Source organism: Nuphar pumila, chromosome 10 (genome assembly GCF_984573655.1).
Source record: "Nuphar pumila chromosome 10, dmNupPumi1.hap1.1, whole genome shotgun sequence".
NCBI classification, from domain to species: Eukaryota; Viridiplantae; Streptophyta; class Magnoliopsida; order Nymphaeales; family Nymphaeaceae; genus Nuphar; species Nuphar pumila.
In genome coordinates, this window is record NC_143258.1 from 3,583,674 (window position 1) to 3,868,115 (window position 284,442).

Sequence of the window (284,442 nt, forward strand, 5' to 3'; positions counted from 1 at the left end):
AGGTACGGATACATCATGGTGGAACGAGGATGTCAAATTAGCTACTAAGGTTAAAAGATAGTGTTATAGAAATATAAGTAAGGGTCATAATAATGAGAATTTGGAGAAGTATATGATAGCAAAAAAGGAAGCTAAAAAAGTAGTTCGAAACGCGAAGGATAAGGTATATAAGGAGGTTTATGACAAGTTAGATACCAAAGAGGGCGAGAAGGATATTTATAGGCTTACAAAGATGAGAGATAGGAAATCGAGGGATCTGGGTATGGTTACATGTATTCAAATGGTTTTAGTCAAAGATGAGGAGATTAAGGAGAGATGAAAAGATTATTTTGGTAAGCTATTTAATGGAAGTCATGCTCAGGATCTTGGAGACTTCTCTATTCCTTTTCATGAGATGAATCGTGACCACATGCACAAGATTCAAAAAAAAGAAATTGCAGAGGCTTTGAAGAAAATGAAATCAAGAAGGGCAGTTGGCCCAGATGGTAAACCTATCGAGGCTTGGAAATGCTTGGGTGAGAAAGGTTTAGAATGGTTGACAAATCTTTTTAACAAGATTTGGCGGACAAATAAGATGCCTAATGAATGAAGGAAGAGTACTTTGGTGCCTCTATATAAGAATAAGGGTGATATACAAAATTGCACAAACTATCGTGGTATAAAACTCATGAGTCATACTGTGAAACTTTGGGAGAGGGTGATTGAGTATACGTTGATGAAGGTTGTCATGATAGCGGAGAATCAATTTGGTTTTATGCCTGGAAGATCAACTATGAAAGCTATACATCTTCTTAGATAACTTATTGAGAGATATAGAGAGAGAAACAAAGATTTACATATGGTTTTTATTGATTTGGAGAAGGCATACGATAGAGTACCTAGGGATGTTCTCTGGTGGACAATGATGAATATAGGTGTTTCTCTCAAGTACATTAGTATAATTAAAGATATGTACGAAGAAGTAGTAACCAATGTCCACACTTGTGGAGGGGTGACAACCAATTTTCCTATAACGGTTAGGTTACATTAAGGATCTGCATTAAGCCCTTTCCTATTTGCTATAGTGATGGATGAGCATATGAGATCAATTCAAGAAAATGTGTCGTGGTGTATGTTGTTTGCTTATGATATTGTTTTGATTGATGAGTCTAGAGTTGGGGTTAATGCTAAGTTAGAATTATGGAGACAAACATTGGAAGCAAGAGGTTTTAAGTTGAGTAAGAGTAAGACAAAATATATGGAATGTCGGTTTAGTAAGCAACAAAGTAGTGATGGGAGTGTAGTGAAGTTTGGTGAGAAAGAAATACCGGTGGATGACTGTTTCAAATGTTTGGGATTTATCATTCAAAAGTATGGGGAAATTGATGGAGATGTAAATCATAGGATAAAGGTTGGGTGGATGAAATGGAAAAGTGCAACTGGAGTGTTGTGCGATCATAGAATGCCATTGCGATTGAAGGAAAGTTTTATAGGACGACAATTAGGCCCGCTTTACTATATGGTACAGAATGTTGGGCTGCCAAGAGACATTATATTCAAAAAATTTGTGTAGCTAAGATGTGTATGCTTAGATGGATGTGTGAAAATACAATAAAAGATAAGATTCGAAATGAAGAGATACGTAAGAAGGTAGGCATTGCATCCATTGAAAATAAGATGAGAGAGGATCATTTACGGTGGTTTGGACATATTCAGCGAAGGCTTAATTAATGCTCCAGTTAGAAGGATGGAGAAATGGAAAAATATATTAGTTAAAAGAGATCGGGGTAGGCCTAAGAAGACTTGGATGAAGATGATAGGAAAGGATATGAATGTTTTGAACCTCACTGAGGACATGGCATTGAATAGAAATGTTTGGAGGAGAAGGATTCATGTGGAAGACCCAGAATGATTTTCTTTTTTGGTTCATATCGCCGACCGCAATTGTTTTGGGATGAAGGCGTAGTTGTTGTTGTTGTTGTTGTTGTTGTATATTGATAAGAAGAACTTAATGTTTTGGTTATTACACTTAACTACTTACTTTCTTAAGTTATCTTTAAAAGGCATAGATGTTACCCCACCTCCTTCATTGTGAGTCCCATAAGGCATGGAGGTCCGTGGACTACTCGAGGTCTACTCCATAGGGGCAGGCCTTTTAAGTGACTTTTGTCTTTAGAATTTGTTTAAGGGGGTTGAATGTAATATTTGTGGTTTTTTGTGAATATTTTTATAAATAATAAATAAATAATAAAAATTAGATGAATGAAATAAATGGAGTAGATTTTAGAAAAAATTAAAATGATTAAGTGTCTTGCCGACCCTAGTAAAAATCGCTTTCAAAATTAATTTTTTGTAAAAATGATATTTTTGAGAAAGGAATTTAGATAAGTATGATAAAATAGTATTTTAAAAAATTTAATATGAATTTAAAATAATTTGAATTACATGTAGTGTCACTTCATTTAAATTTTGAATCTAGTTTTGAAAATGTTGAAATCCAAAATACCCCTTCCCCACCCCCCCCCCCCACCCCCCCAAAAAAAAAGACTTGATTGGTCTTAAAATCAGCCAGTTAACCTTTCTCTAACCGAAAGTAGTGATGAAAATGCTTACATTCTTGATGTGTTAACAAAAATCTATTAGATTTCATCACTTAGGTAAAAAAGAAAAGCACAGTAAAACAAATGACACAAATGTATGGTGTCTTTTTGTAAATACGTGATATGTTAGGTGGCTTTTGTAAATTTCTCTCTTTTTTTTTGGAAATTCATTGGTGGGTCCTTGGAATTAAAGAAGCAGGTTTGCGTTTGTTAAGTGATGCTTTCCATTGGTCACATCATGGGAGAAGGATGAGGTTGGAAGCTAAAAAAGAATTGGGGAACAAGCAAAAGGCAGGAGTTTGAGTTTTTGTTAGTGTATTTATGGATGATGTGGATGTTCTCTTGACCACAATGCACAAGTGATTTACGAACTCCACTTCATCATTTAACATGGTTAGATGAAAAATGATGTGATATTGATGGCTTCCCTTCATTGAATATCATATAATAGTAATAACAACAATGATAATTTCAGTAATGAGAAAAATGTTTTTTTTTAATGGCAAGTTGGGGTTAGTCAGACCCCCACCAGTTATTATTCAACGTACCATTGGGTTTTGAACCTGCAACGTCCCACCACAAGGAGGCATGCACTGACAGCTCCTACCAACCAAGCCGAGCCCCGTTAACAACAATAATAATTTCAGTAATGGGAAAAAAACTTTTTTTTACAGCGATGCCTTAATTGCCATCCATCTGAGACCGAGGTAACATCGAACGGCTCTCAGTTGTCACTATAGAAAAATGTCACTATATAGAAGAGCACTTATTTAAATTATAACTTTATTGATGCCAACAGTTTCATTTTCAACATTGTTAATTGAACAATGAATTATTAGTTATTCTTGGCTCTTGAGGGAAGTTGATGCATTCTTTTCTACCATTCATTAATTTCCTTATTTCCCTAGCCAGATTTTTTTTAATAATTAATTTTTTGAATGACTAATTTTCCAATGCAGATTAAAATTTCACCTTCTTCGCCTTTTATTCATAATGTAACACCATGGCATAAATCTAGTTCGTGGAAAAATTCTTGGTAAAGAAAGTCTCATGAGATTTCTTTTTAGAGAAAAAGTCTCATGTGATTTTTAAAGAATACGGTTTTTCTGGGGAAAATCATGGGAGGATACTGCCATATATTGATCACATTAGTATCACAAGAAATTGTGATATTTTCAAAATATATGATAACATTACATTTTTTGGTACTATGTTAGCATCTAAAACTAAAAATATTGTGATTTAGTCATAATCACATTACAGTTTTTTTTTTTAAATTTAATCAAAAATATTGTGCTATTCTTTATTCCATTTCCTTTTATTGGAGGAAAAACCTTGTAAATCTGCATAATTGTAATCTTTTTTTTATGAGATAAACGATTACCTAGAGTCTAGACACTTTTATTCAGCAAAATGACATATTAGGAGAATAAAAGTGCTGCTGTCTTCTTCCTTTTTACTTTTGGTTAAACTAAGAGAAGATCTGGTCATATTGTATATAATAGATTTCTCAATTACATTCAATCCCCACCAAACATGATGAAGATGTGCCTTGGCCCCCACGTATAATGTCATTAATCCTCGGTTATATTCAATCTCTACTGCACATCTCACTTTGGAACCATGAGAGTGAGATATGTGCTGGAGATTGAATATAATCGAGGGATCAGTTAATATAATATGACTTGGCCTGTTTTTTTTTTTATTTCTTAAAGAAACTGCATCAAGACCTGGTTGCACTAGCTCAGTCTGCCATACATATTCGTCATCCTAAAAGCGTAAAACTTCGAGGTTAGGACCCTCGCCTTTAGGGCTTAACTGGGTGTCTGGGCTGCTCTTTGCTTGGTAAACTTAAACCATGCCTTTTGCTTGGGGTGGAGTCTTAAACCATGCAGGCCTTTTATTTGTAGTGAAATCTTTTACCTTCATCTATTGATAATTTCTGAGCACCACATCAAAAAAGGAAGTTTTTTTTTTTTTGAAAGGCAAGCTGGGTTAGGCAGACCCTTACCAGTTATACAACCATACCATGGGATTTGAACTTGCAACGTCCCAACACAAGGAGACCTGCACTAGTTTCTCCTACTAAACAAGTGAAGTCGGCATGCTGAAATTTCATAAATTTCTATGCCTTTCTTGTGCACCACTTGCTAGTAGAACATTGCTATCCTTCAAAAGGTTCTATTAGATTAAATTGTTTGCTACCATTCATGGAGCATTAATTTCATCAAGATTATAATATGCGAATGAGGATGTTTCAGACCATCACGTTTTTCACTTTTTGCTTCAAGCCCGTGATGAGGCAATGCCCGCCCCGCCTCAAGATTAGAACCTCCATCCCTGGCGGGGATAGATTTTAACCTCCACCCCCGCCTTCATCCTTGTTTAATGTCCTCCATTCCCGGTTCAAACGGGGATGAGGCGGGCCGGCGGGGCGGGGATATTGCGGGGAAAAGTGATGAAGACGGGTCGAGGCGGGGATGAGGTGGGCAGGGGCGTAGCTAGGATTCATGTGAAGGGGGGCAAACCGGGGTGTAGGAAAAAAAAATTATTTGTGCGATAGTCGGGGGTTAGGGGCAGCGCCCCCCAAAAATTTTTTTTTGAGATAAAATAAAAAATGGCTACAATTATTAATATAAATCTATTTCATATGGACAAATCAAACTATTTGCTGCAGTCAGGGCTGGGCTAGGACTGGACTGGGCTACAAAAATGGATAAAAATCTATTTCATATGGAATCAGGGCTGGGCTAGGACTGGGCTTTTAAAAAAAAAACAAAAAAAATTAACTGTTTCGGGAGGCAGGGCTGGGCTACACCCTTGGAGGTGGGATCGTGGCGGGGAAAAGTGTACGTGTTCGGGGATGGATTTTAACCTTCGTCCCTGCCTCCATCCCCGTTCCATGCCCTTCATCCCCGGTCCAAACGGGGCGGGGCCCGGCTTTCTCCCTGTCCACTGCCATCCCTACTGTGGGGTCGCCTGCAGAGCTAGCAGGGTGTTGAGATGAAATGCACCGGATCAAACTCGGCTGGCGCATGGGTGTGTAGCTTTAAGTGGTGGGCCACGTAAGGCAGGGTGGTCAAAAAAAAAGAAAAAGATAATGCCTATCATCCAAATCGATGATCTACATGATCTTTTCAACTACTATGAAAACCTAAAATACCAGCCATTCTACCCCGATGTGGCCAGCAGGATCCTGTGTCAAGCTAAAGGCTAATGGTTTATCACAGTTGGGGCATGTAAGGCTGGGTAGTTTGTCTCCTCAACCAGGAGTTTTACCTCATGAGGGTTTTCCTTCGTCATAAAAAAAAAAATACCAGCCATTCTTAGTTTTATTTCAAAAAAAACTTTGGAATTTTTCTTGTCATATTTTTCAAGAGAAGATCATCACAATATCCAACAATCCAAGTACTCACCAACAAAATGGGATGCTTTAGTCGGGCCATATGACAATTATCTTCATGGCTGATGTGCACTATTTAGATATTAGTAATTGAAACAACTTAGCCCTGACTTGCCTCAAACTGGGTTTTGGCAACATGAATAAGGTTGTTTGGGTGACCAAAAACCTAGTTTTTAGGTTTTTGGTTAAAAAAAACCAAAAAAAGAAAAAAAAAAGGGCGCACCATTTCTTGGTCAGTGGTTTGTCGGAAAATGGACGGTCATTGCCAAAAATGAAAAAAAAAAAAACTGTGGCCGACCATTTCCTGGCCGGTGGTTGGCTAGAAAATGGTCGACCAACTTAAAGTAAAAAAATGCAAAATCCACAGCCATGTATTTGCAAAAAAAAAAATGCTCATTTTGTAGCCATTTTCGACTGCTACCCAGAGGGAAATGGCTGGACAAGGGTGGATGGAGGTGGGTTGGTGAAAGAAGGGAAGAAGGTGGATCCGGGTGGGGAACAGGGGCCCCTCCCTCCACCTGGAAAAACAGAGGGGGCTTGTTTTGCAAAACTTGGTTAGAAACCCAGTTTTGCCTAGGGGTGAGTTGGGTCTTATCAGACCCGATTTTGAATCGGGTCTAAAAGTAAGACTCAAACCCAACCTATTCTAATTCGGGTTCAGGTTCAGGTTTGGTTACCGCTAAAAATTGTGGATCCATATGGATAAATAGGTTTGGGAATAACTAGGTTGGGTCTTTAGTAGATTTCTTTCTCGGATAATCCTGCAGTGCAGAGACTGGGTATTAAATAATCATCTTCGGGGCACTTAAGTCTTTACAATCACTCCTTTTCTAGAATCGTTATTTTTTTTGGCACCAATGGAGGAGATTTGGGACCCCCCCGAACATGAGATGTGGCTACCGGCCCTGTTCGGGGGGGGGGGGGACATATAACCTGCTCCGATTGACCTAACCATTCGCCCGTTCGAAACCTACTACTAGTTTTTTTAATGTTTTTGGATAATTTGGGTAAACCACCTGGAGTTCATTGGTGGAAACCTTAGGTCCTTGTTGCTCACTAAGGAGTACACCTAGTTTTGCCTTGTGGCAAAGGGTGAGCACCTGTAGACCCAAGGGGTTTGGCATAGTGGGATGGGACCTAGACCGTTTGACGGGCAGTCTAGGTTCTAATCCAATGGGTGTCACCCACTTGGGTAAGCTGAAAATTGGCGACTCCTGAGGGTCAAGGGGTAAGCCCTCGAAGTTTTATGCTAACATGAACAAAGACCGTAAGTACGGCAGGTTGAGCCAGCATGGCTAGGTCTATGCGCCTGGTGAGGTTTCTCCAAGTAAAATTTTAAAAAAAAAAAGGGCACACCTGTGGATTTTGAACCTTTGATATGGCATCAACTTGGTGACATTCACAAGTCATCCTCCCTGCTAGATTGGTGGAGCCCGGTTAACTACTACTTAAACCTAAAATGAAAATTAAACTTATCCAATCTGTAACTGGACTTGAGTCATTAATCGGGATCATAGTGACAAATATCACGAGATTTATGAAAATCTTGCCATAAGCCTGAAAGTTTAAAATGTTGTGATATTTTCAAAATATCGCAAGATTTATGAAAAAACATAAATACCGTGATTTAAACATGATATTTACGTTTTAAATGGTTATTTATAGTGAAAAACCGTGTATTTGTATTTTTAAATATTTTATTATAAAAAATTTATTTTTTATATTTTTATGTTTATTTTTTTATTGCTAAGATTTTGCCAAAAAATGTGAGATTTATGAAAAAATTTCAATTTCTCACGAGTTTTTTAAAAATGAGATTTTGCCGAAAAAAATGTTTGTCACTATGATAGGGATCCTACCAAAATTATGTACGGAATTGAATAGTTAGCTGGATGGTTAGGTCACACTATCATAACCAAGGGGTCTCAGGGTCGAATCTCATTAGGGGTTGGGTTTTCCACCAACTTGCATATAAAAAACTAAGAAATGAAAAGCAGCTTAGTAACTCAGATTCGATTAGTAAAACAATCTTAGTATTTGAGCCCTACACGGTCTGATCTCAATAGAGGCAGACCAGCCACTAAGTTTGATTCATGGTTTTGATGAATGGCCAAAAAAAATTGAACCTATAAAGCCCAATTTTTAGAAACGCCTTATGCATATTAAACATGCCTGAGCTATGCCACAAATATATAGTTATGACCTAACAAGCAGTGTGAGTTTGACAGATAAGTTTGATTTTTGTTTTTGGAAAAATATGGCATAAAGACTAGGTATGTCAACAGGTCGGATTTGGATGAAAAAAGATAAAACTGAATCAGATCTGACCTAATCGGTTTCCCATTTGGATTTGGACTTGGATGGAAAAAAGTTAAAACCAAATCTGGATCCGACTAGCTCAAAACCCAATATTTACACTTTATCGGATTCGGATTTTAATCAGATTTGGGTTGGGTTTCAATGAAAAACTCATTACCGAACCTGAGTCTAATCCGATTCGAATTTGGGTTGCATCCCCCTCATTGACATCAATAATGAAGACACTTTTTTTTTTAAATGTAATTAGTAATTTTTTTGTGATATTTTAATATTTACAAATCCATTATTATTAAAATATTATTAGACAATATTAAAAAAATTAAAAAAATAATTGTATGTGTCAATGTGTTCGATCATGTCTTATTGCGTCACAAGGGGTACACCGCCAAACTAGCATGTCTCTGTCAAATGGTGCCCGATTTTAGTCAGATATTAGGTAAGATCAAGATAAGGGGTAATCCAAATTAACCATCTACTTGATTAATACAATGATACATGGGTTAATAGTTGCTATAATCAATTTAGTAAAACCTTTTTTTTTGTGTTTTAAAAAAAAAAAAAATCTAACCCGGCTTGTATAGTAGTAAACAACTTATCCAACAGAAAATAACCGTATTGTCCATCTAAAATGACGTGCTTCTCGAAATGCTTACAAATTTGCCAAAATCTCTAGCATATCCAAAATCTCTAGAACAAGTTTGCCCTTCACACATGCGAACTTAATGAGGTTTGAGGGATATATAAGTACACAATAGGAAGCCAACCTTTCAATAAAAAGGATATTCACACGATCATTTTACAGACCTCACATGCATCTCCTAAGGTTTGCAACCCTAATGTGAACCTTCTCTAATTGAAAGGTTTTAGCTCTGCAGGTTTGCCACATGCATTTGCAACGGTCTCAAAATTCATGCGTACATCATGCAAACCTCACCTTTGCAAATATAATATGACCTTCCTGAGAATACCCTGTGAATACTTCTCAAGGAGCTATGTAAATGTGTGCTCACATTTATAGTTACCTGCTGCGAATGTCCCAATTGTTTGAACTTTGATTCGAGCTTTGCAAATACAATACGACCTTCACAAATATAGTATGACATTCGCGAAGAAAACTTGTGAACCTAATTTAACTAAATACTCCTTACGTATGTCTGCAAATGTGTGTTGACATTGACAAATACTTGTTGCAAATGTTTATACCTTGGCATGCTTGCTAATTCATGTATAAAGTCATTGCAATCATTTTTTTCATTTTTTATTTATTTCTCGTTAGAAGCCTAACCCTTTTATCTCTAGAACTGTAATGTTTTTCCCTCTCTTTTGCAGCGATTCTTGTGAAATCATCTTCTGACATTTCGGCGAGGTTGCAGCATCCTTTTGGTCAACTTTTTCATCTTTCGATTAGGTCAACAAGTGAGTTATATATATATATATATATATATATATATATATATATATATATATATATATATATATATATATATATATATATATATAAAATATTTGTGTTTGGTTGTTGTCGTGAATGATTTCAATATGTTTACATGTGTTTTATTTAATATTTGAAACCAAATTTTTTGTTTAAGGGTTTTTTAAATATATATATATATATATATATATATATATATATATATATATATATATATATATATTTATTGATATTTTAGATGATTTATGTTTATTTTTTTTCTTTTATTTAATATTTTGAGGCTTTGTCTTGAGGTAATAGTGTTAGGGTTGCATGTGTATAAGCATTCAATTAGTGTGATGAGGTTGGGGTTGACTATGCACAAACATTTTATAGAGGTTAGGTTTTTTTTAAGTAATTGACTTTCAAAATGGTTGTTGTAGGTAGTTTTATTAATTGAATGTACAAAAGATATATAAATGATCTTTTTGTTATATGTTATTTTCATTAGATTAACGATATATTGCATAATTGCTATAGACAGTTAATTATAGTCTCTAAAATGGTTAAAATACACTATTGTAACACTGATTACTTTACATGACTTGCTCCAAATTATGACTCAGATGAGTTGTTGCTCAATTTCAAGCCGGTGTGTGCCTATATTCTTTTAGACATGGTTTTCCCTACCCTAGCTTCCATAGGAAAAACAAAAGTAAATGATAATTGATAACATCCTTCTGTGTGAGTAGACTCATTTTTATAACCATCAATTTCCATGAATCTAATGATCAAGAAGTGGTCAGGCCCATGAAACCAATCAACTAGCACTGCATCTCACTCTTCAACAAGATGACCAGTCAAGAAGATTCTAGCCTGGCTATAATTGGATTTGGTTGCCATTCAGAATCTTATGCGGCATAGACCAATAAAGCTTGGATTATGCATTTCCCATGAACACAATGTTAGCATGAATTATCATACTGAAGGTCCTTGTTCATTTATAATCTTCATGTTGTCACGCATAGATACAGCTTCGGGAATAGGATATGGAAATCCTTGTCGAGTTCTCCATTAAGAAAACTTTATTTGGAGATATGGTGGAGTAACCATGTCATATAGCCTTCAGGCGCGTGGGGGAATGGCACTGTAAATAATACCTTGGTAGGAGGGCTGAAACATAGGTAGGCTCGTTCAGCAAAGGCGTCAAAATCATCGCTGAGGCCTTGCTTACCAGTAGCACAGTTATAACCAATTTTAGGAAAATTTGGCCAAGGGTCACAAGCATACTTTTCATTCATGTGATCCTTTACAATGACCTGTATTTTCATGAAAACAGAATCCAGCCCTCGTGCCCAAATCATGAAAATACTTTGCAGAACTCATTTCTTCAAGTCCACAAACTATTAAGTGTTATCTCTAACATTGTGTTGGCATCTAAGATCACATCTGTACGGTCAGAATTTAAAAATAAAACAAGAAAAACCCATCAAGCACGTATCGCAAGCACCTACTCTCTCTCTCTCTCTCTCTCTCTCTCTCTCTCTCTATATATATATATATATATATATATATATATATATATATATATATATATATATATATATATATATATATATATATATATATATATACAACTTAACACTCTCCCTCAAACTTACGGTATGATATACCAAAAGTTCGAAAATACAAAAAAAAATAATAAGGAAGATCCAAGTCTTCAAGTGTCTTCATTAAAAGTCTTCATCTTTATGACGCATCAGAGAATTTAGCAAATATAAGTATTTGAATGTCTTCATTGGTGATCATCCCCAAACGCCTTCATCGGTTATCTTCATCTTCATAATATGATGTATCAAAGATATTCCTTTCTCAATCCATCGCATCTTTATGTAGAGAGAACAAAACACAGATTCCAACTACACAAAAAGAAGATATCCTAACAAAATAGTTATATAGTTTAAAAAAAAAAACTAGTATGTATATTTTGAACAAGAATAACACTCAAGTAGAACAAAGTAATAATTTTAAATTTTTTAAAAACATTAGTAACAATTCAAGCAAGATAAGAGGAGCATACCTAAAATTTATAAAAACAATTTTAGACAAGCATAAGCTCATAATTAACATATTTTTCAAGAAAACACATGTATTGATCACAAGAGAATTTTATCACTTAAAGAACATTTAAATTATCAAGAAGAGATAAACAATCATGTATTAATAATATCCCAAAATTTTAGAAAAACACCTTATTATAATCTAACGGGATTACAAATTGCGTCCACTAACACAAACGAGCACACACACCACAATCTTGTACCTACAAATTAAGAATGAGAAGAAAGAGAGAAAGAGGAAAGATTGCACACAGAGATTTACGTGGTTCGGAGGGGAACCTCCAAAGTCCACGGGCGGCAGCGATGTCAAAAGATCCACTAAAAAAAAAGAGATACAACCTAGTTCTTGCTCTCACCAAAAAACTCCTAAAAGAACCATCCAAAAAAAAAACTTAATAATACCCATATGAATTAGTAATCGTCACCCAAAATTGAATTAGTAACTGTCAACAAAATAAGAAGACGAGTCATCCAACAAATCCTCCTCTTGGGGAGTCTTCATGAAACTAGCTTCATCACGAACATCGCCATCATCACGCCTCGTTGGGGCCTCTATCAAGTGCTGCGAACTCCAACCAAGTCCCAATAATACTTGAACTTGGCCACTGGAAGAGACTTAGTCAACATATCTGCAGGATTATCAATTGTGCCAATCTTCTTGACTGAAATTTCACCTTGTGCAATCACATCTCTGATGAAATGATATTTCACATCAATGTGCTTTGTTCTCTCATGAAACATTTGATCTTTGGTCAAATGAATTACACTTTGGCTATCACAATTAACAGCAGTCACTCCTTGCTTTAAGCTAAGCTCATTGTACAACCTTTTAAGCTAAATAGCTTCTTTCACTGCCTCAGTAGCGGCTACGCATTCTGCCTTTGTGGTAGACAAGGCAACTGTAGATTGCAAAGAAGCTTTCTAACTAACAGCACAATCACCAACTGTGAACACATAACCTGTGAGTGATCTTCTTTTATCAAGATCTCCTGCAAAATCTGAATCAACAAAACCAGTGAAACTATCACTCCTCCTCTCAAACTCCAAACAGTAATTAGAAGTTCCATGTAGATATCTGAAAATTTATTTCACTGCTTGCCAGTGACCTTTTCCTGGATTTGACATGTATCTGCTCACAACACTAACGGCATGGGCAATATGTAATAACCGTATTTTTTTGTTATTTGTTTGAATTTTTTTTATATAATGCATAAATTATTTGTTTTGGGTCTGGGATCCAAGTTTCGGATCCAAGACCCATAAAGGGGTCTATATATATATATATATATATATATATATATATATATATATATATATATATATATATATATATTATTGTATAAATTTATATGTATATATAAATGCAATAACTTTAACTAATTTAATTATTTAAGTGAGAATTATTTAAAATAATGCGTAGATGGGCCTGGGATCCACCTTTCGAATCCAGGATCCACAAAGGAACCATATATATATATATATATATATATGTGTGTGTGTGTGTATAATAATATGTATATATATATACGTATAATAGTATGTATATATATATACTATACAGAAATATATATATAGCATAAAATAAACCTAGTGTGTGGATCCGCAGTTGGATCCATTTGGATCCGACCTTCGAATCCACTCCGCAAAGTTGTCACGGGTCCACACCGCTGGAGACCTACGGATCCAAATCGCGGACCCTAATAAGCAATGGATCTGTTGATCCAGATCGCGGTAGGTTTGCGGGTCTCGGATCCGAACCCAAGTCGTGCCCCGCGTAACTAACAAGTTATAAAAAAAAATGCACAACACTAAAGTTGTGCTGGCCCGATAAGATGGGCGTTAGGGTTCATTCAGAACCCTAACGCAAGTCGATGGTGAGAGGGGTGCTTGCGTAGCCGCCAGGGTGGGGGTATCGACCCTTCCTTTTCGGGGGGCTCCTACAAATTCCATATCTTTCTCTCGTTCCTCCCACTCTCCTCTCATCCCCGTCTCTGCCTCTCGCCTCCCTCTCGAACTCCTTCACGGCGCCGGAGCAGCCGAAGCCGGTGGAAGCATCCCCCCGCTTGCTGCAACCACCTTCATCTCGCCGGAACAGGTAGGTCCTACTGTCTCTTTTCTTCGGGTATACCGGATTGTCGAGCATGCTATGTGGGTTTTCGATTTCGGCTTGAAGGGTTGTCCGAACCCTCCCCAATAAACCGATTTGGGGGATTTCCCCAAATCAAACTTCCTTGTGGTTTCCGATTTCTGATAAGAAGGGAATCAGTTTTGGGGTTAAGGTGTCGGAAACCCCAAATCGTCGAAGCATGGGAATTTCATATTTCAGTAAGGTTTTGCCATGATTTTGTAGTCTATCTGTCTCAAGCATGTAAGCTACCCATCGGTGTGGGTTCAATGTGGTGCAAACGCAGAACCTCGGCTACACCTTGCACAATGGTGTTTGCATATTCTAGAAAAAAAAAACATATACGATTATCTATTGTCCCCGTTTATCTTTGTACACTCGTACACATTAGTTGCATAAGATCGTGTTTACCTATCACGTAATCTAGATGCATCTTAGATTGTTTGAGTAACTAGTAAAGATTGGGGGTCTTTGGTTTGCTAAATGTTGATTCAGGCCCCATTTCGTTTATTCAACTATATCATCTTTATAAAATGTTGTGTAACCAATAGGTAGTGATTTTCGTATGCTGATTTCAACTCATATTGCGTTTTCTCCAAATTGATGGTAGGTAGCACGGTTATTTTACATTAGTTAAATAGTTAATATGCATGGCTGCAATTCTGTCATACAAAAAAAAAAGGTACGATGTATCTGAATTTAGTGCACAGTAATCCAACACATCGGTTTGTGTCGGGACCATGTACATCCCTGTGGTACACTTAATCACACAGAGCTATGTGTGTGGTTCAACAAATCATACTGTGTGTGCACTCATATATATAGGGGTCAGTTTTGTATTTGGCTTATAAAAAAAATTTGTATTTTTGTACCAGGTCCAGACCCTATGACAGACCAACTTGCGTTTGTTTTTGGGCTTGAAGTCTTGCTGTTAAAATGATCTCTCTAAATCAAACTCAAGATCTACTTGTTACGTTAGCTGTGATTTTCTATCTATGTTCGATAGACACCTCCGACGACCCCTGATTGAGTTGTTCCTCGCAATCGGCATCCTTGAGCTTTTCCCAAGCGTCAATTCTGAGGTACGGGTTCTTTCTTCTGATTCATGCAAGAAATTGAATACCGATTCGATTTCCATGCAATATTTAGTGCAAATTCATGGTTAAAGAGTGATTTTATGTGTTCACTCTAGATTACATAGACGAGGATCCATAGATCCTCCTTTATATGGGTGTTTTTGGTTCTTTACATATAAAAATTCTGTGTATGGGGTTTTTATACAAAAACGGACTCATATTGGGTTATAATCGAGATTTATTTCTGTTTGTTATGATCAAGATTTATGCTTGTATATATATACCTTAATCTGCGTTTTCTGTTCTTGAATTGGATGCATGCTGGATATAGTTTGAATGACTTGATCGATGCTTATAAAACTGATTTTTTTTAGGCACAGTTAAGATCAAGGTTTTGCAAAATTGTTTTCAAGTTCATTGACACAGCAAATTGCATATGGCTATATACAGATTCTCATATGAAAAGTGTTCATGTTATCCCTTGGTTTACATGTGTTAAAGATTTAGTTTTTTTTTCTACGCATGTGAATGTATGGACATGTGCATGTATTGAAAATATGGATCATGAAAGTTTATTGTTATTGCACTCGCATGCTTATATACTTGTATGCATGTTTTGCTAGAGGTAATTAGTGCAAGGTTGCTTGCATATGCATGTGCATACATGGAATTGATGTATTTTGGCACGTACCTCATGACGTGTGTGTTCACATATTTTAATTGGAACTGGTTCATGAATAAAAGTATGCATTTGACTTGAGTATGCATCTGAATTAAACAAAGACATGTTTATTAATATTTTGTGGCGTACACATGATATATGTTTGCATTTCTGAATGTGCATATAAATTTTCAGGTGTGGTGTGCATGTGTTTTTGGTTCTCGAGACATGTCAGGATTTGAAATTATTTATATGCCTTGACTTGATGTGATGTGCTTAAGCATCATACTATATAAAGTTTGTTTCAAATGCATATGCACACATGCATTGATGTGTGTTTCGCATGTACATAAATGCATGAGTTGTTCACGTGTCCCAATTGAGATGATTCATGAATGAATGCATGTATATAGAATGATTTCGTAAAGGCACGTGCACATGAATGGCGAACACATGCATATGAATGTGACATATCATGCACATGGTTAAATTGACATATATAAATATGCATTTGGAAGCATGTTGGCATACATTGCAAGTTGTTATGGTTTTTGCGTATGATGCATCGATGGTGTAAATGAATCATCACAGGCATGGAGAGCCTTGACTTTTGGTTTGCTCTTTCTTTAATTGTTTAAATGGATCACAAAAATCACATTTATTTTTATTACACTATATTGCACTGTTCTATGTGTTTCTACGGGCGGGAGTCCCGTGATAGTTCTCACAGGGGTAGATGCAAGCTTTTGCCTTGTTTCTGCATGCTGAATTACAAAACTCAATAATTGGCTTTTAATAAAAAGATAATGAATAAGAACAGTGTAATATACGTTCTGGGATCTCCCATCTGGAGAATGGGGATCCTAGAGATTCGATCTTGGGGAGACTGTGAGGATACAAAAACTCTGTGTGCTTTATTTTTATCCCCTGAACCCGATATTGAGGTTCCTTCTCCTGGCCATGGTTTTAGAGAGAGTTCGTCACTTTACCTCGAGGTGGTGTGTTTTGACACAGTTGTTGTTTTGGTACCAAGGAAGTAACACTTGTGGGCATGGGGTGTCCTTGGTGTCCCCGACATTAGATATGGAGGTCTAATGTTTCGATGGATGGTGGTGTTTCCTGATATCGGTCGAGGGTTAAGTTTGTAACTTAGTAATAAAATACAAGTTGTGTGTTAAGCTATCCTGTGAACCTAACTTGACATCGAGAATTTTACCCGTTTGGTGTATCCGCGGACAACGAAAATTAAAAAGAGAAACTTAAATTGTATGCATTTAATAGGGCATGCATATGGAAAATAAAAACTTTAAAAAAAGATAATAAAGTGTTCATGCATTACACATAAATCATGCAGATTCCTGCTATGCATTAGAACATGCATATGTTAGCTGTTCCCTTAATTGTTACATGTTGGTGGATGCATGATGTTTAATCTCTAATGTCTTGCTTACTTAAATTGTGATCTCTGCTATTGCTTAAATGATTCTTCATGCTTAGAAATTGTTTTCTGTTGCATGAATGCTTAAAATTGAATTGTGTAATTGTCGTCATTGCATTTCTCTAAATTATTGCATGAAGTCTTATCTGTATTCTTTAGCTCGCTTGTTTCATTAGAAGTATTTGTGATCAGGATTTCGGTTCTGACACCCTACTTCTATGGTTTTTCGCAGCCGCAGAAGATTAGTGAAGTCGACTAATTTTTTAGAGTATACGAGGGTCACACTTGCTTCAGATTGCTTCACTTATGGACAGAGTGACTCTACTTTTTGTTTCTTTTAGTTCTTTTTATTTCTTGCAGTTGTTACTTCACTCTAGACTCTTATTGATTCATTAATAAAGGGTTTGGTTTGTTTGATTATGGATGATAAATGTAAGTTCGTTCGTGGTGTTTGGTTATCCAGCTGAAATTGAAACTATAAGGACCCCAGGTTTCTGGGAAGATTTCCGCAACTCTTTAAAAAAAAATCTGCATTTTCAAGGGGTATGAGTTGGGGTCGTTACACAATATCTGGCCATGTGCAAACCATTGCATACATCATGCTACCAACTGCACTGAAGTAAGGGATATGTGACATATTTTGTTCTTCTTCCTTAGATTGTGGAGACAACTCTACTAAAAGCCTGAAATGAGCAACAAGAGGTGTAGATACAGTCTTAGCATCAAACATACTAAACCGTCAAAGTACCTTCTGAATGTACTTTTCCTGTGTTAAAAGTAGTTTCCCTGTCTTCCTATTTCTTAAGATCTCCATCCCGAGAATCTTCTTAGCTGCTCGTAAATCTTTCATTTCAAACTCTTCACTCAACTGAACTTTTAACATGTTGATCTCAGACACATTCTTCACTGCTATGAGCATGTCATCAACATAAAGTAACAAATAAATGCAAGACTGTATCACACTTGCTTCTCTGATAACCATGCTCAATCATAAAAGTATCAAATCTCATGTACCATTGTCTAAAAGACTATTTCAAACCATATAGTGACTTTTTCAACAAACACACAAGATCCTCCTTGCCTTCAATCATAAAACCTTCAGGTTCCTTCATGCAAATTTGTTCTTCAAGTTCACCATGCAAGAAAGTGGTCTTGACATCCATTTGTTCCAACTCCAAGTCGTAGGCTGCAACCAAAGCTAACAAAACACGAATAGAGCTATGTTTTACAACAGGTGAGAACACTTCATTATAGTCAACACCCTCAACCTGACTATAGCCCTTTGCCACCAACTGTGCTTTATATCTTGCATCTTCTACACCTGGAGTACCTTCTTTCTTCTTGAAGATCCATTTACATCCAACTATCTTTTTACCTTTAGGAGGCTTCACCAATTTCCATGTGTGATTTTTGTGAAGAGACTCAATCTCTTCATGCATAGCCACTAGCCACTTTGCAGAATCATTACAAGAGACTGCTTCTGAATGTTTGGTAGGCTCACCTGCATTCATAGTCTCTTCTGCCACTGACAAAGCATAAGCAACCATATCTTCAAAACCATACCTTTGTGGTGGTCTAATATTTCTCTTTTTGTCTCTAGCAAAAGTGTACTGCTCATGTTGTGAAGTTTCTTCAACCTGTGTAGTCCTTGATGTTGGTACAGGACTAGACTGAGAAGATGACAGACTGTTGAATAGGAGTTGAGTCACCTCTCAAGCTCCACCTACTCGATGGTACCACTGCTAGAACCTGCATCAGTAGGAACAACAAACTCCTTCCTAGGATGTAGCATAGGAGATTCATCAAAAGTAACATTTCTCTCTAACATAAACTTAGGTGATTTTGGAACGGTTCACCAAATAGCAAGTTGTAGAGACTGCTTCTGCCCATAACTCCTTTGACAAACCGACATTTATTAACATACATCGGGCTCTCTCGAAGAGGGTTTTGTTCACACATTATGCCACTCCATTCTGCTGAGGTATTTTTCTGACTGTACGATGTCTGACAATACCTTCATTTTTGCAAAACTCTTCAAATTTTGATGAGCAAAATTCTAAACCATTATTTGTCCTAAGCTTCTTAATCTTCTTCCCAGTTTGTTTTTCAATTAACACCTTCCACTGCTTGAAGTGCTTGAACACTTCACTCTTGTGCTTTAGCATAAACACCCAAACCTTCATGGAGAAATCATCAATGAAGGTAAGCATATATTGAGCACCATCTTTAGATGGAACACGGGAAGGACCCCAAAGGTCTGAATGAATGTAGTCCAATGTACCATTCGTTATGTGAACTGTTGTGCTGAAACTAACTCTTTTCTGCTTTCCAAGAACACAATGCTCACAAAATTCTAATTTTCCTGTATTCTGACTACCAAATAGACCTCTCTTACTCAGAAGTGTTATGCCCTTCTCACTCATGTTCCCCAGCCTCATATGCCATAATCTTGTAACATCTGACTCTGTTAAGGAGGAAGAGGAAACTGCAGCAGCGCCTGGAACTGTACTACCCTCCAGAACATATAAATTTCTAGATCTCTTTTCCTTCATTAAAACAAGAGCACCTCTGCAAATTTTCATAACTCCACTTTCAGTTGTGTACTTAACACCCATTGGAATCAAGAGTGCCCAAAGAGATGAGATTTTTCTTCAAGTCTGGAACATGCCTGACATCTGACAAGGTTCTCGCTATCCCATCATGCATCTTAATTCGGACTGTTCCAATGCCAACAGTTTTGCATGGGGCATTGTTTCCCATCAAAACAACTCCACCATCAATTGATTCATAAGTGGAAAACTAGTGCTTGTGAGGACATATATGATAAGAACAACCAGAGTCTAATATCCATTCACTCTTGGATTTACTAGCACTAGAAGATGAGAACAAAGTCATCTGAATCGCTTTGAACAACACCGGCTTCAGTAGGTTTTTTAATTTTCTCTTTGCTTTCATTTTTCTGCTGTTTGTTTTTTAACTTAAAATACTCAATCTTAATGTGCCCTTTCTTATGACAGTAATTACAAATCCTACTTCTATTCTTGGATTTATATCCGGACTCACTCTTTTTTTCTCCTGAATTTTGTTCCTTTGGCCTTCCTCTAGCAACTAGTCCCTCTCCCTGACCTTCACTAGCACTGCCTGTTAATTCCATGTCCATCAACTCTTTTGAGAACAAGGATGCCTTAACATCCTCCATGGAGATAGAATCTCTCCCATAAATCAGGTGTTAGAAAGTGGCTTTGAATATATTAGGTTCAATAATGAACCCATACACATGCACATAAAGTGCAAATAGACCCATTAAAGGGAACACAAGCACATAATGTGCTAACACATGAACCCACACAAGGGGCAAAAATATGACATAAAGTCATAAGTTGAATATTATTGAAGAAGAGGAAGAAGAGGGTAAAAACCCCTTACAATGGAGCAAGAGCTCCTCCAAATCTTAAAGAATACAAAGGGGCAAGCCCCTATTTATAAGCATAAAAGGGACCACCTTGGGGGCTCCCAAGGGAGACGTTGGAGAGCCCCCAACGGTCACATTTGTGACCGTTGGGGGCTCCCAACGTCTCTATTGGGAGGCCCCCAATGTGGTACAAAAAACGAAATTTAAGAAAATAAAAAACAGAAAATTAAGGGAAAAATTACAATGCATATTCCAATTGAAATATAAGTAAAATGTCAAATTACAAGAATACCCTTGAGGGTATTTTAGGAAGATAAAATATATATATTTATATATATATAAATAGAGATACGTATACATATATATATATATATATATATATATGTATACGTATCTTTATATATATATATATAAATATATATATGTACATTTAAGGATTATAAAAATATATGTGTACGAGTACACATATTTTAACACCCCCCCTCAATCTTTGCGGGGAAACGAAAAGATTGAAAAAAGGGGAAGACTCCAAGAGGCTTCGGCAAGGATGTAATTGAAACTTGAAAATGCCTTCCTCCAATTGTCTTCTAAAGGGAACACATTTCCCGAACCATCCAGGGTACTTCTCTTTGTCCTATCTCCAAGATCCTGTGGAATAACAACAAAGAACAAGTAAAAAATATCTTTGCACTTTACTGAAATGGAACATTCCTAACAAGGTGCAAAATTTATGCATAATAGGATAATTACTCTAGAAAAGAAAATTTAGAAAACCAATGGTTTCAAAATCATATATCATGTTAAATAATGAGCGAAAACGAATTGCAAAAATGCATAATGCATTCATAAGGTCCAATATTTGACAAACACAACCCCATAATGGGGAATAACAAAATGGTCCACTAAGGGACACCACAATAAGCCTACGAAGAGGCATAAGCTACATATGCTTTATTAAATGAGGGCCCAAAAGGCCATAATGAGCATATGCATATACTATCAAAATGAATTAACGCTTAAGAAATCATCAATGAACATGCTCCAAACATACTTTAGTCAAAATGAACACAAGAGTCCAAAAAGTTTTAAATGAACATGGATACTAATGTCCAAAGGCATGTCGAATAATTTCTTCAATAAGAAAGGCTTTATAAAGGTATATTTAACATGCATAGATCAACAATAGAGTTTTTCACATCTTTAGGAAGAAGATCTATGTCAAACAAATGTCATAAATATGAAGCATGATTTGACTAAATATGTTAAAGCATCCACCCAAGATTCAAAAAAGAATATCATTTGAGACAAAAGACTTATTTTGCATATCAAATACAAAAGTCGTCGAAGAACTGTAAGCACTTAATATATAGATTAAATGCTAAAATATCAATTTTAAAAACATATCATAGATATGATTCACTTGTATCAAAAAACACAATAAATTTTGTAATTTTCAAAACTAGTTTATCCACTACAAGCAACTACCTCATTAATCCTCCAAAACCCGTAAATCAAGTCTATAAGCTACTAGATCAAGAATATAAATATAATGACATTAAAGGCCAAATGACACACACTAAGGTGTGTAAAAATACCTCTTGTCTACATATAATAATACTTGAAATGAGTGCATCAACGACAAGAACAAGAGATTACACGCCAACATAGACAAAAAACATCTCTTGTCTACGTAAAAATACACTCAAGATCAAGTATGTTCAGCTACTAGAACAAGAGTATTAAGCCAACCATGGGCTAAAAACACAATACATCTCTTGTCTACATAAAATGGCACTTGAATTGAGTAAAAGAAGCCAACCATGGGCATATAACTCAGCGACTAGAACAAGGACACAAATGCCAACATGGACTAAAGATCACACACCATGGTGTGAATCAACGTGCTTTATCTACATATGATAACATTCAAGACAAGTGTGTTTAGCTACTAGAACAAGAGAATACAAAGCCAACAAAGGGTTATCAACACACAAAGGTGTAATAAAATTCTTGTCTACATATGATGACACTTAGATAAGAGTTATAAAAGGAGAAGACTTTTGAGGTAATGAAACTTTGTAATGACAAACATATATATAAAACCTTGAATCAATAGAACAATATTCTTCAAAAAGAATACCCATAACAACAATAATTTGGAATAAATGTGTGAATATACACACACCAAGAACACTTGTGCACTTATGCACAACAAGCACAACACACGGAATCACAAATGTGCAAATGCACTCATAAGATTCATAAACCACTGAAAGGTTGGGCTATAATCCCAAAACCCTTGATATTAATATACCTTAAAACATTTTAAGGTTTCAAACATCATATATCCATCACATTTATGGATAAGATAAGAACCATAAAAAAAACTTTTTCAAAGAACATAATGACATAAAGAAATTATCTTGGGATAATCAAGAGAAGAAAATCAAGCTTTTAACAAAGAAATCACAAGAACCGTAATGATTCGCAAGGAGAGCTTTAACACAATACCCAAGAAAAGATATTCAAAAATATTTGAAAATTTATAGAATTGGGATTAAATCCCATACAACAAGTTTTAATATTCTTTGATTGAGATATGCGGAAACGTACAAAGTGTTATAAGCACTTACAATGTTTTATAATGATTCAACAAAAGAATCAATATCTAAATTCATTACACTTTCACCAAAAGAAATGTGCACAAAAGCTCCACAATGTAAAAATGTCTACGAAGAGACAATACGTATATGAGTACAAATACTTTTAAAAAAGATGTGCACGAAGGCACTCTCACAACACTTGAACAAAAAATACGCAAAAAGCGTAATAAAATCAAACATGCATGTATTTCATAAAAGATGCAAATGCTTGAGACTCTCAAGCTTCAATCATGGAATTTTATGCTTGATAAATGCAATTTAAAAGAAGACCATATTATGGCCAATTTAGGCATACAATCAAGAGGTTTTGAAATCTTATGTGAAAAATACAAACCAACAAGTTTGTAAAGTTGCATCAATAAATTTAATGCAATCTTTTATACCAAAAGATGTAATAGATACACTATGCATTCTATATAGTGTGAGAAATTCTTTTAAAAGATCTTTTACAACGGTTCGAACAACCTATTTATCACAAACAATTTTTTTCAAAAAACCTTTAAATAAACCAAAATCATTGAAACATCTTTAGGAGTTCTCATAAATAGTTATCATTAACGAGAACTACTTATGATTCATAACAAGGATTTAGATGTGAGAGATTCTTATACAAGAATTATATCAAGATTTTTCCAAAAAATGCACTAAAATCCATAAACAAGAGAGGAACTCAAAACAAATTAGACTTTATATGCGATTAAAGAGTTTTTAAACAAAGATCATTAATCTAGCAAGAAATCGTATTTAAAAAATTAACTTATAGGTTAATCACGAAATTCTTATGAAAAATCATAAATCTCACATAATTGAAAAACAATTTTGCAAAACATAAATTACTATTATATGTGATGAGAAATCGATAACTATATAACCAAGAATTATATATTTGAAAAATTTACCAAATTTAAAAGTAGATATTTTAAAATATACAAGCACGCGAAATGTGAAAGGAAATGATTCAACTATCAAAAGCACTAAATGTGCAAGAAAAATAGTTTCATAATGCATAATATGTTAAGAAAAGAGATACATACCGAAAACTTCTAAAAAAAGAGAGGAACAACGAATTTCCGTTCAATAACCGGGCTCTAATACCATGTTAGAAAGTAGATTCACCATTTCTTGAGCAACACATTTTCCGTTGCGCCAAGAGACAACCCCATCGTAACCGGGCTCTGATACCATGTTAGAAAGTGGCTTTGAATACATTAGGTTCAATAATGAACCCATACACATGCACATAAAGTGCGAATAAACTCATTAAAGGGAACACAAGCACATAATGTGCTAACACATGAACCCACACAAGGGGCAAAAATATGACATAAAGTCATAAGTTGAATATTATTGAAGAAGAGGAAGAAGAGGGTAAAAACCCCTTACAATGGAGCAAGAGGTCCTCCAAATCTTAAAGAATACAAAGGGGCAAGCCCCTATTTATAAGCATAAAAGGGACCACCTTGGGGGCTCCCAACGTCTCTATTGGGAGGCCCCCAATGTGGTACAAAAAACGAAATTTAAGAAAATAAAAAACAGAAAATTAAGGGAAAAATTACAATGCATATTCTAATTGGAATATGCGTAAAATGTCAAATTACAAGAATACCCTTGAGGGTATTTTAGGAAGATAAAATATATATATTTATATATATATATATAAATATAGATACGTATACATATATGTATGTATACGTATCTTTATATATATATATATATATATATATAAATATATATATGTACATTTAAGGATTATAAAAATATATGTGTACGAGTACACATATTTTAACATCAGGATCTCTCTAAAATGCTTGAAAGACGCAGACAAAGAACATAACAATAAAAGTGCTTGATCCTCATCTTCTATCTTCACATCAATATTTTCTAAATCCATAATAATGGAATTGAATTCATCAAGATGAGTCTTAACGGATGTACCTTCAGTCATATGGAGCATGAACAACCGTTGCTTCAGATGCAACTTGCTTGTGAGCGACTTTGTCATGTACAATGACTCCAACTTGAGCCACAAGCCTGCAATTGTCTTCTCATGAATGACCTCCCTGAGCACTTCATTGGATAGACACAACTGAATCACAACCAATGCTTTCTCATCCATCTCCTCCTTGTCTTCTGCAAACATAGATGTCAGCATTTTCTCCTTTCCCAACTGTAGATGGTAGATGAGAGGCGCAGACACCTAGGTAGGTAGAGAGAGAGAGAGAGAGAGAGACGGCTGCAAAAATAAGAGAACTCGTTAAATGTTATTAGGGCTAATCTCTATGTTAAATAGAGAGAGGCCAAAAGGAGAAATTACATATAAGTCCCTTATTAAATTAAAATATCAAATAACCTCTAATCTAAGAAAACTTAAACTTAAAACCTCCTAATCTCAATACTCCCCCTCAAGCTGGAGCATAGATATCAATCATGCTCAGCTTGTCACAACATTTTGAGAAATTTGGTCTAGCAAGAGGCTTTGTAAACATATCTGCAACTTGGTCCTCCGACTTTAGATATTTGGTAGAGATATAACCAGCTTGAACCATATCTCTTACATAGTGGCAATCAACCTCAATATGCTTTGTTCTCTCATGAAAGACATGATTGTTTGCTATATATGTGGCAGCCTTGTTATCATACATCATGGTCATAGGAGAGGAAACCTTCACCTGAAGGTCATGAAGAACAGTACGAACCCACATCAATTCAGCAGTTGTTTGGGCCATAGCCCTATATTCTGATTCTGCACTCGATCTAGAAACCACATTTTGCTTCTTACTTCTCCATGAAATCAGATTGTCTCTTAGAAACACACAGAATCCTGTGGTAGATTTTCTATCCACTATAGATCCTGCATAGTCAGCATCAGAACAAGCCACTATCTCCAGAGTTCCACCTTTTCTGAACAATAACCCTTTTTCAGGAGAAGATTTTAAATATCTGAGAATCATTATAGCTGCATTCAAGTGTACCTCAGTTTTGCTTACTGCTAAAGCAATATTCGGCCTGGTAACAGTTACATACAGTAGCTTCCCTACTAGTGAGCAATAGCTTTTGCTATCAACCGGTTTTGACCCTTCTTCAAACAACTGAACTTTATGGTCCATGGGAATATTTGCTGGTTTAGCTCCCAACATTCTCGTTTCCTTTAATAAGTCAAGAACATACTTCCGCTGAGACAAAATCATCCCTTCACGGTTCCTGACAACTTCTATACCCAGAAAATATCTAAGTGAACCAAGGTCTTTTGTAACAGAGTGTTTTTGAAGATGAGCCTTTGTAGCTTCAATATTTTTCACATCGACTCCTGTAAGAATGATGTCATCCACATATACCACCATAACAACTATGCCTGAGTTAGTTTTCTTGATAAATAGTGTATGATCTGTCGCTGACCTGTTGAAGCCAAAGCGTGACATCACTTCAAACAGCTTTTGAAACCATGCATGAGGACTTTGTTTCAAGCCATAAATCGCCTTTTTCAATCTACACACCTTCTGACACTCCCCCTCAACCTCGAAACCTGGAGGTTGTTGCATGTAAACTGTCTCAGATAGATCCCCATATAGAAACACATTTTTCACATCTAATTGACATAAGCTCCAACCATGATGAACAACTACTGACAGAACAAGACGAATGATGCCCATCCGTGCAACAGGAGAAAAGGTTTCAAAGAAATCAATACCATATGTCAGAGTATATCCTTTTGCTACTAATCTGGCCTTGTACCTTTCAATAGATCCATCTGATTTGTACTTTATTGTATATACCCATTTGCATCCAACAATGTCAGCATCTACTGGGGAATCAACTAAATCCCATGTATGCTGAGACACTAAAGCATCCATTTCTTCTTGCATAGCCAGCTTCCAGCGGTTATCTAGCTCTGCCTGTTGATAGTTCAGAGGAATCGTTTCAGCAGATAAGGCTGAAATAAAAATTTTCATCTGATTTCCAATTCTGACATCGGAGACAAAATGAGATATGGGATATAAGGTACATTGTTGTGTCCCCTTGCGTAGAGCAATAGGCCTGTTATCATCATCATGAAGATCACTATTGTCAGTAGTACTTACCTCAGGAGAAGAAGAGGATGGAGGTGTTAAAATGTATCTCTCTTTATGTAAATATTTACATATATATATAAAGAGAGATACATATACATATATATATCACGTATATATGTATATGTATCTATCTTTATATATATATGTAAATATGTATGTTTCTTTTTGTTTCTTTTCTTTTCTTGTAAAACCCGCAAGGGTATTTTAGTCATTCACCTTTTGCGCATATTCATAATTATGAATATGCTGTAATTCTTTTTGCTTTTTCACTTTTATTCTTTTTCTTTTTTCTTTTTTCTTTTTCTTTTTCATTTTTTGTCTTTTTTTGTGTTGACTCAAAGTCAACTTGGAGGGCTCAACACTAGCTGTTGAGCCTCTCCAACGGTTAGAATTCTAACCGTTGGAGGGGCTCCAACAGCTAGTGGAGCCCCTCCAAGGCTTTCTTTCTCATTATAAATAGGGGAGTTCCCCCTTTGTAATACTTACTTCTTGGAGCTTTTGTTCTCCAAGCTTCTCAATAAAATTCTTTATATTTTGTATGCCTTTGTGCATTTGAGTTTCTTTATTGTACCTTTGTGTACATTTGTTCTAAGTGTTCTTGTTCATTTGTGCACATTGGTGGTGTTGTGCTTATCACACACTTTATCTCTTTTTTGAGATATTTTCACATGGTATCAAAGCTAGGCTTAAAGGAAAAGAAGATCGTGCTCTTTTTTCTCTTCGTTGGAATACCTCGTAAAGCGTGCCATTAACTTGTGGTGGTTGAAGTGAAGACTCGGCTCTTCATTCTATATTTTGGAAGCTTCCTACATCAAGAATGGACTCATTTCGCATTGTGGTACGCATTTATTTCTCTTTGTATCCTCTCTAATGGGCGAAAAAGATTCTCACTTCTCTCTTGGCTTCAAATTGAATGGAACGAATTATCATGTATGGGCCGGGAATATGGAGGCCCATATAAAAGGAAAGGGCCTTTGGGGATATGTTCAAGGAACTATTCCCGAACCCGTACAAAAAATTACTACACTTGACAAAGGGGAGATCAAGGTTCTTGAGGGAGAAGAAAGAGAAAAGGCTTTTGAAGATTATAATAAGAAGCATGAAGAATGGGAAATGAAAAACAATAGGATGTAGATGGGTTTTTAAAGTCAAAACCAAGAGTGATGGCATCCTCGAAAGATATAAAGCCCGTCTTGTCGCAAAAGGATATAGTCAAGAATACGGCATCGATTACGAAGAAACCTTTGCTCCTGTTGCACGAATGGTTAATGTAAGGTGTTTGATCACCATTGCATCTATTAAAAAATGGAATATTTACCAAATGGATGTTAAAAATGCATTTCTAAATGAGGATTTTAATGAAAAAGTCTACATGGATGCTCCTCCTGGTATGAATGTACCAAAGGGGAAAGTCCTTCGTTTGCAAAAAGCGTTTTATGGTTTAAAACAAGCCCCTAAGGCTTGGTATGATCGATTTAATGATGTAATGGTTCAAAATGGTTTTTCATCATGCTACACTGACACTGCTCTGTTTGTCAAAAAGTCTGATGCAGGAATTGTGATTTTACTGTTGTATGTTGATGATATGTTGATAACAGGTAGTGACATAAAGGGCATCAGAAACATTAAAACCACTTTAAAAGAAAGGTTTGAAATGTCAGACCTGGGGTATCTGACTTACTTTCTTGGTATCGAGGTAGCCTACTCTCATAGAGGCTATTTTTTGTCTCAAACTAAACTTGCCTGTGAGATTCTTGACAGATCAGGTATTACTGATGATAAAATCTGTGAGACCCCTGAAGTTGTGGGATCAAAAATGAAGATCGATGATGGGAAACCTTTGGAGGATCCTACCCCCTACCGGTAACTTGTGGGATCTCTAATGTATCTTAGCATCACAAGGCCGGACATCTCTCATGCCGTGCATACTGCAAGCCAATTTCAGCATGCTCCTACATCCGTTCATATGAGTGTCGTTCTCCGAGTTGTCAGATACTTAAAGGGAACTTTAAACAAGGGAGTTTTCCTTTCCTCTTCTTCTGAGTTGAATTTAATTGCATATACTGACTCTGATTGGGGAGGTGACCCAAATAATCGTCACTCCACTACAGGCTTTTGCATTTTCTTAGGTGAATCCCTGATCTCATAAAGATGTAAGAAACAACAGAAGGTGTCTCTATCATCTACAGAAGCAGAATATCGAGCCATGGCGTCTACAACTATGGAGATTGTCTGGATTCATCAGTTGTTGCAAGACATGGGGATTCCAATTCAAGAACCCACAAAGTTGTGTTGTGATAATAAGAGTGCAATCTATATTGCTAAGAATCACACGTTTCATGAGCGGACAAAGCATATTGAGATGGACTGCCATTATGTCCGAGAGGCATATCTACAAAAAGTCATCGACCTTCCTTATGTAACGTCAGAATATCAGTTGGCAGATTTCTTCACCAAGGCGCTTTGCTCTCCGAGATTCAACTTTCTCCTTAGCAAACTTTCGGTCATTGTGCCCTAAGTTTGAGGGAGGGTGTTAAAATGTATCTCTCTTTATGTAAATATTTACATATATATAAAGAGAGATACATATACATATATATCACGTATATATGTATATGTATCTATCTTTATATATATATATGTAAATATGTATGTTTCTTTTCTTTTCTTGTAAAACCTGAAGGGTATTTTAGTCATTCACCTTTTGCGCATATTCATAATTATGAATATGCTGTAATTCTTTTTGCTTTTTCACTTTTATTCTTTTTCTTTTTTCTTTTTCATTTTTTGTCTTTTTTTGTGTTGACTCAAAGTCAACTTGGAGGGCTCAACACTAGTTGTTGAGCCTCTCCAACGGTTAGAATTCTAACCGTTGGAGGGGCTCCAACAGCTAGTGGAGCCCCTCCAAGGCTTCCTTTCTCATTATAAATAGGGGAGTTCCCCCTTTGTAATACTTACTTCTTGGAGCTTTTGTTCTCCAAGCTTCTCAATAAAATTCTTTATATTTTGTATGCCTTTGTGCATTTGAGTTTCTTTATTGCACCTTTGTGTACATTTGTTCTAAGTGTTCTTGTTCATTTGTGCACATTGGTGGTGTTGTGCTTATCGCACACTTTATCTCTTTTTTGAGATATTTTCACAGGAGGCACGAGCAGAGGTGAAGCTCTTGCTTCATCTCGCCTATAGTTCGATAGTATGGAATTCTTTCTTTAGTAACATAACAATATACCAATGGAGGATTATTAAATCGTGAAGATGATGAAGTTTGGTTCGGTACCAAGGGCACAGATTCCAAAGGAAAATGAGGTATAGGTAAGGGAAAAGAGTCAGTTGGACCAACCTGCAGCGGGGAACCAGTACTAGAGAAATATGAAGTGGATTCCAAGAAAGATACATCCGCACTGACATACTCTCGGCGAGAAATAGGATCATAACATCGATATCCCTTTTGATTTTTTGGATAACCTATAAATATGCATTTTGTAGCTTGAGCAGATAATTTATCACGGTCAGGACCAAGTTTGTGTACAAAACAAACACATCCAAATATTTTGGGTGAGAAAGAGAAGAGTGGAGCATTAGGTTTTAGGATATGTAATGGAATTTGATCACCCACAGAAGATGAAGGCATGCGGTTGATCAGATAACAAGCAGTGGTAATCGCATCACCCCAATATAACGCAGGAACATTGGATTGAATCATAATGGTCCTGGCAACATCAAGCAGGTGCCGATGTTTTCGCTCAGCCACCCCATTTTGTTGAGATGAATAGGCACAGGAAGTTTGGGGTTGAATGCCATGATCTTGGTAAAATTGTAACATAACTTTTGATTTAAACTCAAGAGCATTATCAGTGCGAACAATCTTGACAATAGATTCAAACTGAGTTTTTATTTCAAGAATTAAGGATTTGATAATACTTGGAACTTCAGATCGTTCTTTTATTAAAAACACCCATGACAACTTAGAGAAGTCATCAACAATAACAAGATAATATCGACACTGAGTCCTAGTAGGAATCTTACTAGGACCCCATACATCTGCATGAAGAAGTTCAAAGACTTTATGACTAGACTGACTCTGACTTGAAGGGAACGAACTTCGATGATGCTTGCCCAACTGACATGCTTCACACTGAAATAATGTAGTGGAAGGAATTTGAGGAAAGACAGAACGAAGCTTTGACAATGAAGGATGACCAAGACGCCGATGCCACTGAACAGGACTGGATGAGTGTTCCACTGCAGCATGAACAATACTCATTGGATGATGTAGGTAGTAGACTCCATTTTCTTCATAGCCTCCACCAATCTTCTTCCCCGTCAGCAAATCCTGAAAATGACAACCCATCGGATCAAATATCACTCTACAATTTAATTCTTTTTTAAGGCAGCTAACAGAGAGTAAACTTTGAGGAAAGGTGGGAGCATGAAGAACATTTTTCAACTGTAAGGAGGAGGATATAGAAATGTTTCCCTGACCAACAACCGGTGAGGAACTCCCATCGGCTAATGAGACTCCTCTATGAACAGTAATATCCTTTAGATCTGAAAAAACAAACGAATTTCTACACAAGTGTCTGGATGCACCAGAGTCAATAATCCACTTACTGTCATTCAAATGAAGATGATTCTCTGTTGAGTAGGCAACACCAGCTACAGGAGGGGCGGAACTCAAGGGGCGAAGAGCTATCAGCTCATCATATTCAGCTCGACTGAGGGTGATACTGTCACTTGCAGAGATATTATCATGTACATTTGTTGCATCTAGTGTAGTAACATTAGCTTTAGGAGCATGTGACTTTGATGAAGAAGTGGTTGGCCGACCATGCTTATCCCAACAACGATCTTCTAAATGTCCAGATTTTCCACATAATGTACATTGAAGCTTTCCTCTGCCTCCCATACCTCGTCCACAACCTCATCCTCTGATATTCTGAATATTTTCACACCCATAACCAGATGAGACAACTAGAGCAGATGACTGAGTCACAGGCTGAGATTGTGGAAGAGAGATCGCAAGTCTACTCAGACGATTATATGCATCAGCAAGAGTAGGTACATCTGATCCAGTCAACATTTAGACTTTTGCAACAGAGAATTCTGAAGATAGACCTGTAAGAAACCGAGCAACCATAGTCTGTTCTTGATGATCCCTTTGCTTCGAGCAACAAAGAGGCCTGTGAGCATTGAGTCTTTTAAACGCAGCTTTGACGGAGGCATAGTACTGGGCCAAGGTCTGATCTCACTGCTGTAAATTATATATCTCCTATTCGACTTACAGGATACGACTCACATTAGTCTCTTGTGAGTACGTATCTCGAAGATTGTCCCACATCTGTTTGGCTGTATTATAGTAAATTAAACCATCTGCAATATGGGGTTCGACACTATTCATGATCCATGACATAACTATGTCATTATCTTCATCCCAAGTAACATATTTTCCCACTTTTTCAGTGGGTTCGTCTTCCAACAAAATATGTTTTCTACGATGTCCAGATACCGACATCATAAAAGTTCTGGACCACCTGGCATAGTTAGTTTCATTCAACCTTACAGAAGAGCCGTACGAGAAGGGATTGGCAAAAGCCTTATACTCCCCAATATTTTCAATTTTGGAATCACATTTCGAAGTTTCAGCCATAAAAAAAAATCAGATTCACTCACTTGAACAGCAAGTTTTATAATCACGCGTCAGGCAAGTCCACGATTACACAGATTTCCACACCAGAGATAAAATCTGGACAGGCTTCAAGCGACACAGGGAATAGCGTGTGTTATCATCACGCATCAGCCAATACGACAACCAGCAGTTGTACCCAACAGAGAATCCCACGATAGTAATGAACAACAGCCCACAAACAGGGATATTTTCCAACACAACAGGGAATCACGCCTGCTATTTCCACGACAGAAAGACAACTGATACTAACATGCTTCTTTCACAGCATGCATGTTAAAAAAAAACCACGACACGGCAGGGAATCACAACTGGTGAAATCCATATTCTGAAATAAAACAACCAACTGAAATAAAACAACCAACTAAAATCCAGGGAATCACGACCAACGATAATATGCAGACGCAGAGAAAAAAAATCACCACAGTTGCTGCTCCCAGACATATAAGCTCGACAGCCAACAAGAATTTCAGTTCTTCAGGGCACGGTTAAACAAATCAGTCATATCTCGATCACACGCAACAGCACAGGAAATGAGATTGCCGTTGCTCCCAAACAACAGGAAATCACGGCAAAAAAAATCCAAAACTTAGGGCTCAAGGGTTACGGCTACCAGACCAAAGACACGCATCCACCGTGTCCCTTAGATCTGATGACAGATCTGGGTCATGACCTTGGTCAGATCCCAGATCTGTTATCAGATCTTACAAAAAAAAAACTGCACACCTGATTCCAACCTTTTTTTTTCGTTGGTGTAGATCAATTACTATCGATCACGCTCCTGAAATCAATGGCTCTGATACCATGTAGATGGTAGATGAGAGGCACAGACACCTAGGTAGAGAGAGAAAGAAAGAGAGAGAGACGGCTGCAAAAATAAGAGAACTCGTTAAATGTTATTAGGGCTAATCTCTATGTTAAATAGGGAGAGGCCAAAAGGAGAAATTACATATAAGCCCCTTATTAAATTAAAATATCAAATAACCTCTAATCTAAAAAACTTAAACTTAAACTTAAAACCTCTTAATCTCAACACCAACAATGCCTTCTGCAATCCATGTTGCGTCAAGAGTGCCCGCATCTTCACTTGCCACAGACCGAAACCCATGTTCTGATCGAACTTCTCGATCTTAAACTTCGTTGACATGGTTGTGTGTTCGTCTAGGACCGTTACCACTGAACCTGGCTTTGATACCAGTTTGTTATAATCTAACGGGGTTGCAAACTGCGTCCACGAACACAAACGAACACACACACCACAATCTTGTACCTACAAATTAAGAATGAGAAGAAAGAGAGAAAGAGGGAAGAGTGCACATAGAGATTTACGTGGTTCGGAGGGGAACCTCCTACGTCCACGGGTGGCAGCCATGTCAAAAGATCCACTAAAAAAAAGAGATACAACCTAGTTCCTGCTCTCACCAAAAAACTCCTAAAAGAACCGTCCAAAAAAAACTTAATAATACCCAACTGAATTAATAACCGTCACCCAAAACTGAATTAGTAACTGTCAGCAAAATAAGAAGAAGACGAGTCATCCAATACACTTCAAATAGAACAAATCATCAATTTATACTAAAAACAACATGCATATAAAGCATAACACTTTAAAAAGAAAAGTTAATTAAATTTATGCATACAACAATGTGGACAAGATAATCAATTAAAAACATATATATATATATGCAATATATTTAATGCACATAATAATGAATGAGAGCAATCCCATAAATCACAACCCATTAAAATTCACTCACACATCTTAGAATGAGTTTAAGTACAGAGGACCAAATAACAATTTTAAAACACACACACACACACATATATATACATACATACATATATATATATATATATATATATTATTAATGAAATGCATGAAATTTTATCGATAAACAATTTTTCATACAAGAAAAAACTAGTAAAAGTTTAAAAAAAATTATGGAAAGATTTTAACAAATCTCACATAACAAAGGGAGTGATATATGCAAATCAACACCATTTTGCGAAAGATACGAAGAGATTTAAAAATCCCACAATATCAAGAAATAATAATTTGCAAATCTCAACAATAGTTCGACCACCACAAGCAATGACTTTACTAGACCTCCAAACCAAGGTTGTCAAACTAGGAAGCAGAAGCGGAAAACGATACGAGAAGCGGAAGCGAGAAGTGAGGCATTTTAAAATTTATAAGCGGGAAGCGAAGTATCAATTTGAAAACGAAATAGGAATAAAAAATGAAGCAATATGGTAACTAAATAGGAATCGAACAAGAAGCAAATAAAAACTAAAATAAAATTAATTATTCTTATATTTCATGATTTTTCAATAAAAGAATTAATTTTTTGTTAAAATCTAACAATGATGGTTACCAATTTAGAGAATGTACATGGGAAGTGAGTGAAAGCATGAGAGAAAAACATGAAAAAAATATGAGAAAAGCATATAGGAAGCATAGACCATGCATCTGGAAAGCATAGCAGAAGAGTGGGGGAATCGAAATTCCCATGAAGTTTCAGAAGCGAGGGGTATCGCGTTTCCCACCTACCTAAGAAACTTCTAGTAACTCTGCTCCAACCCTAAAAAATCAAGTGTATCAGCAACTATAACAAGAACATAGACATAATGTCACTAAAGGGTCAAAGACACACACGAAGGTGTGTATAAACATTTTTTGTCTACATATAATGATACTCAAACCAGGTATATCAGCGACTAGAACAAGAGCATAATCACAATGCCAACGATGGACTAAAATCACATACGAAGGTGTGAATAAACATCTTTTGTCTATATATAATGACACTAAAAAATCAAGTGTATAAGCAACTAGATCAAGAGTATAATCAAAATGACAACAATGAGCTAAAAACACACACGAAGGTGTGAACAAACATCTCTTGTCTACATATAATGACACTTAGATGAGAAGTACAATAGAAGGAACACACGAGGTAAGAGAGCTTATAATGAAAACAAACTAATGTCATCAAGAAGAATAAGATTATCAATTTTAACAATCTTTTGAAATACCATAGTTTCAAAATATATAGCCATCACAGACAAACATAAGTATAATCATCCATAATAATGATTGTCAAATAAACAAATGAGTGATGCAACACACCCACAAAACCAGAGATCAAACAACCATCAGTTATAGTCAAACCATAAGCTGACAATCTAAACTGACAAAAAATTGAGGTGCACACAACTCACCCCAACAAACAACTCCGGTTCAACAACAATACGGCCAAAAATAAATGAGGCATCATATAAAAATTTGTGATGGACAAAACAAATGTCATAAGAAGGCAATACATACTCATGAAAATTAGTTTCCAAATAAGTGAGTTCACATATAAGAACTAATTTGAAAAAACAAAGTTTCAAATCCAATAAAGATAGATGAAAACTTTAGAATGAGTATAGTACAATCATATGCACAAATGATGCAATCATATGCAATTATATGCATGGTCAATATAAACAAGTTTACTATGAGACAACTATGGCATACAACATTAAAGATGGCCAAAAACATATATAGAGATTTTTAAATAACCATATGGAAAACCAAGAGTATACACAAGTGCAACTAATCATGGATACTCACAAAGAGATCAAAATTCATGTATATGCAATAATCTAATAACTTTAAAGCCACAAAAATTTATGAATGAACACATAAGATATGCATATGAACACCATGATTTCACACGAGATACTAACGTAGCCAAAACATATTTTGAATTATCATGCTTACGCAAGAGCCAATAAAACAATAGTTCACTTAAAAAAGAGATTTTTAAGATAAAACTCAATTTTTAATTTAATTTGAGACCATAAAACAATACCCAAAATGTCTAATTTTTTGGCCCAAAATACCAAAAACAATTTTGAAATAGCACATAATCATTAATGGCACATAAAACATGTATAGACATATGTCCACAATACATAAATACGAAAATGATATGCTGACAGAGCAATCTCATGAGAGCATACAAAACATCCATGGCATGACTAATGAACTTAAAATCCTGATGACTCAAGATATAAAACATACAAGAATTTAAAAATTCTTAATAAGAACATCTCAATGAAAGCACCAAATAGAATTCAAAGAACATGCTTGGACACGTGCATAAAGTCACCAATAATCATAATGGTATCCAAGAAACCCAAAATAAATAAATAAATAAATATATATATATACGTATACGAGATCATAAAATTACATTTTTTGTATTAAAAATAATAATAACATGGAGAACTTACCATAAGGAGCTCAAGAGTAGACTACTTATGGGTTAATCATTAATGTCAAAAGAAACAAACACAAGAGCCATTAAAATAATATTTCATTAAAAGACATTTCACGTAACTCTAATTTTAATTGATTCAAAAACACATTTTACATACCCAAGAAATAACCACACTATTTTAAATAAATTTTGAAAAGAAAGGAAAAGAAATATATATTATAAATATCTTTTTTTTAATTAAACAAGAGATACATACCAAAATACGAGAGTCTCGAGTCCAAGCCATATATCAATCCAAAATTTTCTTTCGAAGCACGAACTCAAAAAGATACCAAGATCAAGAATCCCTCGCTCTGATATCATGTCAAGAAATATGAAGGAAAATAAAAGCAAGAACCATAAAGGGCTTACGATAACACAAACACAACGTGCACAGGCACAAGTCCATCATAAGATAATGCAAGGTGCCAACATAGGTTTATCATGCATTAAAGCACAAAAGCAAGAATAAAAATAAATAATATTTTATTCATAATATACTCACAAAGTGAGTTAGAATGCTTTATAAGAGCATTGGAGAACAAGAGAGGGGTTCACCCTTATTTATACACAAGAGGTAGTCTCAAATAGAACTGTTATTGTTCCCAATATAGTTGTTCGATTGTTCCAACAGCTCTATCGACTGGTCAACTCTATGTTGACTAATCCAAAAACAACCCAAGAGCTCTATTTGGTCAAACCAAATAGTCCCTATAAAAAAAAGAAAAGGACAAAAGAACAAAATAAAGTAAAAAAACTAAAGTACCCATAATGGGCACAACCTATTACAATGTTGTGAAATGATGAAAATACCCTTCGAGGGCATTACCTAATTACATCATTATAAATAAAATATATATACATGTATACGTACAATATGAATGCCATTGTGGTTAGGTGGATGAAATGGAAAAGTGCAACTGGAGTGTTGTGCGATCGTAAAACGCCATTGCAGTTGAAGGAAAAGTTTTATTGGACGACTATTAGGCTCGCTTTACTATATGGTACAGAATGTTGGGCTGCCAATAGACATCATATTCAAAAAATGAGTGTAGCTGAGATGGATGTGTGAAAATACAATAAAAGATAAGATTTGGAACGAGGAGATACGTAAGAAGGTAGGCGTTGCACCCATTGAAAATAAGATGAGAGAGAATCGTTTACGGTGGTTTGAACATATTCAGCGAAGGCCTAATGATGCTCCAGTTAGAAGGATGGAGAAATGAAAAAATATATTAGTTAAAAGAGGTCGGGGTAGGCCTAGGAAGACATGGATGGAGATGATAGGAAAGGATATGAATGCTTTGAACCTCACCGAGGACATGGCATTGGAATATTGGATAGAAATGATTAGAGGAGAAGGATTCATGTGGAAGACCCAGAATGATTTTCTTTTTTGGTTCATATCGCCGACCCCAATTGTTTTGGGATGAAGGCGTAGTTGTTGTTGTGTTGTATATATACCTACAATATGAAACAAATATATATATATATATATATATATATATATATATATATACATGTCCAACTTAACAAGTTTGTGGCATTAGATCATACAACAACAATAAGTTGTTGTTGAGACAAAGTACAAATAATTAGATATGCATTATTACATGTGTTCTAGTGCTTAAAAAATTAGCTTGATGTTTGTTTAGAAGTTAGAACCACAGTGGTTGAACCGTTGAAACATATCTCTTGCTAAATAAATTATAAAGATCAAATATATAAGATCTGATCGATGAGAGAGAGAGAGAGAGAGAGACCTGGGGAGATAGTGAAATGACTTGGTCCCAGGGCAGCTTTGTGACATCGGCAGAAACAGTTTGGACACGGGAGTCGTAATGGATTGAGGGAGCCTTCACCTTCTGCTCTGCAATGCATGTCACTCGGTCAAGCAAAAAACCAGCCATCAAACACAACAAGACCTGAACCTAATTCCATGATTTTCTCCTTTCCCAAATCAAAAAAATATATATCTCCTCACCTTCAAATCAATGCCAACAACTTCCCCACCATTTTTCAGAGGACCCAAGCTCTGGCACGCCACCTTCCTCACAAATTTGTTAAGAAACACAACACCCAATCAACAACAGAATTAAATTAGGAAATGTAAGAACTCTTAGAATGAATGAGCAACAAAAGAGTTCATAATCTATGAAAGATCGCATAGGCAAACCACCATTGAGGAATCAAAAAAACCTCTAGAACCCCTTCAAGAAGCCAAAAACCAATAGCCATCAAAGTAATTTGCTCAAAATGATGACACCCATAACCCAATTTCCTCATAACATTTGCAATATGATAATAGCTAGTTGGGTTTTGCAAAAAATTACAAAAGAATAAAATCCTATGGAGGTATTTATGATGAAATTGAAAGAGGGTATAGAAGAAACATGCAACGAATGAGATGAGAGGTGGGAATAGGATAGAAGAGTACCTGAAGCCAAGCACCGGGGGCGCATCCGAGGTCAAGAACCGAATCACCCGGAGATATCAATCTGTACTGCTTTTGCATTTGTAGCAACTGACCAGAAGGCCCGAAACCAACAATTAGATATACTAGTAGAGAATCAACATTCAAAAAGAAGAGAGAGAGAGAGAGAGAGAGAGAGAGAGAGAGAGAGAGACCTTGAATGCTGAGCGTGCAACATAGCCTAGACGCTGAGCTTCTCTGTAGAAGAAGTCGGGCGTCCCCAGCCCGCTCATGGTGAAACCTCTCTCTCTCTCTCTCTCTCTCTCTCTTCCCAGAGAATAGGTGCAGGGCTTTTGAGCAGGTCAGACCCTGCACTGGTGAGTCCAGATTCAGTTTGACTTTGGACATGGAGGGCATGTTTGATGTTTTGTCCAGGACTAAATGAATAAAATAAACTGAGCAGAACATTGATTCTATCGGTTCTTAGAAACCTGTACCGAGTAAAACATTTGTTTGGACTGTATTCGGATGTACTGTTCCAAATGTCATATGTTTAATGAGTGAACAACTTAGACAAGTAAGAAAATAAAAGAAACCCCGAAATGCAGAAACAGCATACAGATGCCTTCCAAAGGCGAAAAACCATCGCCAAGCACCGAATACAAACCCGAAAATTTTGTACTAACAAAGAAAAAATAAAAAAAAAAACACCAAAAAAAGGATACACAAACGAAAAACTTCCCGCATTGAAACAAATGACAGCTACCGAAAATATAACCATGTTATGGATGCGGTGAATTGTGTTTTGCGCGTCCGCTGCGTTCAATGTTTGTCGCAAACTGTGGTCTTTTGGCCTTTTCGTCTTGCGGGATGCGCCATCAAACAACGCCTGCTGAAAGTGAGTCCGAGACCGGTCTGCCCCAGCTATAGCTGGTAAAAGAGTTTAAAATACCGAGCAGGACATGGTCGGGTTTGGCTTGTTTATTAGTGGAACAAGCTCGTGACTCAGTTCATGCTCGTGTTTAGCTTGTTCCTGGATGGGACGTGGTGACTCATGTAACTCATATATATAGAATATATCTATTTTCTATATATTAGACTTAAAATATATATAACTTAGTGTCACTAGAACATGAGAACTGAAAATATGAATTAATGTGTGAAGCCCAATTTTCATGAATTGTTTGTTCTTTTCTCTTGAATTTAACTTTACGGACGTGATCTACATGCTTGGCTGTTGAATCATCCGGTTTTGATGCATAAAACAGATTTTTTTAAGGCTTTAAAATCAATGGCTCATAATCTTCATAAATATTCAAGCATTCAAAATTAGTATTTTTCATCAAAAATACACTATATCCAATGGTTATTCCTAGCAAATTCATCATGCCAAGCACATCCACATAGTTGGATTTGCAAAAAAAGTGTTGAAAATGCCCATATTTGTAGTTCTCATATTCTAATGACTCATATAATGTATATATTAAATTTAATAGTTCATATTATGCATCTCTCTCTCTCTCTATATATATATATATACATTCTTTGCAAATTTTTTATATTACACATAAAAATATATATCACACATAAAGATATTGTTTTTTTTATCTGTAGAATGAGAAGAGATGTACAGCCACCTGTGTGTGTAGAGAGAGAGAGAGAGAGAGAGGAAGAGAGAAACTGCACAATAGAACACGTTAACCACGATTAGGGCTTCTCTCTATATTAAATAGAGAGAGAGGCAAAAACTGAGAAATTACATCTAAGTCCTTATAAAAAAAGTATTTCAGAAAACCTCTAATAAAGAATAACTTAACCTAAAAAACCACCTATTCTCAACACTCCCCCTCAAGCTTGAGCATAGATATCTATCATGCTCAGCTTGTCACAGCATCTGGAGAAATTAGGCCTAGCAAGAGGCTTTGTAAACATATCTGCAACTTGGTCTTCAGACTTTAGGTATTTTGTAGTGATATGACCAGCTTGAATCATATCTCTTACATAGTGACAATCAACCTCAATGTGCTTTGTTCTCTCATGAAAGACAGGATTGTTTGTTATATATGTTGCCGCTTTGTTATCACACATCATGGTCATTGGAGAGGAAACCTTCACCTGGAGATCATTAAGAACAGTGCGAACCCATATCAATTCAGCAGTTGTTTGGGCCATAGCCCGATATTCTGATTCTGCACTCGACCTGGAAACCACATTTTGTTTCTTACTTCTCCATGAAATCAAGTTGTCTCCCAGAAACACACAGAATCCTGTGGTAGACTTTCTATCTACTACAGATCCAGCATAGTCAGCATCAGAATAAGCTACTATCTCCAGTGTTCCACCTTTCTTGAACAGTAACCCCTTTTCAGGAGAGGACTTTAGATATCTGAGAATCATTATGGCTGCATTCCAGTGTACCTCAGTTGGTTTGTCCATGAACTGGCTAACTTTGCTTACTGCTAAAGCAATATCTGGTCTGGTCACAGTTACATATAGTAACTTCCCTACTAGTGAGCGATAGTGTTTGCTATCAACAGGTTTTGACCCTTCTTCAACCAACTGAACTTTATGGTCCATGGGAATATTTGTTGGTTTAGCTTCCAACATGCATGTTTCCTTTAATAAGTCAAGAACATACTTTCATTGAGACAGAACCATCCCTTCACGGCTTCTAGCAACTTCTATACCCAGAAAATACCTGAGTGAACCAAGGTCTTTTGTAACAAAGTGTTTGTGAAGATGAGCTTTTGTGGCTTCAATAACTTTCACATCATCTCCTGTAAGAATGATGTCATCCACATATACTACCATAACAACTATGCCAGAGCTAGTTTTCTTTATAAAAAGAGTATGATCTGCTGCTGATCTGTTAAAACCAAAGCTTGACATCACTTCAAACAACTTTTGAAACCATGCACGAGGACTTTGTTTCAAGCCATAAATCGCCTTTCTCAATTTGCACACCTTATGACACTCCCCCTCAACCTCAAAACCTAGAGGTTGTTGCATGTAAACAGTCTCAGAGAGATCCCCATAAAGAAATGCATTTTTCACATCTAATTGACACAAGTTCCAACCATGCTGAACAACTACTGAGAGAATAAGACGGATGGTACCCATCCGTGCAACAGGAGAAAACGTTTCAAAGAAGTCAATTCCATATGTCTGGGTATATCCTTTCGCAACTAATCTGGCCTTGTACCTTTCAATAGAACCATCAGATTTGTACTTTATTGTATATACCCATTTACAACCAACAATGTCAGCATCTGTTGGGGAATCAACTAGATCCCAGGTATGCTGAGATACCAAAGCTGTCATTTCTTCTTGCATAGCCATCTTCCAGCGATTATCAAGTGCTGCCTGCTGATAGTTCAGAGGAATGGTTTCAGCAGACAAAGCTGAAATAAAAGACTTCATCTTATGTCCAATTCTGGCATGGGAGACAAAATGAGCTATGGGATATAAGGTGCATTGTCTTGTCCCTTTTCGTAGAGCAATAGGCCTGTTATCATCATCCGGAAGAACACTATTGTCAGTAGAACTTACCTCAGGAGAAGAAGAAGATGAAGGCTCTTGCGGAAGTAGAGCTCTACGCACATATACCAATGGAGGATTATTAAATCTGGAAGAGGATGAAGTTTGGTTCGGTAAGGAGGGCACAGATTCCAAAGAAAAAGGAGGTATAGGTAATGGAAAAGACTCAGCTGGATCAACCTGCAGTGGAGAACCGGAACTAGAGTAATATGGAGAGGATTCCAGGAAAGATACGTCTGCACTGACATACTCTCGGCGAGAAATAGGATCATAACATCGATAGCCCTTCTGATTTTTCGGATAACCAATAAATATGCATTTTGTAGCTTGAGCTGCTAATTTATCACGGTCAGGGCCAAGTTTATGAACAAAACAGACACATCCAAATATTTTTGGTGAGAAAGAAAAAAGTGGGGCATTAGGTTTTAGGATATGTAATGGAATTTGATCACCCACAGAAGACGAAGGCATGCGGTTGATCAGATAGCAAGCAGTGGTAATCGCATCACCCCAGTATGACGCAGGAACATTGGATTGAATCATAATGGTCCTTGCAACGTCAAGGAGGTGTCGATGTTTTCGCTCAACCACCCCATTTTGTTGAGATGAATAGGCACAGGAAGTTTGTGGTTGGATGCCATGATCTTGGTAAAATTGTAACAAATCTTTTGATTTAAACTCAAGAGCATTATCAGTGCGAACAATCTTGACAATAGATTCAAACTGAGTTTTTATTTCAAGAATTAGGGATTTGATAAGACTTGAAACTTCAGATCGTTCTTTTATTAAAAATACCCATGATAACTTAGAGAAATCATCAACAATAACAAGATAATACCGACACTGAGTCCTAGTAGGAATCTTACTAGGACCCCATACATCTGCATGAAGAAGTTCAAAAACTTTATTACTAGACTGACTCTGACTCAAAGGGAACGAACTTCGATGATGCTTGCCCAACTGACATGCTTCACACTGAAATGATGTGGTGGAAGAAATCTGAGGAAAGACTGACCGAAGCTTTGACAATGAAGGATGACCAAGACGACGATGCCACTGAACAGGGCTGAATGAATGGTCCACTGCAGCATGAACAAAACCCATTGGATGATGTAGGTAGTAAATTCCATTTTCTTCATAGCCTCTACCAATCTTCTTCCCCGTCAGCAAATCCTGAAAATGACAACCCATTGGATCAAATATTACTCTACAATTTTGTTCTTTTATAAGGCAACTAACAGAAAGTAAACTTTGAGGAAAGTTTGGAGCATGAAGAGCATTTTTCAACTGTAATGAGGAGGATATAGAAATATTTCCCTGACCAACAACCGGGGAGGAGCTCTCATCGGCTAATGAGACTCCAAGTTGAGCCTTAATGACCTTTAGATCTGAAAAAAACATGAGAGTTTCCACACAAATGTCTGGATGCACCAGAGTCAATAACCCACTTACTATCATTCGGATGGAGATGATTCCAGGTTGAATAGGCAATACCAGCTACAGGAGAACTGGAACTCAAAGGTCGGAGAGCAATCAACTCATCATATTCCGCACGACTAAGGGTGATACTACTTTCATTTGTAGTGAGATTCTCTTGTGCATTAGTTGCCTCAATAGTAGTAACATGAGTTTTAGGATTATATGACTTTGATGCAGAAGAGATTGGCCGACCATGCTTATCCCAACAACGATCTTCTAAATGTCCAGACTTTCCACAGAACGTACATTGAAGCTTTCCTCTGCCTCCCATACCACGTCCACATCCTCGTCCTCTGATATTCTGAATATTTCCACGGCCATAACTAGATGGGGCAACAAGAGCAGATGTCTGAGTCACAGGTTGAGATTGTGGCAGAGATATCGCAAGTCTACTCAGACGATTGTAAGCGTCAACAAGAGTCGGAACATCTGAACCACTCAACATTTGAACTTTTGCAACAGAAAAATCTGAAGAGAGACCTGTAAGAAAACGAGCAACCATGGTTTGTTCTTGATGATCCTTTTGCTTCGAGCAACACAGAGGCCGGTGAGCATTAAGTCTTTCAAACGCAGCTTTGACAGAGGCATAGTATTGTGCCAAGGTCTGATCTCCCTGTTGCAAGTTATATATTTCCTGTTCGACTTGCAAGATACGACTAACATTCGTTTCTCGTGAGTATGTTTCACGGAGATTGTCCCACATCAGTTTGGCTGTATTATAGTAGATCAATCCATCTGCAATATGGGGTTCGACACTATTCATGATCCAAGACATAACTATGTCATTATCTTCATCCCAAGTAGCATATTTTCCCAATTTCTCAGTGGGTTCGACTTCCAACAAAATATGTTTTCGACGATGTCCAGATACTGACATCATAAAAGTTCTGGACCACCTGGCATAGTTGGTTTCATTCAACCTTACGGAAGAGCCATACGAGAAGGGGTTGGCAAAAGCCTTATACTCCCCAATGTGTTCCATTTTGGAATCACATTTCGAAGTTTCAGCCATATTGAATATGTGAACCAAAAAAGAATAATTACCTCACTTGAACAACAAGTGTTCAAGAGGAATTTTCCAACTCAGCAGAAAATCACACCTGCTGTTTCCACAACAACCAACAGCCCACACATAAAACAAAAAATCAACACAGCAGGATATCACACCTGCTATTTTCCATGACAGAAGAGTACCTTAAGCTACCATGCTTCCAAAAAAAAAAAATCAGTTGCTGTTGATACCACAGGAATCACGAACACTGCTGCACCCAACCACATCACGACAAATGATAGAATGCAGTCACAAAAAAACTAATATTCACTACACCTGTTGTTCTCCAACATGTAAGGCACGACATCCAGTAAATCTTCAGGGCACAGTTAGACAGATCAAGTATATTTCGATCACAAGCAATCAGCACAGGATTCTGATTTCCCGCAATCAGCACAGGGAAGAACTCACCAATCACGGCAACACAGAAAATGAAGATTTTTGTTGTTCCCAAATAGCAAGAACACCCTTCGACCAGAAGAGAACTCAGCAATCACGGATCTGTATTCACGGCAACACAGAAAATGAAGATTTTTGCTGTTCCCAAACAGCAGGAACACCCTTCGACCAGGAGAGAACTCAGCAATCACGGCAACACATGGTCGCAGTAGAAGATCCCGACGAGGAGAACATATCTAGATCTTCTCCTTAGATCTGACGACAGATCTGGGTAACATCCCAGATCTGTTATCAGATCTTCCCCCAATCAACCAGATTCAAACCTGATTTTTAAGAAGTCGTAGGAAGATTTTTCTGTTTATCACGCTCCCACGATCTCGATCACGATCCACGCGCCCAATCAACCAGTTTCTGTTGATCACGCTCCCACGATCACAATCACGATCCCACGATCGAATGCTTTGATACCATGTAGAATGAGAAGAGATGTACATCCACCTGTGTGTAGAGAGAGAGAGAGAGAGAGGAAGAGAGAAACTGCACAATAGAACACGTTAACCACGATTAGGGCTTCTCTCTATATTAAATAGAGAGAAAGGCAAAAACTGAGAAATTACATCTAAGTCCTTATGAAAAAAATATTTCAGAAAACCTCTAATAAAGAATAACTTAACCTAAAAAAACACCTATTCTCAACATTATCTATACGAGCTTGCTCAAGCCAAGACAAGCCGGACACCCAGTGTTCGGAGTCGACTCATTTAAGTACTTGCCACTTTCGGTTCAAGTAGATCCAAGTTGCGAGCTCTTCGATTCATTTACCAACCCTACCAGTTTAGCATAACCAGATCCAGTGTTTTTTTAATTAATAGATCATGATCAGCAGTCGGTTTAGAACTTTCCATAAACCAAACCTAGTCCATATATGATTTGGACCTTGGTCTGACTTGAATGGCTAACTACACCTGTTTCATTGTTTAGGAAGTCAGTTCTGCTGACACCTGTTTCATTGTTTAGGAAGCCAGTTCTGCTGAATTCTGATTCAGGTAGAAGCTGGGCCATGCCCGACACATTCACAGGTCTACTTATCGGATAGTATTTGAATCTTGACTCAGATTCATGTGTAAAAAGATTCGGCCCCATGTTTGGACCCTTATGAGCATAGTATGATCTCGTGTCCCTGTGACACAACTTAGCCATGCACTAAAACACCACTGGCAGCACGGCTACATTCAGTAGTGTCAACAGTGACATTTATCATGTTCGGATGTGTACAGATCCAGATCCAGATCCAACTATGAGGTAATGAGGTAATGGTATCAGGTCTGTATCCTGGTCTGACCATAGCCTATAAGGATAACATAAACAAGCCCTGATAATATATATATATATATAGAGAGAGAGCATAGAAGCTTGAGATACATGCTTGATGGGTTTTTATACTCTTCCAGTATTTTTTCTGCAGTTTCGACCCCATAAATGCATTGGGCATAGTCGATTTACAAAGAATTCACACCTGGATCATGTGTTTTCGATGAAAAAAAATGATATTTGGAGCCTCAAAATTTTACAAAGTTTATGAAAATGAATTTCTCCCGATATGCAAACTTTCTCTTAAGTATCCAAATATGTGAATTTTCTCCTACATATGAGAACTTTCTCCTAAGTATGCGAATTTTCTCTCAATTAAACAAATTTTCTCTCAAATATGAGAATATGTGAAATCTTTTATAAAAGCTTTAACGATACTTTTGCAAATACCAAGCCCTTTGCATGACATGTCATGACATTCCCAAATACAATATAACATCCCCAATCATGAGTTGCAAAGGTCTCCAAAATGTGCAAACTTCTTTTACTAAAATCGCATAAGGAACACGGGCCTGTTGACGTTCGCAAATGTATGAGGATATTTACGTGCGAAAGTTAAACCTTCACAAATGTCAAAGTATTTAGTTAAAAAATGTGTGAACATTTTGAGGACTTTCGCAACTCATGGTTGCAAATGTCTTCAAAATCTATTATGAGCTGCTTTATAATAAAATCACATACGGGGCACAAGCAGGAGCACATTTGCAAATGTGAGAGAAAAATCACATATTTAGATATTTGGGAGGAAGTTCACTTGTCCGGAGAAAATTCGCTTGTGCAAAGGGTAAAAAAAATATTTTACAAATGAAAATTATAAAAAAAATAACTATTTTAAAAAATAGAACAATTTATAAAATTATAAAAAAAGTCAATGATGAATGATAGGGTGCAATCAAATTCTAAAATATGCAGAAAATACCTAAACAGTCAAATAACCCATAAATATTATAAATAAACATAAAAAATAAATTGAAAATTTAGTTCTGCCGATTTTCTATAAAATAAATGGAGAATTGATTCGATCCAAATCGGTCCATTCAGGCCAATTTGATTGAATTCTGATAAACTTGGTAAAAATGCTTGACTAATGTGATTGCACTGCTTTTAGTGTGCTGCACCTGATCACCCACCATCTTTGAGATATAGCCCCCCAGACCAACAGCAGATGTTGGGTGATCAGGTTCCCCAGCACACTTAAAGTGTGCAATCACATTGAACCTGATCTACTACCGTGTGTCGCCCACGCGGCCAGCAGGGTGGTTGTGAGGGTGCTGAGATGAATACATTGGATCAAACTCCGCTGGCGCACGGTGTGTCCGTAGCTTTCATAGGTGGGCTAAGTAAGGCAGGGTGGTCGTGAGGCTCACCTGGGGTTTTCCTAGCTAGGGTTCTTAGTCATAAAAACACACATATTACACCTGATCCCAATTCAAACCAAACCTATACTGTTTACATCCAAGCACCTGATCAAAGGGTGGAATTGCCCTTCCAAATTGCTCAATTATTCAAACGTGTCTGTAAGCTTTCTTGTCCATCACGTTTGGAAGACTCTACTTAGGGGTGGCAAAACCTGACACGACCCGCCAACCTGACTCTTAGGCGGGTTCGGGTTTGGAAAAAACAAACCCGTTTAATAAACGGGTCGACCCGCCTAACCCGTTTATTAAACGGGTCGGGTTCGTGTTAGGGGTATGCCAACCCGGCTGACCCGTTTAATAAACGGGTTAGGCGGGTGGGTCAACCCGCCAACCCGTCTGCCAACTCGCCAACCCGCTAACCCGCCAACCCATTTACCTGACCCAACCCATTTATTAAATGGGTTGGCGTGTCGTGTCGGGTTACCCGTTTATTAAACGGGCCGGGTTCGTGTTTGCCACAGCTGACACGTTTAATAAACGGGTCGGGTTCGGGTTGAGGTATGCTGACCCACCAACCCGAACGATTGCCACCCCTAATTCTACTTAGCCCGCCTGATGAATAACTTTATGCCTCATAATTGACTATTATGACTGCATATTTGCATATTTTTCTTAATTTATAACCACACATATTACACCTGGTTCGAGCCAGGACTTCTTATTTTTTTGTAATTTATAACCACACTCGGCACAAAGATCTGGTCGCACTGGCTCAGACTGCCATACCTACGGTCGTCATGCCGGCAACGTAAAACTCCGACACTAGGACCCCTGCCACCAGGGCCTATGCTACACATTGGCTTGCATAAATGGGCGATGCCCATGAGAATCAAACCTTGACTGCCCTTCTAGCAGCCAAGGCCTCAGCCCACTATGTTAACCCCCTTTGAGGTGTTTGAGTCAAGATTTGCACAGGTCACCATTATTTTTTTTAGACAATACAAGGAAAAAACCCTCCAAATCACGGACCACATATTTGCTGACTTTTGGTTGGTAAAACCCTTAAGGTCCCCCTGCTCAACGGAGAGCACGCCCAGCTTCAACCTTACTGCAAACAACGCCATTCGTGGGTTTCAAACTTGTGACATCCCATCAACTTCGTGACATTCTAAGTCACCTGTGCCAAATGAGCGGAGCCCCTGTGAGCATATTGGTCACCATTCATCTCATGTGGTAAGCGGGGTCCTATGTCAAGCTGAAGGCACAGGATCGAATCCCCTTGTCACATGGTGTGGCTGTTGTTCTGGTAGGGTCAGCCTAAACCCAGCTTACCTTACAAAAAAAAAAACAAAGACAGGTCACCGTTCTCTTAAAAGACCGAACACCTCTTAATTCAATTGCTTGCATCTCACTTGATTCAAAATCATATGATTCCAAATGACAGCAAAAACTTGGTGATTTGGAATCACATGATTTTTTTTTTTTTCAAAAAGCAAGCTGGGGATAGGCAGACCCCTACCAGTTATACAGTGATACTATTGGAATTCGAACTTACAACGCGTCCCAACACAAGGTGACGTGCACTAGCTGCTAATACCAAAGGAGCGGAGCCCCGTTGGTATTTGGATTCACATGATAAGTGAACAAAAATGTCCCAAATGGTACTTCATATCTCACCGCCTCATTTTCTCACGTTTGCTTCCACATGAGAAATGAAGTAAATGAGAATCATTCTCTCACCATCATGGGAGACATTTTCTCAGCCAAGCAAATGACTTTGGTAGTTTCGGAGGAGCCTATCAAATCTTCACATTTTCTGCAAGTACTAAGAAAAGCAATTTATAAAAAGCTGCCTAGCATATCAACTATTTATAAAAGGCCACCCAACATTCGATTTAATATTATTAATATTTTAAAATATTATTTCAGTAGAAATGTATTTTTTAACATTGAAATATAATTTTTTTTTTATCGAGTAAAAAATTTAAAAAAATCATGTCCACCAAACGTTTGATTTATTATACCTAACCATTCACTTGGGGTGCATTTCAAATACTGGCTAAATTATAAAATGACATTTTTGTGTTGTTTAATAAATAAAAAAAGGCCTCTCTTTGATTGAAGACCAAGCTGTCTTTCAAACATAACTGGTGAAGTCAGGCAGTTAAATGTAATAATTGAAACACTAAGTCAGCTTTTTGTAAATTATTCTTTAATAAACAAACTCAAAATCTAATCTGGCACTCTATGAAATTCTTAGGAGATCTACACATTTTTCTTTTCACTTTAGTTTTCCAAAAATCTCACAAGAATTAATTAATCAAAATAAAAAATAAATAACAAAAAATAAAATATATGCAAGGAAATCATTTTTGTGCAGATTTGTAGTTCATTTTAAAACAATGTAAAAAATATCGTTCATTGATTTTTCTTTCAAAAAAATAATGTTATATTCATTTTTTTCTGTTGAAAATAACACCATAGAAATATTGAAAATAAAAAATTTAAAGTTCCTCAGAAAATATAAAACCTGTTTTTATTGCATTAATATCGTGATAAACGCGATATTTTTAGAATAAATAATATTTTAAACTAACGTGCGAATTTAAAATTACTCTAACTTAAAGCTCGCGCGATATTTCTCGTTCGGCGACCGCTGAGTTCTAACTCTGCCCGTCTTCTCCGCCTTCATCTATTTGGCTTCCGCCGCCGGGCATCCCAAGGAAAAGAAATCCCCGGAAAACGTAAAAAACCGTAGAAATCGATTTCTCAGAAGAGGCGAGAATCCCGTCGGAAAGGAGAAGGTCGTCGATAATAAAGAAGCAAAAACCCCTAGGAATCAGAGTTCTCGTCTCCTATCGGCTTCCCGATTTCATGTTCGAGAGCGACAGAGGATGATTTTCCTCAGGATCGGTCGCTCGATCGCTAGGTCTGCGCGTTCCAGGATCGAAAAGGTGGGATTTTTTCATCCGTAATTCGTTTTGCAGGTATTCTTTTTTTTTTCCTCCCACTGTATCTGTTGATTTGTTTAGCCTCTGCGTTTCTTTTGCTGCTTCTAGACCAATTCTCTAGCTGGTTATGACGCCCGCTGCGTGCTGCCGAGCGATCCGGTGCCGGAATCGGCACGGCTGGGGGGGCTTCCGGTGTATCTTCACGGAAGGGATGCCGGATTAGGGTTCACAAGGGGTTTTTTGACGTCAATTGGAGGTGCGGAGAAGTTGTCTCAGAACTCGCACCGTCTCACCAGTTTCGTTAATGCGAACTCGATAATTGTGCGAGGATTCTCTAGTGAAGCCCCGAAGAGGAAAAGTAAGTCTAATGTTTGCGGATTTCCCTTTCTTGCTCGTTTCAAAAGTATGGATCTGATCAGACCATTTTCTGTGCAGATTATGAGAATTTTTATCCGAAAGATAAGAAAGAAATTCCGAAAGGAGACGAGAAGAGAAAATCGGAGTCTAAGGGTACTCTTTTAACACAATCAAAGTTTTTCTTTTCTTTCTCGGTATGGAAAAGATCCTTTCTTTTCAATTGACGCTGATTGCTAGGTGTTGAATTAAATATCTGGTGTTTAACTTATACGTTTTATTGTTATATTTTGATTTGTTTTTACATCCATATATTTTCTTTGTTGGGTGCCGTTTCCTTTACGATTTTTTTTATTCAAAGTGGTAAATTGTTGGTACGAAGTGGACGCTCTGACAGTCTGTCTATCATCTAATTGGAATACGATATGACATCCAAACTTTATGTGTTATGCAATTCATACAAATTAAGACAAAATAAGGGTCAGTGTTTGTTTGATTGCTTGCAAATGAAGGCAATGAAGAAATTCCTGGTTTCTTCATTTCTAATATCAAGGGTGCATATCTTCTCGACAACCAATTGCTTTCTCAGGCTTGGAAGCATAGTCATCAATACCGTTCTCGGCAAGGTTTTTCTCGGAAGTTTTTTCTTTTTTCAAAAGTTTTTCTCAGGAAAATATCGAAAGTTTTAAAATTTGAAAAATATAAAGAATAATAAAAAAGATGAGGCATGATAGGTTTTATAATAATTCTCTTGCAAAAATATGAAGAAACAATTAGAAAAGTTTTTAAAATATAAAAGAAACAAAAAAGATACTTAAAATACATAAAACAACAACAACAACAAAGAAAATCATTATGGGTCTTCCACATGAATCCTTCTCCTCCATTCATTTCTATCCAATGCCATGTCCTCGGTGAGGTTCAAAGCATTCATATCCTTTCTTATCACCTCCATCCATGTCTTCCTAGCCCTACCCCGACCTCTTTTAACTAATATATTTTCCTATTTCTCCATCCTTCTAATTGGAGCATCATTAGGCCTTCGTCGAATATGTTCAAACCACCGTAAACGATTCTCTCTCATCTTATTTTCAATGTGTGCAACGCCTACCTTCTTACGTATCTCCTCGTTCCAAATTTTATCTTTTATTGTATTTTCACACATCCATCTCAGCTACACTCATTTTTTTAATATGATGTCTCTTGGCAGCCCAACATTCCTTACTATATAGTAAAGCGGGCCTAATAGTCGTCCTATAAAACTTTCCCTTCAACCGCAATGGCATTCTACGATCGCACAACACTCCAGTTTCACTCTTCCATTTCATCCACCCAACCTTTATCCTATGATTTACATCTCCATCAATTTCTCCATACTTTTGAATGATAGATCCCAAATATTTGAAAGAATCATCCACCGGTATTTCGTGCTCACCAAGCTTCACTACACTCCCATCACTACTTCGGATCGTTGCAAACCCCATATATATAAAATATCTTTGCAAAAAAAATCAGAACTGCATTGTTACTGTAATGGGTAGGGTGTTGGTCTTTATTAAGAATGTGTTGGGTTCGATTCCTGCCTTTTGCACCTTTTTTCGCTGAGAATTTTTAGTATGTATATAATTTTTTCAGTAATAATAATCAAAGACATGTTTTGGCTTAATGATTGGTCCCTTGGTTAACATTAAGGAGGTCGGGGGATCAAATCCCTCCGCAATTTTTTTCTTAATAAGTCTTGTTTTAGCTTGGCTCGGCTCAAGCTCGGAACCTAGCCGAGTTCGGACAATTTCTTACAAGCTCGGCTCCAAGCTCGAGCCGAGCTTGGACAAAGTGATTTTGAACTGATCCGAGTTTGAACAGCCCAGGCTCGGCTCGACTCGAACTCGGCTCGTGTCCATCCCTACTTGTTGCTATTTGTTTTCTTGAATGGTGACATCATTGTCGAAAACTGTGGGTGGCTCCGACGACAGGTTCTTATTTTTAAGGAGACAAAGCGGAACATCTGTGAAAGGACGCACACAGTCACAAAGACTATCCAAGAAAGGAAAAAAGAAAAGGTCAAAAGCCAAAATTATATTGGATTGAGTCTGCTTGCTAGCACCTGGAGTAAAACTGGCTCCTGTCTGCCAGCGCCTGTCTGTGTGGAATATTTCCCGGGCCAACTGATGACTAAACATGAGGAATAGCATATGACACTTTTGAAGAGATCTTTCTGATCAATGTCCTAAGGATGCTCCATTTTTGCTCCATACAGTATCCCCTTAGATACTAGTTATATTGGAAAACTTCATACAAATGAATATATTGCAAGATCCACAGCCATATCCATGTGACATAGTTTCTGGATTCATGATTCTTTTCCTGCCATAAGTGCAACAAAGCGAGTCCTGGTCTCCATTCTTATCTCTGTCTCCCTCTATTAGTTGTCCTTCCTCCATGTAAGGGAATGTCATATCATATTTTTTGTGTCCACCTCTGAGTGAATATGCAAAGAATAAAATAACATCTTGAAATATGGCCCAAGGCCTCATTGCGTGGATTCCAATGTGTTTTTCACGTCCTTATAGTGCAATGGTTGACTAGAGGGCCCTTGATAGTTGTCGGAGAGAGAGAGAGAGATGCATATATATATATATGCTTATTTCATTGTAATAGACAAATACCATTAAGGGTATTTTTGTCCTTTCACAAGTCATGTAATAGGTTGTGCCCGCTAGGGTTTATCTTTTTCTGTACAAACTTGGGATATTGTTTTTCATTAAGGGCATTAATGTAAAGAGTCCATAGAGTCATTGGGACCTCCCCAACGACTCTATTTCTATCCGTTGGGGAGGATCCCAATGGCCCTATGGCCCCTTGTTGTGTATAAATGGGGGTATTCTCCCTCTTGTAAATCTAATGCTTTCTCAAGCATTTTGCAATACAAATTCCTATATTTTTATATGTGCTCTTGGCCCTTGTGTGGCCTATGTGTATGTGATTGAGTGTTGACCCATAAGTGGTCTTGGTGCTATTTGATATAGTGTTCTTGTAAGCCCATAAGAGGGCATTATCTTGCATTCTATTTTTCATTTCATTACATGGTATCAAAGCCATCGGTTGAAGAAGTTATTTGTGTGGACGTAAGAGCGTTGATCATGTGATCGTGAGCTCGTGGTGTCCAAAGAGTATTCTGCTTCCACTCTACCTTCTCTCTTTCTATTTTTCTTTCTTTCTCTGTCTCTATACTCTTTATTTGTAAAAATGGAAGATGAAAGCGAAGTTTTCATCTCCACTCCCATGAGACTCAAAGATACCAAATATGTGATGTGGACATCTATAGGTAAACACAAAATATGGAAAACGGGTCTATGGGGTTTGGTTGATTGCATCAAAAGAGAACCAAAGCTCATGCTTACAAAACTTGAAAATGGCAAGGAAGTAGCACTCCAAGGAGAAGAGATGTTTAAAGTCGTCTTCGAATATGAGAACAAATGAAAAGAGTGGAGGATGGGTCACTCCAAGATCATCGGATGACTCATCAATAACGTTGACACTAAGAAGTGTTCAAGTCTCGCAAAATTTGATTTTTCTAGCGATGCATGAAAGTATCTCAAAGATATGTATTATTTAAAAGACATAACTCATGTATGTAATGTGCAAAATAAAGTTGGAACTATGACCCAAGGAGAAATGAACATTAAGGAATATTATAATATTTTTTCTTTGGAATGAATTGGCTTTATTAGATCCTAAGTGACATTGCCCTTAAGACGTAGAACTCTGTGAAAATCAAATCAAAACAGAGCATTTCTACCAATTTGTTAATGGGCTTATACCCGAATTTGTGTTAAAATGTAAATATATATATATATATATAATATTTATATTATTATATATATATGTAATTTTATTTTTATTTATTTGTATTTTTTTGCTATTTTCTTTTTAGCTTTTTGAGAGTCTAGTTCTAATAGAACTGGACTTACATTATTAGTTAAGTTCCACTTGGAACTTAACCAATAATGTAACCGTTGGACTAGTCCAACGGTTACAAGGAGAGTTCCTTAAGAGCTCTCCTCTCCCACTTGTATATAAAGGGGTGCATCCCCTCTTGTATTTTAATTCCAATGCTTCTTAAGCATTTGGTGTTTCATATCAATAAAGAATATTTTTTATTTCTTCTTTTGTTTTCCATTATACCCTTTTTAAGGGTTATGCTTTAGTGTCTTTTTAGACACCTTCTCGTGCGGATCTAAGTTCATGTTTGGAAGATCCTTATTTCATTTCATGGTATCAAAGCGTGGTTCATCCTACATCGCGAAGATTTCTTGCCTCGTTTTCTGTGCCAAGCTTGCAAAGGTGTTTTATCACCTTGGTTGGGGTTTTTAAAGCCTCTTTTGAAGGAAAGAGAGAAAAGAAAGGCTCGTTGCATCAAAATATCGTGTTTGCTTTCTCTTACCCTCTCTTTCTCTTTCTCTTATTTATTTCTTTTTCTTTTTGTTTTATCACCTTTGTAAAAGATGGATGATCAAGATAAAATTACCATCATACCCATGAAGCTAAACGACACAAGTTATGTAATGTAGGCTTCAATAATGAAGCCCCACATATTGGGAAAAGGGTTGTGGGGCATAGTAGATGGTTTCGATTCAGAACCTAAACTTGTTCTCACCAAAATAGAAGGTGATAAAGAAGTTCCCTTGACCAAAGGGGAAAAAAGCAAAGCCTTAGCCAACTATGAAAAGAGTTGAAAAGAATGGAGAATAGGGCATGCTAAAATTATGTCATGGCTAATCAATAGCGTTGATATAAAGAAATGTTCTAGTCTTGCCAAGTTTGAGCATGCCGATAAGGCATGAGAATATCTCAAAAATATGTATTCCCTAAAAGATATTGCACATGTGTGCAATATTCAAGAAAGAATTAGATCAACGACCCAAGGTGACAAAACTATACGCGAATACTATAATGAATTATCCGAACTTGGGGTGAATTGGCTATTCTAGAGCCAAAATGGCATTGTCCAGAAGATATTGAGCTTCGACAAAAACAACTTGATATGGATCGTTTTTATCAATTTGTAAATGGTCTAAGACCGGAATTTGAGTCAACAAAATCGACTCTTCTTCATCGAGGAAAAGTTCCCTCTATTGTCGACACTATGGAGGAATTAACTATGGAGGAAAACAGAATCAAGAAATATACTCCAAAGGCTGAAGATGATTATGTTATTGCTGTATCCAGACCAGGGAATCATGTACGATCATATAGACCACCCCATTTTAACCGCCAAGGTGGTGATTATGATAAGAAAAAGGTTATCTGTCATCATTGTTGTGAACCGGGACACTAGAGGCCTCAATGTCCTAAGCTTAAGGAGCTCAGAGAAAAGAGAGATGCGATTGCTGGATCGGAGCCCAAAGATCAAGATGCACCAGTCTCTATGGCCCAGCTAATGGAGATTCTCCAACCTCTCATCAAAGGAGCTTCCTCCTCATCAGAAGCTTCGACTGGGGCAGCTGCTTCATCTTCTTTCGATCCAGGTAACTTTCCTTGGCTTCTTGATTCTGGTGCTTCATTTCATATGACCCCAAATGATAAAAGTTTATCTGAATGTGTTAAAAATAAAACAAGTGTGTCAAAAGTTTTTACAGCTGATGGAACTTCTCTTGAAATAGAAGGAATAAGAAATTTTGAAACAATCCATAAAACTGAGAAATTTTTTGTTCTAGAAGTATGATTTATTCTCAAACTAAATTTAAATCTATTATCCGTTTCTCAAATATCTGACCATGGTTGTAATATTTCCTTTTCTTCTTATGGTTGTTGGGTACAGGATCGCCAATCAGGAAAGCTGATTGGGTAAGGCCATAGAGAAGGAAGACTCTATTACATGGATTTTTTGGAAATGTCAAAGAAAGCTTTTTGTTATAACATTCAGAAAAATGAGTTGGAGTTGTGGCACAAAAGACTCAGTCATCCTCATATAGCCAAAATCCAACATTTTTCAAATCTAGGAAAATTTTGTAATTCTGAAACATTTACCTGTAAAGATTGTATTCTTGGCAAAATGAAAAGATTATAGAACTTTTGTCTCTTCAAGACCACTTGAATTAGTTTACTCGGATGTTTGGGGTCCTGCACCAATAATTTCTAAAGGAGGATTTGCTTATTATGTTATCTTTGTCGATGATTATTCTAGACATACATGGATTTACTTTCTAAAACATAAGTCTGAAGTATTTTCATACTTTCAAACATTTCATAATATGGTTAAAAATAAGTTTCAAAATGAAATTTTCATCTTTCGCACAGATTCAGGGGGAGAATTTTTGTCCACAGATTTTAAAAATTACCTTAACTTGCATGGCATCACACATCAAAGGTCTTGTCCATATACACCCCAACAAAATGGGCTGACAGAACGAAAACATCGTCATATTATGGAAACCACTAGGACTCTATTAATAGCAAATCAAGTCCCAAAAGATTTTTGGGCAGAAACTGCCTTGAATGTCACCTATCTGATTAATCGAATGCCTTCTTCTTCTTTGCAAAATATAACACCAATAAAAAAACTTGTGAACCTTTCTCCAGATTACTCTAGACTGAGAGTATTTGGATGCAAATGTTTCATATTTATGGACAAAAATGATAAACTTTCTCCCCGTGCGATTCCTTGTGCCTTTTTAGGATATGCTGAAAATAAAAAAAGGATATAGGTGTTTTGACTTAAAAAATAATAAGTTATATGTATCAAGAAATGTTTCTTTTCTAGAAAAAGAGAGCTTCTTTGATTTTGAAAAATCAAAGGAAGTCACAGACTACTCCTTTTTGTTCGATTTAACATCAAAATCTGATGAATATGATCATGACTATAACTTTGATGATGATCAAGGTATTATTGACCTTGATTACAATGTTGACAATGAAGAAGTTCATAGAGATACTAGTATACAATATTCAAGACGACGAGAGCCTAATCTTCTATGTGCACTTGAAAGATATTCTGAAATTTCAATCAGAAGGTCATCCCGAGTTCTAGGGCCTACAGGAAAATTTGTGTCATATGAATCTTTCTCTCCCACATATAGGGCATTTATTGCATTAATTCACTCATATGAAGAACCATCTTCGTACTATCAAGCAAGGAATGCAGGGATCATTGTGCTTTTTCTATACGTGGAAAATATGATCGTCACTAGAAGCAATAAACAGGGAGTTGAAAACATCAAAAACCTTCTTAAATCTCATTTTGAAATGACTGATTTAGGTTTATTAAGATATTTCTTAGGTATTGAAGTTGCTTACTCTCCTAGGGGTTATCTACTATCTCAAACTAAATTTGCTTCTGATATTGTTTTCAGGTCTGACATTACCGATGATAAGAATGTAGATACTCCAGAAGTTGTCAATATAAAAATGAAGATTGATGATGGAGAACTCCTTAAAGACCCTACTCCTTACAGACAGCTAGTCGGAGCTCTTTCCTATCTATCCATTACCAGACATAACACATGCTGTGCACACAGCAAGCTAGTTTCAGCATGCTCTCACATCTGTTCATATGAGAGCAGTTTTGCGTATCATCAGATACCGCAAGACCTCTCTTTCGAGAGGGCTCTTTTTTTTCTACTTCCTTGATTTAATTGCATACACTGATGCTAATTGGGGAGGTGATCTCAACAACTGACACTCAACCACTGGTTTTTGTGTCTTTTTAGGTGAATCTTTGATATCGTGGAGATGCAAAAAGCAACAGGTCTTTCTTTCGTCCACAAAAGCCGAATATCATGTCATGACAACCACGACCATGAAAGTAGTTTGGCTTAGACACCTGCTTGTTGATATGGGAGCAGAAGCAACACAAGCTTCACGTATGTGCTGCGACAACAAAAGTGCGATCTACATTGCAAGCAACAGAACATTTTATGAATGCACCAAGCACATTGAAATTGATTGTCACTACGTCAGAGAGTTATATCTACATGGGACAGTTGATCTACCATGTGTTACCTCAGAATATTAGTTAGCAGACTTCTTTACAAAGCCTCTCACTGCTCCCAGATTTCACTTCCTCTTAGACAAACTTTCGCTCATTGTACCGTAAGCTTGAGGGGTGAGTGTTAAAATGTAAAATATGTTAAAATGTATCATTCGACAATTGTAATATTATATATATTTTATATATATAAAGGATAATACATATTCATATATGGTATATATGCATATGTATTATCCTAATTATATATATAAAATATATATTTATCTATTTATAGGCATAGGGGTAGTTTAGACATTTCACAGTTTTTACACATATTCCATTTGGAATATGTTTGTAATTTTATTTTTAATTTTCTTTTTATTTTTCCCTTTTTTGTGGTTTGCGCCACCTAGGGAGGCTCCCCAAAGAGTCGTTGGGGAGCCCCCAACGGTCACAAATGTGACCGTTGGGGGCTCCCAATGACTCCTTTGGGAGCCCCCTTGGTGGCCCCTCTCTGGTGTTATAAATAAGGGTCTCCCCCTTTGTATTCTTTACTCCTTGGAGGAGCTTATGCTCCATTGTATGGGGTTTATACCCCCTTCTTCCTTCTTCTTCAATAATATTCAACTTATGACTTTATGTCATATTTTTGCCCCTTGTGTGGGTTTATGTGTTAGCACATTATGTGCTTGTGTTGTTCCCTTTAATGGGTTTATTCGCACTTCATGTGCATGTGTATGAGTTCTTTATTGAACCTAATGTATTCCAACCACTTTCTAACATGGTATCAGAGCAAGGTTGAGATCGAGTTGCTCTTTGGTGCATCGGGAAGCGTGGTATTCAAGAAATTTTTAAAGAAAAATGGTGAAGTATTTATTTCTCTCTCTTTTCTTTCTTAAAGTTATTAGGTATGCATTTTATTTCTTTAAGTATTGTATGAAGAATTTAATATGTTTTTTTATGTGTACTCTTTGTCATTATGTATTTTTATAAAAATTTGAGTTACTTGATACTCTATTGAATCTTTTTCGTATACATACTTTTTCGTATGTTTTTCTTTGAAAAATTTGAAAATGATAACTTGTTTGGCGAAAAATTAGATATATGATTGCTCAAAACTTAATGGGTCGGTAAAGATTTATGACCATTGGAGCCTTGAATTTATATTTTAAATCTAACTTTGTTTATAAGAATATCTTTTATATATGGTAAGTCTTTAAAGAAAGGTATGTTAAGATTAAAATGTTTGTGAGATGTAGTTTTTCGAAAAATGCTAAATTCCTTAATAAGTTTTGATTCACTTACCCAATGTGTCCTTTTTATATGAGCAACATTTAATTAAGAAAGTTTTTTTTTATATAATTCCGGTTGAATTAAGTTTTAAAATAGTCTTATGGAATATGGTGATTTTCTTTGCATCTTTATACTCTTAAAAGATTTTTCAATTTGATTTAAAGAGCTTGTCTCATTATAAAATTTATGGTCTTCACTAATGTTTGTTGCGTACTTATTACATTAGGAGTTCGTAATAATCCATTAAGTCATGTTTTTTGATAAAACTCAAAAGCTTTTGAATTTTTCCTCAATAAATGTTTAATTTTATAGATTTATGCCATAGTACAATCTTACTTTATCATAAGGTTTTTTTTAACAAATCTATTATTCTTCTTTGTTGGAATTTCTCTCACTTTAGTGGAGTTTCCCCCTTCTTTGGGAATTTTGTGTGTTTTGAGCTCTTTTTAAGGAGCCTTTCGGCCCTTATAATCTTCTTGTGAGTATACACTCTTTTATGAAGATTTCATGGTTGTTGTGAGAAGATTGTTTGTGAGTATCTTTTTCCTTGCATAATATCCTTCAACGATTCATTAATACTTGTAACCCTTTGTGGATCTTTTGAGATTGGTTGTGAGCATCATTTTTTAAGTTACAATAGTGGATTTCATAAGTTTTTTTCAAACTTCACCATCTTTATGAATGTCTATATTAGCCTAAGTTTGTTATTTGCTCATTCAAGATTATTGTCATTTAAAAATCTTGCATTGCATAAAAGTGCATCTATTATCATTTGGTGTGCATTTAATTGCACTTTATATCTATCATAGTTGAGGCTTGTTTTTTACTTTTTGATTATTCCAAATCGGTTCTTACGCATGATGTTGCTTAATATTTCATAATTGTGTTAGTTGCATAATAAGTCTTTTTTGTATAAATGACTTCTTTTGAAGATTAAGCATAATTCATGTTTATGCAAAATTGTTGTTATAAAGCATATTATTGTGATTGATTATATTGGACCTTTGATTCAATTTTTTAATCGGTCCTCTTTTCTTTGAAAAATGATTCCTAAAGTGTTTATTGCCTTTTTGTGACATTTATATTTGTCCATCACATGTTTCTTTAATGCATCATTGTTTTGGCCTTATTATTGTTTTATTAGAGATGTTTGTTGAGGTGAGTTATGGGCACCTCGTGTTATATCATTTTAGATTGTCCAAATTGCCATATTATAGATGGTGGTTGAGGTAAGTTATGGGCACCTTGAGACTCTAGAATGATTTGGTATATGATCTTTAATTATGAGTGTGACACTCGTTGTTATGTCTTTTTAGATTGTTCACTTACCATATTATAGATGGGGGTTGAGGTGAGTTATGGGCACCTTGGGACTCTAGAATGATTTGGTATATGAGTGTGTCACTAGTTTGATGTTGGCCATTGATCTTATGGATGCTCTTATTTATATATAAATGTGATGGATATATGATGTTTGAAACCTTAAAATGTTTTAACATATATTGAAATCAAGGTTTTAGGGATTATTGCCCAACCTTCCATTGTTTATGAAAATTATGAGTGCATTTGCACATTTGTGTTTTTGTGCTTTTGTGCACAAGTGTTCCATATGTTTTTGGTGTGCGTATGTTCACACATTTATTTTCAAGAATATTGTTCTATTTGAAGATACTTTTACATAGTTTATTCCAAAATGTTATTTTTTATAGGTATTCTTTTTGAAGAATATTGTTCTATTGATTCAAGGTTTGATTTATATATATGTTTGTCATTACAAGTTTGATTACCTCAAAAGTCTTCTCCTTTTATGCCTTTTATCTAAGTGTTATCATATGTAGACAAGAATTTTATTACACCTTTGTGTGTTGGTAGCCCTTTGTTGGCTTTTGCTCTCTTGGTCTAGTAGCTGAACACACTTGTCTTGAGTGTTATTATATGTAGACAAGGACGTTGATTCACACCATGGTGTATGTTTTTAGTCCATGTTGGCATTTGTGTCCTTGCTCTAGTCGCTGAGATGTATGCCCATGGTTGGCTTATTTCATTCATTTCAAGTGTCATCTTATGTAGACAAGAGATGTATTGTGTTTTAGCCCATGGTTGACTTGTTACTCTTGTTCTAGTAGCTGAACATACTTGGTTTTGAGTGTATTTTTACGTAGACACAAGAGATGCTTTTGGTCCATGTTGGCGTGTATTCTCTTGTTCTTGTCGTTGATGCACTCATTTCAAGTATTATTACATGTAGACAAGAGGTTCTTTTGCACACCTTTGTGTGTGTCTTTGGCCTTTAATGGCATTATATTTATATTCTTGATCTAGTAGCTTATACACTTGATTTATGGGTTTTGGAGGACTAATGAGGTAGTTGTTTGTAATGGATGAACTATTGTTGAAATTTGCAAAATTTCATTCATGACTTGTGTTTTAAGCTATTCAAGTGAATCATATTTTTGATATGCATATTTTAAAATAAAGTTGAATTTTTGGCATTTAATCTATATATTAAGTGCTTATGGTATTTTGGTCACTTTTGTATGCAAAATGTGTCCTTTTTTGTCAATTGAGTGAGATTTTCCTAAATGGGTAAGATTCTCTACTCAAATAACACTATTCGTTTTGCCTCGTAAATGGATTTAAAACCTTGTGAACTCTTGTGTTTATTTTTGTCTAAAGTATGCTTGGAGACTTCGTTTCTCTTGTTTGGCACTTCATTACATGTTTGAAGCATGTTCATTAATGCTTCCTTTACGTATTAATTCATTTCATGATAATATATGCATATGCTCTTTATGGCTTTTTAGGATCTCATTCAATAAAGTATATGTTGCTTATGCCTCTTCGTAGGATTATTGTGGTGTCTCTTGGTGGACTATTTTGTTATTCCCCCATTATGGGGTTGTGTTTGTCCAATATTGGACCTTATGAATGCATTATGCATTCTTGCAATATGTTTCCGCTCACTCTTTAAACATGATATATGATTTTGAAAACTTTGGTTTTCTAATTTTTCTTTTCATGCTAAAGTAATTATCCTATTATGCATAAATTTTGCACCTTGTTAGGAATGTTCCTTTTTTAGTAAAGTGCAAAGATATTTTTTACTTGTTCTTTGTTGTTGTTCCTCAAGATCTTGAAGATAAGAGGAAAAGAAGTACCTTGGATAGATCATAGAAGGTGCTCATCGTTAAAGACATTAGAGGGAGACATTTACAATGGCATTCGTAGTGAAGGCTCTTGAAGCCTTGAGATTCTTCCTCTTGCTTTCTTCAATCTTTTCGTTCCCCCACGCAAAGCTTGAGGGGGGGGTGTTAAAATGTATCATTCGACAATTGTAATATTATATATATTTTATATATATAAAGGATAATACATATTCATATATGGTATATATGCATATGTATTATCCTAATTATATATATAAAATATATATTTATCTATTTATAGGCATAGGGGTAGTTAGACATTTCGCAGTTTTTACACATATTCCATTTGGAATATGTTTGTAATCTTATTTTTAATTTTCTTTTTATTTTTCCCTTTTTTGTGGTTTGCGCCACCTAGGGAGGCTCCCCAAAGAGTCGTTGGGGAGCCCCCAACGACTCCTTTGGGAGCCCCCTTGGTGGCCCCTCTCTGGTGTTATAAATAAGGGTCTCCCCCTTTGTATTCTTTACTCCTTGGAGGAGCTTATGCTCCATTGTATGGGGTTTATACCCCCTTCTTCCTTCTTCTTCAATAATATTCAACTTATGACTTTATGTCATATTTTTGCTTCTTGTGTGGGTTTATGTGTTAGCACATTATGTGCTTGTGTTGTTCCCTTTAATGGGTTTATTCGCACTTCATGTGCATGTGTATGAGTTCTTTATTGAACCTAATGTATTCCAACCACTTTCTAACAAAATATATATATATATAATAATAATATTCATATTATATATATATTTATGTAAATTTATTTTTATTTTTCTGTATTTTTTTGCTATTTTCTTTTTAGCTTTTTGAGAGTCTAGTTCTAATAGAACTAGACTTACATTATTAGTTAAGTTCCACTTGAAACTTAACTAATAATCTAACCGTTGGACTAGTCCAACCGTTACATTTATAACCGTTGGACTAGTCCAACGGTTACAAGGAGAGCTCCTTAAGAGCTCTCCTCTCCCACTTGTATATAAAGGGGTGCATCCCCTCTTGTATTTTAATTCCAATACTTCTTAAGCATTTGGTGTTTCATATCAATAAAGAATATTTTTTATTTCTTCTTTTGTTTTCCATTATACCCTTTTTAAGGGTTATGCTTTAGTGTCTTTTTAGACACCTTCTCATGCGGATCTAAGTTCATGTTTGGAAGTTCCTCATTTCATTTCAATTTGAAGGGACCAAATCGACTCTTCTTCGTAGAGAAGGTGTACCTACCATAGTTGAAACTCTTAAAGAATTAATTATGAAGGAGATTAGGTTGAAAAAACCTTCTTCTACTAAGGGTGAAGAGTCGGTTCTTGCTATGTCATGACCTGAAAATCACATAAGGGCTTACAAGCTCCCTTATTTTAGAAGGAGCTCTAATGATTATGTGAGAAATTCCAATGATCATGAAAAAAATGACTGAATACAAGAAGGGTGGTAAATTGACATGCCACTTTCGCTATGAATTGGGTCACATCAAGCCTTTTTGCCCAAAGAGGAGAAGTGAATATCGAAGAGAGGAGAAGAAAGTGGCTTCCGTGAGACCATCTCTTGAAAATGTTGGCTCAATGTCCTTGCACAACTCATGGAGGCACTACAACCATTGTTAAAAAATTAAGCCTCTTCTTTCTCCAGTGATGTATTGATCCCGATAAGACTTCTTGGATTATTGATTCTGGAGCTTCTTTTCATGACTCCAAATGAGTTTATACTATCCGAATGCCATATAAATCCAAATGATTCTTATGTTTCAACCGACATGAAACTTTTTTAAAAATCAAAAGTTTTAGAACTTTGCAAAATATCAAACTTTTCATGTACCTAATTTCCGAATAGTACCAAAATTAAACCTAAATCTCCTATTTGTTTCCTAAATAGCAGATCATGGGTGCAAAATTTTTTTCTTGTCTAATGATTGTTTGATATAGGATCTCCAGTCTGAGAAGCTGATTGAGTGAGGCCATAGAAGAGGAGATATATATGTTATGGACAATCTTGAATTATCAAAACATATTTTTTGTAATTTTGTAAAAAAGAAAGATATAAAAAATTGACACAAAAGACTAGGACATCCTAGTATGTCAAAATTACATTTGTTTCATTTTCTTTCAAATTATAAAGAAAATGATTTAGTGTAAAGATCGTATTCTTGGTAAATTGAAATCCTTACAATTTGGACAGAGTCATTTCATATCTAAAAAACATTTGAGCTAGTGCATTCAGATCTATGAGGACTAGCTCCGGTTATGTCCAAATGAGGAGTATCATACTATGTTATTTTTGTAGATGATTATAGTAGACACACTTGCATATATTTTCTTAAGCACAAATATGAAGTATTTGGTTGTTTTAAAAAATTTTATCATTATGCAAAACTCAATTTAAAGACAACATTAAAGTTTTTAGATCCAACTCCGGAAGAAAATTTTTATCAAATGATTTAAAAAATTATCTTGATTTACATGAAATTATTCATAAAAAATCTTGTCTTTATACTACTCGACAAAATGGACTAGCTGAAAGGAATCATAGACATATTGTTGAGATTACTAGAACACTTCTTATATAAAAAAATGTTTTTGAAGCCGCCCTTACAACGGTTTATTTGATAAGTAGAATGCCTTCAAATACTATTAAAAAAATTTCTCCTATTGAAAAATTATTTAAGACTCCTCTCGATTATAAAAGGTTAAGAGTTTTTTGTTGTAAATGCTTTGTCCTTACCAACAAAAATGACAAACTTTCTGCTAAAGGTATTCCTTGTGTTTTTTGGGGATATGCTTAAAACCTATGTCACACGGACTCGGCTAAGGAGGTGCCGCACCCGAGTCGGCACGCCCCGACACGGGTGCGGACTCGGGTGCGGCTTCGGACTCGGCCCGGACTCGGTCAACGCCGAGTCGGACTCGGTCAACGAGTCCAGGCCGAGTCCGTCCACATTTTGGACTCGGTCAACTTTGACCGAGTCCAAAAATGTCCCTAAAAACTAATTTTTTATATTTTTTATTTAAAAAAATATATATAAAAAAGGCACTGTGACTGTGCAGTCTTTGCAGTGTGCACAGTCACAGACTGTGCACAGTCTGTCACTGTGCACAGTGCACAGTCTTTGCACTGTGCACAGTCTGTGACTGTGCACAGTGCTGTGCCTGTGCACAGTCTGTGCCTGTGCACAGTGCACAGTGCTGTGCCTGTGCACAGTCACAGTCTGTGACTGTGCACAGACACCTGTGGCATTTTAAAAATAAAATAAAATAAAATTATATATATATATATATATATATATATATATATATATATTTTTTTTTTTTTTTTTTGCCGAGTCCCCGTGTCCAAAAATTTTAAAATTGTGCCGCACCCGTGTCGCACCCGCACCCGCACCCATGTGACATAGCTTAAAACCAAAAAGGATATAGATATGAAATTAGAAAGGACAAACTATATGTTTCAAGAAATGTTACTTTCTTTGAAAATAAAAATGTTTTTGATAAAGATAAAATCAAAGAACATTGTGATTGTTCTTTTCTTTTTGATCTTGCCAATAATCTTGATAAAGTTGTTGATTATAATAATAATGATATTCTTGATGTGCATTAAAGTGACAATGAGGACACTCATGATGCACATGAGAATGAGAATGAAGATCTTGATGACAGACCAATCTCATCATGAAGTTCAAACCTATACTCAACATACCAAAGACCACCCTCTATGTGCTCTAGAAAAATATTCTCAAAACCAAGACATAAATTTCTCTAGTATTAGAAAATCCATGAGGATTTTCAAAGCTCTTAGTAGATTTGTGTCATATTACTTCTTTGAACCCAAGTATAGAGCTTGTCTAATGGTCATCCACTCATATGTAGAACCATCATGTTATAATGATGCTAAAAATCACTAAGAGTGGATTAGAGCCATGAATGATGACTTAGAAGCCTTAGAAAAGGCAAAAACTTGAAAAAATTAAACATTACCCAAAGGAAAGAAAACCATAGGGTGTAGATGGGTTTATAAGATTAAAACCAAAAGTAATAGGACATTAGAGAGATATAAAGGCTGACTTGTAGTCAATGGATATAGTCAAGAGTATAGAGTAAACTATGATGAAACATTTACTTTTGTTGCTCGAATGATCACTGTTAGAACTCTTATCTCTATTGCCTCGATTAAAAAATGGGTCATCTTTCAAATGGATGTTAACAATGCATTTTTAAATAGTAACCTTAATAAGAAAGTTTACATGAAACCCCAAATAGGATTAGGATTAGCACATGAAAAGGTTTTTCGGTTACGCAAGACTTTGTATGGTTTAAAACAAGCTCCAAAGGCTTGGTATAATCGATTCAATAGTATGATGACACAACTTGGCTTTAAATCTTGTTATGTTGGCACTACATTGTTTGTTAAGTCTTCTAATGCAGACATGGTAATACTACTACTCTATGTTGATGACATGATTATCACAGGAGGTGATAAGTAGGGAGTTAGTCATATCAAAGATGTTCTCAAAGCTAACTTTGATATGACAATTTTTGGTTTTTTACGATACTTTCTTGGAATTGAAGTGACTTATTAACCTTGTGGTTATGTCACAGGGATTCGATCAACAGGGTGTCGCACCCGTGTTGACGTGATGGGACTCGGGTGCGGGTGCAGCACCCGGTGTGGTCAAGCTGACCCTGGGTGTAGTCAACACACTTAGGGTCATAAATGTCCAGATCTGGACCCAAAAAAATGATGAAAAGGGCTAGGCAGGGGATTAGGGAAAAAAATTGACCTTGATGCCTCCCCTTCTCCTCTCTGACTCTCCTTTAACCCGAGCTCTCCTCCTTCGATGACTATGGCGACTGCAAGGTATGTCTCTCTCAATCTCTCCTTAAATCTCTCTCTTTTTATGGGTTCTGCACAAGTCGGTAACCCAGCATCTTATCGGGTCGGGCTGGCCTTTAAATAAGGAAATCCAAATCTTTTGTGCTCCCTTGTCGTCCGTGAGGACTCCTCCTCCCCTCTGGGTTTCCTTGGTCTAGAAGGGCAAAGGGTGGTTCTAGAAAGAAGGCAAAGGGTTCTCACTTTCCTTGAGGTCCTAATTGCCCTCTTGATCCCGCTGTTGGGTGTATTCATCAGGCATGGATGCAGGGTAAACACCCCACAATTTTTTCCTTAATTTTTCAGAATTCTTTTTCCCCAATTTTTGAGTGTCTTCTTGGGAATATTTTTGCCATATTTTCTTAAGAATTTGTCCCATTAATTCCTATCTTTTTCTTTGGTGGTGAATATTTGTGAATGCAGGTGGAATTCTGTATATGTTTGTTGTTGACGATATTGGGTTACATTCCTGGGATGGTTTACGCGATCTATGTGATCGTGATCGATTGCGATCGTGGTCATCGATCACGATCGATATCGTTGTGATTATTATCGGCCTATGGTGGCTTAGTCACATTTGCATTTGTATATGTTTTTATTCAATTAATTGTGGAGTTTATGTTTTGAACTTTTGATGGACACATTGATAATGTGTTTAAACTTTTGGTGTTTTTGTTCTTTTGATGGCTTTTATTAGAACCCTCTTCCCCCTCTTCTCTTTGCTTTTGGGGTTTGTTCTGTCATTGTTAGTGAGTGCATAAATTTATCATTATGTATGTGTTAGAGCGTGCATGTATATCTAGTTGTGTGTATTTTTGTGTAAATGTGTTCATTTCCAATTTAATAGGTATGATTATGTAGATGGTCTTTTGTTAACAATAGGAGGGGATAGTGCTGATGTGAAGACAAAAGAATAGGATTGTAGATTGTTAATTGTTTTTATTTCATTAGTGTTACTGTTAATATATATATATATATATATATATATATATATATATATATATATATATATATATATATATATATATATATATATATATATATATATATACCCTTCCGCACCCCCGCACCCAAGTTTTTTTAAAGTGCCGCACACGCACCTATGTGACATAGCCTCGTGGTTACTTTTTTGTCACAGACTAAGTATGCAACAGAGATCATAGAACGACCAGGACTTTCATATAAAATATGAGTTGATACTCTAGAAGTCGTCAACGCCAAGATGAAAAAGGATGATGGAGAACCTCTGAAGGATCCAACTCCTTACAGACAGATGATTGGAGCTTTATCTTATCTTTCTATCATTTGTCCTGATATTGCGCATGCTATCTACTCTGCTAGTCAATTTAAGCATGCTCAGGAGATGTGAATGATCGTTGCTCAACTACAAAATTTTGTGTTTTTGTAGGAAATTCGTTGATCTCATAAAAATGCAAGAAACAACAAAAATTGTCTTTATTCTCTACAGAAGTAGAATACCAAGCTATGACAACCATTACCTCTGAGTTGAAGCAATCACTAGAAGACTTAAGAGTTCACGTAGTAGAACTCTCAAGATTATGTTGTGACAATAAAAGTGTAGTTTACATCACAAGCAATTACACTTTTCATGTGTGGACTCAACACATTGAAATGGATTGCCATTATGTCAAAGAAGAACATTAGATTGCCATATGTACCATATGAGTATCAATTGGCAGACTTCTTTACTAAAACACTTCCGTCACCGAGATTTCAATTTCTCTTTGGCAAACTTTCGGTTGTGGCACCGTGAGTTTGAGGGGGGTGTTAATATATATATATACACACACACACGTGTGTGTGTGTGTGTGCGCGCGCGCTTATTTCATTGTAATAGACAAATACCCATTAAGGGTATTTTCATCATTTCACAAGTCATGTAATAGGTTGTGCCTATTAGGGTCACGACAGTCTTTTTTATCTTTTTTGTACAAACTTAGGATTTTGTTTTTCATTAAGGCATTAATGTAAAGAGTCCATAGAGTCATTGGGACCTCCCCAATGGCTAGATCCGAATGGCCTTATGGCCCCTTGTTGTGTTTAAATGGAGGTATTCCTCTTGTAAATCTAATGCTTTCTCAAGCATTTTGCAATACTGATTCCTATATTTTTATATGTGCTCTTGGCCCTTGTGTGGCCTATGTGTATGTGATTAAGTGTTGACCCATAAGTGGTCTTGGTGCTATTTGATGTAGTCTTCTTGTAAGCCCATAAGAGGCATTATCTTGCATTCTATTTCCCATTTCATTACAATAGGTGCACAAGGTGTTTCAATGAAATCTCAATCAGTGTTTTGTTAATCTTTTTAGGGTAGGATATACTATCCAATGATATTCAAACAAAATGAAATGCTATGCCTGCGGCATGTTTTGATGAATATGGTTGTGTAATTAAGCAGAAACAACATATCAGTTCCTTCCAGATCACCAATTACAGCCTTTGGGATGGATGAAATTAAACAAGAGCCATCCAACTCCGGCCTATAATTTGGATTTCTTATGCCGTTAAAGTCTACAGTTGTTTGCTCAGTGGAATAGGGAAAAAATGTGGGGCACTTGATTCCACCCTACCAGAAACCAACTCTTGTCCATCGACCTCCTTAAAAGGATCTTTTTCTTGTCTCGGTCATTGTCATCCTGTGAACTTCTGTTTATTTGTTTGATGTAGCAAATGTTAGTTATTCTTTAATTTATGTGTAAATATGCTGAATATATTCTTTGTAGAGCTATTAGGAAAATCAGTTTCTTTAGTACATTTTTTTATTCCTTTTCAACAGACGACTCTAATGCAGATGAGCATGGAAATTTTCATGACAGCTATGTGAAGCAATCTCAAAATTACCTTGCACCACTTTTGCTTCTTGGATTGATGCTTTCATCTTTTTCTTTTGGTCCTAATGATCAAAGGCAGGTGAGTGCAATTTTTAGTCTCTTTTGGCATGTTACCTATTTGAACTTTTTGGTGTTGCTCTGCTCCTTTTTTAGGCAGTGTGGATTTGATTAACCTAAGCTATGCTAAATGTTGTTCAGGCTCTATTGGTTCCCACGATCGGTAGGAGTTGAGTTTTTCCAACTCAGTAAATTTTAGTTTCATGTTTAGGAAATATGTTAGATGTGGCCAAAACAGTGGAGAAAGTGTCACCATCAAGCTTCCTTGTAAAAGCCCAAACTGTGGGGTTGCACCACTTAGTGGAACCTTGGCATGCTTAACGTTCTCTTTTTTCCTTTTCTTGTAGAATGTTACTGACTTGTCATTATTTTTTATTTGGTTAAACAGAACTGTTTTGACTTTTGAGCTATGTGAGTACACTATTCTGAAATTTCCCTTGTACATAATACTTTTAAAATATATAATTGATTGTGATACAATACTTTTTTCCTTTTTTTTTTCAATTCTCTGGTCAGGAAATATAAAAGTGTAAAATACATCTTGCTGGTTGCCCACTTCTTAATTTGTGTATACTGGGACATTGAACATTGATAGCTTATTTTGGTATGCTGCTGGTTTGAGTATATCAGATCACCAAAAGCTGAAACTAGACCCCTTGAATCCAGCTCGACACTTTGGGTGATTTGTGAACCATCAAAACCTTTATGCAACATATATTGTTGGTTCTTAACCCTCTTCAGAAAATGAAACTGATAAATTATTGGCCATGATCAAACCTATTGGAATACACATACATACATATGATATATGTGTGAATGTAAATACACACATGTGAATGTATGTATGAATGAACTTAATGAATGTATGCATGTATCATCTATGTATATTAAAGCTGAAGTTGGGGCTGTACAATGCAAATTTAATTTTCTTTGCCATCATTTTGGAAATGACAATAAATGTTTTTCTTAAAATGGCATTTACATTTTCCTCTTGGGTTAAAGGTGTTAAATAAGCTATTTAGGAAGTAATGCACGTGGCATCAAGCAAATGATAGAGAGACCAAACCTACAACATTAATCTTGATTTTACTCACACACTTGCGCGCGTGCACGTGTAAACATAAACCCACACAGATATGCCTGCACTACCCACACTTTTAGAAATCCCCATGGTGTACCCTTCATACCTGTAGTCATGCCTACGTGACATAGATAACCAGTAAAGGGTGAGGGTATAGTTCGGGTTTGTTTGGATAGAGAGTCTGAAATAAGAATCCTCTTGATCTCAAGAATATGTTGAACCCTTTTGACGTGGAAAAAATTATCTTGGGCCAGTCAAAAATGGGAAATATGAAACCACATGGCTAGGTGGTCATGCATTTTTTTGTTGGCTCACCCTTCAATCCTTATTATTCTGTCTTTTTTTTTTTAATTTGATGGAACCTTCAGATTCTGTGGAAGTCCCTGAAATGCAGGAGCTCTAGAAGGGGACCTTGGAGGAGGATTCTCAGGGGAATCCTTTACATTTAAACACACCCTTAATGTCATACATACTTTGAGAATGAACTGGGAATAATGCAAATAGGCATGTGAAACCTTGTAGAAGATGCCAATGGGATGTGGAGAGAAAGAGGTTAAACCAGGGGAATAGATGGTGTGTGTGTGGGGGGAGGTAAGATAATGTAGATTATATTTCACCAAATCAATATGTTGCTTTCCTATCCATTTGCTTGTTCACATGTTTGTTATATGTATTCTGATAAATTTTGTATACATTGGAAACTGAGATCTTTTTATTCTTTTGGGTTTAACTTTAATTCCACATATGCCACTTTCTTTAAATTAGTGGAAATTTTTATTTTGCTAAAATTGATGTTCGATGCCTGATGCTTTTATTTTCACAGATAAGTTTTCAAGAGTTCAAAAACAAGCTTCTAGAACCTGGTTTGGTGGACCATATTGTTGTTTCCAACAAATCAGTTGCAAAAGTGTATGTCAAGGGTTCTCCATCCATTAAAAATCCAACCAAGGATGATGATATACTGGGATACACAACTGACACTCCTGCTAGTAGGGGAAATACTAGCCATTATAAGTATTACATTAATATTGGTAGTGTTGAATCCTTTGAGGAGAAGCTGGAGGAAGCCCAGGAAGTGCTAGGCATAGACTCCCATGACCATATTCCTGTAACTTATATCTCTGAAGTGGTTTGGTATCAAGAGTTGCTAAAATTTGCTCCTACAGCTTTGGTGCTGGGAACCTTATTTTATTTTGGAAGAAGAATGCCTGGTGGATTTGGCGTTGGTGGTACTGGTGGAAAGGGTGGCCGTGGAATATTTAACATTGGAAAAGCTCATGTTACTAAATTGGACAAGAATTCCAAGAACAAGGTATATACAGGACATTACTTTCTGGCTCTTCATTGGTTTTCTTTCACTGCCATGATATGGAGAGGGAGATCCTACCACTTGGAACCCTGTTGTGATTTTGCCTCTTTCTTATTGTTGATTGTGTGATCCTTTGTGCAACATGTTTTTCACTACTAGCAGATTCAATCAGCTTTTCTTTGTGTGGCTTTTTTCTTTCAAATGGCTCTAGTTTTCTGAAGGACTTCTAATACTTTGTGCATCTCTGGTCGGATTAGGTATTTTTCAAAGATGTAGCTGGTTGTGATGAGGCAAAGCAAGAGATCATGGAATTTGTGCATTTCCTGAAAAATCCAAAGAAATACGAGGAATTAGGAGCTAAAATTCCAAAAGGTGCTCTTCTAGTTGGTCCTCCTGGCACAGGAAAAACTTTTCTTGCCAAAGCAACCGCATGGGAATCAGGTGTACCATTTCTATCCATTTCTGGTTCAGATTTTATGGAGATGTTTGTAGGAGTTGGCTCATCCAGGGTCAGGAGCTTGTTTGCAGAAGCTAGACAATGTGCTCCTAGCATAATTTTTATTGATGAAATTGATGCAATTGGCCGAGCAAGGGGACGTGGAGGTTTCACTGGTTCCAACGATGAACGTGAGAGTACTCTCAATCAGCTGCTTGTAGAAATGGATGGATTTGGAACAACTTCTGGTGTTGTCGTTCTTGCTGGAACTAATAGGCCAGATATCTTGGATAAAGCTCTTTTAAGGCCTGGACGATTTGACCGCCAAATAACTCTTGATAAACCTGACATCAAAGGACGCAATCAGATATTTCAGATATATTTGAAGAAAATAAAGCTTGATAACAGCCCACCATATTATTCTCAGAGATTGGCTGCGCTTACACCTGGGTTTTCTGGAGCAGACATAGCTAATGTTTGTAATGAAGGTGCTCTTATCGCTGCAAGGAATGAGGTCTCACAGGTCACCATGGAACATTTTGAGGCTGCTATCGATAGGATAATTGGTGGTCTGGAGAAGAAAAATAAGGTTTGTGGATTTCAGCACTTGTTTGAACAATTGGCTCAACTTTTATATGATATCACTAACTAGTTTCTCTGAATCTAAGTTCTATCTTGGCCTACATTTGGGCTTTCAGTTTTGGGGGCTAGTATCTGCATAGTCCATATAGATGGGATGGTGACTGTTTTCCATGTAGGAAAAAATCCTTTTGGTGCTGCATGATATGAAATGAAAATTTTAAGTTCCATAACTTACCTTTTAGTTAGAGAAGTGTGTTGTTGGCACCTTGTTCACCAGTTTAAGGAATCTCCAAATAGTTAATTTCCTCCTATATGTGCTTAGACCACCATGCTAGATGCAGTTGGAATATGCCATTTTCAACGTTTGGATTATTGTATGCTGGTAGGTAATACCTTCTAAATTCTGTTGGTGTCTAGAAGTTACAACTGCCTGTGTAACCGGTTTCTGCATCTCTCTTTCTTTAAAGCTTCATACTGAGGTGTGTACCCACGTTTATGAATATTGATTTAAGTGTTTTATTTGAAGCTATTGCAACTTGTTAGGTTGGCAGAGTTAAATTCATGCCCTCATGGTTGTATTTTTTTTCTAGAATTGTGTTCAGTGTTCCAATTCCTATTGCTTGATGATTATCTTTGACTGGAGTCGTGCCTTCTTTACTTTTCTGGTGATTTGCTTTAAATAAGTGCATAGTTTACCATTTGAGTTTGTGCGCACATAACAAACACAAAGATATTTATGAAATCCCTGGTGGAAGTTGATGTTGTTGAATTTTCAGGTAATCAGTAAATCAGAACGCCGAACTGTTGCATACCATGAATCAGGCCATGCTGTTGCTGGGTGGTTTTTGGAGCATGCAGAACCTCTGCTTAAAGTCACAATCGTCCCTCGTGGTAGTGCAGCATTGGGATTTGCGCAATATGTACCAAATGAGAACCTCCTGATGACGAAAGAACAACTCTTTGACATGACTTGCATGACTCTTGGTGGTCGTGCATCTGAACAGGTATGCCCTGTTTTATTTTCTTTGATTTATATTTTGACACCAGTATTATGTAAAGTATTTGCCACTAGCCATAAGCTTTTTAATTCTACATAATTTGCATTGAGAATTCGTATTGAACTTTGTAATTTCTCTGCTAATTTTTCTTTTTGTTTTTTGTTTAACATGGAAATATTTTGTCTCCATTTATCTGCTAATCAGATTCTTGTTCCTTAATTAAGATTGTACTCAACATTGATTTTTAGTCTAAAATCATTCACGTATTCATTGTTATCATTTAATCAACAGCTTTACAGAATAGCTAGTTGAATTGAAAAGAAAAAGGACTTTTACACTTTATTGATAGGTTATATTAATAAATAAAAATCATTTTCAGATATTTTAACTGGTTATTTGTGTCTTTTAATGTATTAAATTTAGCTATACTTGTCACAAAGGGAGCGAGTAGTGGCATTTTGAAAGTGTTATTTGGGGGAAAGAGCAATAATTTTGCTGGCTATGTTGAAAATTATACTCTTTCAACTGGAAAACCATTTTAATGGAAATTTTCTCTTAGTGTTTGGATGTCCGTACTTATCCAGATAAACATAAGCTGAGAAATTGCATTATGCTCTATAATAGAACATCCCATCTTATCTCATTTATCTAGATAAATGGGTGCATCCAAACATCGCTCAAGGTGATGGAAAATATCCTGGTAATGAAATTGTTCACATTCTTGTCTCGTATATTTCTAATGTACTCGTGCCATCCTCTATGTGCATCTGCTGAATTTCAAAAACCCTTGCTTTTGGGTTTAGTCTTCTGACCATATATAACCAGAAAAGGAAAAAAAAGTCATTTCAAGTGCTTGCTCAAAGAGAGACAACTTATATAGGTGTTCTTGCTTGTAGGTTCTCATAGGGAAGATTTCAACTGGTGCGCAAAATGACTTGGAGAAGGTGACCAAGATGACATATGCTCAGGTTGCTGTTTATGGTTTCAGTGACAAAGTGGGGCTTCTCTCATTTCCGCAAAGGGAAGATTCAATCGAAATGATGAAGCCTTACAGCAGCAAGACGGAAGCGATGATTGATAACGAGGTACGTGAATGGGCAGACAAAGCTTACAAGCGTACATTGGCGCTGATTGAAGAGCACAAGGAGCAAGTGATGCAGATAGCAGAGCTGCTGCTTGAGAAGGAGGTTCTGCACCAGGATGACTTGGTGAGGGTGCTTGGGGAGCGCCCTTTCAAGTCAAAAGAACCAACAAACTATGACCTGTTTCGGGAGGGTTTCCAGGTAGAGGAGGAGAAGAATCAAGAGAGTCAGGAGAGCACCGTCGGAGAGGATGACACACCCTCTCTGGACGGTGCGGTGGTTCCTGCATAAAATGCGGGTGCGATTGATTGCCTCGGATTTTAGGACTAGAGATAAACGCATCTTCCGGCCTGATGCCACCCTACCCCATCAGGCCAGAGATCCGTGTATCTCTTTTAACATGTGAATCTGAAATCTACATGATGGTGTCTATTTCTACGGGCATGTTTGCTTTGGTCACAGGTAGGTGAACAATCACGGTTGAGAAAGTAGAAGCTGTGATTGTTATAACTTGTGACCAACTTTCACAAGATTCAAGGTAAAAACAATCATAGCAGACCATCACAATCACAACTTGTACTTTTCTCATGTTTCACTAACCTTGAGAAAGTGGTGTGATCTTGAGAAAATCCACTAATGGTATTGCAAACATGCCGTCAGTGTTTATTTTACTCATGATCTCAACGCGGGGCCCCATGAATTAGAGATCTGAGGTATTCAAATGCACCATAAGATGAGCTTATGTATATGATATTTCTCAGTGGTAAAATAATTTGTAAAGGATAGCTACTTTGATTCTCAATCAAATGTTTTTAATGACCTGATGGTTCACTTTTTTTGAGTAAGCTGGTCCTTGATTGTGCCAGGCTCCATAAATTGGATTTATCACAGGTTGAGGGCTTTCGGGTATTGGAGTTCATGCACTGTATGATGTTGATCGATTCAACTAAGGGTGTAGCTGTGTCGGTTGGGATTAGGTTGGGGTTTGGTCTCATTAATTGAAGCAAGTCTATAAATTAGACCAGAACCTGGCACGTATGTCTTAAATTATAACCCCATATGGTTTAATTGGGTTTGTGGTATAAATTGAGACAGGTATAAGTGGATCAAATTTTAGTCTGGCTTGTTTTTTTTATAATGTCTAGAAGTTTTAGTTATACACTGCCCGTCCCAAGCCCGGATAAAGGAGGAGGGTTGCGGTAGGCCAGTGACGACCCACATAAAAACTTAGTCACACCCTATGAATATGAACCAATATGAGTGTTGTGAGATTGTAGAATGCCATTGCGGTTGAAGGGAAAGTTTTTTAAGATGACTATTAGGTCGGTTTTACTATATGGTACGGAATGTTGGGCTGCCAAGAGACATCATATTTAAAAAATGAGTGCAACTGAGATGCGTATGTTTAGATGGATGTGTGGAAATATAATAAAAGATAAGATTCATAACGAGGATATACGTAAGAAGGTAGGTGTTGCACCCATTGAAAATAAGATGAGAGAGAATCGTTTACGGTGGTTTGGACATATTCGGCGAAGGCCTAATGATGCTCCAGTTAGAAGGATGGAGAAATGAAAAAAATATATTAGTTAAAAGAGGTCGGGGTAGGCCGAGGAAGACATGAATGGAGATGATAGGAAAAGATATGAATGCTATGAACCTCACCGAGGACATGGCATTGGATAGAAATGATTGAAGGAGAAGGATTCATGTGGAAGACCCAGTGTGATTTTCTTTTTTGGTTCATATCGCCGACCTCAATTGTTTTGGGATGAAGGCGTAGTTGTTGTTGTTTGTTGTTGTAGAAGTTAGACCCAAGCCCTAACTCGTGTGTTTGGTTTCAGGCATGAAATGAATTTGGTATTTTTTGATCCATAACTATTCATGTATAAATTGGTTTAGTTTATACAAGAATGGTTTCAAACTTGATAGGAAAACTTGATCTTGATGTTTATATATAAAAAGATGAGGCAAATGAAATCTAACTAGGGTCGAGTTGGGTAGGGTAGAATCAGTTGAGGCATGAATTTAGTAAGTTCTCTAATGGGTGGGGCATGGAATGGTTTGTGTATTTAGGTTTTGGGTTGATTCATGTATATAATTTAAATGACTAACTAAGTTGGGTCTAAAACGATTTGGGACTGATATGGGTTCTAGTAAAAGATGAATTCTGGTTTTGGGTTGGTTTGGGTACATATAGCTGGAAACTAATTGGGTTGGGTATGAAAATATATCAGATATAAAGGGGTTCCGGTTTATAATCCATTTTTAAAGCGGGTGTCCGACCAGTTTTGGAAGGAATGAGTGGGTGAGCTAAGTTGCAGGTCTCTCTTCTCGAGCTTCTATTTCTTTGGTTAAAGGAGATTTGGGAAAAGATGATGGGTCTATCATAATTAGGTCGAGGGAGGATCAGGTACAATGTGATTGCACACTTTTAGTGTGTTGCTGCACCTGATCACCGTGATCAGGTTCAGCAGCACACTAGATCACACTTGCACCTGATCCTCCCTCACCCACCAAGGGCCAGCTCACCTGGTTAAGGTGCATATGTGATTGTCCGAGGTTTCTTGGACATCTTGCATTTGTGTTTCTAAGCCAGTGGAAGTGCAGTATCTTGAAGAGTTTTACACCAAGAATTCTGATTCCGAAAAAAGTGGTAAGTGATCGAAAAAATATAAAAGAGATTGCATTTGTGTTTCTCTGAATGTTTCCATTGTTAGGTCGGTGCAAGTTGGTCTGTCATCGGTTGCACTGAACACCTCAGAATTTGAGTTTGGTGCACAAAACATCAGCAGTTCAACTCTAGCTGTTGCATTTAAGTCTCTGTTTAGGAGCTTTGACCGAGTTGCAAGGGAATCCCCAGTGCTCTCATGCTCTCTGCTGTTTGGGAGCAGTGGCGTTGCCAAAACACTGCATTGGTAATTCACACCATTCACAAGATGATGCTTTGGGTAACTTCATCCTCAACACCATATTTTTCTAATGGCAACACATGGAAATGGTGTTTGTGGTGTTTCTATCTCAATGGGAGACTTCCAAACAGAGCCTAAATGACATTTAAACGGCCAATAATTAATTGAGGCAGTTTAGTAACTACTGCATCATTTTTTTTATAGGTAAGCTGGGGTTAGGCAGACCCCCACCAGTTACACAACATACCATTGGGTTTTGAACTTGCAACATCCCAACACATGGTGACATGCACTAACTGCTCCTACCAAACAAGCTGAGCCCCCGTTGTTAAGGATAAAGGACACTGCATCTTACTCTCCGGGTCGTGCTTCCTTTCATACTATTCTTAAAATGAAGTGTCCGGTATCCTTTCCGTGTCCTTGTGACATAGGTAAATGTTAACAGCTGCACTCTCTCATCCTATATCACAAAGATACGTGGACACAGATTCGATTCGATAGTTCAAAAAATAGGATGCAAGGGCCTGTTTTTTTAATTTTTTAATCAATAAAAAACTATTTTTTTGGTATTTTTAACATTAAAAATACATTTTTATTGAAATAAAACAAAATACAAATATTAAAATATTCACTGTACCTGTCAAATCGTGTTGCCAGGGATACTAAAAAATGTCGTGTCCTTGTGACATAGCTCTCATCCATTCAAAAGTGCTATCATATGATCACTATACTCATGCAGCATGGCTAGCTGCTTTTAAAATCTTGAAAGTAAGACAGTGATGCGTTCACAGTTGTTTGTGTAGATGAAACAAATTGTACAAGATTCCATCCACATCAATGAAGGCCATCATTATCATTGCCTGTTTCTTACCTTGCTGAGAGAGAGAGAGAGAGAGAGAGAGAGAGAGAGAGACTGTAAATGGCAGATTCTTTATCATTCTCGAACAATGGGTTACATTGGGTCTTGCATATCTGAAATATTTTATGGGTTTTCACTTCTGGTAATTTTTGTAATTGCCATTTCCTTTCTTTTTGCATTGAAGTCTTTTGAGAGGCCATTCATTCAGATTGAAAGGATCTTACACATAAATTTAAGACTTCACATTATATGCAGAGTCGCTGCATGGTGGGCATGCACCAATCAGCCTAACAGATATACATCTTGGCACTTCTTGAGATGGGTACGGTGCCCATCTCAAGAAATGTTGAGATGGATGATCAGCAGTAAGTCATAAAAAATTACTTCTAAATTTACTACTAAAGCTGAGGTTTACATCCCAACGATCAGTTTTAGTTTCCAACAGAAACCAAAAATTTGTAAAATAGTTCAGGAATTGAAATGGAAAAGTAGTTGTTTTCAAAATTTTATGAACTCAAGATGAGTGAAGCCAATAGGACATGAGATGAAAAAAATCATTTAGGACGAGATATGTGAAACCTTATGAACTTGAAAGTCGAGATTCTCAAGAGAATTGAGATTTATAAGGAATCAAGATTCTCGCACATAAGAATCAGGATTCTCAGTCATGAGATTTTAGATTCTCACATAAGGGCCTGTTTATTTCATTCCCATGAAGGCCAAAGGCCTTTGGTGAGCATTTGGTACAGATTTTTAAAAAAATCCTGCCAGCTCCGTCTTTTCATGAGAATGCTTTTGTAAGAAGGGAGGTATGAAAGGACTTGCACATGAAAAGCTGCAAGGGGTGGAAAAACTGGAGTCCACTTGTGCCAGCATTAGGGATGGCAGTGGACTGGAGCGGGGGAGGTCTTCACTCACGCCCCGTCTCAAAATCATGCCCTCCATCCCCGCATGGGTTTTGATTTTAACCTTCATTCCCGTTTCATGTCTTCCACCCCTGGTCCAAATAAGGCGAGGTGGGGCGGGGCCCCATTTTTCCTTGGTCCATTGCCATCCCTAAAGAAGGATTGGGGACAGGGGCTGGGCGGAAAAAAAATGCGGGGATCGGAATGAGAACAAGGCGGGGTAGGGGAAAACGTAAGTTCATCCCCGCCTCTATCCCTGCACGAGTTTTGATTTTAACCTCCATCCTCGTTTCATGTCCTTCATCCCCGATCCAAATAGGGCGAGGTGGGGCGGGGCCCCATTTTTCCTTGGTCCATTGCCATCCCTAAAGAAGGATTGGGGACGGGGCTGGGTGAAAAAATGTTGGGCTTAGAATGAGAACAAGGCGGGGTGGGGGAAAACGTAAGTTCATCCCCTCCTCTATCCCTGCACGAGTTTTGATTTTAACCTCCATCCTCGTTTCATGTCCTTCATCCCCGGTCCAAATAGGGCGAGGTGGGGGCGGGGGCCCATTTTTCCTTGGTCCATTGCCATCCCTAAAGAAGGATTGGGGACGGGGCTGGGCGAAAAAATGCGGGGATCGGAATGAGAACAAGGCGGGGGGGGGAACGTAAGTTCATACCCGCCTCTATCCCTGCACGAGTTTTGATTTTAACCTCCATCCTCGTTTCATGTCCTTCATCCCCGGTCCAAACGAGGCGGGGCGGGAACATGTTTTCCCCAAGTCCACTGCCATCCCTAGCCAACATAGCACTTTTTTTTATCATGATGATTTGATTTTGTTTCACTCGTAACAATGGAATAGGAAGGGAAAAGAATGTTGGTTCAGCGAATTTCCATGAAAACTGTATGAAACAAACGTGCTGTGAATTGAGATACCCAGTAATGAGAACCTAATTTCTAAGGACTGGAAGCCTAGATTTTCATTTATTATAGAAATTGAGATTCCAAACCGCTTTCACTTCTCACTTCCTTTGAGCATACTCATAACCATCACATAAAAGGATATAATGATTGCTCAATTTTGAAAGAAAAGGAGTCATTTGGGTTGGCCATTAATTCAAAACTTAAGATTCACTTGACTTTGAATTCTTTCTTCTTTTTTTCAAAAAGGCTAGCAAAGTGTACCTAGTGACAAATACTTTCATCCTCACATTACAAAGGAATCAAATCTTCATTGATCATAAAAGCTTTCCAAGTTTGAAGGTCCAAACATTATTAGTAGTCTACCAACTCATCCTAACTATTTAAGTGGGGTCTCTTGATACAAGTCTTATGCACCTCCATGCAATATCAGTAGATGAGTTGAAACTGATAGGTGCCAGTTGTTTGGACTCAATTGACTCAGTAGATGTGCTATACTTGTTTGATTTAGTAAAGATAAGCCATTGGATCATGTTTTTTAGACATAAAAATATATTTTTTTAAGTTGAAAAAATTACAGCAGTTGAATTTATGATTCGCCGAAAAGATGTGCTCATACATTAGAATTCCATGATGCAAAGGCCGATCTTTAACGTTTGGAAGAGAAAAACTCTCATAGGAAAAAAAAGTTTTGTTTATGAGAGTTTTTGATATGAGAAGTTTTCTAAAAGAAAGTTTTTCGCTTGTTTGTATAGCATGAAAAAAACAAAGTGAAAAAATGTGAAAATAATGAGAGGAGGAGGTGGGTGATGATGAGATGGGTGCTATGGAGTGTAAAAACAAATTTTTCTTGGTAAAAAACATTTATTCACCCCTTTATGAAAGAATATTTTCTATAAAAAAATATACTTTTTAGAAAAACTTTCTCAACAAAAACGTGTCTCGTTTGAAAGGGTCAAAAAAATATGTAAGGATTTTTTTTTATTTTGCATCACATTTACCGTGTCGTGTCAGATCGAATAGAGTTTCAACTCATTGATACCGTGTCCATGTGCGTACCAAAGACATCCCTTCCCGCGGCTAGCGAAACAAAGGAACTGTTTGACTCCAGCCGTCCATCGAAGATCCGACGCCTCAGACGAAGCACAGGTGGGGCCCGCCTGCCCACTTCGAGGTGGAAGAGGCACCCCACTCGTTGGCGCTTTCTAAAGCGCTGCGACATGCGTCATCACCAGAGCAAGCGAGGCCTCCTCTCTCCCTCTCTCCGCGTTCTTCCAGTTTGGACAGAGAGAGAGAGAGAGAGGTCCTCAACGGCTTCCCCTATTTAAGGCCGACTCGCTCCTCTCCCTCCTCGTTCCTTCCGTCCCTCCTCCTCCTCGATCAATCCATCCTCTTCCGTTTCTGCGGCTCCCTCGTCGTCTCTCGCTTTCTTACCGATCTCTGCGGATTGAGATTCTCGAGACTCGTTCAGTTTTTCTCGCTCTGAGAATCGCCCTTCTGGTCGAGGTTCTCTGCATCATCACCAGAGTAAGCTTAGTTTGATTCTTCTTCTCGTTTTTCTTGTTTAAATCTTGATTCTTGTATTTTTCAGTTTTTTTTTCGCGTGTTTATGGCTTCGAAATGGACAGAGATTGTGTTTCTTGGGTTTTGACGCGTCCGATCGGAAGATATCCGGTTGATTTGTGTTATCTGATGCGTGATAATGTGATTCTTGGATGAAATGGGATTGATTTTGCGCTAGTAAGATGTAAATCTCTGTGGATCTTGTAAGATTGCGATTCAACTGTATGTTTTGCGCTCGGAACTTGTTTTGCTGATGATTTAGATTTTCTTTTGTTTTTGCGATCTTTTTCTTTTTTCTTTTGTTTGTATATAGAGCTCGTTGTGGCAGAAAGAATTCCAAGGATTTCTTATGCTTGTTTTCTACGGATAAGCAGAATTGTTGTAATCTAGGAATTGTATTCTCATGATTTCTTTTCTTGATGTGAAGAAATTGAACCTAGACTTTCTGTGGTCGCTATACATCTTTTAATGCAGGATATTATCTTATGTCTGTCTCAATGCTAATTTTCTTGATTATTTTTAACGCTCAGAAATGTTGAATGCTTCTGCTTCTAGTCTTGGATGGTTTGGATTTGACTTTCTTTTTTTATCTAAAACTGTTTAATTGATGTGTGAAGCGTGTATGAATAAAAACTCAGAAGAATTAGATTTCTTGTGATAGAGTTTCCCCCTTGGAATGGTGAATTTTTTAAGGATGTATTTCACATATATTTATTGTTCTAATCTTCGAATTTTTACTGGAGTTTTTTTTAATTGAAAATATTTGGTCCTTCGTGATTTTCAGTTTTCTTTGCTATTTGTGAAATTTGAGCTGGTTTTGCGGCGTACTTCATTATTTATTTCATTGCTTAGGGAACTTTTTGGCCTTAGTTTAAGTTATTATTTTCTACGTAACTTTGGTAGTTAAGCTTTCACAATTTATAAGTTAGCTTCATTACTTTTTGTTCTTCCCTGATGCAGATCACCTTCAAGAATGTTTCTACTGTTTGTGAAACTATTCATGTATCCATGTTGTGCTCAGTGTTTTTGTGGCATATGAATTCTATATATACAGAAGGTGCCTAAAAGTGTGTTGCAAGGCGCTAAGGATGTTTCGTTGATTTGCTTGTTCTTTGTGTGTATTGGATATTTCCACCCTCATCCTCATTCTTATATAGAAATTACTTTCATGAAGTTGTCTCTCTAGTATTCAATACAACAACAACAACAACAACTACGCCTTCATCCCAAAATAATTGGGGTCGGCGATATGAACCAAAAAATAAAATCATTATGGGTCTTCCACATGAATCCTTCTCCTCCAATCATTTCTATCCAATGCCATGTCCTTGGTGAGGTTCAAAGCATTCATATCCTTTCCTATCACCTCCATCCATGTCTTCCTAGGCCTACCCCGACCTCTTTTAACTAATATATTTTCCCATTTCTCCATCCTTCTAACTGGAGCATCATTAGGCCTTCGCCGAATATGTCCAAACCACCGTAAACGGTTCTCTCTCATCTTATTTTCAATGGGTGCAACGCCTACCTTCTTACGTATCTCCTCGTTCTGAATCTTATCTTTTATTGTATTTCCACACATCCATCTCAGCATACGCATCTCAGCTACACTCATTTTTTGAATATGATGTCTCTTGGCAGCCCAACATTCCGTACCATATAGTAAAGCAGGCCTAATAGTCGTCCTATAAAACTTTCCCTTCAACCGCAATGACATTCTACGATCGCACAACACTCCAGTTGCACTTTTCCATTTCATCCACCCAACCTTTATCCTATGATTTACATCTCCATCAATTTCTCCATACTTTTGAATGATAGATCCCAAATATTTGAAACACAATAATGGAAAAATAAGATGCTGTCACATGAACTAAGTTCATTAAGAAGCATTATGACTTATTTTGTTATGCGTGCATTTACAGACTGATTTTATCTTTTCTATATTTCAACTGATTTGCTTTTCCTATTTTTTAAGATTTGGCCACTATTTTCTTTATTTTTATCCTATTCTAATCAAAATTTATTCTTTTTTGTTCATTTGTTTTCCTCACTGGTCTCACTTGATGCTGTTTTTTCTTGTTGTTACTTAAATTAGCATAAGTAGAGGAAATCCTCTGATTTTTGTTGAAATGGAAATTACTTTTCCCTTTCTAATTTCCATAACCATTATATTAAATGAAGATTCATTTGATGATCCCCTTTTTTCTCTTGAAATTTAGTACAAGAGGGGAATTCTCTTGAAAACTGTCATTTGTGATGGTCTCTTGAGTGGTTGAATTCTTGTTTGTCCTCTGCTCTAGTTTTGATATGATTAGAAATGTTATGCTCTGAGGGACCACTTTCCCCACTCTTGGGTGAATTGATCACATAGCTTGTGAAGATCAAGAATGGGTGCTAGATAAATATGAGTGATTGTCTCATTGTCGTTTTTCCAATTTCTCCTTTTTAAGGATAATTCTCAAGTTACAATAGTTGTTATTAGTAATTCAGGCATGAGTTGTTGTCTAAACATGAAAAGATATTGTTGTGCCTTGTAGCATTTACCAAGGCATCTTACAGTGAAGTTAAGTTTTCCTGCCTATGCATTCATTTTTGTCTTTGTTATTTTTTACTTGTACAAGTGTTTATCTATTTTATCCAGCTACTCTTACAATTGAGGTTCCAAGCCTTTTCCTCACACTGGTCTCTGCTCCATGGTTGTTTCATCCATTCCGCCTTTTTTTGGTTTCTTTCTTCTTATTTTGTTTGCTACTGTATTTTTGCATTCTCCTGCAGAAATGATTCAAATATTGTCAATCACTTATATAACTCCAAATATAAAGTGCTATTTGCTTTTCCAACCAGGGGTCTTGTCTTCTCCCTGTTTTTCTTAGTCTGTTTGCCTGTGGAGTGCAGACTAAGGCATGTCTTGTCTTGCTAGTTGTGTAATTTCTGGTGTAATTGTGTTGGTCCAGTTATATGTGAGTCATGGTCTTTATAAGATTTGCGTGTAAGTTACTCCAAAAATTGACTGTGTTTTTCCTCAATGCTTAGAAAGTAGATTGAAAAGGAATAACACAGCATGTCTGGCGTGAAGGATCTTGATGCCAATGAACAAGAATATATGGAGGACAACAATGAGTCTGCAAGCGCCAATATCGATGAGGTATATCACTGCAGAATCTCATTTGCTTGGTTTTCATTGTATCATACTTTTTTATTTTGCATTGATGAAAATGTTCTGCGGATACACTGGACTAAGAAACTTTCTTTCATAGGAGGAAATGATCAAGAAGAAGTACGGAGGAATTTTACCCAAGAAACCTCCATTGATTTCCAAGGTATCTTTGTTCAATTAAATTCTCTTACTAGATATTTTCCAGGAGATATTTTTTTCTTAAAGTTTCTTCCACCATCACGCTTTCTTAAAGTTTCTTCCCTCTTTTTAATGTTTTTTTTTTGTTCATGTTGGTTGGTTCCTTTCATTTTGGACCATGGAAACTTTATATTGACTCATTCTCTATGAACCAGGACCATGAACGTGCCTTCTTTGATTCTGCTGATTGGGCATTGGGCAAGGTATTTCCTGTCTCTTATTGAGTATTATCTGCCATAAGCCTCTTTAATGATACATCTTATATGTTTTAAACTTATCATGATGAGCTGTCTAATGTTCAAAACCGACAGCAAGGAGCATCTGGGGATCAAAAGAAGGGACCACCAGAGGCTCTTCGGCCAAAATTGCAGGTATGCATGTAAAACATTTATTCTACAGGTGCTCATTTTAATTTTCAAACAAAACTTGCTAGTCACTCATGTTTTCTGAAGAATTGTCCTGAGTGCAAGCAATTTGGAAAATGAATTTTTGCTAAACTAAAAAATTCTAAGGTAATTTCTCTGTTTCTTTAGAAACAAGAACTAACAAGGGGCACATGATTGAAGCTTTCAATTGAATAGAACCACAGATGGATTACAATACAAGGAATAGGCTGCTCTTATAAATTAGAGTAATTTTACAAAAAACCATCTAACTTATCTGGTATTTGCAAAAAGATGGTCGATGTTTGGATTGTTACATAACTTACATTAAATCTCTTTACATGCATGAAATACCCGCCTGTGGTATAGAATGATATTTTTTCCTTTTTTTAAATAAAACAACTCACCTTATGTCATTTTATGGCCTTTTCTTAAACAAATCAATAATGAGCACGTTTTAGTTATTTGGAACTGAATGATTTTAAGACCAAGTGTCCTTGTAACATAAGTTATAAAAGTGGGCAGTTGGACGTAATTATGGAACTATTAGGCAGCTCTCTATAAGTAGCTTATAAGTTAAGTGACTTTTTGTAAATTATACAAGCTTAACATGCATACATGGACTAGAAGTTAGTTCTTTGGCTGTCTTAGGGAGTTTTTTTTCCTTTTTTTGTGTTTTGTTATTAAAATTGAATAGAACCAAGTTGCAGAGACTGCTTTTTTGGTATGTGTGTGTGTGTGTATGTGTGTGTACTAAAGTTGGAAGTGGGGTTAGATTGGTGCAAAATGCAAAATGTCATTTGACATGTGAGGGGTGTAAGATGTGTGAGCACGGAGTATGTCAGAAGATGAGGGGTATAATGCACATGAGAGGGACGGGTGTGATGCATGATAAGATTAGAGTCCAATTAGGACAACAAAAAAATAGGAATTTTAAAATTTAGACTGATATTTAAAAAGCTATTAGGTAATAAAATAGGAAAGGGAACTGAAAGAGATTCAGATGAATACAATTTTAGGGGATGGTAGTCCTATCAACAGAAACTAGTTCCTGTGTGTATTCATGTCTATTTGCATATTGCTTTTGGGCAGATGGCGACTGTTTTCCATGTTAAGTAGTGAAGCTTGGAATTAGGGGTCCAAATTAACAAATTATTCACACTTGAGTTCTAGATCATGTTCTTTGAACAGCGAACATGCTCCTCATCTACTTGTAAGGGTATATGTTCAGTTGTATCACATATTAGCATCTCAAAAATAGAACACATGGACAAGTTGTAAGCTCACCTTGTTTTGTTTGAACATCTATTCCTATTCAGTGCATCACACGTTCTTTTATGTGTGGTATGTAGCCTACACATCAGGAAGCACGGGCAAGGCGATCTGTGTATGCTCCTGCTGATGGAGAAGGTAATCAGTACTTTGTTTTTTAGCATTGCTTGTGCATTATCGTAGTTTTTAATTTAATGGTTTCTTCAAGCTGAGTTCCATTTACAGATGCAGGTGGCAATTCTCCAGATAATCCAAACAGTAATGGGCAGTAACTGAGGATCATTATTCTATTGTGAGCTTTCTTTCTACTTGCTGAGGCTGATGATTTTTCTTGTACCAAAGCATGCTGAGTTATTTCCTACCCTATGTGCACGAATAAGTGATCCTAGGCCATGTGATAATGATTTCTAAAAGGTACACTTCTATGAGGGTTTTCCGTGTAACGATTTTAGTAGCAGTTTTATCTGGTAGAAGAGTATGGGAGTGAGGCTTCATTTAGGCTTCATTGAGTACTTGATGTAGTATCATTTGTTTTATATAATCTGACGACTTTTTTGCTTTGTTACCTCAAGTGCTTTTCCATATTGTCTGGACTCGACTTGATTTCATTGTGAAGCAACGTGATCAAGTTTCTTGGAACTCGAAAGGGACTCATTCTAGTGTATAGCATTGAACTATTTGCCTTTTGTGTGTTGAGTTTCATGGCATTTTCTTCATGAACTGAAGATTCTTTTCCTGAAGCTATTTTGGATCAATGACCTATTGGAACTAGTAGTCGTATGTGTGAAAATGAACAGTAGAACTAGTAGTCATCTGTGTGAAAATGATCAATAGGAACATCGATGTCAGTTTCATATTTTTTGTGTGCATATCTGTAATCATACCTTTGTTGTGGGCGTTTTTTCATTTTTCAGATTCTACTCATTGTAATGTAGCCTTACTAAAGGGTGTTTCTCCGTAATTTTCTTAAGTGTTGGAAGTAATAATTAGTGCAACCCAATAACGACCTTCTTTCTTCCTCTCCTTCATGACTTCACTTGAGATAGCATCCAGAGAAAATCAGAAAAATAGGATTGGACCTTAGAAGGTGAAAATACACATCTGGAGAACCATAAAGCTGATTGAAGGTTGGAGAGGTGGGATATGAAGATTGGAAGATGAATAATCCACAAGTCTTGGCTACTTAGGTTGGTTGAATAAGTAATAACCGTTAACCTGGCAAAGTTGGAGGATGCCAAAGATGCATGAAATTTTCTTTAAGCAAGTGTTATAACTTATATAAGTGGCTAAGAGTTAAAATCATTGGGGCAAGGGGACATGTTCATCTAAGCATTTCATACAGAGATGCAACACTTGCACAGAATGCGAAGACAACCGAAAAATATGGAAAATGGCACAAAACTTGTTCGACTGAAGAGGATAAAAGCAAGAGCAATCGTGTGTTTGAGTTTCTTATGTATTTACATCTTGAACATGATAATGCAAGAATTGCTATAGTTTATAGTGGCTTTTTTCATCGTTGAGTTAGACCTTAGATTAGATTATGGCTGAAGAGACTAGAATAAAGTAGAGTTGCATATGATGTGGTGTTGGTTGCAGTGAGGCCAATGTTTAGTGAGGTGGCCTATACCATTCTTGCAGCATTTCTGACATTGAGATGAGCACCATAAGGTGCATTCCATCACAAGGAGTTGAAACAAATGATGTATACGTCTCAATTTGAAAAAGAAGAAATTTGGTATTTCTGCACCATCCACAGGTAATACTGTTGGGAATGAGAAAATTTGCTCTACTGGTCCTAGGTCATGTTTTGTTAAGTATTTTTTTTGTCATTTCTTAGGTTGGTTGATAGATGTAGGAGCCCTCATGTATGCTATAAATGGCATGACTACCATGGATTCTATCGATGCTGGAATCCACTGTTTTTTTTTTGAGCCGTTCACGCTCTAGAAAAACAGCATCGAGTGCATGTGTGTGTGCATGCCCCCACGTGCCGCATTAATAATGGAAAAAATGGATGCTTTAAATGGTATCAAATCACTATATGAATGAGTTTTTCAGATCCGAATTGGTAAAAGATGTGAAACATGATTTCTCCTAATAAACCATAGTAAAGGCATCCATACAATCCGATCTGCTTGACAATGCATGGGTAAACAGGGGATTTACATATTAAACTTGTCAACAGATCGGATTTAATATGGATTTGAATGTAGACCCAGTAAAGATGCTAGCCCGAATCTGAATTCAAGAGTCCGTTCACGCAAGGTGGTACCCTTTTCGATTACATCCGGATCTTTGAAAATTCAAATGATAGAATAATGTGTTAGATTTGGATCAAGGATCCCACAAATTTGTTCCATTTGAACATTTACAACCAACTGTTAGCCACCAACTATTCCCTTGGTCTTCAACCCATCTCTATCTTCTCTTTAGGGCCCGTTTGTTTCAAGCGCGGCCATTACTGGTTTTATGAACATATTTTCATATGAAAATGGTATTGTCATGTGAATGTGTGCCCCCATGAGGCCCGCCAAGTAAGAAACCTTTTGCTTCATCTGTTGCAAGAAAATTACTCAATTTTTTGTGGGGGGCTATTTCTCTCTTTCTTTCTTTTTGATAGGCAAGCTGGGGTTAGCACGAAACCGACCCATACCAGTTATACAACTATACCATTGGGTTTTGAGCCTGCAACCTTTCAACACAAGGTGATGTGCACTAGCTGCTCCTACCAGACAAGCGGAGCCCCGTTGGTTATTTGGGATCCGGTGGTGGGACGGGAGATGGGGAGTTAGTGAATAGTACTATATACCCCATTTACCTTCGTTGATGTTTGGAAGCCAGGTTTTGAGAGATGAGAAGGGTGACGGGAGTGGAGATGGGGAGTTAATGAATACTACATACCCAATTTACCTTCATTGATGTTTGGAAGCCAGGTTTTGAGAGATGAGAAGGGTGACAAGGAGTGGAGATGGGCCTTTTTCAACTACATCCTCACAAGGATGTACTTGATAACCCCGCTATCATCACCCATTTTCTTCTCCACTCCCATCACCCCTCTCATCTCCGCCCCATCACCGGCTCCGAAACAGAGCCCATGACTACAAGAGTGATTGCAGACAAGCAAGGGTAGGTGCTACTGCATCTCTCCTCTTGAACGCTTCAAATCCATATCTACTCTCCCTTAGAGGTGCAGACTCAAAACACTTTGGAACTAAAGAAGTGGAATAATTGTTATAGTTTTGGCCAAAATCCAGTCACCTACACCTTTTCCCACACTAAAGTTTTCAATCCCATTTTGTTTAACAGCGTCATAAATACTGGTTTTTATTTTCCAGCAAGAAAAAAATCTCAAATCTTGCCCTATGTGGATCAGTTTCGAGCTTTGATTTTTGCCAGATATCTGACCCAACCCAGACGGCCCGAGAAATTTGTATGCACTTTAAAGCAAATTAAATACTGTAGGTTATACGCATCTGATCTGGGATTCCATTTTCTTGACGCGACCCAAACCCAACTGCAAGTTATTGGGGCTGAGTTCGGATGCACCCCGATGAGTCGTGTTGAATTGAATGGTGTAAAGGTCTTCAAAAGATGATTTTTAACCTTCGCAGACCTGTGGGCTAGAGATCCCCGAATCGAAGTTGGATCAGGTGATATGCCAAAGCACAATTTTCTTATGTTCTGAAATTACCACCGGCCGTGGCCTTCATCACCACCATTCATTGTGCAAACAGTAGGGTGCACCAAAAAGTGCTGATGTCATCATTACACAAAGATAAAGGCTGATTTCGAAACACAAAATGTGTTTTAGGCAGATCACCCGATCCAATGTGGGGGCTTTGAGATTCAGTGTTTGCAAAACAAGGATCTAACATGGCCTCACTCCAGATTAGACCCTTGGGTCAGATCCTAGGCAATGAAACCCCTCCTGAATGTGCTTCACTGTCAAATTTCAGCCCAAGCCCGATTTGACCAGGAATTGGTCCACCCCTACAGAGCAGTCCCATCTTGGAAGTTGGGCCCAGGCTCGATTGGGACAGGCTCAGCCCAAGCATGGTGAGAGTCAGCTAGACCAAGCGTTTCTCCCAGATGACATGTTGACCAAACTGGCTTCAGACCAGCCCAACCTATTGTCATCCCTACCACACATCAGAGAACCAATCCTGATTCTTCCAATCATGGATTTTGAGAGCACACATGTACCTGAAATAGCATCAACACCACAAGCACACACGCATGCGAGAGTCTCACTAATGCTGAAATCCAGTTTTGTTTGCTGATGATTAGCCCACACATATAACTGTAAGGATGAGTTATTATTATTATTATTATTATCATTATAACTGTTAAGGATGAGATTGAATGTTGTAGATTGGTACAAAAGCTTCAATCGTATAATCATAAGAGAAAAGGATAATAGAGATTGCAAAAGATAAACCTTCCCAATATATTGTGAATCATTTACAATAGGGATAACAAAATACATGATGTACAGTGACAAAAAATTTACATACAGAACAGGATAAACAAATTAAGACAGTTAACACGAAAGCATGACAATAATAGGTTAGAATGCCTTGCTTCTACTTGCTTGGTGTGATGGTTGAAGTCCATGAAAGTGAGGCATCTTTGGCATCCATTGACTGATTTCAATGAATGCTTTTAGTGTATAGTCTTCCAACAAATGAATTGTCTGCAAACTCAAGGATGCAACTTTTAGTCCCCACTCAACCACCTGGAGAAAGATGTACGCACTGGTTCTTTGATCAGGGTGGTATACTGGAAGAACACAGAAATTAACATAAAAGATATAAAAGGAAAAAGGAAAAACAGTCGTTGGCACACAGTGACCATTGATATAGGAAAAACATTTCATAGTAAGTAATTGTAGTGACATGGGGGGGACCTTTTCCCCCAACTCTGTTGTGAGAAAAAAAAAAATTGCCGTGACATGATAACAAAGGCAATAACACATCAGGGCTTTACCTGTTGGGTATGGTGGTTAAGTCCACTAAATGACGCATAGTTGGTCTCCCATGAGGACAGTTCCATGGAGACTTTAGTTCGGCCAAATGTTTGATTATCTGTGACAGCAGCAAGAGTGAGTCTTGTCTTCCAATTCATCCTCTCCTAGTTCTTTAGGGGTGAAGTATTTTGCATTATCAATCATTGATATTGCAACATTTATGTGCAAACACATAGTAGAGACCCACCCAAAGACCTTAAGAAGCAATGATCAGAAATCAAATAATGAAAACCACAGCTACATTGAGTAGACTTTTACACAGTAAAAAATGTCGTTAAAATCAACAAGATATCTGAGGCATGTTTGCTTTGGTCAAAGGTGGGGATGAACAATCACGGCTAAGTAGAAGCTGTGATTTTTTGTCACAAGGTTAATCTTGTGACCAACTTTAGCAAGATTCAAGGCAAACACAGTCATATCTGGCAATCACAACTTGTACTTTTCTCATGCTCTACTAACCTTGAGAAAGTAGTGTGATTGTGATTTACAATCACAAGATCTTGAGAAAATCCAAGAATCACAAGACATTGCAAACATACCCCTGGTGTCAACTCCATTTAAAGGAATAGAAAACCCTGCTTGTCATTTACCCTCAAAGCTTCACACCCTTCCAATCAGTACGGCTTGACTGATCTTGTAAACTCAACCTAATATTTCAAGAAAATGCTTTTAAAATGAAGTAAATTAGTACCTTTTGCATCTCATTTTTCCTCAGTGGGTCACCAATCATAATTGATGATTGGCAAGCACGTGATGCAAGCATAGCTCGCACCCTTGAAGGACAAATGGAATCCAAAGTATCCATTTTGTAGCTACTCAAAATGGAGCAGTCCCCATGAGTATCAGCCAGGGCAGAAATAAGCTCTTTAACATCTGTTGAAAAGTAAATGCAATAGCATGTGAAGTGAAAAAGATGGTGTTTCCAATAAACATAAGTTCATGTATGGAGAAGCAAATTCTTAATCTAGATTTGAACAATTACCTCCAGCTCCAAAGGTTATGTTCTTACTAAAAGGGACTGCTGTCAATAAAAAATGGCATCCTGGAGGAGCATCCTCATCCTCCTTCAAGATAAATCCATTTTTCCTGTAAATATGAAATTAAAAAACATACAGGAATTTCACTAAGATAACATAAATGAAGCAAACACAATGGCAATCAAAAGAAAAAATAATCAAGATTGATGATAACGGAAATACCAAAACAGCTCATGCAACGTATTAGTATCAAGAGATACATGTAGTAACTTTAATTCTTGACTTAAAGAACACGATTGAACTAAATACATAAAAACATATTCAAACTAACGGTCTGCCTGTATGTGCAGATGCAGACCAACTTTTCTAGACTTAACGCCCTCTAGATATGTGCATGAGTATCGTTATAGCACATGGGCCACTAAAATGATAAAGGTTTAAAAAAAAAGACTTTTTTTAAACTCCAGTAACAGCAACACTTTAACAAGTATGGGATTTAAACACAAAATCCACCAATAAAAACACTGCAATGGCAGCCTATGCATCAAATTCAACCCCTAACATCATAGAAATTTTAAATTCTTGTTTCAGGCATAGAGAAGCACCATTCTCACTAGAATCTAACCCTATCCAGCTCTTCTAGATTCTACCCGAACAAGACCCATAGACAACTTGGAACCATAGTCACAAAAATACGTCTCAGCAATATCTCAACAGGTCTTTCTTGAGAGAATTTGAAAATAAGTGGCCTTCTCCGAAAATATTTGGTTTTTCATACAAGTAGACAAAATGTATTTTTTTTGGGCATTTTCACAAGAATCAAAAAATTGAATATAAAAAATATCATGATATGATTGTGATTTTTTTATTGAAATGTTTTATATATGATATTTTATTTTTATTTTTAAAATGCAATGTTTTGAAAATATTGTTGACATGGTGACTATGCTTAGGAGTAACACATAGGGTTCAACTTGAACCATCTATGTTCAACTTTGATGCCCACAGTTCATTGGACCGAACCCAGATCCAGTACAAGAATCCAATTTGGATAATATGTTGATCCAACACTACTGCATTGATATCCCATAGGCACTTGAACAGGATGGAACAATGCCCATCAAGGTTCAACTCATCCGCATGATTCAACCTGGAAAGGCACACTGTTGCGTTCCTGGGCCTATGAGGTTGGACTAGGTCAAGTCAAGGGTTAGGTAGGTCAAATTGGGTAGACACAGGTTGACTGGTTTTGTTGGGTTCTGATAGAGCTTGGGAGAAAATTTATTTCTTTCAAACGGCTGCACAGAAATTTTTTAAAATTGGACACTAGGTTTAGGACAGGTAGAAGAAGGTCCTGGCAGGGCTAGACTCAATGGGGGTAGGGAGTTATGAACTCGGAAACAGGGAACCGGGTTAGGGTTTGGACTAGGTCTGGACTGAGAATTGGGTCTGACATGTTACACTAGAAAAATCAGATCTCCCTCCTGGAATTTGAGGTAAATTCTGATTTTCAGAGGTTAGGCTAGGGACACGTTGGGGAAGCTATGGTTCAAATTTCAGACCTAAACTCATAAAGGTTAGGGAGATATGATGTCTGCAAGTTGGACCAGTTTCTACAGTTCACAACAACAAAAACGTGGTCAGGGCTAGGTTCACACGGGTTGGGTGAGTTTAAGAGTAGGTCTGGGCTTAGGGTCAGGGCTGGTTCAACTAACTAGGGTGCAGGTCGGCTTAGTAGGGGCGTCTACTACTAGGCAACAGGCTGGGGGGGCGACTGGAGGTTGGATTCACCGAAGTCGAGTCCGAGCCACCAGGGGTGCACATGAGCTGAGTTTGAGCCGAGCCTAGGTTGTTCAAACTCGACTCACTCAAAAAAAACCTTGTCCAAGTTCGACTCGAGCTCGGAACCAAGCTGGAACAGCCTTGTCCAGACTCGGTTCAGTTCTGAGCTTGAGCCGAGCTTTACCCAAGTTTTTAAAAAAAAAATATCTTTTACTTTTGAAGAGGTGGGATTCAATCCCCAACCTCTCCAAAATGTGTACAAATGCCTCACTGTTAGGCCAGGCTGAACATTTTTTACTATTATGATGAAAATATAATACATATTCTAAAAACACAGGCTAGATTATTATAAAACGTAAAAACTTATACTAGCAGCAGATTCGATACCGTGACCTTTCCAATAAAAGTTGAAAGTCTGACCGTTAGAGAAACATTAATTGTTGTTTATACTTTTGCAAACATATTTTATATATATTGTTTTTAAGAGCTTTTTCGAATTTAGTGGCTTGATCAAGCTCAGCTTGTTTATGTAGATCGAGCCTGGATTTGTGTTCAAAGTCGGCTCGGTTAGGGATTGAGGTTGCATATTTTGCTCGTGGCTATTTTCTAACTCAATCCAAGTTTGCTTCTGACATCATAGATATGTATGGAATAAAAGATAAGAAAATGGTGAACACTCCTGAAGTGATGAATGCAAAAAATGAAGATGATTACACACATCTAGATGATCCTACTCCTTACTGCCAAATGATTGGGGTTCTCACATATTTGACCATCACCAGACCTGATATCTCACATGCAGTTGTACCGCCAATCAATTCCAACATTCTCCTACCACTGTGCACATGAGTGTCGTTATGTGTATCATTAGATATTTTTAAATTTTTGTTTCTGAAGGGATTGTTTTGTCTTCCTCCTCCTCACTCAAATTAATTGTTTATACTGACTCTAACTAGAGATGAGATTCTAATGACAAACGCTCAACTACAGGTTTTTGTGTTTTTTAGGTGACTCGGTGTCCTGAAAATGCAAGAAACAACAGAAGGTGTCATTAACAACAACTAAAGTTGTGTATAAGGCCATAGCCGCCACAACATCTAAAGTTGTGTGGTTTAGAAGATTATTGAAAGACGTGAGGGTGCATATATCCTCAAGGTTATGTTGTGATAATAAAAGCACCATCTATATAGTCGGCAATCATACATTTCATGAACGTACCAATCACGTTGAGATAGATTGCCACCATGTTCGTGAAGAATATCTTAAGAAGACTATTATTCTTCCTTATATAGCATCGGAATTTTAGCTAGTTGACTTTTTCACAAAAGCTCTTTCATCACCTAGATTTCACTTCTTGACAAACTTTCGATTAAGTTGTATATATATATATATATATATATATATATATATATATGTGTGTGTGTGTGAGATCATATATATATATACATACATAGTAAATACATATAAAATTATGTATGATACATATGTTCATATCATTGTAATAGGTAATACCCAATAGGGGTATTTTAGTCTTTTCACTGTATAGGTTGTGCCACCAGGGGCACTAGTGTCTTTGTATATTTTTTGTTTTCTTCATTTTTTATGTTTTGTAAATTTCTGTTTTTTGTTATGGGCAATATTGGCATTGCCCAAATATAGCGGTTGGGATGCTCCCAACAACTATATTGGCTTTCCTTTGTATATATAGGGATGCTTCCCCTTAGATGGATGAGGCTTGTCTCAAGCAATAATCCTAATAAGACGTACTTTTTACCTATGCCACATGGGTGCGGGTGCAATCTTTATGTGTTAATATATATATATATATTAACACATAAAGATTGTAAATTTTAAAGCAAAAATAAAAAAGCAATTCTTAACAACACAAACTTACCAAAATATAACACATAAAGAAGCTTGTGAGTAGCGTTGAGGCGTAGCGAGGCGCTCCACCAAAATCTGAGGCGAGGCGTAAAGCATAAGCCTCAAAGTTTTTTTTTAACTTAAAAAAACTCTAAAAAATATCTAAAATTATAAATAAATAAAAAATCTTTATTGATGAAACAACCAACAAGAAATAAAAAAACTCAAATAAATACTGAAAAAAAATATGAGAAAAAAAATGAATTATTCTGCGCATTCTTCGGATTAAAATCAACGTGCTTTGGCTCACTGCTTCCATCTAATATTTTCTATCATTTGTCGTTCCCCAATATTCTTCACCAATGCTTTCTACCTGACCTTCAGTTCAACGGCATCAACCGCACCACCACCCCTTTCCTCTAAGCTTTGAAGGTCTTTTAGTTGCTCTTTCCACCCAAGCAAATCTTTGAATTTTGCTTCATGCTTAGATTTGTTCCACTCTATAAGGTTCTGCACATATGCTTAGATTTTGCATGGCCCATCTTTCGGAGAATGGCCTCTTCCCACAAATTTTGAGCAAGTTCTACCCATCCTGGAACTCTTAACCACCACAATTTCAAATGGAACCCCTTGCTTCTTACACCACCATGATCAGCCCAGTCCAACCAAATTGGCAGGTGATCCTAAAAGGAAATAGGATCAGCATGAGCATGCATATCATGAACATGTAACATTGAGGAAGACACAAGATAATGGTCCAATTTGGGCAAAAGCCCAGGAGCACGCTTATTAGACCATGTGAATTTGGAGCTTTGCATTGGTAAATCTGATAGACTTTTGAAATCTAAAAAAATTAGCAAACCTCTGCATATTCCTTGTGTATTGCTGCACACCATTGGAATCGTCAACTATCAAGAGTGAGTTGAAGTCACCCTCCACACCAACAGTTCAAAGTTTGTGGGGGTGAATACTCGAGCAACCTCTTCAATCTCCCTCCAAAAAAGTTCTTTACGGGCACTTATGCATTGTTCATAGACTGCCGTTAAGATGAACGATAAGGGATCACCATTCAAGAAAAGAATGAAAATTGAGAAATCTCCCAAATTCACCACAGACCAACCAAATCCTCGTGCCAGGCCATTATAATTCCCTCTGCCCTACCTATTGCTGGACGCACCACTTAATTGCAATTCCTCCATATTTCGCCCATGAGAGCCTTATCCAATGAACCAATTTTGGACTTTTGAATACCCACTTGGCAATGCTGGGCCAAACCCTAGGTCGTGCTCCATATCATTGAGAATCGGCTCCAACGTTCCAGCGTTTAAACCATTACAGAGGTTAACGATCTTGGAAGTATGTTGGCCCGCACCGATTGTGAAATGCAACGTGTTTCGCCCTTATTGCTATGGAGATACATGGAGATATCCCTAATATGGAAGCCTTCCCCTTGAAAACGGTGTGAGATAAGGGATTGGAAGCCAAATAAATCGAGGTGTGTGCGCCTCAATCCAAGGTGCGCCTCGCCTCAAGGCGTGCACCTCAAGGTCTATGAGGCGCATGCCTCAGGGGTATTGCGCTTTATACCTGCGCCTCAAGGCACAAAGGCCCTCGCCTTGAGGCGAGGCGCACTTTTGCGCCTTGAGGCGCGTTTATAATAACACTGATCCCAATTCTTGGATGGTCCACAACTTCATCAAAAAATGACTATATTAGTATCTAACTTAAAACTTTGAATACAAATATTTAAATACAAACTTCGAATACAAAGAAAAAAAAGTACCTATACTCTTTTTTGGTGCGGCGAGAAATTAATCGTAGATTAGAGTGAACATAAATCAAATCCTCTGCTTTTTTACTAGTGAGTTTGTTTCTTTTAATGTTGTGAATTTGAGCATATGTACTCCAATTTATTTTACAACAAGATGATGTAGCAGGTTGAGATAACAACATTGCAATACGTTACAGATTTGGTGTCTCAGATCCATATGTTGCCCACCAATTAAGGGGATCTTCCTCGTCTCTTGCCACGAATGCTACTAAAGAATCAAATCTCCCAGTAGAAAACTTGCCAAACTCACTATTTACAACCTTAAACATGTGAAGATCATTAAAAAGTCTTCCCAGACATATCATTCTATTTCTTGATATCTCAGGATCTTCATTTGGAGAAACACGACCAACACCTGCTGTCAACCATTTTTTTGCATAGTATTTTGAATTGAGAGAGTGTGTCATGCAATGCAAAGGTGTATTGTTTTTATCCCATCTTCTCACTAAAACTGAATGTACATGATTGTAAAATTCTGAATCATCAAGTGCAATATCTTTCTTCTCATGTTTAAAAATGATACTTTGAACTTTTTCAATTATATTATCCCATATTTCATAAATTCTATGAAGCATGGGTACATCTCTATCAACTTCTCTCAACATTTCCCAAATAGGCTCTGTAAATTCAATAAAATATGTAATTTTATCCCACCAAAAATCATCACAGATGCATTTTTTGATAGCTTGAGCCTTGACATCATCTTCAATACGATAAAAATCTCAATCTTGATCAGCCACCATCATCATCAATGCATTCTTGAGTTGCTTAATTCTTTTCATCATAACAATAAGAGAAGCAAATCGAGTTTCAGCAACTTTCAATAACTTGAGCTCAGAATGCCTATTAAATATAAAAAGGGCATGATGATGGTTTACAACAAAATTTCTAATATTTCGAACATCATGCTCTATTTCCTTAATCCATAAGCACATTTCATGTGCATGTGCATCATCTTTTGATGGATTGCATATACTCTTAAGTGCCAAATTTAAACTGTGTTGCACAAGGAGTCCAAAAAATATGTATCTTCACTTGCTAAATTTATTCCTGCACGACTGCAAACTGGAGCATTGTCAGTAATGATTTGCACCACTTTCTTCACCCACTTCTTTTATCACTTCGACAAATAATCTTTTTAAATATTCAGCATCTTTATACTCTCCAGATGCATCAACAGTCTTCAAAAAGATTGGCTCATTAAGTGAGTAAGCAATGAAGTTTATCAGTGGTTGCCTTTATATATCAGTCCACCCATCAGAAACAATCGACACTCCATGTCGTTTCCATGCAAATTTTTGGGTCTCTAACAAGTCTTCAATTCTATTTTTTCCTCTGCAAGAATGACTGTTCTTAGTTTTTCTGAACTAGGAGACACATAACCACTCAAATTACAATTAGCCAAAGATGTAATCATATATTTCCAGTGTGGACTTCTAGCTACATTAAAAGGAATTGAGCTTGAGTAAAAGAATCGACCAATCTTTTTATCATTTTCTGCTCTTGCCATGTTTTTTAATGACGCTTGTATTGTTTTATTGCTTTTCATCTTTCTTTTATTTAAAAGCTCTTCTTGTATATCACTAGCAATAAGAAAAAACAGATTAATCTAATTGTTTCTGATCTCTGCAATTTTCTTCTTTTCAACTTCCTCTTGTTCTTTCTTTAATTGCTTTAACATGTCTTTGTCAACCCAGAACATGCCCTAATTCCTTGACCACGAATATGCAAAAGATGTGCTTCCACACGCGTATAAGAACCTGTGAAAACAGTCTTACATAGATTACAATGAAACTGCACATTCCCACCACCACCACTAGCTTTTATCCCTTTTGTCACAAGCCTCCAAAGTGGTTGAGAATCTTCTAATTCAGGGTTAGAACTTGAACCAAATGTATTGACACTACCGCTAGAACTTGCCATTATATCTGAAAAGTGAAAAGAAAATAAGTAAATAAAATAAAGTTAATAAATACTTTAAAATAATAGTAATAGGAGCTCTAGGTTTGTTCCCCCTGTGCAAATCAGGTTCAAACCAGGCCCTCCTTTGCGAGGAGATTTGTTCCCTCTTTGTAAATCAGGTTCGAGACAGGGAGCCTACCCCCTGTCTGACGCAAAAAGGAGGGGCAGGGCAAGCCCCTGTTGAACCTTGCTGAGCCCCTCTTCTGCGAGCAGAGGGTGCAGGGCGGGGGGTGTAACGCCCCGAAATTTTTAACCCAAAATTTGAAGATTTTTTTTTTTTATAACAGCGGAAACAAGAAATAAAATAGGGCTAAACATTTCGAGACATTACGGCGGAGAGAAAACCCAACACATTTATTTCATTTCAATATCAATGAAAATCATCAGAGTTAAAATCATAAAAGAAAACCCAAGCCATCCCTGGAACAATAAATCCAAAAATCTCGATCTGATACCTCATCCCGCAACCACTCATAAACCCTATTTTTTACCTGAAAAATAGTAAATTAATTGGAATTAGACTACCACGTCTAAGTAGGAAAACAGTAACTCTTAATGCAGGTATATCATGAGTCCAGTATGAGATGTGGGTGTCATAGGTGATTTTCAAAATATACATAAGCAAGTAAGCAACAACAGAAATCAACAGTCATAGACAGGAGCAGGTAAACAATTATGCAATAACAATAACTGAGCAGGTAAGGCATAGTGTGCAACATTAATAAGCAAGTGAGGTAGGCGATGCAACAGCAATAACAATAACATGCATAACTTTCATGTAATAGTTCAATCACCTCGTATTTACCCATTTCAGGATTTCAGATCATTACAATTTCACAATATAAAGCATACTGAAAAATATGCAAATGTCTCTTTAATGACTCCATCACAGTGATACCTAACTGTTCTAATTAATGTTTATCTTTTCTTATCCCACGGGTACACGTGGGCCAAGGCAACCATCTCAGAAGAAAACGTTCGGGGGTATATTATTCAAGGGTATTTTATTAACCCGAACATTTTAACTGAGACTGAAAATCCTAAGGGAGCGGCCAGTGACCGAGAGAATCTCCCAAAGGCCAAAACCAAAACAGGATGCATCCCTAACTTCTGCAGAAGAACATGGAGCTACCACCTAGGACACATTTGGTAGTCCGGGTCCCCCAACTCTGAGGACTGGGACCAACGAGTCGCTTTACGCTCGAAAACAAACACATGTCCCCAGAGTTTTGTACCACCTACCCTCTCCAAGGTAAGCCCGAATCTGAGTGGGTTAAACTTTTCATTTAATTATATTCCCGAAGTATAGGGCATTTCCCTGACTTCCTTCTACTATCATAGCAGTAGAATCCCCAACCTTAGTCATTTTACCAAGGTGTACAAAACAGTCCCAACCCTTTGTCACATTGATTGCATAAACCCACTCAAAGTGCTCTGGTGCCTTTAAACCAGTCAAGCACACAAGCCCCGGTACCTTTAAACCAGTCAGGCCACATAATTTAAATTTAAGTCTTTCATCAGTCTTATGGTTATTACCCAGAGTGCTTCGGTACCTTTAAACCGGTAAGCACCGATGCCCCGGTACCTTTTAAATCAGTCGGGCACACAACACTTAAGATTAAGTTTTTCATTGATTGCATTGCCATAGCACACAAGCTAACAGTCCAAATACCCGTATCGGGTATTCAACCCATATTGCCCATTAGGCAGGAGTTCCCAAACACCCTCCCATAGTGCTCTGGTGTCTTTATTATCATTTGATAATTTCAGAAAGTATGTAGTGTGCTAGGACAGTGATCGTTAGAAAGTTTATACACTTTAACATAAAGTTAAACCTTAGAGGATAAGCAAATCCATAGACATTTTAACGTTAGCAAGGGTGCAGCTTAATCAGAACTTTCAAAAAAGTAGGCACTTCGAATATCATAATTTATGCAGTTTAATATGCACTTGGACCCAAATAACTATGCAGCTCAATATGCATTTATCGTCAAGCAATATGCAGTTTAAGAAATTATGAGGAAGAAGCTTATTAGACTACAGCATATTCAATTTCCCACAATATCATGCATACAACTTGTATAAGATTATACATAATCACATGTACTCAGATCTGATCACAGCCAACATAACTACTTGAAGACAATACCGATTATGGGAAATAAAATAACTTGGAACTCAAGTCTGATAATAGATAATAAAAGAATTCAAAATTTAACATGATAATGGGTAACGAAAACATATGTATTCAGACTTGATATCAGTTATTAAACCAACATTGAAACAGATTTGATATAGTCAGTAAAATGACATATAGTTATCTTGGATATCAATCAATATAATAATATATAAAAAAAAAATCCGATTTGGTGATGGAACCCAACAAGATATCATATAATCAACTCTAATCACCGTCAACAAACTAATAGGAAATCAGTTGTGATACAATCCACCAATTAACATATTACTCAAGTATTTAAACTGTCAACAAAACATCATATAACCCATATGTTTACATTGTTTTTATGTTCGTGGCATTTGCCATATCTGAACCTCCAAGTCAGATATGCATCCTCCTTCAGGATTTTTCTATTATTAACTATTTAGTGTGGTGTATAAATTTCACTGTCATAAAGAGAGCTTAACTATGAAACTGGGGCATTGATAAAGTAGAGATTCAATGTAAAAGCAACATCAGAACCTAAATTAGCAAATATTAGTAATTGGAACGGATAACATGCTCTATTGTAAAGAAAATTAACATGAGGAATGGGTTCATGCACAGGTAAAACAAACAAAGTCCATTCCTATCGTCATGGGTTTTGATGTTAATCATGTATAACTACAACCTAAAAAGAAATTGTTCTGGTAGGAGGGTCAAAGATAAGTCATCAGATCAACCCCTTATCACACCGGATATTTAAACCATAAATTACAACATGCCACCTATAGATACGGTTGTATGCATACAGCCAAAGAGTTGAATGAAAAATATAATGGCTGATGAGGATATGGACTGGGGAGTGACAAGGTGGACGAGGGTCTCCACGAACAAGCATCATTTGTAGGAAATTATGCCTATGTTTTCCTAAAGCAGACAAGATCCAAACGAATTGTGTAATGTGACCATGATTCTACCTTTTTCAATTAGCCACATATGGTATATTTGAAACATCGCTTTCAGGTAGCGTAACAGACATAAAATTTCACAGCCTCAATCAAAGGTTGTACATTTATTGCAGCAAGGCTCCCGAGAATCTTTTTGTTCCAAGATCACTAAACCCCACATCCAGACTATCCAACAAAATTTACGCAAAATACAATACACCCAAATGGAGAGAAAAACTCCAAAAGTGCTGAAATGAAGAAAATCAAGAACGCCAACCAACTCATTTCATAAATACCTTAACTATAACCAACGAAAGAAATCAAAAACACCAAGAGATCCCTTTTTCCTTACCCCCATTCTGCGTTCAAGAAACAATCCTATGAATCTAAAACAAGAAACCCCCAAATCCAAGAAATTGGGTTCTCGGTTTAGGTTAGCAGTAGCCTTCAGCATTCAAGTATTTTTTTTTTTGACCAACACAAGCACACCCAGACCCAATCAATAACCCACAAGAAAAGTTACTAATCCTACCTGTTCCAGCGTTTCTCCTCGAAGATGCCATGGATGGAGGTGTTGCCGACCACCCCTACATGACCGAACACAGTCAATACCCAAAAGAAAAATTTCAGAAATCCTAAAGCAGGAATAGAAAACCCCCTTTTTTTTTTCTTTGACAGACTTACAAAACCCCCAAATCAACGATTTGGGGTTTCGGTTTGGGGTTCACCGTGAAATCCCGAATAGCAACTCGATTTCCCCATATTTAAATCCATGCCAGACACTCTATCTCTTTACTATTGAAACTCCAAAATCCCCAAATCGGAGATTCTGGAATTTCGGTAGCTTAAACCCTAAATCCCCAAAATTTCTTGTCGGATTTGGGATTCACTGCACTCGTAAATCCCTATTCACTGCCCCCGCACCCCATACTCGACCCACATAATACCCAAAAGAAGAAGAAAACAGGAAAACCTACCTGTTCCGACGACGAGGAGGTGGCTGTCGCAGTCAGGGAGATCGCCGGCATCGGTTGCTCCTGCTGGCGAGCTCGGGTCGAGAGGGACAGTGAGACAGTGAGTGCGGGAGTAGAAAGAAGAGGCGAGTGGAAGGAAGAGAGGTGTGGGAGGTAGAGAGGAGTGAGAGAGAGATGGAAGAGGGGTTCGGGATCTCCCCCCTGCCATCGGCGGCTGCACATTTCGTTCCCCAGCCACTCCCCACGATGAGTTAGGGTTCAAAAATGAACCCTAACGACTGATTTATCGGGTAGGGACCCTCTCCCCTTTATTTTTCGTATGCGGGGCAGGGCTTGGGTCCGAGTCCATGACCTGAGATCCAACGGATCTGCGACTCTCCTATGGTGCGGCTCCACAGCTTGCCCGAAATATGGATCCAACTGTGGATCCATTTATTAACTTGGGTATATATATAAGTTATGTTTATTATTATTTTATTTTATTTTTATGATATTATACATAAATATGGACCCTTTATGGATCCTGAATCTAAAACTTTTCTCTCTATTACACTATTGAAACTATGAATCTAAATGATATAATTTGGATCCAAACCTTCAGTAGATGAATATGGCTCCAAAATAAACTATTATGGATCTTGTATAAAGTTTTCTCCTTTAAGATCTGATTATAAATTCGCAGATCCACATAATAAGTGTTGGATCCATTATCAAATCTAACCATGATATCGAGATTCCAATATCAAGGATCTGAACCAAAAATAAAGATCTATTATTAGGTATTTGTCTGGATCCAATTACCGAAGATCCAAATAATATAAAAGGATCCGACATCGAAGCTCCAAGCAGGGCATCCAAGATCCAATTAGATATAAAAATCAAACAATAAAAGTATTCATGTAACAGCTTCTGAATATGAAATTCATGTTTATTTATCTGATAAAATTCACGGTTATTACAGGGGGGCTGTCGAAAAATAAGAATGAGGCAGGGGCAGAGCCTGCGGCCTCGTTATTTTTTCTGGCAGGGGTGTTAGGCAGGTGTAAGAAGGAGGGGGCTCGGCTGACAGGCCGAGCCGAGCCTTGCCCCGCCGGACAGAAGGGAAACGAGGAGGGGCTCGGGCCATCCTCGTTTCCCTTCTGTCCGACGGGAAAGGCTCGGCTCGGCTCGGCCTGTCAGTCGAGCCCCCTCCTTCCCCCACTCCTTCTTACACCTGTCGAACGAAAGGGAAACGAGGAGGGGCTCAAGGGCGAGCCCCCTTCTTCCCCCACTCCTCCTTCTTACCCCTGTCGGACAAATGGGAAACGAGGAGGGGTCGAGCCCCTCCTTTGTGAATCAGAGGCACAGGGACCCCTCTTCTTCGAGTAGAGGGTGCAGGGAGGGGGGGGGGGGCTGTCGAGAAATGAGAACGAGGCAGAGCACCCTGCCTCGTTTTTTTTTTCTAACAGGGGGCAGAGGCAAGGGCCTCCGCCACCTGCCGGAAAATAAGGGGGAGCCCCCTGTCGGACGAAGAGGAGAGAGTGGTAATGGGGGGCATACCTGTTGACGGAGGAAAGGGGGAGACGGTGGCCGGCGTCGCCTGCGGCTACCGTCGTCGGAGTGGATCGTCGGCGTGAGGAAGCTGCAGGGGATGGGGGGGAGGCAAAATCGATAGGGTAAGCCCCTTCCCCTGTCGTAAACCCTTTTTAGGGTTCGAGATGAAGTTTGGATTTGGGTCGAGTGCAGATCCGGACCCGACCCAAATCCAAAACATATTTCGAAAATGGACATTTTGGACTCGGTCAACATTGACCGAGTCCAAAACGAGTACGGACTCAGCCTCGACTCGTTGACAGAGTCCGACTCAGCGTTGACCGAGTCCGGGCCGTGTCCTAAGCCGCATCCGTGTCGGGGCGTGTCGACTCGGGTGCGGCGCCTCCCTAGCCGAGTCCGTGTGACATAGCTTTTTACTCATTGTTTCTTGCCCATTCGTGGGTTGCGATTGTGTGCTTGTATTTGACCCGTAAGTGGTCCTTGCCTATATACACTTTTATGTGTTTGTAAAGCCCATAAGAGGTACTCTATTACTCTTTTTTGTATTTGATTACAGAATCCAGCTGACCTACGATCAGAATGCAAATCATTTTGGATTGTATTAGAAGGAAATTTAAAATATTATTATTGCCTATATGCTTCAAGCCAACTTGCACCTGATTAAGTCCATACCCGTAGATATTCCCAAACAAAGATGTACTTTGATTTTGGAACCAATCTATGCAACAATGATATTTAATATTGAGTTTCTGAATTTCAGATCTAACTCACTTTAGATCTACTCTTTAAATGGCACGTTTTTATATACATGGCTCAGAAGAAGAATAAAGAGCAATATGGGGAATTTAATGTCAATATGAAACAAAACAAGTAGGAAGACCATTCTGAGGATAACCTATGTTGAATAGTGTAATATAGATGTATCATATGTATTACTAGTCATTGGTGCTACCCCACTCAAGTATACATATTAATATATCATTATTTAACAGAGATATCAATGTAATCTGTCAAGAGGTTAGAGGTCAACTAATTGTCTTTTAATGATGTAAAGGGGGTCGACCCCTATATGTTTCATGATTCATCTCTTCTTATTTCTTGCTAATGAAGTTTGATAGTGCCTTCTTCATCTTCTTCTTTGTGGTTTGCTTCTTTGTGAATCCGACATGGTATCAAAGCCACAATCACTCAAGAAGGAGATTGTTGTTCATGAGGAGGTGAGCAGAGCTTCATTTTTTGCTGTTGTTCAAGTCTGACTCGGGCTGCGTGTTAATGATGTCTGCTAATGAAGTTTGACAGAGTGCCTTCATCTTCTTCTTTGTGGTTTGTTTCTTTGTGAATCTGATACTACACAATGACCCACAAATGAATATCACAGAGAAAGTAAAGGAATTGAGATAAGCATGCTTAAATCTTTCATCCACTTTGCCATCTCTCTACATAGTAACATGGAGACACTAAAACTGTGAAAGTATTGAAATTCTTATAGTAGCATGAAGGCCCTAAACTGTGGACATAATGCAATTCTTCAAAAGAAAATAAGCTATATTAGCCTCTTTAACATCAAATTTCATTGGTATTGCCTTTGCAGACACAAGAGAATATTTTCAGTAACCTCCCAGTACATACATCAAGATGAATGACTCACTCCAGTGCATCAATAATCAACATAATACAGTAAAAATGCATCAATCTAATACACTAACTAAAATGAAACGTATTGTAATATGATCAATATATCTTTCTATATAATAACAAAAGAAAAATACTTTGAAAAGTTTCAGGAAAGGTTTAAAAAAAATTCATAGTAAAGACAGAGCTCTAAGATACTGAAGTTCAAGTACCAACCTGAATATCTCCATGTTTAGTGAGACTATAACCTCTTCTTCAGGTGAAAGCTCCAGTCTCACTGGCCTAAAGCAAATTGTTAGGAAACAACAGTCATAAAATGCAACGCATAGACTTCAAAATAAATGTCATATACCAAATTGCTAGCATTATATATAATCAAATAAATACTCATGTAACTCTGTATGCAAGAAGATAAGAAATGCAAAGCATGGGTGAATAATAAAATTAACAAACCAGTTAAAGGGACAGGCACGACGCAGTTGGCTGGCTATACAGTGTCAAACTGAATCAAGGGGTTTAAGCTTCCTCACACAGAATGAGGATATTGGAACAATCCACTATAAGGACTAAGTGATCAATCATTACTGTACAATTGCACTCCAAATAACATATTAAACAATGAATTTAATACCTTAAACATTATAAGAGATCACACCTAACATTGATTCCTTTAGCAAATAAAGGCATGCCCTTGTCATAGCTAATATACTTGCATTTGGAAAAGCAAATAGGTACATGAATGATGATTTATCGAAGGCCTGAAAGTCCTTGTTCTAGTTTGAAATATCAAATCATACACCTACAAATAAAATCAAGTTTCAGCCAGTAAGCTAAAAATGGATGATCCTCTACAATGTATTCCATGACTCTTTTCTGGAAAACCAGACCAAAAAAGATTTTCTGGAGAACTGCATGTCTTCATCACATTGTACCATAAAGTAATGAATGCATAAAACACCACAATCCATTCAATAGCCATTTATACTCACTGAAGTAAAGGTTGTTGATTCAAGATGGTTGATTTTGAGAGCCGTTCAAAATTATATTTCTCATCAGCTGCATGCTGTATATTCAACCAAAAAAAGCTCCATGAGCAAGGTAGACACTATAACAGAAACTAGAAATACTATATAGATTTATCGTCAAAGAATACCTGATCAATGATAAATAGGTCTTTATCCAATTTCCCAATGATAAAACCAAGATTGAACTGTCCAATCACCTATTAGTTCATTTTCAATCATGTCAATCCAAAAGGATGAAGCAAATTTAGGTCACAGACTAAATGAAAAGCAACTTAATTAGCAATTAAAAGCATTATTTTACAGAACATTCTGATATGTAATAATTTAGATCTTGGCATTCTATGCACACACATGATATCAATACTATGACATCCAAGTATCCATATATCATTGTAATAGAATTATTTCTTGTTTTATAATATCACGTTCAGGAAATACCCTACTTCGATGCAAGACTCTGTAAGATATCCTGCAGGCATTCTTAGTGCCTCGGGAATGGCACATAAAATCATTTTCTACAAGGAAATATAACAAACAGATATACAAAAAATGATATAAAACAAGCAGTTACATTTTGTTTTCAAGTGGTACCAATATCCAAGAACTTCTAGAACTCACAAGAAACATAAATTTCTTTGATCTGGACAAATAACTGTCTCATGTGATTAATGGAGCCTAGAATGCTTTTACCATAATCAAGCAATGAATTGCTTATACCCAGTGACTCTATGCTTCCTCCCACCTTTCTTATTGAAGGATATGAATGTATGTATGATAGGCATCGAGCCCTATAATTAAAGAAAGTGAAAAGGATGGCGTATCCTGAAGCCTTCATTTGGTGACCTTTCAAAGATGATATGTCATTTCACATTTACAAGAACTTTTTTCTAATATTATATAGTTTGTGAATACTTATTCTATTTATATTTTCTACCAGGTAAATATACAATTATCATCATGCCAACCAATATCCAATTAGTTAACCTTGGCTTGGCACTGAACATAAACAATAACTATGAGATGTTTCACATGAACCATAGGACCAAAATACTGGATATTGGATTGTGATCTACTGGGACAAGAATAGACCTAGTAAGTCATACACTTATATCATCCCTAGGACCAATGTTTGGCAATGTTGAGTGGAACACAGATTCCCTTTTATGATGATGTTTCTTGGCCACTTTTCTGTTTTTATTTATTTTAGCCCCAATTAGCCACCACCACCAGCCACCTCCACCGTCACCATCACCGCCCACCTCTACCACTGCCACAATGGACTCACCACCACCACCTTTCTATACCATGCTACGATCAACCCAATCTCCACTTTCATAAACACCAGCACCCCACCTCTACCACCACCACTTTTACCTTTATTTTATTATGCTCGTAAATGGTTTACATCCAAACAATATTTTTATCTTTAAGTAAAAAGACAGATATGTTATGAAGTATGAACTTGACTTTTATTTATTATTTATAAATAATAAATCAAGATAAATCTCAACAGGGCCTACATGAAGCATAATTGCATTTACCATTTAGTTACAACATTCTGTTGTTTATGATTTTCTATAGTTTTGTAACATGTAGATCATATGAGTTTTTATTTAGATACTTTCTTACAATATCATTGGATTGACAAAGACCGGATATTTCTTCAATGCCCAAGGGAAAGAGGCTCTTTGAATTCACATGGAAGAGATACTCCCCGAATCCACAAGAAAGGAACAAACAATATTATTCGACAATCTAATTTCACTCTTACAAAATAACCTTGCTGTTTCTTCTATAGCCAAAAGCCGTACCTAAAAATAAGAAACTTAGAGTACTCCTATTCTAGTAACGAAAATCACTTAAAATCTATCCTATAATAAGATACCTATTCAGTTAAGCAACTACTCACATTAAGAAACCATTCAATTAAAAATCTATTGACAACCCTTAATTGACCAAAATAGAAAGCTACCAATTTGACTAAACTTCATATGCAACTTTCTAAACCAGTTATCAGAGTAAGAGTGAACACAAGAAGCAATGTGTGATGGATAAAGTGAGAAGCAATTATTTAGAAATGCCCTAATGCATGAAATTTAAAGCATTTAAAAGCATCAGAGAGAGCGAATAAGAAGCAAGAATGAAACTGAGTAGGAAGAACCATCAAGCCTTTTACCAAATTACCCATCACATATGTAGTTTTTTTATTTTAAAAACATAATTTTAAAAAGAGAGTACAATTCTTCTAGAATGAAAAGAACATTTTCCTATCAAGAAACTTCAAATTCATAATGAGAAAAGGAAGTTTTTCATTCTTTGGAAGCAAAACTTCTCAAAGTTTCAGCAGATTGAAGCATGTGGTTTCAAAGTTCCAAATATAGTTAGCAAAGCGTAGAGCGCCAACAAAACATAATGAAACGAGTACAAGTTCTAAACAATGTAATTTTAAAAATACGAGATAAAAAACAGTATAAAGAATGAGAAATTATAAAGTATGCCAAACAAAAAATATATGTTTAGTTCGGTGTGAGTTTTATAAAAATAGCACCAAAAAACGGGTGTACATATGTGCCAATAAATTCTGTGTGTAGTCACATTAAAATAAAATAACCAACAGTTTCAGCTTATATGTTAAAAATAATATCATTGTCATTGATTCATACAAGAATAAAATATGAAATATGAAAAACAGGAAATTTCATTGGACAAGTGAATATGAAGTTTCTCTCTAATCAACGAAATCTAGCCAATCTTCATTGTCAATATGTTTATCATCGTTGCTTTCTTCATCGAACACCTCATCAATTGCAATAATCAACGAAATCTAGCCAATCTTCATTGTCAACATGTTCATCATCGTTGCTTTCTTCATCGAACACCTCATCAATTGCAAAACTTGCTAAACCAATCGCTTCAAGCTTAATAGGCATACTGTCATGCTTTTCATTTTGAGTTGATTTAGCCATCATAAAAGAATTCATTTGAACATAACCTAGATCATTTAGTTTATTTGGAGACAATCTATTTCTTCGAATGGTGAACTTTTTAAGCTCAGGAACACTTCCTTCATATACTTCCCACCAAACTCCTGCATGAAGTATAATGCAAGAAATTTATTTTTGTGATGGAAAATTGAAAATAATTTAAATAGTTACGAGGATGTGTTGTTGTGAGTAGTCACATTGCAACATCATCAAATAACTCTGGATCTCTTTTATGGTACTTCAATAATTCTGAAAAACAAAAATTCCCTTTTTTCTCAGCATCAACCATATTTTTAACAATCACCTTGATACCATCTTTTACTTCAGAATTGTCAAACTTTATACGACCATTAGACATTGAAGATGGATTAAGAAATCCAGCAGCTACACGAATAGCGTGAATAATGTTTTATGCTCTTCTGAACTCAAACAATTAATTTAACTGTGAATATTTGTCACTTTGGCCAATGTAATGACGTTTTATTGTCTCTCTTGCCCATTCCATTGCCTCATACAGATATCCTGTTGTTGATCCTTCACCAACAACCAATTGAAGCACTATAACAAGTGGTTCCAAGGCTTTAATTATGTCAGCTCCTTCAATCCAAAACCTTACACCTTGAATTACATTAGTGATTTGCACTCCTGGGGCTAATTGATTGTAATTTATTGTTCTCCATTCAATTGATGCTACCATTAGTCTCAACCCTTCTTCAACATCTAAGACAGATTGAAGTGTTAAAAAATTAGTTGCAAACCTTGTTTTGCAAAACCTCTTCAACTCTTTTCCACCAGTGAATTTTCTCATTAAATCTAAAACGATAGTATATCGGTAAAGATAATCTACTACCATTTTGATCTCATCCAGAACTCTTCTTATCCAATCAATTTCTTTATTGATATCCTTTAAAAGTAAATCAACTCCATGAGCAACGCATCTCATTTTGAGGATGTGAGGATGTTTTGCCTCTATTAATGCACCTGCAACTTCATAGTTAGAATAGAGGCATTATATGTGATAAATTGCATAAAATATTGTGGTCCTATATCTTCAATAACTGAACTGAGTAATTTATCTAAGAAAACTCCAGTCAATCTATTTTCAGATGTTTCAAACGCTTTTAAAATATTGTTCCTTTTGGGCATGAGGCAATCACATTAATGAAGGATTTTTCATACCTGTCCAAATATCGGACATAATAGTGCATTCTAGAATGGTCCCAATACTCTTTGATTGAAACGGCATATTTGTCAATATCCACCTTAGCATTATCCACTAGCTTAGTTCAGAGAGTCGAGTAACTTTATGGAGTATAACCAGTGCCAAAATTTGATACCACCTTAATTATCTCAACAAAAGATGGTGAACTAATAACATCAAAAGCAACATTATTCATAATGAAATCTTGACCAACCACTTTATCTACAAACCCTTTATCCTTTTTTATTGAACATCTCTGTCAAAATAGCTCGCGTTGAAGAACTAAAATCCTTTCCTTTATTAGTCACCATAGAGGAGCTGATCTTGCTTTTCTTTTTAGGATTTTTCTTTATCAATTCACTGGTAGCACATACTGCTAGTGCTTGAACATCATTAGGCACTTGAGCACATGGTCTAATATCATTACCTTCTTCTCTTGATAAATGAAACTTAAAGTGTGTAATGCTTCCATTATATTCATCCCCACAATATTTGCAATATTTTTTTGAATCTTGTTCAACAACATGATCCCAGAATGGGTTGTTTCCTTTACCATTGTTCTGCATTTAACAAACAAGGGAAGTTTAGCTCATTAATCTTCTAGCATTTCTGTCATTCTAATATATAAATAAATATATATATATATATAATGCTGAAAGTAACATTACAAATATGTCACAGACTGCAATGATTGTCACGTAGATGTTGCAAGAGCACATAAGAATGTATATGGTATACCACCCTACTGGATCCATCTGTGGGTTAGAGGCATTTTTACACATGTTATTCACTCGTTTGCAGCCAGGGTTATGGACCAACATGGACCGTGACCATTCATTTTCTTGTGTATCCACTTACTCTCACCCTACCAAGAACTTACCATCTCAACTCTATCCATCCACTGTCCCCTTTTAAAGGAGCTACTTACACTACAAATCCTAATGTTCATCCACCAATATTGTGCTAACACAGGGAAAAGAAGCCTGTGCCTATTTATACCACTTGTAGGCTTCAAAATGTTTAGTAGTATTGAGACTGTATATGTACATACGGGTCCAGATCTGGACCCGTATCTTTGTACTCTTACATGATAGATAATATCGGGTCTGGAATGAAGAATCAGAGACCCGATCCAATCTGTATTAAATATATAACAGGGAATATAGGGCACGATCTCTTATTGAGAATCGTGCTGCTCATTGCTGCCTCCTTTTCTTCTCTCCCTTTCTGCAATTTGAACCGGACACACAGGTGCGTGATTTCTGACATGGTATCAGAGCAGGTCAAGGTCTAACGATCAGGTCGAGTTTCTCTTCCCTTCTTATTTCCTTCTCAACGTGATTCTTGTTCTAAATCAGATTTTACCCTTCTCATTTCCTGAAAATCGATTTGATCATATTAGGTCAAATTAGTTTTCATCGTTTAGCCATTCTCTCTTCTCAACGTCAACTTGAATCTGATCATATCTGATCAGATCTGTTATCCTCTTTATTTCCCTAAAATCTCTTATTTCTCAAAATCAATTCAGGTCACACTAACCTGATTTTCCCTTTCTTTCAAAGTGGCAAATCAAATCTGATCATATCAGATCAGATTTGATTTCTTTGAATTCCGATCGCTACCTTTTCTCTTCCCTGACGTCGGATCTGATCATTTCAGATCAGACCTTGTTGTTTGAAGGCAGATTGAATTAAATCTGATTATGGCAAATCAAGTTTTCCTTCTGAATTAAATCTGATTACGGCAAATCAAGTTTTCCTTTCTCTTAACAGAGTCAAAAATAGAATCTGGTCATATCAGATCAGTTTTTTTATTTTTTAAATCCTGATCACTCTTATGCTGTCGTTTTAGATCTGATATTTCCAGCAAGGTTTCAGATCAGATCTGCAATCATTCCAAATCACGTTTTTGCAGAGTAAGGTTTCAGATCTGAAATCATTCCAAATCACGTTTCTGCAGAGTATTTTTAACTAACTGTAACAAGACTACAACAGCAACAACAACAACTACGCCTTCATCCCAAAACAATTGGGATCGGCGATATGAACCAAAAAAGAAAATCATTCTGGGTCTTCCACATGAATCCTTCTCCTCCAATCATTTCTATCCAATGTCATGTCCTCGGTGAGGTTCAAAGCATTCATATCCTTTCCTATCATCTCCATCCAAGTCTTCCTAGGCCTACCCCGACCTCTTTTAACTAATATATTTTCCCATTTCTCAATCCTTCTAATTGGAGCATCATTAGGCCTTCGCCAAATATGTCCAAACCACCGTAAACGATTCTCTCTCATCTTATTTTCAATGGGTGCAACGCCGACCTTCTTACGTATCTCCTCGTTCTGAATCTTATCTTTTATTGTATTTCCACACATTCATCTTAGCATACGCATCTCAGCTACACTCATTTTTTGAATATGATGTCTCTTGGCAGCCCAACATTCTGTACCATATAGTAAAGCGGGCTTAATAGTCGTCCTATAAAACTTTACCTTCAACCGCAATGGCATTCTACTATCACACAACACTCCAGTTGCACTTTTCCATTTCATCCACCCTATGTCACACGAACTCGGCTCCAAGGTCGACGCACCTGCGTCGACACGCACCGACACGGGTGCGGCTCGGACTCGGTCAACCCGACCCTGGGTACGGTCAACGCACCCAGGGTCATTTTGGTCCATTTTTTGGAATTTTTTTTTTATTTTCTGGACTACAGAATTTTAAAAAAAATAATCGGTGGGGGGGGGGGGGGGGGGCTGCACAGTGGATTGTGTTGTGCACAGTCACAGACTGTGACTGTGTTGTGTCTCTGCACTTTTTTTTTTAAATATATATATATATAGCCGAGTCCCCGTGTCCAAAAATTTTAAAACCGCGCCGCACCCGTGTCGCACCCACACCCGCACCCATGTGACATAGCATCCACCCTTTGAATGATAGATCACAAATATTTAAAACAATCATCCACCGGTATTTCTTGCTCACCAAGCTTCACTACACTCCCATCACTACTTCGTTGCTTACTAAACCGACATTCCATATATTATGTCTTACTCTTACTCAACTTAAAACCTCTTGCTTCCAATGTCTATCTCCATAATTCTAACTTAGCATTAACCCCAGCTCTAGACTCATCAATCAAAACAATATCATCAGCAAACAACATACACCACGGCACATTTTCTTGAATTGATCTCGTAAGCTCATCCATCACTATAGCAAATAGAAAAGGGCTTAAAGCAGAACCTTGATTGTAACATGATTGTCCACGCAAAAAAAAAGAGGTCGGACAAATATGTGTTGCTGGGTCATTGAATTGTTGAACAAAGGTTTCTCATCCTTCTCTTTCGTCATTCTTCTCATGGATTCTCTGTCACTTCCGTCCAATTTTCTTGGTCAACTCATATTTGAGAAATTGAATAACTCCAATTACTTGACCTGGAAGAGGCAAATTTTGCCTAATATTCGTAGTTTGGACCTCTCTGGTCACCTCGATGGAACGATTCATGCACCATCCGAGTCCATCCTGCAAGAAGAGCGAGACGATAAAGGGAAAGTTTCTAACAAACTCGTTCGCAATCCAGAGTTTACAACATGGAAAAGAAAAGATCAGGCTGGTGTGGCTTACATTACCTCTACCCTCTCTCAAGAGGTATTGGTGGCCATTCCAGACGAATGTTCAGCTAGAGAACTGTGGCAGATACTCGCACAAACTTATTTACAAATCTCAGAGGCTAGGATTCTGCGTTTAAAGAGAGGCTTTTTTATCTTGATGAAAGAGAATTTATCGGTTACATAATACATGAACAAAGTCAAGAGCATCACAGACCAACTAGCCATGGTGGGTTGTATAATTCCTTACAAAGAAAAAGTTCAACAGGCGTTGAATGGTCATGGATCTGACTATCACATGTTGGTCACCTTTCTATGCCTTCCTTCATTGCCTAACTTTGATGATATGCGCGTGAAACTACTGCAATATGAAGTCATTATTAGAGGTGAGGAGTTGGCTCTAAATTCCAACAATTATGAGGTTCTTGTCACAGGCATGGTGGCAGGACGAGGACGTAGAGGCTTTCGAGATGGGCGTAGATAGGGAAGAGGTAATCAAGGAGACCATGGATTACTTCCCATGCCTAACGTGTCACCAAACTCATTCTCAGAGAACCAATCTTCTAGACATATACCAACATGTTTTCAGTGCAACAAAAATGGGCACGTTAAGACAAATTGCTGGCATAATCTACAAAAAAAAGGCAAATTTAATGGTGTTGGGCCTTCCACTAGAGGACAAGCAAGGGATGAAACGGAGAATGTGAAGAATCTCTTGATTTCTGCTCTTTTTGAATTGAGCTTCAAGCATACTGAGCAGGGAACTTGGTACATTGACTCTGGGGCTGCCGCACATGTGACAGGTGATGTTGGTAAGATTTCACAACTCATCCCTTATTGTGGTAAATTTAGTATTAAAACTGGAGATGGTGCCCTTCACCCTATCTCTCATGTTGAAAATATTTCTCTTTCACTCCCCAATTTTTTACTTCGTTTATCTTATGTTTATCATTCACCTAGTATTGTTAAGAATGTTGTTTTTGTTTCTAAACTTGTCGATGATACTAATTCTTCTGTCGAATTTACTCCTATATGTATCAAGGATCTTTTTACGAATAAGACGCTCGTTGAAGAAGAACGACAGGGAAATATATATATCCTCAAGGAGTCTTCTTTTGTTCGTGTTGCTCCAATAAATCCACAGCCAGTTCAGCCAGTGTCATTCAAAGATTGTTTTAGTCTGTCTCAATGTAATAAGCCAAAAAACTGACATCGTCGTTTGGGTCAATGTAATCGTTCATTCATTGAGAGACTTGTGTCTAGTGGACTTATTCCACAGTCTAGTTTGAGTATTAAGTCTGATATTTCTCTTTGTTCCAGTTGCCATTTATGTAAGAGTCATGTTCTTCCATTTCACTCAATAAATCAAAAAGCTTTTGTGCCTTTTGAAATTATTTGTTTTGATGTTTAGGGACCTACCCCGCAATCTTCTTTATCGGGCAACTGCTATTATGTCACCTTTATCGATAGTTATTCCAGATATACTTTGATCTATTTTATGAAAAACAAATCTAAAGTGTTTGAGCTTTTTCGCTCAGTTTTTGCCCTAGTTTGTAATCAATTCTCATCTCAAATTCAATACTTCCAATGTGACGGTGGGGGAGAGTATTTATCAAAGGAATTTACTGAATTTCTCCAGGATAATGGAATAAGTAATTGAATATCTTGTCCACACACACCGCAACAAAATGGTGTGGCGAAAAGAAAACACCGGCACATTGTAGAAAATGCATTGAGCATGATACATGACACTCATGTTCCTTTAAACCCGTGGACGAAAGCTTTTCATTTTGTTGTGTACTTCATAAATCGACTGCCAATGAAATTGCTTGCGAATCAATCTCCTTATTTTACACTCTTTGGGACTCAGCCTGATTATAATGAATTGCGAGTGTTTAGATGTATATAATATGTTCATATTTACAGTTCCCAACATGACAAGTTCCAGAACAAGGCATGCAAGTGTAAGTTCGTTGGATATGTTGATTAATACATAGGTTATCGTTGCTACGACCCCACTACTAATCGCATCAGAGTTTCACGAAATGTTGTGTTTGATGAAACTCACACAGAGAGCTCACGAAGGGTAGAAGAACACAGCGTGAATGATGTAGGTTATCAATCGTGGCTTGTTGCTGAGGTGTTCAGTCAAATGGCTATGCACGATGCTACCTCATGTCATACACTATCGGTTGAACAGAATGAACCTGATGTGCACCCACAAAGGGAAGAGTCGCCAAATACGTAGGATACTATGCCTACCGTTTCAGATATTACAAAGTTCCAAGGGGTTGTCTATATACGACGAAATAAAGACAATGCTCAGTGAACTGATGTGCAACTCAGAAGGACTGAGGATTCGTCATCCTATTGAAAGATGGGTTAGTTATAACTTCTCTACAAACTTACAGTTGTTCATCTCCCATATTGAAAAGCAGGATGAACCTATTAGTTTTTCACAAGCATCTATGTCACTCAAATGGATTAAATCCATGAACGAGGAAATGAAAGCCTTACATGAGTTTGGAACTTGGGAGATTGTTCTTAGACCATTAGACAAAAATGTTGTAGGGTCTAAATGGGTCTATAAAATAAAGTATAAACCTGATGGATCTATTGAACGCTAAAAGGCGAGGTTGGTGGCAAAAAGTTTCACTCAAGAATACGAGCAAGATTATGATGAGACCTTTAGTCATGTGGTCAAGATGGAAACTATTCGATTAATTTTGTCTTTGTCAGTTCAGTATGGATGGACTCTCAGTCAGCTTGATGTCAAAAATGCATTTTTAGATGGTAGTCTGAAAGAATAGGTGTATATGGAGCAACCCTCTAGTTATGCAGAATATAGCCTCAGCACATATGTTTGCAAACTACGAAGATCCATCTATGGGTTAAAGTAGGCTTCTCGTTCATGGTTTGACAGCTTTTCCCTTGAAGTTCAACGATATGGTTTCATTCATTCTCATCTCGATCATTCATTGTTTATTTTCTGCGATTATCAGGTACGTACATTGATTCTTATATATGTGGATGATATTATTATTACTGGGAACTCCGATAAACACATAGAAGCTACCAAGGCCTTACTGAGTCGACAGTTTAAGATGAAAGATTTGGGAGTCTTGCGTTATTTCTTGGGAGTTGAAGTGGATAGACAGAATGGATCTCTTTCATTAACTCAACACAAATATACCTTGGATTTATTGGATAAGGCATGCATGACAGATTGTAAACCACTATCCACTCCTAGTGTATTAAATCATAAGCTCAGTGCTCAGGATGGAGAATCATACAAAGACTCCAGGCAATATCGTAGTCTCGTGGGTATGCTTTAATACCTCACCTTGACCAGACCAGACATTATGTATGCAGTGAATCAAGTGTCACAATTCATGCATGACCCACGAACAGAGCATATGAATGATGTTAAGAGAATCCTTCGATATTTAAAAAGAACTCTTGGAGACAGTCTTATTTATCATCGGTCCAAGTCCAAAGGAGAGCGACATTGATTGGATGTATACATAGATGCAGATTGGGATGGAGATCCAAATGGCAGGCGATCGATTTCTGGATATTGTGTTTTCCTTGACGGAAACTTGATAGCATGGAGTAGCAGGAAACAATGTGCAGTTGCACGATCCAGTACAGAAGTTGAGTACCGATCTATCATGGCTGCTACAACAGAGGCTACATGGTTGAGACATCTTTTGACTGAGATCGAAGAATCTATTATGCCAACCAATCTCTTTTGTGATAATCAGAGTGCCATACAAATTGCCTTCAACGCCATTCATCACAGTCATACCAAGCATATAGACATTGATCAACACTTCATTCAACAAAAGATCGAAGATCGAGAAGTTGAACCAGCCTATATTCCCACGACTGATAAAGTGACAGATTTGTTTACTAAGGGCCTTACCAGCATTCACTTTTATTTTTTGAAGAACAAGTTGTCCATGGTTCAAAACCATGCACAACTTGAGGGAGGCTATTGAGACTGTATATGTACATACGGGTCCAGATCTGGACCCGTATCTTTGTACTCTTACATGATAGATAATATCAGGTCTGGACTGAAGAATCACAAACCCGATCCAATCTGTATTAAATATATAACAGGGAATATAGGGCACGATCTCTTATTGAGAATCGTGCTGCTCATTGCTGCCTCCTTTTCTTCTCTCCCTTTCTGCAATCTGAACCGGACACACCGGTGCGTGATTTCTGACAAGTAGACTACCAAGCATAACCACTCAAGCCTAAGCCTGGTTCAGAAGATAATCCATCTGAACTCAGGCAAGCCTCAGGCTTAAACTAAAGAGGCCAATCCCCCCAACCAACAATCCAGTTTTTACCACAAGTCACTAGCCCCATCATCCAGTTTATAAGCACAAATAAAGATGACAAAAAAGCTTACCGTAACCCACAGTTGGAAAAACACCCAAAAGAAGAAGACAACAGGTACCTGCTACTTCTCAATGTCTTATAGTTTCATCAAATGGGGAAGGCCAATGAGGGAAACTGAATGGTAAAGTGAAAAAGAAGAAAACATGGAAAAAAAGGACAAAAGTTATTTTGGAGCAAGAACACAAGCAGAATCTGTAGATTTATTTTTACTGAGACATTGAAGTGTTGGTTAATATTTTCTTTCCATTCTAATTTTTCCAGTTTTCTTTTTTAGAGTGTTATTTTTTGTTTGAATCTTTCAAGAAATTTATTTTCAAAGGTTTGGGTTTTTCAGTTTTTTTTAAAGTATCAAGAAAACGTGTTTGAAATGGTCAACCAAAAAAGATGTGTTTTTACCCGAAGTTTTGAAAGAGATGCCGCTCTACTTGTTTTCTGACGTTTACAGTTTTTTTGAAAAGAAAAAAACCATATAAATCAGTGTTTTGCTAACACTGGTTCAGAAGCAAGTTCCCAGGATGCAAGCTTTTGAAGTTTTTAGATATGTTCTAATTTAACCCTAAAACTATAGCTTACTCCTAGTAAATCTAGGTGCATTCAATATCGTTCTTTGAGTTTGACCTTTCCCACGCTAAAGCAGCACTAGTGGGTGCTCATTCTGTTGCCAAGTCTGAACGCCTGCAGTGCACATCCGATGCCAGGATGTTATCCACCAGGTATCATCTCTGACAAAATATTGATAAATAACAATGCATTTTCCTCTCAGCATTGGCACTGTAAAAGTTACATTGTGTATTTATCTGACAAAAATGTGGTCTGGTGTACTGCATTAACATAAAAGAAAAAACCACAAATCTCTAGAAAGCTTCATTTACAAGCAAGCAAGCAGGTGAAATACACTTGGTGAAGATGACATCCATAAATGAAATCTAAGGTTGTCATATACCAACAGCCTAAAGAAAAAAAATCTAAATCTTGACAAGTGAATTTTAAAGCCTAATCTGAAACTGTCCAAGATGACAAAAACAACAAATCTAACAAGAAAAGAATCCTAATGACCTTCATTCTAGCAAACTTTTCTTTTCTGAAGGACTTCTCTAACTCTCTAGTTGCAGCATCCAGTGCCCTTGCTTTTGCTTCCTCGTCTTCAGGCAGGCAACTTTTCTCAATAGTTGCAGCAGAATAGCACCTAAAAATGCAAGCACACCAAGAGAAATACGCCATGACTAACACTACAAGATCAACCTTATATAATCCTTCTACAAAAATACATAAACTTTTACTGACCTGTTTAGAGTCCCATTTCTTTTTACACAGTTATTGGAACATAACATTGACAGTCTCTGCTCCCTTCTGTTTATAAGATCACTCATATTAAAATGCAAAGTTGGGCATCTTTCCAGGTGATCGTCAGACAATTTAATCTTTTTTGGGGTTTGCACAATTACATTACTAGATGCTCGTAATATCTGAGATGCATCAGCAGTTCTCTCAACCATATGTTCATCACAATTATCAGGAGAATCCTCTGGACCTGTATGACTAGCCATCAATTCTTCTTCACTTGCCAACTTTTCCTGCAAAACATCAAAAGTTATTTCCAGAAGAATAAGAGTACCATCAAAATTTTCATGCACCATTTCTGAAAGTATGCATACGATGCATAATTGTGTATGCACCCCCCTCCCCCTTTCAAAAACATGCATGTGCGAGCAACATACACAAGCTCACACATTGTAGAATTAAATTAAACAAGGCATAAGGGAAGAAATGAAAACATCGGTCAAGAAACAGCACCTTCAGCAAAGAACGAAGAAATGTCAAATTAAACACATGGCAAAGTCATAACTAAGCAGACATAATTATATTTAAACTTTGATATTCCCAAGTGGTTAAACTTAGGAGGATTAAAGCAACTTTATGTCTCTACTAGACTTGCATTCTCTACCTCAAGGGATGTAGTACAATTTTACTTTTTATTCTTTACAAATATGTGCACTTCAAGCTAATCTAAGGGCAGTTGTGTTATTGTATCCTGCACATTAAATATGGCATCACTGAATTAGCTGTTGAGAGAGAGAGAGAGAGTTACAAAGAAATTGCTGTGACCATAGTACCTAAAGCTTTTTCCTGAAATTTCTGGGCATGGAAAAACTTAAAAAATTGATCATCTTTTCCCTTTTCAGAGGTACAGAAAGCTAATTAAAGAAATTAAAAGGAAAATCAGGCCCTGCTTGAATCTGTTTTTTATTTATTGCTTACAAAAACAAATTAAAGCACATTTTATAAAGAAGATACCTGCCCTTGTTTTTAATTAAGTGAATGTTTGGAACTTTGGATCACCAACTATTTAAATTTTAATGAACAAGAAAAGAAGATTAGTTAGTAATGGTGATGGTGGATGGGGATTGTAGCGGTGGTAGTGGTGGATGGTGGTGATGATAATGGTGATGGTGGATGGTAGTGGTAACAATGGTGGTGGTGGTGGTGGTGATGACACAATGATGGTGGCAGTGGTGGGGCTGGTGTTGGATGGTGGTGGTGGTAATGCTGGTGATGACATAATGATGGTGGCAGTGGTGGTGGTGGTGACAGTAATGGTGATGGTAGTGACGGTGGTGGTGACAGTAATGGTGATGGTGGTGGTGGCAATGGTGATGGTGGTGGTAATGGTGATGATGGTAGTGGCAATGGTAATGACAATTGTGACGCCCCAAACCCCGACCTTGTAAAACTTTTGGTTTTTGAGCAAATTTTTTTTTATATATGGAGTTTAAAACAACCAACGAAAGTACAAAAAGGAAACAAGGGTAAAACAAAGGCCGCAACTCTGAGCGAGCCACAATAAGTAAAACAAACCACAAGTCAAATCAAAATACATTTCATTACCACAATGTTTACAAAACTACAAAACGAGACTGAGTACATCAAATCAAAACAGTCTCTCAAAAATGAGAGGAAAAACCCCTCAAACCCCAAAACCAGAAGGAGCCAAGATCTGCTGCTAAGTGAGAGTCTCAAGTCTTCCGTTGTGCGCCATCGCATCGTCGTTACGTCTACTCATCATCTGTATCCCCATAAAACGGGGTCAGTACTCTTGCGAGTTGGTCAAATAAACCATCCATATATTATCATTTTTATGGAAAAGCATACAGTAAGAAGCATGATACAGGTATGCTACAACTACAAGTAACAGGCTATGACTAGCATGATGGAACAGTTAGAAACATTTAAATAAAAATAAAAGTGAGTGTCAGGTAAGTGCACGTGTTACAAGACTGTACAACAATGAAGTAACAAGTGCAACAACTATAGCAACAGAACGAGAACTAAGCAACAAGCTAAACATACGTAATGAAAGTACGAGCAGTGCTAAAGCAAACACACAACTAGAGTATGTCAGTCTATTTGGTTAGTACTTATGTTCTTCTGATTACTCCTTCGGGTACGCGAAGGAACCTCGCATTCTGTGAGACATGCACCCGGTGTCTCTTATTTAATTTCTAGTGTGATAACCGGGGATGCTACAAACTGAGTAAACCACATGCGGGCAGCGCGCAACTAAGAGAAACATTTCGCAGGAGCAAAGGATTGCAATCCATACTACTGCAGTAGTAGAGGTCCCTGAAAAGGATTACCTCAACCTCCCTAACTCTGAGTAACCGGAGGTCAAAGGGCGCTACGGCTCCTCAAAAGAAAGTGTCGTAGTAACGACGCGTCACTCAGGGTTATACCATTCACCATCTCTCTGGGTGAACCATCTTTGTGAATGGGGCGTGGCAGGTTTATCTTATTTAGGCTCAATTGTCAAGTCATATCTCCTCTTGAGGTATTTATGCCTTGTGGTCCCCACGGGGTACGCAAACGAGGACTTAGTCTGCCCATTCACGTGCTCAATCTCTCACGGCCATAGAAGAGCACATCGCCTGTGAAGACGATTTCAACACCATTTTCATTTTATACCTAAGGTATCACAATACTTGAGCTCTCTCTCACGAACAAGGGGTCGTTGCCCGAAGACTCCAACTGAGTCGCAAACCTCAACAGGTAATTTGTGTTATACCCTCATGGTGTTTCAATTTTCAAGTGTATGTCACGTCGAGTGTGAAGCACGCCTCCAGTGCGTAATATATTCGTCACTATACGAACATGAGCCAACAACAAGTAACACTCGACAAATCAAAACTAGTGACATATGTGTCAGGGTATGTTAACATGCACGTGCAAAACAAGTAAAGCCACACAGTTTCAGACATTCGCACAAGTATCGAGCAAGAGCAACGATACAAACATATATTTAATAAATGACACATTCCAATATCTTCGAGCGATACGAGGATCAAACTACATATACAATCACTATCGTTCGTGCAAAGAGTGTTCCGAGCTTGGAATATGTATTTCCTAAATACGCGTATTTCAAACGTCATACCGCAGCAAAACTCGCATAGTGAAACCTTCTGCAAAGGATCTTCGCGAAAATCAACACTCACGAGTGTCATGAATGAATATTAACTTAATCTCATTTGTATGGGAATTACATTAGCATTTTCAAGAGCGTGGCTGCACAAAGGGGGCACGAAGGAAGTCATCTACCGAAGGTGTCCGAGAAAAATACACGCAAGTGTATAGCATGACACGCGTCATAAGTTCAACATATCGTTGCCGCAATGTGACAGCGAGGCACGGGCATTCGATGCCCAAGATCGCAACAATCTTGTTGTCCACTAGTTAATTTTTTCTCGCTTTAACTTGTTGCTTCGCCTTGCAGGTTGGCGGCAACGAGGGGGAATTGCAACCAGTTTGCTGAGCTCCCAAGGGAGGCTCAGCTAGGTCTGGTCCCAGTGGGATTAGACCCAGCTAGGCTCACGAACCCACCTTGGTCTGAGCCCAAGGTGGTTCGGACCGAACTTGTGCCTCCAAGGGGAACCGGTTGGTGGTGTGCCAACCGACCCATCGGCAAGACCGTACCTTGCGTGGTCTAAGCAACACAGGTCTGAGCCCGAGAATGGCTCAGACCATGGGCTGCTAAGGGTACAACCCAGTCCCACGGGTTGCTAAATGAGCAGCGAGGCTGCCCGGGGCCCTTAGCACCCGGTGCCATTGTGGTGCCAAGGCAACGGTGGAAATGGTGGGGTCTGGTCCTCGAGACCAGACCGTAACCAAGCCACCATCCCTGGTCTGAACTAAGTGTTCAGACCAGGTGCTGCAGTAGCAGCTGGGCCCCCACACAACACCCAAGCCGGTGGGCTACCCCAAGGCCACACCAAGTTGGACCAGACCCAGCTGGGTCCAACACAAGGCGTCCCTGGTCTGAACCAAAAGGTTTGGACCAGGGCTGCAGCCTTCAGCCCACACCCATCTATCGGGTGGGCTGAAAGTGCATGCCCAAGGTGTGCGGCTAGCACCCCACAAGGTGGGTCTAGCCCAAACTGCATGGTCTGGACCCTGTGGGCCCAAACCTTGCTAAGTCAACGGTCAAGGGGTTGTGCAAGCCCCCTGGTCTGAACCAAAAAGTGGTTCGGACCAGGGCTGCAGCCGCAGCCCATGCCCCAACAATGTGGGTGCTCCCAAGGGAGCAACTAGCACCCTGTTTGGGTGGTGCAGACCTGGCAGCATGGTCTGGACCCTGTGGGTCCAGACCCTGCTGGGTCAAGGGAGGTGGCTGAGCTGGCTAGGGGTCAATACCCCTTGGTCTGACCCGGGAAGGGGTCCAGACCAGGGCCAGTCCATGGCCTGCGCCCCACAAGGTGGGTGAGCCCAAGGCCAAACCCAGGTGCTATGAGCACTCGGTTCGTAGTTGCTGCACAACAGCTAAGGGGAAGGGTCCCCAATGGTGACTCCACTCAGTGAGTGGGTCACCCAGGTTGGTCTGGGTCCCGTAATGGCCCAGACCTCCCTGCCACAACAAGGAGGCCGCAGCAGCAGCCCAGCTGGGGCTGCTGCGGTGGGTTGCTTAAGGCGCACAAGGGGGAAGCATAAGGGGAGCCCGGACTGACCGACCCTTGGTCAGTCCAGGGGCTTGCTGCATAGGTTGCAGCAGCCTCCACCAGGGCCATGGAGCCCAAAACGAAGCCACACAAGGCCTGGGTTGGTTGCGAAGGAGCCCAGCCCGGCTGCCAACAAGCTCAACCCCACTAGGGGCGTTTCCCACCAAAACAACGAAAGCAAATGGTGCATTTCAAGGGAGTATAAAGAGGAAACATGCTATAGTGTACATGGAGCAGAAAGAAAGAATGAAAAAGGAAACTGATGGCGTTTCCTCACAACATACTCATGGCTTGAAGCCATTACAAATCGATTTGCATCTTATAAGTGCAAACCGATCTAAAGACAATGCTTGCAACTTATGTTTTACCAAAAAAATAATAACATGGGGGAGGTAACTCACCTTGGAGGAGGATGAAGTCCTTCTTCAGTTGGGGAAGGTGTCAAACACAGTCACACACACACAGCCCAAGTGAGAAAGAAAGGAGACGATGGGGGAGAAGAGAGAAGGAGAGAGGGGAGGAGAAAGATCTGATCTTTCTCTCTCCTCTCTTTCTCTTGGTCTTATAAGGGAGACAAGAGGGGATAGAGATGGAAGGTTGGGAGGCATGGAGGGAGAGATGGATGGTCCTCCATCTCCACGCCCCCCCTACCTCTCAAGTCTAGGTCAAGGGCGGGCCCCAATCACCCCCACCAACTCTCCCCTAAATCGCTCCTTGATTTAGTTCAAAATCCGATTTTTTTTAATCTCATTTTATTATTATTATTTTTTTTGTTTGAATTTCCATTAAGTGCAGCTTGGGCTACCCCCTAAGGGGCGCCCAAGCTATGCCAACTACTTCTTGAAATGCCAAAAAACACCCTCAAATGTGTTTTTTTCATACTTTTCAAAAATCCTTTATAAAATGCATTTTTTTGAAATTCGTTTTTAATATTTATCAAAGTAGCATGGGCTGATATGGGCCCCATGCTAACCACTTTCTAAATATGCCCAAAACAAACTCTCTTTTTGAAACTTTTTGAAAAAACTCACTTAGGTTTTGTAAAAATTGCAATTTACTTATTTAAAAACCCTAATTGCTTTTTATTTAAAAAACTAGGTTTTAAATGGTTTAAGTGCCTTAATTTAAACTTATATTTCATAAATTACAACCTAAGTTTTAAAATCATTTACTTAGATTTTCAATTCGGACGAAATTTGTCTTCGTTATGACTCGTACCTTGTCGATATACCTTTTTTCGCCAAATTACATAAAATAACGAGGCATTTTCCTCGTTGAGGTTCCGAATTCGGGGAGTAACAAATTAGATATATAGTAAATCTAATCTAGGAATATCGAAATTTAATTCCTCATAGGTTGCCCTTAATCGCTTCGTAGTTCAAAAATTACGCGATTTAGGACCTCGTAATTACATATGCATAATTACGAGAAATTCTCGCGATAATACGAGAAATATCAACACTGAAACACATTACATATAAAATTATCTCAGAAATATTGTGGGCCTTACAACAATGGTGATAGTGGTGGTGGCAATGGTGATGGTGGTGACAGTGGTAGTGGTGATGGTAACGGTGATGTTGGTAGTGGTGTCATAAAATGGCACAAAATCCGAGGCACAAGAGAAAAGAGATAATAATGAATTCACCAAAGACAAAATAACAATAATAATAATAATTTATTTTATTAATTCTTCAAAACATAAATACATACAAAAACCCATACTGTACTCACACTCATACATACACCATACACACATCACACATGCATACATCATACACACTCACACACATCACACATGCTAACACACCTGATCACTCTCTCACCATTCACTTACACACACTTATATATACAAGGAGAAGGACTAGCCTAGCGGCTAGTTGGACCTCCTCCAACTAGCCGTTAGGCATAGTCCTAATAGCTAGGGGTGTCAACGGGTCGAGTTTGGTTCGGACCCAGGTGAAACAAGACTTGGACCAGATTTTTGGGTATGATATCGGGTCTACTATAAGAGAAACCATACCCGAATCCAATAAGAACTACATGAACCAGACCCGGGCCATACCCGGCAAAATAATATTTTTTATCATTTTTACATTGAAAATTTGCGGGTCTTAATCGGAACTCGGGTCAGGCCCAAGCCTGGTATAAAATTTCATAAACTATACCCGGGTTCATGTATTAATCGAACATTCAGGTTCGGACCCGGGTCTTAATCGGGTCTTCTTATTTGTCACCATACCCGGACCCTATAGGGTTTGGTCCGGGTCGGGTCTGGGCAAACCCAACCCGGTGACACTGCTAATAATAGCTAGTTTTGGTCAACCTAGTTTGACAAAAAACAAAGAAAATAATATAAACAAAACAAAAATAAAAATACAAAAATCAGTCATTTAAATAATGACTGAAAAAATACATACAACAAATGAGAAATTCCTATTCTACCCCTATTAAGTCTACTTACACTACTAAGGACAAAAAACCAATAGGTATACCAAAAGCATACCTTAAGTACAAAAGAATAAGAATACAAAAAGAAATACACATTACATTTATCTTAAAAAGTGGCAATGTTGATGATGGTAATGTGGTGATGACAACGATGATGGTGGTGGTGGTGGTAATGGTGGTGAAGGTGCTAGTAGTGATGGTGGAGGTGGTGCTGATGGTGGTGGCGGTGGTGTACTGCAATGGTGATAATGGTAATGATGGTAATGGTGGTGGCGGTGGCGGTGGCGGTGGCAGTGGTGATGATGATAGTAGTAATGGTGATGAGGGTGATGGGGCGGAATGGAAGAAAATAAGCACTTACCCAAAAAATAAATCATCCGAGACTGATGTGGTGGGTTTTGTTAACAGGTAATTGGAAAATAAGACTATGCTCTCGGTAGAATCTTCTGCGTTGTTCTTTCCCAAGATTTCAGTGCAGACACATGGACAAAGATCGCAACTACACTACATTCATCCTAGCTCGGTTATGTTTTCTTGATTGAGACAGGATCTGGAAAGACAAACCGCCGGAATGGTTTCCTGATCCTAATGCACTGTAACTGAAATCAATGTAACCTGGTGGGGGTCTGCCTAACCCGAGCTTGCCAATCCAAAAAAAGTAGGTCTCCCTATTTTTGAAAAAAGAGGTGAAATGTATAAAATGTCATTAAAAAAAAGTAAATTATCCAAACACCAAAACTTGCCACTTAAAATAAGCATAAATGGCAAGGAGCAGTTTATAAAGTGATCCAAACAGGGGGGCATAATAAACAAAAACAACTGACGATATTTTTCACAAACAAGTTTCTTGCCAGACTTCAAGAGAAAGAGAAATATCTTACACACTTTCAGGCTTACCCATGATTATCATTTATTTGGGGGATTTCTGTCATTATGACAATGAAAAAAAAAAAAGCAAAAAGAGTCTATTCTACAAATTCAAAATCTTTATCCAACAACTTAGAAGCATTATGTAAGAAACTTAAGTCTTGCTACGGGGTGGGCTTTGAAGAAAAGGAAGGGGACTGAAATTACAAATAGCGACTCTCTAGGAGAAATCTGTGGGCACAATTTCTTCACAGGATTAATATATCAAGGAGAAATAAGAGCACAAAAAGGAAGATCCTGCAACATGACCGAACCAGAGGTTCCTAGACCAATTATGCATTGAAGACTGCACCAAGAAAATCATGTATCAGATTAAATTAAGGTAAATGACAAGGAGAAGAATACCAGCACTTTCAGATTTTTAAGAAATTTAATTATATAAGTGATGTGTAGTACCTGTTGAAATTCTCTATCAAGAATTGTACATCTAATGGACGCTGTGGCCTTTGATTCACGTGCTCTACCACATGCATTATCCTGCTCTTTGATTTCATTACTACCACTAACAGAAGCATTAACTGAAGTAGACCTAGACAAAGCCTTGTATTGTTTCACATGAGAACCAGAATTCTTAACATGGCAGGACATTATGTCTTTCCTTAAAATTGGCTCTTCAGATAATAATGTACAGCTGCCTTCCCGCTTATTCTTGTTTACAGTTACAAACTTTGTAAGCTTAGACTGACTCATTTTCTGACAATGCATTGGACTCATATTATGTATTGAATGTTGAGGCAACACTTCTGCAGAAGATGTTACATGATCTCTGGTGTTTAGATAAGAATAATCCTTCACCTGCATTGTTTTGTTCCTCAGAAAATCTTCAGACTGCTCAGGACTACACATAACAGGAGAAGAATGATCCAACCTATCTTTTTGTTTCGTCAGATTTGAAGATTTACTGTTCTTCTCAGAACTCTTCACATTCGCTTCATCCAATGTATCATTATCACAAGTCCCCACAAGAAAATGGTCAGTAAGAGAAAATGACTCTTTCGGATCTTCAGATTTTTCATGAGATACTGGACTAGGCAATGAAAGAAAATTATCATCAGCACCATCTCTGTCAGGAATTCCAGTTTCTTGTTTAGACAATTGGACTGTATTTATGGAATAATTGCAGTGGCTTGGGGAGTAGATTCTCTCCACTGCTTCCCTCAGTGCCAACATAAGTGAGCCTTCATCAGAAAAGAAAATCTTTCTTTTATCAGGAGTTACGTTGACATCATATTCTTTAGTTGGTAAAATAAAATTCATGATGGCAATAGGGTATTGCTTGGAATTTGAACTTTTATAGAACTCATTGAGAAGCTTGCTAACTTTAGGCATGTCCACTGGCCGACCATTTACATAAAAGAATTGCCTATCACCCAAAGCACGACCACTACCAGAGCCAGGCTTTGAAAGAAAACCTTCAATTTGGAAATTATCTGATAAACATAGGTTCAAAGGTTCTAGGCATGCAAACATTTTCATGCCGAATACCATTATTATATTGTCTCGCAAAGAATTGCTCCCCTGGGTCTTGAGAACCACAGACTTAAGATTTTTCCCTATTGCATTAGAGCAAACAAGCCGCACACCCTTTGCAATAAGTGCATATGCCTGAACAAGAATGGGAAGAAATAAAAGGTGAAACTTCATAATAAAAGCAAGACTGACCAATCAGATTACAATAAGCAGGAACAGTAGGCAAAAAAAATGCTTAGCTCGAAAGAAACCAAACGATGGGGAAACGACAGATATAAATGAAGAAGAGACATAAGCTTCCCATTAAATATGTAGACAAAGGTAAAAACAGGAAATGACAATGTTGTACTAGGAATATAGTACTTGCATTTAATGTTTGGCTCTCCTGTACCTTACCAGCTTTGGATTCACAGTCATTATGGGTCAATTTGTGAAAAGGTGAAGCACATGCCTAGTTAACAGCAAAAGTGCAAACTAAGAGCTTATTTAACAGCTATATACATTCTGGAGATTGTGTTGCATTTCATTGTGACAACTAAAATGTATCACAGAAACATAAATAATAACCAATCCCATACAGAGTTTTGTCAGTGCAGCTCTTCATCCTTTTCATTGCTTTTTTGATAGATTCATCATTTTTATTAGTTGAAGCAGAGAATCTTAACAATCAGTAGATGTGAAAAATAGAAAATGAGAATGCATCAAAACATCAAAATGAACATGAGAGTTAGAAGATCAATAATATAAATCAGTATAATTCACAAAGAAATTATTCTATAGATGGATGACTTGCATATTCACCTTCTACAAGTGTTATCAGTTTACATACTCACCTTCTAGATGTACGAAATATCCTACTTTCTTTTATAACTTAATAGGGCACTTGTTTTTTAATTTGTTTCCGGATATGCCGTGCACTTGTATTTCTGTCTGCTTAATATCAGAAATTAATGCATTGTTCTGTTAAAATACATTAAAAACCAGTTATTTCGCCTTTTGCAGAAACAGATTCTTATCTGTAAAATTCCATTTTCTCTTCAGGATGAAAAATGTTTTTGTACTACTTTCAGTGAAGATATTTTATTGTTGCATGTGGTAGCATCCAAATGTGCAGGTCAAGTGCACGCAAAACATGTACATTTAAGGAAAATCAAAGGGCAGAGAGAGTACTACACATGCAACAAGGAAGTAAGCTTTCCAAACTCCCGGCGAATGTTGCGACTAAATTCCTTACACCGTACAGGCAAAGGAGAAAATAACTTTTCAACAGTGACAGTGGTGCCAACTGGGCGTGCTATTTTCTTTTCAGAAGTTATTACACCAGAATGATCAAATATCAGGTGACTGCCAACTGGTTCATTCCTCGTTCTGGTTTCGACAGATAGATGCCCTAATGCACATAACGAACTTAGTGCCTCTCCCCTGAATCCAAATGACGTCAATGACTGAAGATCAGAAAAATCTGCTATTTTGGAAGTATGATACTTGAGAGCAAGTCCCTGTAACAAGCAAAACTCAAAATGTCACTGTGATTGTTCCATTTGACCAGCAGAAGAAGAAGAATTTTAGGAGGAGAGGAAAATTTTAAGTATATTGTCAGTATCATCAATCCCCTGTAGGAACATGCAGAAGCTTGATTCTGACAATACATGAATAATCACAAATGAATCAAAAAGTACAACTGCTACATCTGCCGAAAATGTGAAATCCTTAGACAAGAAATATGCCTAGCTACCTACTCTTACAAACACAAACGAGTAGAAGAATCTGGGCATTTGAGATCAAGAATGAAAGAAAAAAACTGGCCTAACACTACTTTGATCAACCAATCTGGACTGTTGAATTTAGACGTATGAACAAAAAAATTATGCAGTTTCTGTTCAAACAATCCGGAGATAAATCATGATGACACTTGAAAACCAATAACACAAACAACACCCCCCCCCCTTCCTCCAGGGGGCAACCCAAGACCAAAAATAAGTTATTGTGACTCTAATGATCCAGTCAAAACATCCTACCTTAATTTATATGATTTGGCTGTATGTTGCTCAAGTGCCTTCCTTTCTTTTTTCTTTCTTTCCTCATTTTGGGCAACAAAGAACCTGGGAGACTGGCTCAGAGATGCAATTATACTCCCACAAACAAGGATTTCATTTCCCCCACCCATGCCACTGGGCATGTCCTTGCGAAGGTGTGGAACAGATTTGAGCCTCAACAAGGGGTCTAGTCACTCTACCATGCTTGCATGAGTGGACTGGTTAACTCAAAGCTAGTCAACACAATGTTCTTTTTTTTTTAGGGGAAACCCCGGTTCAGGTGGTGCGGTCCAGGAGAGATTGATGCTCTGCCATATGGCACACCCCTAGGCAGTTAAAACCCCTCAGTCATCCTCCTTACCCACCAGGGAGCCTGCTGCTTTGGCCATAAGCTAGTTAACACAACATTCATGTCTCATAGTTTAAAGCCAATAGTATATATATATATATATATATATATATATATATATATATATATATATATATATATATATATATATATATATATATATATATATATATATATATATATATATAATTGTGAGACCAGTTAACATAACCTCAAGCAGAACCGAAATGCACTGACACAATCAGTCATAAATATTCAAAAACTGAATGTAGTCATATAAAACATGTCTGTTCCATGTCCTGGGTAAATTTCCCACATTGAAAGCAGACTTATTTCATTTTCAACCATAAACTGAACTAGTTAAGCATTGGGGTTTCCAAGTCAAAAAAAAATCAACTCGACTCGTGAAGGAGAAACTGCATTTTCTACATATTCCATGGTCAAACTTTTATGGGGTGGGCTATTATACATCAAAAATAATTAGCCTTTGGGACTATAATAAAGGTGATTTACCAATTTCCACGCCCCACGCAAACTTAGCATCGTAAGGACTAAGGGTAGCTCATATTAAACATTTAATGGAGGCAATCTACTTCTCTTTGAAACATATTCCAGATCATCCTACAAGAATATATATATATATATATATATATATATATATATATATATATATATATATATATATATATATCACCATAAATTTCAAGAATCCACATATCTAAACTTCCCCATAGCTAGATCTCATGCCTGCGGGCTTATCTACTCTACATGAAGAAGATAACACTCGTTCACAAGCATCAAATCATTTAAAAAATCAATCAAACAAAAAGTCTCAACTTTCAGATTGCAGGAAGGCGTGATCGCTAATCCGAAGCTCGTATTCTAAACCTTACAATAAAAAATTCAGTTTCTTCGTCAAAGTAATTCTATCTAAATCATGTTTTCTCGAGTAAACGAGCAGTGATTAACGTATCTACAGGTTCGGATTAAGCAGAAAAAACACCTGAAACATGAAAAACTAAACGGTCCGTCCACCTACCCATTCTTAAAACAGGCGAGGAGGGACCAATTCCTCTAAATGGGTGCACCCCAACAATCCGAATTCTGATATGCAATGTCACAAAGTTATCCTACTGTTAGTTAGCGAGTGAGTTATAGAGAAATGGAATGATCGACCTGGAAGTTGTGGGGAGGGATGCCGCAGCCGTTGTCGGCGACCTTGAAGGAGTGCTCGCCGTAGTCCCTGAGGCTGATGTCGATGGTGGTGGCGCCGGCGTCCAGGCTGTTCTCGACGAGCTCCTTAACGGCAGAAGGAAGGTCCAGTATGCCCTGCCCCGAACAGATCCTGTGCACGTCCCCCTTGCTGATGGGCCTGATCATGGCGGCGCCGCTGCCCGACGCCGAAGATAAAGATGAATAAGAAGAAGTACAGGGCGCGAGCCCACACACTTCCATCGAGAGCTCCCCTGCCCAAATGTGGTCTCTCTCTCTCTCTCACTCTCTCTCTCTCTCTCTCTGTAAAGAGATTCACCCCCGAGCTTTTCCCGCGCCAAGGGTTTGCGGGGATGAACCGACCATTTTATAGTTCCACCTTGCCAAAGTGGGTTTGGGTTTCAATCCGAAGCTGGATCCGAATTTACTTTCTTATTCTTAAATAAATTACATAATAAAAAATATTATTCAAGCTGATTCTTGGGTAGTGAAGGCCAAATAGTTTATCCTCTATAACTTTTTTTTCAAATGGCGCATTTATCAAGTCTTTCTTGAATGAAATTATAAATTTCTTTGGGTGTTCATAATTTTTTTGAAAAAAAAATGTATTTTTTTACATGACACTTGTGTAATGTTTTGCACTTAAATGAGAGTTATTGTTCCACTTACGAAAGGTTGGCATATATCGCTACGTCTCTCTCTCTCTCTCTCTTTTGTTGCCACCTATTAGAATTTCTTGTGTATATTGTATCTTGAAATTGTAATCATTTTGTCTTTGATTACAAGAGAAAATGTGATAACCATGCAATATAATTGTATACTTTTTTTGTGGGAAAGATGGTTACACGTGCAAGTAGGGTTGCAAACGGGTCGGATTCTGAAAGCCAGATTTGCAAAAATTGATTGTCCTAGATTCGAACCTATCCAACTTCCCAATGTATTTTGAGATCCGAAATCTGATCTGTTTGCATCCCTACATGCAAGCAATGCATTCATGTACATGTTCTGAAAGGTGGTCGAACGTTTGAGGTGAGTAGGTTAGTGATCCTCATATATGTTATCCGGTTTCACAAAACCACATGGCTTGATAACAAACAAGTTCTTGCAGCAGATAAGGCAACAAAATGATTTAAAAGTAAAATATATTATTAGTGAATTTTTAGAGCCAACATCATATAAAAGAAGTTTTGTAAAACATTGAATAAAAGCAATCCTAGCAGTATCATAACACATTGTAAAAACTTCACAAATAATCAATTCAAACATATATTGGTTTGTTTTAGTGCATCAATTGATGGATTTAATGATGCATTTAAAACATTTTTTCATGTGGATAATTGCTTCTTAACGGGAAGGTATTGATATAACATGTCGAATAAACAATGAAAAAGTCATTGTGATGAGTGATTGTCAAAACGGCATGTTAACTGCAATGAATAAACTCTCTCTAAATGCTTTGCAAAGGTATGTCATTGTTTATATTATCTGCTTAAATAACTAAATATATGTATTTGATAACCATTCAAAATACTTGTATGCTTTTTGTGTATAGGTTTTATTGTTAAAAACGAGATATAAAATTCCCATACACCATGTAGCGTGGTTCAGCACATTAGTGCCTACATCCACGATTGGGAACTCCCCTTCGTTTATTGATGGTGGTTTGTAACATAGTACAAGGCTTGAATAAATAGGCATACATACTTAAACAAATAATCATCACATGAGGATAACTTTCACACGACTTTCCCTCAATACACAGTGTAAAGATACGAACAAATCTCTCACATATAAGATATTGCAATATTAGGAGGAGATCATGCTCCTAATACCAGTAACAATCTCCCCCTCAAGTTGGAGCGCAGATATCAATCTGACCCAACTTGCTAATGAGCTGATGATGTTATTCTTTTTTCGGAGATTTTGTAAAAATATCAGCTAGTTGATCATTGCTAGCAACATGAGGAGCACGTATGATGCGGGTTTTTTTTCATGAATAAAATGACAATCCACTTCGATGTGTTTTGTGTGCTCGTGAAAAAACTGGATTGGCTCCAATATGGATAGCCACCACATTATCTCCTTTAAGGTCCATAGGAAGGGCCACTTCTATCTTCATATCTTGAAGGAGAGCTTTAACCTAGATTAATTCGCATGCACATAATGCCATTGTCCTGTACTCCGCTTCTGCACTCAATCGAGCCACCACGTCTTGTTTCTTGCTTTTCCAGGTAGTCAATTTTCCTCCAACAAAAATACATAGTCCTATAGTAGGCCTCCTATCATTAGGATTTTCAGCCCAATCGGAATCTGCATAACCTGTAACATCCAACCAATTATTTCTTTTTATTAGTACTCCTTTACTCGGACTACCCTTCAAATAACAAAGTATTATGTGAGTAGCTTCAACGTGAGTGGATCTGGTTTGTGCATGAACTGGCTGATTACACTAACAACATAAGAAATATCAAGGCGCATGATGGTCAAGTAGATTAGCTTTCCTACTAGTCTCTGGAAGCTTTCAATGTTGTTTACTACTTCACCTTCATCTTTCTTTAGTTTGCAGTTTATTTCAAGAGGAGTATCTGCTAGCTTTGACCCTAGAGTACCAGTTTCTTTTAGGCGATCTATGATATATTTTATCTGGCTGAGAAAAATCCCTTTGTTAGAATGTGCTACTTCTATTCCCATAAAATATTTGAGCTTCCCCAAATCTTTGATCTCAAAATGTTTGTGCAAGAATTGTTTTACCTTTTTCATCAATTGGTGATCATCGTTGATCATAATGATATCATCTACATACATCAGGAGAATAACTATGCTTGGTGCCCTCTGACAGATGAACATAGTATAATCGGATGTGCTCCTTTGAAACCCAATGTTAATGAGCGCATCACTAAGTTTTGAGAACCATGTCTGAGGCGACTGCTTAAGCCCATAAATAGATTTTTTCAATCTGCACACAAGACCTGTCAAATTTTCTCTTGTAGGAGGTGGATCCATGTACACTTCTCCCACTAGATCTCTATGAAAGAATGCATTCTTTACATCCAACTGGAGGATTTTCCATTTTTTGTTTGTGGCAACATATAAAAGAATATGTATTGAGCTCATTTTAGCCACTGGAGCAAATGTCTCAATAAAATCGATTCCTTCCTTTTGAGTATATCCCTTGGCAACAAGTCTGCCTTTAAATCTCTTGATTGTCCCATCACTGTTGGATTTAATTTTGTATATCCATCGACACCCAATGGTCTTCTTCCCTTGAGAAAGGGAAACCATTTCCCGTGTTTGATTTTTATCGAGGGCCTTCAATTCTTCATTCATGGCAATCCTCCAATTTGGGTCATTGTTGGCTTCTTGAAAGTTTGCATGTTCATGGTGAGCATAGGTTTTTGCAATGTAGAACATGTATGAGGAGGACAACTTTTTGAGGTTAAGGTTTTGTTCGATTGGATACTGGTTGGTAGAGGATGCACAATAGGTATAGTAGTCACTGAGTCGGCTTGGGGGTCTAGAAACTCGAGTGGACCTTTTTATCTCCACGTTTAGAGAGGTGGGTTCTGCATCTGAGATGGCAGTAGAATTGTTTTGATTTGATGATGTATGGCTAGGATTCTCATGGTCAGATTCTGGGGGAACAATGTTCAAATCTAGTATTTGAAGAGGAACACCTATGGAAAAAATGGTATCATGATTATGAGTTTGGTCACATTGCTTCTCCCCCTCGTGTTGGCTATCCCATTGCCAACTTGAGAAGTATGACTCATTTTTAAAAAACCTTACATCTCGAGAAACATATAATTTTCCTGAACTAGGCTCAAAACACTTGTACCTCTTTTTGAAGTAGAGTACTCGAGGAATACTCACTTGACAGCCCGCTGGTCGAGTTTGGAGCAATTTTTCTCCTGGAGGTGGACATAACATTTACATCCAAAAACTTTAAGACGGTGTAAAGCCACCATTTTTTCCTTTAAGAGCTCCATGGAAATTCTATCATTTAGACTTATGCTGGGAATACGGTTTATAATATAACCTGCAACGAAAATTGCATCCACCCAATACTTTTGCGGTATATATATGTAAAACATCAAGGATCGAACAACGTTTAGGAGATGCCTATTCTTTCGCTCAGCTACCCCATTCAGTTAGGGTGTCTTGACACACGTGTTTTGGGAAAGAATGCCTTTTTTAGCCATAAACTTCCCTAATACGTTGTTTATGTACTCTCCTCCATTATATGTCTCGAGGTACTTAATATGAGCACCATATTGAGTAAGCACCTTGTTATAGAAATATTTAAAAACATACACAACTTTACTTTTATTTTTAAGGAAAAATATCCAGGTAACACGAGATTTATCTTCGATAAAGGTAACATAATACCTATATCTAAAAAGGGAATCCACTTGGGTTGGTCCCCATACATCAGAGTGAACTAATTCAAATAAAACGTCTAATCTATGGCCATAGTTATGAAATGGTACCTGAGTGGCTTTGAAGAACTCACATGCATCACAAGAAAAAATGGAGAGACTTATACTAGGAATTAACATCTTTAGAATGCGGTTGGATGCATGCCCAAGTCTGGAATGCCACATGTCAAAGGATGTATTTTGATGACCATTACTAAGAAGAGATCGGCCATGCCCATGGAGCATGTAAAGCATGTCGTGTTATATCCCTCTAACAATCTTCTTCTTCGTCTTCACATCCTGAAAGATCACATCAGTAGAGGAAAAAATTGCCAAGCAATTATGAGTTTTGGTTAACTTGCTAACAAATAGTAGGTTAGTAGAAATTTTTGGAACATGTCGGACCTCTGACTCTATGTCCTGATTCAAAAAATGCATTTTTTCAGTCCCTTCGACTTGCGTGGGTGACCCATCAACAATAAAATCCGAGTTATAGCAGGATTTAACAAGTTGATTTGACTCAAATGAATTGTTAGTCATATGATGAGTTGCCTCAGAGTCAACAACCTATTCACGATCAAAATTATGAGAGATAAGGGCACATATTTTACCTTTAAGTTTATTGTTTTTTGTTATTGGTAGATTGGTGATGAGATTTGTCTTTGCCATTTGCTGAAAGAACTGCGCTAGGTCTTCCTTAGTGACATAGTTTGCCGCAGCCGGTTTGGGGCGATTTTGGTTATCTTTAAAAGGTCGACCAATAAGATCCCAACATCGCTCGCGGGTATGGCCCAACTTCTTACAATGAGTGCATCTCATTATGGGTCAGTTTCTGAACTTTTTTTGAGACTTAACGTTCTGCTGGTTATTGATTTCAACAATGGGTCTAGACATAGTATGAAATACCATTTTATCTGGTTGCTCATTACCGGTTTTTGCATATGGGTTCATCACTTTTCGTCGTTGGATGATGGCACAAATGGCATTAAAAGAGGGCAGTGGGATTGTCATGAGGATTTGACTTTTTAGAACATCGTAATCATGGCTTAAACCAACCAATACCTTGAAATTTTTATCTTCCTAAATGTGTTGTCGACTGATAAGAAGATTGGTAGTGGGAGGTCAATACTGCAATAATTCATCATACATGCCATGAAGAGTGCCTATGTACACATTAAATGACATGTCACCTTGTGTGAATTTAGCAATGTCTTGCTGGAGTTCATAAACTCGAGTCAAGTTTTGTTGTTCTTCGTACACTTCGCGAACGGCCTCCCAAATCTCTTGCGCCATTTTTAAAAACAGAAAACTCTTGGCAATTGTTAGCTCCATAGAGTTGAGGAGCCAGGACATCACAAGATGGTTTCTTGACTCCCACTCCTCATACGTGGGAATGGTTGTTTCATGCGACTTTATCATACCCGTAACATACCTGAGTTTTGACTTTCCACTAAAAAACATGCTAACAACTTTCAACCAACTCAAGTAATTTGTCCCATTAAACGGAATTGTGGTGATTTTCTGTATCAAAATTGAGTTTTGCATACCTGACTTTAAGGAGTTCCGACTTGATGAAGCTGTTGCATTGGTGTCAGCCATGATGCACACCACTGCGAACACCCACATATCAGACAATGAGGATGAATGACGTAGGTACCAAGAAATGGGCTCTGATACCGTGTTAAAAATGATATATAAAATGCACATACACCATATAATGTGGTTCAACACATTAGTGCCTACATCTACGGTTGGGAACTCCTCTTTGTCACTTGTTTATTGATGATGGTTTGTACACGCATACATACAACAACAGATAATCATCACATGAGGATAACCTTCACATGACTTTCCCTTAATACACAATGTAAAGATACAAACAAATCTCTCATAGGTAAGATACCGTAATATTAGGAGGAGATCATGCTCCTAATACCAGTAACATTTATATGGTACATATGCATGGAAGTTTTAAATATGAGTTCAAAAGAGTGAGTTGGAATCGATTTCAAATGCACAACTCACACATTTAAAAAGATAAAAGATAAATAAGCAATAGACAAAATCAGGGCTATCAATGTTAATGCACAAATATCGTTATATGATGTCAACTGAAGTTTATGGACTAGAAACCATTTTTAGTGAAATATTTGTTAGAAGATAAAACAACGTAAATGAGATACTAAATAATGTAATAAAAAAATATAGAGTTCTCATTATAGAGATGACTTACCGCATTCAGATATATCATATGAGTTTCATGTTGAGAATAAGAGAGAAAGCAGAATCTCAAAGTAAGGACAAGGTTGATCAATAGAATGATGAAAGACAATAATTTGTTATGTTATCGTTATAATATGTGTTTAATTTGTTTATTTTGTTTTTTTATAGCTTATTTTTATCATCCAAGTATTGTCTACCACTTCAACTCCATCAATATGATATTAATTTTATAGATCTTCATGAGTTTGGCATGGAAGAGACACATAAAGAGTTGGATGTCATATAAAAAGCATACTTTGTAAATATGTAGTGAGGGCAATTGGATACATGAATTATGATCATGAGAATTATATTCAGGAATACTGCACATTGAATGTATTAACAAGTAATTCTATTGTTTTGTATCCAAATATATGTTACAAAGTTGGTTAACTAAAAAACAAAAGAACCTGATTGTTAGGTAAATAATTATCTAAGAAAAACAATTCATATTTACATAGTGTTAAAATATGAATGGTGTAGTAACTTAGGCCTTACTTCTTGCACATACAAAGAACAATTGAATGTTGCTACTCAAACTTTAGCAAGTGAGCAAAGTACAGGGAGAGTTCTAGAGGAAGAGGATGTAAATGACTCAATATGTCATCCATTTTTGGCACCCATGATACCAACATGCCTTCTTCTATCACATATTTTGTGACACCTAATATTAATTCATCCACTAATGTTTTTATAATGATGACAATGAAATTTATGTATGAAATATATTTTATTTAATAGATTATTTTACATATTTAAGTTTATATATATATATATATATATATATATAATAGTAGAGTTATCACATGGTAATGACATTGCTAACCCTAAGTGACTATTTAATCTTATCACAATGCATATAGTAATGTTTTGTCACTAACAAAAACTTTATATGGTGACACACTACATCATGAAATATTACTTCTAGCATGCTTTTTAAAGCAAGTAGGATTGAGTTTAGAACTCATTTGTTATATATTCAATATTTGTCTTGCTTAATGTTCATGATTGCAACATGTACTTTTTTCAATACAATACATGGTGTATAATTGAGTGTTTCAAATCTTCCATTATGTAGTAGTGCTCTTGATAATGGTAATGATGAAAATTATGTATATATGAAGCATATTTTAGTCTAATAGTTTTAGTTTACACATTCAAGTTTTATTATTAACATCTTTTTTAACAGTGGGGTCATCAAACTATAACGACATTGTCAATCCAAGTGGGGTGTACTAATCTCAAAAGTAATCTTACCAAAATTCTCATTTATTAATCTTAAATTTCAAAATTTTATGATTTTTTATTAACTGCGCATCCCATTGTTGATGAGCTAATTCTAATGGAATATGACCATGTATTTTGATAGACATTCTTTAAAAATGTGAATCATAAACCTTCATAGAATGTTGTTAGTATAGGTATTCTTGAGGGATGTCTGGTTTTGGTTAATACATCATTTTAAACTCTAAACATGTGAGCTTTTGGAAAACTATGCATTCCTATAACCGAAGTTTCAATAATCAAATGCAACTAAGCATTCCCATAATCGATTTTTTTTCCCAAAAAATCAAATTACATATATGCAACTAATATGCTAAGCAGAGAAAAAAAATCATAACAAACTAACACATGGGTAGCATAGTTATCTCATATCAGAAAATTTTCTTTTCAACAAATGGGCAACATGGCTCCTCGTAAAAACAAAATTTTATTTCCAGTTTAATTTATATATACATCAACATAGTATTCTCATGTCAGTTATTTTTTTTTCAACAACACATGGGCAGCATAGCTCTTCATAAAACAAAATTTTATCTGTCAAATCAATTCATGGTTGACTTATTAAGTAAAAAAAAAACAAAGAACTACCACATGGGTAACATAGGGTTCTCATATCAGTTTTTTTTTTCCAACAATACATGAGCAACATAGCTCCTCATAAAACAAAATTTTATCTGTCAATATAGGTAACTAGCATGCTAAGTATATTTTTTTTTCAAAGAACAAACACATGGGCAACATAGGGTTCTCATATCAATTCTTGTTTTCAACAACACATGGGCAGCTCATTTCCTCATAAAAACATTTATTTTTTCAATTCAATTTATATATACATCTAATATACGAAGTACAAAATATTTTTCAAAGGAAACTAGCACATCAACAACATAGTGATCTCATATCATAAGTATTTTTTTAACAACACATGGGCAACACAACCCCTCATAAAAACATAATTTTATTTTCAACAACACATAGATAACATAGTTAATTCAACCAAGAGAGCCCAACCACCTGGTTGGGTCTAGTTGACCTTGTCAAGGTTTAATCTACTGGGGTTGGTTAGGCTGCCCTTGCATGAGAAAGAAACTGCCCTTCACGAGAAAGAAAGTCCAAATGAGTCCTATGGACCCATTTATGTCCTCTCCCAAACTAAGAATCACATAATTAAAACAAGATTAAATTAAAAATGTCAAACATGTCATTTTCAAAGTAGACTAAGATGGATCAACTTTGGGTTGAACAACTATGACTCTCGAGATACAAATGCTCCCATAATACTCTCAAAATAACCATAATGCCCTCAAAACTTATCAGGCACACTTCATACTTTATTTAACTTCGATCTCAATGAAATAAAGACTGTTATTCTCAAAAAAATGCCTAAGAATGTAATCATACACATGAAAGCCATAAAAAATGCCTCAACGTTTCTATTATCTATATAATACAAAAAAATGAGAAAAATGTCAAATATTACAAAATATGAGGCATGTGTCTATAAATATGCAAAAACTTAAACATGTATTTATAATTTTGTATACTTTCTCTCATCTTATTTAAAATCATATTAGGTCACGTTCAATTATGCGGGAATATATAGGAAAACTAGAATATGCAAACTAACAAAGTATTTTTGTTGGTTTGCAACAACAAGAGCTGTATGATCTAAGGTCAAATGAATATTGTGTTGTTTCCCTTCATCTCTCTCTCCCTCTCTTGTTGGAGGACCACCCATAAAAGCGGTAGGCACATTCGATGGAGGTGGGAGGCAGTGAGAGAGCCGTATAGCAAGGGCTTCAGGGTCCTCTGCAAACTGGAGGAAGGAAACATGATGACGATGGTTGGTAGCGTGGTGGTGGAGGTGGGGTCTAGGGCATTGTGTTGAGTCGTGTATGGTGGGTGGAAGGCAAAGAGCGATGGTGGTGGTGTAGCTAGGATTCGTGTGAGGGGGGGGGGGGGGGGCAAACATGGGTGTAGGAAAAAAAACTCGTTTGGTAGTCGAGGGTTTGGGGGCAGCATCCCCGAACTTTTTTGTTTTGAGATAAAATAAAAAATGGCTACAATTATTAATAAAAATCTATTTCATATGGACAAATCAAACTATTTGATGTAGTCAGAACTGGGCTAAAAAAATGGATAAAAATCTATTTCATATGGAATCAGGTCTGGGCTTAATTTTTTTTTTAACTGTTTCGAGAAGCAGAACTGGGCTACAGCCCCTCCCCCCCCCCCCCCCCCCCACAAGTTCCGCCTATGAGGCTGGGGAAGAGGTGTCGGGGAAGGGACAATGACATGGTGGTGGAGGTGGAAAGGGTAAAGAAGGGAGGCCAATGGTGGGAATAGAAAGAGAACATAAGGGAAACTATACATAATCCATCCGATCTTATAACACAATTTGCTGGTTTGCATGCTCTAGCTTTCTTATATATATATATATATGTGTGTGTGTGTGTGTGTGTGTGTGTGTGTGTGTGAAACTGTTTTGAGATTCCCTGTAGTGATTTTCCAAACTAAAGGGAGGAGAATGCAATTATGCACAAAAGAAAAAGTAAATACAAATTATTAAAACCATGTCTTCTTTCTTTTAGATATGAAAGAACATGTTGAAAGTTTTTAATTACTAAATGAACATTGACTCATGTGTCAATTGCACTCTTCATGACAAGAGAAGTATAAGGGCAATTGTGGTCACGAATGCTGAAGAGCTTTTTTGTTTTCCCTTTTCAATGAAAAAAATCACATATATATATATTATTTATTTATTGAAAAGTGAAGAAGTAACTAGAGGTAGAGACAAACACAAAGGTTACTGAGGTAGTTCAAGGGTGGTGATGGTAGCAAAATAATGGTAAAAAGGTGATAGGGGTAGAATGACAAAAAATATAAGCACTTAGGAAATAATAAGCAAGTCACCTCTAGTTTTCTAAGAAAGGGTAAAATTTGTAAAACATTATTAAAAAAATAAAATAAATGATCCAAACACTAAGAATTTCTCATTAAAATAATCATAAATGGCAATGTACAATTTATAAAATGATGAAAACTGTTCCCTTGCGACTTACAGTGTACAGTTGCGCTTAGAGTCTGTTTTGCTTTTGTTGAGTCTGATGTAAGCTGCCCGATTCAGGTGAATCAATACCTCCGAAGGGGCAGCCCGTATACTTGAACTGTAATAGCCTGCGGGCAAAATTGTGAATGAAGTAAATGCGTTGAGCTTTCTTTTGTTCACCCTCGTTGTGATTGCTTATTGTGATTGCAATTTCTCTCCCTCTATTCTCTCTTGCTCTCTTGCACTCTGATTACAAGCTTCCGCGATCGGCAAGCAAGCTGACGAATAGGCTTACGGCGGTGATGAAAGACCGTCGCGCCGCGCTGGCCCATTGAAGGAAATAGTCCCGTGACAAGGACTCATCAAGGCGACTTGTGAATGCCACCAAGTTGATGAGACATCACAAGTTCGAAACCCATGAGTGCTGCAAGGTCGAAGCTGGGTGTACTCCCTGGTGGTCAGGAGGACCTTAAAGACTTTACCAACCAGAGGCAGCAAAGTGTTGAAAAAAAACCCCACCAATTTTAAAACTATTTATTTATCCAATTATGACATAGATCGTAAGATACTAGTGAACCCGAAATCAGTTGTACGTACATAATCCTCAAATGGTTATAATATACGATCCAGATTTATTTCACTTGTGGCTCGAGTTAGGGCAACAAAAACCTTACAAAAACCCCTAACTCTAGAGTGGGAGGAGCAAAACCCTAGAAAATGGCAAAAATCAAACCCAACAGATACCAACCAACTGGCTGGGACCAACTAACCTTGACAAGGTTTAATTTACTGAGGTTGGCTGAACTGGATGGCAAGCCAAGCCCTGCATGAAAAAGAAAGTCCAAATAGGTCCTTTGGACCCATTTTTGTCCTCTCCCAAACCAAGAATCACAGAATTGGCACTAGATCAAACTGAAAAATATCAAACATGTCATTCTCACAATTAGCTAAGGTGATCAACTTTGGGTCAGACCCTCAAAACACAAATGCCCTTATAATACTCTCAAAATAACCACAATGCCTTCAAAACTTGTCAGGCACACTGCAAACTTTATTTAACTCTAATTTGGCTGAAATAAAGACCATTATTCTAAAAAATGTGTAAAAATGCAACATAAACACGAAAAGCCATAAAAAAATGCCTCAAAATTTTTATTATTCATACAATATAAAAATTAAGAAAAATGCTGAATATTACAAAATATGAAGCGTGTGTCTGTACATATGCAAAAATTTAGGGATGTATTTATAATTTTGTATACTTTCTACCATCTTATTTAAAGTCATATTAAGCCAAGTTCAATTATATATATATATAGGAAAACTAGAATATGCAAACTAGCAAAGTTGATTAAGCACTTTCATAACAAGGGAAGTATAAGGGCAATTGTGGTCATGACTGAAGAGAAACAACAAAATCATATATATATATATATATATATATATATCCAATTCTGACCCAGATAATGAGATGCTATTGAACCCGAAATCATCTGTACGTACTGTATCCGCCCGGCATAATCCTCAAACGGTTCTGATATCCGATCTAGATCCATTCCACTTGCGGCTCGAGTTAGGGCAGCAGAAACCCTAGAAAACCCCTCTTTCCCTCTCGCTGGAGAGCGGGAACAAAACCCTAGAAAATGGCGAAACGCGAGCTCTCGAGCACGCTGAGAAACTTAAAGGTACAGCCCTCAAACCTTCTCTTTCCCTTTACCTCTTTCTCTCTCGTTCGTTCTCCGATCGATCGAAACCCTCAATTTGGCGTAGAATCGGTTTTGACGATCCCTTCATTCATTATTTTTTCTTCCTTCTGGTGTTATCGCAGTTCATGCAAAGAGCGGCTCTGAAGGACGACAGGACCAAGAAAGAAGCGGAAGAGCCGGCTCCATCGACTACCGTAAACCGGAAGTGGTACCGTGTTTTTCGTTACTTCCCCTTTCGATTTGCGCTACTGTGATTCCATGATTCGTTACTGGTATTTGGAATTGTGCGGTGTTCGGAAGCTGGGGCGTCGTTATCGGTTTTCAAGATCTTGAAATTGTAGGTGGTATAACGAAAAATTGTCTGATTCGTCCTCTTGGAGATCATATTTTCTAGACCTCCCTTATCCAAATTCATGCCATTTCGTTTGTACGCTTCAGTAGCCTTCTTAGATAGGGTGAAGGAAGTAGTAGCTGTTTTTAATGGAAGATGGAAAGGAAGATGGGGTCTGTTTCAGGGGCCTAGTAAACAGTGAACTAACATCTAATAAAGATAAAATGAAACACTATAGGAGAAAAAACAGAAGAAAGAAAGATATTCGGAGAAAAAAAAAACATTTCGAGGCGCTTTCCTAGTGTGGATCAATGTGATTATGAGGAGGTGGTTTGAAAATATTCAATTTAAAAGGTAGAAGTGTTTCAAATGGTGTGGGAAGACAACATGTTGAAAACCAGGCTTGATCATGATGATATGCCCTGTATTGATCTATGTAATGTGCCCTGTTTTGATCCACGTAATGTGAATGTTTTTATTTTTATTTCCTTTCCATGCTACAAGGGATGCCCGTGCTGCAAAAAAGGGCCCCCAGCATGCAACCCAATCGTGGGCCAAATCAATTATTGCAGAAAGTTACCCCCAAATCAATGGAAATAACCTCTGGCATTCTGCATGATGCAAGTGCCTCTATTTATAATTTGTGTATCATTCTTAAAGGAAAACCCCATGGAAATAGTTATTCCCTATACCCTATGGATGTCTATGTAACGTAGGCATCAATTATCTTTGCTATGATACTTGATTCTGGATGCCAGCAATTTGAAACTCTCCATATTTGGATTATTATAATTTGATACGCCTCCAATATGCTTTACAAGTTCCAAAATCTGCAGCTTGAGGATTTCTACCCATGGTTGTGTTGGCACACAATACACTTAACCATGTAGAATACCAGTTTTAGATACTGGTATAAAACCTTAGTTGTCAAAGGCGCTAGGCGGTGGGCCCCTAAAAAGATTAGGCTGGGCCTAGGCGGACTAGTCGGTGCCCCAAATAAAAAAAATTAAAAATACACAAAAAATATGTAAACAAACTGCTAAAATTAATAACAAACATTTATACAACATAAAATCAATCAACAATAGGCAATAGACAAAACATAACATGTCATCGAACACTTTAAAGCAACTAATTGAAACTGTTTATTAAATATGAGAGTAAAAGAGAGGGCTGCATGGGGCTCTAGAGAGAAAATGATCAAAAGGTGCATTGGAAAATAAAGAGAGAAAGTGTGTGTGTGGTTCATTGGGAAGAAAAAGAAAGGAGCATTAAATGCAATTGATTTTAAGATAAAAAGTAAAAAAATATAAGTTATTCTCTATTGGTTGATAAGAGCCTTTATTAAATGTGAGAGAGAAATAAACAGCAGAAAAAGAGAAATGTGGGGGGGGGGGGTTCGCGAGACTATAGAGAAAAAGTGAACAGATTATAAATAATTACAAGAGAATGAATGAAACATTAAATGAAAAAGGGAAAAGATGTGGTATAGATAAAGTAATAATTATTATTTTATTTTGATTGGCCACAATGAGGGGGTTCAGTCACTTGAATTTCATTACCCACCTTAAAATATATATATATATATGTGTGTGTGTGTGTGTGTGTGTGTGTGTGTGTGTGTACAAAATTCTTTTGACTTTGCAAGTGTACCATTTTCAGACAATATGCTCTATTTATACTGTGAAGGGTGTTATCCAAATAAGAGATCTGCTTTCTGTCTACATTAAATGAAGAAAGGAAAACAGGTAAAAGCGAGAGATTTCTATTAAATTGAAAAATTGAAGGGCCCTTTTCCTTGATATTCTTTTTATAGATCCCATTTGCATTCTAGAAGAACCTTTTGGAGAGAGTAATTTTGGGAGTTTATTTTTATTTTTTCCCCTTTCATGTCTTTTTTTGTTTTTCTTTTTTTTCTAATGACATAAAAAGGTCAAATGGGGCCTTTGACCCCATTTGACCACGTGAGTATGAGGCGAGCACCTCTTGTGTGAGGCGTGCCTCGAGGCAAAAGTGCACCTCAAAGCACATGAGGTGCACGCCTCAGCCCCTATTACACTTTCTATGTGTGCCTCGAGGCATACATGCCTGCGCCTCGCTTCAAGGCATAAAAAGCGGGCCTCGAAGTGAGCTTTTAACAACACTGATGTGCACTAATCTAAATGATTGTAAAATTGATTTATAGAAGTTTATCTGGCAAGTTCACTGTGTTATTGATTTTCTTTTTCACTGTTCTACCATACTGTGGCATGTTCCTGCAACATATTTGTTGGTAGTGCTATTGTAATTCTTTTCGACAAATTTAATGATGAAAACATGTAAATAACTATGCTGAAATCTACTATTTAGCTTGAGTTGTATGCTTGATTACATGTATTGGTGCTTGGGATCTCATCCAGTACCATTTGCATGCTTTTTTGATAAGATGCAATAACATTTTCCATGGTTACACCAGCTCATTCTTCTTTCACAGGAACACTTTTTTTTATTCGATTTGAATTTTAAACAACTTTATTGTTTAGTGCAAACTACCAAGTAGAAGTTCAGGCTTCAGAGTGGCATTATCATAATTTATGTAGACTGACATTATGATTACTAATAAGAATCAGTGTTTTTTTTATAGAAAACATTATTACATTGACTCCAGCTGTACAACTACTATAAAGTTTGTGATATTTTATATAAATAAGTGCTTAATCAACTTACTTTTAATAAAATATTAAATATCATACATAAAGCATTCACCGTATGTTTAGGTAGAGTCAATAAATAAAAAAAAATAATGCAGTTACATTAAATTTTGAAATCTCAATTTCATCCAATGCATTATGTTCTTCTCAATATTTAAAATATATACAAACTTTAGTTTTTAGGTAAATAATTACATTTTTGAATAGCACAAAAAATATATGGAAAACATGTTTCCTCAATCTGGGAAACATTATTCCCATATAAGTAGGTAGGTTTCCCACGTTATGTGAAATGGGTTTCCACTTTCCATGCTTTATCTGTTTTTGTTTGCCTTAATTAGGGCTTATCATATAAAAAAATTCATAGTGCTATCACTCACTAAGAGATGTATGAGGTCACACCGAGTTTATTTTCCCCTGAAGATCTATTCTGCTTTCTTATTTGTAAATTTTTGTATATGAGTTATAGGATTGCCGTCTGTCAAATAGTGCATTAAATAAGATGCACAACATTAAGGCTTCAATCACTGCTTGCCATTCAAATGGCTTCAGTAGTTGATTAAACTGTTTGTATAGTTCACATGATAAGTTATCCAAGTGTTTGGGCTACCCGGTGTCATCTGCAAGAGTTACTCTATTATTTTCAGTTGGCAACAACAAAGTGTTAATTTAAGATTGTCTCATGTGCATGAAGTTTTCAGAGGTAAAGTTTCTCATCCATTTGTTTGGTAGTCTGCCATTGATTACCACACATAATTCCTTGCCCGCCAAAATTAATGAGATTGTTAAAAAAATGCTCCCTCTCTCTCTCTCATTTGTTAACTTTCTAATTCTAAGTAAAGTTTAGATCATAGTCACAAACATTATTCTCGGAATTTTCTTGGCAAGAGAAAATCTTGGGTGATTTTTAAAAAAACTTGTTTTTCTCAAAAAAATCATGTATATTACAAAATAATTATAAAATATATGTTTAAGCTTAACACTAAAAGATGCTTAATAAGTAACAAATAACTAGGTTTGATCGTTAAAACATTAGTAAGAAATAAAGATAATAAGTTGGGTTTGAAAAAGAGAGAGAATAGGTTTCAAAACAGGAAGGGAATAGTCCCATATCGAAGGATGAGGAGGGGCCCCTCCCATGTTTATTTAAGAAACACACATCTTCCTTTCCTTACGTATGGGAAATGTGTAAAGGCTGGATTGCCACATAAGCTCTTCGAATAAGAGCTTTGGAAAGTGGAACCGCCAGGTAAGCTTTCTCCCTTTGAAATTAAGGGAACGTTTGAGCCCTAGGGGGGAAGTTCCACAGACAAAACCTCTCCTAGGGGAAAAAGTCGTGTGGGGGACCACACCATCCCCCCCCCCCCAAACCCACCCCATACACACACACCACTACCACCACCACCACACACACACACATCTTTTTGGGGAGAAACTCCCCTAAAAATGGTGCAAAACGAGGGAGAAACTCTCATGCATTTGATGACCCGTGTGGGCCCCACTGAAGGGGGGGGGGGGGAGTTCCGCACAGGGGGAACTTCTCCGGCACCATCAAATGCACCGTAAGAGTTTTCAAAATGGGAAAAAGTATGAAATTTCTCCTTATAAAAAATTTGTTTCATGGCATTGAATATTCAGTCACAATATGTTCATGAGATATTGAATATAAACAAATTTTTGAAAATCTTGTGATATTATTGGTATTATTTTATTTTGTGAATAAAATACGAAAATATCATGAGATTTTCAAGATCTCTGCGATATTATGACTATGGTTTAGATGAAGACAATGTTAACAACTCCATGTAAAAATTGATTTAACTAATTCAAGGTCATGTATAGATATGTTGAATTTTATTTGCCAATTACTAGGACCTTACTGGTCTAATCCATACATCTAATCAGACCTATTTCAATATTACTTGGTGTTATCAAATTTGGATCAGATTTAGAATAAGGTCATACCAGACCCATTGATAGGCTTGACAACATCCAATAGGGGTGAAGATGATTTAGGATTAGTCGGATGTCAAATCCAAAATCAACACATTATTTGTGAATATGGATCATTAGAATAAGATCCTGATGTGCATCTGGATCAATAATCTATGTTAGATCTACATTTGTTTCGAATCTTCCTAAGTGTTTTTCAAAAGAATGTATCATTCCTTTGTTAGTCTTTTTGTGCTCTAATGTATCTAGTTTCTTCTTGTTTGTTATGCTTGTATTCGTTATCTTAGTGCTTCTAGTCTCAATTAAAAAAAAATGTAGCATGTGGGGTCCACAACATCTTGTGCCAACTTACCCATCGATGCATCTGAAAGTAATTTACAAGCTAGCAAGTTTCATATCAGCCGTGTAGAATGAGCTTTTAAAAGCGAAACTCAATGAACAAGGTGCTAAGGTTACCATTTTTAAATATATGTATTGGAATTTTGATGGTTCAAGTAGGCTTGGTACCACATATTAAAAAAACCATTTGGAATCATGTTCTTAGAGACTGAATATAGATTTAAAGCAACAATGACTTGTAATCGTCCAAACAAAAAGTGCTGCTATCACTACCTTCAAATTTGATCAAGATCAAAGTTGGCTTGATTTAGCACATATGATTATTCTTTATAAGTATCCGTTTTCTATAGTTATTCGGACTTTCAGAAATTCATCAAAGGTTTATAACCACAATTCAAATTATTGTCATGTAATACCATTATATCAGGCTACATACAAATTTAAAAAGATGAAATGACAATTCTTCGTGATATTTTGGAGAAATCTAAAAATTAGTCGAGCATCACATATGTAGACTTCGTGCCAAAATTGTAGTTATTTGTGCTTAATAGCACATAACATTGCTGATAATTGAGAGTCGCACAAAATTTTTTTCTATTTTGTTTTTGTTGGGACTTTTTATAATGCAGAGGTACTTGCATCAGTTAAGCTTATGTTCATGCCAAGTTGAGTATGACTGTGATCATAAATGTCTTGCAAGGTTGAAGTTTGTTCCTTGTCTTGTAGTGTTGTCGTAATGGAAGGCAACCCCCATCCAGGGGCTTTGAAAGGTCGAATATCATTTCAAAGTTTTAATCCGTTCATAGAAGTGAGTACGAAAACAAGCATATTTGATCAACATCAACTTTTTGAACCCACTTGTATGGTGGTGTCCTGCCCATGTGTTCCTGAAAACCTGAAGCTTTCATGTTTCTTCTCTTGTTAGAAACTGAACGAGGATGCAGAAAAATTATGTCAAACCCCAAAATCCAATGCAAGTGGTACTGATTTCTCAAGCGTTCCTGACCGGTGGGTGTTTCATTTTGCACTGCTGCTCTGCAGTTTAGACTATTCTCTTTTCTTTCCGAAATAATGTGGTTTACCTTTCATTTCCTTTTTGCCTTTTTAAAACGAAGTACGTGTTTCTCATTTCCTTTTTTTTTTTCAGAGAAAGTTTTGTATGTTACAAGTTCAAAACCTACAGGTGGCATTCCTTTCTGCAATGTCAAATCTGGGTGTACTCCCCAGTGGGAGGGGGACCTCAAGGGTTTTACCAACCGGAGGCTAGCCAATGTGCGTTCGGTGATTCTGGGGGTGGGTGTTCCCTTGGATTATGGAAAAAAGAAAATTAACTAGGATCTGAAAATTGGACTTGCATCCGTTGGGCACTGTCACCCTCTGCTCATGACAGGGAGGGTGATGTCCTCAATGCTCACCAAAGTGAGCCCCACGAGCCATGGCCTGCACTAGGTGAGTCCCACACAAGGGAGGATGGGGGTACTTGGTGTGGCCGTGCACTTGGGCCTCAATCATCGACTGGTGACACCGGCCTGAGGTCACACTCACAGCAGTCCCACCAGGGAGCTCTGCCCCGATTTGTGTGAAGAGAAAGAAGAAGGGTAGGATGGAGAGAAATAAGGATTCCTCTTCAAGGGGGAAATCCTCCAATTTAGCCTTTCATTTCTCATTGAGTAAAACCTCATTACAACCTTTCTAAGTTGCCCTAGTGGCACCTATTTACAAACACACCTCAATACAAAATTCGGCTCTCAAGCCTCTCCTATGTAACCAACCGGTTCTTCCTGTCCTTATTAGTCGCATGGGGTGATAACAGGCACCTTCTCGATGCTTGTGATTTATTTATTGGTTTACTTCGTTTTCAGCTTTCTAACATCTTGTCTGCCTATGCTTTGAACTGTTACTGTTTCATAATCAAACTTGTTTTCTTTTTCCTCCCTCATGAAGGGATAACGGAATCACCAGATTGATGCTTGATGGTCTGATCTACAAAATGGTGTTTTTTTTTCTCACGTTTATAGATTTTGTGAATGATACTCTGAATATGGCTGCAGCATTTCAGATGATCTCAGTAGGGATGCAAATGGACCTGATCCAGTATGGAACTGTTATAAATTTTGGCTGTTCCGACTCGATCCTGATCTGACTTTCCTATGTATTTAGCTGATCTGGATCCGATCTGTTTTCAGCCCTAGATCTCAGATTAAGGATTTTTTTTCTAGCAGTTACTTTTTTGGTGATGTCACATTTGATTTGGTCAGTCAGGAATTGAATGAAATCACGACAGTTCTTTCTTAAATTAATAAAGAAACAACTCTGATTGCATGTCCACATTCTTCAATCTGGTTTAAGGAGCATTCATATGCTGATACGGTTCTGAACAACCTGATAAGTTGTACTCTTTGTAGTAAGTTCCTGTGCTCTAATTAATCACTAGGGGTTTCAAGTTTCTCAAATGTATAGTAGGTTGTTCTGTGCATTATTGCAACTTAGTGCTGTTGTTTATGGTCAGAAGCTCTTCGATGATTGGGTTAAAAGGTTTGTTTACCATTTTAGTTACTTTGGTAAGCCAGAGATATTTATGGAAGCACCGCTATTCTTATGGGGGCATTTGTCTTATGAATCAGAGGTCTCGGAAAATTATGCTCATTCTCATTCTTAGGATGCCGTGTTAAGCTTCATCTTCCTGTTTCAGAGAAAATGGGGTTCCAGAGTCCCAATCGGCCTCTCATGGAGCAAGAATTGACAGTGAATCAGATGACGACGATAAAAGGAAGAAACCAAGGACAGAGATGAATGTGGACAATCAATCTCAAAGCACGAGGAATGCAGACCAAGATAAACAATCGAATAACAGGGCTGGTAGGTCCAATCAGCAGAGGCCAAGCAGATTGGATTGGAGGCTTCTACAACCACCAAAGGGTCAAACCAATCAGAGGAGTTGAAGAAACATGGCACACGGGTGAATTATATGATTCAAATGCAGAGAGGTGAGTTTAAAACTTGTTTATTCATTTTGAGAAATCTGGCTCCTGTTCTTTTTTGATGCAGCGTCGGATCTGCAACTGTACATTTTGATCAAAAAAAGGATTGAGGATACTGTAGCTGTATCTTTTCGTTTACTTGAAATATCCATCTGTATTGTGTTAGATGTTCTTCCCTTGAGTTTGTTACTCCTAGTGATCTAAACCACGAGGTTTAGCGTGCTAGCTGACACTCTTAGCCATGAACTATCACGATACTTTTTTCTTTTAGAGGATGGTAACATGTTTTACGTTTCTTTTAAAATTCACGTCCATCTAGCTATTGGTTCTCATTAGTGTACAAGTGATCAATGCTTGTTATCATGACATTTCCCTTCGATGGCCACAACTCAGTTATGGGGATGCTGGTTTAATATGCATGTATGCATTCATGCTTTTCTAAATAAAGATGGTTCTCTCTCTCTCTCTCTCTCCCCCATCTGCGTGTGTGCTGTGTAGTCATTTTTTTATGTAGCGGCACTGCATGATTATCATGCAGCTTCTGTGCTGATGACCATCCATGATCCATCTCAACATTTCTCGAGATGTACACAACACCCATCTGAGGAAATGCCAAGTTGGGTGGCTGTCAAACAGGTTGCTCATGCGACGCTGCATATAATGTGAAGTATTTTTAAATAAAGTTGATCCATTAGCTATCCTTGCATCTGATTAAACGCTGTCTAGTCTTGGGCGAGATTACAGTGAGTTTATTTTAATGGGCGAGATTACAGTGAGTTTATTTTAATGGGCGAGATTACAAAATGTTAAACTGAGCCCTGAGTATGGTTAATCATATGGTACATAAAGGCGTTTGGGACCTTAGGTTATCGTATCTTCTCCCACTGTTGTCAGTTACTCAGATGCAGCATCTCTCTCTCTCTCTCTCTCTCTATGCTTGAAGGATGACCTTTCCCCAGTTGGCATGGCCATTCTGTAAAATAAGCCTCAACAGCTCTTTGCTTCCTAACCAAGTGATCCAAGGTCAACTGGTTACCCCACGGAGGCCCCAAGGGGTTGTCCACATGGTCTCGGGTTAGTAGATAGGAAGCTATCCCCCTACCTTGAGTTCAAGTCACTGTGCTTTTTCTGGAATTAAGGCTAAGCAAGGTGTCTCCCTGAGGGTCAAGGGATGTGTGAGGGTTTTGTGCTGCCTGAGAAGCGATCATAGGTTTGGCAGGCATAGCCCAATGTGACATCCAGTCTCTGATTCTGGGGGTTGTTTCTCGGTTCTGCATTAAAAACAAAAAGAAAAGAAGAGAAAAACTGGTACCCTACAGACCTCCAGCCAAGCCTCACTCTGCCCCCACAGATTGTACGGGATTTCATTGCATATTTGAACATCAAAGTCTAGTGATGGTTGCAATTGCTGTAAAAAATAGTATTAGGATGGTTGTCAACAAGAGCTGTGAACATCCATGGCATATAATATGGTGCTGACAAGGGTGCACGTTCACCACAAATTTATAGTCTCACACACCTTGCCCACATTTTGAAGTTGACCAGTAGAGATCATATTTGAACCAATGTTACAAATGAGGTTTCTTTATATGGTGATGATGCACAATACCGTTTGAATGTGTTTTGCAGACGAAATTTGTAGAAGTAAAAAGGTACAAATATATGATAAAATGTGGGATAGGGCGATGAAAATATGCGAATTGAAACATGCTAAATAATCACTCAAATTGGATATTTGTGGTTTTATTTTTTTTATTTTTCGTGAATCTGAATTAATTCATGTTTTTCTATGAAAAACACGATTCTTTGTGATTTGAGTATTTATGAAATATTTTAGGTTGTTAAATTTCAAACCTTATAAAAACCTACTCATGTGTTAAAATTTAAATCTCATAAGCAGGTCCCTATAAAATCAACATTGTAGCGGTTAAAATAAAAAACTCTTAAAAATTTAGTTCACATATTTAGGTTGGCCTATTCTCATAAAAAAATGTGGCTAAGTTTACCCCGTGAAATCTACTCAAGCATTTCCAAACAAACCAGTTGGCCTATTCTCATAAAAAACTTTCAATTGAATATATCTTTTTTTTTATACAAGAGACTATAAATATAACAAACACACACACGGACGCCGATACACAATAAATCGAACAAATCCTGAATAAAAGGAATAAAAAAAAAGAAAATCGCCAAAGAACGCTTTTCTTACGCTTTCCAGAGCTCGCGTGGGCCGGTCTCCGGTCAGAAGCCGGTTGTATTGGGGCCGGAGTAGCTGCTCCATCCGGCGAGGTTCGCCCGCGGCGGTGGCGGGACCTCCCACCCACCGCCGCCACCACCATCGTCGATCTCCGTCACATGGGCCTCCTTGAGCACCCTGAGCAGCGTGGCGGCTTTCTCCTTGGTGCGGCCGGTGCCGAGGGCGGCCAGCCGCCTCACCGACCAGAGCAGGGCGGAATTGGCACTGGTGTCCACAAGCCTCGCGTTCCCCCTCCCCACCATCAGCACCAAGAGCGCGAGCGCGTGCTGGTCCACCGGCCCGGCGCCGGTCGCCCTCTCGACGGCCTCCATCGCGCCGGCGAGCGCTTCGGAGCCGAGCATTGCTCTACGCCCCTCCTCCACCACCGCGAGGTTGTACAGTATCATGAAGCACCGAGCCCGGAGGTTGCCGTCTGCGTCGTCGCCGCCGGCCCCTGGCGAGCCCCTCGCGCGCCTCGCTAGGATCGGAACGGCGCCCTCCCGGATCATCTTCGTCTTGTTGGCCTGCTGGAGAGAGAGGTAGTAGAGAGCCATGGCCGAGTCCTCGGCGGCGGCGAGGTTTCCTCCCCCTGCCGGGACGAGGAGGCGGAGCAGCGGCGGGATTGCGCCGATGACCGCGATCACGGTCCGGTTCTCCTCCTCGGCGGCGAGGCTGAAGAGCGCCGCCGAGGCGTGGCCCTTCGCCTCGCTGCACCCGCACCGGAGCGCACTCACCAGAAAGTCGAGCGAGCCAGCCCGCACCAGCCGCACCTTGTTCTCCTTCTCGAGGGACAGGTTAACGATCGCCGCCACCGAGTCGATCTGCGTCCGCGGTCTCGGCGAGGCAGTGAGCTCGAGCAGGGCCCTGAGGAGGCCCTCGTCGGCCACGAGCCCCGGCCGGCAGGAGGGGTCCTCGCGCGTGAGCTGCCGGAGATCCCGCGCGGCCTTTTCCTGCTCCGCCTCATCGGGGCTCATGAGCCTCTCTGCTAACCGAGACGGGGCGGTACTGCCTCGTGCGGAGGCAGAAGATATGCTAGCAGCTCCAACTTGGCAAGAGGAGGTGGGTCCTTGGGGGAGAGGGAAGGGCAAGACGGGGTCGTTATTGGGGCCGAAGTTGGTGGCGGAGTGGACGAGTCGGGCTTCGATGGGCGGCGCCGAAGGGGCGGAGGGACGGGGTCGGGGAGGTGAGCGTGGGGCGGAGGTGGGGTGGAGGAAGTTGTCGACGAGGAGGCGGGCGGCCTGGATGGATGGCGGGGAAGGGGAAGGGAGGCCGTAGGACTGGCAGAAGCGGTGGATGGCGGAGCCGAGGGAGAGGTTGGGGATGAGGAAGGAGGGGCGGTCGGCGGAGAGGGGCTGGCCGGTGACGTAGCAGCGGGTCTGGCCGGAGTCCAGCCAGGCGTAGGCGCAGTTGCGCTCGTAGGTCTGGCCGGAGGAGAGGATGACGGGGTCGGACATCGGCAGCGAGGAGATCGGACAGAGATACTCCGGCGGCCACGATACGTCGTCCGGCGGCTGCCGCAACGGCGATGGCTGGTGGTCCTCCGGAAGGAGCCTAGTCATGGCCTTGGTCAGAGAGAGAGAGAGAGGGGGGCGTTGTCTCCTGGCGCGCCTTTATCGTGGGCTAGGTCGTCGTTGACTTTCAGAGGCCCACCAAGTCTTCGTTGACTTTATGTGATATTGAATGATCGTTTTACCTGGCTCCTATGACCGAGCGATGAGTTTGGGAATCGATGGAGACGGCTTCACTTGTGGGAGAAAGACGAAAACATCCATGGGATTTATTGTTGTACCTTGTCTGATAACGGGTCGGGTATGGATTTGTCTGGTTTTGGGGCCTCATCTGAGTTGATTCATATCAACAACTTCTATGTCCAACCCAAGGCTGGTAAACTAACTGAATGAGCTTTGGCTGTTGGGGCTTGACTTGTTAAGGTTATATACTCCTTCTGTGAGCTGACTCTTTTTAAACAAATTTGTTTTTTAAAGCTTATATATATATATATATACAATTTTCACATATATGTATACAATAAATGTAATATATGTTTAAGAATATATAATGTATAAATATATAATATGTGAAACAAGCCTATACTTGCCTAGCCTAGCTAGCTCAACTCATTTACATAAACGTGTTGGCTAATCTCAATTTTTTGGAAACAAGCCTATCTGAACGATGAACTAGATTTTAAGAGTTTTATATTTTAATTGCTAATTCAAAAATACATTGAGTGAATGTATTCTTAATTTTAAGTCAATAAAACCATTCATTTGGATTTTACTAAGCATCAATATGGTTAGTCATCAAATTCAAACTTACTTTTGGCATTCTACATCCATTCTAAATCGGAATTCAACTCTAAATCCTACAAGATTAGGCATTTCTGAAAAAATGGTCCAACTTCTTTATTCACCCACTTCTATAGAACATTATGCTGGCAGTGTAGACCTAGGTGAGAGTCTTTGATTAGGAGAACCATCACAAGTTCGACATCAACCTATTTTCAATGATATTGTGTCATCTAGCGAAGATTAAAAGAAAGGGACTCGAAGCCTAGAAAAAAGCAACTCGCGCATAATGTTCAAGCCAAACTCAGCTGGCTGGTCAATCTAAGCTCGCCAGAACCTGATACGCATGAGGTAAACAGATCAAGTCCAACTCGAAATCCATTACATCTAAACAAAGTCCGACCCTTTTACATCCCTATCGATCTATTGCCAACAAAGATCGAGCACATACGTTTACCATACCCATGCAGAGCAGATGGAGTGAACAAGGCTAAGGCAGTCTATGCGTAAACAACTTCTAAAGTCAACGCCTTGACTTTGATTTTATTAATTCATCATGACAAGGAGATTAATATAGTTGAGTGATGGTAAGAAACTGTCACGTAATATATATATATATATATATATATATATATATATATATATATATATATATATATATAGTAATGGGTCCATGCTAAACCTATTTGGTGCTAAACCGCGTGGTAAATGGGTTTTTCGGGGTGTTTTTATGCGGTTCCGGCACTATAAATGTGTTGGGCATGATCGATTTATTAAGGATCCACAGCTGGATCATGTATTTTTTGATTGAAAAAAATGATGTTTGGGGCCTCGAAAATTCACAAAGATTTTGGACCATTGATTTTTCAAACTTTATAAAAAACCCACCCATCTGTTGGAATCAAATGCTTCAAGAGCTTATCTCTCTAAAATCAAGTACATATATCACATCTGTACGGTCAGAATATTAAAACAAAATGAAAAAAAGCCCAAAAAACCTATTAAAGCATGCAGTTTAGCACCTAGAATATATATATATATATATATATATATATATATATATATATATATATATATATATATATATATATATATATATATATAATGGCTAAGCTCGTGGGTAAGGAACCCTTTACTGAAAACAATATAATATTTTCATTTTTTTTGGTTCTTTTTTGCATCTGACACAGATGTGAAATGCATATTAAGTTCAGTAGAAACCAACCTTTGGAACATGTTTTTCTGAAATATATGTAAGATTTTGAGGGTTAAAAATCAATACAATGTACCAATTTTTCAAAACCACAGGAAAACATGTTTTATGTCCAAAAACTATGATTCACAAGTTGTTTTCTATCATTTTGACCATGCTGAACACATCCATGAAGTTGGATTTGGTAAAAACAACCTCCCACGAGGGTAGCAAATGCTACCCCTATACATAATGTTTTTGAAAAAAAAAGAAGATTGATATTTCCCTATACAATTAAGTTGGCTTTTCACTCTGATTTAGTATGTCTGCAATCCCATAATTAAGATGACTAGGACTCCAAATCAGAATTTAAATATTGTGCAGGCAAGTTCATGCCCGATCCAAAACCAGAATTTGAATATTGTGCAGCAGATCCAAATCCAGGTTGAGAATAAGATCCTATGATGTTAATTGAATCTCCATATGAGAGAGAGTATGGTAGTTTTATATCATAATACTATGCATAGTGATAAGCACTTGTATGGATATAATCATCAAATGTTGATATTTAGCCTTACAGATGAGTTTAATATGGTTAATCTACTGTGTTAAGAGGTCTTATCATGTTTACTACACTAAAAAGATTCGATTTTTGAGATGGTGAAAAATCAATGGCTCACAATTTAGAAGATAAAGGTGGTAAATGATAAAAAAAATTCCAATTGGAGTAAACTTTCATACATAGAAATAGTAAATAGAACATCCTAAACATCATCCAAAGGCTAGATTTTACTCTTGGAGATTAGATCTATGTAAATCAAGTGTGTACCATCATAAGTTGGTATGGTGTGCATGCCTAAAGAGAAAAAAAAGACAAAAATCAGTTTTTTTTTGTAACTATGAACGGGCCAAACTAGTTCCAAAACTAACATAGATAGTAGTTAAGACACCAACACACTTTCACACTTTCACTCTTATTGTAAGAATACTATCCCAAAGTAAAGTATCGGATTTGGATCACAGTTCTGACCAAACCTGACCCATTTGCACCTGTATTGGAACGGGCGCGACATACGTGCTCACAGACACACACACACAAGTATAGAAGTGTCCTTAATGTGAATTACAGTGTTTTGCGATTAGCTGGCTATTTATTTGTTTATGAAAAAATATATGCTGGTTCTTTACCATGACACCATAAGGTGGTACACACTCTTCTTTGCATAGATCTAGCCACCAAATGGTAAATGTAATAATAAAGATGTATTTAACATGATTTATTTACTATATTAAAAGATTTTATCATGTTTAATAAACCATACAATTTAATTTCCGAGCCCTTGAAATTCAAGGGCTCACAATTCATGAAAATAAGGATGGTTTAAAAATGGTATAAAACATCATATTTGATGTCAACTTTATCGAAGACTTGAACTTTTATTTTTCTTCAACTTACCTTTGTTTTTTTCCCTCAACTTCTTTCCTTTATTTCCATTTTTTGGCTTTATACTGGATTGGTCAGAACATGTTGGACACGGCAATTATTCTGCTGTGATTTTTCATGAGATTATTGATTTTTCCCTTAAAAATCGAGGCCAAGTAATAAGATAAAATAACTTATGCAAAAGCCATGGTTAAAAATAAAAAATAAAAATAAAAAATAAAACAGAAAAAATAAGGTTATATATTCTTATAAATTTAAAAGCATAATGATAATGACAATATCAATGGAATATTCATCGAAAACACATGATCCAGGTGCAGATTCTTAGTAAATCGACCATGCCCAACACATTTATGGGGCCGGAACCACATAAAAAGCACCGGAGAAGCCCAAAAAACCCATTTAGCACGTACCCCAGTATTATATATATAAAATAAAATTTTCAAAAATTATGTGAGTCCGGGTTTGGAATTCTATTTTCATGACCCGACAAAACCCGAACCTGGGCGGGTCCGGGTCAACCCTGACCCGCTGCGTTGACAACCTTTAGGATACCATTCCAGATCCCCGATTCTTGAATTAGAAGATCTCAGATCCTTGGTTTTGATATCCTCAAGAGCCCCTTAAACACACAGATCTCTGACACTAGGCGAGGAGCATGTCCAAGCTAGAGATCCATGAATTAGAGATCCTAACCTCACCTTGGATATGAGATTTGAAACAATCAAACAAACCCTTAGAATTAGAGATGCAAATGGGTCGGATCTAGAATAGAAGTTTTGCAATTTTTGATTGTTCTGGATCTGATTACCATGTAGTGTATGAATAACGCCAAGGTGTTGCAATAGGGTGTCAACGGGACCCAACCTGTACCAAACCCAATAGTGCCAGGGTGCCAGGGTTTGGTGATAAATAATAAGGTCCGATTAGAAGATTAGTATATGTAGCTGGGCATGGTTTGTGAAATTTCATACCAGACCTGTGCCCGATCCGAGTTTCGATTAAGACCCATGTTTTTTAATGTAAAAAGAATAAAAAATATTATTTTACAAGGTATGGACCAGGTCTAGTTCATGTAATTCTTATAGGGTATGGGTATGGTTTTTCACATGAAAGACCAGATCAGACCCGTTTCCAAACCAGATCCGAGGTTTTACGCTGACAGCTTGCAGCATGAAACCTCGAGGTTTTACTTTGCCGGATGTGGTGACCATTAATGGGGATGTTAACAAATGGGTAGGATGTAAACTACTCAGATTTAGGTTGGATCTAGGCATTATTGAGTTTGACTTAATCGGGTATAGCCTAATCGGATTCGGTTTCAGATTCATATTTATATTTGGATGAAATTAGATAAAACCAAATCCAGATCCCACTAGCTTAAAACCTGATACTTGCACTAAATCGTATCAGATTTTAGTCATATTTGCGTTCAGGTTTGAATGCAAATTTCAATACTGAACCTGAATATGATTATTAACCATATCCGAATATGGCTATTGAACCTGACTAATAGGATTCATGTTCGGATTCGGGTCGGATATCAGGTTATATCCGACCCATTGACATCCCTATAAATCGGACATGGAACCCAATTTGATTCCCGTTTAGCTGCATTTGGTTCCATCTACATGTGAAAAAACAGATCTGGTATGAGCGTTTCACCATCTGGGTTCTAATTCAAATTCAAATCCGTTTAACCAACATCCAATTATTTGAATATGGTATTGGTTCTAAATCCGAACGATTTACATACGTATGATCATAGGTTGGTAGGACTTCCTGTGGCAAGTCTCCCCACCTGGCCTTGGATTTCCTATTCAATAAACAAAAAAAGTGCCATGTCTTGTGCTGCGATTTCACCAAAAGCTTAATTGGCATTACATTTTTTCTAAGGTTGCAAAGTTGATTGGATTTAGACTAACCTCCAATCTCAATTTGAAACAGTATGGTTTTGAGAGGGATTGAAGCAAAGGTAGCCCTTATGGCAAGAGGCATAGCCAAGCAAAGTACAAATAGTAGTGTTGGGCTAAAATTTAGAGGTATGATAGAGGGTTAAAAGCTGATAACAACGAGCACCAAAGACACGAAGATGATAATAGTCAATCGATTTATGAAAGAGAAGCTTGTACGGGGTCTTATGATTTAGTACTAAGGTTCAAAGACGGTTGATGATGTAAACAACAATGCGAAAGACATCGACTCAAAATGAATATGACAGAGTGGAAGTATGAAATAGGCTAAGCCCAATTTCAACGACATGCCAATGTTTGCACTCAACTAGCCCATTGTGTTTTGTGGTATGCGGGCACAAAAATCGATGGAATATGCCATGGTCCTATAAAAAAATTTCAAAATCATGACTGGTAAATTCGTCTCTATTATCAGTTTGAAAAGCAAGGATGGGAAGTTGAAGTTGCTTTTCAATCATATGCTTGAAAGACTTAAAACACTCAAACACTTGAGACTTAGCATGCAAGGGAGAAAACTATGAAAAATGAGAAAAATCATCCACTATGAGGAGATAAAAATGAAAGCCTTCGGAGGAAGAGATTAGATCAAGTCCCCAAATATCGGCATGGAGAAGTTCAAGTGAGGATGATGTAGAAGAAAAAAAGTGACCAAAAGAAAGTTTGTGAGCTTTGCCAACAAGACAACTCTCTCACACTTTTATTTTGTTATTTTTATTAACAGAGATAGCATGAGTAGAGTTTAAGTAAGAAACAATCTTCTTATTTACATGTCCGAGACATTGGTGCCATATATCAAAAGATGCCACTTTGCCTGCATATGATTATTAGATTTGATTGGGTAGAGTCCCGTGATGGATTTTGGTCTCCTAAGACAAATCTTGCCTATCCGACGATCCTTGACAAGGAATTCAAAGGGAGTGAATTCAAAAATATAATCATTATCTTCAGTAAACTGGCTCACCGATAAAAGGTTCTTCGTGATAGTAAAAACATGAAGATTTTTTTTTTAAATCAAAAGAAGAGCCATGAGATTTCAGAATGAGATTACCAGTGTGGGAGATGGGAATCATCTTACCATTGCCAAACATGATTTACTCACCCCCTTGATATTATGATTTATTGGAGAATTATTGATCATCCATAGTTAGATGATTCATAGCACCGGTGTCAGAATACCAATAGTCATTAGTGGATTGCTGAAAAGACATGACATATAAGGTTTTAGGGATATCCCAGTACGTTTTGACAATATGTTCGCATTTTCTACAATATTGACAGGTGACTGCCCCACGATCACCTTGACTTTGGGACACTGGGTTGCTATTGGACGTGTTTGGAGAAGAATTTCTCCCTTGTCCCCTGCCACGACCTCGATAAAAGTCACGACCACCACCTTCACCCCTGAAGGCAGTAAAGGCAGTTTGTTGGGGTTCACACATTTCAGAAGGCTTGGCATGAATTAGAAGCACACTTTTTTCCTGATTAAGAAGCATATCATATAGATTTATTAAAGTATACATGGCCGGATTGGTGATAATGGAGGTCATAAAACTTTCATACTCGAGAGGAAGACTATTCAAAGTTATTTAAACTAGTTCTTCATCTTCTACGAGGTGATTGACAGTGGCAAGAGAATTGGCTAGAAACTTTATACGGTTAAGATATGACAACATATCCAAACTTTCTTTCTTAATGAAAGTTAGATCTTTCATTAGGATTTTGAGTCTCAAAGAAGATTGAGATCCATATACTTTTTTCAGAACAAGCCAGGCTTCACATGCTATTTTTGCTCTAATGATTTGACCGAGATCAGTTTAAAAAATAGTAGCTTTGATCCAGTTGATCAGAACAAACCCAAATAAGATAATTCAGATTTTCTATTTTACCTCCATCTGTCATGGCAATGAAAAGATCTGGTTGAGGGGAAGAACCATCAACAAACTTGAGAAAATCTTGGCTGATCATAACCGATTGAAGCTGAGATCTCCACAACAAGTAGTTATCTCAATTTAATTTTATCAAGACAATGCTGACGATAGCATTCCACTGGGTCATAGGAAAGGAAAGAGACGATGCGGAAGTCATTGAATACTCATTTGAGATTGATAGCTCTGATACCATAATAAAACAATGAACATGATGATAAACTTGATTTTTACTCTCTTGTCCACCGAGAGGATTGAGTATTCTATTTATAAGCATAACAAAGTTTACAATGTTTAGAATACACAATTCTAGAATATCGACTTACACAGTTAGATATGATAACAAAACAACTAACAAATGATATCAAATGATAGCAATTATCATTTTTGATAACTTTATAAAAAATGATAATATTAGATACACGGTTGTCTCACGGTACTCCTGATTGAATTTGACTTCTTGTAACTTCATTTGACTTATCTTTCTGAACTTCATTTGAGTTATCCAAAACTTGTTTGACGCATTTGGTTTATGAGAAACCATTATCATTAGGAGATTTAACCGTATAAGCATTATCCTTATCAAGTTCCAAAAATAAGATATATCCTAATGTATTACCAGATTGACTTGCTACTTTTATGTTCAGGCTTTCTCAGATTTGGATCGAACCTAGATTGACACTTTTAGTGAAGTCACTGATCTTGATCAGAGAGAGAGAGAGAGAGAGAGGAGTTTTTGGTGTAATAAGACATTTTTTTATATTTACACAGAGAAACCGCCCATAAGATCAGAGAGCTGTGTTGGCTTTGCCTATCATACATACGGTCGCTGTCCTGGCAACATAAAATTCCGTGAGCTTACCCCTTGACCCGAGAGAGCCATCACGCTTCGGGTTGAGCAAGGGGTCACACATGAAATTTGAACCTAGACCGCCTGCCAAGCAGGCCTACCAAATCCCATTGGGGGCAATAAGATGTTTTTTGCAAATGAGATCCTACAAATGCGTTCAACCCGTTGATGCTCCTAACTAGGAAGAGGAGGAGGGGGCATTGGGCCAGCTGGTACCTTATGGGCTTTTGGGTACCAGCAATTCAAGTGAGCTCAGACCAGTTCGATTATCTAAACATGCCCAAATTGGGTTGTTCCAATATACAAATACACAGGTCTGACATGTTTAGGTGAATGGGCCTAAAGGGTCCTGCCCAAGCCTGACCAAACCTGATTATAACTGGGTTGGGCTCGATCATGTCAATTTTTAATAAAAAATATTTAAAAAAAATACAGTTTTTTTCATGATAAATATCCGTTTAAAACGTAAATGTCACATTTAAATTGCAGCATTTATGTTTTTTCATAAATCTCACGATATTTGAAAATCTTGCAAGAAATTGTCGTTTTAAACTTTCAGGCAATTTCTCGGGATATTATCGTGAGATTTTCATAAATCTCGCGATATTTGTTACTATGTTGAAAACTCGAATCTCTTCGAGTTCCCATGAGATTTAGAAAGTGAATCTCATTTGCACAGTACTCCACAAGCAGTCTTTAATTTTCTTAGTATAAGATAAAGTCATCCTAGTGGGATTTGAATCCTAACTCCATTGTTAACTATGCTGTTGAGCCACATTGTTCGAATGCAACCAAAGGCGTAGCTAGGGGGGGCAGGACTGGGCGAAACAGTTTATTTTTTTTTTTAAAAGCCCAGTCCTAGCCCAGCCCTGACTGCAGCAAATAGTTTGATTTGTCCATATGAAATAGATTTTTATTAATAATTGTAGCCATTTTTTATTTTATCTAAAAAAAAAAAAAAACCGGGGGCGCTGCCCCCGAACCCCCAACTATCGCACAAATAAATTTTTTTTGCTACACCCCTGTTTGCCCCCCCACCCCCCACCCACACACACACATGAATCCTAGCTACGCTCCTGTATCCAACCTTAAGTAACCCACCTCTGAAAGCTACAGACACACCCGTACACCAGTGGGGTTTGATCCGGTGCCTTCATCTCAGCAGTTTCACAAACATCCCACTGGCCACGTGGGCGACCGCCGTGGCGCAAAAGGAAAAGAATGTGAGTTAAGCATATCCCTTTTACTTGCCCCAAGGACTCAGCTCCTGGCTAAGTGGGTTGGCTTAAGGTATTCAAGTTGAAGGACCTTGCGATTTGATACATGAGTTCTACTTAGGATCTGACTTTGAGGTGCTTATACCAGCTCCAAATGGACCCGACTTAGGCAGGAGTAGACCTGGGTCAGAGTTTCGTTAGCAAGGGACAGATCTAGGGATGTCAATGGATTGGATAATATCCTATATCTGAATGAATCCTGACTTTGTTTAGTCAGACTGAAATCTATGTCACAAAGACACATGAACCCATGATGCGAATACTTGAAAGTTGATTTTTTTTTGGAAAATAGGACAAGAGGACATGAATTTTATTATAATTTTTAATAAAAACTATTTTAACATAAAAATGTATTTTTAAAATAAAACAAAAAGTTATTAAAAAATATTAAAATATCCAATGTGCGTGTCAGTGTCCACATGTCCTCTCGTATCACCAGGCGTGTCCATGTGACATAGATTGAAACAATATCTGATTGTAATCAGATGTGGATATGGTTTTGGTTTTTTGCTACTGAATCCGCCAGATATACAGATTTTGTGAATATCAGAATCTGATTACATGTAAAAAAAGTGGAATTGGTATAAGCTTTTCACCATCCAAGTCTGAGCCGAATTCGTTTAGGCAACATCCGACCAAGTCGGATTCGGTATTGAGCACATCCATTCCGAATCTGAACCATTTACATCAATAAGTAGATCCGATAAAATCTTTATCTTTTAAATATACTAATACAAGATTTTGTATCTTAATCGAATCCCAGGTCAGACTCAGTGTGGCTTATAAACTCCAAACAGACTTGGGGTCTGTATACCACTAAGTATTATGGATCTGACCTGTTCTGATATAGTTTAGTAGGTCTAGAACCTATTACATTCAGATCCGGTCAGTAGGGTTGCAAACGGGTCCGATTCAGGAAGGGTTTTTTGCACATTTTGGTTGTCCCAGATTCGATCCGATCAGACTCCCCAATGTATTTTGGGATCCGAAATCTGAACAGTTTGCCTCCCTAGCGGTCAGACTCAAACTAAATCCAAATTATGTCCCTCTAGTCTCAGGATAGAAAATCTGACATAGGGACCTGGACTGTTTTCTGATGGATCAGTCTATGGGTCCGATTCAGGAAAGTTTTTTTGCACATTTTGGACATCCCAAATTTGATCCGATCAGACTCCCCAATGTATTCTGGGATCCGAAATCTGAACAGTTTGCATCCCTAGCCTCAGACTCAAACTAAATCCGAATTATGTCCCTCTAATCTCAGGATAGCAAATCTGACTTAGGGACCTGGACTGTTTTCTGATGGATCGGGCTACCATCCGATATAGGCCTAGATCCAGTCACTGTTCATGGTATTTTATAGAGAGGAAAATCATTTGTTTGTTTCCCTCACCAAGTTGTGACTGTTCCTCCTCCTTTTCCAATGGCTGTCATCGCCTCCACCACCAGTGGCTGATCGAGGATTTTGCTTAAATGGGGCAAACTTTATTTATAATAAAATATAATATAAAACTAAAATATAAAGAGGAGATTTTGCTTAAAAAGGGGCACAATTTTTTATACAACAAACAACAACAACAACTACGCCTTCATCCCAAAACAATTGGGGTCAAAGGGGGCAATATAAATTTTTATATTTTGCTTAAAGGGAGGCAAAAACTTTTTATAATAAAATAAAATATAAAACTAAACGTGATTCTAACCTCCATCCCCGCATTATCCCGGGGCAGGGCAAGGTGAGGATTAGAGATGGGGATGGGGCGGGGCAGAGAAAAGCGTAAGTCCATCTCCGCCTCCATCTCCACACGGGTTTTGATTTTAACCTCCATCCCCACCTCTATCCCGGGGCGAGGCGGAGCCCTGTTTTCCCCGGTCAACTGCCATCCTTATAAATTATAGCTAGGTCAGTGGCTGCAAATCCTATCAAAATGTAAATATAAAATGTGCTAAACGTGATTCTCATGTATCCAAAAACAACATATAAATAAATTCAATTCGTACCAAAAAATAAAACACGAAGAAGAGAGCAAGTTTTTTTTTTTTATCATACATGTAGGCCCGAACCACAGTTCTTTCTGTATTCTTTTGCCTTCTTGTTTTCTCTTTTTTTCTATGATATCAGAGCATACCAAAGTAAAAGTCATGTTTCAATTTTTCATCCATGGCCAACAATAATTCTGGTAGTGTATCAAACTTTTAATGTATCAAACCCTGAAAATCTTATCAAAATGTAAATATAAAATGTGCTAAACGTGATTCTCATGTATCCAAAAACAACATATATATATATATATATAAATTAAACTCATACCAAAAATAAAACACGAAGAGGGGCAAGTTTTTTTTCTTTTTTTTTATCATACATGTAGGCCCCGAACCACAGTTCTTTCTGTATTCTTTTGCCTTCTTGTTTCCTCTTTTGCTCTATGATATCAGAGCATACCAAAGTAAAAGCCAAGTTTCACTTTTTCATCCATGGCCAACAATAATTTTGGTAGTGTATCAAACTTTGAATGTATCAAACCCTGAATGTATCACAGGAGTTGCCCTGTACCCTTATCCTGTAACTCTGAATTAACTCTGAATGTTTCAAACTTTGTTACCCTGAAGCTTAGTCATTCAGATTTCTTACTTTGAAAGACTCAAATGCTGTCACTCACAGAGAGAGAAAGAGAGGATATGCAAAGGTTTATTATTGCCGACACTCATATGCTGAATCCGATCATAACTGAAGCCAACAGTAATGGAATTGTTGACAAAGAAGTTCAAAATCCGGCCTATGTGGCTCGACGAAAGTCGGACAAACTACTGAAGGTATGAATTATAGGTACACTGTCAGGAAGCATACTTTGTTGGAATATGGATAGTATCCAACCTAATGTGACAAAGTTTGACATGAGTACATCATAGGATAGCATGACTCATAGGACTTACAGGGCAATTATTGCAACTACCAAGGGTAACCAATGATTGTGGTAAACTCCCCTGACATGCCTCTCTCAAATGTTTATAAACAACCATGGTGCTACACAACAACACTACATGTGATATTATTTTTTACTCTTTGGGGTTCAAAGGTTTGAACTAAGGCCTGAGCTCGTCGAGGGCATCGATAGGCTGAGGAGAATGCCAAACACCCGCGTCAGTGCTCCCTTCGCTCACTTTCTTCCATGGCAGCTACCGGTACATGGTTTTGGTTTTTTATATTTCGGTTTATGCCAACATACTTGGCATCGTCGTCGGCTTGAAAACCTCTATAGAGATATGGACATTACTTATAGAAGTTTTTGCGCAAGACTCTCTAGCGTAAGTGTTTCAACTCATGCAACAAATGACACTTCTAAAAAAAAATTCGGACTCTTAACTGAATATATTAGAAAATTCAAAACTGTGTGTGATGATTTTGCCGCCATCAACAAAACCGTAGACCTCAAAGCCAAAGTATTTTGGCTCTTGCATGGCCTTGGACCAGACTATGAACCATTCGTGTTGTCCATATTGAAACCACCAATTCTTCCCTATAAGGACATTGTGCCTCTTACAAAGTTATGAAACAAGAACCGGTGCTCAAGGAGTCAATTCTTACAATTAGACTCAAATGGTCTATTTAGGTCAGTGAGCAAAACAAAAAGGAGAGGAGGTGGTCAACAACCTTTTTAATTCGAGAGGAAGAGGTCAACAACACAATAATCAACAACAAAAAATGAGAGCAATTAGTCTAATGCTTCCAATGACACCTCTCAAACCAAATAAAAAAATGACACTGTTATTTGCCAAATCTGCAAAAAACTTTTTATATAACAATTAAATGCTATAACAAAGTTCAACCATGCCTTTCAAGTAGAAGATATTCTCCAAGCCCTTGCTGCTATGACTATGGCCAATAGTTAGTGGTTCTATGATACCAAAGCTAGGGCACACATGACTAGGGATGCACATGAGCTGGGTTCGACCTGAGCTTGGGCTGGCTCGGCTCATGAAGGAAAACTGGTTGTTCAGCTTAGCTCGGCTTGAGCTGAAAACCTTTAATTTAAAAATGTTTTTAAATTTTTTGAAACTTGTGTAAAATGTTATTTTGAAAGAGATGCAAATAATGAGATTTAAACTCACATCTCTTCCAAAGATGACAAATGAGTTGTCGACTAAGGTAAGAGACATCTTTACGTTAAGAATGTGATCAAAATATATAGATATATAAATCTATTTTTTCATATAACTATATGAACCAAACTTAATCGAGCTTATTCAAGTTGGACTACCAGTTCAAGTCGAGCCTCAAACCTTGTTGAAGCTCAGCTCATTTGTTTTTTAAATGAGTTCGAGCCGAGCTTAAACGAGTCAAGCTCGAGCCGAGCCCAAGCTAGCTTGGCTCGTTGTGCATCCCTACACATGACAACATAGATAAGCTGTCTAATTTGAAATCCTACACTGAAAAAGATTCTGTTATGATTGAAAATGATGACAAGTTGGCTATCAGACGCCAAAATTGATTCTAAACCTTATCTATTACTCCTAAAAAATGTCTTATATATTCCAAAAATTATAAAAAATTTAATGTAAGTCAGTCAATTGACATCAGAATATCCTCATGTTTGAATGTGGTGAAAATCCTTGCAAGAACATGCGCAGTGTGCCTGGATCCAAGTTGCTTAGGGTTATTTCTCAATTACCTGCAAAAACTAGAAAGGAAAACCAAGAATGTTTGAATCCATAAGATGAGATTGTCATGGTTCTTTTGGAACTAGTGGTGGTACTTTGAGCAATGTGATTTGGATATTGAAATAGAATTATAGAATGACACCGATTATTGGCTATCAGTGTTGTAAGAATATAAATGAATCAGCCTCAAAACAAATTCACTATGAGGTCAATTCAAGAGTTTAAGAAAATTGTACTATTTTTTTTTGAGTTTGTTGTGCAACCTGAAAAAGCTAATTCTATGTCTTTTATAGTCAGGCCAGCTCAATGAAATCCCTAGCTTTGAGAAGCGAAACAATCTTGTTCCGATAAGAAAGAAGGTTTCGAAATGGTGCATCGATCATTCTCCAGGGCTTCGTTCCAGTTGCTATTGGTAATGATCAATCGACAAATTAAGGTTTTTTTTAGGCCCAACTTCATCGTTATTTTTTCAACAAAAGCACAATTTTAGATGGTCCAATTCAAATTGGTTGGGTTTTTTAATCTTTTTTAAAATTGACAATTCAGAAACCGATTTGGACATCATTGTCTTATGGGGGTTGAAATTGAGATCCCTTGGCCAAACATTGTGCCTCGAGCAATCTAGCTTCTATAATTGTCACTTTGTTTATGCATGTAGGATTTTAAAGACTACAAACATAGGCATAAACTATTTTAATTTTGGTACTATAAAGTTGCTAGTGCATCCCATTAAAATTTTCATTTAGCTGCATCAGGGTTCTGAAATTAATATAGAAGTGAAAAGTTGTGAGTCATTTTTTCAACTTAGACTTCCCATTAAATAAGCTTCATAAATACCTCCAATTTACGCTTCAAGAACACCCAAAGCGAGTAGTTATTGGTGAATGATACAGAATATTCAACATCTCCTTTGAACTTGGGGCAGCTTCCCACATGTTTGCATGTATGTGGCATTCAAGAGGACACCCAGTTTTATAAACACCAATATGGAATCTAACTTGCAAAGAACTCAACACTTTAAAATTCTAATTTAGAGGATTTATCGCCTTGCAACAAATTCTTTTTATGCAATTCAAGCATCACACTTTTAGATATGTGGCCAAGTTTCATATGTTACATGTTATTGTCTTCAACAATAGATGTCACCATTGCAATACCTCCAACTATGACTTTCCATTAAGTCTAAAAAGTGCACCTCTTATAACCTCCAAGATTTCATCAATTGCAGTGAAGGTGCAACCCTTAGAATCGGATGCTCCCAACGAAATTAGATTCTTTCACAATTTTAGTACGTCACATTAGTGAGTATGAATGGTCTATTCAAATATCTTTATTTTGACAGTACCAATGCCAACAGTCCTGCAAGCGGTATCATTTCTCCTAAGAATGGTTTCACTGTTATATGGAGTATATGAACCAAAGACATTTTTATTGGAGAACATGCGATAAATCTAGAATCCAAGAATATAGTAAAAAATGTTAGGTGGTGCTTAGGCAGTGACCCTCTAAAAAGATTAATCAAGGACTAGGCGAATTAGTTAGTAGCCTAATTAAAAAAATAAAAAATACACAAAAATTACAAATGAAATGCTAAAATTAATAACAAACATGTATGTAACATAAAATCAGAATCAAAGAATCAAGTATATATAAACCAAATGACCAAAGAATCAAATGTATATAAATGAAGGAACAAAGAGTCAAAGAATCAAATATACATGAAAGAAAGAATCACATATATATACTTACATACACACAATACATGAGTGGTTTATAACCTTCATCCTTTTTGGTACTAGCTTTCCTGCCATATGGATGCTAGGGCTTCATAACTCGAGTCACTCGACTAGATTTCATTGCAATCAATGATTTTGACACCGTCACTGTGCATCACCTCCGATGAAGAAAGATGTTTTCTTTTTTGATGTTAGGAATCAGGAATGCATCCATTTCTTGTCCTCCCCTATAGCAATATTGGCAAGATTTCTTGTGAAATTTTGGTCTCTTTTTTGCTTTGGTTGCACTTGGCCAGTGAGCCATTTCCTACTGCATCTCTTTGAGAACTCACATGATGCAAGTCTATTCTAATTCATTCATGGTATCCTTGTACATGTCTAGTGACATTTTGGGCATCTGCTTTATGCTTTGTTGCATGTATATAGGGTGATAATCTTTCAGGAATGTGGCTCCAATTTTTTCTTTGGTCACTTGGTCAATGAGCCCTTTCCTATTGCACTCTTTAGAGAATTCACAAGAAAAGGGTCTATTGCAGTTCATTCTTGGTATCCTTGTTTTTACTTATGGTTGTGTACCATGTTAGACTTCTTCCTATGGTCCACTCTACTAAGTCATGGACCCACATCCTTTCTACCATCAATTAGAAGAAATTGTTTAAAAATTTTGATGATCTAAAGAAAATCTAAGAACATATGTTGTACATCCCCCTATTCTCCTTGGCTAAGTGTGTTACCAATTATATCTCATCAATTAGCATAATTTGTCCTAAGGGAACATTCCAACACACATTTATTAAAAAACATGACCATTTTGGAGCGATGTTATCGAATTCTAATGGAGGTAGAAAGTTTGCTTTGTTGTTGATTTTTTGTGTGGCCTTCCTTAGCTTTTAATTAAATCTACAAATATTTGAATACATAAATCATATTTTTATTACTCGAGTTAGTTAACTAACACCACCCAAAACCATGGCATATGAGGAAGGCACTGCAAGGGCCTTGAAAGTTGACAAGCAACTCAAGGAATATGGATGAGTCTCTTAGAAAGCTCAAAGAGAGCCTTGCCAAAGTTCAAACAAAAAGACTCAAGATCAATTATCGAAGGGTCAAGAAATATTTGGTTGAATGGGACAATGAGACTGAATCCACATGAGAGTTTGATTATAAACTCCGAAATTATTATCCTAGGTTCCTACCTAAAGGACTAGGTAGATCTCAAGGATGACAGAATGATACGACCCAACACGTTGAATTGGATATGATCCAGGAATTACCTAGAGTGAAACCAGATCACTCTCCTAAATTCAAGTAAACTAAATCCATATCCAAAAGGAGAAGCCCTCCTACTTAGCACCCTCTCTAGTTGGTCACCACTTGGCATATCCAAAAGAAATAAGCCATCTCAATGCTTGCACAAACCTTTTCTAACACATGGTGTTTAGCAAGAAGGAAAGAACTGCCTCTCACTTGCACCAATGGAGTCCATTTTGACAAACAAAGGAGTCAAGCCAAGTTGCAGCCCATACAACCCAATGAGATGAAGAAAAATGATTGCAATATCATCATAAAAAGCATAACATCATGGCCAATCAGCAGCAAGAATGCCACCCTAATGGATCACTCACAAGTAGCCTCCTCAAGGACCAATCTTGAAGAGCCACATCCAAAGAAGGTGCCACCTAAGTTAGATACTCTTACTACTCAATTGAGCCACTAGAAGAAGCTACCAACCTGTAAGAATGATGGCCATGTAATGATTATGATGCAAGTGATAAAATGTAGGAGTAAAAATATTGAAGTATCCTTTGTTTGAAGGAAAGTTTCTTTAAGTCTTTCTCTCCTCCTCATCTCTCTTTCTCCCACCCACAACATCTAACTCTCTCTCTCTCACTCTCTCATTCTATATCACTCACAAAGCTCTTTAAGTTGATGCCTCCAAAGAGGAAGTCTTTCAAGTTGGGATTCCTTTTCAAGTGGATGCCTTCTATCTCTTACATATCAAACTCATGAATTAGATGCAAGCCCCACAGTTTTTCTGAAGAATTTTAAATGATATATACTTTATTGTTGGAAAATTCCTTGTTCGGCACGAGCATTGCTTATGAATCTAGCAAATTATCGCCTTCTGAGGTTCTGAATCGCGTAGATTCGCTCTACGAGGCGATTCGGGGTAAACCACGACGAATCAAACCTCAATACTTGTGGTTTATAATTATATTGTATTCACATGGGTTCGCTCCGGAACTGGAGTTTAAACGAGAGCTATATCTCGTTATTTCATGGATTTTGGCGAAATAGGAGTATATCGGTAATTATGAGTCCTACCGAGGCCCAATTTCGTTGAAATTGGGAAATTAAATATAATTTATGAAAGCTTAAATCTTAATTCACAATATGTAATTTAAAATTGTGAATTTTAAATTAGTTTAGATGAGTCTATTTAAATACTCATTATATTGAGTTTTTTTTTAAAAAAAGAAGTAAATCGCAAATTAGTAAAAACCTAGAAGAGGGTTTTTGAAAACATTTTTACAAGAGGGTTGGTTTTGGCATTTATAAAACCTTGGCATGGGCTCCACCACAACCCATGTCATCTTGGGGCTTTATAAAAATTTTTCTTTTACAAAAAAACTCTTTTCAAAAGAGGATTTTGAAAAGTAAGCAAAACTCAAGTTTTGGGGCCTTAAAGAGGCAATTTGAAAAGTAAGTGGGCATAGGCCCACGATTTTTTTGAAAGGGCTATGGGTAGCCCCTAACCCCATTTAATGCTATTTAAAAAAAAAAGAGTAAAAAAAAAAAAGTTTGGAGAAAACGTATGGCTTGGCTTTGAGAGGGTTGGCTTTGAAAAGTCAAAGCCAACCACTCCCCTTGAATCAAGGGGAGTGGTTGGGGGCCAGCCCTTGACCCCCTTTGACCCTCTTCGCTGGGATTAGGGAGGGGATTGAGGAGGACCCTCCATCTCCCCTCCTTCACTCCCCACCCTTCATCACCCTCAACCCCTTTTTAAGTGGAAAGGAAGGGAAGAGAGAGGGTCGACACCCTCTCCCTTCTCCTCTCTCCCTTCTTCTCTCTCCAGCAGTTCCCCTCTTCTCCCTTCCTCCCTCCCTCAAGTTGCAGCAGCTCCAGCTGAGCCAACTCAGCACCAAGGTGAGCCTCACCCCCTCCATGCATTTCATCTTTTTTATTGCTTATGATTTCGGTTTGGGGCTTGGGCCCAGCCCACTCCTTTGCACACTTGGTGCAGTGGGGTTGTGTGTGGGTTAAACCCACAAGGTGATGAGAAAACCTCTGGTTTCCCCATTCTTTGTTTGATCCCACCTTTAAAAAAAAAATCGTTATTTCATTCCTCGTTTTTCCGAGTTCTCAGAGAACCCTCCGGTAAAACGAGCGTATCTCCCTGAATACACGTTGAAACAGAGAGTTCTTAGACATTTCGAAAAGCTCGGATAGAGTTCCACAAAGTTGTAGTTTTTCGTTTCTGTTGATTCGGCCTGCAGAGCTGACAAAAATCAGCATCTTGCTCTGATACCAATCTTTGGTTTTTGAGGAGGTTGGGGTTTGGGGCATCACGGAGATTGGTATCAGAGCTGCAGTTTATAAGTGTGGTCCAAGACTTCTGCGTGCAATGTTCATCACACTGTAAGTATGTTCTGAATTAGTACTTTCATTTGTTTCTTAAAGATTTCTGTTGTATTTAGCTTTGCATGCTTGATTTGTTGCATAACCTGTTAGATGCCTGCTGATTCGAGAAATGAGCCAATGCTCGGAGCTCTTATCGACTTGATTCGAGGCACTGAGACCCTCGATCAAGCGGTTCAGCAGATTATGCGGAGTGCCCGGATACTTGCACATCCGGCACCTCCTTGTGGGAGATGTGATCAGTATCACGCAGAACAGATTTGTCCTCGTGCCTTGAGCATATGCCCCTACTGTGGCCTTAGGGGGCATATTGAGATTGAGTGCCAGCGTAAGTTGGGCGACGAACTCATAATGGTAACGCTGAGATCGAAGAGAACGAGGCTTCTGAGAGCGGTCAGGCACAGTCAGCAGTTGACCCAGTGGGAGATGCACTAGTTGCACCAGGTTCTCCCGAGTACACGCCAGCTTCTTACTCACGCTTTGTTTCTTCCGAGTACATGCCAGCTTCACCTCCATGGTCTCAGGCAGTGAGTCCTCCTGAGTACACACCTGCTTCTCCTCCTCGTCTGATGCAGAGACGATACGAAAATCAGAACACCTACCGCAACTACTACACTCGTAGGCAGCGGTGATTATGTTTATTCATATGTGAACATGTGTGGTTGGAACACTGAGTCAGTGTTCATTTTTACAAGAGGGTTGGTTTTGGCATTTATAAAACCTTGGCATGGGCTCCACCACAACCCATGCCATCTTGGGGATTTATAAAAATTTTTCTTTTACAAAAAAACTCTTTTCAAAAGAGGATTTTGAAAAGTAAGCAAAACTCAAGTTTTGGGGCCTTAAAGAGGCAATTTGAAAAGTAAGTTTGCATAGGCCCACGATTTTTTTGAAAGGGCTATGGGTAGCCCCTAACCCCATTTAATGCTATTTAAAAAAAAAGAGTAAAAAAAAAAAAAGTTTGAAGAAAACGTATGGCTTGGCTTTGAGAGGGTTGACTTTGAAAAGTCAAAGCCAACCACTCCCCTTGAATCAAGGGGAGTGGTTGGGGGCCAGCCCTTGACCCCCTTTGACCCTCTTTGCTGGGATTAGGGAGGGGATTGAGGAGGACCCTCCATCTCCCCTCCTTCACTCCCCACCCTTCATCACCCTCAATCCCTTTTTAAGTGGAAAGGAAGGGAAGAGAGAGGGTCGACCCCCTCTCCCTTCTCCTCTCTCCCTTCTTCTCTCTCCAGCAGTTCCCCTCTTCTCCCTTCCTCCCTCCCTCAAGTTGCAGCAGCTCCAGGTGAGCCTCACCCCCTCCATGCATTTCATCTTTTTTATTGCTTATGATTTCGGTTTGGGGCTTGGGCCCAGCCCACTCCTTTGCACACTTGGTGCAGTGGGGTTGTGTGTGGGTTAAACCCACAAGGTGATGGGGAAATCTCTGGTTTCCCCATTCTTTGTTTGATCCCACCTTTAAAAAAAAAAGTCGTTATTTCATTCCTCGTTTTTCCGAGTTCTCAGAGAACCCTCCGGTAAAACGAGCATATCTCCCTGGATACACGTCGAAACAGAGAGTTCTTGAAATTTTCGAAAAGCTCGGACAGAGTTCCACAAAGTTGTAGTTTTTTGTTTTTGCTGATTCGGCCTGCAGAGCTGACGAAAATCAGCATCTTGCTCTGATACCAATCTCTGTAACGCCCCAAACCTCGACCTCCTCAAAAACCAAAGGTTTTGACAAGGTCGGGGTTTGGGGCGTCACATTAGAAGAATCGTAAAACCATTCTAGATCATGTATGCAACAAGTGGTATCATATCCACCATTCCTTAGACCAGAAAACTCACCCAAGGGTTGCTGCACAAGAAGGAGCTCATCTAGAACGTGTTGCAGTCCGCTGAACTAGCTAGAAAACTGCATTAACTTTGAAAATTCTGAATGCCCAAACCACAAGGAGTTATCCATTGCCCTTTGGTATGTGTTCCCCTTCCTTTACTCAACTTACCCACAATAATTTGGATTTTTTTGCTGAGTCATTTGGGAGAAACAAATTTTTTTGTTAAACTGGTAAGAAATTATCTTGCTCTGTCAATCAAAACCAATGACTAGTTCAAAAAATCTTATCTCCACATCTCTGAACATTTTTTAGCCATTTTTTTTACAGTAGTTAGCTGTATCTATTCTCTTTAAGGTTCAATTTATAGATTTGAAAAAGTTCCTACCAATCTTGAGTTATAAAGTGAGCATTGAACTCTTTTAGAACCCTTTTCTGAATAAAAAACTTCACCCAACCCATCAACGTGTATCCAATCCCATTGAACCCATCGGCATGTACCATGCGATCCACCCCCTCTACCATAACTCCCAAGAATAACTACTCCCTTGAGGTTCCTCTGGAAATTGAGAAAACCTCTCAACCTTCGAGTTTGGAGAAGTTGGTCAGCTAACACTCACAACAGTTGATAACATCAGAACAATTGATGACTACTATCAAGAACCAATTGGACCAGATGTGGTAGCAACCTCCCTGGCCCGACCCAACCGATTCGTGTTTGTGATGCCAAAAAGAATGTCGTAGAGTTAGAAGGAGAAACAAACATCATTGGTACCTCCCATGTCTAGATTTCATAAGTGAGGTCAATTCTTGGAGCTTCCCCACACTACAACCACCTATTCACAAGCGGAGATCCTGAAACCAGGTCAAGAGACACTCAAATCAAGCCCATAAAGATTTTTTTCCAGTGTCTTCAGAAAAGGACCCTCTTGATTGGATGTATAAGGCTAAATAATACTTTGTAAGCCAAAATGTGAATAATAAAAGTAGATTAGGCTGCGGTATAGCCCACATTGAAGGTGAGACTCTTAGGTGGTTTAGATGGCGCGAAGTTCCTCATGGGTGCCCAAACAGGTTTGAATTCAAACGTGAGCTCCTTAAGAGGTTCGGTCCATCTCCCTACACTAACAACATTTTGAGTGATAAATGAGATTGAATAGCCATAATTCCAATGTTTAAAAAAATAAATTAAAATAACCCTAAATGGTCACTTGCCTTTGACCAATAGTAAAGGATGCCCAAAACTGTCCACCAATAAAAAAGGCTCATAAACACTTTTAAATACACTCAAACGGGCCAAATCTATGTGAGAAACTAAAAGTCAAAGTTGGCTCGATAAAAAAATCAAGGTGAGCTTGGTTCGATCAAAATGGACCTAGGTGCCTCGCATCACGAGCAAGCTTGTGAAGTGCAAAGTGTGCCATCAAAGCACCATATTGTGCCCAAACACACATGTACGCATAGTCTTGTTCTTGCTTATGATGCAAGAATGTCCACAAGTCACCCTAAGACATAGGGGTTTTCAAAGTATTAAAATTATAGAAAAGACTTTATTTAAACCACAAATAATTTCTCTTCCTCTTAGATATTTAACTAAACATTTTTTAAAAGTATTTTGGTGGGAAACAATAAATGAACAAAATCTTTATAAAGAATAAGTGATATGTACATTTTCATCAAAACTTTTTTCAATACTACTATACTATCCCCTTCACAAGTGGTCAATTTTGAGAATCGAATAGAGTTTATACTATGTCTCATTGATGCAGTAGAATGAAAATAATTTACTGATCACTCTTATGAAGCCACAAAGTCCTCAATCATTGTTTCAACCTGATCTCATCCCGAATACTCTATTTGTTAATTTGGCCGGTTAATCTTTTGATCTTCAATTCAACTTGTTGTAGGGCCTCTAATGTGAAGGTGGTAAAGGAGGCCTATAAACCAGCTATATGAGACTCCTATATTGGTGTAAATCGGAAGAGCTCAATTTACTATAAAACTACCCACACTACAAATTGTTTAAGAAAGATAAAAAACTCAAGAAAAATACTGAAAAATAATAAGAAATTATAGGAACTTAATGAAAATAGAAAAAAACTATAATTAACTAAAAAATAACAATTTTAATATTTTCATAAACTCTAAACTACCTATGATCCTAGATCTGCTCTATATTTATAGAAGGATTTTAATCATAGTATATTCAATCTACCATTATTGATAACCATCAATTAAGAAAACAAAGTCCTAATTCTACTAAACATCTAAAATAGGATATACATCAATAGCTAAGATTTAATATCCATTACAATGACCTAAACAAGAAATTATTCAAACTAAAATAATATGAATCTCAAACAATCCAATGAGGAATGTGAACTTGGATATGCATCACTTCACTCCTGCAACATTCTCCCCAGGTTGGAGAAGACTTGCCTTCAAGTCTTAATCTTGCCTACACTACTTCCAATTCCGCTCCACCTTATGGGTTATGGGTTTATAATATGAAACTGGATATCGATGCAGGTCCATAATCTAAGTAGCCTGAACTGTTCTGGTACACATTTGGAAGCTCAAAATATTCTTCCTGAACTATCTATAGTCATATGGGTTTTGATACTATTCAGATCAAATGGATCGAATGATTTTAAGGCTATTTTGATCTAATCTAAAGAAGTACATAAACAAGCGATGATGATCTCTTGCTCCAACTGATATTGTTGATGTGCTCCAAACATGTTTGGGTTTTGGGATAAGCGTGTTTTAGGTGGGGTGGGTACAAGTAAAGTTTGGATCTAGATAGAAGGTAAGGCATGAGGTGTTTTTTTTTTGAATTAAATGAGTCAGCTTAGGATGATGGGCTTGGTGAAGATCTGGTTGGATCACCATTGAAACAAGGATATAATGATTTGTCAGACCTAAAATGAAACGAGGCAGATACTAGATTAGAGATTGATGGGGGTATGCCTGGTTTAACTCTGATCCATATCCAAAATATGTATGAGTTTGGTCTTGACCCAGTCTGATTTGAAACTAGAGCTCTGTTTGTGCTTGATTAGGTCCAATTTAGGTTTGAATCTCAGACCAAAATCAAGGGATTCATTCCAATTAAGCGGTGGGACACCTTGGACTAGACCCATAATACCTAGAACAAAGGTAGTGTGATCCTACATCTTCTCTATATTTATAAGAGAAGGATTTTAATCCTAGTAGATTCAATCTAGCATTATTGGTAATCATCAATTAAGAAAATAAAGTTATAATTCTACTAAACATCTAAAATAGGATATGGATCAATTACTAAGATTCAATATCCATTGCAATATTCAAAACAAGAAAATATCCAAACTAAAATAATATGGATCTCAAACGATCCACTCCTGCATCATATATAGCTCTATTTCACATAGCTGATTTTTTCTGGTCTCTGAAGCCCAACCACCGGCTTGTTGCAACATTGAACCACTAGATCTCTGAATTGGGGCACCCTATGCTCATGTATGTATAGAATAATGAGCTGCTTGGTCCATGAGAGGCAACTTATGGAGAGGAGATCCAGTCATCAGAGTGAGTACTTTGGCCCATTGGAGTGAGATGCATGACATTGGTTCATTGTAGAGTACTTTTGCAAGGTACTTGACCGAGTACTGGATCTGCTCTCCCACCTATGAGGTGCCGAGTGATTATTGAATTAACATCACACTTGCTTTATCGATGAGGTTTGGGCAAGAAACACATTTTTTCCCCAAAACTCCATGCACAAATAGGGATGCAAACCGGTCGGATCCAGAACATCTAAATACATGGAGAATCAGATCCGAAACAACCAAAAAATGCAAAACCTCCATCATGAATCTGACCCATTTGCATCCCTATGAGCAAGTATGATACACAATTTGCATAATTAGAATTTTCAACTTCATTATGGTTAATCTATGTAAGAGGGGCATGTGTTTGGGTCACATATCTAGTAGTAGTAACATTATGTAATACGACACAGTACATAGGTGCTAGAATTGCAAGTGTATTTTTAGTTTTTCTATGATTTAATACTTTTATTTTTTTTTGTAATTATTTGATATTTGTATATTTGTATTTGAGAATTTTGGTTCTTACTGAGGGATAAATATATTTTTGTATATAAAAATATTGAATACCATATTTTGCATAAAACAAATATTCATAAATATCCTTATATCATGATTTTCATAAAAATTATGCATCTGTATGTCATGCCTATGGCTCGACCTCGTTCAACTTGGTCCCTCTATGCTTCTGGCAATTCAAGTGCAGCTCATGCTTGTGGTGAGCCTAGCCGATTTCAAGCACATGACAAGCCCAAAATAGAAGAGCTAAGCTCGAGCTGACTTGTTTACAACAATTTCTCAAGGGATTTTTTTTAAAAACATACCTAAAGTCTGAGCTATAAGAAAAAACACACCTAAACTTTTTCTTGGTTAATCTAAAAAAACCAAGGATCACTTTCATCCATGGTTTAAAAACCCAGTGACTCGTCACTTGGCTCATCCTTGAGTGACTCATGACTGGGCTGGATCAACTCAGTGACTCGGCCAGGTCATGTTAACTTTATATTTTATATAACATATATAAATATATGTATATACCATTTATATTTTATAGTATTTTATCAATATATTATATATAATATGCATTATATGATATTTTTGCAATATATTTAATGTATAATTTTATTAATACATGTATAATCATAATTTTATATATAATATACATAATATTTATGTTATATTTTATATAATATATATATGCATGACTCGCTCATGACTCGACCGAGTTTTGTACAAACCGAGTTCAACCAGTTTTTTGACCCAAGTGACTGACAATCCGGGCCGAGTCAACCAAGTCACTGGGTTGACCTAGTGAATTTTTAAACTATGCTTTCCTCTAATTAAGTTGATGTTAAATGCGTGTTGCAATTATAAAAAGTTAGGTGCGTTTTTAATTATTGCCAAAACCTTAGGTGTGTTTTTGAGAAAAATTTCTAAAAAAATGATTGTTTTGAGGCTCTTGTATAGGCTCCTTAAGAAGTAATAAGTACGTTTTGGACATATTTTATATTATATAATATATAGTGTAGAAATAATTGGAGGAGAAGGATTCATGTGGAAGACACATAATGATTTTCTTTGTTGGTTCATATCGCCAACACCAATTGTTTTGGGATGAAGGCGTAGTTGTTGTTGTTGTATAATATATAGTGTAGAGCAAATGGTTGAAGTGTTTGACTCTAATTCAAATGACATTACTTTTTAGCTTTGAAAAATGAGATATTTTAAAAAATACACCTAATCAAGAACACACCTAAGTCTTTGCTATTGTTAAAAACAATATACATAAAAAAAATACACTTATGTTCATTTAATTTGGGTTATCATTAACCAAAGATGAGCAAAAAAAAAGGCTCCTGTTATTCACGTTTGATTTGCTGGCCTATTTTACGAGTTTAGATGAACACTTCATGAGCCAAGCCACGGGCAGATGGCTCATCTCATTTCCAAGCCCTATGCCTGACCGCGCGACGAAAGTCTTCCTTGTTTTCGAGCTCCTTTGAAATTTCATGATGGCCGCACACCTAAACTTTTCGCCGATGCATTGTAACTTTGGATGGGCTGCCATGACCATAGTGACAAATATTGCGAGATTTATGAAAATCTTGCGATAATATCGCAAAAAATTGCCTGAAAGTTTAAAACGGTAATTTCTCGGGAGATTTTCAAAATATTGCAAGATTTATGAAAAACATAAATACTGCGATTTAAACACAATATTTATGTTTTAAACGGCTACTTATCATGAAAAAATGGTGTATTTTTGTTTTAAAATAAAATTTATTAATATTTTCTTATAAAATAAATTTTATAATTTTAATTTATTTTTATTGCTGAGAAAACATGAGATTTATGAAATTTTTTCAATTTCTTGTGAGTTTTTGAAAAACAGAAATTTTCTGAAAAAACCGTTTGTCATTATGGCCATGACCCTTGCACACCTCTGCTGATTATGCTCTGTACTTTTGATACTAAATTAGACCCTTGAAGTGCCGATGGCCGACAAGAGCTTTGCACACCTCAACTGAATACTATATGGCCGACAAGAGCTTTGCACACCTGGCTAGGTGGGTCAGCTTAATTAAGGCGTTTAAGTTGAAGGAAGCCATCAATACACAGGGTGCAGGTCACCTTGTGGTGGGATGTTGCAGGTTCAAAACCCAATGGTATGTTGAATGACTGGTGGGGTCTGCCTAACCCCAGCTTGCCTATGGCCTCAGAGTTTTTAAGTACTTGTGGGTAGGTCATATGGCAGTACATCAATATCTCTAAGGCCCTCAACCTGAACCAGGACTTTCCCTCAATTCAAGGTTTTTTACAAAACCGAGGCCAGTCAATGTGCAGTCGGTGATGAAATTTTTCCCCTTGGATTATGTGGGCATCCTTGTCAATTACACATCAAATATAGGGACTGGTCATCCCGGGAAATGACCAACTTTCAGCATTATCTTTCAAGGCCTAAACCTGTAAACTATCAATACAAAATTTCAAAATTCTATACATAAATGTAGCATGCCCCCTAACAAGAGTTAGAAATCCTAGCCCTTCAATCTCTACACAAGAGTTGGCTTCATCAATAAGAGTTAGCCATGTGGCAACTTGACCATGTTTCTCTCTCTTCCTCCTTTGAACTCCAAGGACAATTTTTCGACCTCCAACTCAAAGGCAGTTCTATCCAACTATAGTGACATATATTGGTCGCTGTTGAAAATACGTAGGTATCTCTCTCTCTCTCTCTCTCTCTCTCTCTCTCTCTTTCTCTTGTGTGTGTGCGATTCTGCTTTCCCAATTTATTTTCTTAACGATGATTTCGAAGTGTTGGCCTAACACAATCTAATTTTGTATAATTTGGTAATCAATAGGTACTTGACAGTTGTTATTTGATGCTTGATACTTTATAATTATAATTATTTTGAATTGAAAACAGAATTTTCTTTAACTTCATTGTATGGGAGGATTAGTTGTACAATCATGGCACTTTTAAAAGTTATTTTTATTTTATTTTATTCATTTTGTCGAGATTTTGCTGATAAAAACCAAACAACAATAGAAAATCTATGTACCTCATGAGATTTAAAGCTAGGACATTGCCGTTTTAAACTTCCATCACTGCTGATCACGATTGAATGACCACTCCTGCTTTCATTAGAAGGTCCCAACAGTATGCAAAGGTCAGATGTGAGGCTCAAAAGCAGTCACAAGTATCAACCATTTTTTTGAAGATCTCATGATTTTATCAAGAGAATCTCGAAAGCCCCTATAATCCTAAAAAGCGTGATATTTTCAAAATATCACCTATTTTGCATGATATTTCTGTCATGTTATAATTTTACTGTTTTCCTTATATTCTTTTATATTTCCCTATATATTTTTAGACTAATATACCCAAATTTTGCTGAGATTTTATTGACAAAAAAATTTGAATTTATCGCAAGAATTTTCTTTGCCAGGAAAATCTTAAAATCAAGATTTATGATTTGGCTTTAGGTCACATCCAATTGCTACTTGCTGGACTGGGACCAGCTCATCCACTACCAGTTTACCTGGTCAAGTTTTGAACACTGCATCGACACAAAATGCTACCCACAATCAGAATATCAATAGGAGATACCTTGATGTGAGATGATTTGGGGCATATGGTACACAGTTATCTATAATTTGAAATATCAGGATAATTTCAGAGTCCTCATATGCAAACAAAATGCCAATAATTTCAACAACCATCATTTTCTTGTAAAACTAACGCTTTTTTCTTCATGTGTGGGAGCATTTTTCTTAAATTAGAAATGTGCATATAGCTTCAATATACAACGCTGTCCAAATACAAACGTAATACAAACGTAACACTCTCATAATACAAACGTAATACAAACGTAACACTCTCATAATACAAACGTAATACTCTCTCTCTCTGGACCAACATAGGCAGAAACAACCTAAAACATTTGCAAATTCAGAGCCTGCAACCATGCAGACCTGAAAAGAACTTAAGTTTAAACTGAACAGCAGGTTGTGACAAAAACCTTGAAATGCGATGCCTCAGTAATCAAAGGAATATGAAGAAATATAAAAAAAAGGAAAACAATTCTACATATAATTTCAGATCCCACCAACAAAAGGGATACCCATGCTAATCTGGGCCCTTATGAAAAGCTGAATGTGTGGTGAGTTTCCATCTGCAAAAGAGACCCCAAAAGAAAAGAGAATATCAACAGAGGATCATGGGCCTCAGATCTTGCATTTGGAGCTTCAGGTTGCCATTTCTAGTTTATAGCCATATCCCCCTTGTACAAAATAACTAAAGTTTTTTATCCACTGAAAAGTTTAGAGAAATGCAACATGTAGAGGCACCACCACGCACCAAAGATCTTGGTGATCTGCATATATCAATGACAATGTACGGAGGCCTCCATAGACCTCGTTTTCAAATATCATCTTTTACTTCTATAGAAATGATATATGGTAATAGGAACAAGACAGTTAAATGCAGATATATCATGACATTAACAACCAAAGTAATTTGTCTAAATAACAGAAATAACCACCAAAACCATAGATACCTCCCTTGACAACCACGCTTCATAAAAAATGGCAGCAGTCGTGCTGCTCGGTATCCTAAATGCCATATTTCAAAATGCAACTCTTAACCTGGGGAGATGATTTGCAAAGGTTGCTTTCATGTTAGACTTCTGTAGAGACCTGTAATTAACTTTAACCGATCATCTTTGTCATTGTATAGGCAGATTTTCTGCTTCGAACGTGTAGTATTAGGATTCATCATGTAGACATAAAATTCCATATATATGAAAGAAGAGGCTGAAGCAACTGCGGATGGCATTTACATGTCTTTACACCATGAAGAGAGAGAAGCCTGCAAAAAGGCTCAGTTGTCACGTTTCCTAGGCACCCATGTTGAAAGAGCTTGAACTATCCTCCCCTTCCAGCCTTGCAGCAACCACTCACAATCTACATCAACCACAAAATCCTTATGGTATACCTGCCTCACTCTATCTCTTGATTTCTTCGTTGTTTCCTGGTTCAAAGGAATTTGCACAAATCCAGCACGCTGATTCCGAACCTGCCACTGTTTGTAGGTCTCTGGCCTCTCAACCCTCTCCGAGCCCTCACATGCAATAACATTCAAGACCTCTCGACCAAATATTTCTCTTTCTATCAATATCCTCTCTGGATGATCACGAGGGGCATTTGTCTCAAGCATATCAAACTGTGCTGAAAAGTGGAACAGTGCCTCCCGAAATCGTGTTATGAAGAAAGGAGCACTGTATGCTCCATTGGCTATGCCAAGAATAAAAATTTTTGGATTCATTTTCCGAATCTTATTCAGCACAATGTCCCTTGGGCAGTTCACAATGACCGTCTCATCCAGCAGGTTTTGCATTCTATACAAACAGTTGACAACCAGAATTTCATCCTTATCCAAGTCGAGATCCTCAGTCTTGACATTCTCCCACTTGGCTGCTATTGCTTTGTATTGGAAAGGGACATTAAACATGCGAGCATACTCTGACAACCGTTGCCCAGTCTCCTCAATCCTTTCTGCAGGTTTGAACCCTGCTTGGGGGAAATCAATTCCTGTTATACGGAGTTTTGGAGGACCACCAGGTCTTCGTGAAAGACGCTGGATGAAGCTTGGCCACTGAAACCCATACAGGATACCAAAATCAATGATATGCAGTTTAGTTGCATTCTCAGCCACATTCATAATAGTCCGGTTTGAAAAGAAATGAGAAAGCTTCCTGAAAGGACAAGCAGCTAAGTATAATTGGTATGCTTTTAAGATGCTCGCAGCTGAAGTTCTTTTAGTTGAGAGTGCAGAATAGATCTGGCTCCCTGTACCAGATAAGCGTGATTCTAAGGCCTCTGCAAAGCAGTGTGCTAAACGTTGTGTACCATCACCATAGGGTGAAGAGTGCTGACGGATTTGCTTTAAGAGTTCGTTTGCACTTTGATAGTCATCTGTAGCTACAACTTGAGAACAATGAATGAGAATGGCCCTCAAATCAACAACTTCCTTCTTACCCTGCTTCTTACCCCGAGACTTTGTGCCATTAGGTCTTCTCGAATGCCCATTCTGCGCATTTTTGTCCATGATATTCTGCATGGTTTCTCGAAGATTAGTTGCTGACTCGAAACACTTCCCTTCTTCTCTGCATAGCAAAACCTGATCAAACATTTCTGACCGTATGGTTTCTGAGGAGAAGCTGATAGCAGAGTGTTTGTTGCTCCTCCCTGCTTCTAACTCCACGTCTTCCCAGTCGGGACTCTTATGCCTCCTCGACCAATTGTGATCATTAGCTTGAATAGCTTCCACATGTTTCACGACCACGGGTTCACTTTCATCCCTTTCCTCTACTTTGACATTGTTGTTATCAGCACCAAGCTTTGGATCTTGCAGCGATTCCTTTCTTTCTAGGTCAAGATCTAAGGTACCATTTGGTAGAAACTTAGTAGATTCCTGTTTCGAATCTCTAGGTAATGGATTGCTTTTTAGGTTAAATACCAAATTACTATTTGGAAGAAACTTAGCCGCTTCCTTCTTTAATTCTTGTGGTGAACCATTGCTGGCAAGATCAACAACCAAGCTACCACTGGGAACAAAATCTACCCCGACATTTGATTCTTGAGGTAAATCACTGCTTTCAAAGTCAACTACAAAATTACCATTGGGAAGAAATTCCTTCACTTCCTGTTTTGAGCCTCGAGGTAATCCATTCATTTGCAGGTCAAATGATAAGTTACCATTTGGGAGGAACTTTTTTGCTTCCTCCATTCCTCTTCGAAACTGCAACATATACGACTCATCAAAGATTTCAGGAAGCACAAAATTTTCTACCGAAGTCTCCCTGTATCCTTCTACAATTCCACTCAATGGGAAGCTGAAGGATGACTGGGTCGAGCAATTGATAGATAAAGTCGAAACAGGGGACACTAACTCACTTGGATTAGGAATCCAATTAGAGTCGTTCCCACTGTTGCTGCTGCTGCCACTGATATGGCTACCAGAGTGCTGGCTATGACTGCTATCACCCGTCCAACCGCTGCCATCATCTGGGCTCTCAGGACTGTCACCATTGTAAAGTGGGTGACGATCAGGTGATGAAGGATACTTCTCACCAACTATATCATAGAAGGGTTTCTCAGTCGCTTGAAGAGCAGAACACTCCTGATACATACAAGTCTTGCCCTCCATGTCCTCATCCATTAGCATTTGTGTTATATAGTTCAGAAGCATATCAGACACTATCTCACAATGCTCAGGACACTCCCCATTGGCCGGAGCAGAGCTCGCATCGGGGAAAGGAGGAGCAGGAAAAGTCGGGGGAGGTGGATCAGGTAGAATCAGGGGAAGATCTTGGAAAGGCTCCTCTACTTTAAACTCGTTGAGGAAAGCTGACAAATCCTCCAGAGTTGGATCCATAAACATTGAAACTTTCACGCCTTTAAGGAGAGAAACAGTTGATATAATCTAGACCAATTCAAACTGGATGCAGGATATCCCCCCCCCAGATCACGGATCATAAGCTTCCACGCAGCTTATACATGAAATCAAGAAAGACAGATTAGCATAACACAGTGACGGGTTCGATGCAGAGAGCTCGAAACCAACAGAACAGCTGAAGCCTCATGGATCGAGAAACTACAAAGTAAATGAAAAACGACGAAAAACGACGAAAAACCCCTCTTGATAGATACCGATTTCTGCACCAGATCTTGATCATTTTGACCTCGATCTTCAGGACAAATTTCAAAATCTTTGGTAAAATCGGACACATAGAAGCTCAAAACACGCGAAAAAACTAAATCAAGGAACTCTGAAAAAAGAAAAAAAAAGGAAATTTTGCAGTAAAATCTTGCACATTCGCACATCAGAGTGACGCGTTTGACACGGAGAGGTCGAAATCACGGATAAAAAAACTACAAAGCAAACGAAAACTACCCTCCCCATGACAGACGCCCACTTCCTCACCAGATTTGCATCATTTTGACCTTAATCTTCCGGACAACCCTCCGAAAAATCAGATGAATCGGTAATTAAAAACATGCATAAAGCCTAAAACCAACTAATCAATTCTCGCAGAATCTCGGAACTCTAAAAATCTATACGCTTCAAAACTCACAAATTCAGAGAAATTCATGAGATATTCACATATTATTAACCTCACTAGATAAAACCGGTTTCCCCCTGGAAACAACCATCAAAATGGCAAAAAAGCAAAATAAATAAAATAAAATAAAATAAAATAATATATATATATATATTCAAACAACAGAAATTGCCAATAAACCAAGAGAAAGAAAATTGAAATACCCAACTAAAGTATCTTTTTTTTTTCTTTTTCTTCACATATTATTAACCTCTCTAGATAAAAACCAGTTTCCCCTACAAACAACCATCAAAATGCCAAAGAAGCAAAATAAATAATATATATATATATATATATATATATATATATATATATATATATATATATATATATATATTCAAACAACAGAAATTGCCAATAAACCAAGAGAAAGAAAATTGAAATACCCAACTAAAGTATCTTTTTTTTTTCTTTTTCTTCTCATATTATTAACCTCTCTAGATAAAAACCAGTTTCCCCTACAAACAACCATCAAAATGCCAAAAAAGCAAAATAAATAAAATAATATATATATATATATATATATATTCAAACAACAGAAATTGGCAATAAACCAAGAGAAAGAAAATTGAAATACCCAACTAAAGTATCTTTTTTTTCTTTTTCTTCAATGATTTATGGACTAAATGATAAATCACCGACTTGTCATGCAAAAATTAAAAAAGAAAGAAAGAAAGAAAGAAAGAAAGAAAGAAAGACAAAGAGCTAATTTTATTTAACTCAGAACTATCAAAATCTAGATTCAGAGAGAGAGAGAGAGAGAGAGAGAGAGAGAGTACCTCGTTCCGAAGATGAGAGAGAGAGCAAAAACGAAGAGAGAGAGAGAGAGAGAGAGAGAGGCAGATATGAAGAAGGGGCCACTGCCGCCCTTATTTAAAAAAAAACCCGAAAAAGAAAAAAAAAAGGGAGGGGATCACCAGCTGGGGCTATAACAGCCGTCCGATCCTCCAGCGCAGAAGGTCCACTGGCTGTCTACGGTCACACCGCGAGGTTACCGCTGACTGTTTTCCAGTCGCCGATTTTCTCCCGCTCCTGAATTCCTCGGCTCCTCGTGGACCCCACGGTCTTCAACTAAATGACCAAAATATTCTCATCAATGAATATTTTTCGTCCAGCCTGTACACGTGGAAAGGTATCTCCGGAAAAACTCAGATTAATCCTAACCTGTACACGTGGAAAGATGACATTCGTCGTTATTGGCGACGTGTGTTTCTTTGGTCAGAGACTTGGCCGCCAAGTCTTCTCTCCGGTCAATCTAAAAGGTCAGATAAGATGCGTACCAACTTCATCTGGGCGTTAATTTTCAAGTATTTTTAACGTTCTTTTTAAAGACATTTTCTCCGTCAATTACGGAAAGAGAAGAAGATCCTTTTTATATTACAAAATATTAATCATATATAATATAGCGAAAATTTTGGCTACACTCGACTGCACGGTACTGCTTAGTAAAAACAGCCTGTTTCATTTTCACATTATATGCACCGCCACCACAGCGACCTGCCTGACAACTAGGTCTGGACAACGGGCTGGGCGGCCGGTGGCCTGACCCAAACGGGTCGGGCTTGGGCTTAGTTTTCGAAAGAAGGCCCAACCCAAACCATCCAGTGCATTGCCCATTTAGAGGAATACTGAGATGGATGGTTAGCAGTAGTAAAGCTGCATGGTAAGCATGCGACGCCGCTGCATAAAAAATGACCTGTATAATTTATATGATTGTTTTAGTCAAAAACACGTACATCGTCCGACTGTGCAAGCACTGTTTCCGAAAGGCTTCAAAATCCAATGGTTCACAATGTGGGGCAAATATGTTTTTACATAAAAGTTTTTTTTTAAAGACAAGCTTGGGTTTAGGCAGACCCCACCAGTTACTATTCAACGTACCACTGAGTTTTGAACCTGCAACATCCCACTACAAGGAGGCATGCACTGACAACTCCTACCAACCACCCGGAGCCCCCTGTTGTTTTTACATCAAAGTTAATCAAAAGTGCAATGGGTCAATGGACCACGATGAATGCCTCTGAGAAGTTCAATTGATGAAATAATATATAATATAGCCGATATTTTTCTGTCTCGCTTTATATTTATAAGGATGGCAGTGAACCGGGGAAAAACGAGGTCCCGCCCCATGTCGCCCCGTTTGGGCAGGAGATGGCGGCCGGGATGGAGGTCAAAATCAAAACTAAGGGTGGCAAAATCTGACATGACCCGCCAACTCGCTTCTTAGCCGGGTTCGGGTTTGGCTTTAACGGGTTCGTATCGTAAACGGGTTGACCCGCCTAACCCGTTTATTAAACGGGTCGGGTTCGTGTTAGGGGTATGCCAATCCGCCAACCCATCTGACCCGTTTAATAAACAGGTTAGGCGGGTGGGTCAACCAGTTTACACGAACCTGTCAACTCGCAACCCATTTATATATATATATATATATATATATATAAAGTTATTAACTTATTTAACTCTAATCCTAACTCCTAACTTTACAAGCCGCAACCGCAGAGCCTGAGACCTCTACCATTGTTTTGGTCGAGCCCCGACTGAAGCCTGCTCCTCTTTCTCTCTCTCCTCACATTTCTCTCGTCTCCCTCTCCTCGAGATGGACGAGAACCAGTCGTCTCCTTCCTCAAAAAACCCTAACCCTAAGAAGTCCATTCATCGATCCCTTGGTGGGGGGAGCAGGTTCTTTTCTCGAATCTTTACCACATATGCAAAAAATTTGTCTGCATTTATCACGATTTTCAATCGTCTTGTGCTTATTGATTTTGCTGGTTTCCCGCACGATTTGAGATGGAATTAACCAGAGTTTTTGTTGTTTTGGGTGTTGATTGCTGATCAGAGATAGGGTTTTCTCTTGCAGTTACTGATATTCTGTTATGGAAGCGACAAAACGTCTACATTGTGGTCCTCGTGGCGGCTTCGGCCTTTTGGCTGCTCTTTGATAGAGCCACATACAACTTGTCATTCATCGCGAACGTTCTACTTCTTCTTGTCTCGATCCTCTTCTTCTAAGCGAAATCTGTTGCTCTTCTCAACAAGTGGAGGTTTTCTTCTTTTCCGTTTCTCTTTTTGGATTTGGATTTCTTCCTTTATTCTGAATGAGAACTGGTCTCTCTGTTCTATCCAGACCACTTCCGCCTCTTCCGAATCTTGAATTTTTGGAAGATCGGGTCTATGTTATCGGGTCAACTCGTTTAATAAACAGGTCATCGTGTCGTGTCGACCAACCCATTTATTAAACGAGTTAACCGTGTCGTGTCGAGTTACCCATTTAATAAATGGGTCGGGTTCGTGTTTGCCATAGTCGACCCGTTTAATAAACGAGTCGGGTTACTCGTTTAATAAATGGGTCGGGTTCGTGTTTGCCACAGCCGACCTGTTTAATAAACGGGTCGGGTTCATGTTCAGGTATGCTGACCCGCCAACCCGTCGACACGACCTGCCAACCCGACCCGATTGCCACCCCTAATCAAAACCCGTGCCGGGATGGAGGTGGGGATGGACTTACGCTTTCCCCTGCCCCACCTCATTCCCGTCCCGATCCCTACCTTGCCCCGCTCCACCCATCCCCATTCCCGTTTCCATTCCTAATCCTTCTTTAGGGATGGCAATGGACCTAGGAGAAACGGGCCCCCGCCCCATTTGAATCGAGGATGGAGGACATGAAATGGGGATGGAGGGTAGGATTTTGGGACAGGGTGGGGGTGGTTTCCTTGTCCTCGGCCACCGCCCCTGTCCACTGCCATCCCTATGTATGTATATAGATAGTCGATCATACTTACAATTGATTTATATTTTTGTATTTTTTGTTTTGATAAACATGCCCCTACATGTAGACAGGTATTCTTGGTGATGAAAAAATTGACGACTATACATTTCAAAATTGGGCATTTTAAAAACATACTTTTTAGTGAAAACACAATGTAAGAGTTGGATTTTAATAACTCAATCATGCTAAATACATCTCCATTGTTAGAATTAGATGGAGTCAAAACAACTTGCATAATAAGATCTTAAGTTAATTACACACACACATATATATATATATATATATATATATATATATATATATATATATATATATATATATATATATATATATATATATATATATAGAGAGAGAGAGAGAGAGAGAGAGATGTTGGAAAGAAAGCATTTTTTAAAAAAGTGTCTTGAAAATTGGAGGGTTTTTATTTATTTATTTTGGGGATGGCATCTATGTGGCAACTCTCATTGGATTGGAAGCAGAGTCAAAACCCCATCTCGTCAACCTTGCAAGTGACCTCACAAAAAGGAAGGATTTTCCATAGAGAGAAAGGGACCCCCTAGGTTTACACACGCAAGAAAACATCAAAGGTCCCATTGCAAAATAAGGCAACACCAACAAACCTTATTTTTCAACTACGCACGCTCAGGTCTTTTCTGTTCCTCCTTTTTATCTTTTATATATATATATATATATATATATATATATATATATATATATATATATATATATATATATATATATATATATATATATATATATATATATATATATATATATATATATATATATATATATAAAGTGGTAGCTGCCTATACATTTACTTTTTGAACCTATTGTCAGTCTACCAACCGTCAATAAGATTTTAGGATTATTTTTTGCAAATCCTACCCCAGATGTGTTTGTCATAGGGGTGGCAATTTCTGACACGCCAACCCGCCAACCCGACCCGATTGCCACCCCTAGTTCGTCATGGCCGATTTGCTAAGAAATGATACTTGGATCATGTTTTCAATAAAAAAAAGATGTTTTTTAATTATTAATATTTTTGAAAATTATAGACTATTGAATTTTTAAATCTTATAAAGACAAAATTGTGTATTGAAATCAAACAATTTAAGAGTTATTCCTATAAAATCAAGCATGTAGATCACATTTATATGGTGAGATTTTTAGAAAAAAGAACTTTCAAAGCCTGGTAGGATAGTATTAGACTCAAAAAGCATTTGGCAGCTACCACTCTTTCTCTTTTTCTCTATTTTATGGCTATTGATGAAGGTATCAAACTAATGAGTAAAAAACACTCTTTTCTTCAAAAAATTTTAATTTTTGGTAGATCAAATGTTAGGGATGTGATCTATGATTTTTTTTAGCAAAAACATGTGATTATGACAAGTAATTAGGTTTTTAAAGTCCAAAAAATCAATAGCCTATAATGTGCCAAAATTTTATAACTCAAAAGATCACATGGATACATTAATTAGAAAAGCACGATCCAAGGCTTGATCAATACAACTTGCACCTATCATTTTTAGCTTATTAGTTATGTACCTTTATTAGTAGCATATATATTAGTTGAGAGTAATGATGGATGCTAAAACATCGTATAAAAACAGCTGATGAATATTCACCTAATTGCGGGCACGATCATGACATAAATTTTTTGCCTAAAAGGATCTTTAGCGACAATCATGACCACGCTAAAAGACCTCTTTTGCACAATTTTTTTTGTGCCTCTGATCACCCACGTGATTAGTGGGGCAACTGCATCAGATTATGTAGGACGAGATGAGCATTCTCTCTCTCTCTCCATATCTATCTATCTATCTATATATATATATATATATATAAAACAAAGAAATGTCCAAAATCTATAACCGATGGTATTTCTTCTTTAATGATCAAGTTTTTCATGGACCAGACTTTTACATATTGGATTTTTATCATTCATTTAGTGAACAGACATGTTTTGGATTATGAATTTTCAATATTTAGATGCATTTTTAAAAGTGCTAAAAATTAAGGGTGTCAATGGGTCAAGTTTCGTTCAGACCCAGGTGTAACCAGACTTGGACTCTATTACTGTATCACATTTGGACCTGAGTCTAATCGGGTCTGCTATATGAGAAACCGTACCCAAACTCGATAAGAACTACATGAACCATATCAAGTCCATACTCGATAAAATAATAAATTTTTACATTGAAAATTTGAGGGTCATATCGAAACTCAGGTCAAGCCCAAGTATGGTATAAAATTTCACAAACTATACCTGGATCCATATATTAATCAGTCCTTTAGGTCCGAACCCGGGTCTTAATCAGGTCTTCTTATTTATCACCATATCTAGACCCTATAGGGTTTGGTCTGGGTAAACCCGACCCATTGACACCCTACTAAAAATTAATGGCCTACAATACTTTGTATTATAAAGTTTTAAATGCATTATGAGCTGGTTTTTCACCTTTCGAAAAACATGTCTATATGTCATAAAGTCTTGGAGTAAAGCATATTTCTCACTAAATAAATTATAAAGAACAAATGTATGAGGTTCAATCCAAGAGATGATCAAGCATTAGAGAAGGTGAGTTGTCCAATCAGCATTGGTTGTAGAGTTTGAACCTTCTTTTAGTTGGATGGTTTTCCTACATTATATATATAGGCTACTAATAAAGGTAAAAAACTAATAAGCTATAAATTCTAGGTACAAGTTGTATAGACTTAATCTAACCACATAGATGTGTTCAACATGGTTTGCTTGCTAAGGATCAAACCTTGAATCATGTTTTTTTGCTTCTGAGTTACAAAATTTTGGCACATTGTGAGCCATTGAGTTTTGAACCGCTTTAAAAAACCTAATTACTTTTCATAACCACATGATTCAAAACAAGTTTCCTATGAAACAACCCATGCAGATCGCATCAGTAACATTTGATCTACAAAAAATTGAAAAAATTTGAACAAAAAAAGTGATTTCTACACACTAGTTTCGTACCTTTATCAGTAGTCAATATGTCCGTGCTAAACAAAATATGCTAAATGAGTTTTTTCAGGTTTTTTTTGTTTTATTCTTAAATTTTGACCACACAAATGTGATCTATGTACTTGATTTTATAGGGATCAACTCTTGAAGTGTTTGATTCCGACACATGGTGGGTTTTTATAACGTTTAAAAAAACCAACGGTCGAAAATCTTTGTAATTTTTTTACACTGTAAATATCAAAATTTTTATCAAAAACACATGATCCAAGTGTAAGTTCCTCGTAAATAGACCATGCCCATCAAATTTATGGGGTCAAAACTGTGAAAAATACTGAAAGAGCAGAAAAACCCATTTAGGACGTTTCATTTAGTACATGCCCATCTCTCTCTCTCTCTCTCTCTCTCTCTCTCTATATATATATATATATATATATATATATATATATATATATATATATATATATATATATATATGGACAAGAGTATCAGTGGATGGCTGAAACAGTAGATGGAGGGTCTGCCAAGTATGCACCGTTGATCGTGCACACGATCAACATTGATGGCCGCTAATGGCCCTGTAGTTATATTGTAACATAACTGCATGGCTTTTAGACCTTTTGAGCAAACATGCGGCATGTGAATGCACACCCACTCGTTTGACGCTAAATCCCATCCTATATTACTCTTTATTCTATATATATTTCATACCCTTGCGGGTAAAAAATTCTCTAATAATAACTTATTGTAGGAGGTTGTTTTGATCAAAATAGTGGGAATCTACTCTTGGATTGTATATTTTCAATGTAAAATAAAGATTTATATATGAGGGTTAAAAATTTGGTATACCATAAGCCATTTATTTTTTAATCCATGTAAAATCTTACGTATGCATTGGAATAAATTGTCCAATCATCCATTTCTACTAATCCGAACATGAAAATAATATTTATATGGTTAGATGTGCAAAAAACATCAAAAAATTTAAAATATTATAGTTTTTATAATAGGGTTCTCCATCCACTAGGGTAACACGCATTAATCCTCCCTCCCTCTCTCTAGTGGTAGCCGCTTAATCCATACCTGTATGATGAAAATGCACTCGCATTGAGAGTCTATCGCGCACGATAGATGCTTAACACTTTTTTTTTTGCATAAAAACATTAATTTTTGCGCTAAAATCATATTTAACATTGTTTTTTATATTTTTAAAGTTCATAAGGTACAATGTTAGATTTAAAATATAAAATTTTATTTAATATATGACATGAACTAAGCAATACATCACCCTATCGATTATAATCTATATAAAACTTATAAGCATTGAATTAACCATATTTATTAGAGTTTTATTCTTACTTTTAGCTACACTATTATGTTGAGGAGTATATAGACCAATATTTTATTTTGTATTCCCTGAATTTAACAAAATTTAATGAACTTATTTGAAAGATATTCACCACTTTTATCATATCTAAATGACTTTATTTTACAATTATAAAAAATTTCAACCTTTGCTTTGAAAATCTTAAAATTTTAAAATAATTTATCTTTTGTTTTTATGAGACAAACATAAGCATATTTTGAGAAATTATCAATAAAAATTATAAAATAATTGTTACCATACATCCTTATGTATTAAATTTAGTAGTTTGAAAGTTCTTTCAACACTCGAAAAATATTTTTTTGCAAACTTTGATTGAATACAAACATCACATTTTTTAACATGCTCAACTTTGAATTTTGAAATAAGTCTTAAGTTACTCATATTTCTCAAAGACTTATAATTAATATATTCTAATATAGCATGCCATAAATCATATGAGTCATACCTGTAAACCCAAGCGGAATCCACTTTATTAATCACATTTAGCTTAAACCACCTATTGGTGGAGTAGCCATTACTTACAAACTTATGAATACTGCCAAATTTCATTATAACTTTGAAATAATAAGTTGTAAGCAGATAAGCAAATACAAGATTCTTAATGATAGTAGATACACGACACACATTTTAGAGGTTTAGGCATTTCTCAGAGGTGAAGTGAAACTTCATACTCCCTTTTTCATGAACCTTAGTTTCATGTTTATCTTCTATATAGATCTTGGTCTCCCTCCATGGTTTCATATGTTTTGAACATACTTCTATCATTACATGAATGAATCATTGATCTATAATCCACATACCACCCTTTATCTGAATTAATCATGAATATCTCACTAATTACAACACCAGGTTGTCATCGGGTTTACTAGCTTTATTGCTTTAAAATTTTCTTCTATGTCAACATTCTCTTACATAGTGACCTAGTTTATCAAACAAAATATCTTTTCTTATCAATATTCTTGAATTTCTTGTTCTTATTTTTAAGTTTATGTTTGAACCTTGGTTTGTGTTCAACCATGTTTACCTTAGCACAAACTTCTTTTAGTTCATTTTTTTGTCTCAAGATCAAGCTTCCTCCTTGATTATAAGATATTGAAGAAGTTGTTCTAAGGTGAACTCTTTATTCTTATGTTTAAACTCATTTCAATTATCTTTTTAAGCTGGAGGCATTCTGTCAAAGATTGCAGTAACTTAAAATGATTCATCAATATTCATACTTTCAAACTTGATCTGATTAGCTGAGATTTGTATCTCATGGTCATGAGGCAACATTGATTTATTATCGAAGAATTTGAAATCTATGTACTTATTAATAAAAAACTTACAATTTCTTGTATCCTTTATTTTGTACTTGCTTTCAAGGGTTTGTCACAATTTCTTTGCCATGCTAACTTTTGAGTATAGATTGAACAAAGCGTTTGAGAGAGCATTCAGTACATGTCCACAATACATGAAGTCATCCTGCATCCACTTTCGTCTCTTTCAGTTTTGAGCAATGGTCTCATCCTCCCATTCTTCTAGACATTCCTCTGTAAGCACATACACCATATTTGTAATAGTAAGGAAGATGAACATCTTGTGTTGCTACCTTTTGAAATTGGTGTCATCGAACTGGAAACACTTGGGCAACTCCTAGTTTCCAACCTTTACAGTCGCCATATGCAGTAGTATCACTTGAAAATTATTGAAAAATAATCTTCACTTAGTGGGTCAGGCAATTGAGCTTGAACCAGGTGCACTTGGAGGCATGCGTGTATATGCGCTATCTTTGAAGCGATAGTTGCCTCACTTAGGATTATGTCCTTGGTGCAATGGGTACATATGCAACTATGCTCTTAGGACACATGCGAGATTTTTCCTACTCTCGAATGATCAGATCACGTCCTGCACTGAGTGAGACTGAATAACTCGATGCAAACCATCTTAAACAATCTCAGGACTAGGTTAGGTTGACCCAAGGTAGATCTTGAGTTAGACCCTAAACAGGGTATAGATCATGGATCTAATTGGATCTGGGTCTAACTAGATTATGAATCCTAGGTTAAAACAAATATGAATATGGGTCACACTAGGTCTGAGTCTTAGCTTGACTAGGACCCTAGGCTTAGCCTTGATTAGATCCAGGCCATGTGAGAGGGACAGAGAGAGCACTTGTGCGAGAGAGGAAAGGAGAAAATGAGATAGTGAGAATAGGGGGAGAGTTGGGGTTGGGGTTTATATAGGTCCCAACTCTCATATCATATTAAAGGCCCATAAAGGGTCTTTAAGAGTCCCAAACGGTCTACCATTAAGGTCAATGGTTGATCAAACAACTAACCATTAATCCTCAAACAACTATGAGGAGAGGGGTGACCATTTTGGACCAAAAGGGTAAGGACATGGTCCAAAATGACCTTGTCAAATTCATGAAAGAGCAAGACTAGGTCAACATAAGAAGATTAAAGTCAAAGTCTAATAAAGAGTTGATCAAAGGACAATTTTTGTCACAAACCTATTTCTTTAATAGGCCAGTGCGGCGCGACAGTCCTTCTTTACTGCCACAAGCCTTTCGGTCGCTCACTTGCCATTGCAGAAGCTTTGATATTTGAGAGTGCAAGAAAGCGATATAATAGATAGAGAGAGAAATTGCAATCACTTGGAAGCAATCACAACAATGGTGAACAAAAGAAAGCTCTTCATATTTACATTCATTCACAATTTTGCCTGCAGGGGCATTACAGTTCAGATATATAGGCTAACCCTTTAGGGTATTGATCAACTTGAACCAAAGTACAAGGGTGGCCCGAAAAAAGTTACAAGTAACTCATCACTTTATATCAAGGCTCAACCAAAGCAAAACAAACTCTAGATACAATTGTATAAAGTAGGTCGCAGAAGAACATGCTCCCCCCTTCAAATCATGTGTCACCCTCAGTGCCATCTGTTTCGTGGTATGCCCTCACTTCGGCAGGATAACGACTCTTCATCCGGAATCCTGGCTCCCACGTTGGCTTCAAAGTCTCTTCCCACTGCACCAAATATTTCTTTGCTTCACCCAAGTAATTGACCTTGTGACGAAGGATCTTACTCAGACGTTTCTAGGCCTGTTGTGCTGCCGGAGCCCTCTACAGGATAGGAGCGCATTGTGAGACGCTATATTCCAGATCCCCCTCTTCCGCAAAAAACAATTTTAGGTTATACACGTGAAACACCCACTGCACCTTGAAGTCTAGAGGCAGGTCCAACTTGTACGCTAGGTTGCCTACTTTCTTGGTGATGGTGAATGGTCCATCGTACTTTCTGATCAATCTGCGGTGCCGTCCATGAAAGATGCTTGTGCAATCCTGGTAAAGTTTCACCAACACCTGGTCTCCAAGACGAAACCCAACAGGCCGCCGATGTTGGTCCGCTCACTTCTTTATTCTCTTGGCCTCTTTATGTAGAAACACCTTCACCAGCTCAGTCTGCTCATGCCAATCTTGAACAAACTGATAGGCAAATGATGGCTTTCTCTTCTCCTGTGTGGTTAGAGTGTGCGGGGTAGCTATCTCAAACGGGTTGTGGCTTGAAGATTGTAGCAAAATTGAGCCACGTCCAAGAGCTTCACCTCATCCTTCTAATTGGCACTAACAAAGTGCCTGAAGTACTACTCTAATAGTCTATTGATGCTTTCTGTCTGCCCATCGATCTGTGGGTGAAAACTAGTTGAAAATAACAAATTAGAGCCGAGTAGCTGAAATACTTTATATCAGAATTTGCCCATAAAGCAAGCATCATGATCGCTCATAATGCTTCTTGGTACACCCCAGTGCTCCACAACATGCTTGATGAGCAGCTCCACAGTCTTCTTTGTAGGGCACTTTTTGAAAGCTGGAATGAAGGTGACATATTTAGAGAAACAATCTACCACCACCAGGATGGAGCTAAAGTCATCTACCTTCAACAAGCTAACAATAAAGTCCATATAAATGCTTTTATAAGGACATTCTGGGATAGGTAAAGGCTTGAGGCCGACAATCTTCTGGTTGGTCCTCTTGTCTTACTAGCAGATGAGGCATGTTCACACATACCCCTCTATATCATTTCTCATATGCGGCTAATAGTAACCACACTCAAGGAGTGCTAAGGTTCGGTCCTAACCTGGATGACCGACCCATAAAGTATCATGACACTCTTTAAGCAATTCACAGAGAAGGCTTTGTTACCGTGGCATGAAGACGCGTCCTCCTTTAGTCATGAGGAGGTCGTCTCATAGACAAAATCGCCGAGTATTTCCCTCCTATGCTAGAGAGACAAGGTGTTGCGCTGTCATGTTCTGTTGCATTCCTTCACAAATGTGGTACAACAATGCACCCTCCAAGCGAATTTTGAAAGGCTTCAGTCGCATAACCGCCAATTCTGCCTTGCGACTCAGAGCGTCAGCAATACGTTGGTCTTTCCCACCTTATACTTCAAAGCAAAGTCGAACTCAACTAAGAATATTTACCATCAAGCTTGCTTGGGTGTCAGCTTCTTCTACATCTTAAAATAGCTTGTGGCGACGTTGTCCATCTTAACGATGAACTGGGCACCCAAAAGACAGTGCTGTCAGGTCTTGAGGCAATGCACGATGGTTGTCATTTCATGCTCGTGCACAGTGTAGCGCCTCTTCGCATCCTTTAGCTTCCAACTCTCATAAGCAATTGAATGACCCTCTTGCATAATAACTCCACCGATGACAAAGTCTGAGTCCTCAGTGTGGACTTCAAAGGGTCTTGAGTGGTCCGACAACTGTAACACTAGTTTTCTCACCAAGGTCTTCTTCAAGCCGTCGAAGGCGTCTCAGCAGGCTCTTGTCTAGAGCCATACCCGATTCTTTTTTAGCAAATCCGTGAGAGGCACAACAATGAGGGAGTATCCTTCGATGAATCACCAATAATAGTTGGCCAAACCAAGGAATGACCATAACTCTGGCACCTTGGTCAACAGATTCCATTTCTAGATGACTCTTATCTTCTGACCATCCATGTACAACAAATCACGACCCACGACGTGGCTAAGGAAGCTGATCTCCTCCTAACTGAAGAGATACTTCTCTTGCTTGACATAGAGGTCATTCTCTTTCAACACTTGAAACACTGTTCGCAAGTGTCTGACATGTTCCTCCATACTCTTGCTATAAGTCACGATGTTATAGAGATAGATTACCATAAATTTGTCTAAGAATAGAAGATCTTGTTCATCAATGTCATGAATGTGGCCGACGCATTAGTCAACCCAAATGACATCACTAGAAATTCATAGGCACCATAGAGAGTGACATAAGTCATCTTGGACTCATCACCATCAACAATCCTCACTTCTTAGTAACCCGATCATAATTTTAACTTTGAAAAGACATGGGCACTGCTTAGCTGATAGAACAAGTCCGCTATCAGTGACAACGAATACTTGTTTTTCATTGTGACCTTGTTTAATACACGATAGTCTACACATAACCATTTGGGGCCATCATGCTTCACCTAGTAGAGTATTGGGGCACCAAAGGGTGCTTTAGAAGGATGAATAATGCTTGCCTCTAACATCTTGTCCAGCTGCCTGCGTAGCTCCTTCAATTCAGTCGACCCTATGCAATAAGGGACGATGACAGGAGCTTTACTCTAGGGGGTCAACTCTATTTTATGGTCGACATCACGTCTCGATGGCAGAGGCTTAAGAAATTATGGGGTTATCACTCCCCAAAACTCAGCCAATAATGGGGCGAGGGTTGGCGACACTCTTGCTTTCACCTTCCCTTCTTCGATGCGCACGACGATTATGAATGTTTGTTCTTTTCGCTTGACACCCTTCTTTAATTGCATAGTAGATAGCATTGAAGATTTGCCTCCAAGAGTAAGGCACTGCACTGCGTGTGAAAGGTTTAGCCCATGATTGTCAATGAGTTGAACTTCGGCGGCATAATTACATTCTGGCTGCAAAAAAGCTCTATGCCTAAAATCATCTAGAAGTCATCTAAGGACACCACTGAGAAGTTGACTTTGCCGACCTAACTCTCAATTTGGTTAGCTATATCCCTTGTTTCACCAAGGATTGACTTGACCTTAGAGTTCACTGTCTTGATGGTCATCTGCTTTGGCTCGGGCTTCAAGCCCAAACACTCTACTTTTTTTCACGAGACGAAGTTATGTGTGGCCCCGAAGTCTACCATTGTCGTAGTAGACTTTCCATTCGCAGTGACTTCTAGATACATGAGTTCTTTGCTAACTGGCATACTCTCGGTTGTGCAACTTCTAATTGCGTTGATTGTTTGCATGACTCTCATCCTTAGTTGCACGACCTCAACATTACTACTCTCTGCTTGCACTATATTGGCCTACCCGTCATCCCTCACGAGGTGCTTTGGGCATTGCTTAGCGATATGTCTATCGACATAGAACCAACAAGTCACAACCAACCCTTTGTTGTCGTTATTATTGTGCTTTTTATAATTCTGCCTTCTGTCATAATGGTGTTAGGTCGACGCATCACCTTTATTGTTATGCCGATCCTCCTTCTTGCCTCCGTGGTCTGGCTTCTTCCCAGCTTTAGTCGATGGAGTGAAAGACTTGTGCTGTGTATCCACTAGTCGCTTGACTATCACATACTCATCTTCCAAAGTCCCAAGATTACTCCTTTCCACTTTGGACTGTGCCCAAGACTGTAGTCCCACAATAAACCAGTTGAGTATGTTTTCATTCAGCATATTGGGTATGTCTATCATGGACTTTTGGAACGTCCTGATGTAGTTTATCAAGGCTTCAATGTGTTTGAATTCTGACACCATCTGATAAGCTTATCATTATACATTCCTCGACATAAAGTAGTTTCGTAGCTCAACTTTGAAGGCTTCAAAGGTATCAATCACACAATGACCTCTTTTCATGTCACTACGTTTCCGTCTCCACCAGGCTATAACATCTTCATCAAGTAGAGTTGCTAATACCTTCACCATGAGGTCTTCGACCAATACATTCTAAATGTCCAAGTAGTCTTCTACCTGAAACAAAAAGTTCTCTATAGCCTTGCTATCTCTTGAACCATTAAATTTAGCTGGCCTCGACACATCTATCTTTGATAGTCTATCACCATTTCTGCCATTTAGGGTAACTGTCAGCTACAGAGTGCGGTTCTTTAACTGAAGCTCCCCTACTTTAGTCTACATGGTGGCCATTGTCGTAGTTAGCGAAGTAACCTGTCTCATCAGTAAGTTTACCTGCTCTTGCAGGCTTGTCACCTCATTGTCTAGTCTTCCGAATGACTCAATTGCGTGTGAAATCGCTTTCTCGTGCAAAGTCACATCAGCCACCAGTCTGTTGACAGTTTCGGCCATATGCTCATAGCCCTGAGGTAACCCATCTCCTCGGCTTCGACAACTGCCTTTCCTTTGGTGTTATGCAAGTTGTATCAGAGCACCACAATGTGTTGCTGATAAATCGTGGCTTGTTGGTGCGTCTCTCGACACTGACTCTTGAGTCTCTTTCCTAGCTCGAGAACCTGCCTCTGATATTACTTGTCACGAGCCTATTTCTTCAATAGGCCAGTGTGGCACGATGATCCTTTCTTACCACCACAAGCCTTCTAGTCGCTCACTTGCCGCTGTAAAAGCTTTGATAGTTGAGAGTGCAAGAAAGCGATATAATAGAGAGGGGGAGAAATTGCAATCACTCGAAAGCAAAAATAATGAGGGTGAACAAAAGAAAGCTCTTCACATTTGCTTTCATTCAGAATTTTGCCCGCATGCTCATTATAGTTCAGATCTATGGGCTAATCCTTTAGGGTATTGATCAACCTGAACCAAAGAACAATGGTGGGCTGAAGAAAGTTACAAGTGACTTGATACTTTATATCAAGACTCAACCAAAGTTTGACACTTTATATCAAGACTCAATCAAAGCAAAACAAACTCTCAACACAACTGTACAAAGTAAGTCGTAGGGGAACAATTTTATTCTTGAGGATTAAATTCATCCTAAATACTAAAAGGACAGGTCAAAGATCAAAATAAACCGAAATTGAAACCCAAGCCTAAGTCCAAATCCAGTCCAAAGTCAAAGGTTTAAGATCCAAAGTATAAAGAGATATACAAGCCCAAGATTTATTGCCCCTTGAGGACCTTGCCCTTTAAAGTAACACTCCTCTATATAGGGATGAGGGAGGTTCCTACAACTTTCAATATAGGACTAAACTTGTAAGAAAGATAATAAACTTTCATGAGAAAATGCAAGAAATAAGTAAAGAAAAACTTAGATAATTTTTGAGTCATACCCCCAACAATCACAACCCATGAGTTGTATGCCAAGTCTGAAGAGAGTGATCCACACCCAATACACATTGGCCATTTTGACATTCTTGATGGTGCCAAGAAGCTCCACCCTCTGGCCTTAATGACCTATTCTTCTAGGGAGAGAGAGAGAGAGAGTTTGAGAGAATGCCAATAGATGTTCACCACAGATTGAATTTTTGGCAAGAAAAGGCGGTGGTGGATGAGGGAAGAGTACGTGTGGGTTTTCAAGAAGGGGTAGATCAGTCATTAAAAAATATGATTTTAAGAAAATGAGAAAAAGATCCAATACAAGATTTATAAAACAACAGCTTTGCAGGGTATATCATGTCTCAAAAACTATTTATGCATGATTTTAAAATGCACAAATGGTTGTTCATTGGTGTGTATATATATATATATATATATATATATATCTCCAATCCTTTGACAAAGGATGGTTTCCATCCAATATTTTCTTTTAAAGAAAACAATAATCATTCACATTAAAATAGAATGAAAACTTTACATTTGATGGCAATAAGGTGTCACCTAGACGTCAAAGAAAGAGAGAAATACATGGGAGTAAAATTAAATCCATACCCGAATATCATCAACCTCAAAACCATGGAAGGTCAATACAGGATAGATCTGAATTTGGCCATTTGAATTTGCATCTTCCACATGATCATGTCAAGAATGACACTCATGCTTTTGTAATTACCTCTAAAAGTTCTAGCATTCTGTTCTAGCCAAAGAGAACGCCAGGTGATTAATTGCCATCATCATCTCATAAATGTCCATTTGGGACTTTTCCTTCAGTGCCAAGAGGACTTTAAGTTGCACGTGAAACTTCAATAATTAAATAAGTGTGCATTGGTCTATTTTTCAAGCCTGCATAAGTGACATTTGATTGCTAAATGGAATCCCCATGATTTCAAAAATGAGTCAGTCTTAATTTTTCTTTGAAGCAATAGCCAATCAAAAGAAGATCCTCACAGAGGTAAGCCCGCACCCAAGGGTGCCATGTGGGAAGAGACTAACGGTGGCTGGGCATAGGGCCTTATAGCAAGACCTTATCAAAAAATTACCATTCAATGAAAGCCTCCATCTTAATGGGTCCTCCCTTTCCCTGAATAGAGGGCCCTAAATGAAAGATAGAAAAAACTTGGTATTCATAGGCAATCTCATTAAATAATGTTTTTCAAAAGTCAAAACACCATCCTATTCATCTGCCAACATGGTAGCCATTAGGGATACACAATGAGCTGATCTAGCTCAGGCTCGGCTCGAGCTCGTTCAAAAAATAAATGAGCAAAGTGTAACAAGTGTTTAGGCTCGGTACATGTAAACCAGCGAGCTTGAGCAGGTTGTCCAACTCCAATAGGCTTGATAAATCCGATTAATCTTGGTTCACAAGGTTATATAAAAAAAATAGATTATATATATGTGTTGATAAAAATTTTGAAGTTTAGGAAAGACCTGACTTACCTACATTATGAAATTTCTTTTTTTTTTTTAAATGTGAGGATGCCATTTTGCAAACTATGCCTGCCCTTTGCTCGAAGAAAATGTAAAGTCAAAATAGGTTTTTCAATCTTCGTAGCTCAAATCGTGTATAAGCACCAAATCAAAAGATTATATATGCAAACAAATACAAAACGTGTATAAGCACCTAATCAAAAGATTATATAAAATTAAAATAAGCAAATTAGGCATATGAAAAATACCTTTTTCAGACTCGAAGGTCCATTTTATCATTCAAGCTCCTTTTTGTCTGTTAGCACCTCTATGTAGGCATGAGTGTTCTTCAATGGCATTGAGACAGAGTGTAAGTAGGACTTTGTTAGAGTTATTGTATAGGGTTAGCACTTAAGTATAAAATTTTCAGATGATTAGACTATAGAGTTGAGCCCTTATTTATAGAATTTTGCATGAGATATATATTTAAAAAATTTTAGATTTGAATTTAACCCAAATGGATTTGTTCTTATCCTTATAGAAGGATAAAACTCATCCAATAAGAGTTCTGCTTAGGATAGAACTTTGGGTATGACAAGATTCTATTTTTTTAGCTTATAGAGAGACAAGGCTAGACTTTTGAGTGGTTTTTATCCAAATAGAACGTGTGAATGGGGTTTCTAGAGGTTTTTGATGGATTGGATAATGGAATTTCAGATCTTTATGCTTAAATCGAGTCATACTTTATATCCATTATGACATGGTAAATTATTTTGACCATAACTTTTTATTAGGATGTCAGGTTGAGGCACTATTTGATGTGTTGGAAAGCTAACATCCCAAAATTTAATTTATATTTTAAATAAAAAATCAAATTTAATTATTTTGGTGGTAAAAAATGCACTCAAAGTGGGCCATACTTGAAAACAAGAATTTCATTGAACAAGTTATATTGTTTTCGTCATAACTTCATATTCTAATATCGTATTGACATGATTTTTAGCTTGTTGCAAAGCTAAAATCCTCTAGTTTGATTGATATTTTAAATAAAAGTTTAGATGATGCCATTCTGGAGTATAAAAGTTTAAAATATGAGAACTTTATAATAACCTTGTCTAAATTGTGGTGTTTACAAATGCTCATCTTTGACATTAATCGAATGCAATTCAATTTATGGTAAAAAAGTAGACACCTATAAAAACTGGCCATTTTTTTGTGTCACAAGATTGTTGAGAACTTTTTGGTGTTCCCACTGAATAAGGTCGGTCCAATGTTGGGACAACTAAATTTTCAAGACTGTTTGTGTTCTCGTTGAGTAAGGTCGGGTCAGTGTCAGAAGGTGAACTGGGTTTTTAAAGACCATCTGTAGTCTCATCGGATAAAGCTGGGCCAGTTTATGGATGATTGGATTACTGAGACCAGCTTGGTGGTCCCACCGAGCGATGTCAGATCAGTCTAAGGATAATTCGATTGCCAAGACCATTTGATGGTTTTGCCAAGTGAGGTCGGTACCAATACACAAACACCTGGATTATCGAGACTATTTGATGACTAGTGTCAGAAAAGCAAGAAACTGTGATGTGGAGACCATTATGGGTCTTGCTAAACAAGGTTGGTCCAATTCAGAAAACACTTTATTTGTAGTAAAGAGAAAATATTAGGCTTCAAGTAGGGATGGCATAACAGGAATGTGACTCACTTTCATGCTTTTTAGGCTCATTTTTATTTTTGATGCCTTTTAATGATTTTCTTTTTGAGAATTTGTAGGGGGCGAGTGTTAGTTGTCTTACACCTCTTGTGGGTTCACAAATAAGGTAGAATTGCCCCAATAAGGCATTAGGGTAGAAATACCCTTCCTAAGTTGATTAATTTAGACATAAGACTTCAGGTCCTAATGAGGAGAGTCAGGCAATCTTCGATTAGGTAGCACTGAAGAGAGGATATATCTTTCTATGTACTCCTCAGACTCAAGATTTCTATGGCCAGACTCTTTTATACATACAATAAAGTTTTATGATATGCAGTAAGGCTCATTAATTTGTAGTAGAATGGGTAGCCTATGACAACTATGAATTATTGATTATATAAGAGCAACAATTTTTGCTCTTTTCTCTCTTCTCTAAATTAGAACCTTCGTAACAAGTTGATTCTTGCACTTAAGATTCCTACACTTTAGACTTTTCTCCTCTCAGGTTGGTATAAGATACAAGCTCTCGATTTCACTAGTATTTTTCTTCTGTAATTCTGCCTTGATTTTTAAGTGACTAGTTATAGGAATATAAAATTAAGTTTTAAAGCATTCCGGTTAGGTCTGATGGTCTCCATTAAGGCTTGAACTATAAAAGACTAGAGCTTGATGAGAATGCATTCAAGTATACCTCTTACCCTAAGGTAAGTTTTTTAGAGCCTTTGTCGTTAGCTCGAAAGGGGCTTACTCCTCACTTTTACCATCCTTTGACATGAGGCCTAACAATCATGGGTCTCATATCTTTTTGGTCTAAGAGAGATGCCCCTAGCTATCCAACCTCTACTTCTAAAGGCCATAAGACTGAATCTCGCTACCTTATCATAGGTCGAAAGGCAAATAATGGCTTTCTCCTAGCTCTCGCTTTTTTATTCTAACCTCTACGCCTAAGGCAATCTCATGATCGAAGCCTGGCACCTCGTTATAAACTCAGAGTAGGTGTCAGCTCAAATGCACTGCTCTTTTTTGTTCTTTTCTTTTCTTTTTTTTGGTATTTTTTTTTCTTTTTTCACTTTTTATGTTTTTCAATATTTTACCCTATCGAGGTAAAGAAAAAGATTCCTTAGGAGGGGCTAACCTATGAAGCAGATTAGCATCGAAGGTATTCAACATCTGACCATTTTCCTGGAGAGTTGGTTACCTAGGTGGGTTCCACAGGCTTGACACTCATGCATTGATAATGATTTCATGCGCCTATAATTCATCCTTATATGATCATGGTCTCAATGTAATGCTACCTCATCTTTCCCTAAGATTTGAATGCCTTATGTGGTAGATTCTCAGATGTAGAGACATACTTGAGTGAACAACTATTTTAAAGAGAATGATCCATTTTGAGAGATGTCTTACATCATGATGAAGCTCTATCATCTTCCTATGATTATTGGAGCCAAGATGAACTGGACTGTCAAGACCATTCTAGGTCTTGCCGAACGAGGTCAAACCAGTTCAAGGACAATTGGAGTATGGAGATCATTGTGGATTCCGTTGAATGAGGTTAAGTCAATATTCATAGGTAATCTGGGCTTTCAGAACCACTTGGGTCTCGTTGAACAAGGTTGAACCGATTTGGAGATTTGTATACTTGGCTGCTAGCGGTCCCTTCTTATTTAAGAGATTTGGACTTTGGATGACTTTATGATGACTTATCCTTGGGTTTTGAATAGGTTCAGACTCATTTGACAGGCCCCTATATGATTTGGACAGAAAGACATTATTGAGAATGATCAGAGAAAATAAAAGAAATGCATTTGACAAAATCTTCCTTAGTCTTGTCAACAAGAATAATATGGTCATGCAAATATAGCAGATAGCTTAGACTCCTAGAAAGAAAAATCATTTTGAATTTTCTTAGCTTTTCTTTTTAATTTTTAGAAATTTTCATTTTTTTTTAATTTCAAAACTTTTTTATTTTTTATTTTTTAGTTTTTCAAAATACTATTTTACAGGATCCAGGTTTTGAAGGCTTACTTGGGGTCGTGGTATGATGACTTATGCAGAATGTCTTTTCTTCTCTATACCATGGTGGTTCTGAGCATGTTGTCTTCCTTTTGCTGAAGGAGTTCAAGCTGTCATTTAGCTATTTTTATCCCAGGTTGAGTCCTTATAGAGAGAGAGTTAGTCCCATGGTATTTGCTCATTCCACTGAGCTTATGATGGTGACTATTTTTTTGAAATGGTCCTTCAAAACCCAATAGAGTTTTTCCATTTTGCCTCTTTTATGTTTGGGTTCTTTGTTGCCTAGACCATGTGTTCTCATTCTAGGTGTAGTGAGAGACTTTCCTATAACCTTGGGTCTTTTAGTCTTTGAATGACACTTGGCCAAAATTGGATGATGAACTCGCGATTGAGCTTGATGATGTGGTTGCTTCATCATTTGACTAAACAGTCAGCATATTAGCTTGCCCCTTAGGTTTCGACAATACGGACTGTAGAGAGAAGTCATCCTTTTTTGTTATGGACCTTTTATGTTGGGACACTGAGAGAGGAATCTTGGTGTGATTGTCGTCTAGTGAGCTCAGATAAATCACGTTTATCTGATTAATTTTCTGAGAGGTTTTTTGGTCCTCCCATAAAATTCTTATTTGCTGTACTCTTTGCCCTCATTGATAACATATTTGGGGCACTGGAAGCATCGAGTAAAAACAATTACTACAGTTGAGGGCTTATGGAGAACAAACCATTATGTTGTCAAATGGTCCTTGCTTCATACCTTTCTCCAGGAACCAATTCTCTTTTGTTTCATAAACCAGAACCGCTTCTTCTGTGGTGCAGTTATTATTGCTCAGTTCTTGCTGTTCTTCATTCACCAGCAGTTTCCCACTATTTATGTAGTCTTGGATGATGTGTTTCAAGATAAAGCAGTCTTTGGTGTCGTGACCCACAACTCTATGATACCAACAATACTTAGTTGTGTCATTTTCTTTCATTTTTAGTGGGTTAAACACCTCATGTAACTTGACTAGACCATCTTGTAACAATAGATTTAGGACCTATGACTGAGGCTGTTCGAACTTGATGAATGTTCGGTCTTTGATCCACTTGAGATTGCCCTCATATCCGTTATCGTTTCACTTCTATGGGGAGACCTTCTAGTTACCTGCCTTTTGTACTTGATTGTTGTTCTTTTGAGAGTTCTGTCTTGAGGTTCTTACAACGTTTACCTAGCTTTTAGACAGGTTTGAATTTCTGTATATATTGTTGTCTTTGTTGATCTTCAAGAACCCATCATACACTCCTCTTTTGATGCCCATCTCGAAGGTTATAGCCGTCTTGATGAGTTCGATATAGGTTTTAACCTAAGCCATGCTAACGAGGATCATAGAGGTCAGAAGAAGTTGTCCATTGGGATGACCAGGGCATAAGAGTTAGAGATCAACTCCTTCATCTTGGTGGTCGTGGACCACTATTGGTTTACGAACTCATGAACACCTTCCTCTTTCTTTTGCTTCAAATCATACAACTGTCTGATGGTGGAAAGGGCCTCAACATTAAATTCAAAGCTCTTCATGAACAGGTTAATGACTTGCTTAAATTCTCTGACATTTTAAAGGTTCAGGGTGACAAACTATTTAAATACCTCTAACTTTAGGCTTCTGGAGAACCAATTAATTAGCCTCTTATCATTGTTTCGATATTTGACCATACTTCTCATGAATCAAGTGAGTCATTGAGTCTCTTTTTTCGCTAAACTTTATAAAATTTGGAGGGCTCTTATCATGATCATCATCATATGTCCCTAGCAAGAAGTCATCCATGGACTATTCTTTCTGATCAATGTCCATGTATCTCATTCTCGAGGTTAGGCTATCAACCATCTCTTTCAGTTATTTGATCTTTCTGTCCGACTTAGACATCATAGTTTAGACGGGATGGGTTGACCTGGATATATGAACTCTCCTCTTCACATCATATACTTGGGTCTCTTCCCATTGACTGGACTCTTGCGACAATGGAGTCTGTCTGGTCCTTCTTCTGGTTTCCTGGATCTATAAACAATCCTCTCCATATCCAGATGTAGAGCATCTGGATATGAGTGAGGAGCAGAAGACCCAATCTGGATTGCAAGACCCGCAACCCCATCTTAAAACCACTCATTTTGGATCCATTTGGGGTTGAGGGTTATTTTGGTCATTATATCTAATTTATTTTATAAGAATTTTGATTTGTATCTTCTCAGCAAATATATTTTATATTGTGATTTCATTTTTGTGAATATTGGAATCATTCTTGTATTATTATTATTTTTAGGTGCCGAATTCTATGAATTTGGATAGTTCTGGTATCCGTAAAGATTAGGATTATTTTTGGGCATTAGAAGGTGTAGAGGGATAATTAGGTATAATTTATATTTTTTGTAAATTTTATTTTGGATCTAAAACCACTTAAATATTTTTGAGATCCATTTCCTAGTATTGAATCTTGCAAAAAATCCAATACCATAAGATAAATTCATATTGGCTCCCTTGGGGCTGGACCAATATGGACCCCATTTGAATTATCTTTGTGCAACCCAAAGTCATGTAAAGGGAGTTATGGGGACTCCAAGAAAATCGTGAAAGGCATTATCAGAGCTTTTTGAGAAAATTGTGTAGCCCTTAAAGACCATTTTTGAATGTTGAAAGAAGTAAAATCTCATTTCAAACCTTGAGCTTCTATTGGCCATAATTAAAGGTGGCTTTGGAATCAGCTTGTGCTGAGTCCTATAAGCCTTTTGAGAAAAACATGAAGGGGCTCTCTTCTTTCTTTGATAAAGAAATTTTATTCAAGAAAAAAATGGTGGAAACCCCATGATCGTCTCCTACCTTGGGACAATTTTTCTGAAGCTTGCTGCAGCCAGACCATGGTGCAAACCATAGCTGTTGCTGAGGAGTGAAGGTGTCATTGTTTTGAGCCCCAGCCTGTTCGTGTGAACCTCGTTCCTGTCTACGCCCTTGTTGCTGTCCATAGTCCGAGAGCTTCGTGACTAGTGGTGTGACCTGCTACTGTGTCTCATGTTGTTGACGAGATTTTTCTGAAGATATTACAAGATGTGGTGTGTTGTTGCTGTGACCAATCTGTCCCAACCTTTGTAGTTATCTCCTTTGAGTTGTTGTTTGTTGCCATTTACCCTCTTGACGAACTGTGTCATTGCTAGATGTAGTTTGTTGGTTTTGTTGTGAACCCTTGAAGTCGATTGGAACTCTTTTTCTTGTGTCCGCAAATCTTGTTTGACTAGAACTTGCTTCAGTTTATTATCGTTTGTGCAACTTTTGATTGAAGAAAAAACGATTTCTAAGTACTGTTTCTTTAGAAAATCCTGCTTAGATAGATGTTGGTTGTGGTGTGTTTGATATTTCTTGTTTAGATTAACAAGAGTTGGGGTAAGGTGGACTGGCAATCCCATTGTAGAATCTACCATTGAAGTGTTTGTGTGTGCAGGTTGAACATTAAACTCTAAAACTAAAATTGATTTAACTAATTTGTTGTTTGAAAAAAAAAAATGTATGACAGTATATTTGATTCGCGAAACTTTGTCAGAATCCATCATCCTTGTTTGCATCATAACTTCTAGTACCAATGTCTAAACTTTATATGTAATATCTTGTTGGAAAGATATCACACACCCCTACAAGTTTCATGTTTAGCTCTTTTTCTTATTCTCGTGTCTTGTCCAAAATAACATCCCAGAATAGGGAGAATAGTCCTGCAGGTGACTGTTCAGGACTATCCCAGTCTGATCCATTGATGGGTCGTATCTAAGTCATACGATCTTCGATTTGCTTGATTTTTATTTTTCTGCATTCACAATCAAATTACCTAAAATATTTGTGTTTGGACTTTTGGCAGAATCTTCAAGGATTAACCTCGTTCTGGTCTGTCCTAACTGGACAATTCCAGTGATTTCAGCTTGTGGAAACCAATGCATTGTCCTGATATTCATTATGTTTGTCGACCACCAGTGGTCAAAAAATTACAAGCATAGATTCGTTGGAAAGGTGTGCGTGTATCCTACAAATCCTGTGTTGTTATATGTGACCAGCTAGGAATGTAGCTAGGTCAAAACGACCCGAATTAAAACCTATCAGAACCCAATATCACAGTATTTAGCTTCCGCACACGAATTTTCAATTGAATCTTGAATCATAGATCGACCCATTGTCGGATTCACATTAGTACTCTTGCCAAACAGAGTCCTTCTGATCCTTCTTCTGGTATCTCTGTCAACCCGTACCCTTTTACATTCTTATTCATGGGCTCTCATGGTTCTTCTTTCAGCTCATGGTTGTTCCTGTCCCAAAATGTTTTGAGTCTATACAAGATCTCCACCCCCGCCCCGCCTCAAGATTTTATCCTCCACCCCTGCCTTCATCCCCGTTTCATGTCTTCCATCCCCGGTTCAAACGGGGATGAGGCGGGGCGGGGATATTGCAGGAAAAAGTGGTCGGGGTGGGGTTGAGGCGGGGATGAGGTGGGGATCGTGGCGGGGACGGGGCGGGGAAAAGTGCACGTCCATCCCCGCCTCCACCCCCGGATGGGGATGGATTTTAACCTTCGACCCCGCCTCCATCCCCGTTTCATACCCTTCATCCCCGGTCCAAACGGGGCAAGGCGGGGCGGGGCCCGCTTTCCCCCGGTTCACTGCCATCCCTATTCACAGGGAGGAGATACAAATTGATTCAACATAAAAAAAAGTGATAGGTGGTCGAAAAAATAGGGGCCCAAAGCACTTTATCACCATGATGATTTGATGTTTGCTAGCCGAAAAGAAAAGGATTGCAATCTCAGCACTTTCCCATGAAAGTTGCATGAAACAAACGTACCCAAAGGTCCAAATGGGCAGCAAACGGATTGCATATCCAACCCAAAGTAAAATTGGCTTTATGGTTCTCAGTTTGAATTAAAAAACAGTGTCTGATTCACGGTGTGATGCATATGATTTGATATAATTATGGCCACATACGTATTAGATTGATCTGGTTTTACTTCTAGGTCGATTAATGTGGAGCATTTTAGATACATATGATTGAGACCTGGGTAAAATTGGACCCGTTACTCTTTATCAATATCCGCTTCACATTTATTTGGATCTAGGTTTGGATGTCCCTGATAATGAAGCTGTTCATAGAGATTAAAGCAGGTGAACTTGGTTTGAATCTAAGCATATCTATTTTATTGAACTTGGACTAGGTGAGAGAGAGAGAGAGAGAGACCTAAAAAATCATGATACTTTGACGTGGTTTTGATTCACAAAATAAGTCCTAAAAAGTTAAATTCAATCTGGTTGCATTCTCCTTTTAGAATTAGATCCAATTTTAGATCTATATCTAGATGAGTTGGCTCGTTCTGTCAGATTTCAGTGATAGCTTAAACTGGATCCAAATATGAATAACTCATATACCAAAATCTATGAAAGGGTCAAGTTCCATCTAATATTAAAATTGAATTCCACTTGATACAGGTTTGGATAGATCATATCCAAATTTAAGAACCCTATTACATAAATCAGGTCGGCCACATGTCAACGATTCGGATTCAGTTTGGATGTGGCCAATGCCAGATCCAACTAATTGGATGCAGTCTAAATGGTTCGGATTTAGATTCGGACTAGGATGGTGAAAATCCCAGAACAAATCTGCCTTTTTACGTGTAATCAGATTCAGATATCCATGGAATCTGGATATCTGTTAGACTCGATAGCAAAAACTAGAAACCATATCCACATCCGATTATAATCGTATATGATTTTGGCTTATCAAATGTGAGTAAACGAAGTCGAATTCAGTCAAATATTGGACAAATATGACCTGTTGACAACTCTATGGGCCTCTTTGAAATCTGTAGTTGGGATGGGCGTCTATGGAGTTTATGCAGTTAAAGTGGCAGTTGCCAAATCCATGATTTAGTGTAAATACAACATAGAAAGGACCTCACTTCCCATCCCCAATGCATAGATGCCCATCCCAGCTCCGAGATTCCAAACAGGACAACTAAAGTAGTTTGACCAAGATTTTAACTCGGGACTACCAAATGCATAAACGCCCATCCCAGCGCCCAGATTCCAAACAGGCCCTATATACATCTAGAGTTGCCAACGGCTACCAGGTCAGATCTGATAGATCTGAACCTGAATCAAAATATTAGGCAGCAATTCTGAATCTAGATCCGGATCCAAATGACATCCAATCTAGTGGTGTTAAATCTGGAGCCAAGATTTCAACGTTCTGGATCTGATAAAAAAAAGTTGAAAACAAGGGGTTTACCTGTTCGAATTCCAAAAATATGATCATGTACGATCATACTTTAAGATTCTTATTCTAGAATATTCCATCAGATTCGGATCGTAGGCCTGACTGTAATAGAGTGGTCTAGATTTAATCGGCTAGTTCCACACACACAAACAGGGACTGTCAACGGTTGGACCTCAGCCAGACCAGGATCTGGATCTGGGTCCAACTGGAACTATCTTAGAACAACCAGACGAGCAGCATAAACCAGACCAATCAATTTTTTTTCCTTTTTAGTTTTTTAAATTGACAGATAGCGGATCCTAAGCAGGACCTCAGCTTTACCTGGTCCAGTGTGAAATTTTCTAAGCCAGAAACCGGTCCATATAGTATCGGAGTTCTACAGGTCTGATCCAATTAACTCATCAGAATAATACACTCAGTTTGAATATAGATAAAGAATGAGATGTTGAACATGCCAAGGTCCTCTCCCTTTTCATGGGAAGCAACATTGAATTTGAAATGTCCTACTAAGCATGGGAGTTCATCAAACAAACTTACACAATGGATGGCACACATAAATAGAATTTATGGGATCACATCCACAATTGCAAGAAAAGAGATAAATCTATTAGAGAGTACTATAGTACTCTTAAAAGACTTTGGGATCAATGGCTAAGTTGGAACCTATTTGGGAGACTCCCAATGATTCTTCAAAGGAAGAAACAAATCCTTGAGATGCAATTCTTTTAATCCATGAAGGGTCTTAGACTCGAGTTTGAATAGGTACCAGCGAATATTATTTGCAAAAAAAAAATTATATCCCTACATGAAGTTTTAGTCGAAGTTTGTATTACAGAGAGAAGATTAAGATCTATGTTTGTCTCTAAAGAGACTAAAGATAGTGTGTTGGCCATTTTTAGACCTAGAGTCGACACAAAGACCTATAAACCTCCTCACTTCACCGAGTCTCATTTTTAGAAGCCACACATTGATGACTGGATGAAAAAGAATATTTGTCATAATTGTGGAGAATCAAGACACATTAAGCCATATTGCCCAAAGTTCAATGATAAGAAAGTGGCGTCTATGGGAGCTTCTCAAGGAGACAAGAGTGGGATCGATGGAGATTCCAAATCTACTGAAACCACACAGTGATGCATGATTTTTTCTTACCATTGTTGATGATCATACTAGATGCACATGGGTTTATCTCATGCGCTGTAAAATTGAAACATACTATTATTTGACTAAATTCTGTATTATGGTAAAAACACAATTTAAACTTTCACTTAAATGTGTTCGTGTTATAATGGTAAAGAATTTATATCAAATATGACTCTAACCTTTTTCCCTGAAAATAGTATATCGATTATCAAAAGAGTTGTGAGGCCACTCTGCAACAAAATAAATGAGTCAAACAGAAGCATCAACATCTTCTTGAAGTTGCACATGCACTCCGTTTTCAAGCCAATCTACCTATTAAATTTCGGGGAGAATGCATCCTTACTGCCACCTATATCATAAAGCCCCATCTGAATGTTCCTTTCACAAGAAAACTGATTATAGTCATATGCATGTTTTTGGTTGCTTGTGTTATGCCCACAATTGAAGTCCCAATCGTGACAAGTTTTCGACCCGAACTACAAAATGCATCTTTGTTGGGTATCCATTTGGTCAATGTGGGTATCTTGTGTGTGATCTTGAGACCCATGAATTTTTCACAAGTAGAGGTGTTTCCTTTAATGAGTCCACTTTTCTATATGACCTTAGCCACCCTCAAACCCATAATCAAGTTGTCATACCTCAACCTGTACTTGATTGTGCCATGATGAAAAATACCCCCATTGATCCACTACACTCATGATTCATTGTTTGAATCCGATAACCTCAACACCACTTCCCATATTGAGAATACACTAGCCTTTACCCAACCTGATGTTGTCGATCCATCCTCACCAAATTCGCCACCTCTTGTGCTTGACAATGTGTGGAGTTCTACCCGTACCTTACCAATTACATTTGTTTTACAGCATCCAACGAGTCTGTGCAAGTTTTACCATCTTCCATTGGTCATCCTCCATCCGGTAAGTGTTATCCAATCCACCACTTTCTACCATCTCACAAATTTTCTTCTAACCATTTTGCTTTCCTTTTCGCCATTTGTTCTCACAAAAAACCAAGCAACTTTAAAGAAGTTGTTCAACATTCATATTGGCGAGAAGCAATGGCTATTGAAATCAAGGCTTTAGAAGATAATGAAATTTGGACATTGGTCACGCTCTCTCTGGACAAACGACCCATCAAGTGCAAATGAGTCTATAAGGTTAAACACTGCGCTGATGGTTCCATCGAGTGATACAAAGCATGCCTTGTTGCAAAGAGCTACATTCAAGTAAAAGGTTTTGATTATCAAGAGTCATTTGCTCCCGTGGCCAAGCTTACCATGGTGCGATGTCTTCTCACTCTTGCCTCGACCAATAATTGGTTCACATTCTAGTTCGATATAAACAATGCTTTCCTCTATGGCAACCTTCACGAAAAAGTCTACATGAAGTTGCCACATGAGTTCCATGGACAGGTGGGAGAATCATGTTTGCAAACTTGAAAAGTCCATTTATGGTTTGAAACAATCTTCACGAAATTGGTTTACTAAATTACGGGCTGAACTCCTACAAGCCGGTTTCCACCGGTCTTCAGTTGATTACATGCTTTTCACAATGAAGAGTGGTTCTCAATTCATTGTTCTCTTAGTTTATGTTGATGATATCATCTTGTTTAGGAATAACCATCCATTTGCACATTAAAGACATAATTGCATTCCAAATTTCATCTCAAGAACCTTGGATGCCTCAAATATTTCCTTAGCATTGAAGTAGTGTGTTCTCTATTAGGTATCTTCCTTAGCCAACAAAAACATTCACTTGAAATTTTATCCCATGTTAGCCTAATTGGCACACAGTCCTCAGAATTTTCAATGGACCAAAAGCTCAAATTAGTTGCAGATGAAGGAAAACTCCTTGAAGATCCCACTCGATATTGCCGTATAATGGGCTATCTAATTTATTTGACTGTAACCTGGCCAGATATTGTTTATTCAGTGCATATATTAAGTTGATTTGTTTGGCAGCTCCACAAAGCACACTACAACGCTGCCATTGGGGTGCTATGGTATATCAAGTCTTCCCCCACCAAGGGCATTCTTTTACCATCCAGTAGTCAGATCCAGTTAATAGCTTATTGCGACTCTGACTGGGCTAGTTGTCCTATGACAAGGCAATCTACAACTGCTAATATCACATTTTTTTGCTGCTGAAGCAGAGTATCGATCCATGGCTGCCCGCCTGTGAATTAATTTTGTTAAAGGCCCTTTTCAATGATCTTGACACACACCTCCTCTCTATCCCATACAATTATTTTGTGATAATCAAGCTGTCCTCCATATCGCAGCCAATCCCGTATTTCATGAGCGTACTAAACATATTGAGTTGGATTGCCATTTCATATGAGAAAAATTGCAAGCGGGCACAATTTCTACCAGTCAAGTCCCCACCAATATGCAACTTGCAGAGATCTTCACAAAAAGATTCTTTTCATTCCTTGTTAGACAAGCTGGGTCTTAGGCATTTGCCCGACCCACCTTGAGGGGGAGTGTCAAATGTAACAGATATGGACCTTCCATACTTACCCGTATTCCCTATATATTCAAGATCACGAGATGATCTCTCCATGTTGTAACATGATGTACATTCCATATTTTTGTGTTTTGGGTTATATTTGTATCCCTACAATGGGATTAATATATAAATACTTGTAACCATGGTGACAAAAGTTTAAAATGGCAAAATCTCGGGAGTCAAAAACTCAGGAAATTTTGAATTTTTTCATAAATATCATGTTTTTTTTGGCAAAATCTTAAGAATAAAAAATAAATTAAAAATATAAAAAATAAATTTTATAAGAAAATATAAATAAAACACATCTAAAATGAAAATCTCGAGAGTTTTCATGATAAATATCTGCTAAAACTGTAAATATCGCAATATTTGTCGCAGTTTGAAAATCTCACGAGAAATTATCGTTTTAAACTTTCAGGCAATTTCTCGCGATATTATCGCAAGATTTTTTTTATAAATCTCACGATATTTGTTACATAGCTTGTAACCAACATCAATGGGAATGAATCAATTATGGTTTTTGCTCTCTGCTCACCTGTTTTCGCACCAGCTTACCAAGTTCACATGTCATGGTATCCTTCTCTAAACTCTAAAAGTGCAATATCCCAATTTATTCCAGTTTTCTGGATAAGAGATATATAAAGCATTTTGGTAAAAAACTGAACCAGTTTGCATTCGTTTGCAAACACTGAACTCAAAACCATCAAATTAAGTCCATAAAGATGGACCAACAATTCCGTCGGGGCTATCCTAGTGAGAAAAGCAAGAAATGGCAGTTTATAATTAATGTAATATTGATACATGATCAAATTTTCATATTTCTTTGATTTTTAGCACAATAATAATGTCATGGGCAAGCAAATATTTTTTTTTTTTGCAATGCATCCATTTTAATGTCATAATTAACTCATTATTATTATTATTTTTATTGTTGGCAAGCTGTGACGTAACCCCCATGAGATAGAACCCAAGACTCCTTAGTTATGGCAAGATCTAACCATCCAGCTATCACATTTGACTCCAACTTGATCTTTCTTAAACTCTTGAAAAATAGTTTATGATATAAGGCCAACACTAGTGAGCCAGTGTTGCGGCTCCCGGACTATGCTGTCCCATTTGTGGTGCACTCGGATGCCTCGGACGAAGCTATCGGTGAGGTGTTGGTGCTTAGAGACGACATCGAAATGGGGTGTAGTGATCTTGCTTTCCTTTCGTAAAAAAAGTCCAACCCACCAGACACAGTCTATGGTTGGTTTTGCTAACTATTGTTGGTTAAGAGGATTTCATGTTGCTTTTCTACTCTTTTTCTCTTATATAAATTGCCTGCCCCTTCTAGTTTTGAATTGAGGCAAGTGCAAACTATTAATACTTTAGTAATTTGCTACTTGGGTATCCAGAATATTTACATCTCAAGATAAAAAAATATAAATTAATTCTTTAGTAAAATAGTAGTCCTCTCAATGCAGTTATGATAATGAATGAACATATATTCAATCTTATAACTCATTATAACTTTGAAAGGCAATTTTATTTTTTATCCCATCTCTATGGGATGCGAAAAAATGACCTTTGCACTTCATGAAAAAGCCCATATTATGATATGTCTCCTTTCTTTCTCTTTGATAGGCCAAGAGAAAACCCCAATTATCAACAGCATATTGGTAGGCCTTTGGTCCCCCGTTTCGAACTTGTGGTAAGGGGTGCTCCTTTGAGTTTTGAACTCATGATGTCCGATCAACTTGGTGATGTTCACAAGAGTCCTTGTGGGCAGATAGCTTAAAACCTGGTTAAGGGTAATATCATTTTCTCTTCTCAACGTCATTAGTTGAGGAGGCTTTGGTCTTAACCGTGTATGGTGACTCGGGGTTAGGCTAGTGAATGCTTAGGCGTCAGTGAATGATTTGAGTAGCGTTGTTTATTAAGACATATAACTATCAACTGGTCGCAAGCTTATGGGTCGGTAACGACCTTCTCGCGATCGTTGAGATACTTGTAGGCCTTCTGGGTGATGCTTTCAGGAGGTTGCGTCTCAGCCTTTGTAACATGATGGTACTGTTAGATTTTGGTTGTTGGTTTGAAGGGGTGTGAGCCTCTCTTCTCTTCAAAACTCGAAAATTGACTGCTTTTGTACATTCTTTGAAAAATATTATGGTGTTGTGTATACTTTTCTTTAGTGTATACTTTTGTACATTCATTGAAAAATACTGTGGTAAAATTTTTTGCCAGTGACAACCAGAGAGCCAGTAGAGGGCATATTGGTCGTCTAGCAAATGAAGGAAAAACATGCACTTACTGTGCATTTTTCAACTATAGTGATTGTCCTTATGACTTCACAGGAAACTTGACTTGGGGCCCTTCTTTTTTAATAAGTTCTTTCATTATTATATTAAATTATTTAATAATCTCTGCAGGATAAACTCTGACTATCAACCCCTAGTTAATGTATTGGAGACAGGGGCTCATGGTCCCCTACCACACGAAGCATCATCCTAGTGACGACAGTAGCATACCCCTTGTACGGTAAGCAGACCAGTTAAGTCACTGGACGGTCCTGATTAACCTTACAAGACAAAAATGAGACATGGACTTTCAAAATCTAGCAACTTATGATAACGATGATGTCACTAATAGTGGTAATATATATATATATATATATATATATATAGAGAGAGAGAGAGAGAGAGAGAGAGAGAGAGAGAGAGAGAGAGAGGTATATGATCACTTTTTGAACATGACCAAAATGAACTCGCGTGGAGCATCCATCACGGGCATGATGGACGTTCCATGCAAGGTTCTTCCAACCAACACCTTTAGGGGCGGTAAAAGTTGCCGCTAAAGGTATTGTAATGAGACTTTTAACGATGACTTTTATCCCCACTAAAAGTCTTAGCGTGAAAATCCTTCTGTTGAGCATTCATCGTACACCTGACGGATGCTCAACGAAAGTTTGTTTTGGTCATGTTTGAAAGTGATCAAGCAGGTACCACTCACTTTATATATATATATATATATATATATATATATATATATATATATATATATATATATATATATATATATATATATATATAGAGAGAGAGAGAGAGAGAGAGAGAGAGAGAGATTAGGGTTGGGAAACAAGTCAAGCAACTGAATATGAACGATAGGTGTTAGGCTGGGTAGACTCGTACAAGCTCTTTAGGCATTAAAAATTATATTTTTAGATATATTTTGGATGCATTTTTTTTGTAATCCTATTATTTTCGCCTGGAATTCAGCTTGTTTAACTTGAGCTCATTATGAGCTTGAGCTTGGCTTGGCTCCTTACTAGAATAAGCCAAAGTTGAATATTTCAAGCTCGGTTGGTTGAGAGCATAGTGATAAACGTTTTTTTTTTTTGGTAAAATCTCAATTTTCAAAAAACTCATGAGAAATTGAATTTTTTTCATAATTCTCACATTTTTGGCAAAATCTCTGCAGTAAAAAATAAAAAAATATAAAATTTATTTTATAAGAAAATATGAATAAAAATTATTTAAAAATAAAAATACAAGATTTTTTCATGATGAGTAGCCATTTGAAACATAAATATCACGTTTAAATCATGGCATTTATGTTTTTGCATAAATCTCACGATATTTTGAAAATCTCGTGATAATTTGCCATTTTAAACTTTCAGACAATTTCTCGCAATATGTGTTATGGTTGAGAGAGAGAGAGAGAGAGAGAGAGAGACGAAAGAAATTCAACATTACCACTCATGAAGATCAACAAAATGTTGAACCCATGAACTGAACAAGAGGAAAGTCAAAACAAATAAAGAAAGCAGAAGAGAAAAAGAACATGAGACAGATAAAACGGGCTTACGCGGGAGTTGCTTGCCCAAATTGCGGCAAAAGAGAGGTAGCATCAGCAGGAGGGCGCATAAGATCACTAAAATGCATACACAAGATCGCATAAACATTTACCAAGATTTTATGCACCAGGTTTTTAATGTTAACCGAAATTTGACGAAAATGAGCATCGTTTCGTGCCATCCAAACAAACCACCAATAAGTAAGCAACCACGTTCGCCAGATGAACCTTCACCTCGTGCTGCGCCTAATACAAACCGGGCCCAAGATCAGATCTAGCGCAAAAGATTCCTCCTTAACAAACAGTTCCAGATGCCTCCAGGTCCTGCTAAAGAGTTCCACAAATATTGGGCAACACCAGAACAAGTGAAACATAGATTCTTTTGCAGCTTGACAAAGCATGCACCAACTCGGGAGTTGAATGCCCCACTTTTTAAAATTATTGTGGGTCTGGATCCTATCGTGCAAAATTAACCAAGTCTGGACTCGAGAACGGGGAGAAGGACCCTTCGCCCAAAGCACATCCTCGGGCAACCAATCAGCCCCCGGGGGGAGCAACGATCTATAGGCTTTTTTGGTGAGGAACTCTCCGCTTGGCGCCAACGCTCACTGCAACCACTGACCAAAATTTTCGGAGTCCTCAAAATGGTCTCTGAAGCAGGATAGAGCCCTCAACCACGATTTACGCAAGTGCGATAGCGCCAAACCCCGGATTCCCAGACGAACCGGGATAAGAGCAGGAGCCCCATATTTAGCAAGAAGCAAATGAGTACATGGGTTATCCGGTTGGTGGGCCAACCAACATTGCTTAGCGACAAGAACAAAGCTCCGCAGTCTGGGCGTTGGAATGCCTAAACCAGCCATACGTCGAGGTAAGACCACCGAACACCAACCAATCAAGTGATGCTTACCCTTGAATTGACACCCAGACCATAGAAAACCTGCCAGCAAGCGCGTCAACTGCTTCTCTATTCCCACAGGCATCACAAACATAGACATGAAAAATTCTGGAATAGTTGAAAGAACATGTCTGACTAAGGTTAGACGACCAACAATGGAGAGATAAAACGACTGCCACGAAAGCAATTTGCACTTCACTTTTTGAAGCGTTGAAGCCCAAGCAGCAGAAAAGAGGTGCTTCACTTATAACGGCAAGCTCAGGTACATAATAGGCATGTCAGAAATAATGCAATTAAAAATTCTCTTTCCAACTGTATTGGTATGCACATTGAACATGGTAATAGAGCATTTGGTCTCATTTAGAGAAAGCCCAGATAGGGAGAGAAAGAACTGAATGATAAGCTTAAACCTAAGCATCTGCTGAACATTTGCATGACAAAAAATGATCATATCATCAGCATAAGTAAGAATATGACCTAGGAAGTCTGAAACCTACAAAGGATCAATGAAACACGATACCGCAACCCGCTTAAGCAAGACCACAAGACCCTCAGCAACAACATTGAACAACAAAGGCGAGAGGGGGCACCCTTGCCGCAAACCCCGCCCCAGCTTGAACCGGTCTCGTCTAACACCATTGATATTTAACATGGCCTGGGCATTTGAGACCAGCTCCCGCACCCAATCAGAAAAATGATGACCAATACCGAAATTTGCTAACATTTGAAATAAGAATGACCAATGCACAGAGTCAAAAGCTTTATGAAAGTCTAATTTAAGGACAAAGTAAGGTTGACCGCTATGCTGCAAGGAATGAACAACCTCGGACGCCATGATGAACGATTGTTGGACCCTCTTATTACGAATAAAGGTAAACTGAGAGTTAAAAAAATATGGTTAGCTACCGATTTCAGCCTATTCGCCAAAACCTTGGCAAACATTCAATAGCGAGCACTCATAACTGAGATAGGGTGGAATAATGAAATATCAGTGGCCTCATCCTCTTTCGGAATAAGCAAAATAATAGCAACATGAAAATGATAAGGCAGTCTGGAGTTACGATAGAACTCATCAAACATGCTCACCACGTCTGATTTAACACAGTCCAAAAAGATTCTAAAAAAGTCGACATGAAACTTGTCAATGCCAGGCGCTTTTCAACCCGACACATCCTTAATGGCCCTAAAAATCTCATCGTCAGAGAACCTCCTTTGCATAGATCTGGCTTGCTCAGGTTGAATTGACCCAACTAAGACATTATCAAAGATACCCTCCACAGTTAACGAAGCAGAATATAAATCCTTAAAATATAGCGAGACTGTCGGATTAACATGCCGATTGAGATAGGAAACACCCCCAATGGAGATAGAAGGAACGACCTTCCTCCTATGACGATGAGAAGCATATGAGTGAAAAAATTTAGTATTGTCATCACCAACCGTAAGTCATTTTACCCTAGACCTCTGCTTCCAACAAATTTCCTCTTTGACTCTCCAACTTTTCAAAAGCATAGTTAATTCTAAGGACCTGACCTGTAGACTGAGAAGTTGCAAATCAGAAAGAGAGTCAGGAGAAGACATATACTGATACAACGTAAAAATCTCTTGATCCCATGCAGCCATTTGCTGAAATTTCTTCACATTACGACTATGAAGCCAAACGTTGATATCCTTAGCTAGACGAGAAAGTTTATTTTGAACCCAGAGCGCTGCCCAATGCTCATCAACAAGTTTGCTCTAAGAATTAGCAATAACTGAAAGAAAATCTGGCTCCTGAAGCCACCATTCTTCAAACGTAAAACTCCTGGTGGGTTGAAAGCCATCCCCCCAATGAGTGATGATCTGCTCATGATCCGAGATAGAGGGAGCAAACAACACACTTAACGTCGGGAATGAGGTCCAATAAATTAGGGGTGACAAAGACCATATCAAGGACCCTACAGCACGAACGAGATCGTCTATTTGATCAAGAGAAACACTCACCGGTTAAAGGAATATAGGGTAGAGGAAATGTCAATGAACAAAGTCTTGAAAACCTGCATATATATATATATATATATATATATATATATATATATATATATAGAGAGAGAGAGAGAGAGAGAGAGAGGACAAAAATGGTTTTTGAGTCTCTTTCACCCTTGTCAGCGTGGCAGACCACATGAATGGGGGCAATTTTATCATTTTATTTGAACGTGCATGGGCATTATGGCAGGATGGTGTTGGCCACAATGGACAAGGGATCTGGGCCACCCCCTTTGTTTGTGGCTGACCATCTTTAATTTGGTAGATGCCAAGAACCCCTCAGCCACCAACCACAACCGATTTGGGATGCCAACGGTTCTGGACCCAAGCTGACCTAACAAGTCCAGATTTGGACCCGCTTAGATGGCAGGTGAGATTGGCTTGTCAGGTTGGTTGCTTAGGCTTTTGACTTTCTGAGCTTACTTGGACCAGCAGTTCCTCTTGGCAAGTTTTTTCTCGGATCTGGATCTGAACACGAGGTGCAAGAAACTGTAAAATGATGCAAAACTGGAAAAAAGAGAAAAAAACTGGGGGCAACTCAATTAGGTTGGGCCCAACTCAGGCTGATTTGGACTTATCCATAATCCACCAATATAAGATCCAGGTGTGGCCTGTGAAGATCTGTAAGAATCTGGGCCCACCCGGATAAGCTACCCATAGTTACCCAAATACTAGTGGAGGGGGGCACTTTTTTTCCTTATTATGACCCAGGGTTCCATTTTGGGTTTAAATTCTGCTGTACTACCAAAGTTGCACTAGGATCCAGTTTGTTTCATGTAGTTTTCATGGGAAATTGGTACGCTGGAATCCCTTTCCTTTCCTTTCATGTTTCAGGGTGAAACAAATATCCAACCATCATGGTAGTAAAGTATCATACGTACTGACAAATAGGTAGGCCCCAGCTTTATCCAACACATTGTTCTTTTCATGTGAAAATCCCTTCATACCTCCCACCATATGAAAGAACTTTCATGGGAAACTGAGCTGGCAGACGCTTTTACAAACCTGCGTCCTTTTCTTGAACTGTTTGGATTCAGATTGGATGCGACCAACAACAGATCCAACTAATTATTCAGATGTTGCTTGAACGTATTCTGAATCGAATCTGGATTTGGATGACAAAAAGCTCATACCAAATCAACCTTTTTACATGTAAACAGATTCAGATATCCATCAGATTCGGTAGCAAAAGATAAAAATAATATCTGCATCCGATTATAATCAGATATGGTTTTGCTTTACCAAATCTGACTAAATGAAGTCAGTTTGGGTCGGATATACTTTTCTTGATCACACAAAAGTGTGGTGTCTCGTGTCATTTTCTGTCGTGTCCATGTGACATAACTCCACAACTTGGCTCACAAAAAATTTGACTCTGATAGTGAATATATACAATTAATTAGTTTGGTATATGTACTGATTTTTAGAGATGAATAATCTACATGGATTATTTCAAATTGCAATTTGCAACCCTAAAGGCTAAAGTTTGTGTAGCCTAATACTTTAAGTTCGTGTTTCTGCTGTTTCTTTTTATATATTATGATCTTGAAGCTTGCGAACATTATCTAATAAGCTAATTATAGAAGAGGTGCTGGATGTGCTGAACAAAGCTAGCTTTTACGTGTTTTATTCCACATGGCCCACTGCTTGTTCAAGTTGAGATATAGTTCTCTCTCTCTCTCTCTCTATATATATATATATATATATATAGAGAGAGAGAGAGAGAGAGAGATGTTAGGGTGCTCGGGAGTACCTACTCCCATGTACTAAAAATCATAGTTGTAGGATGTATATTTTCAATCATACCTTATGGATGTACTCAACATAGTTTATTTGATAGGATTCATGCTTTGAATTATGTGTTTTGAATATAAAAGTAGGATTTTTAAGTCATGATCAATGTTGATACATTGTGAGTGGTTGATTTGTAAAGGTCATAAAAAACAAACATATGTGCTATAATCACGTGATCCAAAATTTGTTTTCTACTAAATAATGCTTATAGGTAATATCTATAGGGTCTGATCAACTAAAAAAGTTTAACAAATTTGACAATCTAAAGCTTCTATTAGGTGGGAGTAGCTAGGTACTTTGGGAGTACCCTATCATTACTAATATATATATATATATATATATATATATATATATATATATATATATATATATATATATATATATATATATATATATGAAAACTGAACATATTAGGCCCCATTTCTCGTTCTGCCCTGTTCTGTCCCACAGGTTTTAATTGTTTATGATAGATCTGAACCGTTAGATGTGTTTAGCATGTTCAATTTAGCGAGAATCTACTCTTGGATCATACTTTTTCAATGAAAAAACATAGTTTTCTGAGCCAGAAAAAAATGGTACCTTAGTAGCCATTGATTTTGGATCACCGAATATATATATATATATATATATATATATATATATATATATAGAGAGAGAGAGAGAGAGAGAGAGAGAGAGAGAGAGCAGTAGCTGCCCAGCTACCTGCGCAACTCTTTGGGTCGTCCATCATGCCACAACAAAAGCAAAAAAACACTCCAACACATGCATTTTTCTGCTTTTTTATTTTTAGCGGCCGTTTCTGACCACCAAATGGTCTCGGCGGCAACTGGGACATTTAGGGGGTCAGAAGTCAGTCACTAAAGACCCGTCCAAAACTGGGGTGGAAACTAGGGCCTTTAGTGACATTGTTTTGACCATTGCTAAAGATCCCAGTTTTTTGCTGAGACCTTTAGCTCGAAACCCGCTCTAAAAGGCAAAAAACTTGAAAAAATGTATGTTTTTGCCTATTTTTTATAGGCCCTCCATCAAAACTGCGATGAAGGGCCCATCTGTTTGGGTTGGTAGTTGTGCACCTAAAGAGTTGCGCAGCTCTCTCTCTCTCTCTATATCTATATATATATATATAAAGAGAGAGAGAGTTGACATGGTTGTAATATAAAACAATGGACCGAGGAAAATGATGATCTTGATTCAGAAAGAAATATCTGATGATTGAACGAGCAGGTTGGGGCCTAGCTTGACCCCTCAGCTTCATGTCAGAGTAACAAATAAAATAGAAAAACAGAGGATGTGGGACGACCTTGCGAGTTGAGCTGTCGATTCTCCAAGGTCAATAGTTTTCCAATTCTACAAACCCATCCGTTTTAATCCCACTTTTTGAACTTGATTTTTATGTTCATCAGCTTCAACTTTCTACTTTCTTCATTGATGGCTGATGCAGGATCTATCTTCCCAAATTTTGAGCACACTAACAGGTGGAGGATACTTTAGCAAACTAGTCAGTTTGAGGACTCATGAGAGTGCTGCTTTTCTGGTTAGGAGCAATCATAGTTTGTTGGCATCTCCAAAGCAGAAACCCCACAAAGAATAACTCTTGCCATAAGGTTGAAGCTAGATGTAATCTCATTGGTTGTGTCCTGGTGCAGTACATGTAGTGTCAGTATAAGTCACTTTTTCACCGGCACTAAGAAAAATAGTGTGTGGCGAGTAAAAGAGCTTTTTCTTGTAATGTGAGAACGACCTTCCGGAGTCGGCCAATATGTGTGCATGAATATATAGAATTTCCTCTGGCCTAACCCCCACCCAAGAAAAAAGTCAGCTTAAGGTCCCTAAATCACGATGAACATCTTTTTCTTTTTGTGTATTTTCTTTTATTCCTTTGTTTTGTTTAGGGCAGAAGAATGAGTTGCACGGTCAGTTAAATTGCCCTTGTGTTACGGAGGAAAGAAGCCTAAAAACTCGAAATAAGTGAGGGAAAAAGTGGACAGAAACCAGAGAAAGAACATAAGAAGAATAAATGGAGTATATATATATATATATATATATATATATATAAAGTTCACAAATGTGTTTCTCTCAAGTACATTGGTATAATTAAAGATATGTACGAAGGAGTAATAACCAATGTCCGCACTTGTAGAGGGATGACAACCAATTTTCCTATAACGGTTGGGTTACATCAAGGATTTGCATTAAGCTCTTTCCTATTTGCTATAGTGATGGATGAGCATAGGAGATCAATTCAAGAAAATGTGTCATGGTATATGTTGTTTGCTGATGATATTGTTTTGATTGATGAGTCTAGAGTTGGGGTTAATGCTAAGTTAGAATTATGGAGACAGACATTGGAAGCAAGAGGTTTTAAGTTGAGTAAGAGTAAGACATAATATATGGAATGTCGGTTTAGTAAGCAACGAAGTAGTAATGGGAGTATAGTGAAGCTTGGTGAGCAAGAAATACCGATGGATGACTGTTTCAAATATTTGGGATCTATCATTCAAAAGTATGGAGAAATTGATGAAGATGTAAATCATAGGATAAAGGTTGGGTGGATGAAATGCAAAAGTGCAACTAGAGTGTTGTGTGATTGTAGAATGCCATTGTTGTTGAAGAGAAAGTTTTATAGGATGACAATTAGGCCCGCTTTACTATATGGTACGAAATGTTGGGCTGCCAAGAGACATCATATTCAAAAAACGAGTGTAGCTGAGATGTGTATGCTGAGATGAATGTGTTGAAATACAATAAAAGATAAGATTCAGAACAAGGAGATACGTAAGAAGGTAGGCGTTGCACCCATTGAAAATAAGATGAGAGAGAATTGTTTACGGTGGTTTGGACATATTCGGCGAAGGCGTAAAGATGCTTTAGTTAGAAGTATGGAGAAATGAGAAAATATATTAGTTAAAAGAGGTCGGGGTATGCCTAAGAAGACTTGGATCACTACAAGAAAATACGTTGTTAGCGACGGACTTTAGCGACAAAATTAACGAGCGAAAAACATCCGTCACTATAATTAATGAAGCTTACGAAAATAGCGATGGAATATAGTCCGTCGCTCATTTCATCGCTACTTAGCGACGGATTTTGCGACATATTGTTTTGTCGTTACGACCGCACCATTTGGCGAAGACGTTTGCGACAAAATCTAGTCCGTCGCTACTTAGCGACGGAATATAGTCCGTCGCTCGTTTCGTAAATTTGATTTACGTTGGCTTAGCGACGAATTAATTTCGTCGCTAAGTTTCGAATAACCCTAATCCCAGACAACTTTTCCTTTTCCTCTTTCGCTGCTCCCGCTGTTCGCCGCTCCCGCCATTCGTCGGTCCCACTCTCGCCGTTCGTCGGTCCCACCGCCCGGAGAAAGGTAAAGGACCCCCCCCCCCCCCCCCCGCGATTTTCGGCAGGAGGTTAACCCCATGTTGTTCCGGCAGGGGGTTAACTCCTTGCCGGAACAGGCAGGGGGTTAACCCTCTGCCTGTTCCGACAGAGGGTCGACCCCGACAAGGGTTTAACCCGGAATAGCAGGAGGTTAACTCCTTGTCGGAACAGGCAGGGGATTAACCCCCTGCCTGTTCTGGCAGGGGGTCGACTCACTGGCGGAAAGGCTGAGGGTCGACCCCCTGCCCGAACAGGGGGTCAGTTAACCCCCTATGTTCCGTAAGGGGGTTAACCCCCTATGTTCCGGAACGAGGTCGACCCCCTGTCGGAACAGCAGGGGAGTCGACCCCTTGCCGAAACAATCTCTTTTTTTTTTCGTGGTGACTTCATTTTAAAACAACGTTTTTTTATGCAGATTTTTCAACAGAACCAGCTCGTGTTCATCCACCTGTGGTAAGTAAGTGACAAAAACAATGCAAATTGGGTAAATACCCATGGTGAGTAAGTGATGCAAGCATATCACATGTTATTTAATTTGTTAGATGTAACACTTTATTGTTCACACACTCACTTAGTTGTTGATATTTAGGGTTGCTTTGTTGAAGTTCGGAGGTTATGCTGGGCATGATTTTAATGTATGAATATTGAAGTGTTCTTATTTTTGGAGTACGGAGTCCATGCTAGACATATTAGTAGTTAGTGAGATGTTGAAGTGTGTTTGCTACAGGTACATGTTTGCCATTTGTTTGATATGAATGATTACGTTGTATTGCAATGTTTGATGTAATTGTATCCATGCTTGCATGTAGTTACTTTCAATTTGATTATGACTTCCATGTGAAATTGTATAATGAAAGCATGTTTCAAATGATTGTATCGTGTCATTAATAGTTTGCACATGAAAATATTAAGTTATCAATGCATGCATCAAAATTCTTGTTATTGTATGGCATCATATATTGCATGATAAATTTGATATTTTCTTCATCGTAGCATTCTGATTGTTCTCTTTTAATTCGTTAGGCTATTATTGGTAACATCATAAGAAAATGACTGCAAACCGTGAGTCGATGTACCGTAGGATAGTGGATAATGAGTTATCGCATGAATATATGGATGGTGTTGACAATTTTATTGAATTTGCAACGGCAAGTGTCAGTACAGTGGATCCCACAGGTCAGATTAGGTGTCTCTGCAAGATTTGAATGAATAGTCGATTTGTAGAACCTCATAGCGTTAGACATCACCTATACATGAAGGGTTTTGTGAGTGATTATCAGAACTGGATGTTTCATGGAGAAGAATTTAGAAACGATTTTGATGCATGGGTGAATGTGGTGCACAATAATCCATATACGAATTTGATATTTGATGCTGCAAGAACAGAACTGGGTTCTGCTATGGGTTCTAGTGATGTAAGAACTGTCGTAGATGAAGAATCACCAAACGATGCAGCTAGTAGATTTTATGATTTACTTAGAGATGCTGATGAGCCACTTTGGAACGGTTGCGAGAGTCACACTATCTTGTCTGCAGTTCTTCAACTAATGAATTTGAAGTCCGAGTATAATTTGAGTCAATCATGTATTGACCATTTGTGCATGATTGTGAAGAGTATGTTGCCCAAAGATGAGAAATTGCAAAAAAAATTCTATCGTGCGAAAGTTATGGTCAACGCTCTAGTTATGAGTTACAAAAAGATTGATGCTTGTCCAAATCACAGCATGTTGTATTTAAAGGAGCAGGAAAACAACATATCATGCCCGTCATGTGGGCATCCTCGGTTCAAGTGAAAGACAAGAGGCAATGGTAGCACGAGATCAAAGGAAGTTTCATACAAGTCGCTCCGCTACTTTCCTATCACTCCGAGATTGCAGCGATTGTATATGTCTTCAAGGACAGCTAAACACATGAGATGACATGCAAATAAAGTTCGACACGATGAAAACAAGATCACGCATCCTGTTGACGCTGAAGCTTCGAAGCACTTTGATCGTACTCATCAGAACTTCACAATGGAAGTGTGAAATGTTAGACTCGGTTTATGTACAGATGAATTTAATCCATTTGGGGGTAGATCAACTCCATACTCATGCTGGCCAGTATTTGTAACTCCATACAACCTTCCATTAAGCTTGTGTATGAAACGTCCAAATCTTTTCTTGTCTTTGTTGATCTTTGGTCCGACCTCACCTGACCAAAATCTTGATGTATATTTAAGACCATTGATTGATGAACTAAAAGTATTGTGGGATGAGGGTGTTACCACGTATGATGCCCACAAAAAACAAAATTTCAATATGAAGGCCACTGCTCTATGGACAATCAGTGACTTTCCTGCATATGGTATGCTATCTGGTTGGAGCACACATGGGAGGTTGGCATGTCCGTACTGCATGAAGGATTCAAAAGCTTTTAGATTGAGGCATGAAAGGAAGCCTTGCTGGTTTGAGTGCCATCGTCAATTTCTACCCAGCGACCATCCATTCCGACGACAAAAGAATGTGTTTAAAGCAGGTACAAATGAAACAAAAGGTTCATCCTCAAGATTGTCTGGCATAGAGATTCTAAGAAGATTGCGATACTTTCCAGATGTATTAACAGATGCCCATAGTCTTACACCCTTCCGTGGATTTGGGAAGGATCACAATTGGATGAAGAAATCTATTTTTTGGGAACTACCGTATTGGCCGACCCTATTGATACGACATAATTTGAATGTGATGCATGTGGAGAAAAATGTGTTTGATAATGTGTTCAATACAGTAATGAATGATAAAGGAAAAACGAAGGATAATTCGAAGGCCCGTATGGATTTAAAATTAATATGTAAATGACCAGAATTGGAACTCAAAGAGTATAATGGCAAAGTACTGAAACCAAAGGCAAAGTACGTGCTCGAACCTGATCAAATAAAACATGTATGTCAATGGTTGAGACAATTGAGATTTCTAGATGGATATGTCTCTAACATTGCTCGGGCTGTGAAGATTGACGATGGACAGTTATATGGGTTGAAGAGCCATGATTGTCATATCTTTATGCAACGATTGATACCCCTAGCATTTCATGATATGTTAGACAAACCTATATGGGGGGTATTGTCTAAGTTGAGCGGATTTTTCAGAACATTGTGCGCATTGGAGGTCGTAGTATCAGATGTAAAGAATCTCGAGGACTCTGTCATCACCACTGTTTGTCTGCTAAAAAAGATATTTCCGCCAGCATTTTTCGATGTTATGGAACATTTGATCATACATTTGCCATATGAACTAAGGGTTGGTGGCTCTGTGCAATATCGATGGATGTACTCATTTGAAAGGTATATGTTTTTTTATATTTGTCTCTTTAATGACAGATATTTAAAATTTGAAATGTATATTTTTGCCAGATGCATGTTCGACCTTAAAAAAAAGGTTCGTAATAAAGCAAGAGTAGAAGGATCTATTTGTGAGGCGTACACTTTAGAAGAAATTTCAAATTTCTCATCTATGTACTTAGAACCTCATATTCAAACACGTTACACATGCCTGCTCCGTAACGATGATGAAGAACAAGTAACTGTAGCTGACAAGCTGTCGATATTTCAACCACTTGGGCATGCATTTGGTAGTTGTCGATCAAGGCTCTTGACAGATCGAGAGTTGGATGCAGCACACATCTATATTCTTTTTAATTGCTCAACGATCGACCCATACATCGAGTAAGTATATGTAGATGCAACACAATTATGAATCCTTTTATGTTCTATATGTGGATACATGGCTCGATAATATAAGTATTTGTGATTTACAGACAATTTGATCTGGAGTTGCAAAATAAAGTTTCACATCTCACTGATGCAGAAGTACAAAAAGAACGTGAAACTAAGTTTGTGGAGTGATTGAAAGAGTTGGTAAAGAAGCTAACATAAATTTTGTACTTATAAACAACACTAAGTTACTTAATTGATCGTGATCACAATCATTGTTTATGTCTGTATGTAGGTCCGCCATGGTGATGCTAAAGATCAAGGAATATGTGATTTAAAAAATGGTCCGACCAAAGTTGTGCAATGCTACAATGGGTACATTGTAAATGGTTATCGATTCCATACAAAAGATTACGGTATAAACAAATCAACGATGAATAATGATGTGTGTGTCAAGGGTAGCAGCTACGGTGAAAATGAACATGATTATTACGGTGTTATAGAGGAAATAATGGAGTTGACTTACTTAGGCATAAATAACAGGGTAACTTTATTCAAATGTCATTGGTTTGATCCAACTGCAACAAGACTCGACAAAGCTTCAGGCATTGTGGAGGTGAATCATAAATCCAGGTTTGAAACATATGAACCATTCATATTAGCCTCGCAAGCTCAACAAGTTTATTATACTTCATATTCGAGTATAAAAAAGTCAGATAGAAATGAATGGTGGGCAGTTTACAAGGTGAAGTCCAAACTATACCCTGAGTATGATCAGTTACAGGAAGATAAGTTAGCTGAAGACAACGATTACTATCAATCAGATGATGTCTATGACTTCGCTTATGGTCACGATGTTGCACATGATATACATGTCATAGCTTCATTGGCTGATGAAACATTCATAAAGGAATGCGATCCAAATGATGTACCAAGTGGATGGGTAAACAAAGAAAAAGAAGAAGAAGAAGAAAGTCAAACAAGTGACGAAGAAGAATTCTCAAGCTAGTGAGCAAAATCTTGTAATACAAACCTCTATTTAAATGCATTGCAATACTTGATGTGAATGATTTGAATTATTTGAATGTATTGTAATACTTGATGCGAATGAATGAGTTGTATTGCAATACTTGATGTGAATGTTTAAAAAATTTATTTGAATGTATTGTAAGACTTGATACGAATTATTTGAATGCATTGTAATACTTGATGTGAATGATTTGAATTATTTGAATGTATTGTAATACTTGATACGAAGGATTCAAATGCATTGCAATACTTGATGTGAATGATTTGAATGTATTATAATTTATGCAATGAATGATTTGAATTATTGCAATACTTGATGTGAATTATTTGAATTATTTGAATGCATTGTAATACTTGATGTGAATGATTTGAATGCATTGCAATGCTTGATGTGAATGACTTGAATGCATTGCAGTACCTGATATAAATGATTTGAATGCATTGTAATACTTGATGCGAATGAATGAGTTGTATTGCAATACTTGATGTGAATGATTAAAAATTTTATTTGAATGTATTGTAATACTTGATACAAATTATTTGAATGCATTGTAATACTTGATGTGAATGATTTGAATGTATTGTAATACTTGATACGAATGATTTGAATTTATTGCAATACTTGATGTGAATGATTTGAATTATTTGAATGTATTGTAATTTATGCAACGAATGATTTGAATTATTGTAATACTTGATGTGAATGATTTGAATTATTTAAATGCATTGTAATACTTGCTGCAAATGATTTGAATGCATTGCAATGCTTGATGTGAATGACTTGAATGCATTGCAGTACCTGATATAAATTATTTGAATGCATTGTAATACTTGTTTTGAATTATTTGAATGTATTGCAATACTTGATGCGAATGATTTGAATGATTGTAATACTTGATGCAAATGACTTGAAAATATTATAATACTTGATGTGAATTATTTGAATGTATTGTATGACATATGTTATTTGTTAGAATATGGGTCGTGGAGGTTACAGTGGTCGCTCATCCAGTAGTAGTCAGGCCCAGCCTTCATCTTCACGGGCTCCTGTGATAGGTATATCATATAACTAATTGAATGCTTGATTAGTTCAAATGCGCATTCTGAGAATTTCTAACATCTTTTTTTACAGATGATGTTTCGCCTGTAAACGACCCACCTACACCAGTTGATTACACAAGTCATGAGCCAACACAGGTTGCAGAGTCTTCTCAGTCTGGCACAAGAAGACTCATTCGAATAGTGTATATCGATAATCGACCGTAAGTATTTTATTTTCAATTATTGCATATCTTATAAATATTTTATATTGATATTTACTATGTACCAATTCATGTGCAGCACGAGGCTTGAGCCACAAGAAGTAGTACGGGAGATTAGGAATTCACTTCTTCAACATCTACCAGGACCGGTTGCTCAATGGAAAGAGTACCCAAAGGAGGTGTTAGACAGATTGTGGTCATCATTCACGGTATACAGTTGTTCCTCATAGTTAATGTGTTTTATATTTAATTTTTTTAAGTATTGTCTACTAACTTTCTGAAAATATTTATAGGCTTCGAATCACTTTGCAACTACGGTGGGAGAAAATGATGCAAGGAAGGTGTGGCAGAAGGTGGATGCCAATCGATTTGCAGACATGCTGCACAATATGAAGACTGCAGCAAAAAAAACATCTGGCGTAATAGATGATCCACTACAGTGGAAGGGTCATGACCTTATTACTATCAGGAGAGATTATTGGGATGAAATGTGTGATAAGTGGGCGGGAGATGCATTTCGAAATCGCTCTGCGAAGGCTGCACAAAATCGAACGAAAAACCCCGAAGCCCATCTACACACAGGTGAATCTAAGACATTTGGGAGTCACCTAAAGAAAATGATAACTCATCAATATATAATATTAATTTTATAAGTATTGTTGCAAACTTGTGAACTAAATCTTTTGTCCTTTAACTTCGCAGGAAGCAGAAAAAGGAGACATGTTACTATATAAGGATGTGTTTGTTGAAACACATAAACGAAAAACCACGGGAGTCTTCGTATCAGAGAAGGTGAGAACGACAACGGTATGTATTTATTCTATTAATAATTATTGCAATATGCAAGTTATCATAATGTTATCATTAATTATTAATGCAAACTTTAAACATTATTTTGTAGGAGGCATATGAACAACAGATGGTAGAGCGATATGGCGATGACGCTACTCAGCATCCATCATTTGATCTTGCAGCATGGGTGACTGCAGCAGGTGAACCCAAAAAAGGTCGTGTGTTCAGGTTTGGGAGTAATCTGAACACTTCACCAATTATTGCTTCTTCCAGTTACGGCTCACAGACTTCTTTCCCCGACATAAGCTCCAAGCAGCAGCATATTCTTTCTGGTGATGATCTACGCCAGATCATTAAGGACACAATGAATGACTACTTCCATGACACTGTCGCCCCCTTTATCCGAGATGAGATCAACAATCTTATGTTGAACAGGGGATCTTCGATTGCAGGTCCTTCTTAGGTATAATCACATATTCAGTTTTTTGTCTGCCTTAGAACACATATGAGCATAATCGAATCACATATATAACTTTTTGCCTGCCTTAGAGCACATATGAGCATGATAGAATCACATATAGAGTTTTTTGCCTGCCTTAGAGCACATATGAGCATGATAGAATCACATATAAAGTTTTTTTTACTGTCTTAGAACACATATGAGCATGCTATAATCACATATTCAGTTTTTTGACTGCCTGAGAATACATATGAGTATGTTATAATCACATATTCAGTTTTTTGACTACCTTAAAACACATATGAGCATGCCAAAATCACATATAGAGTTTTTTTACTGCCTTAGAACATATATCATTCATGATAGAATCACATACAAAGTTTTTTGCCTGTCTTAGGGCACATATGAGCATGATAGAATCACATATAAAGTTTTTTGCTTTGCCTGCCTTAGAGCACATATGAGCATGATAGAATCACATATAGAGTTTTTCTGTCTGCCTTTGAACACATATGAGCATGCTATAATCACATATTCAATTTTTTGACTGCCTTAGCACACATACGAGCATGATCAAATCACATATATAGCTTTTTGCCTGCCTTAAAGCACATATGAGCATAGTAGAATCACTTATAGAGTTTTTCTAGCTGCCTTAGAACTCATCTGAGCATTATATAATCGCATATAAAAAATTTTTAATGCCTTAAAACACATATAATTCATGATAGAATCACATATAAAGTTTTTTGTCTGCCTTAGAGCACATATGAGCATAATAGAATCACATATAAAGTTTTTTTATTGCCTTAGAACACATATGAGCACATGATAGAATCACATATAGTATGTAATTTATTTCATTATATTTTGTTTATCAATATTGACTGTTCTTTTCTTGTGTAGGCTGCTAGCGATAATCAGCGTAGCGGAGCTGAAGGGATAGATAAAGGCAATGAACAAGAAGACGCACAAAATTTTGGCTATGATTAGAGAACTGTGTTGAAAAAGTTCTACTTTTTGTTGTTTCCTAATTGTAATTGTTGAATTATAAATAATTAAACTTGTTAATTTTAAGGTGGAACGATTAATTGTTGTAGATTCCTTTTATATGGAATTTTTTGTGTGGTTTATTTTTTATTTACAGGAAATATAAATTGTACATGAAATATAAATTGTACCATTCTTGATATTTAATTTTCAAATAAAATTTTTTTATTTTTTTTCGTGTTTGTGACGGATTAGCGACGAAAACATCCGTCGCTATGCATATAAATCTAGCGACGGACGTAAATCCGTCGCCAAGCCGAGGTCGCCGTTTAGTACCGGTGGATTGGCGACGGAATACATCGCTCGTTATTTCGTCGCAATTAGCGACGGATCTAGCGACAAATTTATTCTGTCGCCAGTTAGCGTCAAAAAAATCGCGACGTAAGCATACCGTCGCCTTGTCGTCGCTAAGCCCGTTAGTGACGAATTAACGATGGAATAGCGACAGAATGTGGTCGTCGCTAATCCACTGCTTTGTTGTGGTGGATGGAGATGATAGGAAAGGATATGAATGCTTTGATCCTCACCGAGGATATGGCATTGGATAGAAATGATTGGAGGAGAAGGATTCATGTGGAAGACCCAAAATGATTTTCTTTTTTGGTTCATATCGTCGACCCCAATTGTTTTGAGATGAAGGCGTAGTTGTTGTTTGTTGTAAAGTTCAGAAAATGCATCAGTTTTTCTTAAGATGTGTTTGCATCCATGAATGTGTACCACCCAAACACCAACGTTTAGTATGGCAATTATGTTCCATTGATCCATCTATCATCCCCCATCTTCATACCCAAAAGCGGGGGGGGGGGGGGGGGGGGGGGGCAGGACTGGGTTGTAGCCCAGTCCTGCCTCCCGGCCCAGTAAATTTTTTTTTTTTAAAAGCCCAGTCCTAGCCCAGCCCTGATTACCAACCTCAACGCAATGTCATTTAAAATTTTAGTTGATACTTTTGTATTTTGATTTATTTTGTCACAAATACAATTTATGCATTGTTATGAACTTCAAGTTATCGCACCAGTGTTATATATTGCCATTAGATAATGTTTAAGAACTTTCTGTTGAGGTTGAGATAGACTGCAGCAGAAAGTTTGATTTGTCCATATGAAATAGTTTTTTATTAATAATTGTAGCCATTTTTTATTTTATCTCAAAAAAAAAATATTTCAGGGGCGTTGCCCCTAAACTCCTGACTATCACACCAACTTTTTTTTTGCTACACCCCTTTTGCCCCCCCCCCCCCCGCCCCTCACATGAATCATGGCTACGCCCTGTTCATACCCTTCTTAAATCTTATGATACAAGTTGTTTTGATCATATCTTACCTTATAAATGGATTGAACATGGTCAATTTAGTAAGAAATGGTCTTTGAATCATAATCGTTTCAATGAAAAAATGTGATTCTTTTAAATCATAAAATTGTGTGTTTTGTCAACCATTGATTTTTTAATAGACAAAAAAATCCTGCATACAAGTCCAATTTAAAATATATTATGTTTCAATCAGAACGTGACAAGTGTTAGAGCCATTAAAATAATATTAAAATATAATTTTAAGCTATTTTTTTATATTTAATAAAAATTAACCAATTCCGGTCAGCATCGTATCGATTTTCTGGCGATACGATAAGTATAGGCCGATACGCGCCGATACCAACACTGGTTATTTCATCTTTGGCCTGACCAGTGTTCCTTCCTCGGCAAATTTTTTTTTAGGATCCTAGACCAAATTAGGGATCTAAGATCCTCTCATTCTCTCAACCCTTTAATTTGGTGTAGGCCCCACGCCAGGTCAGAGCCTCAGATATGAGATCCTAGCCAATCAAATGCAGTCTTGGGTGAATGATCTGTTCAACTTCATTAGGGTTTTAGAATCCCTAAAAGGGATCTGTTTATGGAAGACAAACCTAAAAAGTGTTTTTAAAGCCTAACCCTATAAATATAAATGACTATCATATTGCTTACTTGACAAATTGGCACTCTACTTTATAGTATAAGAAAGAAAAGGGACCTTGTGCATATGGAGAGGTGGGGTCACATGAAACTGAGAATGGAAAATGACAGAATTTTAACTAATAAAAGAGGTTTGGCAGTTGGTTGTGAGCTCACCTATGCAACTTTGCATCTAGCTTAATTTATACCCTACCCTTACCTAGAGGAAGGTAGACCTAAATTATTCTCTAACCATAAAATTATAAATATATCCTGCCCTCTTTATACATTAGGGGTGTCAACGGGTGGGGTTTGGGTATGGTAATAAATAAGAAGACCCGATTAAGACCTAGGTCTGACCCGAAGGTCCGATTAATACATGGAGCCGGGTATAGTTTGTGAAGTTTTATACCAGACCTGGGCCTGACCCGAGTTAAGATTAAGATCCATAATTTTTCAATGTAAAAATGATAAAAAAAATATTATTTTACCAGATATGGCCTGTGTCTGGTTCATGTAGTTCTTAGCGGGTTGGGGTATGGTTTCTTTTATGGTGGGTCCGATTAGACCAAGGTTTGGACCCGATACCATACCCAAAAATTGAGGCCAGGTCTGGTTTCGATTGGGTTCAAACCAAATCCGACCCGTTGACACCCCTAGTATACATAGGATGTCAAGGAATCTGATTTTATCTGATATCTGACAGAGTTTGATTCCGTTTAGTTGCATTTGGTGAGCCAAAACCATATCTAATTATAACTAGATGTAGATATGGTTTTGATTTCTTGCTCTCCAATATGACAAATATCCGAATTTAGCGGATATCCAAATCCATTTACATGTAAAAAAATGGATCTGGTATTAGCTTTTCACCATCAGAACACAAATTCAAGTTCTATTTAGTCAACATCCAAGTAGTCAGATATGGTACTGGCCACATCTGAACCTCTATGTTTCCTCATTACATATCGGAAGTGGAATTTACTAATGTTGATATTAATACTAAGGGCCTGTTTGTTGCAAGGGATGGGAAGGAGAGGAGTTTTAGTAATTATTATCGGCACAAATCCATTTATTTTATTTCCATGGAAGGGAATGGTCTTTCATGAGAAATGGCGCCAGCTTGTGAAAACTTTTGCCACCTCAGTTTTCTCATGAAAAAACTTTCATAAAGGAAAGTATGAATGGATTTGCAGATGAAAAGAGAGGTTTTGGAAATAAACTAGGATCCACTTTTGCCAGCATGACAATTTTTCCACCATGATGCTTAGATGTTTGTTTCATATCCATGGTGGGCAAGGGAGGGAAATGGATGTTAGCTCGGTAATTTTTCATGAAAACTAAATGAAATACATGGGCCCTAGATAGGGATGGCAGTGGACCGGTTGAAACGGGCCCCGCCCCGCCTTGCCCCATTTGGACCAGGGATTGAGGACATGAAACGGGGACGAAGGTTAAAATCAAAACCCGTGCAGGGATGGAGGTAGGGATGGAAGGCAGGATTTTGAGACGTGAAGGGGATGGAGACCTTGTCCCCCGCCATCGCCCCCCGGTCTACTGCCATCCCTAGCCCTAGAAGGGCATGCCACAAATGACTAAAGGATGAAAAACAATTTACACAAGGTGGAAGATATGAACAAAAAATCACGTGAAAAAGAGGAGGGTGAGAACATAGTCACAAATATCACTGATATTTTGAAAATATCATGATTTTATCATGATATTTAGAGCGATGTTATTATACAAAAAAATTGATATTTTCATGACATTGTATGATTTGAAAATATTGTGATTTTAACTGATAATAACACGATAAGTCACTTTTTTCTTAGTTTTAATATTATTTAGGTTTTTAGTATTGTTGTTCTATATTTAATGTATTCACATACACTGATATATATTTCCTCGAGATTTTCCCTTGGCAATATTTTCTCAAGAATGAGATTTGTGACAATAGGTGAGGACTGCAAGGGCCATACCTACCAGCATGGACTTTTCCTTTCCCACTGTTGTGCTGTTCGTTTCATCAATGACAAGAAAAGTTTGGACTTTCTCGCCTGCATTTTCCCATGAAAAAACTTTAAACAAATGGGCCCAAATGGCTAGTTGGTTTTTAATTCCTTGACATTTGCTTGAAATTTGACATTTAGGCTTCATTTGTTTCACCCATTTTACATATGAAATCCCTTATTTTTTGTATGTAAGTGAAACAAATATACCAATTTCATTTTCTAGCGGGGCCCGCAGTCAACAAGGTTTTCTTTTCACGTTGACCATGCATTTAATAAGAAAACCCATTCGCACCACCAGGGGTGGCAAAACTTGACACGACCCGCCGCCTCTTAGGCGGGTTCGGGTTTGGCTTAAACTAACCCGTTTAATTAAACGGGTCGGGTTCGTGTTAGGGGTATGCCAACCCGCCAACCCGGTTGACCCGTTTAATAAACGGGTTAGGCGGGTGGGTCAACCCGTTTACCCGAACCCGACCCGCCAATCCGTTTACCTGACCCCAACCCGCCCTCTAACCCGTCAACCCATTTACCCGACCCAACCCGTTTATTAAACGGGTTGGCGGGTCATGTCGGGTTACCCGTTTATTAAATGGGTTGGGTTCGTGTTTGCCACAGCCGACCCGTTTATTAAACGGGTCGGGTTCGGGTCGAGGTATGCTGACTCATCAACCCGCCGGGTCGACCCGCCAACCCGACCCGATTGCCACCCCTAGGCACCACCCCTGCTAATGGAAATATGTACTAGGTTTTTTTCACATGGGATGACCTTTTTTTTTTAAAGGCAAGCTAGGGTTAGGCAAACTCTACGGTTTATACACCGGTACCATTGGGATTTGAACTTGCAACATCCCAACACAAGGGCACATGAGATGACCTTCTCATCATAGGATGCTTTTCCATGGTAGTCTTTTGTTATTGGTGGGAATGAAACAGGGTAAGCCTTAAGGGGCTGAAACAAACTTAATAAGGACTTATTTCATGCGGTTCTTGAAAAAAAAGATTAAGAGACTTATTTCAAAATTAATAAAAATATTGCCTCATGCCGTCCTTCCTGCATTGGTCAATAGGGCAGTTAAGTATAAGTACCAAATGTCTCTCTTTATTTGCATTTTCTTAGGGGGCGTTTGTTTAGAAAAAGTTTCTTTTGGGATTATAGTCTTTGATGTAATTGTTCCTTACTGATTTAAATTCAATCAATAGGTAGGGGTAGGGGTGTCAACGGATTGGGTTTGGTTTGTACCCAGGTGGAATCAGACTTAGACCAGATTTTTGGGTATGGTATCAGGTTCAGAATTGGGTCTACTATAATTAAGAGAAACCATACCTGAATTCGATAAGAAATACATGAACCAGACCCGAACCATACCTGGTAAAATACTATTTTTTTTATCATTTTTACATTGAAAAATTACAGATCTTAATCGAAACTCGGGTTGGGTCCGGGTTGATATAAATTTAACAAACTATACTCATGTCCATGTATTAATGCGGCCTTTGGGTCTGGACCCGTGTCTTAATTGGGTCTTCTTAATTGTCACCTTACCTGCACTATATAGGGTTTGGTCCGGGGAAACCAGGCCCATTGATACCCCTAGGTAGGGGTCTACCTAACCCCAGCTTTATCAAAAAAGGAAAAAAATGTAATATGACCAATAGAGATGAGCTGCAATCTGGCGATGAGCTAGGCAAGGATGACTTTTCCTTTAACTAGTGGATGTCAACGGGTTAGTTTAAACTGCACCCAACCAGAACAAAACCCTATAGGGTCTAGGTATGGTGATAATTAAGAAAACCCAATTAAGACCCGGTTTCGGACTCGGAGGTCGGATTAATACATGAACCCAGGTATAGTTTGTGAAATTTTATACCAGAACCAGACTTGACCAGAGTTCCGATTAAGACCCACAATTTTTTAATGTAAAAATGATACAAAATATGGTTTTACTAGGTATGGGTCAGGTCTGGTTCATGTAGTTCTTATCGAGTCTGGGTATGGTTTCTTTTATGGTAAATCCAATTATATTTGGGTCTGGACCTGATACAATACATGAAAATCGGGGTCAAGTCTGGTTCCACCTGGGTCCGAATGAAACCAGACCCATTGACACCCCTAACGATAAGGGATAATTAAGCTTTACCATTAAGAAGAGAACAACCCAGATCACCAGCTAAGGCTCATAAATGATTCGAATACAGGGATTTGAATACAAGACCCTTGGCTATGATAGTGCAACTTTCTCACTAAGCACTACCCATTAACATTTTTTAAATAAATAAGTTAAAATCAACTCTTAATTCGAAGCCAAATATATGAGTGCTTACCAACGGGGGCTCCACTTGTTTGGCAGAAGCAGCTAGTGCACGTCACCTTGTGTTGGGGCATTACAAGTTCGAATCCCAATGGTATATGGTTGTATATAACTGGTAGGGGTATGCCTAACCCTAGCTTTCTATGTTAAAATAAAAGAAAAAAAAATATTGAGTGCTTGTTTTGAGAGCTAGGTGCTAAATGTGGTCCTTGAATGCCTACGCCACTATCATTTTAAGTTTATAAGCTATTAAAAAACAAAAAATAGCTTTGAGAGAAGCAGAAAGGTTGCATCATGTGCCACCCACAATTAATGAATACAAAAATAACATAAAGAATGTGAACAAAAACTCAAAGGCAGTGAAAAATAAATAGGGAACCAAACGGGCCCCACAACATTAAGTACCATATGCCTTCCCTTTGGCATATCTTCACGTTGCATGGGAAAGGCCTGACAAGTAACATGATGCTTCACCAATCAGCCAACTCATGCCTCTATAGAGCCTCTTCCCTATACCACTTTTCCATTTATTTACTGAGCACAGGTCTTCAATACCAGGAACCGATAAGTATTTTTATTTACTAATCATTTCTTTTAATATATTTTCTTCTTCATGTGGATTGACAGGCAAAGCTTTAAGGATCATGTGATTGAACTTTAGGCAAGTTACAGATGAGGTCACTAATCAGGTTGCTAAAGATTTCATACTTCTGTACTTTTGAACACAGTTCATGTTCACAGAATCACAAACAGATATTAATTTTGGGAAAAATAATACAGGTTTCAAGGAAGGAAACGTTTTCATCCCAAGAAAAGTACTCAATGATTGATAATACATCTCTCTCTCTCTCTCTCTCTCTCTCTCTCTCTATATATATATATATATATATATATATATATATATATATATATATATATGGTACATACTGACAAACTTTTTTTGAGCAAAATCTCATTTTTCAAAAAATCGTGAGAAAATAAAAAAAAAAGCATAAATCTTGCATTTTTTGGCAAAATCTTGGCAATAAAAAAATTTAAAAAAAAATATATAAGAAAATATTAATAAAAAATATTTAAAAATAAAAATACATGTTTTTTCATGACAAATAACTGTTTAAAACATAAATATTGAGTTTAAATCACGGTATTTATGTTTTTTCATAAATCTTGTTAGAAATTGCAGTTTTAAACATTCAGGCAATTTCTCATGATATTATCGCGAGATTTTCATAAATCTCGCGATATTTGTCACTATGATATGGTATAGATGGTGCTAATTTTCAAAGTAATTTTGCAAATCAAACTCCACACTTGTGTTCAGCATGGTACATTCGCACCAAATACATGTTAGAAGGAACCAACCACCTTTGTACACACACAAATATATATATATATATATATATATATATATATATATATATATATATATATATAGAGAGAGAGAGAGAGAGAGAGAGAGAGAGAGAGAGAGAAGCATGTTTATTCCACATAATAAGCATTTCCAAATATTTTATGTTTCATATATTTTTTATCAACAAAATATCAAAAAAATAAATGTATTCAAATTAAAATATATGTGCTCAAAAGGAATAAAAATATGTAAAAAATACAAATGCCATTTTATCCTAGATATCACTAATAAAAAGACAAATATCTTGTTAAAGTCTTGAAATTTTAAAATAAAAGAAAATATCATGATATATATTGGAAATATTGTGATATTTTGCCCTTTAGAACAGATGACAACATATCATCCATATTTTGATGATATTTTTAAAATATTGCGATATTTGTCACATTGAGTTGGGCTGCATGCTGTTTCTTGAGTCTCCTAGTGTTAATTTTTCACTAAAGATCCAAATGGGCTGCATATCCAACCCAAGTGAAATTGGCCTTAAGGGTCTCAGTTTGAAGTTGAATAACTAGGTGCCCGATTCATGGTGTGATGCATATGACTTGATATGGTTATGGGCCACATATGTATTAGATTGATCTGGTTATAGGTCCAATTCCAAGCATTTTAGGTACATATGTAAGGATGCAAACTAAACGGATTCAGATAAGCTAAATGTATAGGAAAGTCGGATCCGAATTGGGTCAGAACAGCCAAAAATCATAAAAATTGCATACTGGATCCGGTCTATTTGCATCCCTAAACATATGATTGAGACCTCGGTAAAGTTGGACCCATCAGGCTGTTGATCAAGATCCGCTTTGCATTTATTTGGATCTAGGTTTGTATGACCCTGATAGTGAAGCTATTGATAGAGATAAAAGCAGGCGAACTTGGTTGGATCTAATCAGGTCTATTTTATGGCACAGCCCCAAGTAAACCAAACCAGAACCCGGTCCATATAGTACAGGAATCCTGCAGGTCTGACCCAATTAACTCATCAGACTAATAAACTCAGTTTGAATACAGATCCTGTCTCATCCATTCTTGGATCACACACACACACAAGTAAAATCTAACACTAAAGAACGGATCCTGGTCTTCCGGATACGGACCCAAGCCAGAAGCCGAACCCCAAAACCCGTGGTCCTTTTTTGTCATTTTGGCTTAAATTGGAGACATTTTGGTCATTTCGGAGCTCGGTGAATGGACACCACGAATTCCCACCATCCCCAAACCAACGCTTCTCGGGGCTGCCCCCCCCCCCCAAGTGGCACGTGTCACGAATAGCACGTGCGAAGGAGACGATGCTTTTTTAACGGGGTTAGGGTGGGGTCCACCCATCGTGGGAGATTCCGTGTTTCGGGGCCCCACGACTCCATTCCCCCACTTATCCCCGGAACTAACGGCGTCGATCCTCGTGGCTATCCCGCATGCCACGTCAGCACCATCGACGACCCCACCTCTCTGCCCCGTCACCATCACGACGCTGTTTTTTTTTTTTTATTTATTCCTTTGTTTTTTTCGTGGCCAAAAGAAATCAGCGTTTTTTCTGAAATGGGAAATTCGGATAATATCGCCTTAAAGAGACCCAATCGGCTGTTGCCTTTTTGCCTACGTGGCGCTCATGCATTTGTCATTACGTGGCACGCCATTCTCCTTTCTTTGCCCTTGCTACTTTTAGAAAGTACGCCTTAGTCCCTATGGTTGTCGGTAACAGGTTGGTTCGGTTTTGGGGACTTAGGCCCGAGCCTAGAGGGTAAGTCTTGTCTCGTTTTAGAGTCGTATACTCTATACTGGTTCAGATCATGGGTCTTGCATGGTTGCTTTGTCTGCGTTTGTTTTGTTTTTCGGCTCAATTTTTATGTCACACGAACACTTCACTTAGCATGAGTGTCCTGCGCGAATCGGACACGTTGCGACACTTTATGAACAATGTCAGACCTTTTTTTAAACGGAGAAAGCTGGGGTTAGGGTTAGGCAGACTCCTACCAGTTATACAACCATACCAATGGGATTCGAACTTGCAACGTCCCAACACAATGTGACGTGCACTAACTGCTCCTGCGAAACAAGCGAAGACCCCAGTGGTAACGATGTCTATACGCAACCATAGTGACAAAAGTTTTTATCGGCAATTTTTTGTTTTTCAAAAATTCATGAGAAATTAAAAAAAATTCATAAATCTCGCATTTTTTCGGGAAAATCTCAACAATAAAAAAATAATAAAAAAATATAATGATTATGTTTTATAAGAAAATATTAATAAAAATTATTTAAAAATAAAAGTATAAGATTTTTTCATGATAAATAGCCGTTTAAAACGTAAATATCGTGTTTAAAGCATGGTATTTATGTTTTTTCATAAATCTTGCGATATTTTGAAAATCTTGCGAGAAATTGCCATTTTAAACTTTCAAGCAATTTCTCACGATATTATCGCGAGATTTTCATAAATCTCGCGATATTTGTCACACTGTAGGCAATGCTATGTCCCTTTATTTTTTTTTATGTTTATTTATTATATTTCATATTTACTTGCATTTTTTTTTAAATTGTTATTCAATTCATTATATATAATTATTGTTCTAAAATGAATATTGAATGATAATACGCAAAGAGCCTCTTCCAAAAAAAAAGACAATACGTAAGGATTCTCGCAGCAGACTATACGAATCGGTATAACTGTTCCGAGACGTATCGTATCGTTGTGGTCGCCTTGGATCTCGTTGCATCAGGTACTTCGGTAAGGAAAACAATTTTTTTTTTCTGAAAATCTAGTGAAAACGAAAACTCCTTCCCGATTTAAAGTATTTTATTTCTGGGAAATTGACAACGGCTCAGATCTAGAGTTTTGTTCTATGGACGGTCGGGATTCTCTGATACCTGAACGGGGTTCATCCTTCTGTCATTTGTTTGCGCTAGAGTACAATGACATCAATGGCCCCGGATCTTCTGGGAAGGACAGATTCAGAGTCGTCCATCCGCCTTGGGTGAAAAAGCCGCTTGGGAGCCTTCGGCTCGTGATGGGTCTATGCCACGAGTCCACGACTTAGTTGCACGGCTCGGTCAACCAGAACGCTGTTTGACTTGGTCAGTCGGACGATCGATCTTGCGAGCAAGCATCCACCACTGTACAGAGTCTTATAAGGATGGGCTCGACTCACGGTTTCGATGCTTGCAGTCAACGCAGGGTGACGGCGGTGAGGCTTGAATTAGGGAGGGTTCCTTAGCTGATCAAGAGATGAGAAGACAACGACTTCAATGAACCCGAGCCCGTTTCATCTATCTATGCCTGAAAACCACTTTTAGACGAAGCCTGCTCTTACTTGGTCGAGTCAAAGCGTGGCTTGGAACACAGGCCAAATTAACTCGTGGACCAAGCAAAGCCGCTGTGCCCCGAAATAAATCGTTGAAGGGTACTATCGTCTTTTCATACGAGAGCATTTCCGTAATTATCCTATTCTATTTACTCATGAAAAATGTGCAAAAACATTAACCACCCTCGTTTTAACTGCAAATAACCGATGCGTTTTTTTTTACCGCAGTAAATTACCCTTTTTTTAACCATCCAATTACAAAGGTTAAGAAGAGAGGAGGGGGCAGGAGCACCTCGACATGCGACCTCTCACCCGCCGTAGGATGAAAGATATTGCCACGTGGAATTAATCTAGCGGCTCAACGCAGGGTGGGATCAACCCCAAGGAGGAAGTGGTCCACTTGGTTTGGACAACAGGGAGTAGCCGGTTGTTTCGGGGCTTCCCACCGGACAAGCCGGTTGGAGGGGTCAAAGGTATAAGAGTTTGGGTTTAAGAAAAAAAGGGTGGAGAGAATTTGCTTTCAGGGTTTTGGCGAAGAGAGGAAGCGTCATCTTCACCATTTTCCGACCAGTTTCTCACCGGAATTCTCGCTATCCGGAAACCAAACGGTTGTTATCTGTCACCTGCGCGACTCTCTCGCCGGAATTATGGTTTTCCGGCACCGATCTCTCTGGACAACGGAAATTCTCAAAGATGGAATTTTGCCGAGGTTAGGTTGTGAATTTATCTCCCTGGAATGTTTAGTTTTCCAGAATTCTTTCGTTTAGGATTCCTATAGGGTTTATCCATCTTGAGTCGATTTTGATTTTGTTTTATTTTGAAAAATTTCCCGTTTTGTGGCGGAATTCTTCATTTGGACGATCCGATTCGATCTTTCGCGCTTGAATGTGTCCTGTTTGGTTGATCTATGTTTTTTCTCAAAAATTTTGTCTAATTGTGCTTTAATTATCGGAGATCTACTCTCTGTATCTTGAATTTCACGGAGATTTGTCTCGCTTTGGGTTTTGGATCTCAGGTTTTCTTTTTATTCCCTTTACGGAATTCCCTCATCTCTTGAGGAGTTCTTGTTTTTTGTTATTTGTTTTCAGATTTCTCGATCTTTATTATGAAATTTGTGTATTTTTTTTGCAGGGTTTTCCAATTTTTATGAGAACGTGCCATTTCTGCATCTCGATTAATAATGAGAAAACATCTGTTCTGAGCCCAAAATGTAAGATCTTAGCTGATTTTGATTCGTTTTTTAATTCTAGAAATTCATCAAAGTTTTAATTTTTAGTTGGCTTTTTTATGAGCATCTCTCTCTCTCTCTCTCTCTCTCTCTCTCTCTCTCTCTCTATATATATATATATATATATATATATATATATATAAATGGAAACCTACAAAATACAAAACCTACAAAATAAAACATGATAGTGGATTTCCTGTGTTTTTTTCAAAATTCTGACCCCATAAATGTGTTCAGCACAATTGATTTACTAGAAATTGACACTTGGATCATGCATTTTGGATGCAAAATAGTATTCGGAGCCTCAAAATTTTATGAAAATTGTAGGCTGTTGATTTTTGAAACCTTATAAAAACCTATCCATGCATAGAAATCAAATGTTCCAACAAGTGATTCCTATAAAAACAAATACTATCATTTTTTGAAAAACACCAGAAATTCATGAAAATCTACTATCATTTTTCTTTTTTAGGTTTTATATCTTGTAGGTTTACATTTCATAGTCGCAGATATGGGCGATATTTTCAAAATATCACAATATTATTGCTGTAAATTCAACAAACGATAATATATGTAAAATATCATGATATCAACACGATATTATCAATTAGTTTCGCTGTTTTTATCTATTTTTTACATTTTAAATATGTTTTTATTCTTTCTTTTACATTTTTTACTTATTTCTTTTATTATTTATGTCTAAACATGATATTTCTTACTTATTTTTTATATTTGTAAGCCCTGAGATTGTCCAGATATTTATCACCAAACCTATAATATTGCCAGAAATAGCCTTGCCGAGATATGGCCGATACCGATATTTGTGACTATGGTATATATATTCTGATATTTGGTTTTTTATGGTTTGTCTTTATTTGATTTTTGAGATTGTTCAATTAAATTGTAGTTTGGAGTTTATATATATATATATATATATATATATATATATATATATATATATATATATATATATATATATATAGTAAGGGTAGGTGCCGGAGGCTTTTTTGTGCCTACCGAGCTTTGAAAATGTTGTTTCTATTTTTTCTAAAATCTCACCATACAAATGTGATCTACAATTTCAAAAATAATCAATGCTTAAAAATTCATTTTTTTTCTCAAAAAAATATGATTCGAGTGTGATTTCCTAGTAAAACGATCATGCAGAACACATCTGTAGGTCAGATTTTTAAAAAACAACCTGAAAACTCCTATCCAAGCTCGGTAGGCATGCAGTAGGCATAAAAAGGGTCAGACACCTACCCTTTTTCCTATATATATATATATATATATATATATATATATATATATATATATATATATATATATATATATATATCGTCTTTGGTGTTTGATGGTTCGCCTTTATTTAATTCTTGAGATTGTTCAATTAAATTGTTGTTTGGAGTTTTACACTTTTCTGTCTTTTGCTTTTTGTTTTTAATTCTTGAAAGTAAGAACATCATGTCATGTTTCAGGCGATCACTCTCAGAAAGAAATATCTTAACTTTGTCTTTCTTCTGTGGGGTTGTAGCTGTTCTGTTTCATTTCTTATGTGGGATATTCATAAAATGCTGTTTATTTTCGTTGCTGGTCTTATTGAGCTCTGCTGCACAATGTCGAATGATTATCCTGCAAATTTAGAATTGCATTAGGAACCTCTCTTGAAATTTATTTTGGTCTATTTCTAAACCTCGATTTTGGTTTTCAATGTAATCTCTGTTCCATCTCTCAGATGGATGGTTTTCAACATGTTCAAACAATTGTGTTTTCATTGTGTTAAAAATGTCCATCCTATAGGAAAATTGGCGCATTGCTGGGTGTAATGACAGGCAAAATTTTTGTTTTAAAAAGGTTTTCTTTTCTAGGTATCCGGTTGTTATTCGTAGGTTTATTGCTTTATTTTGGATCTAGTTTTGTTGCATGCACAGACTGTTCTTGCAAGGCACCTGAACGTGGGCACTGATTGTTTCAACTGTATGGCAGGGCTTTGTGCTTACCATGTCTACTTTCCAATGATGGGTCGTGGATGTGTAAATCAAATGTATCGCTGATTTTCTAGACTTTCAGACTACTTTTGTGGATGACTCCAATGATGCATTTGATGCTTACTTGCTGAATTTCCCTTTGGTGTTGTAAGAAATAGTAATGCAGAAAAGGTTGGTCTATGGATTCAATGGTGACCAGACAGTGCCCCGAGCTACGAGATCAGTTAGGGTATATTTCCAAGCATTCAATTAATTCTGTTATATTTCATTTAACTGTGTACTCGAATGTCTTTTTAACTGCATCCTTGTTATAAACTTTATTTCAGGGGACGAGCTCATCCAGAAAAAAAGTCGGTCACAATCAGATGTGTGCTTTTGAAGTACTGGCTACTGTTGCAGGCAAGTTATTATGTGAGAAGGAAACATTTCCTGCTAATCGTGATTCTTCAGTTGGAAAAACCACAGAATGTACTAAGCCATTCAAATACAGTGAACCCCCTTATAGGAAGACAGCTGGATGGGCTCTTGCCGGTTTAGACAGTTCCCTTTCTGTTTCAGGTGAACCCATTAAGCAGGAGTTGCAGGATGATGTGAAGCTATTTAAACTGGAAGTATGTGATAAAGGAAGCTCCGATGAGGGCCCCATAGCATCTAAAAGTGGTTTATGTCGGCCGCTTTGTCAGGACCAGAACTATAACCTGGAGGAGGATTCACATGCTCATAATGATCATGCTTCAGGATCTGTTTCATTAATCACCAAGTGTGATTGCTCAGCACAGGCTCCTTGTTATGGCAGTTCGGTGTTTGAAGCAGGAAGTAATGACTCAGGAGGCTTGTCTGGAGCACAAGAAAGATGCAAAGTTGAGGCAGACATGCTTCAAGGAAAATGTGATGAAAGCAAAAGCAACCCTGTCTCCATGAAACCTTGTGAATTGAAAAGGAGGAATGAAATCAGTGGACACATGGAAGATGATCAGCAGAGGGTCAGGGGCCTCTTAAAGGAGCCCACACCCGATGTATGCAGTTTGGAGGAGCCTATGGATGTGGAGACAAAGCCTCCTCCATTAGTTAGTTCAGAGAGTAGCGATGAGGTCCCTTTATTTGTTGGACGGCTACCTTGTAGTTCCCTTCCTGTTTGTCGGGAGGATGTAAAAATAGTTGGTAAAGATGATGACGATAACTCTTGTGGGTGCAGTCAAGCTAGCAATATATCTCTAAAAGCTTATCATCCTCCACACCTTGGAGAAAGGAAAATCAGAAAGCTACTTTCCTCGAAGCTGTGGAAAGTGGCTCCTGCTGTATTAAAAGATGGGAGCCCCTCTATTAACGGTACAATGGATACTCTTAGAGTTGTTTGCGAGTTTTGTAATCTTCCTTTAGAGTTTTGTGGTTATGTGTTTAAGATGTGGTTGAAGAGTCAGTTTTACTTTGTACTAATATTTTCTGCATTTGAATCAATCTTTCTGTTTATACTAATTGTCTGTACTGCTCTTCAGATGTTGAAACAAAACCTACATTCTGCAATAAGAAAACTAATTATAAACGACAAAGAACTCAAAGGAGTCCTGTCAAGAGGAGAAGATTGTTTCATCAGAGCTTTGTTGCTGATGGTGGGGTTGACAGTGAAGATGTTTCTATTTCACCAGAGAAATGTGTGTTCGATGAGGATCCTGGCCCTGCTGCAAGGATAAATCAAGGTATTAGTCGAATTAATGACTCCGACTTTTGTTTTAATTTTGCTGTTATATTTCTAAAGGCTTCAAAGCCGTCATGTGCAGCCAGTCGGGCATCTTCTCCAATGAAAAATCTAAAACCACCTATGAAGTGTACCGATGCAAAAGGTAGGCTGACCATCCCTTTATTATGCTTTATTCTTCCATCACTCTTTTTATGCTGAATGTAATGATTCTCATACTGTTTTCCTTTTGGTGGGTGTTAAACTGTGTAGTGAAGCTGAGTATCAATTCATTCAAGGTTCCCGAACTCTTCATTGAGATGCCTGAAACTTCAACTGTTGGGACACTGAAAGTGAGTTTCTTGTCTAACCCTTAGTGTATAAAACTAGTTACATGTTTCCAACATTGTCATTAAATGAAAGATGAAGCAGGGAATTCATCAGTTCTGTTATTTAGCTTTCTTCTGAAGTGTTCTTCATTTGGTTTTCCTATTCATGTAGCCGATGTTTCTTCCATTGTATTCTGATAGTTTAAATGCGAGCAAAGAAGCCTATTTGTTAGGCAACCTCAAGTTTTTCTTTATGTGAAAAGTTTTCCCTTCCCCACCGCAACAGCTGTCCTCTTCCACTTTGCACATGAAATGCCACCATAATGTTATCATGCCCAGCAAATATTTGGCTGTTCTACTAAGCTGGCTGGAAATTCATTTTCAGAGGGCTGTAATGGAGGCTCTTACATCCATGCTTGGAGATGGGCTACGAGTCAGCATTCTCCTGCAAGGGAGTAAAATCTGTGACGACACCAAAACGCTACTCCAGACAGGGATCCCCTATAGCAGCAAGCTTGATGATGATATAGGTTTCTTGCTGGAACCTAACAACACTGTTGATGCTCCAAAACCATCTTCAAGCGATCCTTGCCCCCCACTCTCTCCCCACGAAACTGAGCCATTAAACAGGTACCTATGTCAACATGGGTACTTTTTTTCACTCCAGTACCTATCCCCTTATATACTTGTCATATTGAAAAACTACATAAAAAGATGGCAGTATTCTCATATTCACTAAATGTATCCATGTGACAGAGATGGATTACATATAAAACCTGCCAGCAACAATTGAGTCTTACTGCAATTGTGATAGAGCTCTGTTTTTCCATAGCTTGGTCTTTGTGCAGATGATAAGTATACTTGGATATAGCAAATGTATGCATTACTAGAATTGATATGTATTGAAGTCTAATTCTCATGTTTGCTTTTATCTTGCTGCAGGTACAACCCATTATCAGACAATTCAGATATGGAGCTGAATGGGCTCACTGCTGTTGGACCTTTAAGGCCTGATAGCAGCAACTGGGGGGAGAGCAACTATGATCAGAGCATGTCTCCTGCTGATCCGTCACTGGAGAAGGCGATGCCGAAATCCCGGGCATTGATCGCCGTACCAACCGCAAGTATAGAGGCCTTGGCAGTTGTGCCGCTGCACCGCAAGCAGCGCCGTGCCGAGATGGTGCAACGCCGAATCCGGCGGCCCTTCTCTGTTTCAGAAGTAGAAGCGCTGGTGGAGGCAGTCGAGAAGCTTGGAACTGGGAGGTGTGTGCTTTAAGATATGCTAGTTTTTATGCCTTTCTCTTCTTTACTGACACTCAATGACGAAAAGAGGCGTGGATGAGAGGGACTTTGCCTGAGCCAAGATCGCCAGGAAAGCTTGGCTGTGGCTCGCTGGGTTACTACCGTCATTGCTTGCCGTGTTGTGTTCTTATTGGAGTTTCTTTTGGTTCATCCTTTCAGATGGAGAGATGTGAAGCTGCTAGCTTTTGACAACGCAAAGCATCGCACGTATGTCGATTTGAAGGTAGTTGCTTTTCTGTTCCGTTCTGCTTTTTTCTTTTTTTCTTCAGTTTTCTCCTCCTTTTCTTCCTCCCCACTTCACGTAATCCTTTTTTTTTTTTTAGTTTTACTCGGAGAAACAACTTCAAGCGCATAGACCTAGCCGCGCTGGCTCGGCCTGCTGTACTTAACAGCCTCTGTTCATGTCAGCATAAAACTTCAAGGGTTTACCCCTCGTCCCCAGGGCTCCGCTTGGCTGGCAGTTAGTGCACGTCACCTTGTGTTGGGACCATAGTGACAAAAGTTTTTTCGGCAAAATCTTTTTTTTTTAAAACACACGAGAAATTGAAAAAAAATAAAAAATCTCACATTTTTTCGGCAAAATCTTGGCAATAAAAAATAAATAAAAAACATAAAAAGAATTTTTTATAAGAAAATATTAATAAAAAATATAAAAAACACTTTTTTCACGATAAATAATCATTTAAAATGTAAATATTGCATTTAAATTGCGGTATTTGTGTTTTTTCATAAATCTTGCAATATTTTGAAAATCTTGTGAGAAATTACCGTTTTAAACTTTCAGGCAATTTTTCGTGATATTATCGCTAAATTTTCATAAATCTCACGATATTTGTCACTATGGTTGGGACGTTGCAAGTTCTAATCCCAAGGGTATGGTTGTATAACTGGTAGGGGTTTGCCTAACCCCAACTCTCTCTGTTAAAAAAAAATGGTTTTACCATTAAAAATTCCTTTTAAAACTCGGACATGTTCCCAGGGTCACCTGTCTTAGTAACGGTGTTTTTCAGTTAGGTTTTTGAATGAAAAGATAAGATGCTAAGAAGAAAGAAGAGACGTAGAGGCACGTTTCTCTGTCATTTTCAGAGAAGTTGATCAAAATTGGCGTATACTTTCGTAGGGAATCTTCACCAATCACGTGATAGAGGGAAAGAAAAAGTAAACAGATAAGGTGATAAGGGTGGTAGGGGTTTCTTGTAGGAGCCACGGTTGAGCTCGGTTTTCTTGGCTCGGTTGCAAAGTGTGCCATCTGTGTTTCTAAGTCACCCTTAGCCGAATGGGAAATGTTGGGGTGTCAATTGAGGGTCTTTTTGTCGAAGAAATTGCCGCATAAGCAGATGGGGGTGTTGGTAAAGGGGGTTGGGGCTGTTGGCGGAGATGACTGAATTGACACTGAAATCTGGTAGTGAACGTTAGGGATGCACACCGAATGGAGCTGGTTTGAGCTCGGCTCAGCTTGGGCTCGTCCATTTCGTAAATGAGCCGAGCTTAAACTGGTGTATGAAGCTCAGATGAGCTATCGAGCCGAGCTTGAATGACCTGTTGAGCTTAATAAGACTTGACAGGTTTGATAAGGCTCGGTTCATTGCAAACCCCATATATATAATATATTTGCAAAAAAAGTTCAGAACTGTAATGGGTAGGACGTTAGTCTTTATTAATAACGTGTTGGGTTCTAATCTTGCCTTTTTTTTGCTGAGAATTTTTATTATGTGTAGAATTTTTTCAGTAATAATAATCAAAAGACATGTTTTGGCTTAATGGTAGGTCCGTTGTTAAGGTTAAGGAGGTCGGGGAATCAAATTCCTCTAATGCAATTTTTTTAAAAATAAAAGTTGTTTAAGTTGGGCTCAAGCTCGGAAACGAGTTGCATTTGGACAATGCCTTACAAGCTCAGCTCCGAGCTCGAGTCTAGCTTGGACAAAGTGATTTTGAACGAAACCGAGTTCGAATAGCTCAGGCTCAGCTCGAAGTCAGCAACTCGGTCGTCATTGTCATTTTTGTAATCGGGGAATGAATTGATGCCTTTCCGTTTCATCCTTTGAGTGTGGTGCTCCTTCTTCCCAGCTTGTTATCCCCATCGTTATGTAACCAGTGGTGGTGGTGGTCCCTGGCTGCTTATCCTCCTTTAATCCCCACCGTCTATTTTTGGTCAGACGGCGCACAGCTGTGTTAACAAGGCCTTGGATTCCGTCCATCAAGAAAATGGACGACACCCAAAAACGCACTAACAACTCCTTTTTTGGACTAATTTCAGCCGTTCATTTTCCTGTGCTTGATGCCGTTGATGACACCAAAAATTTTTGTGGGAACGACCTTCTAGATGGAGGCCATCTTATTTGATGGGTTTTGGGTACTCATCATCTTGATGGACGGCAGTAACCTAAAAGTCACTCAGCACTGCCTGCTACACGAGTCAGATTCCCAGCTATGTGACAGGGACGGACCCTTTTTTTCACTGTTACACGGGGATGCGACACGTTTCATCCTCATGACACGCACAAACTGCATCATGTGAAAAAATAACTTTAAAAAATATTCTCTAATCAATTATAATATAAAAAAAGACCGTGTTTCTGCATCCTATTTAACAAAAAAATAAGTAGCCTCATGTCTCGAATTAGTGTCCGAGTTAACGTTCGTGTTCGTGTTCGTGTTCGTGTTCGTGTTCGTGTTCGTGTTCGTGTCCGTGTCTCTGTGACATTGATTCCCAGCTTCATGAAAATGCCATGGCTTTGTATGGTGCTGATATATCGAATGTTGTTTTGCAGGACAAATGGAAGACTCTGGTGCACACGGCGAGGATCTCCCCTCAGCAGAGGAGGGGGGAGCCTGTACCTCAGGAGCTGCTCGACCGGGTGCTCTCTGCTCACGCTCACTGGTCACAGCAGCAGGCCAAGCATCAGCAGCAAGCAGAGACGCTCTTGCTTCTCTGATTCACAACGTGTAAAAAGGAGCCAACCAACCAACAAAACCTGTAATATTCTCTCACCATGATTCTTGCCCGAACTTTCCCTTCTTTACTTGCAAGGGAGGTCTGGTATGTATATGCTGAAATAAAAGTGCTGGCTTGTGGAAATGGGAGGCTAACAGAAATATTCATCATGGTTGCCTGTCAAAAGATTGAAAGGCATGCCATCTCTATCTATTTTTTTAACAATCTGATGATTATTCACATTTGTTTAGTGCGATTTGATGAGGAAGGGGTTTCTGTGTCATATTGGGGGTTATGTCGTAAGACCTGTTGTAAAAAGGATGGGTGGTGATTAATTTTCTTGTTAATTTTTTCTTTATTATTTAAATAATCAAATGAAATTATGTGCCGTTCTTTTTTAATCTTTATCATGTCTTCTCTTTTTCGTTTATTTTCTCCTTCAGCTAGCATTTTCATCATGTGCATAAATTTGGGCCACCGAAGGTCAAGGTCGCATAATTAGTTTGTGAGAGCTCCTTAATACTAATGATTATGCCATCTCCAATTTTTTAAAAAAAAAATTACTTGAAGAAACTGCCCCAAGCACAGAGACCTAGCCGCACTGGCTCAGCTTGCCTTTCTACAATCTCTGTCCATGTTGGTGTAAAACTCCGACGGCTTACCCCTCGAACCCAATGAGTCGCCAAGCTTTAGCTTATGCAGGAGAATGACACCCATGGGATTTGAACCTAAACTGCTCGTCAAACAGTCTAAGCCCCATCCCACTATGCCAAACCCTTTGGGTCCATCTCCAATTTCAATTGCTCTTATGTTACTTACTGCTCATAGGATAAGTAATAAGTAGGGATGACAGGATTTGAACCCGTGACATTTTGTACCCAAAACAAACTCTCTACTAAAATATGACCGAACGTTAATAGATTGAAATCCTCGTGTTAATACGGTGGCAAACACTCAGTCCTGTGCCAAGCTGAAGACCCAGGTTCGAATCCCTCTGACACATGGGGCTTAAGAGTTATCTTGTAGGGGTCTGCCTAACCCCAGCTTGCCTATAAAAAAAAACTCTGTGACCTCACAAATATGTCTTGGCAGTGGGAATATGCACCCAGTTTATACGATCATGCTTCCTCCCATAATAGCAGTTTTGAACTTGCGGCAAGGGACACCCCCACGGTTTCGAACTCATGATGTCCCATTAACTTGGTGACTTTCACAGGCCGCTCCTACCAGATGAGTGGAGCCCGTGTGGATTTGGGAAGGCCTTCTTTGCATTCTTTCGTAGTCTTATTTTCTGTCGTGAAGCTGCTTTGCTGGTTCTTTCATTGGCAATTGTTTTAGAAAACGTAAATAAAGAACTTTACTTCTTTCAAGAGTGAAAAATAAAAAGATAGGTTCTCTTCAAAAGGAAATAAAAACAAAATAAAAAGATCAGTGAGATCTGCTTTTCAAGGGGATTCTAAACTCATTGCCTATTCTTGTAGGGATTCTAGTGGATAATTCTTAAGAGCAGGAGTGTTTACGAAAGAGTATGATGATCTGTTTTCAGAAGCAGAGTTGCTGAATGACATTCTCATGCCAGATGATCAAAACAGTTTCAAAACATTGTTATTTACTCTAATAATGCCTACTGGATCAAATGGATGAATAAAGTTGCTGCAGGGTGCAGGACATTGAAACCTTTCTGTTCCTTGGTTAAGTTTTTACTTTCTAAGTGTTCTTTTAAACGTAAGAACCCAGATTTATTGTTTTTGTGATTTTTTTTTATTTTTTCCAGCGGCTGCTACAACCAAAGATAAAGCAAAAACTAGCCGCGGGTCGTGTTTATGCTACTATGACCGAACAAATTGCCAATGACAACCTTATTCAAGGTACCATACTTATCAATGGCCATGCTGCATTTGTTTTGTTTATTGTAGAGCCACCCACACATTTATCTCTTACGATTTTGTTGATCAACTCTATATCCTGATGGAGACATGTTCGAAGTATCTAACACGTTGAGTTATTGAACTATATATACAAAATGTGTAAAGAATCTACACATAGAGTTAGAGGGGCAGCATTTGCCTACTAACACGGTTGTACTCAAGATAACGGAATTGGACACCATTTTGGGCATGAGTTGGTTAAGCCAGAATCATGCTAAAATATTTTGCCGCAAGGGTAGAGTCATATTGTCTCGACTCAGGGTACCCAAGGTAGAATTAAGGTTATCCAGACCTATTTTGCAAAAAATGAGTGATATCATCGCTTAAGGTACAGAAGTACCTCAGGAAGGGTTGTGTAGCCTTCTTGGTCAATCTCTTGATTGTTGAGCTGACATGTACACCACTTGAAAGCCTTGAGGTAGTGCAAAAAAATTTTGATGTTTTTCTTGAAGATTCCTTCGCTTTAAGATGTTGAGTTTGGAATCGAATTCTTACCCGAAACGACGCCAATTTCTAAAGCACCCTATCAGATGACATCAATTAAGCTTAGGGAGCTGAAAAACCAACTGGAGGAGTTAATGGAGCAAAGATTTATTAAACCAAGTGTATCGCTTTGGAGAGTGTATGTGTTGTTCGTAAAGAAAATGAATTGATCGTTAAGGCTCTGCATCGACTACAGGATGCTCAACCAGGTGACCATAGAAAATAAATACTCGTTACCTCGAATTGAAGATCTATTTGATCAACTTCAAAAAGCCAAAGTATTCTCTAAAATCGACCTTAGATCCGGATACCACCAACTTAGGATCAAGGAAGAGGACATCTCGAAGGAGGTATGGACCTTATGAGTTCATAATAATGACTTTCAGACTCACTAATGCACCAGTTGATTTCATGAACTTGATGAATAGGATATTCAGACCATATCTCGATACATTTGTCATAGTTTTTATCGACAATATCCTAATTTACTCTGAAAGCGAAGAACAAGTCTTGAATATTTTCCAAAAGCATCAACTTTACGCAAAATTTTTAAAATACGAGTTTTGTCTCGACAAGGTAATGTTTTTAAGGCATGTGATCTCCAAGGATTGAATATTCATAGATCCTACCAAGGTAAATCTCTGCCCAATCTACGCAAAATTTTTAAGTTCATAATTTTTGAATTTTGATCATTTTAAATAAAACTCGAATACCCTGATAGGTAGAAGCTATGTTGGATTGGAAGCAACCAGAGAATATCACGGACATTTGTAGCTTCTTAGGTCTTGCCGAGTACTACCAAAAATTCATACAAGATTTCTCCTTAAGCGCCTTACCAATGATGAAGCTCTTAAAAAAGAGAGCTAAGTTCAAGTGGAACGATCGATGCGAGGAATGTTTTCATATTCTTAAATAGAGGCTTACTATAGCCCTTGTTTTGACCTTACTTTCTGGTCAACGAGGCTTTGTGGTTTACACCGATGCCACGGGGATGGGTCTAAATTATGTGTTGATGCATCACGAAAAGGTGATGGTGTATGCATCATGACAACTAAGAATTCACGAGAACTATCCAACCCATGACCTGAAACTTGTAGTTATAGTGTTTGCATTAAAAATATAGCAACACTACTTGTACGAAGAGAAGTTCGAGGTCTTATCGGATCATAGGAGCTTGAAGTAAATCTTCTCTTAGAAAAAGTTAAATATGTGACAACGACGTTTATTAGAATTTTTAAAGAACTACGAATTTACACTTTCTTATCATTCGAAAAAGATGAATATTATAGTTGATAACCTCAATCGTAAAACTGGAAGCACTCTCGCCAGTCTCGTGGGACAATGAAAGTTGATGAAGGATTTCATCAACTGAAAGTCTTTTCTAGCAGACTCAGTCAAGATTCAATTATCAAATCTGACGATGCAACTTGAGATCCTCACTCAAATTATAGCAGAACAAATCAAGGATCCTCAATACAAAAAGTTGAAAGTAAGGACTCAACAAAAGGACACTCTTCTTCTCTTAAAAGAAGACAGGAGTATTTGGTGAAGGATAGGCTATAGGTCTCAGATAGCCTTAAGCTTAGAAATGAAATACTCCAGTAAGCACACAAAAGTAAATATATCATCCATTTAGGAGGTACCAAAATGTTCAAAGATTTACGAAGAAAATACTGATGGAGTAGTATGGAAAAAAACGTGGATACTTACGTCTCGAAGTACTTAATCTGCCAGCAAGTCAAAATAGAACACCAACGACCTGACGGTATGATGTAACAGATCGAAATTTTATAATGAAAATGTGAAGACATTATGATGGATTTCATCATAGAGTTACCCCTATCTAGAAGACAACATAATTTGATCTGGGTAATCGTGGACAAACTCACAAAGTTTGCTCAATTCCTACTAACTTATACCAAACAATCAAATGAGAATCTGACAGAGCTCTACGTAAGAGAGATTGTTAGACTGCATGGAGTGCCGATCTCGATCATCTCCGATCGTGACCCTAAGTTTACTTCTCACTTCTAAGAGCAGTTGCAGAAAGTATTGAGGACAAAGCTAAAATTTAGCACGACGTTTCATCCCCAAACAGACTGCCAATCTGAGCGCATGATACAAACTTTGAAAGATATGCTACGAGCCTATATGTTATAATAAAAAGGGGATTGAGATTTATACTTAGCACTTGCTGAATTTGTTTATAACAATAGCTATCATGCTAGCATCGGGATGGTTCTGTATGAAGCTTTGTATGATAAGCCTTGTCAATCACTAATCTATTGGGGTTAAATTGGTGAGTGAACTCTAGACTTACCCATCATATTATAGCATTACACTCAACAAGTGTGTATGATTAAAGAAAAGTTGCCTACTGCTCAGAGCCGACAAAAGTGCTACACAGATCAAAGGCATAGAAAACTCACTTTTATGGTTGAAGACAAGGTTTTCATTAAAGTCTCCCTAACTAAGAGTGTTTTCCATTTTGGAAAGAAGGAGAAATTAAGTTTCAGATTCATCGGTTCATTCAAGATTTTAAAGAGAATCAGAGAAATGGCTTATCAGATGGCATTGCCATCCAAATATGCTCAAATACACAATTTTTTTCACATGTCAATGCTTAAGAAATACGTCCATAACCCTTCTCACATCATTCAAAATGAGAATGGCAATAATCAAGAAGACATGACTTTGGAGGAAAGACCTATTGAAATCATAAACCGTAGAGATGAGATGCTTAGGTCAAAGGTCATCCCACTTATTAAAGTGAGATGACAACATCATAAAATCAAAGATTGCACTTGGGGGCCTGAATCCAGCATGAGGGAGAAATATCCTAAACTCTTCACTTAGTACCTTACAATAAAATTTTGAGGATGAAATTCTTTTAAAGGGAAAATGATGTAAGATCTGCAAATTTTTTGTAGTATTTTGAGTTAAATATATGAGGTATTTTATGCATATCCATTATATTGTCCTAGGGATACAAAACAAAAAAAAAATTATGAGTCAGATATGCTTAGGATACGTATATATATTTGCTCGATGATTTTTGTCAAAAAAAATTGAGGAGCCATATTGAGTTCGTTATGCGAAACGAGAAGTTTTCGCAGAGTCAATTTGCTTTGTCTTATCGAGACGAAGCTAGTGGACCAAAGTTGGTTTTTTCCAAAAAAATATCGACGAGCCCCCCAAAATACGTGGGCCCCACAAAATATTTATGGGCCTCACATAAATATCACATAAAAGTAATTAGTGGGTCCCACAGAGACATAAATATCGTTATATTGATTCTTCCCTAAGTAATTGCTTTTTAAATTTAGATATTGATCGGATCTGACCCAAGACCCATATTTTTTCCTATAAATAGAGGAAAGTGCCCTCCTTTTAGAGAAAATTGCCCCCCTTGATTTTCTCTCTCCTCTCTCTTTCTCTTCTCTATCTTGGTTCTTGCTTGGGTCAAGCCCACTATAGGTGAGCTTGAACCTACTTGGCCTAAACCAAACCCACTTGAGGTGAGCTCGAACCCACTTAACCTAAACTGAGCCTGCCTAGGTCAAAATTACTTGACCTTGTCAGGTTAGTTGTCTCTCTTTTTCTAACCTAGTTGGATAGGAATGAACCTAAGTTCGAGTCTCCCTAACCAGTACTAGGCTTAGCCTAGTGGGTCGAACCTACTTTGACCTAAGCTACGCCTCACCCGTTATTGGCCAGTAACACTTCTTTCTCGCTTTTTTTGTGAGCCAAGTGCGTAAAGATGCATGTCGAGAGTCGGTGCCACTTCTATCACTCTCTTTTTCTTCTCTATCCTTGTTCTCACGCAAATCAACCTTATTATGATTGTACTAGACAAAAGTACATGCCAGCCATGACCTATGAGGGACCTTACGCTTAGTCTCATCTACAAATACAAGATAGGTTTGTGTATGATGACATCGGTATTAATATGTTGAAATTCATGTTATAGGGTCTTAGTTTTTGTTTTACACCATCTAGGCTACTGTGTGCGCTTGTGCTAGGTGTCCACTTGAATATCCTTGCGACTATGTTACTATGTGTATGATATATGGTCTTAATCCTTGATTTACGTCATCTAGGCTACCATGTGTACTTGCACCATGTGTCTACTCGTGCATCCTTGCGACTACGTTCTCACATACATAATATGCATATTGTATATATTCATTTCTGTAATTTATTTATCTAACATGTTGTTTCATGCTTGAGTTACATGCTAAATCCATTTATTTAGCTTGGTGTATTATTTTGTGCCTAGCCCATGCCTTTGTGCATTTATTTGGGCATGTACGCATTTTTTGTACACTGTAATGCTTATTTTATGATTATGTGCACATTTATTTGGGTGTGTATGCATTTTCGTGCATTGCCATGCTTTTACATAATACTTGTGTATTATATGCATAGAAATAGTATATATTACTATACACATTTATTTGGCACATATGCATTTAACGTACTTGCTTTTTTATAAATATAACTGCTCAATAATAGTATATATGTATTGGATATACATATGGTGACTGATTTTTATTTTTCAAACATTTTTCTTATTTCGCACAAATGATGTTTGATAAAGAAACCCTTAAGTGAAGGGTTTCGAATTTGCATAAAATACTGAAGTGCTTCAGGTTTTTCATATAACCACTAAGCCACCAGCTCGAAGCCTAATTAAGGCAAAGTTTTTCAAAAATCACGAAAGATGCAATGTAAGCACAACGGTTTATATCTCTCTAATAAAAAGATTTTTGTTTCGTTAAGGTGTTATGATGCTGAATTTTATACCTTATTCGACGAAATTTTTGCATGAGCTAAGGATACTCGAGCAAAGATGGCATAATTATACCGTCATACGAATGAATGTTGTTTGGGACCCCGACCTGGATGGCTTGGTCTAATCTGCCTCAAATAGGCATGATACTTGTAAGCATTGTAGTGCCATAGTAGTTGATCCGCCTCGAGTAGGCGAAGTATTCATAAGCGTTGTTGTGATAGAGTAGGCTCCACCTAGATTAGGTGAAATACTCGTGAGTGTCGTTGTGCCAGAGTGGTTTTTGTGCCTCTTTAGGCTGGTGCTCGTAAAGGTTAATAATGCCTGAGCAGTCAATACAAGATGATCGCATCATATGCATGCTTTTATGATCCACCATTTTAAGAATGATACTTGTAAGTGTCGTTGTGCTAAGAGTGAATTATTCACTCGAACGGGTAAAGCACTCGTGAAGGCCAAAGGTGTCGAGAGCAATGTTCGCATGCATATAAACAAACATAATGATAGTTGTTGCCCACACGAGATAAGGCTCATGCATTAGAACTGATTAAGTGGGGTTGGGTTTATATTGCCCTTCATGCGTGATGCACTAGTTAACTATGGGGCACTCAACATTTTTATAATCAAGATTATGTAGTTGAACTCCTTCAGGATTTATGCTCATCGTGGAGACGATGGTGGTACCACTCAAGTGACATATTATTTTGGATCAAAGTGTTTAGCAGTCTCCTATCACTCGGAGGTTAAGAGGTCGGGTTATCCATTTCTCCTACGCGATAGACCCCAACTACTGCAGTAGCAGGATGCATCCAAAAATGACCTAGTGTAGGTTCTCTCGACAAAATTTGTTGCCTCACTATGGGCAATGTTATTTAGGTATCTAGGCACAAAAATACATAACATAAAAGACACCCAGATGCTTCGTCTGATGCTGAAGTTATTTTTTTTCATGTACTAATTAAATATCGAAACAATGCATTAGTCGTGGGTTCACTGACAAATAAATGAATGTACATTAGTGTCAATAATGTATCGCCTTATGTAAGGCATTTGTCTCAGTTTACTGTTGGACTGAATGGATGAAAGATCCGAGTTGTGTTCGCATGGTTAACTTGAGCTCAAGGAGCCCATGCTTCAGTACAAGGGTACCTGTGAATGATGCTATGCTAGGTCATGAAGACTTGAGCTACGATCCAAAATGGATGTCTTCAATTGTGATCCTTGAGTGGCCAACTATTTTTTAACATATTATACTTGTTTGTAACTTGAATGCTTTCCTACCAACTTGGTATGGTATTGACCTCATTTTTAGAAAATCCAGGTAGTTGACCTGCTATGCGAGGTGCGGAGTAGAGTGGCTTCAAAATTCAGGGTTTCACGAGGCTGTAACTTCGGTCGATTCTGTTTTTGTAGTGTTGCTCTACAAAGCAATACAGTTTTGTAATAAATACTTGTAAATAAAATATTTTGGTTTGCTTAAAGTTTGAATATTTTGTTGGATGTATAACTGTGACCCGCTTGGCATTTTCTAAACTGATGACTAATTGTTGTCTTTTTACTGTATTAAAAAAAATAATAAGTCTGATATTTTAACTAGTATTGGTTCTGAAAATTTGAGGCATTATAGTGTGAGTGTGTGTAAGCACAGGCATGCTTGAGCAACAATGCATGTGTGTGTGGGTGATTGGTCGTAGGTTAAATTGTGTAATCAAGTCAATAACCTCTTTCTCACTCAATCTAACAGCATGGTTGCATTCACAACATAGTTTGACTGCTTAGGATTAGCCTTTGGATTGTGTATTTTTCAAGAAAAATCGTGATTTCTTTAGTCATAAGATGTTGACAACTGTGGAAGCCCTTGAAAATTCTTCTTTGATCGACATCTCAAGCACATGATCCAAAACCTCTTCTTTATTAAACAAAACCATGTAGATTACATCTTTAAGACTTCTTTGAGCATCTCATCATTTGATTGGACGGTCCAAAATAAGTGCATATCAAAACCTGGTGCACACCAACTAATCTGGTCGTACGAACTTGCCATTTAGGGTGTTTTTTTTCTTATTTTCATATAGCTGTGATCTATGTACTTGTTTTTTTAGGAACCTTCTCTCGGATAGTCTGATTAGAACATAAGAGCAGCTTTTATAAGATTTAAAAATTCAATCACCCAAAAAAAATTATAAATTCTTAAGGTCAAAAAATATCTTTCATTAAAAAACATGATCAAGGTATCAATCCCTAGCAAATGAATCTTGTGGAATACATCTGCCAAGTGACATATGTGAAAGTATGCTGGAAAAGCCCATTTTGTATGCAGTTTTGTTTACTGATGGTGGTTTGTGCAGTACAACGGGGGCTCAGCTTGTCTGGTAGGAGCAGCTAGTGCACGTCACCTTGTGTTGGGATGTTGCAAGTTCGAATCTCAATGGTATCGTTGTATAACTGGTAGGGGTCTGCCTAACCCCAGCTTGCATTTAAAAAAAAAAGTCAGCAGAGTTAGCCGACCCACTCCAGTTAGATGTATTAAACAACCTGTTAGAGCTGACCGTTGGTTAGACTGATGGATCTTAATGGCCAATGGAGCTGGTTGATGAGCTTTGATGGGTGGGGTTGGTCAACCAGCTCGGGCAGGCAGAAAAAACTTTTCTAAGAGGTTAAATCTCAACACCATCAGTCTATCATCATCTACTCTCTTATTAGAATAGTTCTTTATTTTACCTAAAAATATTTTTCAAATAATATTTTAATAGCTTTAACACGTGTCACATTCTGTTTGGTGCATAATGTTTTTTATCATTTTTTTTGCCTATTCAGAACGATTCACTTGTGTATCGGTATCGGCCTGATTCACTTGAATCTAGGGGTGGCAATCGGGTCGGGTTGGCGGGTCGAGTTGGCGGGTCGAGTTGGCGGGTCGGGTTGGTGTGTCAGCATACCTCAACCCGAACCCGACCCGTTTATTAAACGGGTCGGCTGTGGCAAACACTAACCCGACCCATTTAATAAACGGGTAACCCGACATGACCCGCCAACCCGTTTAATAAATGGGTTGGGTCGGGAAAACGGGTTGGCGGGTAGCGGTCGGGTTGGCGGATGGGTCGACGGGTCGGGTTGGCGGGTTTACCCGCCCGCCTAACCCGTTTATTAAACGGGTCAGCCGGGTTGGTGGGTTGGCATACCCCCAACCCGAACCCGACCCGTTTAATAAACGGGTTAGGCGGGTTGACCCGTTTAATAAACGGGTTAGGCGGGTTGACCCATTTATTAAACGGGTTGGCTTAAGCCCAACCCGAACCCGCCTAAGAGTCGGGTTGGCGGTCGTGTCAGGTTTTGCCACCCCTGTTTGAATCATTGGCCAAACGATACAGGGCGGATACCGATACTGATACTGAACATTGGTGGTGATAGAAAACAAGAATAGAAAAGATTGCAAAGGAGGCCGTCCCAAGGGCACTGCTCATCCGGCGACTATGATCGTCACTTGTTCGAAACCACGGGACGGGAGTGTCTCTTGTCGCAAGTTCGAAACCACTCTTGTAAGAAGCATGATCTCATAAACTTGGGTGCATCTTCCCACTTTCAGGATATATTTGTGAGGTCGTAGGGAGTGGTTGCCACCATATTAACAGGAGGAATTCTATCTATTATTAACATTCGGTCATATGGTGACCCAAATTTATGCAATTAACAAAAATGTTAGCTGAAGGGAAAACAAATGAAAAATCAAGAAAAAGATCAGACATGATAAATATTCAAGTACAACTAGGGGTGGGCAACCCTGCAAATGAACCGGGCTGTTGACCTGGCTGCACCCAGCCCATCCATTGATGGCTCACGCCTAGGCTCGGTTCAGACCAGCCCATTGAAAAATGTCTGCCCAGTTACTATATATATACAAAAATGTGTAGGTGCACGATCACTTTCAAACATGACCAGACAGAACTCAGCGAGCATCCAGCACAAGTTGGTGCTAAAGGTCACATACTTTTAGGTGACTTTTTGTTGCCGCTAAAAGTATTTAATGCAGAAATAATGACGCTGAGAGTCCATTTTGTTTTGGTCATGTTATAAGTGATCATGCACCTATGCACTACTCTCTCTCTCTCTCTCTCTCTCTCTCTCTCTCTCTCTCTATATATATATATATATATATATATATAGAGAGAGAGAGAGAGAGAGAGAGAGATCCCGCCAGTTCGAACTATGGAAAATTCACAATCTAACCTCGGCATAATTCCATCTTCGAGAATTTCCGTCGTACAGAGAGATTGGTGACGGAAAACTATAATTCGGGCAGAATTCCGGCGAGCGAGAGACGCAGGTGCCTGATAACGAGCGTTTGGTTACCGGACAACGAGAATTCCGATGAGAAATAGGTTGGAAATTTGTGAAGATGACGCAAAAACCCTGAATGCAAATTTCTCTCCACCCCTTTTTTTGTTAAACCCCAACTCTTATACCTTTGATCTCTCCCACCGGCTTGTCCGGTGGAAAGCCCCGGTGCAACCGGCTACTCCCCGTTGTCCAAACTAACTGGACCACTTCCTCATTCGGGTTGATCCCCACCACGCGTTAAGCCGCTAGATTGTTGCCACATGTCAGTATCTTTCATCCTACGGTTATTCTGTTCCATGTTCTGGTGCCCCTGCCCCCCACTCCTCTCTTTTTAACCTTTGGTAAAAAAAAAGGGCAATTTACTACAGTAAAAAAAACGCATAAGTTGTTTGCAGTTAAAAGTTAAAACGAGGGTGGTTAATGTTTTTGTAAATTTTTCACGAGGTAAATAGAACAGGATAATTACGAAAATGCTCGCTTATCGAATAGTCAAACAACAACTACTACTACACCTTCATCCCAAAACAATTGGGGTCGGCGGTATGAACCAAAAAAGAAAATCATTTTGGGTCTTTCACATGAATCATTCTCCTCCAATCATTTTTATCCAATGTCATGTCCTCGGTGAGGTTCAAAGCATTCATATCCTTTCCTATCACCTCCATTCATGTCTTTTTAGGTTTACCCCGACCTCTTTTAACTAATATATTTTTTCATTTCTTCATCCTTCTAACTAGAGCATCATTAGGCCTTTGCCGAATATGTCCAAACCACCGTAAACGATTCTCTCTCAACTTATTTTCAATGGGTGCAACGCCTACCTTCTGACGTATCTCCTCGTTCTGAATCTTATCTTTGATTGTATTTTCACATATTCATCTCAACATACGCATCTCAGCTACACTCATTTTTTGAATATGATGTCTCTTGGCAGCTCAACATTCCGTACCATATAGTAAAGTGGGCTTAATAGTCATCCTATCAAATGATGATAGTACCCTTCAACAATTTGTTGATGCCCCATCATGATGCTGCAGCGGCATGGTCCACGAGTTTGGTTTGTGTTCCAAGCTACACTTTGACTTGACCAAGTCAGGACAGGCTTAGTCTAAGAGTGGTTTTCAAGCATAGATGGATGAAACGGGCTCGGTTTCATTGAAGTCGTGGTCTTCTCATCTCTTGGTCAGCTACGAAACTCCTGAATTCAAGCCTCACCATGGTCACACTGCATTGACCACAAACATCGAAACCGTGAGCCGAGCCCATGCTTGTAAGACTCTGTATGGTGCATGCTTGCTCGCAATCTGGTCCGACTCGCCAAGTCGAACAACGTTCTGGTTGTGCGAGCAGTGTGGCTAAGTCATGACATAGACCCATTAGGAGCCGAAGGCTCCCAAGTAGCTTACAGAGCCAGCTCATTTTCACCCAATACATGACTCTGAATCTGACCTTCCAAGAAGATCCGGGGCCATTGATGTCCCGTTCAGGTAATAGAGAATCTCTACCGTCCATAGAACGAAACTCTAGATCTGAGCCGTTGACAAATTCCAAGAAATAAAAGACTTTGAATCGGGAAAGGGTTTTCGTGAGTTTCCGTTTCACTAGATTTTCAGAGAAAACAAAATAATGCAACGAGATCCAAGGCCACACGGAGGATACGAATCATACGATACATCTCGGAACGGTTAATCTGATTCGTATAGGTTGATTCAAACCTGATCCAGCTCGAATTGGATGGAGCAGGACCAGCTCGAGCTAAATTGGGGTTGAAGCGGCCTTTTTGTTTAATATATATATATATATATATATAATTTTATTTTATTTTATTTTTTATGATTTTTAATTTTTAGAAAACACAAACAAACGAATTCATCCCGTTCTGATTCAAGCCTGAATCGACTCATTTTCCAAATTATTTTGAAAACCAATTCGGGTCTGAAACCGATTCAACAACTAAGGAACATAGCATGAACGCGCTTAAAAATTCTTGTGGTAAAGCAATATAGCATGAAGATGAACTTCAATATACATTTTAAATCAATAATTACAAATCGTTATAGTTAAAAGCATAAATAGTAAATCAAAATATAAACAATAGAAAAAAGAGAGATAAAGTTGGGTACAAAGGTTTGACATTATTCACAAACGCAGACAAAGCCACCACTCCAGACTCATGATCTGACCCAGTATACGACTCTAGAACGAGCCAGGGCTTACCTTGTAGGCTCGGCCTAAGTCCCCAAACCGAACGCACCCCCAGCAGGGTTACAAACGTACTTTCCAAAAATACCAAGGGCAAAGAAAGGAGAATCGTGTACCACGTCATGACAAATGCATGAGCGCCACGTAGGCAAAAAACAGCAGCCGATGGGGTCTCTTTCGGGCAATATTATCCGAATTTTCCGTAGTCAGAAAATAGCTGATTTATTTTGAATAAGAAAAAAATAAATGAATCTATGTATACATAAAGAGGTGGGGGCCTGATGGTGACCAGGCTATGGGTGGGCAACGGGCAGGGTAGCCCGATGGGCCAAGCCAACCTGACCCGCAATGGAACGAGTTTGGGTAGAGGTGTCAACTGGCCTGGTTTACCTGGATCCAAACCAAACACTATAGGGACCAGGTACGGTGATAAATAAGAAGACCTGATTAAGACCCGGGACTGGACCCTAAGCTCCTATTAATACATGGATCGGGTATAGATTGTGAAATTTTATACCAAACCCAGACCCGAGTTTCGATTAAGACCCATAATTTTTTAATGTAAAAATGATAAAAATTATGGTTTTACAGAACATGATCTAAGTTTGGTTCATGTAGTTCTTATCGGGTCCAGGTATGAATTTTCTTATAGTAGATCCAATTAGATCCGGGTTCAAACCCGATACCATACCCAAAAATTTGGTCCAAGTCTAGTTCCATCCAAATCCAAACAAAATCTGACCCGTTGACACCCCTTGGTTTGGGTTTTAGGCCTGGGCCCATTAGGTACCGGGCCGAAACCCAACTCATTGTATAAGTGGGTCGGGTTAGATCCGACCAGCAAGTTACCAGGCCGGTTCGATGAGCCTGAGTTATTTATTAATTTTTAATAACATAAAATTTTAAAAAAATAACTATTGTACAGTAACTTGTTTACTATTATTATTTACCTAATTACTTACATTAATTTTATAAAAACTAAAAAGATTAATTAATTAAGTGAATGAGAAGTTGAAAACTTTTTAATTATTACTATTTGCAAAAAGATTTGGGTCAGGTAACGTCAAACCCGCCCCGCTTCACATTTGTCCGTTGGGCCAATGGGACGGACCATGAGCTGCTCTTCAAACTTGAGCCCATTAAGAACGGGCCCAAAACCCAGACCATTACGGCCAGGCCACACTTAAAACCCGGTGGGCTAAGCTCTAAACAGGGTGAGCCCGATGCCCACCCCTAGGTGGGGCCATCCGTGGTGTTGACCCCTCCACCTCCAACCCCATAAAAAACATCACCTTCTTCGCACGTGCTGGACCAGCCCTGAGAAGCGTGGATGGGGATGGTGGGGAATTCGTGTTCCATTCACGGCCGAGATAGGACATGACCCAAAAGTGTCTCCCTCATAAAAAGAAAATGATGATAAAGGACCATGGGTTTTGGGGTTCGGGTTCTGGATTAGATCCATATCTGTTCCTTATGATGGAGAGAACCATAACAACTTTTTGGTCAGCCATTGGAATGAGAAGAGAAGAAGAGAGTCAGAGAAGAGAAAATTTGAATAGATGATGAAGGTTCCATCAAGAAACTCTCTCACGAGCTCACAAGCCTCCAACACACGATCCACGAGCACGAAAAAATGAACTTGCAGACTCCAAGAGCACAAAGCTCTTATACCATGTAATAAAAAAAAAATGTGCACAAACAGATGCCTCTAAAGGCTACAAAGATATACAAGTGTGCACATACAATAAACCACTTATGTGCAATATATACAATCTCAAAAACATAGCACAAGCGCAAGCCACCAAAGAGCTACACAAATAAAAATATATATTTTATTTAACATAAAATGCCCAAGAGAAGCATAGAGATCCCATAGC

General features: G+C 37.8%; 7 protein-coding genes and 1 pseudogene across 19 annotated transcripts; 4 read left to right on the forward strand and 4 right to left on the reverse strand.

Annotated features, from left to right (window-relative positions):
• Nucleotides 1–11,505: 11,505 nt before the first annotated feature.
• On the reverse strand, nucleotides 11,506–40,448 carry LOC149823281 (uncharacterized). Its single transcript, XM_090020013.1, has 5 exons — nucleotides 39,899–40,448; nucleotides 39,708–39,794; nucleotides 39,255–39,317; nucleotides 39,034–39,135; nucleotides 11,506–11,631 (listed from the first exon to the last, which is right to left on the reverse strand). Exons 1-5 carry the CDS (start codon nucleotides 39,974–39,976, stop codon nucleotides 11,518–11,520), a joined length of 444 nt encoding a protein of 147 aa, XP_089876139.1. The 5' UTR covers nucleotides 39,977–40,448; the 3' UTR covers nucleotides 11,506–11,517.
• A 10,820-nt stretch (nucleotides 40,449–51,268) lies between these two features.
• Nucleotides 51,269–78,715, forward strand: LOC149823282 (ATP-dependent zinc metalloprotease FTSH 8, mitochondrial-like). Of its 4 annotated transcripts, XM_090018752.1 has the most exons (9): nucleotides 51,269–51,832; nucleotides 51,938–52,187; nucleotides 52,265–52,339; nucleotides 72,295–72,428; nucleotides 74,311–74,799; nucleotides 75,054–75,237; nucleotides 75,325–75,821; nucleotides 76,591–76,818; nucleotides 77,709–78,715. In XM_090018752.1, the coding sequence occupies exons 1-9, from the start codon at nucleotides 51,773–51,775 to the stop codon at nucleotides 78,183–78,185; spliced, it is 2,394 nt and encodes a 797-aa protein (XP_089874878.1). In that variant the 5' UTR covers nucleotides 51,269–51,772; the 3' UTR covers nucleotides 78,186–78,715. The 4 variants fall into 4 exon arrangements, with proteins under 4 accessions (XP_089874878.1, XP_089874876.1, XP_089874877.1 ...); XM_090018750.1 differs by having other exon boundaries at nucleotides 75,054–75,821; XM_090018751.1 differs by having other exon boundaries at nucleotides 72,310–72,428; nucleotides 75,054–75,821.
• A 5,965-nt stretch (nucleotides 78,716–84,680) lies between these two features.
• On the forward strand, nucleotides 84,681–90,612 carry LOC149823283 (uncharacterized). 2 transcript variants are annotated; one of them, XM_090020008.1, is made up of 7 exons: nucleotides 84,681–85,001; nucleotides 88,074–88,185; nucleotides 88,298–88,360; nucleotides 88,551–88,598; nucleotides 88,707–88,766; nucleotides 90,131–90,188; nucleotides 90,276–90,612. In XM_090020008.1, exons 2-7 carry the CDS (start codon nucleotides 88,102–88,104, stop codon nucleotides 90,320–90,322), a joined length of 360 nt encoding a protein of 119 aa, XP_089876134.1. In that variant the 5' UTR covers nucleotides 84,681–85,001; nucleotides 88,074–88,101; the 3' UTR covers nucleotides 90,323–90,612. The 2 variants fall into 2 exon arrangements, with proteins under 2 accessions (XP_089876134.1, XP_089876135.1); XM_090020009.1 differs by having other exon boundaries at nucleotides 84,682–85,001; nucleotides 90,282–90,463.
• A 3,766-nt stretch (nucleotides 90,613–94,378) lies between these two features.
• PMS1 (DNA mismatch repair protein) lies at nucleotides 94,379–138,859 on the reverse strand. Its single transcript, XM_090019911.1, has 12 exons — nucleotides 138,376–138,859; nucleotides 135,990–136,313; nucleotides 133,741–134,949; nucleotides 125,264–125,553; nucleotides 125,036–125,165; nucleotides 111,895–111,963; nucleotides 111,731–111,804; nucleotides 110,958–111,023; nucleotides 96,062–96,165; nucleotides 95,771–95,952; nucleotides 95,040–95,137; nucleotides 94,379–94,746 (listed from the first exon to the last, which is right to left on the reverse strand). The coding sequence occupies exons 1-12, from the start codon at nucleotides 138,652–138,654 to the stop codon at nucleotides 94,716–94,718; spliced, it is 2,856 nt and encodes a 951-aa protein (XP_089876037.1). The 5' UTR covers nucleotides 138,655–138,859; the 3' UTR covers nucleotides 94,379–94,715.
• A 12,124-nt stretch (nucleotides 138,860–150,983) lies between these two features.
• On the forward strand, nucleotides 150,984–159,892 carry LOC149823285 (scarecrow-like transcription factor 11 (SCL11)). Its single transcript, XM_090018754.1, has 5 exons — nucleotides 150,984–151,109; nucleotides 151,253–151,338; nucleotides 157,170–157,251; nucleotides 157,369–157,451; nucleotides 159,136–159,892. The coding sequence occupies exons 1-5, from the start codon at nucleotides 151,068–151,070 to the stop codon at nucleotides 159,383–159,385; spliced, it is 543 nt and encodes a 180-aa protein (XP_089874880.1). The 5' UTR covers nucleotides 150,984–151,067; the 3' UTR covers nucleotides 159,386–159,892.
• A 1,773-nt stretch (nucleotides 159,893–161,665) lies between these two features.
• On the reverse strand, nucleotides 161,666–163,219 carry LOC149823286 (U-box domain-containing protein 41-like). Its single transcript, XM_090019912.1, has one exon. It carries the CDS (start codon nucleotides 163,217–163,219, stop codon nucleotides 161,666–161,668), a length of 1,554 nt encoding a protein of 517 aa, XP_089876038.1.
• A 29,749-nt stretch (nucleotides 163,220–192,968) lies between these two features.
• Nucleotides 192,969–197,554, reverse strand: LOC149823287 (scarecrow-like protein 9 pseudogene; annotated as a pseudogene). Its single transcript, XR_016434742.1, has 2 exons — nucleotides 197,493–197,554; nucleotides 192,969–196,101 (listed from the first exon to the last, which is right to left on the reverse strand). The product of XR_016434742.1 is annotated as a scarecrow-like protein 9 pseudogene (transcript).
• Nucleotides 197,555–259,864: 62,310 nt separating this feature from the next.
• LOC149823288 (telomere repeat-binding protein 2-like) lies at nucleotides 259,865–269,221 on the forward strand. 8 transcript variants are annotated; one of them, XM_090018756.1, is made up of 11 exons: nucleotides 259,865–260,074; nucleotides 260,497–260,575; nucleotides 262,580–262,810; nucleotides 262,908–263,910; nucleotides 264,078–264,278; nucleotides 264,360–264,422; nucleotides 264,530–264,609; nucleotides 264,971–265,215; nucleotides 265,528–265,848; nucleotides 266,047–266,110; nucleotides 268,659–269,221. In XM_090018756.1, the coding sequence occupies exons 3-11, from the start codon at nucleotides 262,742–262,744 to the stop codon at nucleotides 268,821–268,823; spliced, it is 2,211 nt and encodes a 736-aa protein (XP_089874882.1). In that variant the 5' UTR covers nucleotides 259,865–260,074; nucleotides 260,497–260,575; nucleotides 262,580–262,741; the 3' UTR covers nucleotides 268,824–269,221. The 8 variants fall into 8 exon arrangements, with proteins under 8 accessions (XP_089874882.1, XP_089874885.1, XP_089874888.1 ...); XM_090018759.1 differs by lacking the exon at nucleotides 260,497–260,575 and having other exon boundaries at nucleotides 262,580–262,637; nucleotides 262,734–262,810; XM_090018761.1 differs by lacking the exon at nucleotides 260,497–260,575 and having other exon boundaries at nucleotides 259,866–260,079; nucleotides 262,580–262,637; nucleotides 262,734–262,810.
• Nucleotides 269,222–284,442: the final 15,221 nt, after the last annotated feature.

Excerpts from the sequence above, each read along its gene's own strand:
- LOC149823281 (XM_090020013.1), bottom strand. The coding sequence starts at position 39,976 with ATGAGCGGGCTGGGGACGCCCGACTTCTTCTACAGAGAAGCTCAGCGT. Across the intron at positions 39,318-39,707 it reads CCCCCGGTGCTTGGCTTCAG|GTGGCGTGCCAGAGCTTGGG; the intron begins GTACTCTTCTAT and ends TTTGTGAGGAAG. Across the intron at positions 11,632-39,033 it reads TCATTTCACTATCTCCCCAG|TTGGAATCTGTGTTTTGTTC; the intron begins GTCTCTCTCTCT and ends CTTTTTGTGTAG.
- LOC149823282 (XM_090018750.1), top strand. The coding sequence starts at position 51,773 with ATGATTTTCCTCAGGATCGGTCGCTCGATCGCTAGGTCTGCGCGTTCC. Across the intron at positions 51,833-51,937 it reads CGCGTTCCAGGATCGAAAAG|ACCAATTCTCTAGCTGGTTA; the intron begins GTGGGATTTTTT and ends TGCTGCTTCTAG. Across the intron at positions 74,800-75,053 it reads ACAAGAATTCCAAGAACAAG|GTATTTTTCAAAGATGTAGC; the intron begins GTATATACAGGA and ends TGGTCGGATTAG.
- LOC149823283 (XM_090020008.1), top strand. The coding sequence starts at position 88,102 with ATGTCTGGCGTGAAGGATCTTGATGCCAATGAACAAGAATATATGGAG. Across the intron at positions 88,361-88,550 it reads AACCTCCATTGATTTCCAAG|GACCATGAACGTGCCTTCTT; the intron begins GTATCTTTGTTC and ends TCTATGAACCAG. Across the intron at positions 88,767-90,130 it reads CTCTTCGGCCAAAATTGCAG|CCTACACATCAGGAAGCACG; the intron begins GTATGCATGTAA and ends TGTGGTATGTAG.
- PMS1 (XM_090019911.1), bottom strand. The coding sequence starts at position 138,654 with ATGGAAGTGTGTGGGCTCGCGCCCTGTACTTCTTCTTATTCATCTTTA. Across the intron at positions 134,950-135,989 it reads AGCTTACTTCCTTGTTGCAT|GCATATGCACTTATTGCAAA; the intron begins GTGTAGTACTCT and ends ATTCTTGTTCAG. Across the intron at positions 95,138-95,770 it reads GGAAAAATGAGATGCAAAAG|ATAATCAAACATTTGGCCGA; the intron begins GTACTAATTTAC and ends CTGCTGTCACAG.
- LOC149823285 (XM_090018754.1), top strand. The coding sequence starts at position 151,068 with ATGGCGAAACGCGAGCTCTCGAGCACGCTGAGAAACTTAAAG. Across the intron at positions 151,110-151,252 it reads GCACGCTGAGAAACTTAAAG|TTCATGCAAAGAGCGGCTCT; the intron begins GTACAGCCCTCA and ends GTGTTATCGCAG. Across the intron at positions 157,252-157,368 it reads GTTTTAATCCGTTCATAGAA|AAACTGAACGAGGATGCAGA; the intron begins GTGAGTACGAAA and ends TTCTCTTGTTAG.
- LOC149823286 (XM_090019912.1), bottom strand. The coding sequence starts at position 163,219 with ATGACTAGGCTCCTTCCGGAGGACCACCAGCCATCGCCGTTGCGGCAG.
- LOC149823288 (XM_090018756.1), top strand. The coding sequence starts at position 262,742 with ATGCAGAAAAGGTTGGTCTATGGATTCAATGGTGACCAGACAGTGCCC. Across the intron at positions 264,423-264,529 it reads GAAGTGTACCGATGCAAAAG|TGAAGCTGAGTATCAATTCA; the intron begins GTAGGCTGACCA and ends TAAACTGTGTAG. Across the intron at positions 264,610-264,970 it reads CAACTGTTGGGACACTGAAA|AGGGCTGTAATGGAGGCTCT; the intron begins GTGAGTTTCTTG and ends ATTCATTTTCAG.